Here is a 288,358-nt window from a genome sequence, read left to right on the forward strand (position 1 = left end):
TGTGGGGACACGTGCAGACTATAACACCCACCCATAAAATAGCCCTTAGTTCTTCTTGTTTGTTAAGCAGGATTCTTTTCTCTTTCCCTCATGAGTAAGAACACAGGACAGGGAAGACCAAGAGGATGAAGGCTCACTGCTTCCTTTTCCTTCTTTACCAGAGACAGCAACAAAATGAGAGTCCATGAGTAAAAAAGGTTGTGTGTTCAGGGTGTTTAGAACCTGACTATTCCATTCACACAGTTTATCAGAGACCAGAAAATCAAGTATGGAAAATATGGTCTTAATTGCTACCATGCGAAATTGCTCAGTGATGTGGTTGTGAGAAATTAGATTTCTGCAAGAAGGAGAAAACAAAGCCAGTTTGTTCAAATACAATTTATGCCTTACTCAAATGTAGACTAGAGGCATGTAGGTGATCATTGGCTCAACACATTGCTGTTGGAAACCAGGCAAGAAATATACTGACTTTGAGAGCATTTGCCAAAACTACTCACAATAAAATAATATGGTTTCATTTTCAAAGTGCCCAAATGTGAGACTTCCTTGAATGTTCCCAATGCCCAAATCCCTGCTCTGCTTGAAGACTTCCTGGAGGTACAGAGTGAACGGCAGACTTGGGGTTCACTGCGAGGCTAAAGAATCTCACATTAAGAATAAAGGACACCATTGACACAAGGCTCTACTTTTCCCCTGATTGAGATAGACTAGTAACATAGAGTTTCATCTTAACACACTCACAATGCATAAAGCCTAAATAAATTAGGTGGGTTGGATAGAAAACAGACAGAAAGGCTTTTGCTCCCCTTTCTTGAAGCTGGTTTTGTGGGCTTTGAAGCCCCCAGGAATTGGTGTGGTTAGGTGGGTGTGCAGGCTCTGGAATCTGACAGCCTGGTCTAACTCCCAGTTCAGCCTTTCCTAGATGTGCAGCCTTGGGCCAGCCAGTGAAATTCTCTCAGGTTTAGTTTTCTGTGAGATGGAGATAATAATAGTATCTCTATCACAGGGCTGTATGAGAATTAAATGATAAATATAAAGAATATAAAAAGCCCCTGGCATGATCATATTGTTGTTGCAATTATTTGTAGATGGCTCTAGGATTGGATCTTCTTTCTCTTAGCCCACTCATCTCTGAGCAGATACATAAGGGAGGCAGCACGCTATAGAAAGAACAAACCAGGGGACACAGCATCAGTCATTACATGACTTGGAGAAATCATCGCATTTCTCATCTCAAAGCTTAGTTCGATCACCTCTATTATGATGATAAAGTAGCTATGAACTTCACTCCACAAACTTGGTTGTACTAGGCACTTTTATTTTTCTAAAGCTAAGTTAGCTCTGACCCCGGCCCTCCTGGGAGGCAGAAAATATAGTCTTAGTCTTGCTGATAGTCTCCCCTTCCCCCAGGAACATTTGAGAAAGGGTCCTGGAGCTTTAGTCCACTCACTGTGCTGGTGCGAAGTCCTTTGTCATCCGAGGTGAATTTATGAAGTCGTGTGCTTAGGGGAGGGTGGTTAATGGAACACTCAGAAAATTCCACTTTGCTCACTGCTCCTTTCAGTGCAAATGGACAATTTTGGAGACCTTTAAAGAAGCACTCTGGTCTTCAGCAAAGTAGGCAGGAGGTGGAGGTGGAGACTAATGGAGAATAGCCAGACACCCGGAACGGTTCTTCTGTCTTCCCTTTACCTATTCATTTATTGACCGCTTGCCGTCCCCTCCCTCCCGAGCACACTCGAGTGTCTCCTTGCTCTCACCTTTCCTCTCTGGCTTCCTCACTGGCCCCTCTTCCTCCACTGTCCTTGGGTCTCTGCTCTTCCCCACGGTCAAGTCTCCAAGTTTTAGCCACACGCCTGGACCTGGTAGAGGGAACCGTACGAGACCTTTCCCAAAATGGCTAATAATAATAATATAATTTATTGAGTATTTTTATATATTGATCACGGTGTTAGGTGCCTACACACATAATTTCATTTAATCTTTTTAACAACTCTGTATGGTAAATACTATTATGACAGGTCTTCAAAAAGTTCACAGAAAATGCACATTAATAAAAAACCATGCATGGATTGCAAAATTTTTCTGCACGCAAATAAACTCGTACTAATTTATTATAACATGTCTGAACAGAATTGAGTTTAAATCACTAAGAAGAATGAGACATCAGTGTGAAAAAAGTCTCTATTACAGCCACACTAATTCTGCTAAAATTGAAGCAAGAACAAACATCCAATTTATGGTGAAGCTTATTTAGAAGAATGGTGAAATTATGGATGCTTTACAAAAAGTGTATGGGGACAATGTCCCAAAGAGATCAGAAGTTTACAAATAGATAACTTGTTTTGTTTGTTTGTTTTTGGCAGCCTGGCCAGTACAGGGATCTGAAGGATAACTCATTTTAAGAAAGGAAGAGATGATGTTGAAGATAAAGCCTGTAGCAGCAAACCATCCACATAAATTTGCAAGGAAAAATTTCATCTTGTTTGTGCTCTAATTGAAGAGGACCAATGAGTGACAGCAGAAGCAAGAGCCAGCACCACAGACATCTCAGCTGAAGCTACACAGTTCTGACTGAGAGATTACATACAGTTGAACGAACTTTCTGCTCCATGCATGCCAAAACTGTTGTGCCCAGATCAGCAGCAGACAAGAGCAGTGCTTTCCATGGAAATTCTAAACAAGTGGGATCAAGATCCTGAAGCATTTCTTCAGCAGAACGGTAATGAAACACGCCTTTACCAGTGCTATCCCAAAGACAAAGCACAATCAAAGCTACGACTACCGGCAGGCCTAAGTGGTCCAGACAAAGCAAAAGTGGACCAGTCAAGAGCACAGGTCATGGCACCAGTTTTTTGGGATGCTCAAAGCACTTTGCTTGTTGACTTTCAAGAGGGCCAAAGAACAGTAACATCTGCTTATTATGAGAGTGTTTGAAGAAAGTTAGCCAAAGCTTTAGCAGAAAAACACCCAGGAAATCTTCCCCAGAGAGTCCTGCTCCATCACGACAATGCTCCTGCTCATTCCTCTCATCAAACAAGGACAGTCTGAGAGAGTTTTGATGGGAAATCATTAGGCATCCACCTGCCAGTCCTGATTTGGCTCCTTCTGACTTCTTGTTTCCCAATCTTAAAAAATCTTTAAAGGGCACCCATTTTTCTTCAGTTAATAAAGTAAAAAAGACTGCATTGACATGGTTAAATTCCCAGGACCTTCAGTTCTTTAGGGATGGACTAAATGGCTGATATCATTGCTTACAAAAGTATCTTGAACTTGATGGAGATTATGTTGAGAAATAAAGTTTATATTTTTTATTTTTATCTTTTAATTCCATTTTTCCACAAATTTTTTGAAGTCCCCTTGTATTATTGCTATGTCACAGAAAGCAAACTGAAATCCACTGGCTTGATATTCCATGGGCTTGAACTACTACTCTGAAATGGGCTACCGGTTAAAGTCCAAAGGGTGGAGTAGGCAGTATTATGACAAAAAGCACAACGGCTGAGATTTCCATCTGCCTTCATTCTTTTGCTACAGATTCATTTAAAAACAGAATGTGTCGAGTTATTAAAATTGCTTGAGGTTGACTTCAGGCTCTTAGATTATCTCTCTTTTCAGCCAAAGAATAATTACAAAGCAATAATGCTGCCATCGAAAAGTGAAAGTTGGAGTCATTAATATTTTATTATTTCCGTTTATTTATCTTGTTTTCCTGTTTATGTTGTTTTGAAATCACAGTGGCTTACATGTCAGTGTAGAGGAATGAAAGTGACACTTTATGTTTAAGAGCTGCTACTTCTTAAAGGAATGTTAATTGTGAGTTGCTTGAATATTAGAGATTCAGTTAAATAGACAGTGGAAATTCTATTATGAAACAAACTACTGTGTTTTATATTTTAAAATGATTTTGTAGATATTATGTACTATAAAAAGACTAGTACTTTTTTTTTTTTTACAATACTGGTACTCTAAAAAGTTCATGGAAAAAGTAGAATTAAAAGATAATCTTTCCATGAACTTTTTGACAACCCCTTATATTCTGACTTAGAAGAAACATGTTTTATCTGTCTGAGAGTTTATAATGAAAGGTTGTCTTTCTATTTATTTCCTTTCAGTTAATTGATTTTGTTAGTGTAATTGTTATTCTGCCATTCCTTGACTGTGTTGTAATCAAAATGTAGTATAAGGAAAACTATGGGGAGGACTCTTACTACCTAATTTCAAGACAATATAAAGCTATAGTAGTCAAGACAGTGTGGTTTTGGAGAAAAAATACACATAGAGAGAGCTGGCCAGTTAGCTCGCTTGGTTAGAGTGTGGTGCTGATAACACCAGGGTCCAGGGTTTGATCCCCGTACCAGCCAGCTGCCAAAAACCAAACCAAACCAAAACAAAAAATAGATATACAGAACAATAGAACAGACTAGAGTTCAAAAACAAACCTATATATATATGGTCAATTGATTTTTTGACAAAGATGGAAAGACAATTCACAGGAGAAAGGATAGTCTTTTCAAGAAATATGCAAAACAATTGGATATCTGAGCCCTTGACCTTGGCATTATAACACTGTGCTCTAACCAACTGAGTACAATTGGTTATCTATATGCAGAAAACTGAAACTTGATTCATACTTTCCTTCTGTATTTGTCCATTTCCATTGCTTATAACAAAATACTCGGAACTGGGTGATTTGTAAAAAAACAAAATTTATTTCTTACAGTTTCTGAGGCTGAGAAAAAAGTCCCGGGAACACTTCTGTTGGTTCTTCTTTGGTGGTGGCTTTACAGCAATGCAGGGGGGTCTTACATGGCAGAAAATGGCAGAGCAGAGAGAGGCTCTCATGTGCTGTCCTTTTAAAGCCCTCAGAATCATGCCCCTGACCACCATTATTAATCCATTCACTACAGCATGATCCTACAATCTACTCATCTTTTCAAGGCCCTGCCTTTCAATTACCACAATAGGATTTCCCACCCTCCACAGTGGGAATTAAGCTTCTAATACATGAACTTTGGGGGACACGATTTAATCAATCCACAGCAACTTCATATACAAAGATTACCTCAAAGTGTATCATAAATCTACATGTAAACTCTAAAACTTCTAGAAGAAAATATATGAGAAAAATCTTTTCGACCTGGGTTCGGGACACATATTTTAGAAATTACAGAAAAGGCACTATCCATAGGAAAAAAGACATAGTGGACCTCACCAGAATTAAGAGCTTCTGATTTTTGAAAAACTGTCAAGAGAATTAAATGACAAATCAAACTGAGAGAAAATCTCAGAAAATTACATATTTGATAAAAGACTTGTATCCAGATTATATTAAGAACTCACTGTACCAGCCAGCTGCTGAGGGAGAGAGAGAGAACTCTCAAAACTCAATAATAGGAAAACAAACAAAAAAATAGAGAAGATATTTGAACAGACACTTGACCAAAGAAGATAGGTGAATGGTAAATAAGCATATGAAGAGATGGTCATTACTAATACCTTGGGCATTAGTAAAATGCTAATTAAAATCACAAGGAGATTCACACCTACGAGGATGGTTAAAATTCAGAAATAAAATCAACAACCTGACAATACCAAGTGCAGATGAGCAACTGGATTTCTCACATGTGGCTGGTGGAAATGCAAAATGGTACAGCCACTTTAGAAGATAATTTGGCAGTTTCTTATAAAATTAAACATACACTCACCATATGACATAATAGTCTCACGCCTAAGCATTGACAAGTGAAATGAAAATTTATATTTACATAAAAGCCTTTATGTGAGTATTTGTAGTGATTTTATTTGTAATTGTCAAAAACCAGAAACAACACAGGTTTCTCTCAACTGGGGAATGGATAAACAAACTACACGAGTATCCATGAGTACATATCAGAGCATCTACTTATAGTCTCTCCATATGACCTGGGCTCTTATGGCAGGGAGTGTCCATACAATAGAATAGTCACCAGTGAAAAAAAGAAAAAAAAGAATTACTAATACATGCAACAATGTGGATGAACCTCAAAGCATTATGTTAAGGGAAAGAATCTAGACCAAAATAGAGTGCATTCTGAGTTATTTCACTTATATAGATATTCTAGAAAAGCAAAACTATAGGGTCAGAAAGAAGATAACTGGTTATCAGGGGCTGTGGGTGGGGAGGGGTGGTCTCTAAAGGGACATTTGGTTATGGTGATACAATGGCATGCATTTGCTAAAACTTGCAGGACTATTCACTAAAAAAGGGCTAATATGACTGTATTTTACTGTACACCTTGAAAAAAAGAAAAAGCACCTGAGATTCACACACATGACGGACGTAATTGCTCAAGTCACCTTGCAGAGACATAGAGTACTGGGATCATGCTCAGGTCTGGTTTGCCTCTCACACTCCAAGTTTTTAACTAATGCCTCACATAATCTCTATACCGTTGAAAGAGATATGTTGATTTGAGTGGATTTAGAGTTTCAGGCAATCCTCTGAGAGTCAAACTAGTAAAAATAAGTCAATAAAGCAAGAATTATTATGTCTCCTCTTGACTATGCATTTCTTCGCAGTCTCCTTTGCAGATTCCTCCTCCTCAGGCTCCCCCCGGGACTGGTGTTCTGGCCCTCATTTGTTTTCACTCTCCATCCTGGAGTGATATTCTCTATTTCCAGGGCTTTTCAATGACCACTTATATGACTGAAAGTCTCAGATCTATATTTTCAGCTCGGACTTTTTCTTAAACTCTGTTCCAAAACTTAAAACAACAATTTGTTTTTCTCACATTCTGTGCGTCAGGAATTCAGGAATTCTGTGGGTGGCTCGTATCGACCCCTGTGGCATCAGTTAAGTTGCAGGAGCTGGAGGAGACTTCCCAAAATGCATGGCACGTCTATGCCTGGGTGGGGATGGCTGCAGTGGTGCTGAGACTGCGCGTTTGGTGGGGCCTGTCATAGCAGCTACCCACAGTGTCTCCATATGGCCTGCGCTTCCTATGGCACAGTTGCAAAATTTTTTACTTTTTATGTAGTGAAATTTTGCCTTACAGCTTATGTTTTCAAGATTGTGTTTGAGACACTCCTTGCCACTTATGTCGCAAAGTGGGAAACAGCATAAACAGGCAGCCATATGGCCCAGAAGAATGAAGAGTGGATTTTAGCAGACACCCTCCTGGGGTTGTCTGTGGGATTTGATATGATACTGGATCCTTAAATGGCTGTGTGGAGCAGAGCTGCTCAGTCAATACTCACCTAGGAATCATGTGTGATAGAAATGAACTTTTATATTCTTTCGGCTAAAGTATTTCTAGGTCTCTTAGCTACAGCAGATTAACCTTACTTTTAACTCTTACCTTCATCTTATAGATAGGAAATGAAGCTTGGAGAGATCACAGAACTTTCCCAAGTTTATATAGCTGGAAGCCAAAACTCTTGATAATTCAATGCCAGGTATTAGAGGCTGTATTTCCCCCCCCCCCACCCCGAGTTGGTTTTGCTTTCCTTTGTCTTCTACTTTAATTTATTTTTCAGAATTTCAGATCTTCCCATTGACTTTCATATTAGTTTTACTGCTCATGAAAGGTAATTAATAAATATCTTTTAAGTCAATATAGGGTTTATGCTTTGAAAAGTAAGGTGCCAATAATAAAATATAAAACATCATGTCTTTCAAAAGATTTCTTTCTGATCTGAATGTTATTTATTATAAGGCAAGCTTTGGAGAAAACCACAGTTGGTTTCTACCCACTGAAAGGTCTGGTCTCAGTGGCAGTGGACCCCCATCATAAGAGCAAGGGTGATCGGCTACTGAAGAAAAGTGTAAGTAAGTTAAATGACAAGAAAAATTTGTCCCACTGCTGGGTATATGTATTTCCAAAGGGATGGAAAACATCATGTCAAAGGGACACCTGCACTCCCATGTTCATCACAGCTCTGTTTACAATAGCCAAGAGTTGGAACCAATCGAAATGTCCATTAATGGATGACTGGATAAGGAAACTGTGGTATATGTACACAATGGAATAAAGAAGAATGAAATTCTGCCATTCGCAGCAACATGGATGAACTTGGAGAAAATTATGTTAAGTGAAATGAGCCAGGCACAGAAAGAGAAATACCACATGTCCTCACTCATAAGTGGGAGCTAAAAAAATATATACACAAATACATAGATAAGAAAGACAGAAAGATACAACAATCACAATAATACACTGAGCCCTCAAAAGGAAAGAACAGAACTGTGGTTAGTAGAGGTGGGAAAGCGGGAGGGGAAAAAGGGTTAGCGAGAAAGTGGTTCAGGGTCACAAAGAATGATTATGTTTTATAATGAAGAATACACTAATTATCCTTATTTTATCATCACCTAGTGTACACAGGTACTGATATTCAACTCTGTACCCCACAGATATGTATAATCCAATATGTTTCAAGAAAATAAGAAGAAATTTCATCATAAATAGATGAAAACATTATGAAGAAATATTCACATGAAATACTCTATAAACAAGTTGAAGAATGTGACAAGTGTTACATTAGCTGTTATGAATTGTAGCAATTTAAGATATGAGGAAATTGACGGATGACATAACTCTACAAGATGTAGTAATTCCTATACACACCTCCAGGAGTTGTTTGGTTGTTAGGTAATTGATCAAGTCTGCCTCTCTGATATTAGTGATTAGATAACCTGAAATGGGTCTCGATCAGCCGGTCTCTACCTGAGCTAGAATAAAATCCAGTTCCCTTAGTCAGCCTTGAAATCTAATGAATAGTCATGTGCTAAGGGCTACAAAGGACTTAAAAAAGGGCTAGGGTCTGGTCAGTTAGCTCAGTCGGTTAGAACGTGGTGTTGTAACACCAGCATCAAGGGGTTGGATCCCCATACTGGCCAGCTGCTCCTCCGCCAGAAAAAAAGCCAGAACATATGTGTAAGACAAATCCAAATTCCCTTCAGTATGCTTTATGGTAACTCTTGAATGTATTTCTTTCTTTTTTTTTTTTTCTTCTTCTGGTGGATGAAACAGTACTGGGATCTGAACTCTTGACCTTTTGAATGTATTTCCTATGAATATATATTTTTTCATCTGGAAAGCATAAGAAAAGTAAAAGTAATTAAGAAAAGAGAAAACTATTGGTAAAAACATGAAAATTGGAGTTAATTTACAGAGGCAGTTTTTGAGGATCCACCCAGGAAGAATTAGACACAGAAAAGGAGAGAAGCCATCAAATTGGCAGGTGTCCAGAGTTCAGGGAGTCTGTCTGAACACAACTGAATTCCTCCCCCATTCTAAGCCCAGTTCTCAAAGGGGATCTTTGCAAGTTGGAGCTATCTGTGGGCTCTAGATTGGACACACCGAGAAGTTTCATTGATTTTGCTTTACACTTAAAAGGGATTGCTGTGCTATATAACAGCTTTGTGTTCTTAGAACAATGAGCTTTGTTTACTAAAGAAGATATTTAAATGCTGATTATGAACGTTCCTTCTAGTTACCAATAATGATACTAATAATCACTTATGAAGGTACTTTAGATAATCGTGCCTAGCTTCACTTTCTCATCTACATGCAAAAATTTCAAGAACCCGAAAAACCAAAAACTCTGTCAGCAAGTACTCAGACCCTAATCACATGCCTGGAGATTGATGAGGACTTGGTAGTCCCCATCCTTGTAGGACTAAGTAGTAGATGGGTTTTTTGGAACCACACTTAGACACAGGAAACAAAATAGGATTCACTTTTGTAAATTGACCAGGGTGTTGATTGGGAATACATCTCAGGGTCAATACACAGCTCAGTTCTCAAAATTAAAGAAGTGGTCTAAAGTTAGACTAGCAATAAAGAGGAGTTAATACTTTAGACAAGAACATTGGTCTAGAGCACATTAAATCCACCAATTTAAAGTCAGGGTAGATCCTTCAGGCTAGGACAGGGTTGAACCTACAGCTGGAGGTCTAATTGCCCAATTAGGAGAGAAGAGAGATAAAGAGCTTAGGAACCCAAGCAGGGCTGACCACATGGGCTTTACCCCCATTCACCGTGGGAGACAATTGAGCTCTAGAGATTTGGCCTCTGTTAAGTTGAATTGACATTAAAAATAAATCTTTTCAAATTTTGAGCTAGTTTTTCATTTTGGGATAGGTCTCAAAGTAAACAAAGTTATCATTTAAGTCGATCTTCACCCCTCCATCTAGCAGTACGCCAAAACATCCTTCAGAGCAGCAGTCTCCTGAACTTTTTAAAAAAATTGCATGTAACAATCAATAAAAAGTTTTTAAGTATCTCCATTTACATTGAGTTATCTTACAAGCAATGTACACGTTCAATTTTCCTAAAAGATTACATATATTGAAAAACAGAAACAAAAATAGAGATTTTAAAAGATGAAATAAAGAATACACAGGAATTCTAATCTGATGTTTTTGCACCCCAGTAGAATGCCTGTGGCCCCTTTGGGGTGAGCGCATTTCTTTTTAGAGATCTCTCCTTTAGAGTAGAGTAGTAATGATGAATTATATGGTCTGCATGGCATGACTGGATTTTCAGAATACTTACACCAGATCTGGAAATGTGATTTCTATTTCTCCTGTTGATTAATCTGACAGCATAGGCTCTACAGAGGTTTATCCTGGGTATTCTGAATTATTCTGATTAATGGCAGACAGCACTGACCTCAGATGGTGATGTTGTTCTGGACTGATCATCATAGCAAAGCTAGAGTGCACTGATTTATTTTCTGTATACAACATATTAGGCTCCAGTTGCTGAGGTCAAAGGCCAAATGAAACTTCACCAGATGCTGAATCCCAGAATTCTCCTAGAACCTGGGTCTCAGGTTCAGAGCCAGTATCTACCAATATCTTGGAGATCTAGGACCTTGAGACAAGAGAACAAGCACAGCTGGACACAAAAATGCTGCTAAAGCAATCCTGGAGGTCCCTCACAGGACTGCAAAACCATGACTGTTACCATATCCCAGGTCCTGAAACATGGAAACCTGAGCCTTGAACCCCAGCAGAGTCACTGCTGAACCCTCAGATTTGCTGAGGAGTTCATAAAGACATGCTGATATCCACTTCCCTGTAGTTTTTTAAAGACCAGCTTTATTGAGATATAATTCACATTTCATAAAATTTGCACATGTAAACCAATTCAATGGTTTCTAGCCTATTCACAGATAGGTGCAACCATCACCACAATCAATTTCAGAACATTTTTATTACTCCAAAATGAAGCACTTCAGCAGTCACTACCCAGTTTCCCCAACACACTTCTCGGTCCTTGACCTCCCTGTTCTAGGTAATCACTAACCTACTTTCTGTCTCTGTAGATTTGCCTGTTTTGGACATTGTATATAAGAGGAATCATACAATATGTGGGTTTTTGTGACTGGCTTCTTTTACTAAGCATAATGTTTTCAAGTTTCATCCATATTGTAGTATGTATCGGTACTTAATTTCTTCTTATTGCCAAATAATACTGCATCTTGTAGCTATACCACATTCTATTTATCCATTTTTCAATTGATGGGCATTTGGGTTCTGTCTACTTTTTGGCCATTATAAATAATGCTGCCATGAACATTTGTGTACAGTTTTCTGAATAAACATATATTTTTATTTCTCTTGGTTATATACCTAGGAGTAGAATTGCAGGAGCTGTCACCTCTCCCTCAGGGTGATGGAGACAGAGACGCAAAGGATTACTCAAAGCTCATTTCTCCAGAGCAGTGAGATGCCCAGAAGGGGTCAGATCCAAGGAACAACTTCTTCAAGTGAGAAGCATTCCCAGGAAATAACCTCGAATCAGGGATTTTCTCGGTTTTTTATTGTCCAGGCAAAAAGTTACAGAAAAGAACACAGGTGGTTAATCAGTCATAGTGAAAACATAAACAAACTGGCTGCATAACAATTTTCATTAAAGCAGGTGCAACTTAAAAATGGTTTAAGCAATTTACCATCGAAGGAGTCATAAAACTAAGCTATGTGACATACAAAAGAACCAATGAGATAATCATTATGGCAACACTTAGTTCCCTAGGAAACTTAGAGAAGCAGTTGGAGGTGAAATGTGGAACCAGCCACTAATTGTCAGAGTCGCCTTGAAGCTTTCAGTACACATATTTTCCCATAATTAAGTTTAGCTGCACCAAGGGCATCTGCCCTCAGTACAAGCACTTTTGCTGTGTTACAATTCTCATAATCACACCAGTGACTTTTTAGTCCTGTGAAAGTTTTGTTTTTTCCCAAGCTTAGCATTTCTATGTGCAATACTAAAAGGTTAGGTTATTCCTCAAACTACAAGGCTTTGGCCTTGCTAAAACTATGGGGCTATGCTATAAAACTATGTCTTACTATGCTATAGCCTAAACTAAAGGGCTTTGGCCCTTCTAACAGCTAAGGACTGTTGTCCTACTAAGACAAAGATCCTACTAAGCTAAAGCCTGACCTAAGGACTGTAGTCCTTCTAATCTAAGGGCTGTGGCCCTACTAGGCTAAAGGTTAAGGCCCTGTGAAATACATGCACTTTATGAATGTTAGTACTCTCCACAAGGAGCATATGATAACTCGATGTGTAATCTTTTGAAGAACTGTCAGCCTATTTTCCAAAGTGTTGGCATCATTGTATGCTCACACAGATAGTGTATGAGGGTCCTGATTTCTCCACATCCTTGCCAACATTTATTAGTTTCTTTTGATTTTATCATTGATACAGTTTGAATACGTTTGTTCCCCAAAGCTCATGTTGAAATCTGATCCCCAAAGTGGCAGTATTGGTGGATGTTGGGGTCATGGGGGCGGATCCCTCATGAGTAGATAGATTAATGCCTTCCCTTGGGTGGGCAGCATGGTGAGTGAGCTTTCCCAAGAATGGATTAGTTCCTATAAGATCTGGTTGTTAAAAGGAGCCTGGCACCTCCCTTTCCTCTCTCTTGCTTTCTCCCTTGCCATGGGATCTGTTTGCACCAGTTGGCTGCCCTGCTGCCTTCTGCCATGAGTGGAAACACCCTGAGGCCCACACCAAATGCAGCTGCCCCAGGATTTGAGCCAAATAAACCTCTTTTCTTCACAAATTACCCAGTTTCAGGTATTCTGTTATAGCAAAACAAAAACAAACTAATACAATCATCACGGGGGGTGTACAGAGACTTCACTGTTGATTTTATTTGTGTTTCCCTGATGACTATTTTATTTTTTTATTTTGTTGATCATCTTTTTATGTGCTTATTGCCATTTGTACATATTCTTTGGGGAATGCCTATGCAAATCATTTGTCCATTTTTAATTGTATTATTTGTCTTTTCATTATTGAGCTGTAAGAGTTCTTTGTATGTTCTAGATACAGGTCCCTTATTAGACATAGGATTTGCAAAAACTTTTTTCCATTCTGTAGATTGCCATTTTTCTTTTCTTTTCTTTTTTAATGGTGGCTGGCCAACATGGAGATCTGAACCCTTGAACTTGGTGTTACAACACTGCACTCTAGCCAACTGCTGAGCTAACTGGCCAGCCCTGACTTTTAACTTTCTTGAAGGTGTCCTTGAAACACAAACATTTTAAATTTTGATTGTGTCCAATTTATCTACTTTTCTTTCATTATTTGTGTCTTTGGTATTATATTTAAGAAACCATTACCTAATCCAAGACCATGAAAATTTATGTTTATGTTTTCCTCTAAGAATTTTATACTTTTAGCTCTTACATTAGGTCTTTAATTGATTTTGAGTTAATTTTTCTATATGGTGTGAGGTAGGCATGCAACCTCATTCTTTTGCATGTAGATGTTCAGTTAACCCAGAACCATTTGTTGAAATGATTATTCTTTACCCCATTGAATTATGTTGGCATCCTTGTGGAAAATCAATTGACTATAAATGTGAAGGTTTATTCCTGGACTCCCCATCCTGTCCCACTCATCTATATGTCTATCCTTATACTCCATAGATTTGTATAGGGCCTTCTACTGCCCTCATCCTAAAAAAAAATTATTTAAGTTTTTAGGAAGGGCACTAATGCTTTTAACTGAAGTCCAGAAAGAAATTAACAATCAAGCCTCCAGAAGAAAGAATGCAAGACAGCTACAGGGAGCTCAGTAGCATCTGTCTGAAGCTTGGCCATTATCAAATTAGCTCATAGGATCCCCAGTCTTTGCGTCTCTTTTCCAAATTTCAAATTCCTGGTAAGGGAATCTGATTGGTTTACTTGGGTAAGAGGTATTCTCTTAAAAGAGTCCATTACGGCTGAGAGCAGGGTTGCACTGCACAAACATTGTTACTGGGGGCTTATCCCTCTGTTGGGAGTTATACAGAGATGATACATCTAATTCCTGGGCCATTGCAGTACCCTCTTAACATTTTTCCCTGTATCTAGTCTCTCCAGGCCCCACCTCCACCCACATAAGTACATCTGGTGCATATGGATGTGCTTCACATATACAACCAAAAAGAGCAGACCTTGAGCTGGATGGGACCAGACTCTCACATCCTGAGAGCAAGTTGCAGTTTGTAAACTCTATTATTCTACCCTTTGTTTATTTCTGTAGAATCAGAGTTTAGTAAAATCTTGCTTACTGTCCTTTTGATTCAGTTAACCACTGAATCAAAATCTTTTTCAATGTCCTCGCATATCTTTGGGAATCACTGAATCATTGGAAGAGCCCTCTGTCCAGCTTGGTCCAGAGATTTCTTGGAGACCTGACTAAAATGTTAGTACTGACCACCAGGGACCCATTCAAAAGGGAAGATGAACCTTAGAAAATAAAATCCTATGAGGATTTTCTTTTCTTAATAATATAGATTCTGGAAGTTTCCATGAAAATGAAAGCAGCTATTACCTGATTAAAATCCTCTCAGCAGCTCACCACTACCTCTAAGATAACATCTAAACTTCTTGCCTTGACCCACAGCACAATCACAATCTGGTCCCAGGCCGCCTTTTCCTTCCCTCTCATATACCCCATGCTCTTAACACACATACCTTGAACCTGTGCCTTTTCACTCTGTTCCCTTTGCCTGAGATGCCTTCCCCTCTCCATGCCACCTGCCACTGCCCTACTCATTCTTTAAGTCCCCGCTTCACTATCACCTCCATTGTGAAGCTTTCCTATTTACCTCCTCTCCTGACCACAACATTAGAACTTCTCTACCCCATGCCCCATTACCCTTTTCACATAATTTTGCTAAATCACTCACTACATCCAATCTCTTGCTAAAAATGTGTATTTCCCATGGGTGAGAATCTCTCCACACCAATTGTAATGTGTGTCCACGATAGGTGTCGAGGAATGTTATTGAGTAAATATATGTAAAGAAATTGCACTAATTTTTGCTGTTAGGAGGAATTTCACCAGTTGTCTCTAGCCATCAAATACAAAAGACAATGTCTGCCTCTAGTTTGAAAAATTCAAAAGATTTTCCCAGCAACTTACCAAAAGCCAAGGTCACATTCCAACAACTATGACACATTCAGAATAAATGACTTTTACCTGAAAGTCTGGTAACTGAAGGTAAAGGATCTCTAATTAAGTGAAATTTTTCAGATTAGTCTCTTTACTAATGAAGTTCACTGAAAAAAAAAAATTCTAGCACAACTTTGTGCTGCACCAAATTTTCTAATGATGACTAAAGAATAAATACTATACAGATGATAGTCAAGTTTTTCCTTTCTTTGTCAAAAAGAAAAGAAAAATGAATATTAATATCATTTAAGAAAAAAGTGGAGAAACCACAAGCCATTTGCCCAGTTAGTGACACTTTATTTTTCAGCACAAAATGTCATAGAAAGCCCATGTCCAGTTTAGTGTAAGGAATTCTTCCTCATCCTGCACAGGGCAGCATTTGGAATTCATTTATCTGAGTTCTGTAGCCTTGTGTTCAGAATATCTAAAGACAGAGTCTCTAATTTCATTCTCCAAAACAATGAGAAGACCTCACCGACTGCAATCTGAATACGTGGGATTCTGTTCAAGAGCCAAGATTTGGTCCTGAGAGCACAGCAAGTAAGAATAAAGAAACACAACAAGACAAAACTAAACTAAAAGAAAGAAAAAAATAGAGCAAACTATTAATCCTGGAAGAAAACACATAACACCATTCTCATTATTAGGATTCCCTTTGTATTTACCCTCAGTGCAGTCAGCCAACATAAGCTTCCTTTCCCATTTAATTCCCAAGTGGCACTTTTGGTGTACAGGAAAAGTGCCAAGCTGAATTGTTCAGAAGATCTAATTACTCCTAGTAGAAATACTACTTAAGAGACCACTTTGGTTTTTGCTCTGACTTCTCTTGTCTTCTGATTTCCTTTAGTGATTGGTGTGAAAACCCAAAAACCAAAGTCATATGTGCTGTGTCCAGGAACAGCAAAGAATGGGGATCTGGGGCAGATGCATCCCACTCGCATCCTGGCCAGGGGAGAGGAGCCTCAAGAGGTGGTGTGGAGGGAGGATGTGCTCTGGTGCAATAAGAGAACTGAGTGCTGGGCCCTGCTCCAGGGAGGAATAACAGTGCAGAGCTGACCCGAGACTTCTCGCCAGTCATCAGGAGGACATTTTCTTTTATTCTATGCTTGAGTTTAGAGGAACAAGCCATTCACTCCCACTCCAGAGCTCTGGGTCAATCATATCTTTCCTGGTTACTTCCTCCCTTTTTATTAATTTTCTAAACTTCAGGGTCCTATATCTAAATGCCCACAACATATCTAGTTTAACATCCTGTTCTCCTCCTCCCTAAACCTGCTCCTTCTTCTCCTATCTTTCTTATCTCATTTGTGGTATCAGCGTCACTCCCAAGGCCAACCGCACAGGCTAAAAATTGAGAAAATATCTCATTTCTGCATTCTTCTTCTACCACAGCTCCTACCATGGTACCATGTCACATTATTAAATTCTAGCAATTTTGCCTCCTACCTATTTCTTAATTCCTCCCACCACCCTCCTCTTTTTCTACTGCTAACTTATTAATTCACTCTGTATAGGCACTATTTAGTGCATAATAGACACTTAAATAATGTTTGATTTTGATCGAATGAAATGGATTGTTTTATTAATTTATACTATAGGGTGAATGACTATCAGATTCTTTAGAATTAGGCTGAAGAAGGAAAACAGAATAGTATTATATAATATATTTGAGAAGAAGGGCTATTAAAAGGGATGTAATCCAAATTTCTTCTGTTCTTATCAGCCTGGAGTACACAAAGCAATCACTGAAATACTCCACAAAGCTGACCCACTATTCTGTCTTAACCCTTTTAGAATGAGGCTTATCTCATTGAGTAATATACAATAATCTCAATCATCTGTGGGCTACATGAGCACTTCTTCAATGGTAATGTCTATCCTGATTGCCTGGAATCTTGTTAAAATGCAGACTTTGGTTCAGTAGGTCTGAGGTGGAACTTCTGCTTCTGGATTTCTAGCAAGTTCCCAGGTGATGCTGATGTTGCTGGTCTGTGGGCCACAGTGCGGGTAGCCAGGGCTTAGATAAACTCTTTCAGCGTAAAATTTCATTGCCACAAACTACAGTACTGTCAACATCAAAACATTAAAAGTGGCTCAGGGTTCTAAAAGCCTCCAAGTTATGCAGTTTCAGCTTCTTGGTGTGCAGGACTTTGACCCAAATGGGCAAGGGCTCTTTGGTACCGAGAAACTCTCAGTCAAGGCCTCTGAGGCTGCAGTAAGCATGCTTAGCTGGAGATCTAGAGAATTTTGGGACAGGACTATTTACACAGGTGTGGGTAGGCTTAAGAGGACTCTGGGCCACTATGTAGTGGCTCAGACACTATTCTAAATAAGGCTGTTGGCTTTTACAAGTAAACTCCTGCTTTCTTTTCCAAAGAGCACTGTGATGTTGAAGAAGATATAAACAGGGCAGAATGATTTCCACACACCAAGGGTCTAGAAACCTGCAGGGACAAGCACAGCAGGAAGCCATTCCCACCCCTGGGCCTGAAGGGATCAGAACCTGATGAAAACAGGGGCCACCATGGGGGCCACGCAACAGGTGCTGACACCACATGAGAGGAAACCCTAGGCCCGTGGCCAGAAACATGGTGCTAGAGCAAGGAGGAAGTGTGGGGGTGGGGGGAATTCCCTGATCTCATTTTTCCCTCCATGGTGAATAGGGTTGGCCAGATCCATCTGTAAGAGTGAGGGTAAGGGAGCCCTGTGGTACAATCCATGAGGGTCAGATCCCTGGGGAACAGAGCAGAGCAGAAAAGGGTGGGAAATAGATCTGGGTTGGTTAGTGGAAAATAGGCAGCTCCTAAGAGGTTCCTACTGGATCAAGAGTTCTCATCCTCTTTATAGAAATGCACCACTATTTTAAAACACATCATTCCTAGAATGGGGAAAAGGCAGCTCTTGGCGTGGTCTGTTGGATAACTGACCACTGAGGTAAGGTTAGGCCTAACAGGGAGCAAACAATAGGGGTGGAAGCCACCTCAGTCTAGTTCTCTTCCCTGCCTACTTTATTTTCAGACACCACATGGAGGATCTGACCCCAAACTCTCCCTTTCCCCAAAAAGTCAATTTTTTAAAGGACTCTGGGCCACTATGTAGTGGCTCAGACACTATTCTAAATAAGGCTGTTGGCTTTTACAAGTAAACTCCTCCTTTCTTTTCCAAGGAGCACTGTGATGTCAAAGAAGATTTAAACAGGGCAGAATGATTTCCACACACCAAGACCTACTCCAGATCCATTGGCATCTCAGTGAAAGGAGTCAAGGCAAACTGATTATGGGGAAGCACACAGAGCATTTGATCAGAATTTTGGCTTTCCTGTTCATCCTCAACAGAACCATGGAAAGCAAACTGCTGAGGCTTAGCACATTCAGCTTAGGAGGGTAAAGGACTTCTCAGACCTCACTGCCTTAGGAAAGCTCAATAGGTCACATTTCTGGCTTGGGACACTAAGTGCCCCTTTGGCTTTTCCTTTCTATGGTCAAAATTTCAGAAGTCACTGTGTCGCTGAATTTCCTTTGCAAACAGAAAAAACAGTCATTGTTGTTGAATGCAAGGAACTGATCTGACCTACAGTCAATGATTTCTTCCTGCAAGTGACAAAGCCTGTTTCCTCCAGCTGATAATGAAACCTTGGAAATGCACCAGACATGCATTTCCAAAAGCAAATAATCCATGACAAGAATGCAGTCCTGTAGCTTAATCAACTAAAAGTGAAGAATCATATTTTAAAAAGTTTTCTATTGTGGTAAAATACACATAACTTAAAAGTTACCATTTTAACCATTTTTAAATGTACAATTCAGTGGTATTAAGTATGTTGAATCATATTTTTTAAAAAAATAAATAGGTCTGAATGAGTGCCTAGTATCTCTAAAGAAATGCATTTAACCAAGGCAACAAAGAGAAAGCTGCAGTTTTCATTCCAGAGAAAAATGAAAAGTGTGATACTCACACAGGAATAATGTTATAAGACTTAGGCAAGAAAACAAATCTTACATCCCTCTTTTCCAGGTAGGGAAGTTGAGCAAGTATATTAAGGGGCTAGTTGTGAATTTCTAGCCTTCAGGAAGGTCCTGTCAACATTTGCTGAATCAACTGCTCTGCCTGGCCAGCAAGCCTGTCCTGGATTCATGCCATTTGCAAGATTCACTGACAGCAAGCATATTTTCCTAAGCATGGAGAAGAGGCATTCCCCACATCCCATATAAAAGAATCTGGTTTAGGGGAAAACCATACTGTGTCCTGTTCAGAGCCTGGGCTTTGAAGTTAGAAAGACCTGAGCTTCAGCATCAGCTCTGCTCCTTTCAGTATTGTTGCAAGTTACTTAAGCTCTCCGCACCTCAGTTTTCTCATCTATAAAACGGGGATTAATGTAAGTATCTACTTTGTAGGGTGACTATAAGGATTAAATTTGACAACAGGATTCATCAGGATAGGATAGGCTCTGCTTCATTAACAAATCAACCCCAATATCTAAATGGCTTAACCTGACAAAAGTTTACTTCTTGCTCATGTCACAGTCGGAGGGGGGAAGCAGGTGGCTTTCCTCCAGGAGTGGTCAAGGACCTGGGCTTCTTCCAAGCAGCAACTCTGACATCTTAGAGGCTTTTACTCCTTGATGAATGGAGGAGCCACACTGGCTCTTTACTGCGTTGACCTCAAAGTGACTATGTCATTTTTGGTTATAGTCCATCGTAAATAAGCATGTGCATCAGTCAGGGTCCCAGCAAAAAAGCATATGGCACACTCTAAACAGCCATCTGTTTAATGAATTTGCTTGCAAAAGTGTGTGCAGGGTTAAGGGAAGTCACAGGAATGGTAAAGCACCTCAGGGCTACCAAGAGCTTATCCCAGGTTCCGGATTTTTAGTACCTGAAACTCTGCAAAAAGATGTGACATGGGACGCTAAGAATCAATAAGGTGGCCTTTTTTCCCTCCTGCCTTTCTAACTCTTGCTTTTGCCTCCCAGTGGCCAAGCTCAACTACAAACCAATAAATGGTGCCTGAATGATGCCATCCATAAACTGTCAGCTTCCTGGGGTCTCAGCAGGGTGGACGTAGATCTGGAACAGAAATGAAGAATGCCCAGCTGAGCATGCAAAAGGCTTACAGTGTGCTGAGCACACAGTTGGTGCTCAAAAAACAAATGAATGCAAGAAGCCAAGAATAAATGAAGAGAAATATTTAAATGTTGCCTGTGTTTATTGAGGTTTTCAGATAACTCTACCTCTGACAAAAAGAAATTTACATTTGCTAAGGAGAATTTTTGTCTCTCCAACACAGATTTTTCAACAACGGCTCAATGTCCAAAGCTGGGTTGGTCTTCCTCTCAGCTCAGCATCTAAAGCTGAGCTGTCCTTCCTCTCTCCTAAAAGACGAGTTTAACAGGAAGAAAGGTGTTTTGTTTGCCAAGCAAAAAAACATCGATAGCTCTGCCCCAAAGAACTTTATCTGTTCTGCCAGCAATTACCATCTAAGTTAGGACTAATGTCACAGTTACGCTGATAACTGCTGTTACAGTTTTCATTCTTTAACATGTCAACAAGATCCTCTGGTCCCTTATCTCGTTCTGGGGACAACTCAACAAGAGCACCAGAAGTTGAAATCCTGACACTTCAAAGCCCAGGGCATTGTGAACAAGCTCACTAGCTGTTTGTGTTGGGATTTGCTAAATAATAGGCTGGATTCAGTGCCGGTCAAAGGCTTTGAAGCATAGTTTTTAATGTTACACTCATATACAATTTTGCATTTTGTATATAAGTAAAATAATCTTTTCCAAGGATCCAATTCATTTCTTGTTTCTCTCCTGCAATTGTGTATTTATATGTCAGAAGCTCATAGAAATTTTGAATTTGAAGGAAGTTTAGAGATCTTTTTGCCCAACCTCTGCACCATCAACACATTGGAGAGATTGAGATTCATTCTTTGCTTAAACCTCTCCAATGACAGGGAGCTCATCTTTGCATCTGTTTTGAGCCAGGTACTGTACTGATAATTTACATTGGATATCACTTTACTATTAAAGCATGTCAATAATCCATCTGAGTCTCTCAACAGTTCTGTAAGATAGTTATGACCCTCTCTACTTTACCTATTATAAAGCTGAGTTTCACAGCATTTGCACATGGTTATACGTGCAACCTTGTGTTGGAGCCAGGAGCAGAGCTCAGGTCCTTTATCTTTTGGTCCCATGGTCTTTCCATGCTGTTGGCAGTGAAGAATGAAAATGCAGCCAATGTGTTGGCTCTGGATGCAGCCTTTTTCCTAAAGTGCCTTTGTCTGGACCATGAGGAGATATCACTCTGACCCTGATTTCCACACTATTTTCTGTTTTATCCCAGTGCACCGTAGTCTCATGAACTGTTGTGTTTAGGAGATTTGGTCTTACTAATAAATCTGTCCCATGCCTACTTCTTAGGCCTGAATCCCAATAAGCAATTCTGTTTCCATCAACTTTACTACCTGACCTCAGCTCAAACTAGTATTGTCCCTACATGGTCAACAATGTCCCTGGGACTGGACCTTAGGGACAGTGAGCAGATCAGACAGAAGGCAATCTCAGGCCACAGTGGTATAATGATGCTTCTGTTTGGTCCACAGGATGCCAAACAGCTGCTTCCAAATATCCAGATGTTTGATATCATGTAGAATAAAACTTTTGATTCATTGACCAAACACTCCTTTGTTGTCTAATGGTCAATGTGTACTTGGATGTTTGGTGTCCTGTAGACCCTATGTTTTCTTGAAAGTGAGTAGATTTTGATGTTTCAACTTCTAGAAAGTCTCCCACAACAAAAGCTCCCACACTGTTTTCCAGTGCACGAATCTTCTTTCTATGTTGCTTGCCAATCTGACAGAGTGAAAAAAATCTCCACATTTTCCGAACTCTTTCATCAGTTAAACACATCTGCATCAAAGGCCAACATGATCTTCTGTTGGGTTATGAGAGAAAAAAGAAAATCTTGGTTTTTCCCTTGTGTAATGAAACCCAAACCAATGTGAGCAAGATGTGTTTTAACCTCCTTAACTCCGTCTTTGGTTTTCTATCCTGCACTTTACGTAGAATGTTCAGTGAAAATTATTTCGTTGAAGTTTTTCCTGATTGTTTTTCTCATATTCAGCTACCTGGAAATACATTTTCCAGATAACTAGCAGTGAGTACTTGCAGTGGTCTCCAGGGAACAAGAGCTCTAAGCTTTCTCTCATTCAATTCTCTCAAGAAGGCTCTTTGGTGTGAACATTTTGGCACGATGTTGTGTACCATGTGAGTGCCACTTTGGAGATACGGGAACTGCAGCTCAGAGAGCATCATCAGCTCAAGGACACAGGGTCACCGGGGATCCAAGTGGGACCATACTCAGCCTGTTTGCTTCCAGAGCCTGTGCACTGACTGCTCACTCTTCTCCTGCCACCTTTCTGCTTTCAAAATGACCGTCCTCAGACACAGGATGGAATATACTAACCCAGAACACGTGGCTTGTCCCAGCACGGCCCTTTTTTGTCTTTGCACTTCCTGTCCTACCATTCCCCGCCATGAACCCTGCAGTTCAGCCCCACAGGCTGCAAGCCATCCCCCAATACTGCACTCTTTTACTCCTCCCTACCCTTGCACATCCTACTGTCCTTCAACAGACTATCATACACGCCCAGAGTCATAGTCTACACGCCCAACATCTTTCAATAGGAAAATTCCCACTCAGCCAGCAAGAACCACTCAGGTACCACCTCCCTGAAGCCCACCTGACCTCGTGCTGGCTCCTCTCTTCTTCCGTTACCATACCTGATTACAGAGCCTAGCAGGTTACCGTCCTCGGAGTGCTGGTCGTGTGTTTTGGAATAACTTGATTGCTTGACTGGCTTTCTCACCAGCCTGAGAGCTCCTTGAGGAGAGGGGTGATTTCATCTCTGTGTCTCTGGGGACTGGGGCATTAGGCTCTCAGTCAATAGAGATAAGCTAAATTTGCATAATTCATGGTGATGTGTGAGTGATTCACTAACTTTTCTTGAATACCTTGACGGTCTTTGAAATGTTCTAAATTTGTGCCTCTGCAGATTTCTTAGGACAGGCTCAATTCCTGTCTTTACAATCTACTGCAGGTGAACGTTTCTGCTTTTGCCTCCTGTAGGGACTGCGAAATCGGACTTTAATGGTGGAGGTGGTGGGAGTCCTCTGAATCTCAATCCCGAAGTCCCAGGAAAGGATTCAATTGACTGAATGCTGACCCTGAAAAGATGACTGTCAGTGACCACATTATTCTAACATGACTGCCCTCATACTAACCACATCACTGGGAGGGAGCGGCAGTTCCATCACATGAGAGTGCTGGTGGGGTGCGAGGCCAACCACACAGGTGCTGCTGCCATCTGCTGCCATAGAGGACGGGGACACAATCTCTGTTACTGGGGTTAGCAAAACCTTGCTTATACAGTCATTGTTTTCGATGTTTTAGAGATTTTAACACGGACCTATTAAAGATGAAAAGATCACCAGAACTCAAAGAAATGCCTTTCTGATAAAGGAATTGCAGACATTGGTGGATGAGATATTTGCGGGTATAAAAACCTTCTCCAGATTCTTCAAATTATACCCCATGTAGGGAGCTGTGAAGCTCCTTTACTCATGAAACCAGGGAGCTCTGCTTCTTGCCATTGATACTTGTGTCACTGGTAGGAGTTATTGGGCAGTTAGGTTCTAAAAGTAAAAATCTGTCAGCACCAACATAGGCAAAGCAAGTAGAATCTAGAAACACTAGAAGCTTTGGGCTCCAGTCATCACCCTGTGGCTTCCAGGCTCTGTGTTCAAAAATGGATTACTTACCCTCTCTGAGCCTCTCTTTCCTCAACTGTAAAAAGAGAAAAAAAAAACAAATTTATTTATTTATTTAGTTTTTAAAAAGATGACCTGTAAGGGGATCTTAACCCTTGACTTGGTGTTGTCAGCACCGTGCTTTCCCAAGTGAGCCACGGGCCAGCCCGCAAAACAAATAAATTTAAAAACCCAAAGCTCTCTCTACTGAGTTGCCAGAAAAATCAAATGAGATAAAATATAGAAAGCCTAAAGTTACACAAATGTTATTTACTTGTGTTATTGTGGTAGAAAATGGAAAATAATTGATATACTCATTTAGAAAGGAATGGTAAAAAAATTATGTGTAACTACTCATTAAATATTTTGCACTAATTAAAATGGAAATGATCAACAAAAACAACATGGGAAAATGCCTGTGGTACAGATTAAATTTAGAATATTAGTTTCTATTATAATTTCACAAACAATATGTGTGCATATGAAAAGGAACTAGAGGGGGATTCAAATGAAAATAATTTGTTTCTTTGGAGGAGGTGGGGTCGGGTGAATATTTTTGTTGTTGTTGTTCTGGTTTAATTTCTGTTAATGTCTGTGTTTGAAATTATATTTTTAAAATCTTTCTTCAAAATGAAAGAATTAAATTTTGTGCCTCATCACTCAAAGGTTTCCTTCTTTTAGACAGTTATGGCAGCCATGGGATTCTTGGTTCTTTGCCTGAGTCGTAAAAATTTCTGTGTCTTCATGGAGTCCTGGGCCCAGTGAACACACCTGAAGGTGGAGTTGCCCAAGCGTTGAATTAGATGAAGAAATATTGCATCTCTACTTAATAGGTAGGGAACATAGGGTCATGTTAAGTCGATGAAATTCCCAGTTTTTTCCTTTGCCCACCATCTATTTTCCCTTCTTCTGGGATCTGCACCAGTCTTCCTCTGGGAGATCTCCTCCTCTTCTCAGTCAACAGGATCTAGATGAAGTTGTTTGAGCAGGTGAGATATGCTTAAGTCAATCAGCATATCCCTCAAGAACTGTGAAGGGTCTGAGAGTTTATCCTACTTACAAGATAACAAGTTAACTTGCCACCATTTTAGAGATACTGACAGAGAACATAAGACTTCTTGATAGAGACACACTCAGCAAACTCATCAGCCAGAGTGTCAGTGTATTTGCACTAGTTCTCCAAACTCCAATTCCATAGGGTGGCACAGAGGGCCTGCTTAGGCAGTGGGCCCCAGCACATTCAGAGCAGGCAGAGAACAATTTAGCCACATTCTGAGCAGACACATTCTGAGTAGGCAGAGAACATTTTAGCCAGCAGCAAACAAACCAGTCTCCCCTCCCCCCATGCAAGCTGTAGTCAAACCACGGGGTGCCTTGACCTATTCAATTGCTTATGTGACAAGCTACAGAGCTGCTCAGTATCAGGAGAAGGACACACCTGCAGTCTGGCACACCCAGAAGTTACTTGTACGGTGCTCAAGGTCTTACTCGCAAGGTGCTCAAGGCCATGCATCTCCCAATAATAGTATATTTGCTTGGCCTTATAAAGGGATGTGCGTACGTGATGCAACCAGAACTACTGAGTCAAAATGAAACCTTTTGCTTCAGATGAGAGACATCCTATTCCACTCAAATGAGAATATAAAACAGCCATCTGGTGACCAATAGAGAAGAGCCTGTGGGAGATGGAGTCGATCCAAAGAGAGCAAAATTGAGAAATGGAGAGAGCAGGACCATGGATTCCGATGTCATCATTTGAACCATTGGATGAAGCCAGGCTTAAAACCAAGCCATCTACTTCCAGAATATTCATTTACGGGAGGTCATTTGGGTATGGTTTTCTGTCACTTGCTGCCAATAGAGTCTTAATGTACAAAAATATCAATGTAAACCTGTATTTCTCAGGGTTCTCTAGAGAAATAGAGCCAATGGGATATGTCTACGTCTATATCTCATCTATTTCTGTATCTGTAGATAGAGATAGAATTATAAGAAATTGGTTCACATGGATCATGGAGGTTGACAAGTCCCCAGATCTGCAGTTGGCCAGCTGGAGGCCCAGGAGAGCTGACAGTGTAGTTCCAGTCTGAGTCAAGAGGCCTGAGAACTGGGAAAGCCGATGGTGTAGTTCCAATCTAAAGGCCAGCAGGTTTGACATCTAGGTAGAGCTGATGTTCCAGTCCAAATTACAGGCAGGAAAAAAGTGATGGCAGCTCAAGGCAGTCAGACAGAAGGAAATCCCCTCTTAATCAAGGGAGGGTATGCCTTTTTGTTTTATTTAGGCTTTCAACAGATTGGATGAGGCCCACCCACAATGTGGAGGGCAATCTGCTTTATTCAGTCTACCTATTTACATGTTAATCTCATCCAGCAACAACCTCACACACACACCCACAATAATGTTCGATCAAATGTCTGGGTACCCCATGGCCCGGTCAAGTTGATACATGAAAATAACCGTCCCAAAACCTTTACTATTAAATTACGTTGATCAAGGCTGGCCAGTTTGCTCAGTTGGTTAGAGCATGGTGTGGATAACATCAAGGTCCGGGGTTTGTATTCCTGTACTGGCCAGCCACAAAAAATAAAGTAAAATAAAATAAAATTGATCAAATGTTATGTGTGTGCTTAAGTCTTTCCTTGGTGAATGTTTAAAATCCCTAATACAACTCCATAATTTTTATTCTTTCAGGCTCTTGCAAAAGTGGGACTCTTTGATGAATCATCTGTTGGTTCATTTTATCCAAGGTTTAATCAGGGGTTTTAAGAGCTTAAATTTCATAGCTGTGTTGTTCCTTAGACTAAAACTAATATGCTGAGTAGAACCTTTCCCTCTCTTATAAGTGTCATTCCCCCATACATATCTCTCCTCTTCCCGAAATAAAAATAAAAAAGAAAAAAAAAAAAAAGAGAGAGAGAGAGAGATAAGGAAAGAGATAATTTTTCAAGATAAAAGTCTGTTTGGATTTCTCATGCTATTTTAAGTTTACAATCATATCTATTTAATATTCATTTCTCTTGCTTAGCTTTCATCACAATGATTAACCATGTAGTTACATTTTAGCTGAAACCAGGGAGAAATAGCCAGCTAGCATTTTTGTGAGATTATTAAAGGGAAGACTGAGTGAACCTTACTTCTAGGGTTTTCTGAATCCTTATATTTCTGTGTTAACTTTTATAGGCAGCCTTTAATACAGAGGTAGCAATGCATAATTACATACAACAATGTTGGATGGTGTCAGGTATATTAAAACATGGCTTGATTTAATTTCAGTCTCACACTAAGTCTTCATACAAAGCTCATCCAAACAAAACATTTTCTTCCTTTGGGAACTTCCTTCTCATGGAGGTCCACAGTCCATCTACCAGGGAACCAATCAGTTAAGAAGGAAAGCATGTGAATGAAACCTGGTTTGCCGTGGAGAGTGAATTATTTATTCCTGTCTAGTGTTCTCCATCTTGGCTATAGAATGGAAACTCCTTGCCTCTCCAAAAAGAGGCTCAGGAATTTTCCCCAGCCCTTCTGCCTTCTGGAAGAAGCCCTGAGAGGTAGGAAACATTCCCTCTCACTTGCTCTTTACTGCAGGGGAGAGACCAATAGGAATGGTGAGGTTGTGGCTCAGGCATGGGGGCTCTTAGGTCTTGCTCCCTTATCTGCCGGCAAGCAGAGGAAGTCTCTCCCAGTCTTCCTCCTCTCTCACCTCTCCCTCCACTCTCTCCATAAGCTCACCAGACAGGTTTCCCACCTGAGTCTTCTGCTATTCAACCTGTGACAAGTGGGTTTGTTAGGGGGAATAGGAAGCTCTAGTCCAGCCTCAGGTCAAGCCACATTCTCTAATCCACCAGCTTTACCTTAAATAAAACTAATACTGTACTGCAGTTATATCTGGCTTCTTGTGTCTGTTTTGAATTGGTTCAGAATCTAGAGGAGAGGATGGGTACTATCCGCACCTTTTAAACCCCCAAACACACTCCAACGACTTGAGAGAACTGGCCAAGTAAGTAGGTTCCTGAAACAACATGATATGAAGTTCCCCCCAAAATATGTGCTTGGAAGACTAAATAAAGCCTATGGAATTTGGGATCTCTTTTTCTCTTCCCTCAATCAAATATATAAGGCAGTTCTGGTGACAAGACATTAGGAACAATGTAAATTGCAATATTTTAGTCACAAGATAGACTTCGAAGTTCCCCTTTAGCTCTAGCCTCTGAGGTGCAACTGTAAAATGATTAAGCAAAAATCATAGTTCGGATTTGCAAAGTAAATTACTTTTATTTTTTGTTACTATCAAGCTTATAAATATCATGACCACATTTTTAAAAAACCTAAAAATGATTTATTAAGAGAGATAAAATAATATTTGAATGAATGGAGAAACACATGTTCTTGGAAAGGAACACTCAATTTTATAAGCAGGTTAATTATTCCCAAATTAACTTATTGTTTTAATGCAGTTCATATCAAAATCTCTACGAACTATTTTGGAAAATTCACAAAATACTTTTATTTTTTCTCAACTTTTTATTATGAAAACTTTTTAAACAAACAGAAAAGTTGGAAAATATAGTACAATGAACACCAATATATCTATCATCTCTATTCAACAATTCTGCTTATGTGCATATGTGTACATGTGTATAATTATATGTATGTATGTATGTACATACATGTATACACACACTATAAATAACTACACACACCACATATATATAAAATAATTATTTATACTGTTTTTTGTATTGTTGAATCATATGAAACTAAGTTGCAGACACCATTACACTTTACTATAAATACTACAACATGCATCTCCTCAAAATAAGGACATTTTCTTAATGACTATAATAACATGATCATGTCTAAGAAAATTAACAATGGCTACCTGATATCTATTCCATATTTAAATTTTTTAATTGTTTTGAGACTGTCATGTATTACCTTTTTTCCTTCAAATCAGAATCTAATTAAGGGTCACAAGTTACATTTGTGACATCATATGTCTCTTTAATCTCTTATTGTAAAGCAGTCTCTCCACTTTATTTTTCGAGTCTTTAGCTTTTTGAAAACAATTTTATTTTTATAAGAATAATATTGATGTGTTTTAAAAATAATTTTGATCCTTTTGAAAAGATTAGACAAATCCTTTGTTGCCTATCTTCGATGTGTTTGAATATTTCTTCAGAGTGTGTTCTAACTTGTTCTTCTGGTCTATGTATCTTCTAAAAAGTCCTCTTTAGGTTCAGGATACACATTTTCAGCAAGAGCACTTCCCAGGTCATGTTATATATTCCATATTGCATCACATGCAGAGGCATAAATTCAGGCGGTTCTACAAGTTGTTAGATGGTTAAGGTGGTGGCAGATCACTCCATTGCAAGGATGTGTGGGGTTTTTTAATTTATTTATTTTTCCTTTAAAATTAGTAAGTATCCTAGGGGGAGAGGGAAACAAAATTATTTTCAAGCATATCTGGAAGAATTAAGAGATAAAGATATCAAAGAAAATTTAGAGGAAGAGTAATGAAGAGTGATTGACTCCTCCTATCAGATTTTAAAGTGCATTTAAAGCAATGTGATAATAAAGCAAAGACTGGCCCCCCTAGTGGGATTAAGTAGCCCGCAGATAGCCTCTGCCACGTGGCTTTGGCAAGAGGACAACCGCCAGTGGGCTGGCATTAACAGTCAGTGGGAGCTTGTGACTTTGGCTGATTCTCAGGTCCCCTTGGTCACCTTTGGTAAGTCACGTGACCACTCACACCACCTAAACGCAGCAGGAATACCTCCACTGAGAGCTGTGAATATGCTGTAGATGATGCTTTTGCTGACTCTATTCCACAGCTTAGAACTATGTCCTCTTCCACAGGGCCCATTCAGCAGACATATTAGCAAAGGATAGATGGTGCTTGTAATTCAGGATAAAGAAACAAAACAAAACAAATTCAGACAAATAATGGGCCTGGATATAATAGGGCTCTCTCTACTATCCTGGAAGATAGTTTCCTCGTTAAGGATGCATGTCAGTGGTCAGCCTCGAAACTAGGAGAAAAAACACCCAGGTGCTGTGAGTGAGGGTCATGAGAGAGAAAGAAAGGAGGACACACAGTGTGGGCCCAGGTAAACCGGGGCCAGGGATAGGACTGGACTGCAGTGAATGCAGGCCTGCGGCACAGGTGCAGAAACCTCAGAAAGATGGCAGTTGTGTAATGGCATTCCTGGTTTCTCCCGAGTGTGTCTCTCTGTCCTTCTCCTTATTTAGAGCTAACAGGAAAAAAACGTGCTATCTGTTCTCCTCCCACCCCACTCCTGAACTGTGCCAGTCTCTGCAGAAGAATAGATCGTGGTCATGAAAAGGTCTTTGCTCTGCCATGTTCCTGGATGGGTTTCTGAGAGGAGGTTTGGGAATGGGGTGAATGGAAGTTAAATTCCTTTGTCTGACACACAAATGATACACATGCGTGAATTGGAGATGACACTGTCCTTGGTGACGGCTGCATGGGGACAGTAAGAAAACACCAAATAACCAGTTGCAGCTTAAATGGGGCTATCTGGATGAGGATTCTCTCAGCAGGGTCCCACCCCTAATTCTACAGCTGCTTTCCTAGGATGCAAGTGTTGATTCAATTGGACTGGTCTACATGGTGGATTATTCTCTGCTAGTCTAACCAAAAAGAGTCTCTTCTCACTAGTTTTTATGAATGAAGAGAGGACTGTCTTTACCATAATGCTGGCAGGGGTAGTCATGTGAACTTGCCCCATTGTTCTGTTGGTGACATTGTCCTGGGTTCACTTCCTCTTACTCCTTCCTGGAGTGAGCACAGACCATGGGAAAGGAATAGTGAAGGCAGTTGGACAGACTCAAAAACAGCAGCTAAACAAGCTGTTGTTCAGGAAAAAGCATGCTCCATACCTCTTGGATAACCTAGTTCAGCTCATCAAATTCCCCAGGTAATGGGAATTTTTTTGTTGTTGGAAGTCATAAGCTCTGACCAATTTCTTTTTAATGATTTCTTGGTGATGGCACCATCTGATTTCTATCCAACCACAATGGGCATCCAAATTAGATATGGTGCATTCAGGCATTACTGCGTGTTCCTGGCTCATCTTGTGTGTTCTTCAAAGAGCCCTGGTTCCTTTTGCTGGAGAATGGTGTTTACAAACCAAGAGCTGGCTGCCAGGTAGTAAAAAACCAAAAACCAAAAAAACCACAAAGAACAAATTAGACATGGTGCTGTTCACTTACATCAAGATTTGATCATCAAGATTCTCATTTCCAATGATTGCCCAATAACTGTTTAATGCTTCACTAAGGATAAAACAATTATTAACATGATTATATCAGCCGACTGCCTTGCTTTTCACTATCCTGCAGTTAAATTTTTGCAGCATGCGTTTTGAGCCCAGATTACAAGCTGGCATAAAAAAAAAAAAAAAAAATTATACTCTGGCTGTAATGTTTTTCTATAGTTGAAAAAAATATTCCTTTAAGGTACATGTATAGCCATATGCTATTGACATTTTTGATAAAAGCAAAACCATGCTTAAAGCATAAAATCTAAATAATAGAAAGTTATGTTAGTAACAATAACTAATATTCCTGAAGGGATTACTAGTCACTAGGTAGCAGGGATGATATTAAAAAACATTTAACAGACATTAAGGCATGGGCACTGACCACTCAGAATTGTCACTGGCCTTATTCCCAACGGGATAGCTGAAGTCTTCTATGGTGCCAGGCACTAAGTCCTGAGAAAGTGAGAGGAACCTAGTGGGAGGGGCTGCACAGATTGTGTGAATATCTGTGTGTGGGAGAAGCTCGGGGCAGCTATTTACTAACTGGTACAGAAGCACTCCATGTTTGCCCAGCTGGTACAGACATATTGGGTACACCTGCTGAATATTAGGACCAGCGGGTCCTGAGCTAGAGCCCTCGCTTCCACAACAACCCTGCCAGGGAAGAGTCTGCATTTATGTCCACTTTACAGATAAGGAAATAAAGCCTTAGAGAGTTTAAAGATCTTCCTCAAGATCATACAGCCAGTACAAGGAAATAACTATTTTTAAAAAAATTAATTTTTGACTTTTTTTTTTTTTTTTTTTTTTTTTTTTAGCACTTTTAGGTTTACAAAAAATTGAGTGAAGAGTACGGACAATTCCCATATACCCTTTCATCTCCCCACCCCCAATTTTCCCTATTGTGAATACCTTGCATGGGTATAGTATATTTATTATAATTGATAAGCCAATATTGATATATTACTAAAGTCTGTAGTTTACAGTAGGGTTCACTCTTTGTGTCATACATCCTATCGGTTTTGACAAGTGTATTATGACATGAATTCACCATTAAAGTATTGCAGAATAGTTTCACTGCCCTAAAAATCCCTTGTGCTCCTCCTGCTCCTCCTTCCTTCTCCCAAGCCCCTGGCAACCACTGATCTTTTTACTGTCTCTGTGGTTTTGCCTTTTCCAGAATGCCGTATAGCTAGAATCATACAGCATGTAGCCTCTTCAGATTGGCTTCTTTTACTTAGCAATGTGCAATGAAGATTTCTCCTTGTCTTTCTGTGGCTCGATAGCTCGTCTCTTTTTATAGCTGAGTAATATTCCATTGTTTGAATGTACAGTGTGTTTACCCATCTACATATTAAAGGACATCTTGTTTGCTTCCAAGCTTTAGCGAACACGAGTAAAGCTACTGTGAACATTTGTGTGCAGGTTTTTGTGTGAATATAGTTTTCAACTCATTTGGGTAAAAATACCAAGGAGCATGATTGCTGGATCATATGGTAAGAGTATGTTTAGTTTTGTGAAATTGACAAACTGTCTTCCAAAATGGCATTCCCACCAACAATTTGTCATTTTTTAAATACAGGATTTTATAATTTGCAAAGTACTTTTACCTGTACTACCTGTACCTGGATCACAGAAAGACATATTTATTCAAAAGTAAAGCCATATTATCTCTTGGGTATGCTATGGACTTCCCTGTGTAATTATCACTGCCAAATAAAGGCTGGCACTTATTCAGAACTACACTAATTTTTTTAGATGGTTATTTTATTTAACTTTCATAACAAACTGAAAAGGTAGGTATTATCATCCCCATTTCACTGAAAAGGAAACTGAGGCTCAGAAAAATCAAATGCATTGATCAAGACGACAAAGGAATTCAAACCCAGGTCTGCCTGTTGCCACACCCTGGGTTCCTTACAGTCTCCCACATTAACTCTCTCTCTCAGTGTGAATTGCCAGGAAAGATTGTGAAAAACTTTGAAGAGGAAAAAAAAAAAGAAAGAAAACAAAAGCATTAGGAGTATTCCATTTAGTGCATCTAGATAGTGAGTTATCTCCTCCTTCATTGTCTTGAGCTATTTTACAATTCTGTAAATGTAGAAAAGTAATAATAATGCAAATGATTATTGTCCACAGCATTGCAAATTATTTGTGTCTCGTGGAGGGCAATTGATTATTGTCCTGTGGATAGACTCCCTCCCCTTTTTTTTAAGTCTATTGTGAATCATTTCATCATTAATTATCTGCCTATATATGTGTGTGTTAACTTGAATTTTTCTTTGAACTGGCTCTAATATCTTACTGGGTTCACTCATTAATTAATGAGTTAATTGACATGCGTTTATTTTATATTCATATGAGAGTCATGATTTTACCCTTAAAAGATTATCTTTTAACAGAATGCATTTTGTGTGTATGTCAATATAATCAGAAACAATGTTAGTGCTTCTTCATGACCATGATTCCTGTTGTATGCTTTCGGTGTCCGCAACATCAGCTTAGCAAGCAGTGTGAATATTCTGATCACCCTGTACTTACCCTAAACCCACTCAGCTGACTTAGCTGTCCTTTGGGATTGATGGTTGGGATGGTCCTTCTCTCAGTTCCTTTTCCAATCTTACCACTATATCATTTCTCATTTTCCTCTGAAAATTTTTTGCTTTTTTTCTGCAAAATTAAAATTCTTTATTTATTGATACCATGGAAACAGTGTATTAATTGAAAGGGACTATACGATAGCACTGAATTTGCTTGCAGTACTTCACATATCTGATTATATGACAGATTATTATTTGTTTTGTGAATTATTCAGGATACTAGTTTCTCCTCCTGCCAGCTTTAAGCTATTCATAATTTTATCCTACTCTGACTAGGCGGGGACACATTAGAAATCTGTCTTTATCTGGGTGAGACCTACTGTAGAGCAGAAAGTTGAAATTGTTGATCAAATTGTAATTTTGACAGTCATGAAATTTCAGAGAAAGAAGGTCTTAGGTGCAAACTATCCACTCCCTTCATTGGACAGATGTGGAGATTGAGTTCCAGAGAAATTAAATGACTTGGCCATGGTGACACAGCTGACTGGCAGCTTGGCTAGAAATAGGGCTGTACCTTCCTCTTTCCAAATTCAGTTCTCTTCCTATTACACGTAGCATTTCAGTGACCTTGGCCTTCAAGAACTTTAATGAGCAAAGTAGTTACGAAATAATTATAGCATACATTACTTTACCGAACTTCTCTGATCTTATGAATTCATGCAGTTTGTAAAAGCTTATCATTTTCCTCATTTCAAGGAAAAACCAAAGGCAAGTTCAAAGGAAGCAAATTCATTTAAATTTCAACTTAAAAGTATATTTTAAGTTAATACCAGATTTTCACTAACTGGACTAGATTATATGATGGCCACACATTCTACCCGCCTGCATGTGTAAAAGCCCTCTGGGTTTTTCTCTTAGCTCACTGAAGTAAGGCAGGGTTGGCTAATGGATTCTGAACATATAATTGTTTGCCTACTTAATTCAATAGTTAATGACTAAGAAAACAGTCAATTATGAAAAGACCTGCATTTGATATCTCTCATTCATATTCAAATTATTTTTTAAGTCAAAAGGAAGTCTGAAGGGAGAAGCAAAGTAGAACCTGGCTTCATTTTTAGCAACCTTATGCCTAGACCATCTCTCAGACTTTCCAGTGTGACAAAGTGAAACAGGTATTGCTGATGCAGCCATCAGAATCCAAAGTCTCTTTTCAGAAAGAGGCACATATGCTTTGAAACAGTCAGTGGAGAACAGTGTAAGCTAGTCAGTAGCAAGGACCTGAAAGATCTCATATCGAATCATAAGGTTACCATCCCATCTGTAGGATCTGTGTTTTTAGGTCCCTCTACTCCTACTCCCACCCCACAATTTACACATTTCAGTGCCAACCACACAATATAATCAATACACCAGTTTCCCATGTAATGAAATGTGAAAACCGTATGTACCTGCTTCAGTTGCAGTTATCTAATATGGTTTTTTGACACTAAGCTTCACAAGTTTCTTTCCCCTCTGCCATAATTCACTGAGATGGTATTGGGTGAAAATCTGATTCATGTATTTAATGAACTCAATAATAAAGCCCTGGCCTCCAGATTTTTGACCTGAAGGAATAATGGGTTGTTTCATTAGATAACATCTGTGCCTACATATGAAACAACTCGAGCCACTCTATGTTGTAGGTAAGTGGAAGGTAATGGATAACTTACATGTTACCCAGACTCGTTTATACCATTTACCACAAACTCATTCCAGAGTGGGGGGAACCTCAGCCAACTGTGTCCTACTTGCACAATTGTGCCAGAGATGCCTTGTGTCACGGGGGAGGGAGCCACGTGCTGGGCAGCCATGCTGTTCATGAGGGCAGGTCCCAACCCATGGGCAGGTGCCCATCCCTTGCTGCTGACATATGGTGCCCCATCATTAGCCAGATGGCAGGAACACCAGCAAGGGCCTGAGCACACATGCATAATCTAGCCTGGGCTGTGGGAGGCTGTCAGGAGAGGCTGGGTGGGGATCAAAGCCGTGCATGGCCATGGAAGTTTAGAGTGTTGACAACAGGGCCTGGAGTCACGTGGATGCATCTTCATCAGCAGCACCACCTCAGCTAACCTCACTCTGACTTAGGTGCAGGAAGGCAGTTCTAACATCACACAATCCTCTCCGTGCCCAAAGGAAATAGCAGGGGTTCAGGAAGAGAAAAACTTGTTATGTGTAAGATGTAGAGTATTTTTTGAGATAGTATCATGGAATTATGCGTCTTTTGAGATTTTTTTCAGCAGGGAAGGTTTGTTCAATTGGAGTTGATTAAATGATGCTTGACCAGCCCAAAAACGTTCAAGGAGTCTCTAACATCTTTGAAATTGTATACAAAACTGTATGTGTAGAATTTATTGCTAATTTTTCTGGAGAGAGGGTATAAATCTTGTCCAAAAATCTCAAAGGAACTGTCACCCCCAAAATATTTTGTAGTCACTGGTCTACAGGCTGAGGGAGCTCAGCTTTTCTGATCACAGCAGAAAGGATACTGAAAGGTCACTACATGAAGTGGATGTCAGCTAACTCATAGCCTTGTATTATGCCTGGCCTTCGGGTACTTACATCACCCCTTAGCTGGCCCAGGGCACATTGCCTGTCCCATCCCAGGGACAAATGGCCAGACCAGCTCAGGGACTGGCTTCAACCATAGCCCTTACCCAGCATCAGCCCTGAGAGCCAGCACCCTTGACAATATCCCTTTAATAAACCATTCTCAGGCAGATAGCAAATAAACCACATGATGGAGGGACATGAGCAGATCCCAAACGTGGCAGGTGGTGGCATAGTTGGTGACGTCTATTCTCATGGGGGACTAGGAGAAAAACTGGTTAGGAACTAGAGACTTGAGTTCTAGCCAACATTCTGCATGGCATTGTGTAATTCTCCTTCATGGATTTATTTCAGTTACCCAATCTGTAGAATGAGGAAGCTGGACTACATTCCTGAGGCCTCCTTGGTTGAGGACATGACAGGCTGTGTTCAAACTCCATGGTGTGGCCCTGTCTGCAGAGAGGTGCTTGGAGATAATTGGTCTCTTATTAGAAGCCTGTTTATTTTTCTGTCTTAAACACCAAGCTATCTGTTTTAAGGGGTGTTTGATTTTGTAATCCGTAGAAGCATTCTAAGCAAATAGATACACCCGAGAAAAGAAACAGCACTTGTGGGGAGCATTGAGATTTCAGTGATGGGTAAGCGTGCTAGTTAGGGCTGAAAACCAAAGATTAAATATTTCTGATTACAATGGTGCATGTTCTACAGTTTCTGATTTGTATTGTTCATAAATCTCGTTTCCTAACTCCAACCTCCAGGTCTGTTCTTAGCAGACAATATATATTTAGGTTCTTGACCCTTCAGCATACAGTCCCTAAAGTATCTGAATTGTTACTTTGGCATATTAGTGTTCTTACTTAGGTCTCCTGATTTTATTACTCCAGACTCAGAGGAGGCATCTGAGTCCTCATCTACCCTGATCGTATCCTTCCCATCTCCTCCCCTTTCCTGATGTCACACCTGTGACCGTCGCTCTATCCTCATCTATGCTTCCCCCTCCTGGGCTCTTCAGTCTTACCTTCCTCACGGGCTGTTCTTTCTCCTTTCAAATCTTCTCATATCTCCCCATCTTCAAAATTAATCCAGTTTTCTCTGCTTTATTTGGTCACGGTTAATGGCTTTCCTTTCCCCTAACCCCCAACTATTTGGAGTGAGTAGCTTTCACCTACTATTTCTACTTCCTTTGCATTCTTTGAACCTCTGCAGTCTGGATGTTCATGAACTGACCTGGAACTGCTCTCTCAAAGGCAGAGGGTTTTCTGTGCCCCAATCTCTTTGTCTCTGGCATTTGCTATAACAGACAGGGCTCTGCTCTGTCACACCTCTACTACCAAGTAATGCCCGCGACTTAGAAGTGGCTCAGCAAATCTTTGTTGAATGCTGATACTGCTGCCTTTTCCTTCCAAATACTTCTCATCCACCCATCCTCCTGCATACCCTGTGCCTCATCCTGGTCCAAGCAGTACTTATCACACCTCATCTCACTGTAACACTATTCTGGCTTTTTTCTTCACTTTCAATTCATCCTGCAGAGCATTATATTTCTTAAATCTTCCTTGAGACTCACCCATGACTCCACTGACTGTTGCTCCAAGTTCAGTCTGCTCAAATGGTATTTTTAATTAACGAACTGCTTGACCAAATTTTACATGCACAAAGTGAAACAATAAAACTGAACAAAAGGTATCTAGAGAAGTATAATTTTTTTCATCCTATTCTCTCAGTTTTCTTTCTCATAAGTGTTTTTTTGTCCATCCTTGCAGAGACATTCATTGTTTTCCAAGTGCCTTCTCACTGGAATACAGCTCACCTCTGTGCATGGGGTCCTGTTTACCTACTAGACATTTCTCCCAGAGCTGGGCACTACCATACATACCCCTAGGCATTGGTTTACAATTTGTTTTAATCTGCCTGAGACTATCCTTGCTGTTAGCAGATTGGTGGGGGCATCCAGTGGCTGTGACCAGATCTGAAGGCAATACATTGCTTTGTTGATATTGTGAGGGATTCCAGTACTGTTCATCCTCAGTGGAGTGAACCTTCTTCCTGGCCAGTCCCCTAATCCCAATCCCATTAGTCCTGTCTTTGCTCTCTTTGCACCAACCAGAAATTAAAGAAAAAGTCCTAATTGATTTTGCTTCTGAGCTGTGGTGGGTGGTGCTACATGTTGACCTGGTTTGCCAGGAGATAAGAATGAGACAATCACGTTCCTTTGCTTCTGCAAGATTACTTCATTGTCCAGCCTTATTTCCGCAATCCAGGTGTAACCCATTTTTAAATGATGCACTGGAAGGATTTGAGAAATAACCTGAGGTTCTTGACATCTAATGTTCATGAGCAGTGATAGCATCTGTGTATAAGAAGCTTGATGTCTTTGCGATGAGTGCATTTCCTACTAAATCCGGGGAGAACGGCCACTCTGGAAACCCTTTTGCATCTGATTAGGCACTAATCACAGCCTTGGGTTAGGAAAACATCCCTGTAATAACATCAAGAGTCTTAAAAACTGCCTTTGGTGTCCATAAATTACTGCTTTAGTTAGATGCAAAATAACTTAAGTACAAATAGGAAGACTTTTTTGTTTTTTTAAAATCTACCTGATGAACAACAGGCTTGGAATGGTATTTGCTGGGGAGGCACTACATTAATGACACTTGCCATCATTTTAAATATTGATTTGGAGGCCAATTTTTATCTATTAAACAGTGACATATCACAGATAACATCAGTGAGAGAGATTACCCCAATCTAGGGTTTCTCAAAGTGTGGCCCATGGATAACAGTCCTGTAGGTAGAGATTTATTGGTCAAATATATATGAGAAAACTGCATGTGAATCACCTTTCTTTCTTGCACAGTCTCAATGTAAATCAAAGACTCTGAGAGGTCCCATAGTAAAATAACTTCTAAACTTTTTATTAACCTTCTGTCCTCCAAACTTATTTGGCAATAAAAACCTTTACGCATAATGCCTATTAGCAACCTAAAGAACTGATTCAAAGGAACACACACTAGATAATACTGCTTCAGTTTATCCAGGCAAGTTAAACAAATTACTTATAAACAAAAAGTTGGTTCCCCTAAATAATTCATGTATTCGTTATATTATAAACCAATAACACAATATGCATATATTATAAACCAGTAACATAATGAATAGATAAAACATTTAGGCGAACCAATCATAGTAAAGCTATTATCTAGTATATATTATCTAACATTTACACTCACACTTAAAAAATATTTCTTTGTAAATGTCCTGTTAGCTGGTGTCCTTTTGTCCTTATTTTCCAGTGTCTCTTCCCTTGCCAGCCTCTTAAGAAATTCCAGACAGGAATCAGAGGGTCAGCTATTGCTCACTGGCATTTTTCCCTTTCAACTTATTTAAGGAGGTTTCAACCTCATTAAGTCAAAGGTATTCTTTTCATTATAATCAGCTTCTTACCCTGAGTGGTCCAAGCTATATTTTCTATTAGGTTCGGAGAGGACTACTTAAGATGGCGCCACCCAAAGATACTCAAAATGGCAGTTCCCACCCTGTGGGACTCCCCCATAAAATAAAAAGACAAAGGAACTCATAACCGCAACAGAACTCCATGCCATTGTCCCCTCTGAAACCCTACTTTACATACCAAGGAACAAATAATCATAAACCTAAATATCACCTAACACAAGGCCTCAACAACTCCCATTGGATATTTAACTCCTCATTAACATAAGCTATGGCCAGTCAGAACAACACAACTCACCACAAGAAGAAATATAAGCCCAACCCCTGGGGGGAAGGCAGGCTCGGTCTCCTGTCTACGCCTCCCCCGTGCTGCCTGTGTGGGGTCCCCATGCTGCTGCCTGCACAAATAAAGCCTTCCATGCCTGATTTCGTATCTCAGTACCAGTCTTTGCTAATCGCCGACCTTTCATTTTCCTCATAGGTTCTTTCAAATGCCATTATCTCATAAGTTTTAGGTTAGAATGTTGTCTCTCTGCTACATACAATTGGTTATAATATCTCCCATATAAAGGTACTTCCAAAAGTTTGTGAAAGAATTGAATTAAAAGGTAATACGAGTCCTTCCATGAACTTTTTGAAGACTTCTTGTATAATCTTTAAAAAGTGTTGATTTAAAAGCAGTAAAAATCACATAAAATTGGCATTTCATCATGAGACCAAGTATATTAATGAAGATAGAACAAAGACAAAAGCATAGATAATTCTTTCATCACAGACTGCTCCTCTGGCTCATTCAGAGAGTGGTCCCAGAAGATAGCTTCTTTGAAAAATATATCTTGATGGCCCAGATTCTGCAGTTTCTTTATGTGGTAGGAGCTGCCAAAAGGAGGATTTACATGAAGACTCCTTGGTCTAGGAGCTAGAGTTCTGCTTTAGTCTGGGAGAGAACAGGGAGAAAGAGGCAGGCAGGGCCTGGTCACAAGGTGGTAACAGCTGCTGCTTTGCTCCATGAGAAGGAAGAATGAGCTCCTATGAGGGACTTGAGGTTTTGGGGTTTGGGGCAGAGAGAAAAAGCTACATCTGGGCAATAGTCGGCTGTGAAGTATTTAAAAATGTAAAGGCAGGCAACATCCTCTTTTCATACTCATGATAAATTCTGGAATGAGAGTGCCTAGAAAACAGAAAGGGGGTGGGGGTGAAGACCCCAAAACACCAAACACTCTCACAGAGATAGGCAGGCCTGGCATTAAATTACAGCAAGAATGAGCACAGCTTGAGAAAATCCTTGAAGGCAGGTGACTATAGTTACATATGACTGACTCCCCTTTAAGAAAACCAAGAGTCTAAGCAAATAGTTCCCGGGCTTTGTAATTTCACAGACAATAACATCAAAAAAATAAATCTGGTAACTGACTCTAGTAAACTACTTTTATTTTTTTCAAAATAGAATATTAAAAAACACTACAGTGTATTATTACCATTATTTCATTTTTTTTCCACCAGAAAAAAATAGAAAGTTACAGTCTCACAATTACATACAATTCTTGCAATTGAATACATTTAGCTTTATGAAAAACTCAGGACATTGTCCTAATTTTTCTCATTTAGTCAGTCATGTCACTAACCAACTGATTCACAAATTAGTGTTTTAGAACACTAGAAAAATCTCCAAAACATGTCCAAGATAGAATTACTTATTATCTTCAGAGAGATTCATGTAAGTGTTATTAGTTGCATTATAACATACAAATATCTCAGTTAGACAACATTATTTATTTAATCTCTTAGGCAGTGTATTATATTTAAAAAGGGGGGAGGGGACCTGATCCCTGTCCTTGTTGTACTTAAAAGCTAATCAATATACCCTGATCGTTTACAAATAAATATTTACTGATACATATTTACAGATACAGTACAAAGAGAATACTTTAATACTGGGAGCATGGGGAGGGAGTAACCAGAAGAAGGCAGTGTTAATCAGGGAATATTCTTGCTCCTTTTTAAGGAAGAGGAAATTGAAGCAGAGAAGTTAGAGAATATCAAGTTAAGAAGACGTACATAAGCCCTGACTCTGCCTGTCTTTGGGGTCAAATGTCTGCTCTTATTTGACTACGGTCTCCATGTGTTTTTGCTTAGATTTCGGTAGGGAGTCTGTGGGATGTGTGAGCTCATCTGCTTGGATAACTGGACCTTGTGTCAGCCTCCTCTTGTCCAATTAGCTTTGGCTTGAGGGGACAGTCAGGACCATGAAGGAGAAACATGGCTGACCATGTCTGCCCTTCAGCAGGTGCTTTGTGTTCCCACCAAAAGAGAATTCTCGGTGATTTTCAGAGAAGATGACATGGGCTGAACAGCTATCCCCAAATCGCTCTATCATTTTTATTAAGATTGGTTCTCACGAGCTTGTCCACAGCTCCATATGTCAGGCAAGACTAAAAGAGCTGGATTTTAAATGTGGAAGGGTTTATGATCTGGCATCTTTTCTGAGTCAAAGAAGAATTTTTTTAAAAATTGAGTCTAAAATTATTTTTCACTTGCTGATGAAATTGATCACTTTTCTCCTAACGGTCAACATTTTGAACTGAAAATATTTCTATTTCCTTCCTTTCCCCAATAATTTCAATTATGTTATTTCACGGAATAATTGGAAAATACCAAAGACAAAACATGAAAATAATCTGGTGCCATCATCCAAGTAGTTTGTAAAAGATTATTATTAGACTATCCAGAAATAGAATATATAGAAAAACAAGGGGGAATAAATAAATACGGTAAATATATTAATTAGAGCTCTTGGTTGCATTGACAGGAAATCAAATAAAATTGACTTAAGCAAAAAGTGGAATGTATTATAAATATAATGGATAGCTTGTAGAAACCAAAGATGAGAATCTGGGACAGTCAGAGCCTAGGTTTGAACACAGTCAGTATCCTCTGGGTGCTCTGTCATTTGGTTAGAAGTCCACTTCTGCACTAAACAACAATGGTCAGATGTAACAGCATGGCTTCTCCCAGGGCACTAAGGGTATAGAGTGGAGACAGGAGGCCAGGAGGAGGGTACTCTTTTCAGAAGAAGTTGATAGGGTATTAAACAAAAGAGAGACGTCCATCTTATTGAAGAAATGGTGAAGAAGCAAGATATCAAAGGAAAATGGCTTGTCGATTTTTTTTTAATATTTAGAAATAATCAAGATCAATTTCAAGGGTTATGTACTCTCCCTGACTTAAGGAAAAACTCCTTCATTCAGGGAAATCATTTAAAACTTTAATGATGTATCAAATGGCCGTCTGGTAGACACGTGGCTTATTGTGCAATGCTTAACAGATTGCTAGTAATAATTGTGCACTCATTATATATAAAGTACCCCCCTAGATTCTGGGATATGGGGAGGGAGTTGCAAACATGAACAGGTCCCTACCTCAAGGAGTTTACACTTTATTAATCTGTAGAAGGTCAAACAAGCTACAATGACTTGTTCAATTTAACATAAGGACTGACCATTTGTTAAAAAGGAAATTGCGAATTCATATTCCCATTATTTCCTCTAAACAATAATCGGTGGTCTTTTAAAACATTATGCTCTATAAAATGCATCACAACAATTTTTGGTCTGAACTAAGTTTGCAGTCAGCCTGAAGATGTTGGCAACCATACCCTGCATACTGATCACGCATACTACCACCTGGTTACAGCTGAAGGTTTTCAACTGAAATGTTTTCCTGTGTTTTTCTCTGTTTCTCACATGACTTTTGGGGAAAGACCAGCGAGAAAATGGGGAACGTAGTCTAATTTTTATAAGATGTAGGTATACTTCCATGTATTATTATTATTATTAATTTTAAAGCCTTGTTTTTAAAAGCCTGGGAGGCTGAGGAGTTGGAGAGGTAGGACGTTTGGGGGAGAGTACCAGCAGGTGGCGCTTATCTCCTCCGAGCAGAATAGAATGTTTTGCTCTCAGCCAAAGATCCCGCAAGGAATTAAGGGCGACTCTGAATCCAGTCAATGCAAGTGGCATGGAACACGCCATACTTAAGCGCCGGGTCCATGAAGGCACAAGTTCCAGCCTGTTGCCCAGGCCATCACACACCTGCATTACCACTCAAAAGACCGTCTCCCCTACTCCAAGGATTGTATTATTTTCGTACTTCACTCCCAGCCACATTTCCCCAACCCAAGTCTCCTGGAGGGACGATCAAGCATCGGGTATAGAGTAAAAATAAAAATAAAGGCCCTAGAGAGTTAGAGAGTTGGAGCTGAAACTTCGGGAAAGGAGTGGACATTATCAATCTTCCAGCTGGTCTGCCCTTAGAGTGTCAGATGTTCTCTGTCCCCCTTCCCCTCTCCCCAATCCCGGGCGCCCGGCGCTGGGTCGCGGACGGCAGCACACGAATCTGCTTGCGAGCAGACATCTCAGTTCCCACGTCCTGTAAGGGGCAAGATGAAGCGGCACAAGGACACTTCGACGGTGCCTAGGCTCAGGCTCAAGCCGTGACTGAGTTATTGGCTTGTTGGGGTCACTGGCTTTCTAACCTCCAGGTCCGGGGCTCAGTCAGCCGTAGGCAGCCCTCTCTCACGACGCTATTCTGTCCACCGTAAGAACTACCCTCATTTTGAAAGTGCTTCCTTCCTGCCTCTGTGGCTTTCTACGGCCGCTCAGCCAACGACCTGCCCTACTCGCGTGCGCACTCGCGCTGGAGCCTGGCCCGGGAGTCCACGGCGAAGGAGGGCCGCGCTAGAGTCGGCGGGCTGCTAGCTCGAGCCCAGCTCCACCTCTGCCTGCCGGGCACTCACAGACGTCTAACTTCCTCCCTAGACTGGGGAGACAATCTTCCCGCTCCTGAGGCTCCCGGATCAGTGAGATAATTTACGTGGACTACCTAGACCAGTGCCTGGTTTATTGTAAGCTCCCAACCCCCATGCCAAGGTCATCGGTCGGGCTGACCCCATGGTGAAAACTGCTTCTTGGGGAACTGGGGTCGAACAGCCAGAATAACTCGCAGAACCGAGATAACTCTCTCCTCCTCGTGATCCACAGTATTTCAAATCCCATCCACTGCCTCGCCGCCGTTTGCTCAGATCCCCTAAATTAACCTCCTAGGCGGCAAAGGGAGGCCCAGCGGGGTTCGGCATCTGGCCAAAAAGTACGCCCTGCCCCCCGCCCCCGAGTACGCTGACTGCGGGGCGGATGGCAGCGAAGCGGCTCGGAAGCAGGCTCGGGGCTGGACTGACAGCGTGGGGGAAAGAGGAGGAGAGAACGGGCTGCGGAGGAGGGGAGAGCCGCCGGGAGGAGGGCGCAGGGGCGGGCGGAGACACATGCGCGCTGCCGCCCCGGCGCCGCCGCCGCCGCCGCCGCAGTCCTCAGCTTCCCGGGGACAGGAAACCTTCAAGACCCAGCTGCCACGGCGCGCTCCCCGTGCGCCCCCATTCTGCGCGCCTCCGCACACCCTCCTCCAGTCTTTCCAGCCTTTTGCGGTGGGGCACTGCAGGAACTCAGCCCGAGCTGCCGTCTTCCCCTCTGGGGAAAGCTGTGACCCCCCCCCGCAGGAGTGGCGGGGCGGGGTGGGGGGACCCGGAGAAGATGGCGACGCCGGGAAGCGAACCCCAACCTTTCGTCCCTGCCCTCTCGGTGGCTACCCTGCACCCACATCATCATCCCCACCACCACCACCACCACCACTCGCACCACGGAGGAACCGGAGCCGGCAGTGGAGCCGGCGGCGGCAGCGGTGGCTTCAACCTGCCCTTGAACCGGGGTCTGGAGCGCGCGCTGGAGGAGGCGGCCAACTCCGGGGGGTTGAACCTCAGCGCCAGGAAACTGAAGGAATTTCCCAGGACCGCGGCCCCCGGGCACGACCTCTCAGACACAGTGCAGGCAGGTGAGACACGGCCGAGGGGCAGTCAGTGGGTGTGAGTGGCTGGCTGTCGTGCCTTCCCCGACGCGGTGGCCAGTGTGAGATCTGGGCTTGCTGGGGGTCCATCGGCCCGTGCTCTCGCGAGGAAGTGACCCGCAGAGGGCACGATGGCCCCCGCCTTTCATTGGTGCAGTGCCAGGAGGCAGGGGTGCGCCCGGCCGCTGCGCCCGCGAGCGCGCGTGTCTCCGGCTCCCCACCCTGGGGCCGCCGCGCCGGGGAAGTGGCCGCGGGGCTAGCGGGCGCGCCGCGTGCGCGCAGTGGAAGTGGGAGGTTTCACGCTGCCGCGTCGGCTTCCTGGGCCCCGCCGAGGGACTGGGAACCCCAGCGCCGGCAGCCGCGTCTGCGCCTCCGAGCAGGTCAAGCCTTCTTTGCAGCGAGGCGTCGCCCGTCCTGGTGGGGAAACCCAGACAAAGGTGGCACGCCCTCGGCCGACCCGAGGGCAGAGGTGCGGTGCTGCGAGGCCCCCTCGGCGACATCTCCGTGCGATCTGGCAACCTGGTGCCGCCTGCTCTTCCTGCGCCTGTGCCAGGAAAGAGCCGCCGCGATTGTCTTGAATCCGAATTAGCCGCGGCTTCGGCAGCGATCTGCTCCTCCTTCTTGCCGTGGCTCACCGCCCACACAGTGTGGTTCCTACCACCGGGGCCACCTGGTTCTCGGTAACCTGATCTTTGTGAGGGCCCAGGAAGGACAGCATGGCATATGGAAAGTAATTAAAGTGAGCCGGTTTTCCTGTGTGAGCCCGGCAAGTTGTAACTCGCGCCAATAATCAGCCAGCTTTTTCAAGTTATGTCATGTGTTGACATACTTCTGAGACGTCTGCTTTCTCTTTGGTAGTTGGGATTGTAGGCGCGGAATCTATAAACAGGAAGGAAGGTGGTGGAGTGGGATTCGGGACTAGGGATCCGCACAGAGCTGACTTGGTTTCCGACCATCCGGTTCAGCTCCCTGGGGGAGGGTTTGCATTGCGGCAGGCGCCCAACATTTCCCAGGGCAGTGGGTGCCCCGTTTGGGAGCCACTGCACAGACCTCTCGGCTGTCATCATCTCATGGGCTGAGTGTCAGGCTCCCTGGATCCTGGATGGCTTGACTCTCAGTTCAAGCTCGCCCAGTTTCCTCTCCTAGGGGACGGAGGGGGTGGGGTAAGGAAGCGGACGCTGGCTTTTGGAGGCCAGGTTTCCAGTGCCTTTCCCCCCTTAATTCGATAAACATTTATCTAGAGCCTTAATGAATATTTAGATAGAGTTCTGAGTTCACTAGAGGCAAAAAGGGCTCTCCAGGGTCATTCAACTTTGTAATAGGAATGGGCAAGAAAGAGGGAATTTCCAGAGTTGAGTTGTCAACAGCTGGGAAGTCTCTTTTGATAGGACCTCTTACTTACATCTTCTCAAGTGGAAGATATTCCAAGAATTGCCTGAATCATTAACTTAAAAAAATCTGTTATTAAATTCTACCTCCCTTTTGCCGTAGAGTGTACCTTGAACTATGGAATGGTTGGATGTGACTGCACAGTGTGTTGGATGTGTTTGTATAGTTCAGTAGGGGGGCTTCAAGGCTGTTCCTCCACTTCAGTTATGCTGACGACCATTTCCAAAGTTAGGTGAACTTGATGTGTCTTTCTTTGAGAAGACCAGTGCTTTTAGAAGCAGGGACTACATCTTTCAGTTGACCTTGCCGTGTGAGGTAGATGCTTAAACATGCTTATGGCAAGCTTAGGCTGTGAATTTTGAAGTTTTTAAATTGTAAGCCTCACTTGCATGTGTTTAATACTCAGAAAATCGTAACTTGTTAAAATCAGAGACCTAGTGTTAATTACTCCTCCAAAAATACTGTATTATTTGGGGAAGGGAAGGAGCAGAGGGATGTCACTTAAGTATGTAGGAACTTAAGACAACCCAATAAAGAGAAAAAAATATTTAGTGTAGCCACTTATTTTACATGAAATTTGAATATCCAAATGTGTTAAACGTTTGCTCCTGTAAGACATCTTTGCCTCAGGTCAAAAGCTGGGTGTAAACCACATGTATTCTCTCTGTTCTAAAGAAATATTTAGTTGAACATTGTTCCTTATGTGGAAGAGCAAAAGTAAAGAGTTAAAATTACCTCCATTGTGCAGTGTTGACATTTCCTACACATAAAGTGTTCTAGTAGAGTAGAAAGTACGAATAGTAACCCATACTATAAAGATAGTGGTTTCTCTGAGCCTCATGTTTAGTTTACAGAGTATCTCTTAAAATTGGAATGGCTTATGAAGATGCTTAAAGACTTAAGATGTAAAGTGCACTTTTTAAATAAATTTTATAAGACAGGGAGTGACATAGCAAGCTTTTTCTCACTGTTAATTTGTGTAATACAGGCCATTTGGTTTACGTCTTGTAAAAAGTAACTCTTCTGGCAGCTACCTATGCAGAACTGCACTCTTGGACAATGCTGCTATTTGAACAGAGTTGAAAACCAAGATGTAAACACAGAAGCAGAGGCCCTGAGCTTATCTGTAGGTATCTTAGCTCTGTCACTCAAGTACATATACTTATTCATAGGCAAAACCCTTCAGGCCCTTATCTTGAGCCTATTACTTTACTTGTATTTGAGTTAAAATAAGTTTTGTTGTTAGGTTCTAGTCTTTTAGCAGGTGAGAAGGGGAAAGAAAGACTAATCATGCAGGTGCAGTGGCACAGATGGCACTGACCAAAAGGGACAGAAGAGCCACAATTAGCACTTACTGGGTGCAACTGGATGCACTTTTCTGTTGCATTATCTGCATTATCTCAGCCCTCACCAGAAGCCTAGTCTTGTCCTCATAAAGAGGATAAAGAAGTTGAGATGGAGAGAAGTCAGGTAATAGTCGTGTGCTCAGGATTATACCCCTACCTCTATGATGAACCAGTGATTTTAACCCTGATGGTCTCACTTTAGCATTCACATTCTTGACCACACTCCTATTAAGCAGAGGGAAGGGGTGGAGAGGTGTAGCTTCTTTGGAGATTCATTCAACCACCATTCATTCCACAGGTGTCTACTGGGTACCACTGAGTGCCAGGTACTGCTCTAGGCATGAGAATGCAGCAATGACCAAAAGAGAATCCCTGTATCCCTTCTTAGAGAGTTACCATTCCAGGTAGAGGAAGGGTGGGAGATAAATTAAGAAACTGATTTTGCAGGATGAAAAGGAAGAGTTTTAGGATAGACGTAATATCTTTGTTTTATAAATACATATGGTACTTTGTACTGGCTTGAGGTGGCTTGTAGCAAGAGCACAAACTGAAGCACAAAATTGGGCCTGATAATAAGAAATACAAAAATATGCACACCAGTAAAGCAAACTCTTTTCTAGTGCTGGCTTATTAAGTAGTGCCATTCTGGATGAAGAAGTTCAAAAGAGTGTTTGTGTGAATGAAATAAAATGAATTGGGAAGAACAGAGAGACAAGAAAGTGTCTGTCTCAGACTGATTGCAGGAGGTTCTAGAAAATCAAAAGGAAGCCCTTAGACTTGACATGCAGAACATACGATGAAAGTTGGTCTCATTAAGGAGATGGTGGAGTATATCATTGCCAGTACCTTTTGGACATGTCTGTAAGCAGGAGAGGCTGTATGGGAAATAAAGAGCTCATCCAGGCAGGAATGTAGAAATGTGGCATGAAAAATACTCATTGAATGTGTATTTTTTATGTTTGAGTGTGGAGTTCTGTAGGAGCTGCAAGGTATGAGACAAGACAGGAATGTTTGAGAAGCTAAGTAACAGTTCCAGGAAGCCACTGGAGCTGCAAGGCAGGTCAAAGTGAGTTGGCAAATAGCATTGATAGACATTGTGCACAGAATTCAGAGGAACAGGGCATTTTGGTGAAGCTGGTTAGGAAGACTTTGATAGCAGAGATAGGATTTGGATCAGGTTTTGTAGGATGGATGGGATTTGGATAGAAGTGCCCATGAACATTCTGTGGTTGGAAAGTTGGTTCCAAGATGTGGAGTGAGAACGTGACAGTCTAAGATTCTATGAATAGAAGAAGAGAGGGCATTTGAGTCTGTCCTTCTAGTCATATCTTCCCACCCTGCTCCCACCTTATAATGGGGGAACAGAGTAAAGGGCTCTCATGACCCTTTATTTGAGGACTCTAGAAATGGCTGAGGCCAGGGATTTGTCATCCCTTGAGACTAATACCCTAGTCTGTGTGATCTAGCTCTCTCAACAATCTGTACAGATTCGAAGACTCTCCTCTGCGATTTGTGGGCAGGCTTATCTCCTGACGGCTGACTTCCCCCAGCCCACTCCCATCCTATAGCAATGGAGTCCTTGGGATATTAGCACTTTTTAGTCATTGGAATCCACACAGGACTTGGTAAATCTCTTCATTCTCAACAACATACTGTGTTTCATAATTTTGGCCATAATGATTTTTCACTATAAATATAACGAAACTTTTAAAATCACATGTTTTTTAAAAATTTATATTGTCTTATAGTTATATCTAGTTTTGAAGTTTCTGCTATTGAATTAAATTTGTTAGTTATTAATGTAGCTATCACTTCCTGTGATAGTCACTGTCATATAAATGTCTTTATTCATTACATGTATTCTTAACACTCCCCATGCATAAACTATACGTTATATCCTTTTTTCTTCCGATTATTATTATTTTTTCTCATGATCAATTTATTCCTTGTTAAGGTATGGAGGATTTCTAATATGAAAAGCTTTAGAACAACTAAAACTCGATATACATAGTGGTTCTGAATCACGTCCAGATGTGCTCTTCCATGTGTCTGTGGTATTGCAAAAACAGTCTCTACCAACATACATGCTATCCTCATTGCTTGCATTGTAGACTGCTTTATTGAAAGGCAAGCGCATACTAATCATGCTTCTAGAATAATAGCGTACAATCACAGGCCAGGAAACCTCTGGGAATTTTTGGTCTGTGCCAGTTTATATGGGAACAGCCCAAGGTTTGACCTTCATCATTGAAATGATTCTACTGGAAAATTTGTTAGTCATTGTAACATCTTATTTGATTTTTGGTGGGTCATATAAAATCTGGCACACCCTACCACTTAATTTTTATTTTAATTATTGACTGAGATTTTTTTTGAGTTACTGTAGCAAACTAAAATTTTCCATACCATGGTTTAGTAATTTTTTGGTATAAACATTTAAAGGGTGATTTTGAAATCCATGTTGATGTTGATCAATTCAGAAGTCAATTTCCTTTTGCCCTTGCTGTGTCCTCCTTATGTGTACATAGACATTTTTGTCCTGTTACTCAACTTCATTGTTGCTTGTTTAAACATAGTTTTTCCTCTTTTGTGTGTACTTTTCCATCACCCCCCCTTCATATTATTAAAGATTTTTTTATATTTAAGCTGGGCAACACTTCCTTACTCTTAACACCTCTCCATAATCATCTCTCCACAGGTGGTGTATTGCGTGTGCTTTTCTAGACACTTATTAAATTGAATGGCGGAAATGTGATTAACTCTATCTATGTAAGGTGGATATGGGTTCATCAGTCAAGTCATGAAACTTGAGCTCTTGTCTGAGCCTCACAAAAACTTGTTTGTGAGGCTACTTTTCAGATTTTGTTTAGCTTTTCAGAAAATTGAACTTTTGCCTTAGAGAGCTGTCAGAGCAAACGGGCCTGGGCTTAGATACAGTAATTCTACCAGTCTGTGAACTCTTTCAGTGGTTGTGTCAGTTATTGGAATTAAGATAACTTGGTGTTAATTGCAGTGATTTTTTTCTTTTTTTGGTGGCTGGCCTGTACAGGGATGTGTACCTTTGAATTTGGTGGTGTAACAATGTGCTCTAACCAACTGAGCTAACTTAACTGGCCAGCCCCAGTAATTATTTCAAGTTATAAAACTATACTCTATTATATAACTTTTAAGGATGTAAGACACAAAACCCAACTATGTTTACAAAGCTGGTGCTTTTATTTATGCATAACTCATAGAAAGCCTGTCTTCTGTTATTGCTACTATTCTTTTGTTGCATGAAAATATTTTTGCATCAGAATTTTGCTATGACATTTCAGCTGGTTTTGTGTGTGTGATGTGAATTGTTTAACCAATCCCCCCCTGCAAAAAAACCCGAAAAACAAAACAAAACAAAAAAAAGTAAGAAAGAAAAGAAAGAAAAGGAAAAGAAAGGTCAGAGTTCCAAGTAAGACTTGGTTTAGGAAAACTAGGCCTGCCAGCATAGACTCAAGCTGGAAGTATGTCTGTGTTGTTTTTCATCTTAATTTAAGAGTTCAGTGATATTGCTTTCATACGCTGCAGTAAGAAATAGTACTACATTTGGAAACCATCTGTTCCCATAAAGTAATTCAGAAATAAAGTGAGGTCGTTTACATGAATAGAAAGTTGGCGACTGTGAGAATTTGGCCTACTCCACCAGTGCAGTGGAAGGGAAATGCTTTTATAGTCAGATTTCTCTACATGTCCACAGTTTTTCCTGACCTGGCCATAAGGAGGACATAGTTGGGAAAAACAAATCAGAGAAGAACAATGTGTTGATTTGCCTAACAGTAATACTTTTTTTTTTGTTTGATAAGAAATTGTCACTCCTGTGTTAACACGACGTGGATGCTCAGGCAGCTCAAATCGCTGTACCTGAAACTCTTATAGAACATTTTTAAGTCATCAGGGGCAGGTTACTTGATTTTGGGATCTTCTGTGATGTTTGCTTTTCTTCCTTCTGCTGTTTGCTTTTGTCCCTCAGTCCCTCTGCTGGAGGGAGACCTGACATGGCCGAGATAGAGCACGGTGGGGGCTTCCAGCTCAGTGAGTCTTGAGTTTCCTCTTTACTGTTCTTGGCAAATGGGCAGAAAGAGGCCCCGTTGTAGTTTTTCTAATCCCCTGGCTTCTCATGTGGCCTGGCTTTTGACACCTGACCCCTGCAGTGCAGTACATGCAGTTTGGCTCCATGGCGTTTTTCTCTAATATTCTTTTCTATTTTTGATGTTTATGCCATCCAGCGTGAGGAGTGGCATCAGTAGGTCTGACCTGTTTCAGTTGGCTTAGCTCGAATTTAACTCCCTGTATCTGCAGGCAACAGTGACAATTCAAAGACAGCACCATCCACAGACTGCCTGATTTGCCCTTCCTCTAGATTGCCTTCACTTCTCTTTTCCAAGCCATTCACCCACGTCCTCTCCTCCCTGCCCTGTAAGATTCTACTTGCCCCTTTCATTTCATCCAGCCCCCAAGCCTGCCCGAACAAATAGCCTCCCTCCCAGCCCCTCTGCACATCTCAGCATTGAATCATGCATGGCCTCCAGGCATCTTTGTGTTATTGCCTTATGGCATTTTTTGTTTTGCTGCCTTCCTCTTTTGGTACTTTCCTCATGCTTAAGCTTTTTGCTCCTTCACTGGCCTGTGACATTTGGGTAGACAGGAACTTTTTCTAATTTTTGTATATGACCTCCTTGCCTAGCACAGAAAATGCTAGTAAACATCAGTGAACTGTTCTGTCCCGTCTTTCCTATCTGTCATTTGGGATCTACCCTGTATCCATCCCCTACCTGAGCACATCTTGCTGATCTGCTGTCATCTTCCTGGTGCTGACCTTATTTTTCTCACACAGCATCTTTTTACTTCTCAGCATTGCCCGCTGTATTAGTCTGCAAGGGTTGCCATAACAAAATACTGCAGACAGGGTGGCTTAAACAACAGACATTTGTTTTCCCATTGTTCTGGAGGCCTGAAGTCCGAGATCAAGGTGTTGGTAGGTCTGGTTTCTCTTGCAGTCTCTCTCCTGGATTGCAGGTGGCCGTCTTCTCCCTGGATCTTCATGTGGCCAAGGATGTGCATGCATCCCTGGTGTTTCTTTGTGAGTCCAAATTTCCTCTTCTTATAAGAATACCAGTCAGATAGTATTAGGGCCCACCTATATGACCTGATGTAACTTCGGTTAGCTCTTTAAAGGCCCTGTCTCCAAATACAGTCACATTCTGAGCTGCTGGGGTTAGAGCTTCCATGTGAATTTGGAGGTTGGGGGGACACAATTCAGCCCATAACACCCACTCGCTCATCCTTGGTGTAGCTGGTAGCTACTGCTCCTTGCCCAGTCTGGGTAAACTAATCTTGGACTTGTGTGAGACTGACCTTAATGCTGCCCGTGAGGCTGGGGACCAGGCCTGTGTTATTCACCATCCCATCCTTAGGATCTAGCACACACTTGCTAGCTTCCACTTGGGCCTGGGCAAAAAGAGCCATGTTTACACTTAAAAATGGATGACTTTGGCATGTCTGGACCCCTCCTCCACCTCTTATAGATTTAGAATTTTCTTTTTGGTGGTTGGTGGGTCCCTAGCTCATTCTTTTTCTCAGCCAAGGTGAGGTCACTTCTCATCAACACTTGTAAGAATTTTGAAGGACATATCAGTGATTTTATTATATCCAATATTGCTTGAAATTAGCAAATAAAGAAAAACTAATCAACATTTTTTGAGCACCTATAATGTGTAAGGAGCTATGGATGATTAAAAAAGTAGAGACATAGTTCTACCTACTTTGTAGAGTTTGGTGAGGATTAAAGAAATAATACCAGGGTACTTCAAAAAGTTCATGGAAAGATTTGTGTTATCTCTTAAATCTGTTTTTTTTGGTGAACTTTTTGAAGTACTCTCCTATATTTGAAAGTACTTTACACAGATAGTATTCTCATTAACAAGTGTCCTTTTCAGATAAAGCATTTCAGCCCTTAGCCAAAGAGACTTTTGGACTTTTGTCCCTTTTTTTCCATGTCTATAGCTTAGTGGTTAAAAATTGTGTTTGTCTCTCTCTTTTTTTTTTTTTTTTTTGCTGGCTGGTACAGGGAAAAATTGGGTCTCTTGAGCCTCAAAGACTTGGGTCCAAATCTTGGCTTTGTCACTTATAAACTGTCTCACTTTGGCCAGATAACTTAAACCCTGACTATCATTTTTCTCACCTTGGAAATGGGAATAATAATAGTATGTACTTAGAGTGTTGTGAGGACAGTGATTATGTTTAACAACAGATAACATTATCAAGCACTTTCTCTGTGCCTGGTATTGCTGCAAGTGCTTTATATGTAAATATATGTAGTATATTCATTACCTCATTTAATGCTTGCTAAGTTTTCTGTTTTAATCATAGTAGGGGTTCAATAACTCCTAGGTACACCTTTCTTTTGGGGTCTAAGAGAGAGTTTAGAAACCTAGAAACCATCCACTCATATCTCTCCCTCATTTAACAGCTGAGGACACTGAGGCCCTGAGGGCTTATTCATTTGGCCAAGGTCACATAGCAGGGCAGTGGGTAGAGCCAAGGTGGAGTCTCACAGCCTCACATCAAAGAGCTAGTTCTGTGGAGCCAGGAGGCTACCTTGGGAGGGAGGGAAGACCCCCCTCCCTGCATAGAGTTCTCAGGTCAGCCCCACTTAGACCAGCCATGCAGCAGGCCCCTGAAAGAACAAAAGATTCTTTGAACCCTTTAATAGCATATGGTCCAAACCTGGGGACAACAGATATAAAACTAACAGTAGTGACAGATTAAACAAGTTCATTCAGGATTTTACTGTGCTTGGTTTGGGGGACATTCATGGGCCCCTTGTAAATTTGATTCCGGATACCAAAAAGGCACGTTGGGCCATCCTGACTCACAAACTGAAAGCCCACAAAGGTCTTTCATAGCAAGGTTTATATTTTAGAACTTGGAATACATTTTCCTGTAGAAAAAAGGTGGTAACCGGAGGTATGGTTCTCCCACCAACCCTTGAGGGGCCTATTTAACTCTAGCAGATGTGGGCCTTCATGTTAATGGGGGTTTCTTATTGTTTCTTTGGAAAAATGCAACCACCTCAGTTCTGACATGAAATCTTGAATCTGGAGAACTCGGCATCAGGCTGTGAATGAAGCTCCTGCCTCTTGGTGAGAATTCTCTCCCGTCCAGCCATCCTGATCAGGGCTCAGAGATTCCCCACCTCTCTCCAAGGCCCCTTGATCAGTGGGCCCAGCAGCTGGGTGTCTCTCCCCACTGGTGTAGGGAGCAAGGGTTGGCATAAGTCAGGGGTCCACGGGAGTTAGCTCTGGGACTCAGGTAGGCTTCTGGGCCTGGGAGGAGCAGGTCCTGGATCCACCCACCTGAGGGAGGTGGGCGGGAGTCAGACAATTCTCTTTTTAATTTTTATATTTCTTACATATTTTCTCCCCAACTTATTAATTTTAGAATTGGAGGCAATTACTGAACCTCTTTGAACCTCAGGTTTATAATTTGTTAAAAGCGAAAAATGCTATTTATCCTTCAGGGCCCTGCGATGATTCATGAGGTAGGTACCCGGGGCAGGGCTCAGGTCTGGCACAGTGTGAGGAGTGAGTGACTAATAGACCCACGTTTTGTCCTTGATCCCCATGGGGTTATGTGGCATAATTTTCTTCAGCCGAATAAATAATTGGAAGTCGTCAGCATATCATTAGCATAGTGGCGAAGAGCAGAGACTGTGGCTGGATCTTCTCTTCGTCCAGGCTCTACCAGAATATGGCTAGTATTTCTCTTCTCTGTGCCTCAGTTTTGTTAGACTTCATATCTTTAGAAAAGAGATTAAATCTTATAAGGCACAGAAAGACTAAATTCCTAGAAATGTTGTGACATTAATAAATAATCCAGAAAGCTTGGGTGTACATGCTTTCAGTCTGTGTAAACACTATTTATATTCTGTTGACAGTCTTAGGAGGATAGTAGAGTAGGCGGTGTTTATTATTCCACATTATAGATGAGGAAACCCAGGCGAGGTGGTGAAACGATTTTCCTTGGGTCATGCTGCTAGTCAGTGTTGAGTCAGGACCGCGCCTTCGGAGTTGTCATGCTATTTCCATTCATTTCTCAATTTAACAGTGTTCTTAGGTCTGATTTGATTGTTATCAGGACAAAAAAATCCCGAGGGCAGCACGTCTAATAGAGAAGATTGAGCTCAGGATTCTCCAGTGGAGACTGGGGAACCTTATTCCTGTGCCACATTATGTATCCAGGTGATGGGTGCTGGGGGCCCAGCTCCTGTTTTGATCTCAAAATTGGAGGCGTAGGAAGATGGGTGGGAGGGGCCTCAGAGGAGGGCTTGGGGTGCATCTCTCCACCCCTTGCAAGAGTCCTGCCATTGATTTAAAAGCTCTTCCAGAATTTAAAAAAAAAAAAAAAAAAAAAGAAAGGAAGGAAGAGAGAAAGAAGTTGATCACCTTTTCACGCACTTGGCAAAAAACAATTTGTGAATCTTTTTGTGTTGTTGGTAACTGCTCTGAAGATGTTTATCAAATGTTTCTTCTCTAAGAAAGTGCCTACAAGGAGGCAGAGATTTAGGAGTACATATAGACATTCAAACGTATCTTCTCTTTTCTCACTGTTTTAACAGCATCCAATATTTATTTTGAACTTTACTCAGAAGTTATTTCATTAAAAACCTTGTGATTGGTTCAGTTTCACCCTGAGGATACTGGCGAGGGACCAGAAAGAGGGATAGCATTTGTTAAGTCAGGGTCGTTCAGTCTTCAGAACAACCTTGAGAGGCAGGTGGTATCCGTTACTGAGAAAGGAGCTTATCAGTTAGGCTATCTGAGTACATTTGTAGAGCCAGCAAGGACAGAGCCAAAGTTGGAACCTGAAGTCTTGAAGAAGCACCAGAGCCTCCTCTATTTTAGTGTCACTGAATATTTAGAGCTGGAGGAACAGACCAGAAAAGGAGATCTTGCAGGTGAGAATCAATGCCAGGACATTTTGACAGATGATCCTTGTCGTGGCACAGATTTCAGAGTTCGTCCCTGAGCATGACCCAGATTCCTGCCTGATGTGATTTCCCCTAATAATGTGAAAGTGAGTGCAGAGGACCCAAGGAATTCCAGCCCTAATTCTCACCTGTTTGTAATGGCCAGCTATCAGACACCTCTATTTGTAAGAATTGTGTTTTAAAGCAAATAACAATTGTTAATTTTTAAAATTCTTGAAGGTGTCTATTATTTTAAAAATGTGTTTAAATACTCAAAAATACATTTGAGTTTTTAGTTTTGGTATAAATGTTTTGTGCTAGACTTTGTAATATATAACCTAATTGAACAGTCCATTGGTATTTTACTAGACTTTATTCCTTCCAATGAGAAATGAACAAATAGCCATTAGGTGAGAGACCAAGAAGTTTATTTTCTAGAACATTCCCTTTGGAATACAAATGCTTATATTCTAAAAGCAGTTTTATCAAGTAATAAGAATCATTGATTTGATTTCTAAAAACGTGTTTTACTTTGTAATAAAGATCTTTCAATACATCAATTGCTTTTACAATCTTATAAATGAAGTAGCAGGGAAGCACAAAATTATGGCTAAAAAATCAGAATTTTTTGCATGTATGCAAATTGAATCTAATTTAAAGGGATCTGTTTGTGCAATTGAAGGCAAGTAGATTTCTCTTTGGGCAGTTCCCTTGGAGTTGTGGGTGATAATCTCTAAATGCAATTTAAGACAATTAATGTTTTTGGTTTTTTTTTTTTCTGGTCTTTAGAAAGCCTGGATATATCCACGTTAATTTTAGTTGCACCAGTCATTCCAGTCTTTATAGGCTTGTAATAAACTCTTAGGTGTGGTTTGTTCAGATATTTACAATTAATGCTTTCTTGTATTTATACAGTACTTTAAAACGTGCTACACTACAACTTTATGAGTGTGAATGTGCCTAAATCTGATCTATTTTATAAAATCCAGTTGGCAGCTGTAAAGACTTGCTTTTGCCCGCCCCATCACCCCAGGCTCCATCCATGGAATCAGTATGTTAATGAAGTCTTGGTATCTCAAGATGACATTTGCACAGTGGGAGTTCTGAGGTAATGTGCCCTAATAGAGCCCTTCACGTCTGCCTCTTAGGAGGGTGAGTGACAAAGACAGTAGAACCCGGCTAAGTGCTTTCATAATCAGGCAGCTCAGGCTTTCTGAAGTGGTTTCATAGTTTCCGGCTGTGTGCTCTCTTGTGTCTCTGTGTCTCAGACCCCTTCTCTCCTTGGGCAGCCTGTGTGTAATCTCTTAATACCACATGGTAGATTGGATTGGACAAGTCCCATCAACTTTGGATAAAAGACTTCAGCTTTTGGACATGTCACTTTGCATAATTCTAGGTAGCACTCTTTCATTTTTTGAGAGGACATTAGGTCATTGTGGACATCACAGGAGTTGCTCTTAGAGGATACTCATAGTAGCATAATCCGAAGTCCAGGTTTGCTGAGGACAGTCTGGGTTGATGATACCTCTTTCTTGGTCTAGTCAATGATAACACCCCCTTCTAACACATCCCAGTTTGGATGATAAGTTTTATGGTCACTCCATGCACATGGTAGATGGTAGACATCATCTTCTAAGAAAAAACTGAAATGGAGACAAGTAAAGTGACTTGTCTATGTCCCCAGACAGTTAGTGTCAGATCGGGTCTAGAATTGGACAGGCTTATCCTGGTCATTTTTGTCAGCTGCCCATACTACTGCCCTTTAAAGGAATTACAGTATTTGGCTGGTTTCTCTTGACCTTCATGCCAAGAAACCCTCTCAGTAAGATCTTTGGCATTTGTCATTAATTTTAGAGGGTGAAATACAGCATTAGTTTTTAAACTATGAATATAGCACACACAGAAAGGAGTCTATACACCATGTAGACATGGTTTAAATGACACAGTGACAGAAAGCAGATAGAAAGCTAGGACCAGAGGGGGAGGGAGGTGGTCGCCTGGGAGGGGGCACAGGGATGGTAGACAATGGTCTTTGTCTTGATGGTAATGGTGAGTATGCAGTTGTACGCATTTGTCCGAACTCAGCCAACTCTGCACTTAAAACGGGTGCATTTTATTGTATGCAAATTATACCTTCATGAGGTAGACTAAAAATACACCTAAGTACCCACTATCCAGCTTAAAAAGTGGAACGTTTCCAGTACCATTTTAGCTCTATGGGTGCTGCTGATTCCTGATTGACAAGCTGCTTTAAAACACAGAATAGCTGAGGCTTTATGGCCGAATCAATGCCTACTGTTGAAGACTGACATTTCTATTTTAGTGGACAGGTTATTTGATTTTGCATTTTCCTTATTTTGAAACAGTTTGTTAACTCCATTTATGCAGTATTACTTATAAAATATTCTAGTTCTGTTTATAACAAGTGGCATGTTATTTACTGATAGAAAAACTGATGCTGAACTAAGTTTCTAGGACCACTGGGATGGTGTTAGTGAACAGAGTCCAAGGCTTAAGAGCATTTGTTGTGCACTTACTGCATACCAGACCCTTTGCAGACATGATCGCATTCCTTCCCTCAGCCTGTATGATATGTATCATTTACCTTAAATTTCCTCATGTGAAGAATTGAGGGTCATAGATCTTAAGCAGCTTGCCCAAAATCGCCACACAGAATGGAGGAGCCAGGGTTTGAACCCCTGAATCTAAAGTGTTAAGCACCTTTCCCACCAAGCACACTGTGATTGTGGAGAACTGCCCTTTACTGGGGAAAGTTGAACACTTGGCTATCTCCCCTGGTTGTATCCTGCAGCACTGGGACCAGGTGGCATATCACTTCCAAACTTCCTAAATCACAACTGTGACCCTACATATCCCCTGCCCAGGCTCCTCCTGTAGCTCTCTCCAGCCTGCCCAGCCCGGCCCAGCTGCCTGACACTGGATCTGTAGGGCCTCTGGAAGCTGGTGCCACCCTGCTTATCCTACAGGGTTTCCTCTTGCCCTGCCTTTTTTCTTAATGTCCCCACCTGTTCCAGGGAAAGTGCCTCCTCTTTGCCTTTGATTGTACTCTTTCTTTCCTCACCACACTTGCCAAAGAAAACAGAAAACAAAACAACAACAGAAACCCAAGTTCTGCAGTCCCTGTCAGTCCTCTCAAAATCTCAGTTCTTGCCTCTGTGATTCCCCAAACCCCAGCCTCCCTGTCCTTCATTCGCCTCCATCTTTTGGTCTATAACAGGCAGTTTACAATGACTGAGTTGATTCTTAGTTCTTTAATTTCATGCTTTTTCTCTCCAATTAATAATAATAACAATAATAATGATAATAGCTTTATTTATTGTCAGATACAGTGCTCTCCACTGTATGTGGCTTCTCTCATTTAATCCCCAGAACAGATTTTGGAGATAAGTACATGTTTTCTTCCCATCTGACAGATTAGAAAATTGAGGCTCTGAGAGAAATGCCTGAGATGACATAGCTACCAAGTGGGGAGAACAGGATTCAAATCCAGTTTGACTTGAGTTTGGCTACTCTTTACTGACTCCTTGGAAATTCCTTGATGAGAGCAGAAAAGAAAGGAAACTGACATGTGCAGTGCCTTTACTATGGCAGGTAGTAGAGGTGGTTGAGCATATTGTCTCACCTGATCCTTACCTTAATGCTCAGAATTAGATACCATGGTCTCCAAAAAACTGAGGCTGTGCTTAAATAATTAATTCAAAGTCACAGAGCTGATGAGTGGAGAGATCAAAATTAACCAGATCTTTCTGTCCCCAGAGATACCCCACTGTGTGCATAAGGATCTCCCTCTCTTTTTTTAATTCTCTGCAGGGCTTAGCATATGGCTGGATATTGATGAAACATTTCAGTTAGTTATAAGGGGATTGAAAAAGGCAAAGTTTTCATTTATTCTGTTAGAAGCATGAGCATAGAAGGCATATTCCAGGAGGGAAGAGTAGAACCCATAGAGTGTTAGATTCTTAGAAGAGACAATGTAAAAAGGATGAAGTGAGATAGATCCTTGAACAGCATGGCAGCCACAGAATTCTTCTGTTCATCTTTTGAGGGATTTACTTTATACCTTTACAGTAGTGGAGGAGCATCTAAAATGGAAAGATGGGAGGACGACTTGGTATTCGTGTTCAGGGTGTGGAGCTGCTGTGTTAGCGTCTCCAGTCCAGTCAGCCGATGTCACTGCTTCTCTCTGTAACTGCCCTTCTCAGGATCAAAAAGTAACAGCCAGTTTCCCTGGACTCTTCCCTTGGTGGATTTCCAGCGGTAGACCACTGAAATTCACCAGACTCATCCTTCAGAGTATTTAACTATTAAAAAAACCCACACCTACAAAAAAAGGGACTCCTTTATGTTCTAAGAATATGTTACACAAAACCACACTGAGATACCATCTAACCCCAGTTAGGATGGCTAAAATCCAAAAGACTCTGAACGATAAATGCTGGCAAGGCTGTGGAGAAAAATGAACTCTCATACATTGTTGATGGGACTGCAAAATGGTGCAGCCTCTATGGAAAATGGTATGGAGGTTCCTCAAACAATTGCAGATAGATCTACCATACGACCCAGCTATCCCACTGTTGGGAATATACCCAGAGGAATGGAAATCATGAAGTCGAAGGTATACCTGTTTCCCAATGTTCATCGCAGCACTCTTTACAATAGCCAAGAGTTGGAACCAGCCCAAATGTCCATCATCAGATGAGTGGATACGGAAAATGTGGTACATCTACACAATGGAATACTACTCAGCTATAAAAACGAATGAAATACTGCCATTTGCAACAACATGGATGGACCTTGAGAGAATTATATTTAGTGAAACAAGTCAGGCACAGAAAGAGAAATACCACATGTTCTCACTTATTGGTGGGAGCTAAAAATTAATATATAAATTCACACACACACACACACACACACACACAAAACCGGGGGGGGGGAAGAAGATATAACAACCACAATTACTTGAAGTTGATACGGCAAGCAAACAGAAAGGACATTGTTGGGGGGAGGGGAGGAGGGAGAAGGGAGGGAGGTTTTGGTGATGGGGAGCAATAATCAGCCAAAATGTATATCGACAAAATAAAATTAAAAAAAAAAATTAAAAAAAAAAAAGAAACATCCCAATAAAAAAATAATAATAAAATAAAATAAAATAGTTAAAAAAAAAAAAAAGAATATGTTACAGTATGTTAAAATTTTGGCAATCAAAACGTGCATGTTCTACCTGCCTGTGCCTCTTGTGCATCTTGGCTGTTAGTGCAACTAACCCAGTGTGATGAAAGGACAGGTCTGTGTCAGGTATGGTCCTGGGTCATTGAATATGTCCTCCCCAACATATCAGTAGAGTGTTCACCACTGAGTGTGCTGTGTCCCAGGAGAACAGTTGTCAGTGGTATTCGCAGTGAGGTACGTTAATTAGCACGAGCACAGAGGTTTGAAGTGCTGACAGGCACCGGTTCTGTCTTCTACATGTTGCCTTTAGTGCTGTTGGTAGCTGGAGAAACGCTAGCTGTGTGTTGGGCTTCCTCATAGTGGGCTGGGAATGTCACTTCCATGGGCTGTGGAGCTTCCTAGAATTGTGTGTGGTGTGAAAGCACTCCCGGAATCATGAAATTCCAGTGTCCAAATGGCCACATCTTTGTTCGCTGGCTCCCATGCCTTTCCTGCTGTGACCATCCACAAGATTAAAACCATCCTAGTTGCTCCAGTAATGGGCTTGGAGTCCAACAGATCAAATTCTGGCTCTGTCTCTCACTAGTTGGGTGGCTTTGGGCAATTCCTTAACCTCTCTGAGCCTCTGAATTCTCATCTGTAAAGTGAAAGTAATAAAACTTATCTCAAAGGGTTGCTTGTGATGATTAAAATAACAAATTCTAGGGCCGAGCCCGTGGCGCACTCGGGAGAGTGCAGCGCTGGGAGCGCAGCAACGCTCCCGCCGCGGGTTCGGATCCTATATAGGAATGGCCAGTGCACTCACTGGCTGCGTACCGGTCACGAAAAAGACAAAAAAAAACAAAACAAATTCTATGTGCACAGCACTTGGCTTGTGTGTGTGTGTGTGTGTGTGTGTTTCTGTGTGTGTGTGTAAGTGACATTGGTAGTAGCTGTTTTTGGAACTGTGGGAGCTATTTTTGGAGAGGAGGGGTCTTCTCACTCTTCCCAATCCCCACCTATGCTGGGGACCTCCATCTGTCACTGTCACTAGTCTGGGAACGTATCTCTTGGTTGACACAGCTGTCTCCCTGTTCCCTTGGTCTGCCAGCATGGGGCTGAGTCCACTTCCTGTACTTCTTTTCCTCCTGTACCCCCATCCCCGGCACTGCCCGGGGACCCCATTTCCCGGCTGTCCACCAAGCCTGGAGCTTGCTGCTCTCTGAAGGGAGGTCTTTGACTCTTTTCCCCAGGCTGCCTGAGAAATAGCTGCGGGTGCTCTGATGCTGTAGTCCCCTGACCAGATATGTTGATCATCTGATTTGAACCTGGGACTCATTGTAACACTTCTTTAAGTTCTGTGACTTTAATTGGGGCCACAACCTATCATATGGCATAGTGTCTTAGCTCTTGGTGAAAGATAAAACAGATGAGTGAAAGAGAGAGAGAAAAAGAGAGAGAAATAGACACCGATTGGAAAGCAGGGTGATCTAAAAGCGAATTCTGCATAGCAACATGAATACTTCAGAGTGGCGATTCTTAGTGGACTGGGGTATAGCTTGGGAAAAAATATTTATAATCATTATTTTGTTATATTGTCAAATGAAAGAAAGCTCAACAAAATGTTCCCAGCTTATGGGATCATGCAGAAGATAGAGTGGGAAGGTAGCCCACAGGTGTGGGTAAGAGAAGGCACTTCTCGAAGAGAAGGCACTATCGCGAAGCCTGTTTAAGGCTTTTTAAAGTTCTGCATTCACACCCCACGTTTCATAAACGAAGAAGTGCTGCATTATTTCATTCCTTCCTTCCTTTCATCTGACAAATATTTATTATGTAATATATGTAAACTGCTAATGAGCTTGTCCTTTCCCACTGCCAGCACAAGGGCTGACTCTAGGCCTCCATTATGATTATTATTATTTTTTTATTATTCATAGTAGCAGGAGTATTTTAATGACACTTCAAATGTTGAAGTGTGTAGCTGGAACTCATTCTTTTGTTAGTGGGTGTATCACTGGGTGAGCTTCTGGACTGCTTCACCAATGGACCCAGCATTGCCCTGCACCACTGTTGTCCCAGAAAGTGGGTTCATGTGTCAACTCCATCCTGACATCTGGGGTTTATCACTATCAATCTGATAACGTGACTAATAAAAAGATAATAACATCTCAATAATCACAGCAAGAGGCAAAATTGTATGTGGTAAGGGTAGTATCATGCTCAGTGGTTTGGAACCACATTGCCTGGGTTAGCATTCCTGCTCCTCCATCTACTGGCCAAGAGACCTTGGGCAAGTTCTGTAACCTCTCTGTGCTCTAGTGTCCTCATGTGTAAAGTAGAAATGATAGTAGTACCAATCTCCGAGGGCTTTGGGGAGCTAAATATGCAAGGAGCACAGAGCAGTGCCTGTGTGGCATAAGAGACACTTAGGAAATGTTAGTTAATATTATTTGGTTCTGGCTTATTTGTTTGCTTCTTTATTGTCATTTTCCCCTTCCATTATTTTTTATTCTTGAGATTTGTATTTTTATTTGACATTGACCCTGTAGTAGCACATGATTTAGCATAATTCCATTTTCATCCCCTCCTTTATTAAATGTGGAGAGAGACCTTGTTTTTCCCTTTCTCTTGTAACTGGTATCCTTACTTGTTAGGACAGTGTCTGGACCATGGTGGGAGCTTAGTAAATATTTGAGCTTAATAAATGAATGAATGAAAGAATGGAATGAATGGATGCCAGGCTCTGTGCTGGATGCTTTGTAGACAGTAGTGAACAAAACATGGTGCCTGCCTTTATGGAGCTGCCAGTTAGTTGAGTGGAGGAGAAGCTTAAAGATCTATAATGACTAAAGATCAATAATGACAAAAGGTGACAAGAGACATGCAAGGAAAGGACAGGGTGGTCCTATTCTGGATTGCATGATCAGGGAAGAAGTGGCATTTTCAGACTATGTTGGGTGCTTACTGATAAGCAAGACAACTTTTTCCTTCATCTGTTTGCAGACTTAAAATAATTACTGTTGGTTTCCCTCACCCTACTTTTTAAAGCATTTTCTTCTCAATTATTCCCTCTTCAAGCATAAACTATTATGTGCATGTTCTGAAGCTTTTCAAAGGAAGATAAACAAACTTTAATAATTTTAAAAGTTTTTAAAAAGTCAACTCACGTAACTTACAACTGATTATGAAACACTCACTTGTTTATTTTTGGCTTCCTGGAATGAATTTGTGTTTTTAAAAACTTTGGTATATGGGATATTTATTGTTTTTCTTAATCTTTTCCTTGTCTTTTTGGGTAAATTTAGCCAGCAAAATTCTTTTGGGCAGCAGTAATAATAAAGATTCTGCTTAGTCTTAATCTTTGGATGAGGTTTACATAAAATATTTACAGGTACATTCCTGAATATTAGAATAACAGGTTCTTTTGGTCAATGCAGAATGAGATAAATGAAAAAAATCAAACCAAAATAGGCCCAATGGACAAGAACCACCTTGTTTTAATAGGTGGAAATTCTCATTAGGGTGCACTCTTTCCATTCCTGTTCTACCTTGTTAATGACTTTGACCACAGGGAGCAGAGAAGGGCTGGAAGGACACTATGTTGCTGGTCCCTGTTCATCACCAGCACGTGGGATCATAGTCTCTGCAGTAGATTAGTAATTTTTTTAGGTGTGGAGTTAAAGCTCAGTTAAAATGTTGGTGAAGATAGCCTATTGTATGGTGTAGTATTACAGAACCACATGGTATGTATATGGTTATCTGAATAAAGAATTCTTATTGTGACATTGTCATTCTGGTTACAGAACTGGGCTTGGGAGAGCTTTTCTCATTTGTGTTTTATGTACACAAATGATTTTCTCTCCAAGTTGAAGGACACATTGCTCTTCAGCAAAAGTCTGCAGAATTAAAGACTGTGCATGAGAGAGAGAGAGAGAGAGAGAGAGAGAGAGAGAGAGTGTGTTGGGGGAGTGGTCTCTTTCCTATTTGTAATAATTCTCAGGCAGGGGTTTTCAAAGCTTGTATATGGCTTGTGTTTTTCAGATTCTTGTGTTGACTAGATTTCAGAAATGCTTCTTCAACCCTGGGCAATGTTTTGAAAACAGCTAGAGATCAATGTGTGCTCATGGGATGGATTTAAATGTAACTGAAAGAAACCAATGCCCAATTTATATTTAGGTTCATCATGTTTTTTTGTCTGTTTGTTTTTCTCTTTATCGTTTTCTCTCTTTAAATTTTTCCTGAAATGCATGTAAGAAGTTTTTTTATTTGGCTGAAATGAGAGACTGAGCCCTTGAGCTCATGCTTCTGGTGAATAGTGAAGATCTATTAAGTCCAGAGGGAGAGGGAATGAATATGATTCACAGCAGTAAAGGAGGAAAGCCCTAGCAGTGATGATGCAAAATAGTACGTCAAGCAAAAGTAACTAATATTTGACTGTGGAATGCATTTTTATTTTTGGCAGTATATTTACCTCTTTGTGTTCTGCCTGGGCAAATGTTGGAATTAGTTGGCATTCCTTAAGCACATGCTGATTATGGCCAAGGAAAGTGGCAGCCTTGAGGCATGCTGGTGACCAGGGGAAAGCCAGCTGGATTAGACATTTGCCATGGACCGTGTGTTCATGTAGCTCTTAGGGGGACCTCCCTAAGCTGGGGTAACAAGAAACTCAAAGGCACTTTTAGTGAGGTTCTCACACATGACAGCATGTTTTAATTGTAGTGCTCCCTTTAGGCATGCCCTAAATGAGAATGTCTTTTTTTAATTCTTTTTTTTTTCTATAGAATTCAAGTTGTCATTATAAAACTTGTTAGAATTCCCAAGTGAAACAATTTAAGTGCCTTTTCTTCTGATAACTGGGAAGTTGTCAGTTGCTACTGAACTCAACAGAAATAATTGTATTCTTTATGCTGATTACCCGTGTATATTTTGAGACCGAGGGGGCCTATTACAGCATGGTCACATTGCTGTTGTTGATTAGAACTCAGGTTTAAATGCTGTCTACTTTGGTGCCATTTGGAAAGCCGGAGAGACCTACTATTTCTCTAGTAGGTGTTCTCAACTTTGCTCAGCCAGTATTAGAGACTCCCTCCTGTGGTCCCACAGAATTTGTATTTACCCTTTCTGGTATTCACCCTGTTGTATTGCACTTCTCTATTTATTTGTCCCCAGTGTCCCAGCACAGTGCTAGACCCACATTGGCATTTGTATTCGTTTGGCATAACCTCACAAGAAATTGCCACAAACTTAGTGGCTTAAAACAACACACATTTATTACCCCACAGTTTCCGCGGGTCAGGTGCTCAGACATAGCTGGGTCCTCTGCTGAGGGTCTTACAAGACTGTAATCAAGATATTGGCTGGGGCTTCTCTCATCTGAACATCGGAGTCCTCTTCCAAGCTCTTGAGGTTATTGGCAGAATTCAGTTCCTTGTGGTTGTGGAACTCACGGTGGCTTTTTTCTTTAAGACTAGTAGGAGAATATGTCTGATGTCAGGGTTGGTCCCAGTCCTTCTTTTAAAGGCACCACCTGATTAGGTTAGGCGCACTCAGGAGCACTCACAGTCAACTAATTAGGGACCTTAATTATATTTGAAAAATCCCTTTGCTATATAAGGAGACATCGCGGAGTGAAATCCCATCATTTTCACACTCAAGGGGAGGGGATTATACAGGATGTGTATACCAGGGGTGCAGATTGAGTGTTGAAAGAATGAATTAAATGAAGTGAGTGAATTCTAAGAGATGGTAACACAGCAACCAGCTTCTGTGTAGCATGAGTGGGAGAAGGTATTGGGTTCGGTATTGCAGGATGCAGTTGTGAGCAGTTTTATCACTAGTGAGCTGCTTCTTGGTAGCTGTAAGACATCAGCAGAAGACAGACACAGCAAGAAAGGAAGGAAGGAAAAGGAGAGGAAGGAAGTCATCAGTCCTGGGCTGATTTCAGGTGGTGGTACCGAGGAATTCTCCCCACTCCCAGGCTGCCGCCATTTACAGTTGCTCAGAGACCAAAAGCTGCATGTCTGTCCCTGGTTCTGCTCCTGTGGCATAGCTGCTGTGCACGCGAAGGGCGGAGATGCCAGTAAAGGAAACTCCCTTCAGCTTTGTTTTTAGTTTCCAGAGATCAAGTCTCTGCCTTAGGCTGAAATAAAAACCTAGTGTGAGTCTCATTTGATCCTTTATAACCACATGCACATGTGGCATTCCCTTAGACTCCTCCAGTGGTGAGGTGCATCAGGTGTGGAAAGGAAGCCTTAATTTCAATCTCCTGGCTGCGGTTAGCTTTAAAAATCAAACCAAACTATGGCGTCTGTGTTTAATTTGGAAGAGCAGAAAGGACGTGTGCTTTGTGGCGCCCAGATGGTGAGAGTCTCCCAGACTTAATACCACTCTGGCCAGCCTTAGGAGCTTCCCGTGCAGACAATGGCCCTGCCTCCCCGACAGTTCCAGGGCCTGGGTGCCACCTTGTGTAAACACTGTGGCTTTTAGTGCATTGCAGAGGCAAAAGGATGACATATTAATAGCAGCTGGAGGATCTCATTAAAATTCGGAGGAAAATACTAAGGCTGGAGCCTGGTAAATGTACAGACAGTGAAAGTCTTTGTCTCTACTGATTAACAATTGGAAACATTCTGAGTGCCTTCTGTAAGAACCAGCATTTCAGCCCCAAGTACCATGTTATTCTCCGTTAGAAAAGCCTATCCCTGTGTTTCAATTCCCTTATTCCCTGCAAAAATAATACGCCGGCCTTTCAGACTCCCTTGAGATCTGAGGCAGCTTGGTGGCTGGGGCAGTCTCTGTGAGCTGGTGCGAAAATGACAGTTGCTAGGTTGGATTTGGAGACATCTGAGTTATGCAGTCAGTGCTAACATGATGGGAGCTGGATGCACCGGGCCTGGTCCTCAGGCCAGAAAGGACAGGGAAGCACACCCGAGGGGGAGAGGCATTCTCTTATTTTTATTAATGTTTTTAGCTGGTACAGCCAGACTGCAGCCTCCTAAGAAACTGAAGGCTGGTAAAAGTTCCCTTCCTCCTGAAGAACACTGGTATGTTTCTCCGTGGTGTGTAGGTAGTGGGCGTGAAGTAGAGGGGCTTGTGGTGCGAAGAGAAAAGGCTGCATTTTCAAGAATTTGTGTGGAGCCTTTGGAATAAAAACAAAATATGCCAAAGAACTGCTTCTTGTGAAACCCAGGTGCAGTTGACTTGGCCAAGCAGGAGTGTCCTGAGGAGCTTGGCTGTAGCACGGATAATGGTGAAGGCTGCAGACTGGATTGCCTCCTGATATGGACCTACAGAACACAATTTAACTCCAGTTCCGACTGTCAGCAATCATCAGTGTTTATTTTTTCAACTTGTAAGAGAAGTATTAATTACTATGAAGAGTGAACCGTCTTAGAACTCCGTGGAACAAGATGTCAACATTAGATGGATTAATTATACTGTGTCTATGGTCCTTTTTTTTCTTGGAATTTTTTTTGTCCATATATGCTCACTTTGTAGCTAGAGGGAAAAAGATTGTTTTCCTACATGAATCCCTTCTTTGGCTGAGTTCAATAGGTGGTAGGGTCATTGGCTCTTTTTCTGGGGTTTATTACTATCAGTTCAATAATGTAATAATAAAGAGGCAATACCTCAACAATCACAAGAGCAAATAATCTTCAGTTTATTTCCTAAAATTACCTTTTCATTTTTTACCACCTTGTTTATTCGTATCAGAGTTTATGTTTCTGTAAACTCATGGGAAGGCAGCTGACTACTTTGTTCCTGATGTACCTGAGCGTGTGAACATCCAAATATTGTCAGTTTTAAAAAAATCTTGTTTCAGAAACATCTGTCAAATTGTTCATCATCTGGCAATTTAAAATGTCAAAGCAAGAGGTGTCTGATCTTAAGAACCTCAGCTTTGCAACACTGTTAACTTTGTGGAGCTCAGAGTAATTCGAGAAGGCTTGCAGCCTGTACCTGTGAAAGACAAGTTTAGAAAGTGGATCATGTAGAAGTGAAACCTCTGAGTCAAGTGGGATGTGGGAGGCAAGCCCTGGGGGCATTTTGGCATGAACATTTGTTTTCAGTTTCTAGCCCAAAGCCTCTTTATAGCATGTGTTCCTCTCCCAGGCCCCTCTCATACTGCCTGCAATTTTTAAAAAAATTAAGTTCTGTTTAAGTGATTCTTGTTTGATCATGAGCTAGCTCTGAAAAAGCTTTGTAGAAGTATTTTCAGTGAAGAAGTTTTAAAACTAATTGTATCACTTGTTATTAAATTACAACCTGACTGCAATATGTATTTAAAGTTCTAAAATAGTAAAAAGAGCTCAGTTATTTTCCTTTTTCTTATTAGGCACTTCTCCTATTACTTCCTTACTAGAATCTTGTGTTGTTAGAATGAAGGTAAGAAATCATCCAAAGGGTAATTTGCAATATGCATGCTAACCAACAGTTGAAACCACAGCAGCAAAACTGCAAAGAAACATAAAAACTCATGTATTCTTGTAATGCCATCATTTAGGGGCAGTGCACACTGTTTTCCGCTCCTTGGGCCCTTACATAGGAATTGGGGACACTTACTTTTTTGACTTGGGACAAATCTGTAAGATTAGTAAGCCACCTGTTAATTCACATTTTGCACCAGGGCTTATATGATGAATTCTTTTGTGAGACCAAAAGGAAAGTCTCCTCCTTTTTTGTCATTCTTGATCCTATAAGATGTGGGTTAATTAGCCTGGATGTAGAGGAGAAACCTGTTGTCACCTGCAAAATATTTCTGACATGGAGTAGACCAGACTACAAAAGCTTAAATGCATTGGAGTGGTCAGAGCTTTTTGGAATAAAGAGGAGCAAGGGTACAAAGGGGAATTGGTAGAAATTTAAGTTTTCAGTGATGGGTCAGTTCTTAAAAAGCTCTAGGAAAGGGGGTTTATGCGTAAGACCCGACTCTAGGCCTTCATTATTATTATCATTATTAGTAGTAGTATTTTGATGACACTTCAGATGTGGAAGTGTGTAGCTGGAACTCCTCCTTTTGTTAATGGATGTATCACTGGTGAACTTCTAGACTGCTTCACCAGCGGACCTAGCATTGCCCTGGTTAATGAAGTAAAGTAAAACAGTCCCTGCAGCACTGTCATACCAGAAAGTGGGTTCATGCCTCAACTCCATCCTGCCATCTGGAACCTTGCAGCTTTGCGTTTTGTTCCCTCCTTCAGTCTCCTCATTTCTTTCACTGCCTGGATGAAGTCCCCTGCAGCTGGAGAGCTTTTGCCTCTTGTCTCTCACCCCAGCCCCTCTGAGACCTCTGTGTGCAAATAAAACATGGTGTTGACTGTGCCTGGAGCACTCTTAGGAAAAGGCTCAAAGTGAGGCAAGGTGGGAAGCCCGGGACAGAAATAAATGTACAACAGCAACAACAAGAGAAGTGAGAGTTGGAAGAAGAGAAAGGGAGCAGAAGGAATTTGGAGATGGGATTGAAAGAGAGGAGTATGGGAAGAATAGCCAGCATGCGTTGAATGTGCACGTGTGCCAGGAGTGGTTCCAAGCACGTCGGATTTATTATTTCATCTAAGTCTCACGAGGACTCTGTAAGGCAAGGTGCTGTCATTATCATCCCTGTACTAGGAATGTGGATTCCGAAGCACAAAAGCATAAGTAATTTTCCAATGAAGTGGTCCTTTCAGGGGGATTGAACCCAAGTAGTTTGACTACAGTTAATGCCTTAACCGTTATACCACGCTGAGAAAAGATGGGGTAAAAATCCAGGCAAAGCTTTTTAGTTTGATGTAATTCCATTTATTTATTTTTCCTTTGGTTGCCTGTGCTTTTGGGGTTGTATTCAGGAAGTCTGTACCCAATCCTACTTCTGGGAGTGATTCCCCTATGTTTTCTTTAAGGAGTTTTATTGTTTCAGTGTGTATATTTAATTCTTTAATCTGTTTTGAGTTGATTTTGGTATATGGTGAGAGGTATGGGTCTAGTTTCATTCTCCTGCATATGGTTGTCCAGTTTTCCTAGCACCATTTGCTGAACAGGCAGTCTCTTCCCCAGTGTGTAGACTACAATGGAATTCTACTCTGCTATAAAGAAGAATGAAATACTACCATTCGCAGCAACATGGATGGACTTAGAAAAAATTATATTAAGTGAAATAAGTCAGTCACAGAAAGAGAAATACCACATGTTCTCATTTATTTGTGGGAGCTAAAAATAAATAAATACATAAACAAATGGGGGGGGAGAAGACACAATAATCACAATTCCTTGAACTTGTTAAGACAAGTGAACAGATATGATGTTGATGGGTGGGATGGGGAGGGAGAAACTGGTAAAGGGACATGAAAATCAACTACATTGTGTATTGATAAAAAAAAAAAATCCAGTCAAAGGTATCTCAGGCCTTCAAATTATTCCAGAAAACGTAGAGAGTTTTACACATGTAGCATCCGTCATTCCTTCTCACAGCATGTATGATAAACCATTTTTCACATGTGATTGAGGAGCTTGCTGCCCAAGGGTTGGTGCACGCAGCAGCAGCACTGGCATCACTGGGAGCTTGTGAGAAATGCAGAATCTCAGGCCCCACCCCAGACCTCATGAATCAGAGTCTATTTTAATAAGATTTCAAGTTGAGTTGTGTGCACATTAAAGATTGAAGAACATTGCTCGGGACACCAGAGTTCACCATTATTTGGTGTCACATGGCAAGTGGCCCTCTTGTCCCAAGTCAGGGTTGTGTTGCTGAATTGCAGAGATGCAGGCACCTTGTTTCCCATCATGACGCAGAGCCCTTCAGCCACCACCAGAGCCTGCCATGGTCCCTGCACTCCATGTTTCACTTCTTATGCTCCTTAACTGCACCGTCATATGCTTTTTCCTTTAAGGTTTTGCCCCTTTGATTTCTTCTTAAGTGCTCTGAACTTAATAGTTTTTGAATATTTCTTAATTTTAACATGGCATTTCCGTCTGATGACCATTTCATAGTCAAAATCCACATGGAATCTATTAGCAATGTTTTATAAAGCACCACTTGTTACGAAGAAAAGTGGACCTTCCTAAGAGGAAGCTATATGTAAAATATGGATGGAATTTGTGTGCCATCAGGGAACTGCTGGAGCAGTGTGTTTTGGCCTGTTATAAAAGTTCCTTCCTGAAACTGCTTCCTTACAACTTAGCAATAAAAGAGTAGAGAATTCTCAATTTGCTTCACTACTGAAAATTTATGGGGTAATAGTGATATTGAGAAGTAGTTCTTTAAGAGAACAGCATTTTTCATAGGTAACTGGAGACATTTCCAGATTTAAAATGAACATCCCCGAACTGGCCAGCCACCAAAAACAAACAAACAAACAAACAAACAAATAAATAAAATGAACAGATGGCTTTCTCTGTCATTGTCAGTTAGGTTTTGGAAATGAGTAGGAACCACTTGGTAGAATTTTTGACGTGTATTTCAGAACACTTTGAATCCACCTGTTAAGTAAGATGTTTTAAAAGCATTTGGCACGTGTATTTCTGCTACTCGTAATAATGCATTTGGCATTTCTGTAACGTGAGCAACAATTTTGTAGAAATGAGTATGACATGAAATTAGTTGCCCTGTACATATATATTGTTCATTCAAGTAATTTTCATTGCTTAGGTTACTTCTCTCTATCTTTTTGGTTGTAACTGGATTTGCAGGGGATAAGAATGAACGTTGTCATTTTTCAGCCCCCAGGATATTGGTATAATATATGTAATTACAGTACTAAGAAATCCTTCCCAGCTGAAGGAACAAACCACAAAGACTGTGGTTTAAGTCTTTGTAAAAATTTTTTTCCTTTTAAAATCTAAAACATACATTCAGATTTGGTTGCATTTACAGGTGTCCATTTTAGAGTTTTCTCTCTGCTTTGTAATATCCCAGTTCTCGGTCATGAGTGAGGCCACCATTGGAAGAACAATGCACTTTATAATTTATTTTTACCTTTTATTTTGAGTTTTAAAACTTTACATCTCATGAATTCTTTTCACAGGCTCCAGCCCCAGGAGCATGGCAGTGGAACATGTTTATTGTCAGTCTAGCCTCTAGAAAGAGCCTGACTCATCGATGACACAAAATAAATGATTATAAAAGGAAAGAAAGAGGAATAATAGGTGACAGGCAGAGAGAAGGACCAGTGGGTATGACCACAGAGGTGGCATCTTTTAATAAATGCAACAGTATAGTTGTTGCCCAGGAAGATCTCATGGAGGGTCACATATGGGGTTAAAGGTTGCCTGTCACTTATGGTTGGCAGCCAAAAACAGCCACAGCAAGGCTGAAGGGAACATCATTCATTTGTTTTTTCATTTAATGAATGTTTATCAAGTTCCCTCTTTGGGCTAAGGAATGGTGCCACAGCTGTAACAGCAAGTGTTGGGGGTCAGGGTAGCATTCTGAGATATGCTGTCATATTTTGTTGGCATGAGCAGCTTTTCCCGGCATTGGATCTTTCCAAGCAGAAAGGATTATTAGACAGTTTGTACAAATGTGGTTCATTTCACCCAGCATCTTGGCTTAGTTTTAGCAATGGAGACAGAGGATCTTACTGGGTCTCAATTTCTTTGTCACCAAAAGAGTTGGCCATTAAATGACCTCAGTATTGGCTTCTAGCTCAGACCCTTGATGTATTGTGTGGTTTGCCAAGGATCAAGTAGCTCATGACAGATTTCAGAAGAGGCTTAATAAGAGTAGACCTATCTTTACCAATCCAAGTTGCTTTATTTGTAAGAGGTCTAACAACAGCTCCCTAAGGACACTGCTTGCCTCTTATCTCCATTAGCTTTGATTCTAGAGAAGAGTGGGGGTATGGCTTTAGGTGCCATCTTTGTCCTTGACTCTGCAAATGTAGCACACTTTCTTCAGCCAATGGCATGGCAAATTCCTGGAAAAAAAACATTGTCCTCAAATAAGTTGCATGCCTTCTGCAAGGGCCTGATAGGTTGCATTACAAATAGAAAGTGCAGACAATAATACTGATTAAGTGAAAAACTGTTGATGCTTGAGAACTGATTTATGGCATCGATGATTAAGGCAGATGAGACAGCTTTTCAGGACAGTTCTGGTAACCTTGCAGTATGTGAAAGACATTTTAGGAATATCAGAAGAACATGAATAAGGGTGTTGTAATGTATTATGGATGCCTGAGCAGAAGTGTTTGACTCGAGTAATAGATGGTCCAGAATTGATGAATGGGTCTCTTAGGAAATGCTTTCTTTGACAGTTATGATTAGTTAGGAATTAGAGATAAGTTTCAGAGTAGCTTTTTGTTGCTGTTGTTTTATAATAAACTTTTGGAAATGGAATTCATTAAATGCCACTGGTTTTGTTGGTGAAAAGTTGAAACCAATCTACCTTATTAACATCGGTGGTAATATGGATTTGAAATGATAATCTTAGCCTGGGTTAGAGAAGATATGAGAAACAGTGGAAATACAGATATCATTTACATTATTATACACAGTGCATGAAATTAATAATCTCTCTGCTTCATCTTCTCAATTGCTGAAATTATTCTTAGGGTTTCCTTTTCATTTTGGTACCACCGAGTAGTTAAGGAATGGTGGGCAATGACTATTAGCATTATGGAGACATTTAGATATAATTTAATAGGAGAAAATCAGAGGAATGTGCAAACTCTAGGCTGTATTTCTCCCTAATGGGTAAACCAGTCATATATCTCTGATAGAATTGTAAATACTGGGTTATTTGATCTTTCCCGACTGACTTATCTTGGAATCATTTATATTTACAACATGCTGTGCACTAACGCGTGAAAACCAGAACCGTACAGTTTTGCTACCATCTGAAGTCATAAAATTTTTTTATTTGAGTAATAAATCTGGGATAGATTATAGCAGAAAATCACTACCAATCTGAGATATAAAAGTGGTTGCAATTTTCAGAGATAAATAAGTAACCCATTAGTCTGATTAAATGTCTTTGCTACTGACTTGATAAATACATAAGTTTCCTCATTCACACTTTTAAGTTTTCTTATAGATGAACTTACTTTCTTTTTACATGTTTAAGATCTTAGCAGCATTTTTCCCCTCCTCACAGCCTTTTATTATAAAAAATTTCAAACAGAGAAATTGAAAGGATAGTACATGAACAGTCCTATATCTACTACCTAAATTCATTAATTGTTAGCATTGTGCTGCTTGCTTCATCTATGTATGTGTGTGATGGTATATACATATATATGTATAAATATCTTTTGCTGAACAATTTGAAGTAAATTGGGGTAAGCAGACATCATAATGCTTACCCTCTAAATTCTTGAATATCTATCTCCTAAAAATAAGGGCATTCTCCTATGTAACCACAATAATATTTCAAAATATGAAAATTAACAATAACTTTAGCCTAATATTTGAAATCCAGTTCATATCCAAATTTACCTACTTGTCTTCAAAATGTCTTTTATGGCTTTTTTTTTTTTCCCCCTCTACAATTCATGTTATGGCCCTAAAATCTCTTGTGCATTTATTCTAGAGTCTAGAACAGTTCTCTCACATTTTTTCCATGACATTGACTTTTTAAAGAGACCAGGCCACTTGCCTTGGAGAAAGTCCTATGTTGAGTGAGGGTGTGTCTGATTGATAGTTTCCCGTGGGGCCATTCAGTTTTCTCTTGTCCTTGTATTTCCTATGAACTAGAAACTAGGCCGAAAGTTTGGAGGTTATTTCTTTTAATCTTTTTGGGGGAGATGAGGTGGAGGAGATTAAGAAAAAGTCAGTGTTGTCTTTGGAGAGTGATTTTCCTTAAAACCTAGGCCTCTCTGAAATTGATAAAAGTGGAGAATAATCATTTTATTGGAAGGTAATCCTCATAAGCTTCTAATTAGTCTCTTCCTTATTTTAAGAGACCTGAACTAAATGTTGACTAGGTCTCCCCCTCCCCCTCCACCCCATCCTTTCTTGTCCCTTCCTCTTTGTCCTTCCCTGGCCATGAGAGTGGCCACTAATAGCATGTGTTCACACAGTATGGCAGCTGTCCTGTACACTTTTCTCTCTTGCCCACCAGCCTGTAAGCTGCTGACAGCAGGGATGGTGACACTTTTTTTTCATAATTTCTTGAAGCCCAACACAGTTCAGGGTCACCACAGGCTAATTTATTTCTACTTAAAACTTTCTTCTTAAATTGGATGGGGAAGGGAATTTTCTGGATCCATGACTGAATTGTCTCTGCTTGGTAGGTAGATGTTTTTGCAAATGTTGGATGGATTCACCTTCTCTCTTTTTACTCATTTAGCTACTTTCACTTACTTCTAGTCTTCAAATACTCCCAAGTGAAAGGAGAAGATAAGTCTATATCAGTGAATGTCCTTTTGTTTTATCTCCTGTATTCCCCTTTTAGGAGTTGAAGTGTCCTTCTCTGAACTTAATTTTCTGTTGCCTGTTGTTCCCCCCCCCCACCCCCCATAAGTACTCTGCCAGCTATACACCCGTGCAAACATGTGGGCTCTCTTTCACTTTCACAGAGCTCACCAGTGAGACAAAGTCCTTTTCTGCATGCACATTCTAATTGGCTCTATGGCTTTAAAATGTCGAGCAAGTGTACTTTTTTGTGTGCCCTGCAACTTCGCCTAAACTTTGCTATAAATGGCAAAGTTACGGAATTGCCCTGGCTCCATGCCCCATGCTGGAAATAATTTTAGGATATAAAAACACAGCTTTCCTATGAAAATATTTATTTTAGGGGCCCTTGATAAGCACGCATGCGTGTTACTCATTTTCATAATGAATTAGTTCCTTTCTTCAGTTGTGAGGATAAACTTTCATTAATATCTAATTTGTTGGAATGAAAATGATTCCAGTAGGATTATTATGACTTCATCATGACTCTCTTAAGAAAAGGCATGATGGAATGGATACTTTAATCAAATTTGAAGAAAAAGAAATAGCTATTCTAAATGTGCACTTGATAAATAGGAAAGGCAGCTTTCAGCATTCACTTTTAAGTACTATTTATTCAGCTAGAGCTCCAGGCTAGCCACCAGGTTCCTGCAGGCAATTAAGACAAGAGTCATGATTTTGGACTCTCAGTCTAGCAAACCTAATTAAGTTAGAGTTCTCAGATCTGGAAGGGGCCCCAGAAATCCATTAGATCAAGCCCCTTGCCATTAGGCAAGTGAGATATTAACCCCTGTTGCCAGGCAAGAATATTTGAAACGAGTAATGGTGTTTTGAACAAATCAAGAACAGTTACTGGAGCCTGGCTTGTTATCTTTTATTGTACTCTTCGTCCTCTAATAGTAGTTTTATTTTCAATTTAATTCATTAAGTTAATATGTAGGAAAATATTATTCATAATTTGAGAATTAAGAGGAGCTCAGTCATCTATTTGCAACCCTAGTATTTACCATGGAGTCCTTTTTGAACTTTGTCATGGAGCTAAGTGAAAAATGTCTCTGGTTCTTAAGGCATTCCTAGTTTCATGTGGTATGGGAATAAAAAATAGAACCTTGTTTAAAAATAGTCAGAATAGATCAAACTTCCCATCCAGCAGTACATTCTGCAGCTCAAGCCCTTATATTGGAAATAGCAGTGCGGTGGTGAGTCGCTACAAATCTTTCCACCAAAGTGTACAGTTTGATAGATTTTTTAAGTGTATCACTTCATCAAGGCCTCTATTCATAGAGAATGATGTTCTCCTGACTTTGGATATCTAATTTTTGATAAAAACAGGAATGTTCCTGAGTCAGAGTGAGCCACGGCTTTTAGGCAGCAATTTTTAGGAGGCCGCATCCCAAGTTAACCCCTTATGATGCCTAAAAATGTTTTGCCTGTGACAGTGCCCCAGTGAGATATGCCGTGTGTCAGTCATCCTTTTAGCATCTGTATTTCCCCTTTCCAACCCATGATAGACAAGGGCAAGGGAGGGAAGAACTAAACTTTATTGAGCACTTGCTCTGTACCACATGTGGCACTGAGTCCTTTGCATGGATACGGGTTTTCTCCACTGGTTCTCTATGCCAGGTGCTGAGATGCTGTAGTCACACTGATCTGAATAACATATTTAATTCTTCAGGGTCTGAGTTCCTCATTTATAAAGTGAGATTAAATTGGTAAAGTAGGGTAAGCACTCCATTCACATTTCTGCCAGTCCTATCATTCTAATCCATTCCTTTGATCATGTCATCCACTTCCCAGTCTCTGTTCTTTCAGCTGAAAAACTTTTTGGTGATTCCTGACTTCTTATGAGCTAAAATCCAAACTCTTCAGTTCACTGTGTGATCTGGCCCTGTCCTACCTCTCCAGACTGACACTTCCCTTCATGCTTGCATTGGTATGGAAAATGTGGACCATGCTTTCAGGTTTATGGCTTCCATAAGCTTGTGGGTTTTCCCTACCTAAACCTCCCTCACCACCTGCACTCCTGTGTTCTTCCCCTCTCCAGTCTCCACCTGTACAAATCCATTTGTTGCTTTGGGACACAGGTCCTAGCCTGTGCCCAGTGTAGCCTTTCCTGTCTCCCTCCAAACTTGAAGTAACATTCTCCTTTGGATTGCTAACCCTGTATTTATAGTTCTCTTAAAATCTTAAGGAAGTTTAGGCTTTAAGTCCTCAAAAAATATTACGTAACATTTAATACTTTCATTTATTCAATACAAAGGTTTATCAGTGTATTTTTCAAACATTTTTCAACAAGACTTTAAACAATTTTTTTTAAATTAACTAGACAAATTTAATTAACTGGAACATGCTATTCTTCAGACATTCTAGGAATCCCAGTACTTGGTAGCTGATGAGATTATGCTGGAGAATACAAAGGCAGAAATCAAAAAGCCCACATAGAGAGTCTCTGAATTTCAGAACCAGGAGAAACCAAAGTGACTTTAGTGGAACATCACTATAATCTGAATAAACCAAAATCTCAAATAAGTGAGGTGATGTTCTGAGTAAATTTGTTGTGTGGGTTGTTTAGAGTGGCTGCCTAGTAGACCAGTGCCAAGCCCTGCATTTGCAGTGTGCTGCCTGAGTCCCGGCTGCTTGTCTGCGACATAACGCAGTGGGGTCCGTCCTCCTAATGGTGAGGCCCTGAGTCGAGGCCATAGCCAGAATTATATCAGTTCCAGAGAGACTCGCAGTCTCTATCAACTTCTGCCCTTCTAAATTTTAAACTCACCCTGCTCTGATTTCTTATTTGTCTGTTGTGATAGTTGGGTTCGGTTGGCCCACAAATAACAATATAGAAAAAACACTGGATTTCTTTCTGTAACATATTTTATCATGTATCATTTCCTATATAAAGCTAATTTTAATTTGATATGGTAAAGTGTAAAGGTATCATTATGAATTGGGTATTAAACATCAAATGATACAGGATTTAGGATGGTATGGTCATGTAAATAGTAATAATAATAAATGGCTAACCCTCATACAGCATTTACTATGTGACAGGAACAGTTTTAAGTGCTTCGTATATTTGGTTGACCGTTGTTATTCTCACAGAAACCCCATGAGGTAGTGACTACTATTATCCTCACAGAAGCACAGAAGCACTAACTTGCCCAAGATCACACAGCCAGAAAGTGGCAGAGTTGGGATTTAAGGCCAGGCAGTCTGACTCCAGAAAACAAATCAAGACATTCATTTTATTTTTATTTCTTACTGTTTGGCCCTAGATCCCTCTTTCATTTCAGGGGGGAAAAAAAAGGAAAGTGTGTATTTACAACTAAACAAAATGATCATAGATTGTAGTAAATTTCCAAGCTAATAGATTGTTCAAAAACTGTATTTACTGATGAGCTTTTTAAGAAAGTCACTATAGGACAGATGTGGAATCCTTTTTTTCTGGTGAGTGCTACTGACCCAAAGGAAATTCAGTGAAGGGATCCTTGCAAAATAATAAATTATTATTTTTTTTATTAATCTCCCTGGAGAAGCAAAGACTCTCTGACCTCTAGTCACTATCAACTGCACTAAATCATTCTGGCTTCTTGAGGTAGAGAAAGCTCTGGCCCACAGGATAGATGCCCAGGGAGTTCAATGGAGGGAGAGCTGACTCCCAGCTGAGATTTTACAGTAGGATTTAATATTTAAAGTTTCTCAAATAGACTAGGCTAAATTAGTCCATATGACTTCGTAAGTGACTTCTCCATTTAGCTTTGGCGAATAAAATTACCTGGCTGCAAAATATGAAAAAGAAAATCACTCCTACTTTGAAGTGTATAGTTAGTGCCTTCTAAAAATAAGACATCTAGCTCTGAAATGCGAAGGCTGTAATAAGATACAGTAACAAGAGCATAACTTAGAAAAACCTAATTGACTCTAGTTTATGTGACTATACAGTCTACATCTATAAAGAAGTCTTGTGAATAAATTTTATCTAAGCTACATTCACAGTGTTTTCAGTATTACCACTATAACTTCCTCTACTTTTCAGGTTCTGGGTTTTCTCTTGCCTTATTCTGGGTTTACAGTTTTTATTTAATCACCGTCTTCATGATGATCATTCCTAGGTTTGCTTTTTGCTCTGGTCACTTGAAGTTTGATTTTGTACCGTTCCTGGTTGTTTGTCGTTTTGTTCTCTGTCTCCCCAGATCCCACCAAGAACCGTATTCCTCTATGACAGCCTTGAATGAATGTCGCAGTGGGTCAACGTTTTGTTTCTCAGGAGAGCCGAGAGGATGCACAGGCTTGGTGCCAGCTGTTTCCTGATGGTGCTGCGTGTGGGGTTGCCCTAACGGTGTCATACGCCAGCTTCCTCACCACTCATGTGTCACACCTGCTCTTCCTCCCCACAGCATTTTTGGATTCTTCTCCAGGTTGTTTCTTTCCATGTTGCACACTCGGAGTGGGTAGGAAAGCAGCTGTGCTACAGTTTTATATTCACATCAGCATTTTCACTTAGGACTCATGATGGATATAAACTAACCTTTGTAGCTCTTCTGGGTTTATTACTGACAGCTGTTCTCCCTGAGTATATCCAGCTGGGGCTGAAGTCACATCTGCACTTTAAACTTCCACCTACCTTTTTGTTTTAAATGCAATTTTAGATTTCATTTGTTTGTAATTGTGAACTCAGAAGAGATGAGTTCCAGCTATGACTCAGTGTGAGTTCCTATGTCATAATTCTACATTTCTGGAGTGTTTGCACCTGACAGGAATAGACTCAAGGAGACAAAAAGAACAGGAAAGGCCCTAGGCACATACTGGTTGGCCCAGACACAGAATTTTGCTGATGACTGGCACAGAGAAAAATCGGCCACAGGAAATCCAAAGCACAGCCGAACATTTTTTCTTTGAATATCCTAAAGTGGGAAAGTAATTAAGAATGGCAAATTATTTTTAAAATTAAATATATTAGTCATAACTTTACTAATAGCTTAAAAGCTTTTTTAGTTGTAATGTCAAAAAGGGCTTTTAAAAAAAGTAACCAGTTTTGAGACTTTTAAAAAGCGGAAGTTTTTGAGAGCAGTGCTTCTTATTTTAGTATCAAAGGAAAGAAGGAGGAGCTGAGGATTGACGGTTGAGATGGGGGATAGTTGACACGATCAGAAACGGCTCCTTCCCTGGGAACATGTCTTGAGTGCTTATCTCTGCCAACACTTGCATGTTGGGCTTGTGAATTTTGAGCTTTTACTGCAAGCTCCAAAGAAATACTGTGATCTTAATGAACTTCCAGGGCACCTGGTAGTATGGCCCTCACCAGCATGATTTGGTACATTCTGATAGTGACTATAAATCAAAGTGTCTATCTACTTCTCCAGGGAGATTAAAAAAAATCATTTGTTATTTTGCCAGGATCCTGTAGTAGTTGCAGAATGTCTGTCATGTGTTTCAACTTTTATAATGTAAGATACTTGGTGTTGCCATGAATAGCAAATTGGAAAAAATTGAGCATTTTTGAAATCTTGAATTGTTTCTTAAGCATATATATGGAAATGAAATAGAGATCTTGGAATAGAGATATCTTTGTTAGAATGTGAAAGAATGTCAGTGAATTCTAGCTGGAAGTTATATTCAGATGAGATGGTGAAGTCATGAATAGACAAAGGGAATGATTTTGAGGAAGTGCCTTCTGGAGACTGTGGGAAATCCTGTCAGGGGTAGACGAGCAGCTTGTGATTGGATCAAAGTTGCATAGATGGTTATGTTGGTATCTGCTGGTGGCCAGCACTGCTAGGTTCATGGCAGTCAACTATTGACCCAGCACTTCACCTGCTGGATTTGGAGGAGAGAGGGGAGCAATTCCACCACCTCTAGCAGACAGTGACTAGTGCACAGTACATACGGCTCAGAACACTTGATTTTTCAAATGACCTCTTAAAAGGGTCACCACTGATAGGTTTGAACAGACTTCATATTTATTACTGTAGGTTTAGGTTTGGGAAAGTTCCCAAGTCAGTTAATATAGTCAGTCCTCATTATTCTCAGATTACTTACTTGTGAATTTGCCTACTTGCTAAAATTTATTTATTTTTATTATTTATTTATTTTTCTTGCTAAAATTTATTTGTAACTCCCAAATCAATACTCAGAGTGCTTTCATGGTCATTTGTGGGCTTGTGCAGAACAGCAAAACTTTGAGTAGCTCAAGGCACACATACGTGGCTGAAGTTAAACAAGGCTATCTCTCTGACTTCTTGATTCAGTTCATACTGTAAACAAGTGTCCTTGTTGCCATGTTTCTTTCATTTTTGTGCTTTTTTGGTGGCGAGTTCACTGTTTACATGGCCCCCAAGCATAAGGCTGAAGTGCTGATTGATAATCTCAGTGCAAAAAGGCTGCGATGTGCCTTATGGAGAAAAATACGTTGATTAGCTAAGCTTTCTCAAGTGTGAGTGATAATGCTGTTGGCTGTGAGTTTAATGTTAATGTAATGAGCCAACAACATGTATCAAAAAAGGTATTTTTAAACAGAAGCACACGTAAAACAAGGTTATGTGTTAATCAGTTAGTGAAAATGTGACCAGAGGCTGATAGGAGCCTAACCCTGTAATTCCCCTAGGAGCAAGAGTTTGGTATTTGCTAAAGCAGTGTTGGAAGCTACTGTATGGAACAGAACTACTACCACAAATGATGAGGATCACTGTGTGTAGAAACTCCTCTCCTTCTATCCCACCTGGTTCCCCCAAATTTGTAAGCATAGTTAGATCAAAAGGTTCTTGATGCCATTTTATAGCTGGCATATCACTACAGATACATATATGCGTTGGTATGTTAGTCCCAAACCATGCATCTGGTAAAATGATAATAGAGTTTAAACTTAACAGTTTTGGAGTCATTTTCAAAGGAAAACACTGTATAGTGTTCTTTTCCCAGGAATTCCAAAACTACCACTGTTTCTTTATGTGTAAAAATGGCCTCTTTTGAGCAGCCTGGGGGAGTTTCCTCTGGTCCTCCTGCTCAGAGGTGCCCCAGTTCAGTGTACAATCAGTATAAAAATAGGCAATGCAGGAACTTGTGTGTCTGGGGGAAAGAGATGGTTGCAAATATATAGTTTTTGCATTTGAATGAATGATACTCTGCAGCTTCAAGGAAAAAAAATCCAATTTCAGAATGAAATTCTACACTCTAAAAAAAACCCCTAATTTGAGAAGATTTGAGAAAAAAAGTTTTACTTTCCTACACTCCCTGTAACTTTTTCTTTTGTTGTTTCACAACTTAAAAAAAAAAAAAGACTCAATCAAAATAGCCCTGTTCTGTGTTTTGAGGAAATGGTTTTGCAAGGCTGTTTGGTTAAACAATGAATTAAAGAGCCAGAACTTCCGGGACAGGCTTTCTGTAAAGGAAGTGAGGGCTGCTGCAAAGGCCGGGTTCAACTTACACAGAGCCCCCGATAGTCGTTCCCTGTTTCCAGAACCATGGGCGACACTCTGCAGTGTATTAAGCCTCAGAGCTTACTTCTGTTTGTAAGTATGCAGCTCAGTGGTGTTAAGTACATTCATGCTGTTGTGTAACCAATCTCCAGAACTCTTTTCATCTTGCAAAACAGAAACTCTATTAGACAGCTCCCATGCCTCTCTTCTCCCAGCCACTGGAAAACACCATTCTGCTTTCTGTTTCGATGAGTTTGACTACTCTAGGTACCTCATTTAAGTGGAGTCATAATAGTATTTGTCTATTTGTGACTGGCTTATTCACTTAGCATAATATCCTCAAGGCTAATCCATGCTGTAGCATGTGTCAGCATTTCCTTCCTTCTTAAAATTGAATGGTACATGTTCTACTGTATGTATATACCACACTTTATTTATCCATTCTTCCGTAGATGGACACTTGGGCTGCTTCCACCTTTTGGCTATTGTGAATACTGCTGCTATGAACATGGGTTTGCAAATATCTCTTTGAGACCCTGCTTTAAATTCTCTTTTTGTATATACTCAGAAGTGGAATTGTTGGATTATATGGTAATTCCATTTTTAATTTTTTGAGGAACCGCTGTATTGTTTACTGTAGTGGCCTTATCATTTTACATTCCCTGCAAGTATACAGGGTTTGAATTCCTCCACATTCTTGCTAACACTTGTTATTTTCTGTTTTTTCCGACAGTTGTCTGATACTTTAAATTAAATAACATTGTGAACTATTACAATGTCCTGACAAGAAAATTTGACCGTCCATGGTAGTTTTACTTTAGATATATTTGTATATTCCATGTTTCTAGTCTCTTGGTTATATAGGGTGAAAACAAATTGGATAGAACCTATTTACCTTAAATTACCTCATCACTGTGGCTACAGCCTCATAGGTGCTCAATTAATTTTTAAGTGAATCAGTGACCATGAAGACAGTTAATCTTATTTGTTATGGAGATACATAAGGGATTGGAGATTTACGGTAAATGTATTTAGACCTCCCCTTTGTTAATTTTTAGCCATTTCAAAAACAAAAATATTTGTCTTAAATATCCAAAAATAAAGTTATTAGATTACAAAGATAATTTGGGGTAAATTTATTAGACCTTTAAAAGAAAATGATCCTCTTCTCTTTTCCCGCAGTGAGGCATTGCCTGTGTAACATTGTGTTTCTGGTGTTCTAGGGACCAGTTTCATGCTTGCAGGGTGCATTGTCTACTTGGCTTGGCTTTTTAACGTGGTAACATCAACATTCTTAATCTAGTAATGTCTTTATGGTTTGGGAACTAGGCTTCCTGTCTTTCAAAACTTGATGTTATTTATTTATTTTTGGTGTGAGCCTTCCTGACACCTGCATTTGAAATCTTTCAGGTGTTTTGCAGTAGTTTTCTCAGATAGTCGGATTACTTCAAGCCAAGAATAACAGAGTTGGGGGTCAAGGTTGGGAACTGTATGGTCAGTCCTTCAAAGGAAGTATTTATTTTTATTCATTTTTGTTTGTATTTCCTTGGGTTACAGTCCTTATTGCTGCTCCCTTTGGCTGCAGTTATCGAAGACTGAGTTTACTATTGAGCCTAAAAGAGTGTTTTCCAAATTTTTTGAATCATGACCTCCAGTAAGAAACACATTTTACATCCTGACTAGTTTTATACACACACACACACACACACACACACACACACACACACACACGCACACATACACACAAACACACACTGAACCTAAAGTATTTGTTGTGAGTTGCAAATGTGTACAGTTATTGCTAAAGATATGTTTCAATTTAATTTACATAAAATGCTGGTCACTGACCCACAAATTATTTCATTATGCAGTTTGACAAACACAGAGCTCTGGCATTATAGACCTATGTCATTCATGTTCTATAGCAACAGTCAACTTTTCTGCTTATGACTGATCACCTATTGCCCTGTGATTCTGTTAGCATTTTAAAGCAATTTGATGGTAAAAGTCCTGCCAGCTCTGGTTGTGCATTTCAGTTTTGCCTTTACAGGCAGCTGCTCCTTGGGTAGTGGGACTTGCAGAGCAGCTTAAACATTCTATAAGAATCAACTTTATACTTGGGGGATTGGGGGTTCACAGAGCAAGACTGAGCAGTATGGGAATTACACTTCAACTCACCCTGTCCCTTAAAAGCATAGGTTCATGCTCACTGGGCTCCATTGTCACTTTGAGCAGCATAATGTCATCTACCTCATATGCATGCTTTGAGGGGAGGGACTGGTCTCTTTTCTCTTTTTATTCCTCCTTAGCAGTATGTCTCGTGTGGAGAATGTGCACCAGCTCCAGGTCCGAAGAGCTTCCTTCTTCTCCCTTTTCTCTACATCAGAACTTTATCTTCCTGCCTATAGAAAACAGAAAATTATTCTTTATGCCCCTTGTCCAATCTCCCAACAATATACATACTAGTAATATTATTTGATCAACATGTGTCAACATTGAATCCCAAAAATATGTATAATCAATTATGATGCAATAATAATAATAATAAAAACCAAAAAGCACAAAGGGGCATGAGAAAAGTTTTGGAGATGATGGATATGTCTGTTATCTTGATTGCGGTAATGTTTTCATGGGTGTATACTTGTACATATGTCAAAACTTATAAAATTGTACACTTTAAATAGGTGGAAAAATAAATAAACACTCAGTTAAAAAAAAAAAGAAAACAGGGCCGAGCCCGTGGCGCACTCGGGAGAGTGCGGCGCTGGGAGCGCTGCGACGCTCCCGCCGCGGGTTCGGATCCTATATAGGAATGGCCGGTGCGCTCACTGGCTGAGTGCCGGTCACGAAAAAGACAAAAAAAAAAAAAAAAAAAGAAAACAGAAAATTATATACAGAAAGAGAGATACAGACTGTGTGGAATGACCTGAGGCATAACTTGCTTGGTGGGTAGAGACTGTCTGTGTGTAAAAGCTTATGTTTGAGGCAAATTGCAGGAAAAGAATCTTTCAGGAAAAGCAAGATTATAAGTTTAAAAAGTTGTTTTAATGAATAGAGGAGAATGATTAGTGATTACCTCACTGATCACTGGTACACAGATGCTTTTAAACGGTTAAATGAGTTGTCCCCAAAAGGTTATTTTAATGTCCTCTTGCAATCTGAATTTCTTATCAAATCCTTTTAAATCCAGATGGTACTAGGCTCCATCTGAAATATCACAAAACCCTCAATGACTTAAGTCTTAGGTTAATAAGGCTAATTGGATTTCCATAGTAACGTTTAGATGGTCCTCTACCCCCCCCCCGAAAAAAAAAAAATCACCTGCCAACACAGCCTTCAGTTTCTATTTACCTGTAGGACCAGGTTGCTTTTTGTGGGGGCTGTGGAGTGGCAGGCCTCCGCATGGTCGCCAGGGCCTGCCTGGGGTGTCTGGGACATAGGCTAGGCTTGCATCACAGTGTCAGCACTGATGCCTCACTCTTGGTTTATAGCTATGTAGTCCAAGTTTTCAGCTACTTTCTTTTTTATTGAGAGAGAAAAGCCCATTTGACAAACCTAGGAATTAATAGCTGGTGTGTTGTAGTTGGGTTTGTAACCTGGGTGGTTTACACATGTACCATCTTGGAACATTGTCATGTAATCAGAAGTCATGGATCCAGCTATGGTTTAATGGTGACTGCTCTGGGTGTGGATTCGAAAGATTGGAATTTGAATAGCCATGTAGCCTCGATGAAGCCACTTAACCTTTCTGAGCTTCAGAAGTGTTAGAAAGATTAAATGCAAGTATGTATAGCGAACCTTGAGGAATTTTTGGTTCAAATTTAATAGAGCCTGGATTTTTGGATATGGGAAGGTCTTTGAAGATGATCTAGCTTCATTGTATTACTGAGGGCCAGAGATATTTAAATGAGTTGCCTGCAAAAGTTTATGCCTCTGTTTACTGTGACATGATTACCACCCAGAACATGTGTCATTAAACATAGGTATCCATTCGGGGTGATGAGCATGGCTTTTGGATTAGTCTACAGTGGATCTGAATTACTCCCCTTCAGTTTACCATGTCTGTAGCCTTGGACAGGCTACTTAATATCTTGCAGACTTAGTAGTCTTCCTGTGAGGTTAAATAGAAATAAGAATTTTTTTTTTCCGACTTATAGAGGTGTAGTGAGGATTGAATGAGATAAATTTATGCAAAGCTCTTAGCACAATGGCTGGCACCCAGAAAGGCTTGGCTTTATTATTATTTCTTCATCAAAGGGCATTTATGCTTTAATATAAAATGAGGAGGTTGATGTAGAATGTTTTTTTTTTTTTTTTCTACTAGCAACATCTTATCAAATGCCAGGCTGAAATTCTGGATGATCAGAGAATTTTTTACTGATAGCCACTGCTTATCACTTTTTTAATCAATCCATCATTCAGTAAATTTAAATAAATCCATATCTTGCTGAATAAATGGCTGTATTTTGATAATAGAATGTCTGCATTCTATGGCTCCATCTTGTAAGTAATTTTTTGCCTTTTACAGTTTCTATGACCCAGGAAGGAGAAGCATCCTTTTTCTTCATCGTATGCATGGAACAGAGATATAGACAGCCTCCAGATTACTTCTTTTTGGCGTGGCACTGTGCTTTGAGCATGGGCGTGTCTGTTCACTAGGGATAACAAAGCCACACTGTGCGTCTGAGGTATTGGGAAACCATCCAGTTTCCTCCTCCTGACCCTGACTTAAGTCTTTCCTGAAATCCTGTCAGCCCCATTCTCTATCAGCTGCCCTCCTTACATAACCCAGAAGGGTTGTTTCCAAAGCTGGTGATGCGGAAGAGTTCTGTGTATGTCAGAAAAGAATTTGGGGAGGCTTGTGTCACTAAAGCAAGTAATTAAGTGGAAAACAGTGGGTGCTAACACTGAATGCCATCAATAAATTTAAAAATTACATTTACCATAGACAACTGAGTCAACTGTACTAGAAAATTTTCAAAGCACTGGTGAATTTTAAACATGCTGTTTAAAAACACTTTTTAATGTACCGTCACCTTTCTAATTGTATACTTTACTATTCAGAGCACTATGAGAAGAGGTTGTGTCTTGCAAATCCCCAGTGACTTCTTGATTTCAAATAATGATGGTAAACCCTTTAATTTCAGTGACACACATTTTTTTTTTGTTATTGTTTACTACTATTCTCTAAAAATCATTTGCCCTTGCTATTGTTGAACTTTAAAAAAAAAATCAGCTTGTTGTGGCTGGCTCGTTTGCTCAGTTGTTAGAGTACATAGTTGTAACACCAAGGTCAAGGTTTGGATCCCTGTACCGGCCAGCCACCACCACCACCAACAAATCAGCTTGTTGATCTTCCTATGCTCCCCAGTTGTTTTGTTGGCTGAAATTAATTTTTCTCCTTGTATTATCGAATGCCTTGGAGGAGTATTGAAAAAATTGGGGAGTGGGGTTATAGGGTTGCCTGATTTCACTAAATAAGAATATAGGACACCAGTGAAATGAATTTTATAGAAACAATGATTTTTTTTTAAGTATATGTATGACTCATGCAATATTTCAAGCATACTTACTCGTATACTAAATAAAATTATTTGTTATCTGAAATTCATATCTAACTGCATGTCTTGTATTTTATCTGGCCACCCTTACTGTGGAGATGGTGGTAGGCAAGGCCCTGAGTGTGGCCCTGGGTGTGTCTCAGAGACTCGGGTGGGTTCCAGAGGTTGCTGTGGCATGGTAGCCTTGCTCCCCAAATCTCTGGCCCTGTGCCTTCTCCCTGCAGTCATGGAATGGGATGATGCTGGTGGCTTGAGGCAGTGGGATAGCTCAGTTCTGAAGAAACACAGTGGGCCAGTCTCCTGGAAAAGTTTACTTAATGGTAGTGTTATTTTAATTCTCAGTTGTCTGCCTTTTTCCTCCTGTGGTACTCAATAAGCATGAAATTGTAGCTGGAGCACAGCAGGCAGAACTTAGGTCATGCTGGTCTTGTTCTGCCCTCAGCCTCTGACTTCCAGCAAGGTTTATTCCTCCACCTTTTTTTTTTTTTTTTTTTTCATTATCTAAGGAATGAGATAGACCAGAAAAATTTGACAGGTCTCAGTGAAGTGCTTTGAACTGGATGAGCTTAGAGCATAAGTGATCGTATGTCATGTATCTCAGCACAACACTATCCACAGAGTTTTCAGCCTTTATTAAAAGAACAAGACAGTATACTGACCATTATCAAGTTAGCAATACACAAACTCTTAGTCCTAATGCTTCGATGAGAGAAAAAGTTGCCTCAGAGAATGTTCTAAGCCATATTCAATTTCAGCTGAGGTATAATGAGCAAAAACTCAGATGGATGGGAAAAATGTTGAGCTAAATGGCAGGCATGGTGCTATTTCCTCAAGAAACTGACCCACTGATTCCTCTGTTTGGAGAGGAAGTCCAGTATGGCAGCACTGAAAAGTATATTGAAATAATCTTCACCTGTCGTTTCCAAATCTTAACTATGCTGAGTTTAAACATGTTTTCTCTAGGGAAAGTTGGATTGCCATTCAATCACACATGTCTGGAATTATCTCTGAGTCCTTTATACACAGACCAGGACTTGGAAGGGCACACCTTAGGTTGCAGCATGTTTTCCTGGGCTGGGCTCCAAAGCTTCCTGACGCTTGAACAATAATGTGTTCTTTCCATGCTACTTTACGTATTTGTTTTACAGAAACCTTGTGCCTTTTATCCATTCATGCCCACTTTGAAAACATATTTGTGTTATGCAGGAGCAGAGGTACAAAAATCGTGGAATGTTTTCTGTTTGGAAGATGCACAGAATGTATGTGCTGCGGATGAGGGGACTTTCCTTCTTTTTTCTCCTTTTCTTTCTCCTCCCCCTCCCACTTTCTCTACCTCCTTCTTTTTCTTCTTTTTAAAAATAATCCTGGGCATGTATTTTCCTGTCATGTGCCTGTAGGTATTTTTTGTTAGGCATTCTTGACTGGGATTTCTAAACACTTTGATAAGGGGATTTTGGGTATTTCTTCATGAGATAAATTCCGCTAAGGAAAGATTTGAATAGTTTTGACCATTGGGTTTTCTTTTTTTCTTTCAGTTTCCTTGCTGTCTAAAAACATTACACTTCCAGTTTTGAGGCAAAGACAAACCTATAATTTGTGATCATGGCTGAAATGTGTAATTAAATTCACATGCTAGGTTTGATAGTGACAGTTCACTTACAAAATAGAAGTCAGAGCTGGAAGGAATCTTAGATATTGTCTAGTTCAGTATTTTTCCCCATTGGAGGAAATGGAGACTCAGAGATGTGAAGTTACTTCTTCAGTGTCACACAGAGAGTTAGTGGTAGAGCTGGGAGTAGAGACCCTTTGCCTGACTCCAGAGCAGAGCTTTCTTCCAACCATTAAGGAAAAGAGCTATTATGATTTAACTCTTCAGATGACCGAAATATTCTTTAAGTATCTAGACTGTTTTTTTTTTGCTGAAAGTTGTTTCAAAGTACTTTATCTTCTGAAATATTAACCTGACTGTGTGGAACCTAGTTTAACCTTTAAGCCTCTGTCTTATCATCATCAGTGCTGTTTTGTGAGCATCAGTTATTGTTTGTGGTTTGATTCATGGATACCCTTCGCTACTGTGAGTCTGTAGAACTCTTTGTCTTTAGTTATGCTAAGACTCCTGCATGACAAGACTCATGAGTGCATGGGCTGATTTTGTAATGTTTTTGGTATTCGTCCTCATGGTCAGTTGTCACTTTTTGGCCCTTTCAGAGGTGGCCTTCTGTCTCATTTGTAGCCACAGGATTTTAGTTTATGTATATGACTGAGTGATGCCATAGAGAAGCCAATGCCATTGAAAGAAGATTTTTATTACTTCTGTTTACCAAGAGAAGGGGGCATACTGTGCCACGCAGGCAGGGCCATGGGGGGAGCAGCAGGTTTGGTGAGGAGGCAGAAGCAGGAACGAGGGGAAGCCTAGGCCAGAGCCTTACTGAGGTTTCCATGGGACAGGCAGGGCAGGGGAGACAGCAGCTTAGGATGGTCAAGTTTGAATAATGTCAGCAGGCTCAGGGCTGTGGGGGTCTCTAGTTGTCTGGTACCTGGGTGATTTAGGGCAAGGGAAATAAGGGCTGGGTGTGTGAGAGGTAGGTAAGGAGGTGGTTCAGCCTATGGTCTCTGGGTCACAGGAGAGATGGAAAGTACTTTGCCTGTTGGTTTGGCCCTGTAATTAATGGATGCCCAGTAGATAAATACAGAATCTAAGAAAACACAGGACCCATTCCGGTCTCAAGTTGCTGCATTTAATTTGTGGTGAACCAAGAAACCACTTATCCAAACCTTTTGGAAGGTGTTTATTTTGAGTGTATTTTCATAGAGAGATGCCTAGAAAGAATGGGTACCTTTTTTGTGAGCCGGTGGGGTTGAGGGTGAATTTTTACTTTATTTTTGTGCTTTTTCTGTAATTTCGGATTTTAAAAAATGAAGACGAGATATTTTTATAATTAGGAAAATGTCTATTTTATTTGGAAATACAGTGTACCTAAGTGATGAATGAAAAGATTTTGAGTGAGGACTTTCTTGTCGTAGGACCATGATTCATTCTCTTTCTTCTAATTAGAAAGATTCTGCAGGGAAATTCTACCTTAGTTTTAAACTAAGCCCAAGTGCCACCTTTACAGCGATGTCTGAGCGGCCACTTCTGACGACCTTCCTCAGCTCAGATTTGGAAACTCCTGTATTTCCAGTAGGGTGCTTACCACTGTGTTTTTTCCCCTATGTACATGTTCTTTTCTTTTCATCTTACATCTTCCCCACAGTGTCTAGCACTGAGCCATGCCCTCCGTAGGTGCCCAAATGTAAATATTTGTTGAGCAGAATCTATGCTGGCTTATTTATTATCTGCCATTGTTGTTTGTCTGCTGGATTTCAGATTTGTCTTGATAGTCAAGGCTGTCTAGTGAGTGTCTCCAGGAATGTGAGAAGTTGCTACATATGTAATACATGTGAATCCCTCTAAATAAAGTGGGTACTTCAAAAAGTTTGTGGAAAATAGAATTAAAATATAATACGAATCTTTTCATGAACCTTTTGAAGATCCCTTGTGTATAAAGTACTATAAGACATTATATTAGACAGGCCCTATGCAGCATTTCTGGGACAAATGGGATATTTTAGCTTTTAGAGGTGGAGTAACTGAGGCAGAGCAAGGGGGTTTACGTTAACTAAGGTCGTATAATGAAAAATATTGAATTAGAAAAACTTTAACTTAATCTTGCTCATAAGCAGGCTGAAATTATATTTTTATTTAAATGAAATATTTTTATTTGAATGAAAATACCAAATATGAAGGCCTTTATGGATAAAACTGAAATGTAATTCAGGTTGAATAATGACCCCCAAAGATGTCAAGGTCATAATCCCTGGAATCTGTGAATATGTTACCTTACAGGGCAAAAAGGACTTTGCAGTATGAGTAAGTTAAGCATCTTGAGATGGAGCGATGATCTTGGAATTTCCCAGTGGGGCCAACATAATTACATGCTTTCTTGGAAGAGAAGTTATGAGGGTCAGTCAGAGAAGGAGATGTGGCGAAGGGATAGAGCAGGGGTTAGAATGAGGCAGGGCTGCCAGCCAAGGAGTGCAGGCAGCCTCTGGAAGCTGGAAAAAGCATGGAATGAGTCTCCTTAGGCTCACTAGACCTTGGTTGCAGTAAAACCCATTTTGGACTTCTGACCTCCAGAACTGTCACATAATAAATTTGTGGCTGGCCGGTATGGGTATCTGAAAAATATGTGTTGTTTTATGCCACTGAGTTTGTGGTTATTTGTTACAGTGGCAGTAGGAGCGAGTACAGTCTGCATCAGAAATGTATGGTTTCCTTTATTCCTGTTGGTCTATGAGTGCCCCAGATTATTTGGATTTGAAAGAAGAGAGGGGTTCGCACATGGTGACGTTTCAATTCCTGTATAACCTCAAGTGATTGAAAGAATACTCCTTCCCATACACTCTGCAGCAACACACACACCCCCACACACTCACACACATTCACACCTGTACTTAAGAGGAAATAGATGAGACAAAGAATGAATATTTCAGTTTTAACCGACTGAACCTATTTGAGTGCACTTGGTGTGCAGACACTGCCCCGGACCTGAAAAGATGTTCCCGTAAAGGAAGACACACAGCCATTACTTTCCTGGAGTTGAGGCCAAAACTCTGTTCATTTTCATTGTTAGTGTCACACCTTTTCTGTCAGAAACAACCAATCCCCCCTCCTCTATCTGAAATTTCTGGTTTCTACACATATATTTTAAATTTTATTTGGCATGTTAAACACTTTTATTGGTATCATTTAAAGCGTGATGTAAAATCTCAGGCCCTCGGACATCTTAGGAAAATGACTGTTGTTTATTGTCTATGAACCAGGTGAGCAACTTCCATGCAAGCGAGAGGTGGGGTGGGGAAGGGCCGTGACATGGATTGAATTGTGTCCCCCAGGGTTTGTGTATTAGAAGCTCGATCCCCATGGTGACTGTTGAGGGTGGGAATCCTATTATGGTATTTGAAAAGTGGAGCCTTGAAGAGGTGATTAGATGTAGGACCGTGCCCTCATGAATGGATTAATAGTGGTCACGTGCGTGGTTCTGAGGGCTCTAAAAGGAAAGCACATGAGAGTCTTTCTCTCTCTGCTCCATCATGTTTGCCATGTGATACCCTGAGTTGCTGTAGTCACCACCAGGGCAAGACCCTCATCAGATGTGTTCCCTGGACTCTGGACTTCCCAGCCTCTGAAACTGTAAGCAATAAATTTCATCTTCTTAAAGCTCACCCAGTTCCAGGAATTGTAATAAACAACAGAAATGGACTAATATAGGCAGTGAAGCTAGAGAACTTCAGCTTGGGGAAAAACATCTGCAATACGAAGTGGGTCTGTTCAGTTCCAGTACAGTTAATAATTACTGATTTGTGAAGCAAAACTGAGAGCAGGAAAGGATGTGAGAAGCCGGACTGCCCCAGCTTTCCTCCCCGGGAGGTATCAGTTTATAGCCAGAGTTTAGAGGTGATGAGCGGCCCTTTGATCAAAGCAGGAGGCTGGGAGTTGCTGGTGGACGCACTGTGACCACCTGGTGCCATCGAGGAAGTCAGGGATTTGAGAATGGAGTTCATAGATTACAGAGGCCTTTCCAAAGCTGCCAGAATATAGGGTCCAGTGGATGTTTATATCTCTTAAGCCACGTCCAGGTTTGTTTCCCAGTCTGTTGCATTAACACTCATCACAGGACAGAAGCGCAGATGTGTTCTCATGCCTCTTCCAGATGCGGTGCATACAGGGATGGAAGATGGTACTGTCATCATTAGAGCTGATTTGCTTTGGATTAAAACGAGACATAAACACTGTGTTCCTATTGCCCGTCATAGTTTCCACTGACAGTGCCTGTGTCATTTGGGGTAACTTTGACTTGTGTTTCCACTCAGTATGAGGAAGAGACCATAAGACAGAATTGGACTAATTTCTGGAAAAAAGAAGTAAATGCTTAGTAGAGTGCTGTGTGGTCTTTTCAAGTATTTGATGAACATGCTTTTATTATTCATCCTTCTTTGGGAAAGTAGAACAAGTTATCTCTCTGAGTCTACAGATTGGAGGGTTTTTAGTATAATTTATACCCCCTCTCTCCTCTCTCTTTCCTCTTTTCTTATTATGATTAAGAAGGTGAAATTCGATTGCAGATGGATGTCATTAAAATTTAGTGACATTTCTCAGCCTGTTGCTAACAAGAGTTAATAATGTGAACTTTCTAACTTGAATTGATTTTTATATAATGCAGTGGGTTTTTACAAATAAATTCATTTTGCATGTAATTGATAATTAACTTCATAAGTCACTTTGTAGAAATTTAAGTTTTTCTAGAAATTGCTATACACTATATGCATTCCTCTTTTAAGCAAAATTTGACAGAAAACAATTTAGTCATCTCACTTGCTCATCTCCTAAAGGGGAAGGGTGTAGCGTGTAATTGTATGGTCTCCCAAGCTGTATATCACACCTGGGTGAACTATGTACAAGCAGCCTCTTCCTAAGCATTTTCTTAGTGTATACAAAGCTTCATTGACTTCAAGTTAGATGTTTGTGTCCTTTAACTTGTCACCACAATTTAAAACCAGGTTGGTATTTCTGCACCCGGCGGGCATGAGCACTGTCCTGTGTGCTGGGCTCAGCCTCAGTCACACACCACATGGTTGGGCATGAACCCTGAGGCCAAGTGCCTTCCCTAATTTGTGATGTCACTCTGGGACATGGTTACAGGGTTGTTGCCTTGGACAAAGCATCTACATTTTCATCCTTAGAGGGTGACGGTTTTGCTGACAAGGTGTAGACGTCAGTTTTCTCTGAGTTTGTATACCACTTGTGTCCACAGTTCTTCAGTTGCAACATCCCTGAGATTAAAAACTGCCTTTTGATAAAGCTAACATCAAGGGTACAAGGAAAAAAAATCATATGTTTTTATATACACCCAGCTACTGATCTTTTTATTTGAAGGTGAAAGCTTTATTAAAGGAAGGTCTCAGAGAGAGTTTTCATAGTGAAAAGAGGTCGCAGATGAACTAATCAAATAGCTAATTCATTCATTCCACCAAAGGACTTATTGAATGCCTGCTGGGTGGAGGTTTCTGTGCTAGGGAATGTGCTTACTTGGTGGACACAACAGATGGGGGCCTCTGCCTCATGGCACTCACAGTCTAGGGGGTGATGTACAGTAATCAAGTAATTTAAAAAAATCTATAACTATGAACTAAAGCAAACTGTGACAAGTTTACTGAAGGAGAGGTTAGGGACTCCGAGAGCCTATGAGAGGAGGGGTCCGGATGGAACCTAGGGACCAGGGGAATGGTAGATGTTTGACCAGGAAGGTGATTGAGAAATAATCCCAAGGAGGTGATTTAGTCCCACGTTCTTGCATGCAAACACACAGCTACCTAAGGGTTTGGCAGTCTGGGAGAGGGACCCTCTGGAAGTCTTAAACAAGAGTGTGTTTAGAAGGAAGAGATGTGAAGAAAGCAGGAAAGGTGTAAGGGCTGCTTTCTCCACTTCCTTTTTCTCCTCCTTGTGGCTGGCACTTGGACCTTTGCACTGTTTACTGGTGGCTCCACCATCAAAATCAAACAAAAAAGAAAGGAGGGAATAGATTGCTCACTTCTTAGGCCTTACTTTTTTTTTTTTTTTGTCTTTTTCGTGACCGGCACTCAGCCAGTGAGTGCACCGGCCATTCCTATATAGGATCCGAACCCACAGCGGGAGCGTCGCCGCGCTCCTAGCGCCACACTCTCCCGAGTGCGCCACGGGCTCGGCCCTTAGACCTTACTTTTAATTCTAGTAAAGATTTATTTGTGAGAGAATTTGAAATGATAATCCAAAATGATCTCTTCCTTCGAACATCTGTAGAAGTTAATATTTTAAACCTTGTAGTTTAACAGTTAATTTTATGTGACTCTGTATATTTTTGTCCATTGTTTTAGATTCAAAGTTAGATTTCCTAGGGTGGTACTGATTTATTTTGCCTCTTTCATACCATGTAACTGTGGTGTGTTTTTTTTTTTTTTTCTTTTTTTTTAATTTGGGGAAAAATATGGTCACTATTTTATCTTTTTCTTTGAAAACTTGTAAAATTTAAAAAATTTATCCACCTAAATCTCTCTCCCCAGAGATAACATAATATCTCTTCATATATGTGTTCATCTGACATGTTCTGCACCATCCACCACACTGCAGGGCATTTAGGTAAGCAGCATTTACAAGTGACTGGAAGTGGGTTAGGAAAAATGACATAGAATCTAATTTACCTGGATAATCACTGATCCTGTTAACATATGAATTTCAAGAGGTGACAGTAACTTCAAAATGTAGTTTGGAAAATATAAATAAACAAAAAGAAAGAAAAAAGAACAAAACAAAAAAAACTCAGAAAATGTTGTGTGGGAGGCAGTTTTACAACCAAAGTTAAAAACAGCTTTAGAGGTGGCAGGTTCCAGGGGCCTTAGATTTTTCGTCTATTTACCACACCGTACTTTAGGAAGCTTTAGAGTAAGAGTCAGGTCCCGGTGTCCTCAGTCAGTTTTGCTTCTGAGAGTGAACTTTGCAGTTGTCACGTAATAAGGTGGAGTACACCCCCCACCCCAGTCCCCCATACAGGTATTCCAAGAGTCTCACCAGACAGCATCACTTCAGGCTGGTGAAAGCCAGCCATTCTCAGCTGCCTTCATCGGAGTGAACCTTGTTTGTACCACAGCTTTCTTCCTTTGGTTTCTCTGGACATACAGTGGCTGTAGTATGGTCCATTCTTTCTGGAAAACAACAGTGTAGTGTCCAAGCTTATACGCCCATAATCTAGGGCTGAGCTGTCCAGTATTGTAGCCAGTAGCCACATTTGGCTAAAAAACACTTGAGATGTGGTTATGTGACTGAGGAGTTGAATTTTTAATTTTACTTAATTTTACTTAATTTTAATTTTCACTTTAAAATTGATATTCATATCAATGACTGGAACAACTTGAGAATCTAAATTTACCTTTTCAACTGTAAGTTTTATGATCAAGGATTTCTAATAAAAATTTTATGTCCACATTGAGATAAGCTATAAGTGTAAAATACATACTGTATTTCAAAGACTTAATATTAAAAAAAAGAATGTAAAATAAGTAATTTTAAAATGTTGATTATATGTTGAGGTGGTACTATTTTGTATATATTAGGTTAAATCAGATACATTACTAAAATAACTTTACATTAAAAAATGTAGTTACTAGAAAATTTTAAATTACATTGGTGGCTTACATTATATTTCTGCTATTAGGCACTGGTCTTGGGCTTACTGAGGAAAAGGTACAAGGGGTACCATTTGCCATGGTTGTCCATATGTGGCATTCAGTACTAGGACACAACGTAGATACCCTTTCTATACTGTAATGTCACTATCATTAAAAGTCAAAATGGCAAATCTTGCCCTTAAGGGGACTACAGTTTTCCCCAGCAAAACAAAACTGACAGCCTCTTGCATAGTTAAAAATAGATGAAAATACTTAAAAGATATAAATGAAGCTTTTAAAATTATGCAATGAAATAAAATAGGTCAAGAAATGCCCACTGCTATTTAAAGTAAATACCTTCAATAAAAATGTATGTATTTTATATACACAGTTATAAAGGTATAAACATGTTAATGAGTGGAATAATTATGAATAGTTCTGTCTTCTCTCTTGTAGTTCTAAATGTGTATAAGCAAGAAGTTACTTGACATGCCATAATGCTTTGGTACCTTGCCTGTTGTATTATGGGCTCCAGGTATAAATTCATAGGAAGTGCTCACAGTCTTTTTGAAACTCCTACCTCTCTGCAGAGATTCAACACTCATATGTGTTGGTTTTGAAGCACCCTCTTGGCATGAGACCAGTTTGGCCATTCTGAGAACCAGTCTGCTTTCTCCTTATTGTTTTCTGGAGACAATGAATAGCTAGATGCTGAGGCTGTTCATGTTAACCGGGTTTATTTTCGTGTTTCCTTCCTTCCTTCCTTCCTTCCTTCCTTCCTTCCTTCCTTCCTTCCTTCCTTCCTTCCTTCCTTCCTTCCTTCCTTCCTTCCTTCCTTCCTTCCTCCCTTCCTCCCTTCCTCCCTTCCTCCCTCCCTCCCTCCTTCCTTCCTTCCTTCCTTCCCTCCTTCCCTCCTTCCCTCTCTCCCTCCCTCCTTCTTTTCTCTCTCTCTCTTTCTTTGATGGTTGGCCAGTATGGGGCTCTGAACCCTTGACTCTTGCCCTTGGTGTTATAACACCATGCTCTAACCAGCTGAGATAACCAGCCAGTCCTATTTTTGTGTTTTCAAAACAAAAATCATAAAGAGGAAAATTCTTACTTCTTACTCATGTCTTACTAGATAAGCGGATGATCTCTAAAAAAATCACAATATTATTTTGAAGATAACAAAACAATTTTCTTAGTCATCTTTAAGTGTACGTATCTTGTTGTTTATGCATTTGGTCCATTAAGAACTGAAATTTAAAGAAGACACTTTTATTTTAACTCACTGAAATCATAGAATGGAATGATTAAGTAATTGTAGATGTTCCTGGTTCAGTACATATGTATATATGTACATCGATGGATAACACAATTTGTTGAAAGCCAACGAAAAGCTACAGAAACTTGTCATTTGTGCATCATGATTTTAGATCACCATGATAAATGTTGCTAGGTTTTCGATTTTATTTAAAAATAAAACAAAACAACCCATGAATTTCTAAAGTTTTATTTATTCCTTCTGCTCCTTCCCCATCAACCATCAATGTCTCCCCACTGCCTTCCTTGATAATAAACCCTCAGCCCTGCTCAGGCCTCCATCCCCCATGTGCTTCAGATACATGGTCTAAGACCTGCTGACTGAAGCAGGATTGGCCACTGTCATGCTTTCTCAATCTGGGCATGCCTTAGAATCCCCCTGAGAGCTTTAAACTACTGATGCCTGCTGTATACTGGGCTCTACTCATAGAGATTCTGATTTAATTTGTCTGCCGCAGGACCTGGCTTAAGCCATTTTGAAATGGGTTCTCTGTAGCTTATAGCTGAAACCATTCGAATAGATACTGCATAAGTAGAGTGATCAGAGAATTTGTCACCCAAGTCCTAGATGTCCTTTAAATTCCTACCTTCCACTCTGAGGCTTTTGAAGTGGCCTGGTTCAAGCACCTTCTTTTTCAGCATTAAAACGTTAGCAGGTTGTTTTGCTTCATCAGCACTTTCTACACTTCCTTAGGTTAGCCAGGTTGTCTATATTTTTGATCTCTTGGAGCTGGCTTCATTAATTATGCCTTTTGTTTTTCTCTTTTCTTATTTTTTATTGTATATTTTGAAGGTGTGCAATGTGATGTTTTGAAATACATATACATAATGAAGTGATTACTACAGTTAAGTAAGTTAACTTATCCATCATTTCATGCACTTACCTTTCTGTTTTGTGTGTGGTAAGAATACCTAAAATCTACTCACGTAGCAAATTTCTAGTATTCAATACAATATAATGAACTATAGTCTTCATGCTGTACATCTGCTCTCTTGACTTATTCATCCTAGATAATTACATTCTTTGTACGCTGATAATTACATCTTTTAACCTGTACCTCCCCATTTCCCCCAACCCTCTTAATTATGCCTTCTGATGCAGTGTAGTGTGATAGTTGGCCATCACTGAATTCTTGGGGCCTTTTATCTGGTTCCAGGGAGATGAAATTGTTAGAGAAAGACTGGAAGAAAGACTATGAAAAAAGCTTAAAAATGATGCATGAACAAAATCATAAAACTGAGGTCATAAATATCTGCCAAACAAATCCACATAAGGAAAAAATAAGAAAAGAAACGTTGAATTAATAAAAGATTAAATAACTCAAACTGTTCTTAGAGAGAAAAGCATGAAACATTTAAAAAAGAAATTCTTAAAAATATCTTATCTCTAGTGGTAGGTGCTATTTCCCAGTCACATCTAGAATTTTATCTTGAGTTATGTTTTCTGGTTGATAATTTTGGTCACTCTTCATTTGAAAATGAATACAGTGGATTCTCCTTGTTTGAACTCCCTTATATATTATATGTTAACTTCCTTTGCTGAGAGTTGCCGATGCAGATCAGGGGTGTTATGACATTCAAGATGAGCGATGATGTAAGAAGGACTTACTGTATTTTATATCACAGAGCAGTATCAAAACATTTTGTCCCAGGAAGAGGTGGTAGTGACTCAGAAAATCCTGCTGGAGTTGTATTATCATGTAGGAAATGATTTCAGATATACCATCTGACATTTGGGCATCTGGGAGGCTGACCTCCTTGCATACCACACCTCTTTATAACTTTTATCGTAAGGGCTATCACTGGTTTCTTATCCACATGTTTGAATTTAGTGAATAGCAATGAATCTGAGTTATTGCTACTGGCAGTTTAGTTCTTATTCTTAAAAACATTTCTTCCAGGCTCAGTGGCACATGATTCAGCTGTAGCCATCTTTGCTTTTTTAAAACCCAGCTTTGAACATCTTCTGTTCCCTCATCAAGACTTTCACTGTCAATGTGCATTGTCATATGGTTTTCCAAGACTAAAAGGAGCTTTAAGCACAAGGATTTCAGTAATGTTTTTTGTCCCCCAAATTGAATATTTTTCAATTGTGTTTGCTCCAGGTATTTGTGACATGTACAGACATGCCCAACTATGGTACTCTGAGTGGATGGTCTTAAAAATGAATTATCATTTTTAGTGGTTTGATGGAAAAATTTCCCAGGAAGCTTTATGTTTGGAGTGTTGGGGAAGAGAAGTTACCAGATATAGCATAGTCCCTTGTCCCTTTGCTGCCTTTACACTCTGTTTGTCCCCCCTGTAAAAGGCAACTCTTATGGTTTGTTAACAATTTGAGTAGCTGCTTTATATTTTGCTTTTAGAGTAATTAAACATTGTTTCTTGGAAATGTAAACATGGGACTTAGAATTATGATGGTGTAATGCATTTGGCAGAGGAATTGTGTATTGGGAAAAGAAAAATATCCTGGAGCGAGTTTCAGTTTTGTAGATAAGGAAAATAGCTTTATTTAGTGAGTTGGAACAATATGAGACCCTATGCCCCGATGTCGGTACTTTCTCTTCCCAAATGAGTCTGCCTGGGCATGAGACCAACTTCTAAAATAAAACTTGAAAGTAAATGGCAAAAAGCAACCAGAGCCCTGTAAACTAGATTTTTATGCTACAGTACCATAAAAATAGTTTATTTAGTATCAAAATAAGCTTAAACAGAACCATTGTCTGACAGATGACATTTCCTCTGCCCTTAATCTGACAGCATCTGTCACCCCAGTTCTTAGTTATAAGCCTGACCTGTAGAAATTACAGCACACTGAGACACAAGTCCGTAGTGGCAGTGGAGGCTTGGTGAGTTTCTAAAAATGGAAATAGAAGTGTAATGTCTCAACCTACTTATTATGAGATTCATTGAAAAACAGGAGTTAACCACTATTTGTAAAACACATCCCAGAATAAATCTCTTATTTGTGCATGAAGGTAACTGATCTGAAATGTTTTTTTGGCATGTCTTTTAGGAATGGCATCACACAGTACTCAAAACTGTCAGGCAGTGTGTGTCAGGTGAAGGGCTCTCCTGGTGGTCTTTTGGCTGTCTGAAGACATGATTTTGATTGTTTATACTGGGATGCTTTGGATGCAAATAGGGAGTCAGCCTTTCATTCAGGCAGGGGCGTGTGGTGAGTTAGACACAACTTTGGACCAGCGGCCAGGAAAACTTGATTCTCATCCCAGACCAGTTACTGACTAGCTGTGTGGGCAAGTCACTTCATTTGTCTAAGCCTTTCTTTTTCTTTTTGTATAATAAGAATGTCAGCTAATCTGTATGGTCCCTTCCAACACTGTTTTTGTGAGTTGGAACCTGCATATCTGAAGTAGGTGCCCATCAAGGGTCTCTGAGCTGTACATTTCTCTTTGCTACCCAAGGACGTTGAGAGAAGCTGCCGTGGAACCCAGAGCAAGGTTCTCGCAGGGCAAGCCTCACCTGTAAGTCCCCTGAAGTTCTCGTCATTTTCTTTGCTGTATAGAGGGAATTGAGATGTCACTGGCTCTTGCTTAACCCTTCTCTTTAAAAGACCGTGGATCAGGCCTGCTTTCTGTAGCAGTTAAGTGATCTTGTTTACTCTGATTCTTTTTAGAGAATGAAAAAGCTATCTTTAGAGTTTTTAAGAAAGTCCCTAAGGATAATAAAGCTCTCATCCAAGACAGGCTTCATAACTTTTTGTTCTCACGATAGGGTGTCATTTTCTCATGTTACTTCTGTTCATTCACTCATTCACCCAACAAATATTTTGGAGGATCTGCCATACACCAGATATTACTAGATACTTGGGCACAAAGATAAATAAGACACAGCCCCATCTTCAAAATCTGCATGCCCTGAGAATGGTGTCCTCAGTATGTTCCATAAGCTATGTACATGTGTGTTCATGTATATGTATGAAATTACGGCTACTTCATTTTTAACTAAAGCCTGGTATATTGGAACGTTATTCCTCTATGTTGTCTGCCCTGAATTTTGCTTTGGTATTTTCTCCTCAACAGTGGTGGCAAAAAAGAAAAAAATTGCTGCTGTGTTTACAGAATTCTGCGTTTATTGTGGATATTGAGAATTGGACATTATGCTACAGTATATCACCCTGATGAGGCACTTAATGGACATTTCTTTAAGGCCTAAGTTTAACATAAGACAAAACAACCACTGCCAGTGTGAAACTTAGTGTACTCTGAGAAACTTACAGGTTTTTTTTTTTCTTATAGCTGTGAATTTTCTAACTAATCGTGTTTTCTTTCTTAGTTTTGCCCATGAGGAAGCTCAGAGTTGAATTGTATTTAGTAGCTGCTTAGAGCTTTCCTGCCCCTGAATCTGTCCCTCTGGTTGTATTTGGCCTGTGTGGGTTTGTCTTGGGAAGGGGAGGGGAATTTCCTTTAGGTTGAAATAATTTATTATAAGAATGGTGCTTCACAGTTTACAAATATTTTTGGTAAAATCTTGCTAGATTCTTAGGATCTTTAGACGAGCTTCATGTCTAACATTCTTATTTAAACATTTTTCTTCTGACCTCTTTTAGTTTGAAAAATTGAGTTTGAAGCAGCAACCAAGTATTTTTAGGAAATCCATTAAGAAATCAATTATTCAGCAGAAAAGACTCAAAGTGAAGGCCTGGATTTGTAGGACAGAGGCAAAGAGAGGGTAACAGTTTTATGAAGAGAAGATACTTTGATACAGAAATCATTCTCAGGGTAATTTTATTCTTAGAAATAAATCATATCCAAGTCTTGGTGTTTGAAGTCAGAAGAAAGGAAAGTGGACTTTGGATGAAGAGGTTGTTGGATTTACATGACTTTCACTACTTTTTTTTTCCCTGTGGAAGATGGAGTAAATTGTGAGCCTCGTAGATTTCATGTGTTGCGAAGTTTAGCTAAAATAGATCCTTATGGTGAAGCATTTCCTCCATTCTATTCCCACACATTCAGTCTTTGTGTTACTGCCAGTAAGACATTTTCCAAAGTGCAGAATTGCATTTTATGTTTTATTCCTTTTAATATTGGATTAAATATATATTCAAGAGAAAGAGTGCATTTAATTTTCTTTTTGTTTTGGTTCAATACTAATATAAATTATGAATGGAGATCATATAACTCTAGTGTCTGTACTTGGTTGTTAAAATATTTTGACTAAGTAATACATTTATGTGTTTTCAAAAGATACAGAGTGCAAATTCCTTCCCAGGTCTCTCCCTAGTCACTCAGTTCACCTCTCCCCAGGTGACCAGTGCTACCGGTTTGTTGTGTATCCTTCTATATACCAACGAACACAAAAACATGTTATTTTTTTTCTTGTTTTTACACTAATGATGGCATGCTGTGTCCACTGTTCTATGGTGTATGCACTTATGTTCAGTTATTTCCTGAGAATAAATGAAAAGTATAGAGTAAAGTGAAAGTCTATGGTATTATCCACTAGAAAAAGATGTGGGCCTCAAGGGAGAGCTGTTCTAATCATTGCAAAGACCTTGGTTAGGTAGGTGATTAACCAGATTGGGAAGACATGCAGTGCTGGAGGGACCTGTCTGTGTTCTGCCACATTTTCTGAAGCAGTGATGAATTCCATAGCCGAAGTCAACAAGGACTTGCTGTTTGCCTTATTATTTATGGAGAATTTTGCCTTTGGAGTTGGGTATTTCTGTGCTTAGCATTTAATTTAAATTTTAGTACAGTTATGACTGTGCTAAATTAGCATTTATTTCTTTTTCCATTTTACAGAGACATCAAGTAAATAATTAACCAAACTAACTACTTTTTAATCACATGCTGAAACGTTATGGTGGCTTATTACTTTGGCTTATATAAGAGATGTAGTCTAATTCATGGAGTTCTGACTGTTTAAGATATGGTTTTAGGCACCTGTGGCTCTGGGAACAGGGCCTGGGTCTTAGTCACCTGCCCCACTCACAAATGTCCTCCTCCCAGGAGACTCTGGTCTTTGTGTTTTGCATTTCAGCACTCAGGGCAGTTTGTAGAGATGTGTTCAAGTATGAGCACATTTTTTGGTACCTAGCATCCTTTTTAACCCCCCCCCCCGTGCCCAACATGGGTTCTTCCAGTATTGTGTAAATATAGTGAATCAGATATTTCTTTAACTGCAAAATGTCACTTGCCAGTCTGTGTGCTGTATGTTGCAGTACCTCCGTGAATTTTCAGCGTCTGTTCATATGTCCATCTTCCCACTTAACTCTGAGTGGCTTGAGGGCAAGCTCTGTGTCCGGCCCCTGAAGTCTAGCACATGGTAGGAATGCCATGCACATTTGTCCAATGAATGGCACTGTGCTGATTCACTAGAGCTTCTTGCTGAATGTAGGGTGCTTGAACACCAGATAATCAAGCTCAGGCTTTGGTCTGGGGCATTAGGGAACAATAAAAGGTTACTGAGCAGGGGAGCAACAGGCTTCCATCTGTCTCCTAATCAGTTAATTTTAGTGGCATTAGAGAAGAAGAGAGATTGGGTAAGGCATCGGTTAACAAGCTCTTGACAAAGTCTAGGTGAGTCACGGTGGGGCTCTGCACTGCTTATTTCTTATTGCTGCAACTAGATTTCTCAGAAGAAAGCAAATGTTATATCAGACTTCTACAGCATTTGCAATTGAATAAATTTGACATTGTAATACCCTTGATATTATAAAATCATATAAAGCCCAGTATAATAAGGGAATATAGTTAGTAACTGCCTTGTAATCAGTAAGGATAATATTTTTTAAACAATCGCTATTTTTGTATACTGTATTATTATAAAATAGAAGACTCATCAAGTGGGTGAGGGTGTTGCTTTGAGAAGTTACTTTTTTTTTGTTTGGTGGTTAGCTGGTAAGGGGATCCGAACCCTTGACTTTGGTGTTATCAACACCATGCTCTAACAAACCGAGCTAATGGCCAGTCCAGAGAAGTTTGCTTTTATCTCTTGATCCTGCTGATATTTATCTAATCCCTTCTCTACGCTCTGAGATGCTAGAGGGATTTAAAAGATGGATAAGGTACAGACTTATTATGTCTGTGTTCCAGACATTGGACCCCAAATGTGAAACAAATATTACATTATTCTTCCTATGTAGTATAAATGTTTATGTGCATCAGTCCTGAGTAAATTGAATTAAATAGAATATACTAACAGAAGTTGCTATTTAAAGGAACCCTGTGATGAAACTTTTGTATAATAAAGAGCTTCTAAAAACTGAATACAAATAAGCACACTCATTTCCATGATTTTTCCCAAGGCAGGGTATCCTGCGCCTACTGTGTTGATCAAACTCCAGTTGGCCAGCCACCTGCCTGGTTAATAGAGTATACTATTAACTTACCCAGTGACACTGGAGCCCTACAAAGGAAATAAAACATAATCTACTGTTGTACAGTTTCGGCTATTAAATAGATTTTAATTCACTTCAGCTTGGGTGGGTGTGATTTGCGTTTTCCCTAACAGACAAGCATCAGCAAGTGTGTTGCCTGTAGAAACTCATTAAAAATCAGTGCAAATCCTGACATTCTCTAGCAGCAGGCATTAACTTGCAGAACGCTTCTAAGTGGATTGTATTTCCAGTATCAGTAAAGCTTCCGCGCTCTTTTCATGCTGCTCTGAAAGTTTAGTCCTAGAATATTTAGTATGACCCCAGAGGACCTGTTAAAGAACCAAAAACAAACAAACAAAAAAACCTGTAAGATGAGAGGAAAATAGAAATTCCAATATATTTTTTGCTAGTTTATTTATTGAAATCAATTTATGCTCAGAGTAAAGCTAAGAAAATTACTTCCTAATTTGAACAACTTGACAGCCTGCAGAATTTTTGAGCAACATTTAGAAACACTGTGATAAAGTTGGCATTTCTGTTGAGAACTTTTTGCATTCGCTTCAGTTTCTTTAAAAAGTTTCAATTAGTAATTTCAGTAAAGCAGATTGTTGTTGTGTCATACTGCTCAGTGAGCTGAAGCCTTTTGGGAAAACAGCATTTGGAGAGAGACCCACGGTGTAATAGCCAATCCCACTGGCACGTGTGCCAGAGTAAGCAGGGCTGGAAGCTCTTATTGTCGTTAAATGAGGCCGGTCTGTCATTTGCATCCACTGTAATTGGGCAAGTGGTTTCAGACCGAGTTTACGTTATACTTCCACTGAGAGCAGCTGGTGGAGGTCCACAGTTTCCATGTGAGCTGGGGGCCTATCATCTGGTGTGTCCCAGATGAATGCAATTCTCCTTCATCTTGGGAGCAGTTTCTTATTAAAGATAATAATGCACAATCTTGGTGAAAGAGAATGCTTGTGGTTATTACAATGTGTAGACTGAGTAGGGGCTTTGGCATCAAGGTAGTAGTGTTAGGGGAAGGCATATATTTAATAAAAGGATAGTTTTGGGGAGAAGGCAAATATTTTGAGGAAAGCCACAAATATGATTAGTTTAAGAGTCTTAAATAAAATATCTGTACAGTGTTAGCTTTTCAGTACCAGTAAGGCAAAGTGTCCAATCTCTAGCTTCCTTTATAAATATCTACTAATGCTTGGATGGTCATTTTTTTTGTTGTTTGATTTTTGTTTTTGTTTTTTACTCGAAATCAACCTTTCCCTCCAGGGATATGTTTAAGCTCGTCATTTTCCTTTAGTGATTGTGCCAGTTTGATCATTCCTTCCACTGCTGCCGTCCTTCCCCCTTTTCTTGACTCAGAGAATAATGTATGCACCCATGTCTCCTTTTAACTTGCAGTGATTTTTCTGCAAGACTGAATCTGTATAAGATTATAAGGTTTGTGGACAAAATAGAACACTCCATTGTAAGAGCGTCTTTCATTTTGTTCTCTGCTGTTTGATTTGATCGGTATGGAGTCTGGGAGTGTAAGTGTTCCACGCCTTATTAAGCGAAGCACTTTGAGAACCAGCCAGGACCTACTTAACTTATTTCTGAATGACAATGCTTTGGTAGTTCCTTAGTCTGTCCCATTACCTAACCCATCCCTGCTCAGTAAGACTTGGACTGTTGCAGGTGATCAATCTCCGTTTTCAGTGGAATGCTCTTTCAACTTTCCTGGGTTGAGAGAACATGCCTCTTAAAATGGTGGTTTGAGTTTGCTGAGAATTTTAGGGGATCCACAGAGTTGAAAAGTCTTACAGGAAATCAATGAAGTGTGGAGGGTTTCTGTCAGAGAATGTCCTGGGACAGGTGGAAGATTGGGCAGGTGGGAAGGAGGAGACTCAAAGTTAGAATTCAGCTGTTTATACTGGTGACACAATCTGTTTTAGTCAAGATGAAGAAAAAAGAAAAACACTTAACACTTTGATGGGAAAATCTTAATATTGTGAGCTTAATCTACCAACTCCAAATGTTAATAGTTTTTTCAAGATACTCTTGTTACAATAGCATCTATTTGTGGAGTGGTGTTTTGTATTAGGCAGACTCATTATGACCAGTGATCTTCCTACCACTGAAATTCCTGCTACTTTCTTATATAAAAACCTTTAGTAGTCCACAGCCTCTGAGTTCTGTTCACAGACACCCTTGCCAGCCTATTGAGCCTTATCTTCTGCCATCATTCCTGTTCTAGACCAGGTTCTAACTATACCCACCTACATACATTTTTGACTGTGCCATTTTATCTGTTTGGATTCCCAACCCTAAACCTTGCCCAAGAGCTTAGTGACGCCCTGTTGGCATGTTGAGATTTAGTTTAAGTGTTTCCTTCTTCTCTGACTCCCTCAGTTCCAGTTAGGAGTACCCTCTTTCAAACTCCCCTAACATTTTCTGCATTCTTTTGTGCTCCACATGTCTATTGCCATGGAACAAATCACCCCTAAACAGGGGCTTAGAACAATGCTATAGACTGAATGTTTGTGTACCCCTAAAATTCACATGTTGAAATCCTCATTCCCAAGGTGATAATATTAGGAGAAGGGGCCTTTGGAAGGGGATTAGGTCATGAGGGTGGAGCCCTCATGAATGGGATTAGTGCCCTTATAAAAGAGACCAAGAGAGCTCCTTGGCCCTTTCCACACTGTGTCTGTGAACCAGGAAGCAGGCCCGCACCCAACACCAAATCTGTTGGTGCCTTGATCTTGGACTCCCCAGCCTCCAGAACTGTGAGAAATACATGTTTATAGTTTAAGCCACCCAGTTCATGGTATTTTTGTTATAGGGCCCAAACTGACTAAGACAAACTATAGAAATCATCTGTTTCACTCGTGAATGTGGGGTTGGCTGGGCTCAGTTAGGGAGTTCTGGCTGGAGTCTTTCATGCAGATGCAGTCAGAAGGTGGCCAGGCCAAGTTCAATGCAGAGATTTCTTTGCCCACAGAAAATGATGGCCTATTTCACTTAGCTTAATGTCTTCAAAATTCATCCATGTTGTACGTAGCATGTGTCAGAATTTCCTTCCTTTTTAAGGCTGAATAGTTTTCCATTGTATGTACACACAGCATTTTGTTTACCCATTCATCCATCGATGAACAATTGGGTTGCTTCCACCTTTTGGCTATTGTGAATAATGGGTACAGTTGCTTCCACCTTTTGGCTATTGTGAATAATGGGTACAGTGGAGGACGTGTTTTAAAATCACCTCACTGTTAAAGTTAATTCTGGCTTTTCAGGTCTTTTTCCTCACTGAATTGGAAATACCTGAGGGCAAGAACAGTGACTTTCCATCTGGAAATCCCTAGGGCCCAGCACAAGCACAAAAAATATTTGTTGAATGAATAATGGATGGACAGATAGATTGGTGATAACTATCTGTACAAGTTGGAAGGTATGACAAGGGCCTTGGCATATTGCAGATGGGGTCATCCCATGATATGTGTCCTAAAGGCAGTCACAGTTGAGCTTATGTCTATTGTTTTAAAATACTTATTGGAGAGCAGTTGGCACAGAGTGAGTATTTTATAAATATGGGTTGTCTTGAGTTAAATTGCAGTTGGGAAATGGGCTATGAACTTGTAAGGTGATATTTTAATACATTTTCAATCATTTTATATCTAATACTGTGCTAACATATGGGTCTTATATTCAATAATGTTCAGTGTAATTTAAGGGGTTGTGATGTGGAAGCCCTTCCTTTGTGTATTGTTAAGCTTCTTTTTAATTAAATTTTAAGCCTGGGAATGTTGATAATGACATGTGCAAAGTGTGTAATATTAGACTTGATTTTCATTAGACCAATTTTAGCCTTTTTCATGTGCAAAGATGGATGTTAAGAGCTCTTTCTAAAGCACAGTCCCGATGGGTATATTATATTATTAGTGACTATGGTTGGCATGGATAGCAATAATAAAATTTGTGCTGAGGCTACCTTGCCCTTCTGTTTTGAAATTAAGGACCAGAGAGGAAAGAGGACATATGTTAATATGTCAAATAGCAATTGTTAGTTTTATTTGTCTTCTTTTATTAACCATCCCTATCAGTGGGTTTATGCAAAATTTAAAAAAACAAACAAAACCTGAAAGTGATCATAATATCCTGACTTCCTATTTTGTTATAAATGAGATAAGCACAAGGTAGTGTTATTCTTTCATTTCTTTATGAATATTCCTCAAGTTAATGTTTGAGGAATGGTTGAGTGTTTTATTTTATTTTTATTTATTTATTTATTTAAATTTTACATTCTATGATGTTGTTGTGGAGCAGTTTTTGGAAGGGAGGGGTAGAGGGGAAAGGGAAAGGGAATGGGATGGAAGAAGGAGGAAGGAGGAAGGGTGGGATTAAAGCCTGTGGCACCCCTAAATTCCCACAGTGCAGACCCAGGGGCTCCCAGCAGTGGCTCGGTCATTGCCAGGCTGGGTGCAGATGTCAGGGGGGTGTGGCAAAATCCCTCGCCCCTCACCACGCTAGCTCAGGAACTCGGGGTATTTCGTGCAGCAGCTGGGTGGTCATTGCTGGGATGGTTGCGTATATCAGGGGTGTGTGGCCAAGGTTCGTGGCCCCCACCCTCGGGACTGGTTGCGGGTATCAGGGGGCATGACTGAGGCCCCTGGCCCTCTTCCCTTTCTGGCTTGGTAGCCCAGGGGACTTCCAGTCCTTCTAGGTGCTATACGTGTTTTTCGGTGAAATGAGACCTTTACTAGTTAATATCAAACTTTGTCTCTGGTTGTCGATACTTTGTTTTTTCTTTCCGTTCTGTGTTGGATTATTTGCTGTTACCACCACTTAAACTCTGCACTGGAACTAATTTGTTGTCCTTTGCTTACTTCTAAAATGGGGGAACTTCCCGTGGGGACCAGTGCTTGAGCTCTGTGGTTGAGCTAAATTGCTGCTTTGCTCCTGATTCCCTGGGGAAGGCTTTTTGTGCAGCTCAGGTTTTAATGGTTGACTTTATAGGTACTTCTGGCTCTAGTGAAATCTGGTGCACCTGGATTGTGTAGAAACTCTGTTCTGGGCCTGAATCTTTACATCAAACTGTATCCCATGCAATTCTATATTCCTGACCAGTCTCCTCTAAATGGTCCTGGGCTGAGTGGGGGGCAGATCAGCTGTCCTTGCTGTGCCCCACTGTTCTCCTGGTGGGCCCATCTCCCCCACTGCCCATGTTCCATACACTTCCCATAGGACAGGCCATGCTTTGGTCCCTTGCAATGACTCACTGGCCACTCAGAGGAATGCTGTTAGTGGTCATGCTGGCCTCGGGGCCACCAGGCCCTCTTCTCCCCTGTCACCTCCAAGCAACTCCATCCGAAAGGCACAGCTGCGGCTTTTGCCAGCTCCTGCTCTGCGCGCTCAGCAGCTCCAGCCTGGAACCTTCAAAATGGTCAGAGCAGTTCTGTTGTTGTGGCTTCTCATGCCTTCATGTACTCAGTAGGTCTCTCCTCCTATTCTGCTGGGCTCTAGTGGCCCCAGCGTGGCTGTCGTTGCTTTTTTATAGTTGTAAATTGGTTGATTTGTGGGAGAGAGTGATGCTGGGGACCATCTATTCCTCCACCTTGACTGGAAGTCCCCTGGTTGGGTGTTTTAAATGCCTCTTTCATCTTTTATTTAGACAGCAGGGTAAAATGGAAAGAAATTTGGATTTGGAGTTTGAAAAATGCAAAAAGTTTGCATGTTGGTTCTGTCATTTACTTGCAGGAGTACTACTTGGGAAGAGAAAAAAATAGTAATACTTACCTTGTAGACCAATTTGAAACAGTCAGCTCAACCCAATGGACCCATTGGGAGAGTGTATGTGTACATACAAAATTTGATAGTAACATTTTGGGCTTAAGCATCTGTGTGTTTCTCTGTATGCTGGTATTCGTAAATGTAAAGGTGATCCAGGCTAAATCATCCGTCTTCTGGGAACCAAGGTAGTGCCAAGGGATGGTTCTGTTTCTGACCCTTTTGCTTAGTATCATAGAATTCTGGATTTTTATTTGACAGATAAGAAAATTGTGGCCCAGAGAAGTGAAATGAATTATGCAAGTGCTTGTAGCTCATTAGAGGCAGAGTCTGGGACTTTGTCTAGCACTCTGTATCAGTATGTCACCACCTGTCCTGTCATTAGCCTGGTCTTACCCTCCTCCTCTCCTTCCCTCTCAAACCCGGTCCACCCTAACCTAGCGTACACACAGATACACACACACACACACACACACACACACACACATTCACCCTCACTCACATGTACACTCACACACTTGTCAATTGGATTACACACTTGTCAGTATGCCAAGGATCAAGGAAGTTGCTGGGTCCAGGCTCCTTTTCCACTGGAGCCTGCCAACACTGTTCTTGGCCAGACGTGGTTCTTGGTTGTTGATCACTAACATCACTTAGCATAGTTTGAAGAGCTGAATATAATTCCTTCTTTCCAGGCTTTCCTTTTCATTGGTAGTGTTTGAACTCATGTGATACCTTTGAGTCATCCACATTCTTTTCTCTTTCAGTTTTCATGAGCTGTATTACCATTATGGGTATCTCTGCTATAACTCAATATATATATTCCTGAAAACCTCATGTTGTGCAAAATCATGCATGCAAAATAACATGGCTCATGGGAAATGTAATGTTGGGGCTGACCACTCTAACTCTATGCTACTTTGTAACCAGAGAGCTAACAAAAACAATAAAAACTATAATAAAAACAACAGTGTAGTTCAGAAGACATATTAAATTCCTACTGTATACAGACACACTTTGGTAAGTATGACTTGTTAAAAAAAGTGGGGCTGCTTGATAGTAGGAGATGTAAGGAAGGCTGTAAGGCTGGTGAGTATTGGGGACAAGAGCGAAATGCACAAGGATCATAGTGATGCAAAGAGAATCAGTTGTGTGGAGGGCACGTCTAAGATGCAAGGTCTGACAGGCTCAGACTGTGGCAGGAGCTGGCATAGTGTACTCTGGTGCTATGAGAAGTGCTCTGTTTAGCTTTGCTATGTATGAAAGTCCAGCTGCTATTACTCAGAGATACAAAACAGTAACATGCGGGGACAGATCCTGGATGAATCAATGTAACTCCTGCATCTTGCCGCCACCAGTCCCCTATGAGTAGTCTAATTCATTCCTGTCCTGTAGCAGAAAAGGCAACTTCCAGCCCTACTATTGCTGCTTAAGACCACTGGATGCACCAACTGGGTTATACATAGAGTAAGGTTTAAAAATTATTATTATTTTTTTTTAGTTTTCTGTATATTTATTATCATCTTAATAATTATAGTGTGTGGTGTACAGCATTACCATAGTTATTATTATGACTATTTTTCTTTTACCTCTCAGTATATGTTTTAGCTGTTTTCATGCCTCTCCACCACTTCCCCTCCCCCCGACATCATATCTGTTCACTTGACTTAAATAGTTCAAGGAATTATTGTGTCTTCTTCTCCCCACTCTGATTTGTTTATGTTTATTTATTTATTTATTTTTAGCTCCCACAAATAAGTGAGAACATGTGGTATTTCTCTTTCTGTGCCTGACTCATTTCACTTAATATAATTTTCTCTAAGTCCATCCATGTTGCTGTGAATGGTAGTATTTCATTCTTTTTTATAGCAGAGTAGTATTCCATTGTGTAGATATACCACAGTTTACTTATCCACTCATCTGATGATGGACATTTGGGCTGGTTCCAACTCTTAGCTATTGTAAATAGTGCTGCAATGAACACTGGGGAACAGGTATCCCTTCGACATGATGATTTCCATTCCTCTGGGTATGTTCCCAACAGTGGAATTGCTGGGTCATATGGTAGATCTATCTGCAATTGTTTGAGGAACCTCCAAATCATTTTCCATAAAGGCTGCACCATTCTGCAGCTCCACCAACAGTGTATGAGAGTTCCTTTTTCTCCGCAACCTCTCTGGCATTTATCATTCTCAGTCTTTTGGATGTTAGCCATCCTAACTGGAGTGAGATGGTATCTCAAAGTGGTCTTGATTTGCATTTCCTGGATGCTGAGTGAGGTTGAGCATTTTTTCATGTGTCTGTTGGCCATTCGTATATCTTCCTTTGAGAAATGCTTCTTCAGCTCCTTTGCCCATTTTTTAATTGGTTTATTTGTTTTTTTGCTGTATAGTTGTTTGAGTTCTGTATATATTCTGGATATTAATCCTTTGTCAGATGTATATTTTGCAAATATTTTCTCCCACTCTTTTAGTTGTCTTTTTACTCTGTTGATTATATCTTTTGCTGTGTGGAAGATTTTTAGTTTGATATAATTCCATTTGTTTATTTTTCCTATAGTTGCCTGTGCTTTTGGGGTCCTATTCATGAAGTCTGTACCCACTTCTACTTCCTGGAGTGTTTCCCCTATGATTTCTTTAAGGGGTTTTATTGTTTCAGGATGTAAATTTAATTCTTTAATCCATTTTGAGTTGTTTTTGGTATATGGTGAAAGGTACGGGCCTAGTTTCATTCTCCAACATATGAGTATCCAATTTTCCCAGCTCCACTTGTTGAAAAGGCTGTCTCTTCCCCAGTATGTAGATTTGCTGCCTTTGTCAAAGATCAGATGGCTATAGGCATATGTATTGATTTCTGGGTTCTCTATTCTATTACATTGATCCGTATGTCTATTTTTATGCCAGTACCATGCTACAGGATACAAAATTAACACACAAAAATCAGCAGCATTTCTGTACTCCAATAGTGAACATGCAGAAAAAGAAATCAAGAAAGCTAGCCCATTCACAATAGCCACCAAGAAAATAAAATACTTAGGAATAAAGCTGACCAAGGATGTGAAAAATCTCTACAAAGAGAGCTACAAGCCACTGTTGAGAGAAATTAAAGAGGACACAAGAAGATGGAAAGATATTCCATGCTCCTGGATTGGAAGAATTAACATTGTGAAAATGTCCATATTACCCAAAGTGATCTACAGGTTCAATGCAATCTCCATCAAAATTCCAATGACATTTTTCTCTGAGATTGGAAAAGCTATCCAGACATTTATATGGAACAACAAAAGACCACGCATAGCCAAAGCAACCCTGAGCAAAAAAAATAAACCTGGAGGCATAACACTACCTGACTTTAAACTATATTCCAAAGCTATAACAACCAAAAATTATTTTGAATATAGTATTCATTCTGAATTTGACAGTGGCCCACTAAATCCTCTGAATTCTGGAAAGTAAATAAAAACATCTCAGATGGCCTTTCCCAAGAACTTTAATGCCATATTTCTGGTGAGCTGTGGAAAACATATGGAAAAGCCCAAGGGCAAAGTTGCAGAGCTTCCCAGGGGCAAAATCAGTGAGCAGGAGCACAAACCGATGAAAGCAGCTAAAGCCTTATGGGGGAAAAAGACACGTTTCCCCAATGAATGAAACAGTTCCAATGAAAACTGATTATCTTCGTAGGTTTTGTAGTCCACTTCTATCCTTTATTTCTTAATCTCACCTGTTATTTTTAATTTTTCCATACCAGTCCTAAGGAAATATATTTTATGTCATTTCCTGTGCCAATCAAAAGTAAAAATAAGTACAATGAATCCCTCTAACTGCGTGGTTCATGAGAGGCTTGATGATGGCAGCAGGTGGCTGATGTTGTCATTGAGCCCCCATGACTCAGCCTTCAATGCTGTCCTCACAGATCCTCTCCCCAGCATCTTCAGGACCCATCCAATGGGTGTTCAGTGGAGCCCTGGATTTGGGGGAGGGCTCTGTGGAACTGCTGCCAGGCAGGCTGGGGTACAGTCTACGCATCTATGAAACTACAGGGATGAGTGGGAAAGATGGGGGGGCCGGGGAAATAGGAGCAGGAATACAAAGTAGGAGCCAGCCATGCAGGTTGGAAAGTGTGTCCCACCTCAGATCCTGAGTAGCTTGCTAGAGTTGCTCCCTTCACGCCAATAACTTGATCGCAAACTAACCACAGTCTAAGGGTTAGATGAATAAAGACCTCACCTGGTCCATCCTACTGGAGGAGTTAGAAGAGGTGACATCCTTTAGAGCTGGATGTAGCACAGGTTTCCCCTGGGTAGTGGTAATCGAGTAGGTCTTTAAAGAATGGACAGGATTGGAGTAAGTGGAGATGGAGGAGCAAAGGTAGGGAAGGACAGTAGGGCTCAGGGATAATTCTGGACAAGGGTAAAATACAGAGATATTTCTTAGGGATTGTGCGGATAATAATTATGATGTTCATGTTGGAACAGGGCAACTGATTGACTTTTTTTTTCTTTTTCTTTTTCTTTTTTGTTTTGCCTTATTCTTGCCACTCACTCAGTGAGTGCTCTTTGAAGATTGATGGTAATGGCCATATGGAAAGTCTCAGAGCTTCTCTAGGATTTGGCTCCGTGGGGCATTGTCAGTGGGTAGAACAGCACATGGATGGGTCACAATATTGTTCTCTTCCTTGCAATGACAGTTGATTACAAGTTATAAAAGTGGGACTTCTCCTTGTGGTCCTAGCTGCCAAAATTATTGAAGGTTGTCACTATTTATGATTACTCCTTCCTCAGCAAACTGATCAAAGAATGACATTGATTATTTAGACTTAGCAAGGGTGGACTTAAGGACTTTATAAATCAGGGTCATCTGAATATAATGATATGTTTTTTAAAATTTTTTTGTTGTTATTTTAGCATGGCCTGTTGTATAAGTATCCAAGGCACATGTACTTCTTCTGAAGTCCCACAATTTGATATGAGCTCTGCCAAGCAGTTGGTTCTGTTTCTCTTTCCGTTCTCTGCCAAGCTTTTGTGTGCATTAAGAAATTGGAACTGGGAAAGATTGCATTGTTTGTTAAATGGAAATTATATTTAGCATTGAGAGTTTGAATGCATGGAGAGAGGTGCATTTTGACTTTACTTCCTTTGTAAAATGCATTTAAACTGATATCCAGAACAATGGTGAGAAAACACTAATTAATTTAATATATGAAGGATGGTAAAATCAGTGAGATGAATGGTCATATATATAAGGCATTTATAAACTCTTCATTGTGAATTGAGGCTTTGGGGAAACCTGGTTTTATTTTTGGGTTCTGCAGTCCCACTCCAGCTCCCTTCTAGTTCTGCCTTCAGATCTGGGAATCTTTGTCTGAGGCCATTGGGAGACCTCAAGATTGGGATCTGCCCCCTCTTTCCTCTCTCTGAACTCTATTTTAGATCAGCAGTAAAGATTTGAGGCTTTTTGCAAGCTTTCAACTCTGAGGTATTTTGGAAAACTGTAATTTTGTTTGTTCTCTGCTGTATGCATGTGGTTTCTTAAAACATGAGTGTGATTATTTTCTGCATCCTTTCCATAGCAGACATTTCCCCCTAAACTGCAGGCTCCAGAAGTAGGTTCCTGAGTACACTTGGCATGTAGTCTCATTTGAAATGCTTATTGAGAGTGACTGTGTCTTTACAAGGAATGAACTGGTTGCAGTTTTGAGGCTTTCTAGGTGGCTTCCAACCTTGTCTTGGGGTTTTTCCCTCCTGTGTTCAGCAGCCAGACATGCCCAGTACGTTGCATATTTTCCAGCAACCACGAAATACTATTGAGTTATTATGAAAGTTAATTTGATGATAATGACGTGGGTCTATAAAATAGCACTTTGGGTAGTTTTCACCCATAAAATAGCAATTTGTGGAAGACTGTTTGTATGTAGCATGGACATGGAAGCTAGATTACTTGGGTTTGAATCCCAGCTTTTCCACTTTTTTCCCCTGGTAATTTTATTTTATTTTTTTACTGTTAAATTTTTAATCTACCTGGAATTTATGAGTCAAGTTCAGATCTAGCTGTTTATTTTTTTTTAGTTTTTTAGTGTGTTTTTTTTTTATTGTGGTAAAATACACTAGCGTAAAATTTACCATTTTAACCATTTTTATTTAGGTGTACAGTTTAGTGACATTAAGTACATTCACAACTTTTCTACATTTTATCTGTGTCTCAGAGGTCAAATTATTTTACCTTTCTGTATTTTAGTTTCCTCTTCTGCAAGTGGGAATAACTCCCCCATTATGTTTTTATGAGATTATGAGCTAATTCATAGAAAACACTTGTTGTGCACAGGACACACTAAGTGCTCAAAAATGGTTAGTGGCCACAAAAACTTGTGCAGGCCCCGTCTGCAGTCCCCTGCTTACTAGTTAGGAAGACTTGTTGAGCTTGTGCCATATGTATGCCCCATAACGATGCATATATGGTGGCAATTATTGCCCAGTGAATCATGGTGAAGACCTAGAGAATTCTCATTGCAAACACTGGATAATTTTGCATCACTTTTGTTTCCATTTTAGTATGGGACTAATATGCAATTTGAATTCAGGGGAGTAAAAAAGATTAACAGATTTGGATTGCAAATTGTTTACAATGCAATTAATAATGAAAAGATAAAACCTATTTAGTCTTTAAGTTTAAAACATAATGCAAGAAGCCTGAAAAGGGTAAAGTTCTGATTATATTTCAGAAACAGTACCTCTTTTCAGAGCTTTTGAGAAAACCTTATGTTTTCATTATTTGTTATTCATGAACTCTGGATGAGTGAATTATATCATCAAAATGAGAGGAAAAAGAGAGGTCTCAAGAGAATAAGCATTTTGTTTACATTTAAATCTTTTAGAAATGCTTTGTTTGAAAATAATACACTAGTTAAATATATTTCCTTAAATCATTTAGATAAACTATGTCTATTATAGTTTCAAGTATATAATAATGTGAAACAGTTCCTATTTTACGATCAACAATCTTATTACTTTTTAGTTCAGCAAGAAGCTTTCAAGTAAACCTGTAAAAAAAAAAAAAAAAAAAAAGATGCAGAAATCATCTGAAATAAACTATTTCTAGCCTTAAAATTCATGTTTCCACAATGATATACTATATTCAGTCACCATCACAAAAATGTCTTTCTTATCAGTGCTGCCCTAGCTAAACGTGAACTTTAAAAATTAGAAAACCAGGCACTTTGTAGACAGTTTACTCTTTGTTTCATATTTTTGGGCTAAGAAAAAAAAAAAATTGCCCAGGGAAGTATTTGTGGAAGGAGTCTAACTTTTCAATTTCCTTGGTAGTTTTAGCATACACTATTTTTGTTGTTCGGGGAATTGATAGTGACCCTAAGTATAACCAAAAAAATATTTATCTTTAAAGCATGGATCACGTTTGATTCCTAAAAAGTGAGTGATGATGTGGCAATTAAATTCTGTCATCATGTTACACATACTTGGTCAGAGTGTCAGAATAACACTGTCATTATTATTGAACTGTGTAATAAACATGTGGGGCAGAGTGCTTTAGTGGAAATAACACTGGATTTTGGTTCAGGGGGTCTGAATTCCAGGACTCATCATGGCTTTTGGGCCATGGAGCCAAGCCTCTTCTATTACAAGAAGTCGTGATGGGAAAAAGGAAGGCATTGGCCTTATGGTAGCAGCTGCTGGAAGGTTCTTTCCTAGCTCATTTTCTCTCCTCATTTTTCACATTTTTCCAGAGTGACGTCAGACCTGGCCACTCCTTATTTATATGCTGATATCTTCCAAGCCTGCCTTTTAGCCAAGACATTTCTCATGGGCTGCAGACTCTCTACTTGGTTGCTCCATAGATATCTTAAATAAAAATGTCAAAAACTAAACTCATTATGAACTATGTGTCAAAAACTAAATTCCTCTCCCACTCACTGCCCCCGTCCCCTCCAGCCTATTTCTTCTCCTTCATTCCTTTTGAGCAAGTAGCACGTTTCTGGGCATTCACCCATGCGAAAGCCTCAGATAACTTTCAGCAATTCCTTTCTCCTCGTTTTCTATATTTAATCGATCACTGAGCTGTGCCAATTCTACCTCATAAATGTCTCCCCTGTTCATTCCTCCTTTCCTGTCTGCCTTCCTCTTACTTCAGGACCCCGCTCCTCCCTGGACTTCCTCCCGCGCAAGTGTCTCCGAGTGTCCTCTACTTGGCCAGATGCAGCAGTCAGCTCTCCGTCTTTGGCCTGTTTACCCAGCAGCAGCACCGGGCACAGCGGATCCACTTCCTCCTCCTTGAAAACCTTCTTCGCTTGGTTTCCAGGGGACCTGCCTGCTTTGTCTTCCTCCTCTCTGTGGACCACTCCCTCTCGTCTCCTTCATGTTCCTGCCTCTACATGATGGAGTGTCCTGGGGCTCCGTGCTTGCCCCTCCTCCAATTGTCACTCAGTCCTTTGGTGATCTTTATGTGCTGTTTACACTCTGACAACTCCCAACTTTTGTCCCCTGAGCTCCAGCCTTGCACACCTTTCTACCTGATGTCTACATGCACATCTTGATGGCATCTCAACATTAAGGTCTCCAGAATGGCTCTGTACCTGCCCCACAATATCTGCCCGCAGGCTTCCCACAGCTGAGGATGGCACCTCTGTTCTCCCAATTCCTGAGGCCAACATTTGGAGTCATAGTTGACGGCTCTTTTTATCTCAGACTCACATCCAATCAGCACATCTCGTCAGCTCTGCTTTCAAAAGCTGTCGCCTGAACGTGCCCCCTTCCCCTCACCTCCCCCGCACTACTGAAGGCTGGCCCGTGTCCTAGCTGGCCTGGAAGAGTGCAATAGCCCCCTCTCCAGTGCCTGCCCCGCCCTTGCTTTTTCACAGTCTGTTCTCAACACAGATCTAGTAAGAGCCTTTTAGAAGGTAAGTCAGACCCTGCTCAAAGCCCTCCAGGGGCCTGTAAATGCCAAATTTTTGTACTCAAGCCCTACGTGATTGGCTACACTATGACCTCCCTGGCCTCATTTTCTTTTTTTCCCACCCTCGTTCCCTCTGTTGGAGCCACACAATCTTCCCCAGGGTCCCTGCTGTATGCCGCCTTGCTCCCACCATAGGGCTTCTCTGCTCCTGTTCACTCTGGGGGAAAGGCTTATCCCCACCAGGCATTCCATGCTTTCTCTCTTACTTCCTTCAGCTGTTCACTCAAGTGTCACCTTAGTTGTGAATTCCTCCCTGGTCACCCTGCTTAAAATTGAAGCCCTTCCCTCATACTTCCTAGTTCCTTTCTCTTCTTTATTTGTTCTCTTTAGAACTTACCACCAGCTAACATACCATATATTTTACCTGTTAGTTTTGTTTACGTCACTCACTAGAATGTAAGTTCTGGAGGGCAGGGGTTTTTGCCAGTGTTTTCTGAGACTGCGCACTGCTTAGAACTGTTACTGGCATGTAGTGGGTGCACAATAAATATTTGTTGAGTGACTACAGAAAAGCAGCTTTCACAAAATAGAAAAGCATAATTAATTGCCCATTTCCCTCTCTTAAAACTATGGGCTTCATTTGAAATGTCACGTTCTTATTTTATCCAAAAGATAGTAAAGATGAATTTAAAATTTCCCCAAACAATTTGTTTTCCAAGAAGGACATACAAATGAAATTATAATTTAGGCTGCTCTGAATATTTTTATACACATAAAATGTCATTAATGATATAATTGGTATTTTTATTAAGTATGAGGAAAATTACTATGGATATTCAAATAGACTCATAGTAAAATTTGTTTTCTTATGAGATATTAAATTTAAATTTGGCACAGTAGCTTTAATTTCCTGAATCATATCTACTTAGAAATATCACTGGTAGTATCTCTGAGGGATTTTTGATAAAATTTGTGGTAATGATTCATCCTTTGACTTCTTAAGCGATGTGTTGAAAGTGGCACAGAACCTGTGGGTAGCTTTTGAATTTTTGCCCTTTTGAGATTAATCAATTATTGATGTAATTAACACTATGTGGTATACATTTTGAATTCTGCATGATTTTTACTTCAAAATGATGGCTATTATCCTCACTCTAAGTTTAGCACAAGTATTTAGAAAACTTGAGTAGTGGTTATTTGGCTAGTAGATATGTAATACACTCCAGATAAAAGGGAAGATTCATTTCTTTATCTTGGAACTCTTTTAAAACGTACTAACACATTTCCATGCCAAATTAAAATGTCTCTTAGAGGATCAATAGTTTTGTCTTTGATGATGAAAAATCTTACATGACTTTATGCCTGAGATTATTTACAATACATTGTTTAAAAAAAGATAATGTTTGATTTGCCTATGAAAAGCTTTTTTTAATACAGACAAAAATCAATACATATGAATGTGCGATGTAAACTGTAAAACCTCTCCATTCGGTTTACCTTTGAGGGCTAATATTAATTTTCCTAATGTTTTTAAAGTATATAATAAGAAATAATCTAATTAATTGAGGGTTATGGTTAACTGAAATTTAATAGACCGTTTCACAGTATATTTGATTTCAAAAGCTTCCAATAAAAGTAAAAATCCGGGCCGGCCCGTGGCTCACTCGGGAGAGTGTGGTGCTGAGAACACCAAGGCCCCGGGTTCGGATCCCATATACGGATGGCCGGTTCGCTCACTGGCTGAGCGTGGTGCTCACAACACCAAGTCAAGGGTTAAGATCCCCTTACCGGTCATCTTTAAAAAAAATAAAAATAAAAAAAATAATAATAATAAAAGTAAAAATCCTGGAAAAACTTTATGGTTTGATCGTTTTTATTGTAAAGGGCTTTCTTTTCTGCAAACTGCATTTCTTTTATGGTCGAAAGTTTCAATGTTTATGTAATCATCAACTCACAACAGTGCATTGTTTCATTCTCATAGTAAGCCTGGAATGATAGTAAAACACCAGCAAGACTGCAGCCACAGAGTTCACAGTGTTTGTTTCTCTCACTTTCCAGCTCCCTTTACAGAAATCCATTCTCCTCTCTGACCCCAGCAAAGTCATGTAAGTTTGGGCATGTGGGAGGTCAATGTTGCTTAGTGTCTTTGGGACTCACTTTCTTTGGGTTCCCCAAATTACTCACCTTGCAGCAGTTGTCAGATCCTTTAATCACTAGCAACTAGTGTTCCTCTAATTACAGCATGGCAAAGACTACCTGAACTGGCTGTAAGATACTGTTATCAGCTGCTCAATTTTAGTCAAGCAACAAGGTATTTGTTACACTTCAAATACTTAATCATTTGATTTAGTGAAGAGTCATTTGAGCTCTTAAGCCTCACAAAGGAAAGTTTCAGAGACCTTTGTCCTTCCTCTTGCACCCCAGAAAACCCCAAGTCTTCTCCCTCTTGCACCCCAGAAAACTACCCAAGCAGCCGCCATTAGCCTGCTCTGCTAGGAGCTGGTCCCACACCTGCTCTGGTCCCTGCCTAGGGTCTCAGGTGCCCTGTCCCTAGCAGAGCGCCAAGCCATGCTGTCCCTGCCTGGCAGCCCTCTGGACTCTTCTGCACCCCTGGGGACCCAATTTCCTGCAATAACCGTGCCCCTGCTGATTCCCACACTTCTCTCTACAATTTACTTATTGGGCTATGTGTCTCTCTCCCTTTCTGCACTTGAGATTCTTAGATCAGGAGCTGTGTCCTAGTTATATTTCTTTCTTCAGCTGTCACTTGTTGAATTCTAGACACTGCTAACTGCTTTGTATGCCTCATCTCACTTCTTCTTCCCAACGTTAATGAGATACGGAGGTGTCAGGCACAGTTGATGCTTGATGAGTGAGGGAATAGATCCATTGATCAATGGATGGAGCTAGAGAAACCTTAATTTAGTGCAAAGGGAAGTGTTCAAACTGAGAAATTTTTCACTCATTATACAGAATTGTTATTTTTTGCATGTAGAGTGTGCTTCATGCGTTGTCAGTTAGATTTTAAGCTCCTTCCCAGCCCAGACCTTATTTCTTGGTGTCTCATGGAACCCAGTAATGGCTAACGTAGTAAAAGAGATTATTCTTAGAGTGCTTCCCTCTGCCAGGCTGTGCTCTCAGGCCTTGTATATATCATTTCATTTCATTCTTTCAGTAATTCAGTGGGGCCAGTCCCATTATTTTCCTCACATTCCAGGTGAAGAAATCAAGGCACAGAGAAATTAAATAATTATTTCCAAGTCCACTCAGCTGAGTGGTGGAGCCAAGATTTAACCTTGAACTGTCTGACCTCTCCTAGCACATTTTCAATCAATTCCTTCTACAAATATGTATTAAAAGTTTACTTCATATCAGTGAATAATGCAAAAATCCCAACTTTCATAGAACTTACATTCTAGGAGGAGGAGAGAGAATATTAACAGTCATAACACATGAATAAATATCTAAGTGCTAAGAAAAAAAGAAAACGTAGAACAGAGTAAGGGGGTTAAGATGGATATGTTGAAATTTTATGTATATGATCTGGAGAGACCTCATGGTTCCTACTGAGGAGTTGCGTACCAAATCTCTATTGTTTAACATGATTTCTGTGTTGATCTCTTTGAGACGCAGCCTGAGATCTTGACTCACATGAAAGTTTTAGGAATCTGCTTATTTGTTGCGCCCATTTAACCCTGGAAGTGTCAGATGGTTTTGTCTGCAGGGTCAGGGGTGAGTCAGCCTAGGGGGAGTGCCCAGTTGTCTGGAGCTGGCCTCTCGAACCCCAGTGTGTTTCACAGTGGGTGCCCCTGTGGGTGCTGAGTCACGGGGCTGGGTGGGGTGTCTGCTGAGAGAGGAGTGGGAAGTGAGGTACAGACACCAGGGATACGGAGGAGCAGGAGGAGGAAGTTCAGGATGGGTAGAGAGATATGGCTGAGATTCTTTTAGAGAGGCCCTTGCCTACCTAGGTGAAGAGGGACGTAGATTGTCCAAAGAGGGCAGGTGACCCCAGGCCTTCCCTCCACCCAAGGACTGTCTCCACCAAGGCAGTGGTCCCAGGACGAGCCAAAAAAAAGTGTGAAGATGGCCGGGCACAGAGCAGTCCTCCTCCTCAGGAGGGAGAGACCAGGTCCCATGCACATGGTGGTGGGGCAGGGCTTTAGATTTGTACATGAAGGACACACATCTCAACCCCATTATTGAAACACCATGGTTAGTGCTACCATTCTAAAATCAGATTGCCATCACTACATGTTAATGGTGTCATTTGGTCTTGTTGGAACTGAACATGATTTTGACCTCCAAGATTGGACCTTTTCTTCTCACCATAAAGCAAGATATTGCCAATGAGGTTCCCAGCTGTCCCTGTCTGCCGGTGCTTGCTCTTGGTGGCAGTGAGTGGCTGATGCTCAGGATGTTGTTGCTGGAGAGTGGGGCCTGGTCCAGCTCCTCTGGAGGCAGCACTTTCTTTTTTCATACAGAAACACCACCAGGCCTTCCTTCGCGCCAACTGCACACCAGATTCCTCTGACTGTTTTTCTGCCCTCCCCTGCTTATTTTTACTCATTTGGCTATTTTATTTTAGGGATTCACACAGCTTGTTTTGGCAGCAGCGACAGGTATTGTTTTATTTCTGGCAGCACAGCTCTCACGTGAATGCTCTGATTAAGAGGTGGCGTGGGGAGGACGTGGTTTTGCACTTCCGCTTTGCTGCCGCCATGTGTTTACACAGAGCTGGGGTCACCCCAGGGTGGGTTTCCAGCAAGAAAGGACAGTGCCCGGCTTGATGTGGGTGGAGGAAACAAAGCACCGACAACACGTGCTCTTCTTTCTGGAGAAAATATTCGGGACCTGGTCAGAGGTCACTTATTTTCAGTGCAGAGCTATGGAATCTTTATTATTCTTATTATTAATGAATTATTTTCATTGTACATGTTTATGGGGTACAGTCTGTTGTTGTAGTACCTGCATATATTGTATAATGATCCAATCAGAATAGTTAGGATATCTATCACTAAACATTTATCTTTTCTTTGTGGTTATAACATTCAAGATCCTCTTTTCTGGCTCTCTTGAAATATATAATACAATATTATTAGCTATTGTCACCCTAGAGCACCAGAACTTATTCTCCTATCTACCTGTAGCTTTGTAACTTTGTACCAGTCTATCAACCTTTCCCCAGCCCCTCTCCCCACTCCCTTTCCCTGCCTCTGGTAACCACTATTCTACTCTCTGTTTCTCTTTTTTTCCTCTCTCTTTTTAATTTATTTTTCTTAATTAACCCATGATAATTGTATGTATTTATGGAGTACAATATGATATTTGGGTACATTCATACTGTGTATGATCACAAGGATCATATCAGGGCACTTAGCATAGACATCAGCTCAGACATCTGTCACCTCTTTGAGTTGGGGACATTCCACATCATCTCTACTAGCTAGCTATGGAATCCATTTAATACCTACTGACTAGGCACCTGAAACAGGTCAGTTAATTGTTTTTCTTTTTACAAATATACCCATGTGAACAACTGTTCTTCTCTGTATGGCAGTCCTGTGAGGCTGAATCAGGAAAGGATCAAGATAGTACCTTGGTGTCTTACGAATCTGCTTTAATTCTTGGCTCTGCCATTTCCCAGCTTCGTGTCCTCAGGCAAGTTACCTAGCCTCTCTGGTCCTTGGTGTCTGCATGTAACTGGGAATGGTAATGACACCTATCTCACTAGGTTGTGGGAGGATTAAGTGAAGAAAAACAAAAACTAATTTTCTATGATGATGGCCAGTTCAAAATATGCACAACTCCATTCCAGGTTGCATTTTTGTTGCTCTGATTGTATCAGAAACTTGCTGAGGAGGAATTTGGAGTAAGAATCGAATCTAGCAATGGTTAACTCAGGACTGGGTAAGGTTTCCTTTCCCAAACTAGGGTACCTGGTAAGATACTAGCCTGCTGTTCAAACTAGACCCCTTCTCGGAAACCTAGGAGAGCACTATCAGCTTAGGCTTGGTTTAGGTAGGGAAAGCTGAGGTGGGTTGAGTCATCTTCTTACCTGGGATTCCCCTAGGTTAGTGTGAATCAACTGCACATCTCCAAGAATCCTGATGCCCAAGTCACACCTGAAGCATCTGGCCATGAGCTTCGGGATTTTTAAAAACTTAAGTGATTCCAATGTGCCAAAAAAGGTTGAGAAACACTAGGCAAATGTTTAAATTAGGAAAATAGCTCACAAGCCAATTCATTGATACCTCTATATAGTTATAATAGAATCAGAGCAATAAACAACACAAACACAAGTTTTTCATCCATATTTATCTCTAGCTCTAAAAAGCTTACTTATCTTTCTGTCTCTCAGACCCTGCTGGATCATGGCACAGTCCCTGACTCATTCGCCCCCCTGGTTTTGGTTGTCATTCAAGATGAAGATACTAATTGCCTTCTTAACATTTGCCTGTTATCTACGAGCTCTTCATCTTTCTGTCTTTCCTGAGTTGGAGAATCTTCATAGCTCACACATAGATATGTTTGTAATCTCTAGTAGGACAGACAGACATGCACCTTCTTGGGCTGTGTTGCCCTCTGGCATGGGTCTGCCTTTTCATAGGCCAGGTTAGGACCCCTTACATGTTTGTGCACACCATGAATTGACTCCCCTCTCACGTCTTAATTACAACAAGGATCTTCCTTCCTTCCTTCCTTCCTTCCTTCCTTCCTTCCTTCCTTCCTTCCTTCCTTCCTTCCTTCCTTCCTTCCTTCCTTCCTTCCTTCCTTCCTTCCTTCCTTCCTTCCTTCCTTTTTCTAAAGAGGGATCACGCCTTGTTTTATTTCTGTTTCTGGTTAGCAGGAAAACATTTGGAATACTTTTATGTCATTTTTCTTTTTCTCACTATTTATAATTGGGTTTTCCATTCCGGATTATCAAAGTCAAACATCTTAATGCAGACTGACTTCCCCTTCCCTTTTAGATATCGTCCACATGGGGGGTTAGTGGGTTCCCAAAGGTACAAGATAATTTCCATATTAGCCGAAGTAAAGCATAGGAAAGCATACATGCCCTTTTTTTGTATACTGTTTCTCAAAGTTAGTTGAGAATTAAATGATGCTCAGAGACGAGTAGAAAAAGCAAGTCATGTATTTGAAAACCCATTTGGTGAAACAGCGTTCATGTAAGGTTAGTATCAGCAATCCAAGCCAGGGTTTCTACTTCCCAAGCTTCATGCAATCACTTCCAAAATTAAGCCCATCAGCCGACATACTGTTTTCAGTGCTTTCCTTTTTGTACATGATATTGATAACTTTCTTGCCTTCTGGGCTTAAACACAGACCATGCTGGCTTTCTTTTGGTTGAATTTTGGACAAATAAAAGTGCAGTGAAGATTTGATTGTTATATGTTCTTATTACTATAGCGACAGGACACATCATGGTCTTGCCTGGCATTATTCCATGGAGAACGGGTGGTCTCCTGTGGGGAACCCAGTCAAGCTTTAGAGGTACCTCTGTGGCTTTGAGCAAGTAACATAAGCATTCTTAGCCTCAGTTTCCTCATCTTTAGGTTGGCAGTAATACTGCTGCATGCAGTGGTTTAAATGATGTGCCACATGCTAAGCTCTAGAGTCTGTCATGCTGGAAGTGCTCAGTGCATGGTAAACTTTGCCAACTCTTTTTCCTCTCGTTTCCACTGAATGCTGACCTCTTTAAAAGCATAATTAGGACATTCTGCCTTATGGATCATTCTGGGTTAACCTCATCGTACTTTTCGAAGTTTAAACTCCTTGAAGTAGGCCTATGTGGTTTTTCATTTCTTTAGATACCATATACTTAGTATATGTTGATAAATACGGAAATAATTCAGTGTATGGTTAATTAAACTAAACAAAACAGAAAGCTTTTGTTTTTCTGTTTTTCAGTTTTGTTTTAACTTGCATAGTGCTAATCTAGCAACTGTTTTTGTATAGGCATTGAAAAAATCTAAGCTATGTGTCGATTTTGTAATACAGTTTCTTCCCTTTTTATGTAGAAACTAACACAAATCCTGGATGAGGGGGGCCATTGCATAAGTAAATTCTCACTAACTCAGTGGATGCAGAGATCTGTTCGTTTGGCTGGCAGTGTAGGCCTGGGCAGGGCAGATACCCACTGTCAATACCTTGTAACTTTATGCTGTATAGCCTGTCCCCTTTCAAAAAGGATTCCTGAAAAAGTAGATACAGAATAGCACAATTAAGAACAAGAACTAAATGGAAGAGATGAGATACAATTTAAAATGAATGGGGAATTCAGGTTTTACCAGGGTTACTTCCTTTTTCTTTCAACAGGAAGGACTAATCCCATCTCTCGAGGGCTCTGACCAGCCCTTACACAGCTTCTGCTTCTGGTATGCAAAATCAGACTGCCAGGGAAGAAATTATGGGGGAGGAAAAGTGCTAAACTTTCCCCTCAAATCTGGAGATTGTGGAGGAGAAGATAAGGGAGGAGAGCAAATAAAATCTGTACTGTAAATAGTAATGAAAATACCAGACTCCTACATTAGTTGGAACATAGTCTTCTAGGCATTTTTTTTTTTCCAAATTGTTCATGGTGCTGTTAGGAAATTTAGCCCAGAATCAAATATTAGCTTAATTTATAAGCTATTTTATAATTTCTTTCTCCTTCCATTACATTTTCTCCAAGTGTGAAAACAGAAAACTTTAAAAATTCTAATTATATGATAGAATATAGATTCTACAATGAAATGACAAATTTGTTAAAAGGATGTGCCAACATTTAATTATATGTGGGTTTGTATTTTATAACATTTTGTGATATCAAACTGCTACTGTTGATGGTTATGGTGAAACAAAACTACTTGGATTCTGAATATTTTTGATGTAACATACTTGAATTCTGAATATATCTGATTTATTCACAGAAATCTTAGGTCTGAAAAGAATGTCAGAACTCATCAAGTTTCATATACTCTAATTTTCCCTATTTTGAAACAGAGACCTATAAAATTTAGTAACTTAAATATCTCAAGTGGTAGTAGAGATTTAAGATCCAGTCTTCAGCTCTCAGGTTAGGGTGGTTTCTCATATTAATTTGATGTTCCATTATCTTTTGAAAGGTTTGTAGTTTTATGACAGTAGTTCTACAAAAATGCCATATTTTTTTTTTTTGCTTAAAAAAAATTAGTAACACTGAACTAATGAAAATATTATCATTACTTAAAATAGTTATCAAAACATTCTACCTGTATGTATTCTATTTCTTTTGCATTCAACTGGATAGAATAATTCTAGCAATTCTTAGGAAGGATAAAATTTGGAATGGAATTTTCTTTGAGTTGAACTTGAAGGAAACAACACATAAGAATTTTCTGGGCAAGTTTCTAGCATTGTATGTAGCACATGAAGATTACCATGTCTAGTAAAGAGTTTCAGGAAGAAAGAACACAAGAGACTTCTGGAGGTTTTTTTTCTGATAATGTTCTAAACATTAGTGAAAGGAAGCTTGCCTCAGTATTTCCCTTAATCTAATATGAGAGACTTCACAGTTTGCTGTGGCCTCTTAACTCTTTACAAATCAAACATAAATTGTTGGTGTAGAGAAAGAATAAGAATGCTGATGGGAGGATTTACTGTTTAAAAAGAGAGAGAGAGAGATGTATATATACACAGATTATTATATATGTTATAATAATGTATATATAATGTATCACATATATAATCAAATAAGCAATGCATTCAAATTTCTATAGGTACAAATGGATATACTGAGAAGAGTCTACTCCCACTCCCTCCTTTTAGCCAGAGATTCTCTCTGTAGAAACAACCACTTTCATCAGTTTCTTGTATAGCCTTCCAGAAATAATCTACTGATATTTAAACAGTTATCTAAATATTCATTAAAAAACATAAAAACTATACACAGTATCCTGTAATTGCCTTTACAAAAAACATTTGCAATATATCTTGAAGTTTGTTCCATATTGGCACATATAGAGCTGCTTCATTCACTTTAAGAGGTGTTCAGTAATAGTATTCCGTGATAAAATATGATATTTAATATTATATTCCATCAAATGAAATGGAATTAATATTATATTAATATTGATGGATCTAATTGTAGTATTATTTATAATATTTATTAATAATATATTTTAACTAGCCCTTTGCTGATATTTAATTTGCTATCCATCTTTTGCTATTTCAGACCATGCTAAGAAATAGGTCATTTGCATATGTATGAGAGCATATTTGTAGATGAGAAAGATTGCCAGGTTAAAGTATATGTGCATTTGTAATTCTGGCAGACATTACTGAAATGTCCTTTGTTAACATCACCATGTCTTCAATTACATTGGAGCATTACAATGTGTTTATCAAACTTTTTGATATTCACCAGTCTAATAGGTGAAAAATACAACCCCATGTAGTTGCAATTTGTACACTCTAATTGGAGTGAGGTTGGTCATTTTTTCATATGCTTAAGAGTCATTTGTATTTCCTTTTCTGTGAGGCATCTGTTGCATCCATTTTCCTTTTTTCTTGTTTATATTTCTTATTATTGTTGACTGTAGAAGCTCTTTATATGTATAAAAATTAACCTTATGAATTATAGAACTTCCCACCTGCCCCCCATTTCTTGATTATCATTTATGTTTATGGTGGAGTTTTTATTTTAAAATGCTATAAATTTTGTTTTTAATGTGTCCAATTTATCAATCTTGCTTTATACCATTCATAGGAAGGCTTTCCCCATTCTAAGATCATAAACCCAGATTTCTCACATGTTGTCCTGGTACTGTTATGGTTTCTCTTTTCACAGTCATTTGATTCGTCTAGAATTTATTGAGATCAAAGGGTGAGGTAGTTAGTCATCCATTTTTTGTTTGTTTCAGATGGCTATTCAGTTTTTTCCAACTACTTACTGCCATTACATCCATTCCTTATTAATTTGAAATGCACCTTTGTTGCATACTTGATTTATGTGTGTCTGTGTCTTTGGCACATTTCCCATCTTTGAAATTTGTTTCATTGAACTTCCCATCTGTCCACTGCACTGCTTTAGGATGTATTTTTAATGTCTGAGAGAGCTGATTCCTCTCATAGCTCCTCTTTTTGGAGAGATACCTCACTGTTTTTGCATTGTTATCTTACCATGTGAACTTTAGAATCAACTTTAATAACACCAGTAGTTTTTAAAAAAATCCTAGAAGTATTATTTTTAATTAGGAGTGCATGAAATGATATGGGTATAACTTAGAGAGAATTAACACCTTTTTGATGTTGAGCATTCTTATTTAAAATGGTAGAATATCTTTTTAATTGGTTTAACTTTTGTGTTGCATTTTAAAGTTTTCTTCTGATAAACTTTGCATATTTCTTAAGATTTTCTAGGTGTTTTGCCTTTTTTGCTATTATCATAAATTATGTCTTTTGTATTATTTTGCTCGCGCGCATGTGTGTGCGTGCGTGCGTGTGTGTGTGTGAAGGCCATACTTGTTCTGTTGATGCCCTTGGATTTTCTAAGAAAACAATTATATTATTTCAAATAATAATAACTATATCCTCTTCCTAATTTTGATTCTTTTCTTTCCTCATCTCATACTTTTGGTTAGTACCTCCTGAACAGTGATAAATAATAGTAGTAATTGAGTAGTGTTGTCTTACCTTGACTTTAATAGTAACATTTTTAGTCTTCCATGATTAAGAATAAATAAAAGCATTTCCTCTTTCTTTCTCTCATCACTTTTGGTCTATTTATATGGTGAATTGTTTTAATAATATAAGATGCCTATATTGCTAGAGTAAACCCCACTCATTCAGTGTTAATCTTTTTATGTGTTGCTCAATTCCGCTTAATTTTTTAACTTAGCATTATATCTATATTTAGAATGAAGGTTTGTATGTAGTTTCTCGTCTGTGTGCCTTCTTTGATAGGTGCTAAGTATCATTATTAAATTTCACTTTTTAAATAAGAATTTGGAAACTTTTCTTCTTTTTATATGGGTTGGAATAGTTTAAATATTATCAGAATTATTCCTTAGAAGTTTGTTAGAATTTTCCCTCTGAAGCCATCTAGTCCTGCTTTTGTTTATTTGTGTATTTTATTTATTGCAGGCACAGTCAGGGAAGACAGCTCTTTGACTTTTTTTTATTTATGGTATTGACCTATTTAAGTTTTCTATGTTTTTTTCCTTTGGTCCTATTTTTTTTTTTCCCTCAAGTAAATGTAACATATCATTTACTGGACATTTTTGATTCATACAGTTTGAGACTCTCCTGATACAGAGTGAGGTGATCTATTATTGAGTTGTTTTCAAGAGTGGTGGCTCTTTTCTTGTATTCAGTTTTCTGGTATTTGACAGTCATGTCTACCATTCCTAGATTTAGATATTAAGGACTATTTCATAATTTTATTGTTGGGATGGTGATAGTGTAAACCATACTGTATGGCTGCATTGCTTGGTGGACCATTATTACCATCTTTGGTACGTTTGGCCAGTGGAGTCCAGTTTTACTGCTCGTCATGTGGCAGACGCAGTGTCAGTTCTTAATAGATGTAGAAATTGATATATCAGATGTCTTGTACATTATAGGTACTCAGTAATTCTAGTGAATAAAATATTAGTTTAGTGTCTACTATATGTTCACTTGCAGAGGATATGAAAGACATATTCCCTGTGGATGAGAGAGATTACACCCCAGCTAGAGAGACAATATATATTATTAATACAGAAGTTGAATTAATAATTATGGTAAATATATGCATTCAGATATATTAAAGGATGGAGTTTTATATACTTGTCTAGGATAGAATGAGTTTCAGATAATTTTCGAATATAGTGAAATGTTCCCCTTATGTGGCCTGGGTTTACAAGTTAATTTAGATAGCTAAAAAGTTTTTGCAGTGTTTTGGCCTTTCCATAACCCATATGTCCCTGAATTTGGCTAGGAAATAGAAATCAGAACGCTGTAGTAACAGAGGTGCAAAAAATGATAATGTTGATCTAAATTTATAATGTTAAGGAAAACAGTGATCATGGTTGATAAGATTTTATTAATTATGTTGAAAATTTATTAACAAAATATTCTTTCCCTTTTTCATAGATTTATCTAAAAACAGACTGGTTGAAGTTCCAATGGAATTGTGCCATTTTGTATCACTGGAAATTCTTAATCTGTATCACAACTGTATCAGAGTCATTCCTGAGGCCATCGTTAATCTGCAGATGCTGACTTACTTAAACTTGAGGTAGGTTAACTACAAATAAAATTCCATGAAAGAAATATAAAATCATTATGCTTAGTTTTTTTCCTCTTTGCAATTCCCAATCACTCTTTGAACTAATCACACAATGATCATTTAAGAAATTTTTAAAAACAATAAATTTGTAGTGTTATTAATGTTCTTGGTGCTAGACTTCCCTGAATGTCAGTATGACAAGATTTTTTAAAAAAATGATTTAAATTGTCTCATTTATACTCTTTGTCTAATTGTTGCTTGTAAGGTTGTAGGTATGTTGTCCTCAGGTATTTATGCAGATTTTGAAGGAGGAAGGATAAAGCAAGTGAAGAAGAATTTGGAAGTTGTGACAAATCAGGGGCAAGAAAAAAGAAAGCCTTGCTGGTCTTTGAAGGTTATTGGTCACATTGGGCTTTGGTACCCAGTACTGAGCCTGTTCACTTTAAGACTTCTTAAGAAAGTTAGGAAGGAGCACTGAGCAACTCGAGCCAGATATGAAGACTGCTGACTTTACATGCCATTAAATTAGGTCAGTGCTTACTGACGATGGTTTAGTAGTCTGCATTGACTCTCTGATTATATACAACAGTATAACATATTAATGACTCCGAGTAGCCTTGAAATTAAGAAAATCAATTATTTTAAGACCGTGGTTTTAGACTTTGCAGCTGGGTGTTCTGGTCAGATTCTGAATTCTTACCTCAATTCTGGGATTCCAGGAGAGGGAGGGGAGCTGTTTTTTCAAATCTACTTCTACTGCAAAAACAAGGTCCCCAAGTTCAGGCCTGAGCGTAGTCTTTATTTATGTCAGTTGCATTATCTTGGTGTGCAAAGGGTAGCACCTGATTAGCAGGGCTTGTGCAGCATAACAAATATATCCAACTTTAAAGTTCAAAATTCCCATTGAACCAGTATAGCGTCAATTTATGATAGAAAATAATGCCATAATTTTTTAGTTTTGTTTTAGTTTACTGTTGAGAATTATGGGCCTTTTTCTGCTTTCTTTGCAGCCAAAAATGAGTTTCCGTTGCATTTCCATAGAGGTGCATATGTTTTTCGTCAGTGTTGAAAAAAATCCTGTTTTGTTTCTTATACCAAAATACCTGGAACTGGGTAACTTGTAGGGAAACAAAATTTATTGCTTATAGTTTCTGAGGCTGGGAAGTCCAAAGTTCAGAGAGCACATCTGGTGAGAGTCTTCTTTGGTGGTGGCTTTACAGTGACACAGGATATTACATTGCAAGATAGCAGAAGCAGAGACAGAGACACTCTCACATGCTGTCCTTTTGAAGCCCTCAGAACCATGCCCATGACCACCATTATTAATCCATTCATTAAAGCATGGTCCTCAGAATCTAATCAACTGTTCAAGGCCCCACCTTTCAATTACATAATAGGATTTCCCACCCTCAACAGTTACAGTGGGGATTAAGCTTCAATACATACAGTTTGGGAAACACAATTCAATCCATATCAGCATGTTTGTAAGTGTCCTTAATTTCTTTTTGGTAAATAAAATGTAGATTACTGTTAGGATAATCTAGAGGTTTATATATCTAATTCTCACTTTTGCAGGTTTCTAATTAATGTGACCATTTTGAGTTTTCTTGCTGTTTCTGCCACAGCAGAATGTTAATTATCTTGTAATTGCCTGGTGGAGCCTGCATAGTGGTGTCTACAGATTTTGTTTCAATATTTCCCTAAGACATTTGCCAAAAGCGTATGTAGTGATCTGTTTACTTTAGTTACCCACTCCTGTCCTGCTGTGATACATTCACCCCTAGAAGTCCTGCATGTAATAAGTACATAGATTTAACTTTGCATAGTTATATTAAGTCCATATGCACTGAGAAACTTTTGGGTATAGGTGACATATTCTTCTGAGATGATGTAGACTATAAAATTCTAAAAACACTAGATAATATAATCTTAAAGTTTATATTATGTTTTTAAAACATTAGTAAAATTGGTTTTGGTATGATGAGTTTCATGTTGTACCTAGTTGAGAGTAGATTATTGCTATTTTCAGAAGGGTGGAAAGAATATATTGGAGTATGGATCTCAGGATTCCTTATGGCAAAGACAGAAAGAAATCATTTAATCTAATGATGGCCAAAAATAACATGCGGCATAATATGAACCAAGTTTTGTGATGAATTCCTAGGCAAAGGAAAGGAGAAAGAAATAAAGGGACCATTAGGGACCCAACTCTATAAATTTTATTTTCTGACTGATTATTTCATTTCATGCTTGCTTCTCTCTCTTCTCCCATTTGTATTGTCTTTTGTTCTATTTTTCTTTGCTCACATCTCCTACTTTTAATATTACCATGCTTGAGACCTATTCTCTTGTATTGAATCATGTCGTCTTTGGAGGAATTTGATAACTAAATAGAGAAAATTAAGAATAAGTATGTCTTTGCCTCCCAGAGGTATTTTATAAGGGTGTATGAAAATGTATGGCTATCCTCTAAATTTTTTTTTGTTTTTTTTGAGGCTGGCTGTTACAGGGATTAAACCCTGGACCTTGGTATTGTCAGCACCATGCTCTAGCCAATTGAATTAACCAGCCAGCCCCATCCTCTAAACTTTTTGAAAGCCAGATACTATATATACAATATAATTATTTTTGATATCTCCTATAAAATTAACTACATGGATATAAATGTGTAAACAAAAAATAGTAACAAGGGCAAGCTTTAAAGTGATCAGGAAGATGGTCATCTGGTGTTATTCAATTATAAGGCCTTTAATTCCTGTTTGATCACTAAATTTAGTTGAAACATATCTGCTAAGGATTGAACCCTTGAAATTGAGTTATTTCTCAGTTTGGGAGTAATTTGAGGTAGAATGCAATATAGCTCCTGCCTGAAAGATTTATTTGTAGCTTGTGAAATAGTAGGTAGACTGTCATATCTTTTTACTTTCAAATATGTAATGATATCTGGGAAATGCCAATGGCATGCAATTAAATTGTTAAGTCTTCTAAGATGTTGAGTAGTTATCATCCACATGGTAGTGTTGTCTATGTGAGTTCTTCCTGTCCTCAAAACTACCACTTCCCTCCCAGCCATTCACAAGCTGGTAACCCGGAGGAACTCAGAATATTGTGCTTGTGTCTATCGCCCTCATGGCAATAGGATTGGCCGTTGTGGCCTTTCCATGTCTTTTCTGCCCCTCGTGAATATTATTAAGTCAACAAAATAAAATGTATTTTTTCTTGGGTAGGGTAAAAGGACATAGTCAGCTTTGTTGACTTTTGGCCTTTGGGGAGAGGCTGCCAATTCCTCCACTTGAAAAGGAAACAGAGACTCAGGGTGCTGTCGACACACTGTCTTATAGAAGAGCTACTGAGTTGCCTTCAATCCATTTTTTTTTTCTGTAATAGCTATAAATAGGATATTATGCCAAAGAAAGAAGCTTATATTCAAGACAGAAATTTATAATCAAAGTATAACATTATTATTCATTTAGATGTATTGGGGAAGTCAATATGAATTTCAGAAAATTAAAGAAATACCCTAAATTACTTTTGAGCCCACACTTAAGGTAGACCGTATCAAATATAGCACATGGAAAGAGCTTTAACAAACAGGCAAGTTCATTTGTTTTATAAATAAGTATCCCAAAACACTTCTTTTCTGTAGTACTTAGGATTTTCCCACATATTTCTATTAACTATGAAGAAAGACTTGTTAGATAAGATAGTGCAAAGAAGCTGCTTTCCAGATTTTCACAGATCTTGTTTGTGTATTTAAAATTAAACATGATCTCACTGCATTAAATTTTTTTTTCCTCTCTTAATAAATCAAATGTAGAAAATTCTGATTTTTTACATTCCAAAGTTGGAGAGATACCATATGAAGCTACTTTGAATTTATGGATAACGTTCAGAATTCATTACACCCTCTGAGATGTATTGTGTATTCCAGCAGGGTAAACAGCCATAAATATTTGATGGCAATGGTGATGGTGACGATAATGATGTAGATGATAATTGTGATGGTGGTGGTAGTAGTATGTCACAGCCTCTTGGCTGACAGGATCTCTTAGTGATGTTATCTATAAATGTCAAAAGGCAAAAGGCTACTCGGTGCCAACCACCTCATTCCTGTCTTAGACCAGAGATGGGCTTAGTCAGTACATGAAAAACACTTCACTGTGAAAGGCAGTTAAAAGCACTTCAGTGTTTTCCACATTTTCTCACATGATAGAAATGTTATTTTTGTGGAAAATAGTAATTTATTGCTGTTTATGTAAGCCTGTGTTTGAAGATCTGGGCTTTTAATCCTTGCTTCTTGGTGTTCACAACAAAAGCTTATGTTAGTTTAGTATATGTGCCACTGTGTTTCTTCCTGTTATAAAGTGTCTTAATCCAAGAAATGTGGCCAAGAACAATAAAAATGATGAAGCGAGACTTGTTCCTATATAGGAACAAACACTTTGAACCTGAGTTACACAGGAAAGCCTCCCAAGTCTAAACTCTATTTTAAGTTGTTGGAGAGGTTGTTGTTGATGAGACTTATGAAGAAAATGTACCTCAGCAAAATAGAATAACCCAGAGTAGCAAAACTCTTGGCAACAGTACAGGCGTGGTGAATCTAACAATAGAGACCTTGGCGTAAAAGTCTCATCTCTGAGAATTTCAGGGATAGAAGCCGCCAAAAAATGAAAGTTCTTTACAGAACTTTTTAAAAAAAATTTTTTTACAGAATTGATTGCAGAGCTTGTGGTGAGTGGTTTTACCTTCCTAGGGTGAAACACACCCAGCCAGGCCTGGTTTATTTGTTGGAAGCCCCTGTCTCTCCCAACCTACCAGGAGTGGGTACTGAGGGATTGCCTGTAAAGGGGAGGGCAGTCTCTTGAACAAAATGTTATCACACCATAAAAGGAATCTGCTTTGGCTGCTTTCTCCACAGCATGGCATCCTTTTTGGCTGCTGAACAATGGACAGAAAGAGCCAACTTCCTGATGGCCGTATAACCTGTATCCCCACATTCCTTTGGGAGTCATTCTGAGAAATAATCTTTAATCCTCAGAATATCTCTATTTGAAGGGTTGGAGAAAGTATCCTACACACTAGGGTTGCCTTAGAAAGCACAGATTTTATATTTTTTGTTGTGAACTAAAAATTAATTTTCATCATCTCTAAGAAATGTACCCTTTTCTTGCACAGACATTTTTCTGAAGGTCAATTGCAAGACGGTGTTTCTTCTCTCTAGAAAATGAGAATATTGACGGCGTCTTCCTAAACTGGAAAAGGGAAGGAGTTCTACTCAATTCAATACAAACTTGTATCCCACTTGTATCTTTCATGAAGATCTTATCTCATTCAAAGGGAAAATGAGAATACTTTACTATGGGTATAGTCTATATACAGAGAGAGCTGGAGTTTGGTAGCTAGGTTGTATTTTGTGAAATGACAGATCAGCAGAAAGACCAAAACATAGTGAACTGAGTTGGAATTTGAAAGTTGGAATCTTAAAATTTGAAAATCCTATATTTTTCATAGGATAGTAGAGTTGGAAGAGGCCATTGGGTCATCCAGTCCTCCTGTACAGCCAGCCACGTATGGCTGAAGTTTTGCCTTTTCAAGTGCTCATTGGTCATTTGTTTTCAAGGTGGAACCTAATGCCAGTGATCCCTAAAAATTTTAACGGGTTTATAAATTATTGTGCCTGTAAAATTATGTCCATTGGCATCATCGGTAGCGGACAGGCTTTATTAAGTGTGAATGAGTTAATAATTGGATATTTCTTATCAGGTTCCATTCTTTTTAGTATAGCCCATACTTGACAAGACTGCCAAAGAGGATTTTTCCGTTATACACATCACCTGATCACAGATGTTTTTTCGATCAGTGTTGGCACTGAAAAAAAGAACAGAGAGACACAAAAAGGATATTATGGCTTTGATAGCCAGAGTGCTGTGAGAATTTGTCATCTTTGTTTTCCATTCTGTGTATGATCGAAATAGAGTTGTCAAGATCTTTGTGCTGAATATTTATTCTCTGGAAATGAGGTAAATACCAACTCCTAGTACATTGTATAGATTTTTCATTTATAATAATTCTCAAAGTTTATTCTGCAAGCCCAAAGTGAACCAGCTACAAATTACATTTATTTTTCTAACTAGATAGATAAAAACCCTTTGAAACATTGCCATTTCATCAATAATCAACTTCTTACAGTTCCTCTAAGAACACTGCAGTTTATCAAGTCTTATAACGCTTGCTGTAGATAAGGAAGGGGAAATAAAAAAAAAATACACATGTAAAAGAAGGTGTGGGTTTTTGTAATCATCATCATCATCACCACCACTTCTTGATAGCTAAATAGAATTTAGGCTTCACACCATCATATCTGAGCCCTTCAACAACTCTTTACTTTGGAGAGGACAGAGGAAAGTGATTTATCCCTCGGTCGTACTATTTCATAAATAACAGAAGGGAGTGGGATATATTTCCTTGACATTTTATGGTTTGCTAAGCACTTTCACCTTTGTTACCTTGTTGAACACTGTCTCCATTGCATTCCATGAGCCTTAGGACAGTTTCATCATTGTGAAAATAGTTGTTAGGGAATTTTCCAGAAGGAACCTAAGTATTTAAACAACGGAAAAACTTTGTATTTTTAAAGTTTCTACTATGTTGGTTTTACTTTTTATTTCCAATATTGTAAATTTGTGCATTCTTTCTTTTTATTCATTTCTTCAGAAGTTTGTTTTAATTATTGTTTTTTTAATCAGCTTTTGACTTTATTGACCAACTCTGTTGGTTCTTTATTTTCTATTTCCTTAATTTCTGATTTTATCTATCATATTTCCTTTCTTCTATTTTCTTATAGGTTTATTCTTTTTCTATTTTCTGGAGTTTTGGCTATTTAGCTCAATAATTTCTAGTTGTTATTCTTTTCTTATATGAGCATTTAAGGCCATGGATTTCCCTGTACATATTGCTTTAGCAGACTACTAAAAGTTTTGATTTGCAGTGTTTTTTTAATCACTCCTAAATCTTTTCTATTTACTGGTATTACTTCTTTGACCTTAAATTCCTAAGAATAGTTGTTTGAGTTATCTTTAAAATATATTTTTAATTTCATTACATTATCCCAAAGAACACTTAACTGCTTGATGTAGATTCGTTAGATTGGTCAAGATTTGCTTTGTAGCCTATGCATAATCAGTTTTGTAAATATTTTACATGTGTTTGAAAACAAATATGTTCTTAGAGAGTTGTATGCTAGGTTCTAGTAAATCCACTAAATATGACTTTTCAGTTTGGGGGTTCACAGCTCCTCCACTCTTAACACATTTTCTGTCTGCAAGCAGAGATAACCTGGAAGGGTTTGCTTAGAATAGACACCCAGGGATCTTTTTGCCCATTTCAAAACCATTCACAATCGGTTTCCTGATAAACCAAATGATTCAAATTTTTATCACCACATACAAGAATTGTACAGCTTCATGAACTATTTGAACAGGAGTTTAGGAAGAAAAAAAGCAGTGATAATTCAGCAGGAATTGCTAAATTCTTCCTTTCAGATCTTGTGTCCTAAAGTTTGAAGATCCTGTGACAGACAGCTTGTGTGTGGGTGGGTGGGTGGTGGGCGTGACACTGAGGCAGTACCTAGCACACTTTGAGGGCAGCACATTTACTATTTTTTTTGGTCAGTTATTTCAATGGGTGATCTTCAGGGAATTTAAGTAAACTGTTAGGAGTCGTGGCACCTCTAGTAAATTAGTCCCAGAAACAGACCACTGTGACCTCACTGCCAGGAGGATGGGACAGCCTGGGATCTTCAGCAGAGAATCCCTTTGAGCCTTTGACAGCAGTGCAGGCCTGCAGGCACTTGTTTAAAGAGGTCTCAGGTCTAGCCTGGAATCCTTTCATTCCACCTTATATGATAAGATCCATCAAGGAAGTTTCACTTTCTTTATTCCTTTGGAGTCACTAAATTTTTTAACACGTCTTTAGAATCTGAGTAGGAAATATCTGCTGCTACAGCACTTTCAAAATATGTGATCAGGGGCCGAACCCGTGGCTCACTCGGGAGAGTGCAGTGCTGGGAGCGCAGCGGTGCTGGGAGCGCGGAGGCCGCAAGTTTGAATCCTATATAGGGATGGCCGGTGCGCTCACTGGCTGAGGGCGGTGCGGGCGACACCAAGCCAAGGGTTATGATTCCCTTGCCGGTCACACACACAAAAAATATGTGATCAGTGTTTCAGGTAAGATGTAGGTGATATCAGCTTGGAGAGCTGCCTAATCTTGTTAGGGGTAAAGTTTTAGGATTCATGTACATTTCATATATTATTTATTTCTTATTTTTCTCCAATAAAGCAGGCACTCAGTAAATGTACAAAATAATCAACTTGTTATCAGCATTTGACACCATGGCATCTTCTTCCTTGGCTTTGGTCACGTGCTTTCCTGGTCACTTTTCTACCTCTGTGTTTCTTCTTTATTCCTGTGTCTGGATGTTCCTTCTCTTCCTGTGCCTTAATGCTAGAATTCCCCAGAACTCTGGTCCTTAAATCTTCTCTCTCAGACCACATGTCTCTTGTGTCTCAAATATATTCTCCACCCTTTGACTCATTCGAGCGCTGGTTCTCATTTCTCCAATTGCAGAACATTCTATTCCTCTTAGATGTTCCATTGACTCCCCAGAGTTCAGCACGTGCTAAACTAAGCCTGTTTTCTTCATTTCCTACTTAGCATATCTTGGACCCTTGTTCCTGTTTATGCTCCTACTGTTTTTCTCCAGCACCGCAGCTTGAAATCTCAGAAATTATCTTTGACCACTTTCCTTCACCCCTTTTTACATAAATCAACCATTAACTGCTAGTCTAGCATCTCTTTTGCCTCCTGCTCAGAATTCTGTGCTCTCCTCCTACTGTTTTCCTGGCTTACCTTCACTTTTTATTCCAGAGTACATGAGAAGAGGCTGTGTTGAGTAGAGGGAAGACCCCAGACTGATCCAAAGCCTAAGCCACACAGGATTGTTGTGAATATAAATAAAATGGTATTTGTCCAAGTGCCAACACATGTATCATAACTTACATGTAATTACTACCCAAGAAATGTTTCTTGAATTGTTGAATTAAGTTTTGTGGCTATATTATCATACAAATTGCAATACAGGTTAAGAAAAGTGGTGGTGAAAGATCTAGTATTTGAGTAAAATAAGTGGATTTTATAGTATTGTTGGTAGAGGTTATGCTACTGGTGTGTAAAAATGTTAGAACAGCTAAGAAGAATCAGTTATTAGTGACTGTCAAGTTATACAATAGAAACTCTCTGAAGACTCATTTCCTTGGAAGGATGAGTAGGAAAAAGGGTGTACATAGACTAATAATCATGCATGTCAATCTGTATTACACAAAGATTCCTAGAAATAGATGGAGAGGCACACATCTTCAAATGAGAAACAGTAATATTCAGGCATCTTAATTTGTATTGTGAATATTTTTTATTAACTCAGTGTCCCTGGGTAAAAATTGATCTCAGTAGTCTGTGCTCATTTAAGTCTGTATTAATATCCCTTTATTTTTTCGTGTGGGGAAAAAATGTTAAAGTAAAAAAAAGTTTTTTCTTGGCTTTGGTGGGATGGCATAAAGAAGTAAGGTAGGGGTACCTTCTTGGTAGAGTCCATTCTACCTGGAACATAGCTCCAAAAAATGGGTCAGTTAACTCCAGTGCCCATACATCTTTCCTAGCCAGTTAATGGTGGTTTTCCTATGCGCCAGCAGCAGTGTCTACACAGTGTATTTTTCAGGACATAGGGTTCAGACCACTATAGTCTTAATATACTTAAAAACCCCAAACCTAGTTGTTGCCTCTGAAGGTGTTTAGTCAACCAATATTCTTGCTGGTATTGGATTTTGACTTTTCTTTGAATATCCAAGTCTCCCTTGATTTTGAGCATTAAGTTTCATTTTAAAATGAAGAAAATTTAAATAGTTTTTAGTGTACAGTATAGGTCTTGTCCTTTTGGAATTGAATAACCCTCAGAACAAAGGAGAGAACATAACTGAACAGAGCTAGTTATCAATAGTTGCCCTTTGAAATCTAACTGTAGACATTGGTAGCAGTGGTTGCTGACCGTTAGGGGAGTAAAAAAGTAGAATATTTTAAGCAATGGTTTGTTTATACTCAAGAGGAAACTGATAGGCTGTTATTGTGGGAAACCAGTTCAGTTGCAGGAGCCCAAATATGGTGCAGGTATGCCAGCAGAAATGCACAGTGAGATGGCTGTTGCAGACATTTACATGAATTCTGAGTTGCTTTAGATGCTCATTTCTTGCTTCTTGCTTTTCTTCCAGTTCTCTTTTCTAAAGTTAATCCTTTACCTTCTCAAAACGTGGCTTTCACGAATGTGGAATATAAAATTGATTGGTATAGCTTTCAAGAGCTGGTTCAAGATTCTGTTGAAATAATGATTCTGTGTTTCTAGTTTTGCAACATTTTAAGTTTTCAAATGATTCTCACACTCAATTTGTAGTTAACATCATTGCTTTGAAAGTTAGATTTAAACTTGGGCTCCCAGACTTGATGCATGTGTAGACTTAATTTCAAATTTCTGTCTTAAAACAATTCATGTAAAATATTATTTCCTTAGTTGAACAATTGAGCATAAACATGGTGTATATTTGATTTTAGCTTTATAACATAAAATTAAAGTTGACCAAATATCACCAGGCGACTTCAAGGCTTTTGTTGCTGTTGGTGATTGTTCTAGACGTATAATGATGGTGGGAATGAAGGGGGACAACTGGCGATGAGTGGGAGGACTCAGTCATTTGGGGAAACCAGGATGATACATTTTGCCATGGTGGATTTTTCAGAATGGAACAAGCAAGAAAAAGGAAATGGTTCTCTGTGGATGTTGTTCACTGCTGTGTATGTATGAAGACACAGTCAGGTGTCATATGCAAAGCAGAAAAAAGTTACTCTGCCTTTAATGAAAGGCAAACAGGGTATGCAACAAAAGAACTTGCAAACAGAATTAGGTGAGGTATTCTGTGAAAAAAAGAAACTTACTTGGCTAAAGTAAAATATGTAGGTCAAGAGTCAAGCCGAGACAATTATATTCAAACAAACAGTAACAGTAACTACTGCATACTTGTTAGTTCCCTTCCCATGCTGAGCCTGAGGTGTCCACACCATGAAACCTGCCTAGCTTTCTCTGTGACCCTGTAGACTCAGGCCTGTGGCATTGTCTTAATCGTTTTGTGCTGGTCAGTGATTTGACATCATTATTTCTATTGATTATTTGAAAACCAAGTAGTAAATAGAGATGGTGATCCCTGGGTATTTATTTTTTTCCAGGGAAATGGTAGGATCCTGAAATGAGAGAAGATGGGAGAGAAAAGGCCAATCATTTGATTGTATGTTCTAGTTTTGTTTATTCAGATTAGAAATAGGTACTTTGTTTTGGCCTGAAATTTTATAGCCCAGTCTGGTTTTCCTCAGCATGTCTCTGAGTGATCATCTTTATTTTTAATTGGTATATGTTTTCAACAAGTGAATCATTAAATCACATTTTAAAAGTGGCTGAAATTTTAGCAGTTAGGAAATACAATTAATAAAATTAGTATATGAAATCCAGCTAAGCACACACACTCTTTTTGGTCACCTCCCTATTGCTTTGCCTCATTAGTGGTTGGGTATGGTTTGATCTTTACATATGGATTTAGTGTTGGGCTAAACACTTTCACATCCGTAATCTCATGTTAGGAAGGTCTTATTATCTATGTTCTATAGCCCAGAAAACAAGAGAGATTAAATGACTTACCTAAAGTCATAAGGATGATTTGTGGCCAAGATGGAATTTGAACCCAGGTCTTCTGATTCTACAATTGGTAACCTTTCTACCACACCAAGGAGCCAATTAAGTATGTGACTCTGTTATAGAAATTTTTCTATAAATTATTTTTCACATGAGTTCTATGTTCTGTTATTCAATGTCACTAAACATAGAGGTATATTCCAGGAGAATTTTAAAAATGTATATTTTGCCCTGATGATAAAATCACACTTGAGAATATAACATGTCTTTGTAATCATATTTTAAGGAAAATAACCTTTTGATAAACCAATAGCCAAGATAAATTTATCCTATAAATTTAGGCTCCCAGAAATGTTTAGATTATGTTGAGCTGCCTTATTTCATCTTGAAATGAAGAAATAGACAAATAAATCTATCCAGGAGTCATCAGCTGAAAAAGATGGATGATGAAGCATTAGCAATAAACACAGATCTAGCACAAGCCCACTCACTGCCTTCCCTCTCTTCTTTCCTCCCCACTCCATCCTCTAACCAGACTGGGCATGAACAGTAACCCAGGACAGTGGCCAGAAACAGTGGCAGGCTAGGCTCTGGTGACAGCGAGAAAGCTCAGGCCACCATGACTGAATCTGTAATCTCTGCTTCTAAATGGGCAGCTCTTTTCCCCCTGAAATTTACTTTTTTTGTAATGAGTAAGCAAAAATAAATAATAAACAAAATTCTGCTTTTAGTTGTGGCTCATAAGCTAGATTGGAAAATAAATGTTGGCTATTACGTTATCAGGTATTATATGGCCTTATTTTTAAACATTCTTTCTTTGAACAAGGGCCTGTTAACAGCACAGAGGCCTGCAGGAGACAAGTTGGGCTAGGAAGTGGATTGCAGCCCGAGGCACTTATTTGCTTAAGAAAAATTGCCGCCAGATGAGTGGTTTCAAAAAGCTGAGGCTGCTGGTGTGGTCTTTAGTGGGTAGAGGATTAAAGGGAATGCAGTTTCTCTTTTCTTTCATAAATATTTTCTGGAGAGCTAATGGGTTTCTGTGTGCATGTGTATTTCCTTTTTCTGTTGGGGAAATGACAAGTAATACAGGAACATCCTGTGATAAAATACATGAAATAGAGGCTGATGGAACAGATGGATGAAGTAGAGGGAATGTGCCCCAGGTCTATGGCATGCTGTATTGTGACTAATTCTTGGTATCGTGGATTTTCATGTCTACCAGTGATTAACTACAGTGTGAATGAGGAATGTACAGGACTTAAATAGGAGATAGGTTATTCCATCAGCAGCTTTTAATGTAAAAAAAAAAAAAAAAAAAAAATTCATTCCCATCAAAGAGATCATGACTGCTTTCACAAGCTTAAATTTTATTTTATTTTATTTTAAGTTAATACACACCCTAGAAGAATTCCAGTGAGAATAAACCCACATAATTTCAAACATTCATGTGTCTGAATAAGCAGAGCCTTCTTTGCATTGCTTAAAATGCTGTGATAAACAACTCTCCCAATTCCTTATCTGCTTATCTAGTTAGATGCCGGCATCAAAGCAATGAGACTGGGAAGAATTTAATTCTCTGTTTTCAAGCAAAGAAATGTAGGAAAGATCTCAACATGTAATGGTTAGTTCTGCGAAAAATGGGAATATAGAAATTTCTGAAAACACTAATCTTTGTTCCCATTGTCTTTCCTTTAAAAGGAGGTTTAAATATGGCTCCAAAATAATAGAATTACCTTATCCACATTTTTTTTTTTTTTTTTTTGACCAGTAAGGGGATCGCAACGCTCAGCGTGGTGTGGTCTGCACCACGCTCAGCCAGTGAGCGCACTGGCCATCCCTATATAGGATCCGAACCCGCGGCCTTGGCGCTACCAGCGCCGCACTCTCCCGAGTGAGCCACTGGGCCAGCCCCTTATCAACATTATTTACCAATCCTTGTTTAATGAAGTTGCACATTAATAAATATTTTATAACCACAAATTATATTTCAAATTATTTACTTGCCACATTTTAAGAAACTGAATTCTCTTTTCTGGAGGTAGCGTCTAAGGAGATTTTTTGGAGCTTGAAGAAAGCCCTGTTGGGGTATAACCATTGTAGTGGGTTAGAATTATGTCCCCCAAACTCACTGAAGCTTGAATTGTGTCTCCCAAGTTTTATGTATTAGAAACTTGGTCCCCACTGTGACTGATAAAAGGGTAGGAAATCGTATTATGGTATTTGAAAGGTGGAGCCTTGAAGAAGTGATTAGATTGTGGGATCATGACATAGTGAATGGATTAAGAATGGTCATCAAGGGCGTGGTTCTCAGGGCTTTAAGAGAGGAAAGTCTCTCTGTGCTCTCTCTGCTCTGCCGTCTTGCAATGTGAGACCCCTGGGTCACTGTCATCACCACCACCAGATGGACTTTGGACTTCCCAGCCTCAGAAAGTGTAAGCGATAAATTTTGTTTTCTTTATAAATTACCCAGGTCCGTGTATTTTGTTATAAGCAACAGAAACAGACTAATACAACCAGGAAGACCCCTCATCCAGCCAACAGAGCCCCACTGGGCCTGTGGGGGAGAGAGGCAGCAGGAGGGATGGGGGAGGACAGAAAGACAGGCTGGTAGCCCTAGTTCCCCCTTCCACTGCCCCCAGAGACCAGGAGAGAGTGCCAGTGCCAGCCCATTACCCTTGTCCTCTCCATCCTTGAACCAGGGAATTAAATAGCCAACTGGTCCAGTGTCAGGAATCCCCAGACGGACTCTCAGCCTCCTCCCTGCATCTGCTGGACCTCCTTAGAGAGCGCTCTTCTCCTTCTGCCCCTTTCTGGAAATAGCTTTCTCTGTGGATCTGGGCAGTGGAGATGAAATATGGCTGTATCTTTTCTCACTACAACCTAGTTACCTGGGCACTGGGAGCCTGGTGTAGGAGAGCTGTGAGGGTGTTGACAGGAGAGTGCCCACAGGGGAAAGGTTCTTTCCACAGAGCAGCTCCTGCTTTTTCTAAGTGCATCAGTTCAAGATGCCTTTTGGTTACCTTTTATAGGTTTTAGTAAAACTTTTAACTGAAATATAACGTGCATACAGAAAGTGCACTGATCATAAATATACCTCTTGGTGGATTTTCACAAATAGAAACACCCATGTAATGAGCATCCAGATCAAGTTTGTCTTTTCATCATGACTTTCTTTCCTGATTGTAAAAGCACTTGTAGGAATTTTGGAAAGTACAGCAAAGTGTAATAAAACAAAAACCGGTTATTGTACCTATACCCCGAATGACCACTGATTGTATTTTGGTGTGTTTCCAGTCTGTCTGTCTCCCCACCTTGCATATACAGATATATGTGTGCCTGTAAGTACACGCACACCGGACACATCCTCTGGAACTTTATGCATGTGTGCACATACACACAGAAGTTTTAATAGTTGCAATAAAATGACATACAGAATTTTAGATTTTTCACTGTTTGGCTATTGGCTTCATCAGTAGAATGGCAGGGAAAGAAAGTCAGGGAAATGGAAAACCATCTGTCTCCTCACTTGGGAGCAGAGAAAAGGGCTTCTTGTTGGGGAAGAGGTTGAAATAAATGGCTAGCATAAAAATACGGATGATTCGGGCCGAGCCTGTGGCGCACTCGGGAGGGTGCGGCGCTGGGAGCGTGGCGACGCTCCCAGCGGCCGCAGGTTCGGATCCTATATAGGAATGGCCGGTGCGCTCACTGGCTGAGTGCCGGTCACGAAAAAGAAAAAAAAAAAAAAAAATACGGATGATTCATAGATTTCATTTATCCCCTATATTTCCATCTTTTAGAAAACTGAGCATTAATGATAGAAAGTTCAAAGACCTCTGGGTAGAGGATCTCTTCAGCAGAAGTGAGACCTCAACTCAGACTTTTTTAGCTACTCTATTGAACCAAACCCCTTCTGGGCTTCAGTTTTATTTTGCCAGAAAGCCAACTTTACTTTTTTCTTTTAATTAGGTCTCTTGCAGATACCAAAACAGACTAAAACTGTATCTCCTCTTGTTTTAACAAAAGGAAGTTGAGCCAAAACATTGGAAATTGGCCCAGTGGTTTTTGTGAGTTGCAGCAAAATTATCTTCCTCGTCACCACTCAAATGGACAGAACGATGCTTTCGTCCTAGTTGAGTCTCCTGCACACACTGTTAGGAGAGAACTGTTGGCACCAGGGTCCCGTTGCTGTTGGTTGTGCAGGATGTGTTGTTCATCTGTCTCCTGGCTGGCCAAGGGCTCAGCCTCTGCAGAGAGCTTGATGACATTCTTGTGTTGGGAAAAGTTGTCTCCCTCAGAACTGCCCAGGCCTTTCTTTTTTAAAAATATATTTTGTTGCCTTACACACTTGTAACTTGAGTTATTACAGAGCCAGGAAATGTATTGGAGTCTTTGTATTTGTAAAATGTCTTCTAAGGTCATTCTTTTTTTCTTTTCTTGTTGAAAACGTGTTCACAGACAGGATGAAGTGGGCTTTCTGTTTACGTGTGTTCTTGTTGTGTTGTCTTTGCAGTCGAAATCAGCTGTCTTCCCTGCCCGCCTGCCTGTGTGGTCTGCCTCTCAAAGTCTTAATCGCAAGTAACAACAAACTTGGATCACTACCGGAAGAGATGGGTCAGCTCAAACAGTTAATGGAGTTGGTATGTTACTGTTTTTAAGATGCTCTTTTTTGTCTGTTGACTGATGGTGGCCTATCAAGGTATCCAGAAAGACTTTTCGCTACAGTTTGATGAGGAGGAGCCCAAGTTGTTTAAGGGAAGTATATGATAAAGGCATTAAGTGAGGAGAGGACTGCTTCGGCTTTGCTGTGACAGGCACAGTTCCTGAAATTTACAGGTTTCCTATACTTTACAGTTCTTGAAGTTTACAGGATTGACAATTCCTGAAATTTACAGGTTATATTATAGTGAGATAATTTTTTCAGATTGACTATAAATTTATGAAAAATTATGGCTAAAATATTAGGCCAAGTAATCTATCAATAAGTTGGTAGGCCACACTTTAAAAAGGTATATAAATAAATCAGAAAATCAAAAGAGCAGAATGCTCTGATTCTGTAAAAATTTTTAAAAAATCATTGTTCCACATCGATGTAACTTTAGAATGTGACCATGTCCCCAGGGATAAAAAAGAACAAATTACAGAGACAGGTTACATGTGTGTGCCTGAGGCCGAGATACACTGTTCTAGTTCAGCTCTTTCACTTCTAATTTAATTACTCACCATGATTCTAAAATAGGGAAGAATATCCAGTACAGGACATTTGGTCATGGACTGTGAGTGATGAGAACAAGACACTGGACAGTTGCCTGGGACCGTGCAGCAGTTTGTCTTCCTACTCAGCTTTCTCTGCTTCTCCATTTGGTAGCAGAGGTTGCCTAGCCCACAGATGCCAAGTTTAAATGTCCTCCCAGCAAAAGCACTGAACAGAGATCTGCTAGCATCTGTTGGCCCTGGTTCCCGACAGGCAAGATCTGGGTCTGATGTCCTCCCTTGACTCAGTCAGCTGTTCCCAAGGCAAATGGTCATATTGCCTCTACATGCTGCCACTACAGGGGCTATTCTGGAAGAAGACAGATAGTAATGTAGGCACTGCTTGTCTCTCCCCCCACAAAGTTTCTATTATAAGCACTATGCACATGAGGTGGGGAAAGACCAATTCAGTCTTGGGGTTGAGAAAGGTTTGCAAAAGAAGAGACCTCTGAGAGGCCCCTTAAGTAAGTCTGTGTGGTGTTTCCTAAATGGAAAGAAGAAGGCAGGGATGGGGAGAGCATTCAAGGCCAGAGGGACAGCTTGTCCAAAGGCAAGATGACCCTGCTAGCACATGGCATGCTTGGAGAGTGGGAAGCAACGTGGCCCTGCTGGAGTCTGGGGAGAGTGGGGCCGGCTGCTCCGTGCTCACACCCTCTGCCTTAGCTTTAGGCCACCATCAGCTCCTCCACAGGCCAGTCGAGGCTCTCCGTAGTGTGGCTCCTGCTCACCTCTCAGGTTCATTTCTTGCCGCCGGCCCCTCCACCCTCTAAGTTGAAGCCTTCAGGGAATGCACCTCGTCATTTCCCCTTCTGTGCTTGTGCACACGTCACTCTTTCTACATGGGCTGCTTCTTCCTTCCCCTACTTTCTTGGTCAGTTCTTAACCAAGTTAGATGTCACTTCCATTAAAGCCTTCCCAGCGCCTCCAAACCTGAGTTAGATGCTCCTAAGCCAAGCAGCCTGTACTTATCCCTGAATTTTCATAGAATCACAGTTGTTTTCTTACTTGGCTTTCTGTGTGCTGGCTCCCCCCCACACCCTGAAAGCCTCTTGAGGACAGGAACTTCATCTAACTTGCTGTTGTATCCTGGATGCCTGACATGTGATAGGCACCCAGTAGTGCTTGCTGACTGTTGTTATTGAATGCTGGAAAGTGGACCTAGAAAGATGGGTGGGGCAGACTGTGAAGCCCCTCAGGTGCTGTGCCTGGGTGGGGCTGGTGGGGGGACACTATCTTGCAGTCCAAGTAATTCAGAAGGTGCCATTTTAACTGGCTCCGTGAAACAAAAAAATATAGAATAATGTTTCAGATGAAACTGATAGTCATATGCTGCTTTTTTAATGTTTCCTTTAGGAGTCTGATAAGCCACAGAATTCATGGTTGCTAAAATTTGGATTAGGTCTTGCAAATACAATACAAATAAAATTTTTTTAAAAAATAGACTTTATTTTTTAGAGCAGTTTTAGATTTACAGCAAAATTGAGAGGACAATACAGAGATTTGCCATGTCCCCCTTGTCCTCACACATGCACAGCCTCCCCCATTGTCAACATCCCCCACCACAGTTACAATTGATGAACCCACATTGACACTCCATTACCCAGAGTCCATAGTTTACTTTAGGGTTCATTCCTGGTGTTGTCCATTCCATGGGTTTGGACAAATGTGTAATGACATATATTCACCATTATATTATCATACAGAGTATTTTCATTGCCCTAAAAATCCTCCGTGCTCTGCCTATTCATCCCTCCCTCCACCCTAACCCCTGGCAACGACTGATCTTTTTACCATCTCCATAGTTTTGACTTTTCCAGAGTGTCACATAGTTGGAATCATACGGTATGTACCCTTTTCAGATTGGCTTCTTTCACTTATTAATATGCATCTAAGATTCCACCATGTCGTTTCATGGCTTGATAGCTCATTTCTTTTTAGCACTGAGTAATATTCCATTGTCTGGATATATCACAGTTTATTTATGCATTTTGCTACTGAAGGACTACTTGGTGGCTTTCAAGTTTTGGCAATTATGACAAAGTTGGGGTATATTTTTCCTATCTCTTGGGTTCCTATGCAGATGGGTGGCACACTGGTGGGGTCAGTCCTCTGGAACCTTTTGGCAGCTGATATGTGTTTCTGTCCCACTGAACCCTGGGCTTAAGTGACACCATGTACTGTCCATCAGCTGTGCTGCTAGAGATCTGGACCAGCTTGTCAGCTAGCAGGTGGTATGTGTGCTGAGCTCTGGAGCCAGCCCCACACTAGAGCAGGACTTTCCTCAAATACTCTTCATCAGCTGCAGGGCTGGCACGTGTAGAACAGTGCTGGTTCCAACCCCAGGACACACAAGCTGCTGGGTGGCTTAAGGGGCACCCCAAGCTTTTCTTTGGTACCCTGTCCTAAGCCCAGCTCTAGCGAGGGCTGCCTGCACCTTAGATACTGCCCTGTCATCACCTGGTCCTTATGCATTGTTTCCCACCAGCAAGAACTATTGAACCCTCAAGTCCTAGAATATTAGAGCCACAGGGGATTGAAAAGGCATCTAGTCCAAGCTCTTGACATCTTGCAATGAAGAAACCAAGTCAAAGAGACAGTGGGCGATGTATGGGAGGGTCACCTGGGTGTGGCTAAGTTGTAACCTAAGCTGAGACATCCTCACCCACCACTGTCCAGGGGAAATATAATATAAGCAGCAAATATGATTTTAAATGGACTAGTAGCCACATTTAAGAAAGTAAAGAGAAGCAAGTACAATTAATTTTAATATTTTATTTAACCCCAAATATTCAAAGTAATGTTACTTAACACATATACAGTATAAAACACATTAATGAAATATTTTACATTCTTTTTTTATCCTAAGTCTTTGAAATCCAGTGTGTATTTTACACTGACAGCACGTCATAGCTGGGACTAGCCACATTGCTGGGGCTCAGCAGCCACACGTGGCTTGTGGCCATCCCGCTGGACACGACCACTCTATAGCCTGTGCTTTTTCTGCTTTACTGCCCCCTGTGTATGAGCAAGCACAATCTTTGTAAAAAGCATTTATTGGTGAAGTTGGTGAAAATTTAATGAGTTGCCATTATTTAACTACAGGGAGGGACTGGCCTCTCTTAAGGTCACAGACTAAAAAAAGATTATTTTCCATTCATTCTTATTTATCTTTCATATCTTTTTGCTTAAAATAGTAGTGTTGCTATAGGTAACCATGTCAGATATTTTTAGTTATCAATTGGGGAAAAAAATTCCCTGGGGAGCCTGAAGTAATTCTAGTATTACAGTGGGAGGCTTCTGTTTTGTAGTCACACAATAATCAATCTGTTGAAAACTTTGGGAACTTCCCAGGCATTCAAAATACCTGAAGCCACCTAGTGCTTCAATGCTGATAAAAATCTCTCAGTTTATTAGGATCTAAGCATTTTTTATTAACTGTTTGGGAAGAAATTTTTTTAAATTTGTCACATCAGACTGAGAGTATCCCAAATTGAGTTGTACACTCTCCTTTCTTGCAAGTGTGAACAAACATTCCAGAGTCAGCATTCACTTAAAAAAACAGAAGCAAAAACACAGTAGCCATTTAAAAGAAAACAGTTCTCTTCTCTAACTTTTGAAAGGACTTAGAGTTGGAAAATAATTTCTGACATTTTAAACTATATCACAATTATCTAAGAATCTTAAAACAGAAATCATTCCATTCGGTCATTGCCTTGTCCAGCCATTTGAGATTGTGTAAGGAATATTGAAAAGCAGATATTCCTCCTCCAAAGAAGCCTCTAAGAGGCACCACTGAAACATCTTTTTCTTGAATCAGCAAGAGTGACCATGTTGCATGACCATTATTGTACATGCAAGAGAATTTTTGGAATCTTAGCTCTACAGAGCTGGCCCCTCCAGGGTCATTTCTCACGGGAATAATCTAGAACTTTCTGACCTCCTTGGCCACACATTGACTTCCATGCCTTCTGTCACCTCACAGTTATAGCTGTATATGTATGTTGCTTTGTGTCTCTATCTGCGTGTGCCTTCTATAAGCGGAAGAGATAAAGCACTAGCATTTATTGAGCACTTACTGTATATCAGGCATTCTGCTAGGAACATGATGTATATCATTTAATATAGGCTTGAAAATAATCCAACAAGGTAGGTATCATGTTTACATTTTACAGACAGGTTCCAGTTTTGGAATTACTTACCCAAAGCCATCAGGCTACAAAATGGTCAAAACTAGCTTTGTCTGATTGAAGTCTGCACCACAGTGTAGCCAGTGTCTCCTCCTCTAGACTTCTCTAGTCCTCATGGAAAGGGACAGTGATTTTTTTTCTTTGGAGTTCTTTGATTCAACTTTCCCCTTAAAGTTGAGGTGGCCACAAACAGCTGAAAGTGAATTGGCGATTGTTACAAAAAAGTGTGTGGCAAAATGGTCACTGTCTCTAAGAAAAATCTGTTACTCTGGAGCCAACAGTCAGGCAGTGGGTCTGTAGACTTCTCTTGGGTTAACTAAACCTCACTTTGCTCACTTACAGAAACATGTTTCCTTTATTGTGAAAAAGATCATGCCAGAAGGATAAGGTATATTTGGTAAGGGGTACTGTATAAATGTCATATGTTATAACTAACAGACAGCTGTGAAGACAAAACACACTGAGTTAGAACTGAGAGTCTTTCTTTTATGGGGCATTTGCCCAAGATCTGGGAGTTTTCTCCTTGGTTCTCTTTGCATGGTGACATGCTAGGGTCCAGAGATGGTCTATCTCGTTTGTTTTTTCTCAAGTCTGCCCTCCCCCAACTCACATGTAAAAATCATGTCTTCTAGCTCTTAACTTCATGTGAGAGAATGCAATATCACTGACTTAAAAACCTGCTTTTACAATCAGAAGGCTCACGAGGCTTAGCTCAAGTAATAACTAGTTGGAAGGTGCATTTCCTGGCCTTGACTAGACATGCAATTTTTTATTCTGTTTTCATGAAATGTTTGGTTGTGTGGAGAGTTTGAATTCAAGGACTGATTGTAAACACATGATGTACTGAGCATCTTCTGAGGAAAATCCCTTCTTCATTATTTTTATGCAGAGCATTCCAATCTCTGAGGTAGGTATAGTGGAGATGTAAAGTAATGTGTCCACCATAATCATTCATCCACCCGTGGTCTCTGGAGATGCCTCCTAACCTCTCTGGTTTCTGTGGGACAGTTGGAATCCCAGAGCTTGCTCAGTGCCCTTTCTGTTGCTTCTATTTCTGCCTGCCTTTGAAGAGCAGCGGTATAGGACATGTGTTTGTGCCATAAGGAGGGGTGTGGAGTAGAGTTTTACACTGGAAAGAAACACTAGTGTTGAGAGGGGATGATTTATCATACCAGTGGTTGCTTGAAAAGTTTTGAGTTTAAACGAACATACTGATTTTTCTTTTTTTTTTTAAAGTTATGACCACAGGCATTGAGGTTTCTTTATTACCATGGAATCAAAACTGACATTCCTAAGTTAAGTATCTATGTTTCAACCAAAGTCTTTTCATTATTTCTGATGTAGTAAATGGATTTTCCTGATGTTGGAAGAAAATTAGAATTATTTAATCCTCACCTCTTTTCATATAGGCTTAGAGAGGATAAGACCTAAAGTTATACAGCAAGTCATATAAAAGTCCTCCCACAAAAGGGCATGATTGCTTCAGGGGAGTGTAGTGTTAATAGCTCGCATTTCCTGTCAGAATAGTTGTATCTCTTTCAGTTAAATAAAGAGCTAGATTTATCACAAAAATATGACTTACACAATATTATCACCACACCAAGTTTTTAAAAACCTGAGAGTCAGAGAAAGGTCGCTTGTGAGAATACCACCTTTAATTGTACATGTGGCCTTGTCTCACTGGAACTCTTCTGTAACCGAGATCATCTCAACTCAGTACTTATGTTGGTTTTCATTAGACCTCACTCCTTAAAAAAAAAACAAAACTAGTAGTCTTTTTTACAATATTGTTTTCTGAAAGTGAGCATTATCTAGCTTAATAATTCCTGAACTTATTCTGATATTTTAAATCCTGGTCGTTTTTGCATTCTGAAGGTAAGTTAGCAGCTAGCACTTCATAACAAAAATGTATTAACCTCCAGCATGCATTTAACACTTTTAGGGACTTCTTTTATCATAATGAGAATCTTAATTTCCAAACATTTCTTTTGGTTACCTAAAAATGTGACGATTAATGCAGTGGAAAAGTAAGTATATTTTAAGTCATAGTCAGAATTCTCTATTTTGATTTTTATTTAAATGACAAAGTTCGACTGGTTGGTCCATGAAGAACGTAAGCTTGAGTATTTATATTATTATAATTAGATTCATTTCTATATCAAAAAAATAGAATCAGTAAATATTTATGACAGATACTCATGATGATTGTTTTTGATCTACCTGTATATTTGTAATATTATAACACTAATTATATGGTAGTTTGATTTCACTGAAGCTTGGAATAAATATTCTTTAAGACATAGCTAATGGCTAATAGAAAATTCAGAAGGGATTTATTTGATTATTATAATAAGTAACTGAATCTGGAATTTATAACCTGATAAATTTTCACTAATTGCAGAAATGTGAGGCATTAGTATTATTTATTTTTTAAATTTATTATCCTAAATCTTATCTTCTTTAAATAACTCTCTTCTCAAAAAATCCATAACTTATCTTACCCCAAATTGGACAGAAATGTTCTAGACAACAGGATCATTCTAGGAATATTGCTTTTATATTTTACTTAGTTTTTATTGAGCATAATTGATTGTACATATTTTGGGGGTGCAGTGTTGACTACCATCACTTGTGTGCTTTTATATTTTAAAAACTGAATCATCCCCAGACACCTAGACTATTACCTCCTTTTTCTTCCTCCTCATCCCCCAGCTAATTAAGACATAATTACCCATGGGGCTTTATGAAAATGAGTTATGATGAAATTCATAACCTCTTTAAAATTTGTCAAGGTTCAATGACTTCTGGGGAATAGAGTTTTGCACTATTTTCTACAATATTGGTTATATAATAGTGAAAAGTCGTTATCTTGCTTTGATGCTAGATCTGCCTGGACATTTTTTCCCCATTATTTGATCAGGACAGAAAGTAAGTGACAGCAGTGTAGAGTACTTTTAAAATAATTTGACCTTCACCATATACCCTTCAAAATGTGAATGGACAATTGGACTTTGTGTTTCTAATTGTCTACAGATGTTCTGTCCTGTAAGTCAGAAGGACAAACTTGTTTTTATCATTATGTGAAGTTTCTTTCTTTCTTTTTTTTTTTTTTTTTTTAAGTAAATTGGGCAACTGTTTTCCCTGCTAGTAAATAAGTACTTAAATATAGGTGGGGGGAGTTGATTTTCTTTGGTAAAACCACTATGTTAGAAATATATGTTGGAAAAAAATTACCTTATATTTAGGGAAACAGCCTTGGTTTCATGGCTAACCCAGGGATGATCAGCAAAGAGCTAGGTTAACATTTCACAATAAAAAATGGAATAAGGCTGAGTTTCATCTCAGGAGATTCCACACTTGAAAATGCTGCCTAAGTATATTGGTTATCTTTTTGTTTCCACCTTGCCCTTTCCTTATTTTTTAAGAAAGATTTTTCTGAAAAATTATGTCCTTGAAATTTCTGAAAATTGTTTCACATTGAAAATCTGTGATTTCCATGATCTGCAAAAGCGTCTTTCTTGTGCTGATAATCACACTTATAAAAACTTATTTTAGATGCTAATAACATATGTCTGTCTATGGATGGAAAATAATTCCCAGTAATTCTTCCCCACAACCCCACCTCCACCCACCAACAACATCACCAAAGCAACTGTGCGTGATTGTGAGTCCAGTGGAATGATTTGATTTCATGTATTTCTAGGGCTTACCTGTGTACCATTTGCATGAGGGCTCTTTTAAAATAGGATGCAATGGGCCTCTTGGGTATTTGACAGTTAGATAAGGCAAAGAAAGATAAAGCTTCCACTGAGAGGATTTGTTTGTTGACCTCTGTGACTGATGGGATGCGCAGTAATTGGGAAAAGATGGAATTTCAGTGTTCATTTCTCATATGTGGAAATATATCCAGAAAGTCAGAGTAATTTATGACTCAGCAAGGGGCTGAGACGATGGGAGAAATCTCTGCACCTCCTAATTCTGTAATTAGTTCCTTAGACTTCTCAGTCTCTGCTGATATGCTTGTGGAAGTTTTTTTTGTTTTGTTTTTGTTTTAAACACCGGGGATGTTTTTCTTAAAATTGTGTGTGACTTTTCTGGGCCAGGGTTGATGTAGCAACAGCAGCTTGGGGGTGCCGCCACTGGACACCTGGTGTTCACCCCTTGCCCCACAGGCAGCCATCAGCCAGCCGAGTACAGAAAAGCCACGATGGTGAGGACACACTGCGTACACTCAGCCTGCATAGATCTCAGCTTCGTTCCCTTTCATCAGGAGAGGAATTATGGCTCTTCATCCAGTGGTATCCATTGAGCCCCCTCTTGACCATGACAGGTGGGCAGGTCACCTGAGGATTTTTAGAGGAGGTGAGGTTAGAGGGCATGGATTCACTGCCTGTGTATTGCTCTGATCCAACACAGAGACCAGGGGGCTTCAGAGGATCTGTCAGTGTGTTCATCTCATCTGAATGAAGAAGTAGATTTCTGAAATGATACTTTGCTGCCTTCTAAGGTGAAAGGGGGGAATTTTTGTAGGTTCAAAAGTGAAGTGGAATAGTTAGCCACTTGACCTCACATTCATAGCCCAAATATATCTTTGGTTCCATGATACCAAGAGGGGCCTGCACGGTATTTAGGTGTGTATGTCAGAGCATCCTAGGGTCCCAGCCATGAAGCAGAAGGAGCCACAGTATTATGGAGTGCCAATATAGATGGCTTTTGGAAGTTTCATCCAACGTTTATTGATCCCTCACTTTATACCTGGTACTCTGCTAGGCACCAAGAGGATGGAGTGGATAAGCCGGGGTCCCTCCCACCTAGGAGCACACAGGCTTAAAGGGGAAAGCAAACATGTGAGCAAATGAATTACAGTGTCACACCATCTACAGGACCACAAAGAAAAAGTGGTCAGTCTCCTTGGGTGTTGGATCAGAGTGGGAAAGGTGGGGGAAGCCCCAGGAAAGGTTTCAAAGAGGAGGTTGAGACTTGAATTAAGTCTTCAAAGAAGAGTAGGTAGTACAAGAGGACAGTATTAGGGATGGCATATCAGGCAGGGAAAGAGCCTAAACAGGTTAGGGGACTGTGAAACAGCCTGGCACACACTGAGAGCTGCAAGTCACAATAACATGGCTTGAGTGTAGAGTGCAAGGGAGGACATTTAGAGAAATGGCGCTGAAGGAATCGACAGACATCATCAGAGATGCTGGGACTTTCTGCCAAGGTTGGACTTTATTCTCCAGTTCCTAAGGAGCCCCTGCAAGTGTTTAAGCCGGTGAACTACATAGCTCAGTGAAGGGAGGATCTGAGGAGGAGACTGATGTGTGGAAACCAAGCAGGAGCCCATCACAGTGTCCAGCTGAGAGTTGAAGCTGGTCTAGACTAAAGGAGTAGCTTGGGGACGTGGGCGGGGGGAGAGCAGGGCACAGCTATTAGAACCAAGTGGAAGATTGGTTTAGGGGAGATCTTAAGGATGTATTAAACTGCAAATGTCATGGCCTTCATTTTGCATGTGTCAGGAGGTGCTTCCAATCAAGGATTAATAGAGTATTAGCCTTCCAAAGCAAAGACAAAACCCGTATACCCCACAGTTATGCTTATAAAATGTGTGGAAAGGTGAACAGCTACAAGGTTTCCAGCCATGTGGTAAGAACTCCATTTTAAATAAATAGTGCAACCAAGCAGGGCACTGATATTCATAGTTTTTCACTGTAAATGTGGCAGTTTGGTAAAGTAAGATACATCGCAATCTTAACCACTGTGGGATAGTGGCTTAACAGTGGGCTGCGAACTCCTAGTTCCTAGTGTGAGCTCTGGCACTTCTGGGCAACTGGCTGAACTTTTCTGAGCCTCATTTTTCTGATCGGTAAATATTAGTGTAGTAATATTGGCCTCATGTGTTTGTTGTGAGAATTAAAAGTGACAGTGGCAAGCCAGAGGCTGGCAAAGCAGCCACCGAGTGTTCCCCACATCCTTTTTTTTCCTTCTTTTTCTCTCCTCAGAGGGTGTTTGGAATTTGGAACTTTCTTTTGCTTCTCTGTTCAGAGCCTTACTTGCTGGAGACCTGGAGACCAGTATAAAAGTGTACTTGTGTGGTTGTTCAAATATTTAAGTTCCTTAAGGAGATTTCACATGAAATGTTTGATTTCCCAGAAAAAGGCATTTATTATTTCTCTCTCTGCTTTTGATACAGGATGTGAGCTGCAACGAGATCACAGCGTTGCCCCAGCAAATAGGTCAATTGAAATCTCTACGAGAACTGAATGTCAGAAGAAATTACCTTAAAGTTTTACCACAAGGTAAAAAAGAGGGGAAAATGAAGAAAATGAGAGACTTTTATGATTTTTTTTGGTTCACTTTTGTGAAGAGGGTAGATCTTGTCATGTGTGTATGCCTATTCATATTAATTATAAATTGAATTTTACATACACATGACAGAAGTGAAGTCCAAGGTGTAATTTTAATTAAAGTCTATAGCAATAAAATGCTGTGTGTGTGTGTGTGCGTGTGCGTGTGCGTGTGTGCACGCGCGCGTGTGTGTGTGTGTGTGTGTGTGTGTGTGTGTGTGTGGTGTTGGGGGAGGGTTATTAGTCTGCTAGGGCTGCTCTAACAAAGAACCACAGACTGGGTGCCTTTAATAACAGAAATTTGCTTTCTCACAATTTTGGAGGCTGGAAGCCTGAGATCACGGCGCCGACAGGGCTGGTTCCTTCTGAAGCCTCTCCCCTTGGCGTATAGATGGCCGTCTCCTCCTCTGTGTGTCTTCAGTCGTCTTCTCTCTGTGCGAGTCTGTGTCCTAATCTTTCCTTCTTACCAGTTCACCAGTGGATTATGGCCCACACAAATGACCTCATTTTAACGTAGTTACCTTTTTCAAGACCCTCTCCCCAAGGACAGTCACATTCTGAGGTACTGGGGGTTTGGACTCTAACATATGAATTTGTGGGCCATGATTCAGCTCATAACAGGGGGCAACAGGAATAGTTTTTGGTATGGGTGTGATGTTCCAGAACATGAAGCCAACAGTTTTAGGGAACATGCTTGTCCTACAGATCCTGGCTGTCAGGATTTCTGGCCTTGGGGACCTGGGAGCCCTGGTTGGGAACCCGCAGTGTCTAGAATCTGTTCTTCTGGTGAGGGTGCTTCCCCTGCTAAAGCGAAACTTGGACTAATGTCCCTGGTAGTTTTGGCACGTCTCACGGGTGGTGGTTCCAGAGCCAGCACTGAGACTCAGTTCCCACCCCCAGCATAAATGCTGAGTCCCTCAGACAGCCCTGCTCTGGCAGCTGTGTACAGTTTGTTGGGGTTCAGGTACCATGAAGACCTTGAAAGCAGCCTTGTAGGTGGTAGTGGATCTGCATTTCATATTTGGGTTTGGACCTGGATCAGGAATGTTTTCTCCAAAACATACTCTGGTTTTCAAAGATCCCATTGATTTCCGTTGTTTGTGCTTAAGGACTCTAGACCTAACTGATTTCAAACATATATTCTATCCTCAAAGCAAAAGCGTATATTTGGAAACAGTCAGCATTTGGTTAATCTGACATAATGCAGCAGTTTGTGAGCTGCTTGACTTTTATTATCCTGTTCCTCCATGTTGATCTTTGGCTTGAAGTGCTTCATTATTCAAGGCGAGAAAGTGGAGCTCATGAAAGGGAAAGAACTCCATCACATGTAATATGCTTTGCAAACAGGAGGTGCACGTATCCGCCTGCCATCTTTCACCTTTTTCATGCCGAGTAGCACTGTAAAGGAGTGGAATTAGAAATCTCAGCTAAGATTTATCACTTTATTACTTGAGATGACTTGGTATAAAAGTATTGATTTTTCATTTTGTCATTGTTCTGTCCCATTTTTTGAATGTATGAAACTATTTTTTTTTTTTGGTTTAAGCAAATACAAAGGGAAAACTCTTATTAGTAGCAAGTTTGTATGCATATAACCTTTCATGCATTAAAGAAAACTTTTATTTAAATTTAATGGTTAAACTTAAGTTAATCATTGTGAAAACATCACAAATGATTGAATTCCCGCTTTCAAAAGGAAAAATTAATTTAATCATTGTACAGTTGCCTGTAATAATTTAGAAGCGTGTGGAAAGTGCACCTGCAAAATCCAGGTTTTTATTTCTCTTACCACTCCTTATTCTCTTACCTTAAAAGCATTCCTTTCCCTAAAAATATCAGTTACAAATTGCTATGCTCCCCATAATTATGTTTTCTCAGTTTTGATATTTTAGAATACATTCAAAGCTAAAACTCAAGTTTACTGGAAAAAAAATTTTTAAAATAATATCCTGAATGTCAAGCTTCTTTTTGCTTCATTCTGGAGAACCCTATTAACAAAAGAGCATTGATAATGCTTTCAGGCAGTGAATTTAAAGACTTTCCATAGTTACTCATGTGTTTTTCCTTTTTAGATACTCCTCCTCATATGCTTTCAATTTGAGGAGGGAAAAAAAGTGCATGGCCTAATTACCCATATCAGTTCTGTGGTGCTTTTACTACCACGACTGCAATGAGGAGACCGTATATTGTTCTTTCTAGGACTAAAATGAACAGAGGATTAAAATAGCCATTCACTGCCCCTGTTTGCAGTGGAGAGAAGTGGGATTTCTTCTTTTTCTTACTTTCGTTCCCTGCTGAGTTTCTTTTGACCTTTTCTGGGCTGGCATTACGGGGTTATCATTTTCTCTCCCATTTTATTGTTGTGAAACTGTCTAGGTATGGTTTTCCTAAACTACGATGGCAAGTGTGGTCCAAACTGGAACTAAAAGAAAAGAGTCATTCTAAAACTATTTCTTATTTTATTTACCCGTAAGTTACCTCCTGCTATGAATTCAGACCTCTAGTCTTGCTTCAAAGTTTTCACTTTAAGTGGCAAAGAATTGCTGAAGATCCCGAGTCTGGTTAAATTTTGCCACTGATTTGCCAACCTCCCTTTAGGGAGTAAGTCATCCATCTGGGGGACAGGTGAACATTGCTGGGGTTACAGCAGAGAGGTATTGCCCTTGTCCCACAATCCCCTTGATTCCTGGTTGCTTTAGAAACAAACTGTGAGGTGAGAGAGGATCTTACTTTCCCTTTCATGATTCCATGCTGTCCTCTAGGTTTACCTCATCCCTCTCCCACCTCCTGCAGCTCAAAGCCCCTTTGTCAATGCAGCCACCATGACTAGGCCATGACCAATGGGAGGCAAACTGCTCATCCTGCCAGGGGGGAGGCAGCTGGGTTGGAGCAAAGAACTACTTAGGGCAATTTAAGAAATACAGATTCCCTGGCTTCAGGACCAGGGGTCTGTGCTTTTAAAAAGAAAATGCTTTTCCTGAGTTTCTCTTAACATAGTCCACCTATCATGGACCTGAGTTTGGAAACTGCAGAGCTAGAAGCTCTTCTGCCTCCTTAAGACAAAGTAATGCATTAAGGCGTGAAAGAAGGAAAGTCTCTTACACTGGCAGAGCATGCTGAACTTTGAGAAGAGACTCTGGTTACTAGGAGAATCTGTGTTGATGGAATCTGAGGGAGCATAGCAGAGTGACGTGAAAACCCCTGGCAGGGTAGGGGACAGGAAACAACAGTGTCGATCTTACTCAGGTCCCTGCCTCAGTTCTTCTTGTTTATCTAGTTCTTGCTCCTCTTTCACTTCGGAACTCCTTGAGTATTCTAAAGCACCACATTTCACCCCTTAACAGGTCCCATAACGGCACTGCTGAGGCCCTATTCTGAAATGCACCCTCCACAGCTCGCACAGAGATTCAGTGGCTTGCCAGAGTCCCCCTAGATGCCTGGCGTGGCTCAGCTTCTCTTTGCTGTATGGAATACATTTGACCTCGTTTCTAGCAGCTGCCAATGTCAGTTTGAATGCTTGAAATTACTGAGTGTTTACTGTGCCACTGGGTGGAGATTTTAAGCTAAATATAATGTTCAGTCTTGTTAGCGGAGCTACAGAAGACTTTTTAAAAGCACTAGAATAAAGCCTCATCAAACCAGAATTACAGGGCCCATCGGAAAATTCTAAATTAGGTAACATTTATTTTTTAAAATGCAGTTGAGAAAAACATGAACATATTTATTGTAACTAGTTCTGGAATTATGCCAGCCCAGATACATTGAATAGATAAGAATATTCTGTAATTAGCATATTATGCATATGCTAGCAAGTGCTACTTGAAAACAGTTTCAAGGTAAAACAAACATGTCCTGTATGGCTTGGCTTGCATGATTCTTTTGCTGGAGAAAAAAAAAGGGGGGGGTGTTTTTTAGACAATACATATCATAAATGTCAAGTGTTTCCATCTCTTATCAGAAGTAACAACAATTTACAATTATTGGGCTCCTAATGAAAGATTTTCCCTCCTTTAGAAAATATACTTTATAATGTATATTATGTACACATACCATATATTCCTAATGCAAAACTTGCTTTTGATTGTGCCAAGTGACATTTATTCTGATAAGCAGAAAATTAATTTTCATATGTTTAGCTATTTAATCTTGTCGCTTTCTGAGGTTTCTTTTTCTCTTTTCTGTTCTTTTAGAACTAGTAGACCTTCCCTTGGTAAAGTTTGACTTTTCCTGCAACAAAGTGCTCGTGATCCCGATTTGTTTTAGAGAGATGAAGCAGCTGCAAGTGTTACTGCTTGAGAATAACCCTCTGCAGTCGCCTCCAGCACAGGTGAGGGTCTTGTAGCAAAGCCCTTGTCCTGTGAGATATGCTATCAATAGTGCTTACCCAGCTCTCCACAGAGCCGGGTTTTTGATTCTCTGCTGAATTAATATTGTAGGAGATATGATCATAAGCAGTCACAGTGTCTAAAAGGATAAACCCTTGGGTGATTCTGGCTACAACAAATTGTCTTCTGCTGCATCAAATCCATTTACCAGCATTTGACTCACTATTCTGATCACTCCAACTCCATAATTATATATTTAATTACTTATCATTTGTACATACAATTGAAACTTTCTCATGGAGTATTTGGCTTCAAAAGAAGAAGTATATTCCTTATTTAAATGCTAGCTGGAGAGATGGCCGGTTAGTTCACTTTGTTAGAGCCTGGTGCTGATGACACCAAGGTCAGGGGTTCAGATCCCCATACCAGCCAGCTGCCTCCCCCCAAAAAAATCCTTATAAATGTTAGCTGGAAAAGTTTAAACATCTGAAAATTTGATTATTGATTATTTAGAGACAGGGCTCAAGCTCAAATATTAAACTCTGTGAGAACAAAATGAAGTACATATGCTTTCAGATGATTAACCATGTAAATATTTTAAAATTTATTTTCCTTCTAAATAATTTAAGAACTTCTTAAATCTACAATTATTTTTAATCTCTTAATTGCTTTCTTATGGGTTTGAAAATAATTATACTTTTGTCATCTTTTGTAATGGGGATATTACCAGGCCAGTTATTTGATTTTTATACTTTTTACCCTAATACTTAAATACATTTCTGTTAGAAATTTGTAGTTTAATTCAAGAAAAATTAGAAATTGCAGGCTGACCTCATGGCTCACTCGGGAGAGTGCGGCGCTGGGAGCGCCGAGGCCACGGGTTCGGATCCTATATAGGGATGGCCGGTGCGCTCAGTGGCTGAGCGCGGTGCGGGCGACATGAAGCCAAGCGTTACGATCCCCTTACTGGTCACAAAAAAAAAAAGAAAAAGAAAAAGAAATTGCTAGAGCATCGTTTTCTATTCAAAGTAGAATTTGGAGGAAATGATTCCCTTAATTTGTATATATTTTGGAGAGGTCAAATTTAGTGTGCTTTGTTTGGGTGTTACTTAAAATGAAATTGTGAAAATTAAAATATACAGAGTCAGATATCTGGAATTTACATTTTGCTTCAACATTGGACAATAAATACGTGTTAATTTTTCCATAGATTTGCACAAAGGGAAAAGTGCACATATTTAAGTATTTGAGCATACAAGCATGCCAGATTAAGACAGCTGACTCTCTTTACCTCCATGCCATGGAGAGGCCACATTTACACCAGCACGTGGAAGACAGGTGAGTGGACGCCGCCACTCAAAGCCCCTGTTTAGAATTTGCTTAGGCCAAGGCCCTCTTGGTAACTAACTTCAAAAATCTATTTGCTTCACTCAGCCAATTCAAATTTAGAACTTGGAGTTTGAGAAAATGTTGGAATAAGAGAGAAAATGAATGCTGTTGAGATCATCATGGCATCTCTCAAATCTTATCTACCCTCTCCTAATCAATAATCAATCCTTCCTGAAGATGTGTGTGTCTGTATAAATAAGACCTGTGATATAAATATGGGTATTTTTTACTTGTCAGTTAGAATAACTATATCTAGCTCAGTCATGACTTTCAACAGTTACTAATTTTTAATTTGCCTCCAGAACATTGTTAAAACTACTGGCTTTATTTCTTAATTGTCCTTTAAAAATGCTGTGTGCATAGTTTTTTGCCACTTCCTGTTTTGAATGGAAGTGTTAGAATCCTTTCACATGTCCTTGGGCTTTTTGTGGCATAAATCAGGCACTGAGCTTCCAGAGAACAAAATTCCCACATTGAACACACATAGAGATGCAGGTTCTTTTTGAGAAGTCTTCACTGCAGAAATCTTTTCCTTCACCTTTTGCTAAACAAGTTGACTTAAAATTTCAGACTACCCTAATGGTACTTTCATATAATGCTTAAAATATGTATCCATTATTTTATCTTTGTAAAGATACTATCAAATTTAATAACTGGATAAAAGTTTGCAAAATTATTGAAAGTAACCATACTTCCTAACATGAGGTAAAAACAATTATGTAGTATATTGCTTTTTTATATGCAAGAATAAGTAAAATAAGAAAATTGCTAACTGTTTTCAAAAAAACAATTTGATGTCTAACAGCAAGCAGGTCACTTGGTTAGAGCGTAAATTCATGAAACCCTGAACACAAAGAATTAATCTTGTACTGTATTTAGACAGTATAAGTGTTTGATTTTCATTAGGCCTATATTTTAGTATTCTTTAATACTGGACTAATTTGTTGCCTTATGATGACAAAAATTTGTGGAGCAAAGTCACTATTAGAATATAAATTGATATATGCTAATGTGAACTTTCTGATTTTAATTTTTTCTAAATGAATTCAATCTTGATGAAATCGATCTCAGCAAGAAGGATTCTGATTCAGGAGTTGGAAGTGATAATGGAGATAAGCGATTGTCTGCCACCGAGGTAAAGTTAGTGATCAGAGCTTTTTCCTTCTGTCTTTCTAGATATATCTGCCAGTGTTCATTGAACTCTTTCTGGTAAAGGGCATTGATACATATGGATGAGAATATGTGATCATGTTTGTAAAAACAACTTGAAATCCTCTCGATGTTATGTAAATTTTAGCTGTTCTTTTGCTGTATCTTTAATATTTTGTAAATGCCTCAGGGGTAGACTGCCTATCTTCTTCTTTCATTCACTCTCATTATCTAGAATATTCTTGGATGCTTAATAAGTATTAGAAAAGTGGTGTGTAAGTACCCGTGAAGCACTTTTATAAATATACTTGCTTTTAAGTGACAGAGTAATTTAGGAAAAAGTTGTTAAGTGCATGCATAAATGTGAAGGGGTCAGTGTACATGGCATTTTAGTACTTTACCCACAGGAAATGCATTTATGAGTAGCTATAGTTTCTATAACAATATTTGTTTTCTTAAAACTTGTAGATTGTGTTTTGTTTAGATAATTGGGCAAAAGTTTGGTTTTTTGTAAGCTGAGAGCCCTCACACACTAGAGCTTTCTGTAGTGGTTATAAATAACTTTTTATTATCTCACATGTAGTCTATTAGATTCCTAAAAATTTTACACTCATATACCATTAAATGGGGTTTCTTGACTCAAGGAACTAGAAGGGATAAGTGTGGTAGCGTGCATATTATCAGGTACACTTCTCCTTTTGAAGGAAGTTGTAGAGTTTTTGTAGTTGTTGAGTTTTGAAACATTATTATACTCTCTGAAGTTGTAATTAATAGGTCAACTACCCCATCTAAGGAATTCACATTTTTACCTAGTGTATCTTCAGGAAAAAGCCTTTTCCCAGTTCTTCTCAGGTCTTTGAGGTTTCATTGGGAGCTAAATTATTTGAATTTATTTCCCACAAAATGCTCTACAAAACAGGGTACGTAAAAAATTAGGATTCCTTAAAAATCTTTGTAATTAAGAAAGAACATTTTGAAAGGAAGAAAAGTTAGCAGGCAGAAAAAGAAGGCCGGTGTTAATAAAAGAAAATGACCCCATGAAGCACATTCATAGTTTCGGGGGTTCCCCCGGCGAGGGAAGTCCTGAACACATTGCTTCATAAAATTGCATTTTAATTCATCCCCTTCAGCTTTATTAAAAGTCCCCTGAAGTGGACCATTATTTCAGAAATTACTTACCCGAAGCTTATTTTCTATTAAATTAAAACAGACTCTGCTTTATCCTTTATCTCTCTTCTAAGACTAATTAAGCTCATTAATAAAACATTATACAAAGAACTTCATTTTCCCTTTGTTCTCACTAAGTATGAGTAGGATGCTCATATCATTCTAAAAGGAGCCCAAGGATTTATTCTCTCCCTTTTAATTAGATGCATATCTTTGGAATTTTGCTAAATTTTTAAGGGTCGTGGGTAGAAGAAAAAGGGACTATAGAAAGTACTATATTCAACAGAATAAAATACACAGATCTTCCCTTTGGCCTTTCTTGTCTTACATTATAGCCTCATTACTTAAGAACACCTCCAAGAAATTTATTTTTTAGAATGATAAGAGTTCTGAATTATCCTATGTAGCTTTCTGTATTCACTTTGTTTGGCAAATATGTTACCTTGTGTATTAGTCCGTTTCTGTTGCTTATAACAAAATACTTGAAACTGGGTGATTTATAAAGAAAACGAAATGTATTGCTTACAGTTTCTGAGGCTGGGAAGTCCTAAGTCCAGGGTACACAGTCAGTGAAGGTCTCGGTGGTGGTGACAGTGATGGCAGGGTATCACATTGTGAAAATGGTGGAGCAGAGACAGCAGAGGGAGAGAAAGACAGACTCTCCTCTTCTTTTAAAGCCCTCACAGCCACACCCCTGACCACCATTTTTAATCCATTCACTACTGCATGGTCCTACAGTCCAATCTCCTCTTTAAGGCTCCACTTTTCAATTACCAATATAGGATTTCCCACCCTCTTAACAGTCACAGTGGGGGCTAAGTTTCTAATACATGAAACTCGGAGGACACAGTTCAAGCTTCAGTGAGTTTTGGGGGGACATAATTCAATCCACTACACCATCCATGGTTGGTCTCTCTCACTCCCACTTACATAGCATGGTGGGGTTCAGGGATCACACCACATTCCCTTTCTTTGGCTTTTGCCATTGTCTGATTGATTTAGCATTTATCACTAAGAAATTAAAAACCCATTTTTTTTCCCAAAATGAACAAGCAAGAAAATATGAGGCTCTATGAATATTTGTTTAATGAATGAAATGCACGCTGTTTTGTTTTGTGCCATTTCTAAACAATTTGAGCATGTGTCCAAAAGTAAACAATGACAGATTCTGAAAGTCATAACCTTAAGAACTTAGGAGTGAGCCACAATCACCTGAAATGTATTCTATGGGGTTCTTGACCCCTGTGATTTGGAAAGCTTTTGACTAAATAGCAATACTAAAATGGAGACATAGGAAAATAAACAAGGCTCCATGTTTCATCTGTGACTGAACCATAGACTTTCTGAATAAACGTCATCAGCTAGCGTGGAAAAGGAGACCCTCAGAAAGAACTAACTCCCATGACTAAATCAAAGCTTTATTCTGGAAATCACACAGAACACATGTTTCTTTTAACTACTGCAATTGTTCAGTGCTTTTATATACAGTATTAATGCAGCTTCCTCAGCCTAAAACTTGGAAATAAACTGAAGCTTCATGTTGCACCTAAGGTGCACTCTAATTAAATGAGATATTGTCACAGGAGTTGACTGCTTTTTGTGGCTAGCAACCTGAAACCTTAATGTAGTTTTGGTAAATTTGCTTTCTTATTATATCTCAGACTACTGTTGCTTTTAAAATGATTGATTAGACTTAGGGCTAATATGATATTTTATTTAAAATTATTCCTTTGTTATGTCTGGTATTACACAGTCCTTTTCAGTGCCCTGACTATGACTCTTAGGTTAGGAAAAGATAGTTACCTGACAAGATTTCAGCTCAAAATACACCTATGGAGAAGTGTGTACATGTTAGCACAATGAATTTTCACAAAGTAAAGACTCCCATATAACCAGCTCCCAGTTCAAGAAACAGAGCTTTATCATTACCCCAGAAAGCCCCACCCGCACCCCAAGAGAAACAAAAATCCTGACTTCAAACAACATTGATTAGTTGTGCTATTTTTGAATTTATATGAAGTGGAATTTTGTGTGGCGTCTTTTACTCGATATGATATTTGTGAGAATCACAGGATGTTGTTTTATTACATAATGAACTCTTTATCTACATTGACAATGCATCCCCCTTGAATGAAATAGTTCACTGTCTCTTTTTAGCCTTCTGATGAAGACACTGTTAGCCTCAATGTACCAATGTCAAATATCATGGAAGAGGAACAGATCATCAAGGAGGACTCGTGCCATCGCCTTAGCCCAGTTAAAGGTCTGAGAATGAAAAGCACGGAGAAAGTGCTTGTTTTCAGTTTCCAATGTTATGTTTAAAATCACATGATCACAATTTATGGCAGTGATAATAGTGTTTACTGAGCAGTTTCCTATGCATCAGGCACTGTGTTCATTTGGAAAGGTGATCTCATTTAAAATTCAAAACTCTGAGATGGATACTCTAATCATCTCTATTTTGTAGGTGAGGAAACCGAGCCTCAGAGAGTTTAAGTAACTTGTCAGTGGTCACACAGCCAGTACTGCTTACTATAGTCAGTAGTAGAGCTAGTCTCATTCTAAGATTTATAGAAAATTCTTGAAATTCATTCTTGGAAAGAGCATATTGACATGGTAGATATATTAGTTAGGACGATTCTAGCTGCTGTAACACATAAAATTCCCAAATCTCAGTGGCTTAACACAGTCTAAATTAAGTTCAAGCAGGAGTTACTAATTGGCAAACAAGTGTCCTCCAAGCACTGATTGAAGGACCCAAGCTTCCTTTCATCCTGTGACTCTTCTGTCTTTAAAGCAGGACTTGCAGAGTTTCCACGTTCATCTGTTTTAAGCCAGAAGAGAAAGAGCATAGAGTTTTGCTCATGGAGGTTTTTATGGGCTGGGCCTAGAAGGAGGGTCCTTCACCTATAAGCCAGCCTCCATCCCATGGCCTCCACACTAGGGCCGGAAATGTAGTTAAGATGTGTGTCTCATATCGTGGTGAGAAGCCCTGATTCAGTTACATTATGGCAGTATTTTGATTGCTCTTGTGTTCTCAATGACTTTTAAAGAAAATACTAAAACTTAGTGTTTAACTGATTTGTGGCAGAGACTATTCATGAGGTATGACTAGTATATTACTAGGTTAATATGCAGATTATCTCCCTAGTAGTTTGAATGGGTTCTTATTAAAGATGGGAGAGCTAAACCAACTCAAACTTTAGTATTTGCTTTCACTTTTTAGATTTATGTGTTTAAGTTTAGCATTTACGTTTACCTGAGGTTATGATTGGATCATGCATTGTCAAAATACATCTGTATATTCTATATACAAATATAATTTCCCCTCTGTTAATCCAGATAAACTTGGTAACATCATGCAGTATAGAAGGTAGTGTTTTAGGCAAATTTTTTAAGTAAAAGAATTCCATAAGTTGTTACCAGTGAGGTTTTTCTCCTCTGTTTTAGACGTGGTTGTCCTGCTGGCTCAGAGTGCTTAAAGTATGGCCCTATTTGGTCCTTTTTAGTCTTTGAATCAGTCAGAAGTCCTACATGGTGTTCCTCTGCCTGTCCTACACTGTCTGGAACACATTTTAGTTGATATGTTCTGCCTGAGCATGCTTTCACCTCTGCGTGGCCTTTCTCGTGGTCACTTCTTCTGTCTCTAGGATTTGTGGCTCTTGTCTCACCCCCTCCCACCTTCTTCCTTGAGATTATTTGCTGCTTAAATAATCAGGAGTCAGATATAACTTATTTTTTAAATCTCTAAAATATTTAGCATAATACCTACCATTTAATAGTTGCTCAATAAGTATTTGTTAATTTTGAATTTGAAATACTTAGTCACCTATTACTGAGGGCACAGAAGCCCTCTTTTATAGTTTCTTTTCTCCATTCCTTAGAAAAGTGAGAGGAAATTTTATTTCTTTCATAAGGAACTAAGCCATAAAGAGGCCTTGACTTTTTAGGTTTAGTTCGGGACTTTTTCTTTTTCTTTTTTCTTTTTTTTTTTTTTACTTTCTTCTCTCTCTCCTTTTTAAAATCACATCCTTCAGAGAAGAGAAAACTTGAGTCACTCATGTACCTTCTTAATAGATTTAGAAGATTGAAACAATTAGATAACATATTTGAAGGTCGCCTGTGCTTTGCTCCTCTGTTCATGAAATCATGCTTCCTACCTTTCTCTGTATTTTCCTAATAGGGGAATTTCATCAGGAATTTCAACCAGAGCCTTCCCTTTTGGGTGTCAACGACAACTCAGGAGAAGAAAGAAACCAGTTTACGGATGGAGCAGATGTTCTCCATTCGGAATTTATGAAATACAAGGCAAGGTTTTGAGGATCAACTAATCTTTGCACTCATTTTCTTCTGTTTGGCACCTTAGAATTCAACTTCAAGGTTACCAATCCATCACCTTCAATGTCCAGTTTGCTGCAGCCTCCCCGAAGCCTTCGGAATGGCTTCTCAAAGCTCATGTGTCTATTTTCTGATGTTAGGGGCTGGTTCCTGCCATATCTGCCTCTCCATTTGTTAGCTTATATATACAATTTTCTTTTGTATTCAGAAATTGCTCAGCTTTCTACTACTCAGCGTGTCATGCAAGTTAGCAAACTTGTTAGAATCACTATCACTGCTCAGTAAAAGCTAAAAAAGGGTTTCACATTCTTTGCAGTGTGTTCTAGGTGAATGTTTTTCTTGGTAGTGAAAATATATCCACAGTGCAAAGAGAAAAGTGGAGACTTTTAAAATTTGAAAATGAATGTCGTCCGTTTTTGGAGAGGTCATGCTGAGGACTCTTATTTCTGAATTGTTGTACTTGCCCTGAGGTGTTTAAAGGGCAGGTAAAATCGCTAAGTTGTCAAGCAAAACTTCATCACAGTAGCATCAACAGGAGGAGAGAAAAACTAGCCCTTTAGTGCAGCAGGTAGTTAAGAGTCCCCTTCACGAAACGATTAGGTGCTTTTGGTTCAGGGTGTGGCACACAAGAATCATGAGGATTACTGTGTTGGTAAAATTCAGTTTCACGGTGGCTTATGAGAGACGGTAGTCTCAGAGTTCCTGTATTTCAGCCAAGAATGGGATCTCTAAGTGCTCATCCTTACTTTCTGAACATTGTGTCATGGTGGCTGGACCCAGCCCAAACTAACATCTCTGAACATCACCTTCAAGGAAACAGGGAGGAAATCAGCTGAATTTTACATTGTATGAGATCCCGGTGTGCTCAGGACATCTTTATGTCCTCAAGACAAAATAATGAACCTGATTTATGTTTATAGAAAACCATCTAAAATGATTACCAAAGTTGTACAGAAGGATAAAACTCAGAATTCCTTCTTTGCTCTCTGTATTTAATTTGTCATTAATCCATCAATTCTTGTTTTGAAATTTCTCACACCCATTGCCTCACTTCTGTCCTCATCCCCATTGACGTTGTTTCGATTGAGCCTCATTTCTCACTCTGATGACTGCAGGAATACCCTGCCCCCCTCAACTTCTCACCCCAAACCACGCCCCCGTGCATGTGTGCATACACATGCACACCCACGTACGCACATGCACACTTTATATCCTGCCACCAGACATTTTCCTAAAGTACAAATTTAATCACATTACTCTCAGATCAGTGGTTCTCATAAGGCTCTCCCAAATCTAACCCCTGTCTATCAGCTCTGTGGGACAATTCTGTCAAAAAAACTTGGAAAATTGGAGTTTTATCTTTCTTCAAGAGATCATCTTAATTTGAGAATCTGAAGTAAAGATGGAAACCCTGAAAAATGTGCTCTGAAAGAAAAAAAAGTGATTAGTAAAATAAAGCATATTGTTTCAAAAAAGCAGATTTCCCTAGATTCAGAGATTTCAGGAAGCAAAAGACTTTGGAAGTGGCTGCTGTACAGGATGGATCCTGTGGGCAGAGGCTAGAGGAGCAGATAGGAATATGGAAGTCAACTTGTCAAATGCTACCTGGAAGACACTTCTTTTGGAAAGTCAAGAAAAGAATGCTAATAACAAAATAAAACCTGAATCAGCAAGTTCAAGGAAAAGTCATACACTGAAAATCATGCTCATATTAGGCTTGACTTCCAACACTGTAAAAGCCTGTGAGTATGTGCTTGATGGCAGCAAGTATGCCGAACCACTCAGGACCCTGGCCATCTAGAGTTCTGTTTTCCTTTACTGAACTAGCATCTTGTACTTTTGTAACTACAGTCAGTTTTCATTATTCATGGTAATTCTATTATATAAAGTCACCATGCATATTGAATTATCCAATTCTAAGCTTTTGCTCCTAGGTGAAATACAGGGTAGGTTCCTGTGAGTCTCTGGTCATAACATTTTTGTCAAACCAGTCAACACATAACCTTATTTTGTATGTGTTTCTGTCTAAAGACACCTCATTTAGTATATATTGTTGATTCATTAAGATTGAACTGATAGCCAGCAGAGCTAACCCATGCCTAAAGAAGGCTTATCTAATCCACTTATTTTATCCATAAGGCACATTGCAGCCTTCTTGGGTTTAGGAACATCAGCCAGCACTTTAGCACAGTGTTTGGAGGCCATTTTAAATAGCAAAATCACCAACAAAGAGCACAAAAGTGTGAAAATGTGGCACTCAGTAGACTGTGAGAAGGACACTTGCTTACAGTACGTCAGCTAAAGCAGGAAGGCAGAGCCCTGCTTGTTCCACCTCGGCTGGGGACGTGCACATCCCGGAGCTCAAATCTTTCACCACTCTGCATATGTCTGCGAATGACCTCAAAAGTACCAAGAATGCAGGTCTGGGGGTTACAAATAAAATTTAGTGAGTAGGAAAATTTGCAAATATGGAAACCACCAATAGTGAGGATCAACTCTATAGCCATCTAGCTTGGCAAAAGAAACCCAGTAAGCCTATTTTGCATGCTGGAAAAAAAAAAAACCTAGATGTTTTATACTACTGGCCACTTTTTGTTTTAAAAATGAAAATAGGCGGAAATACCCATGGCTCTTATAGTTGAAACCCAACAGGAAAAGATAAGAACACGTTATGTTGGTTATTTCTGGTAGTATATTTTCACCCATGAGGCTTGCTATCATTTGGAGTGGGACACAGTAATTTATATGTTAACATTATTATACACTAAGAGTTTAATCAGTATAGAAAAACCCTTGAGTGTTTTTTGAGCCAGAAGCCAGCATTGGGCAGCAAACCACCTCCTCAGGAAAAGTCTCACCCTAATGGAGAATTGGCTGGTCCTGGCGGAATTAGTGATGTGCCAGAACCTTGACACAGAAAACAGTCCTGTTGTCTGTTGTTCCTTCCTTGCCAGGGAAATGTAGCTCCATTCAGGGGTGGCTTCCGTTCTAGCTGTCAGCTGAGTTAAGGCAGCCTTTCTGTGTGTCAAAGATGAAAGTGCAGAGAAGCACATGAAGACCCCGGCAGGACACCTTTCCCAGTATTCACTCCTACTGCACTGTCTTTTTGGGAAAAACTGGGATGGGGGCTTGGGGAGAACATTTGAGTGAATTCTCGGTATTGTACACATGAAAACTATTAGATGCAGTTTGCAGCGTTTTTCTGTTAAGTCCTTTATACTTTCTCTTGTCCTAACAACACACATGCCCCTCCTCTCACAAACACCAGCATGCCCATTTACATGTGACTTTCTAGCTCCAGGGGAAGGACCTGTCAACACAAGAAGGGTGCTCAGAGGGCAATTAGGACTTCAGCCACACTTTAGATTTCTGGTGCTAAGTTAAGATGCTGTAGTCCTGCGCCAAGTTGTTTTTGTGCTCTTGTTGTCATTGTGGTTTTTAAATTTTTAATTGTGGTTAAATACATATAAACTTTACCATCTTAGCCATTAGCCATTTTTTAAGCATGTAGTTCAGTAGTGTTGGGTACATTTGCATTGTTGTGCTACCAATCTCCAGAACTCTTCTCATCTTGCAAAACTGAAACTCTGCACCCATTAAATAAACAACAGCTTCCATTCCTTCTCCCTCCAGCCCCTGGCAGCCACCATTCTACATTCTGTCTCCATGAATGTGACCACTCTAGGTATCTCACCTGAGTGGAATCATCCAGTATTTGTCTTGTTGTGACTGGCTTATTTCACATAGCATCATGTCCTTGAAGTTCATCCATCCGTATAGCATGTGTGAGAATTTCCTCCTTTTTAAGGCTGAATAATATTCCATTGTATGTATTTACCTCATTTGGTTTATCTTTTCATTCATTGATGGACGTTTGGCATTCTTCAGCCTTTTGGCTGTTGTGAGTGACGCTGCCATAAACGTGGGCTGGGGCAGGATTTGGCTCGACTGCTGACTAGCCGGTGGTTCTCAGAAAGCCCGTGTGTTCTGTCCACAGGGCAGGGCCGAACACTGTGAAGAGCTGTTACGGATAGAAGAGGACACGCACTGGCAGGTGGAGGGAGTGTGAGTACCGAGCCTGGTGATGAGCCTCCAGCCCTGCGAAGTTCACTTTTCATGCAGACAGACGGGGAGCCCTGTTGTGATAGAATTTTGATATGCTTTTCTTTGGGCAAGCTGATTTTCTTATCCACCAGTTTTGATAAGAAATTGTCAGTTTTCCTCTGTCCGATGCTTATTGTCACAGTGTTGGGCAATACAGTGCAAGGTCGCACCTCCTTGTTGGCCTCGAGTTTTATCTAATTTGAGGCTGTGGATAGAAATGTGATTCAGGGAATTAATTAGCATTTCTAGACTGGAGAGTCTGCTTTCCTTCTGTTTGCCTGAAGAGGCCAACGACTGGCCTAAAGTGATCTGTAGTGCTGGTCCCCTTCTTTACTCAGAGTCTTTCGATTTGAGATCTGAGAAAACCATAACCCTAATACTCTGGTCTCAAGTCTGATAACTGTCATAGCTACCATTTATTAAATAGCACGTTCCAGGCACCATCCTAAATACTTTATAGGTCATAACTCATCCCATCTTTACAACAATCCTATGAGATAAGTTCTGCCGTCCCCCATTTCATAGGTGACAAAACTGAGGCACAGAGAGATTGCTGATCTTGCCCAAAGGTCACAGAGGGCCGGCATTTGAACTCAGGGAATCTTGCCCCAGACAGCAAGAACCTAGATGGTATTCATGTTTTAGTGATCATTTTGATTCTCGTGCTTATTTCATGTTACAGAATAAGTTCATCCAAAGATCAGGACGTGGATATAGCGATGATTGAGCAGCTCAGAGAAGCCGTAGATTTGCTCCAAGATCCCAATGGGTACGTGTGTCTTTCCTGGGCTCAGGTTTCATGTGTAAATAATGCATACTAATTTATTGAGTACATTATCTCAATTTAGAAAATATTTCTATACACAATTTAGGCTCAGTCTAACCACTAACAAAGAAAAGTCATCTTAATTGCCTGTTTTTCCAAGATCCAAAAGTAAAAGAGTCAAAATTCTAGAGGGATTGAGATCAAGTTCCCCTTTCTCTCACCCTAATGAAATTTATTCACCTCTCATGAAATTCATATACCTCTCATGAAATTCATATGGAAATTTCTGGTATAATTCTTAGAAAACAGAAATATGGTAAAAGTGCATATTTTATATTGCTTAAAGTTTAAACCCCTGATTTATACACATACAAGGAAAGGAAAGAATTGGTGTATCAAGTACTACTATATTTATTTCTGGTGGTGCCAAATATATGTTAACTAAATACTATGTTTCTAAAAATTTGGGTTACAGGATAATTCTTAAAATTTGAATTGGCCAGTTTCAGTAATAGTCACTACATGCGGTGGATATATTTTTTGATTTCTTAGCTAAGGATATGGAATTCCCATGAACAAAATATTTTTCTGTAAGACAATATCAGGTATATAACTACATGATCACTAGAGAAATAGATCCAACGCTTATTCCTGGTAAACTGTTCAGGAATCTTGGATATTTAAATATGAATTATAATATGGTGAACATGGGAATCACATCACAGAAACCTTAGCTGGGATCTGGGAATTTATGAAAATGGTGGTTAGTGAATCCCAGAGAGCCAGTGAAAATACACCACCAATGTCATCTGGCCCTGAAAGAATAGTGGCGGGTCAAGTTGAGTATGACTGAAAATCTTTTGCAATTGATTTGAAAAGCATTTCAATTCTGCAGACATTGAGTGCTTAGAGCACGGGAAGAGGTACAGTGTGCACTTTGGGGGATATAAAGATGAATGAGACACAGCTCTTACCTTCTGGGAACTTAAGTTATAGTAGCTAGAGATTGCCTTGAGCAGTTATTTATAAGTGTAATTGACTTAAGTGCTTGAAGTAGATGTAAAAAGTGATAAACTCGAGGGAGTGCCTAACCCAAGTAAAGTGGAGATGGCTGGGCTGGCCTTCCTGAAGCACAGGATATTTAACCTGGGTCTTTAATGACTGGCAGTTTCAAGGAGAAAGCAAGTTCTGGATTGAACGAAAAGCTTAGGCAAAGGCATGGAGGTCAGAAAGCACAGGGCCCACTTGGGAAATCTCATGCAGAGCAGTGGTTCTCCACCCTGGCGTGCTTCAGTATCACCTGTGGAACTTTTTCAAAACACAGCAGGCATCAGCCATGGGGCTCGGGGTGGGCCAGTCTTCCAATGTGCAGCCAGGACTGAGAGTCACCAGAGAGGCAGTGCAAGTGATGCAGGGGACAGCTTCAGATGCTGTGTGATAGATCTCAGACTTTATTTTATATAAAGCCAATGATGGTTTTTGAACATGATTATTCTTGTTATTAATTCTCCTTAGCGTTTGGTACAAGGCCTGGCTTAACAGGCACCTAATCAAGGTATGTTCAGAGAGCTGAATTCCACATCCTAAACCAGGGCGGTTAGTGAGAGAGGACAAGAGAGCCTGTGTGTTTGTGTGTACGTGCATGCATGTGTGCATGTGGTTGTACATGTGTGTGTGTGTTGATTACAATGAGTCAGGAATTAGCATGGCTGGTGGAAAGAAGAGACTTTGAATCAAGAAGGAACTGGTTCCGACCCCAGCTCAATCATCAGTTAACTTGGGTAGGTTATACGACTTCTCTGCACCCTTTTTCATTCCTCATCTATAAGATGGGGTTACAAGTACTTACCTTTTAGGGTTGTAAGGATTGGAAATGATATATGAACTGCCAGTGGGAAGATAAATCGGCAAAACCATTCTAGAAGTCATCTTGGTAGTATGTAACCAAAGTCTAAAAAATATATAAACCTTTTGAATGAATTCTAAGAATTTATCCTAAGAGACAAAGAGACATGAACAAAGATTTGGGGGTGGGGGTGGGGAATGGATATTTTTAACAGCAAATATTTGCGGGGGTGGGGAATGGATATTTTTAACAGCAAATATTTGGAAAAAAGGAAATTATCTAACAATTGGGAATACTTTAAATATATTATGATCATTGATAAGATGGAATATGATTGGCCAAAAAAAATGTTTTTTAAAGTTTCCAGTGATGTTATAAAATGCTCATTATATAATGTTAACTTTTAAAAAGTATATGAAAATGCATAAATTTTGATCCCAATTACATAGATAGAATTAAGTCCTGGTTGTGTAAGAAACTTAGAAAAAACTAAAGCTGGAAGGAACTATATTAAGATGGATGTTTTTCTGTGGGTATTTCTAAGTTATTCTTTTTCTTTATACCTTTATATATTGTAGATAGTCAGTGGTAGGTACTGTTGTTGTTTGGTGATCATTTGAAAATGGGTGGTGAGAGAGAGTCCAAGGTGTTTTAGATCTGAGCCTGTGGTATCTCATTATCAGAGATAGGGAACCCGGAGGTGTAGCAAATTTGAGGAGGGAGATATTGGGTTCAGTGTCAGACATGCTGAATAGAATTCAAGGAGCCATTATAATAATGCCCATTGAGCTGCTAGATGTTTAGTTCTGGGGCTTGGAGACTTACATTTGAAAGTCATTTTCATAAGGTGCTACAGTAACAGCTGGATAAAAGAATGAGGTTCCCAAGGGCAAGCATGTGGATGGGATGGAAATAAGTCCAGGCTAGAGCCTTGAAGACCTGATGTGACAGAAAGAGGACCCTGGGTGGACTCAATCTGTATATTTTCTATCTTTATGATTTTGTATCACCTTTCCAATAAACTTTTCTTACAAAGTCTAGATTGATTAATACATGAGACCCAAATCAAGTTTGGTGGAAATAGCAGTGGCATGGGAATATGGTACTAGAAGCCAGTAGTAAGATATGAGGGATCTGGAGAAAGTGACTCCTTGTCCTGGGCCTCAGTTTGATCATCTTCTATTGAGAAGGGGGTTGAACTGAGCATCTCTGAACTCTTCTCCAGCTCTGAAACATCTGAGGCAGTGAGATGCTGAGGATGTCGAGTGAGTCGGGATGACAGGTGCATGCCGCATTGTGGAAGAACACATCGCCGAGGAACCTCCCAAGTGATATTTGACTGGGCTGGCCAATTAGCTCAGTTGGTTAGAGCACAGCCTTGTAACACCAAGGTCATGGGTTCAGACCCCTGTACCAGCCAGCCACAAAAAAAAAAGGAACTCCAAGTGATATTTGATTTGCATCTTTAAGGAGGGCTATTTAAAAATTATATTATGTTGTAAAACTTTATATGGATCTCATTTCCTCCCTAAAATAATCCACTTTTTTGGCTCTTTTAGATCTTTATTGTTTATCCTGAAATAATTAGTATAATATGACAAGTCTAATTTCATAATATATTTCTGTGAGCCAGTATAATAGTAATAAAGAAAGAGCCCTGGTTTTGCTTCTGATAAAGAGAGGTCACTTCAAGAGGTTATTTATTTCCAGCTGCTTGGGACCAAAAATTAGTAATAAAAAAGTTTATCTACACATTGGGTGTTTCTTTATCTTGTATCAATCCAGGTTTTTTGTTGTTATTTGTTTTTCAGGTAAGCCACTGATTGGATTAAATTTTAGAGGTTTACCTTTTATACATCAGAAAATTTCATTGAATATCACTGTCCTGTTTTACCTTTATCTTGGTTTCTTTTCTCAAGACCTTTTAATCGTTAGTTTGAGGGCATTTTCATAGGCATGTATAATATGAACTCATCCCTACCCTTTAAGATGGTTTTGTAACTTTTACATAACCTACAGAAATTCCTGGCTTTACAGATCTTGGGGGAAAAGAAAAAAAAAAAAAACTTACTTCTTGAAATTGCAGAAATTCAGAAACTACATGTAAGATGATTTCAAAGTATCCAATTGCTTATGAATTTTTATTTTTTAAATGAGGGTATTATATTAGTGTATATCAGAGAGATCTTATTAAAACCAAATACTGCTGGTAGATATACTATAATGTAGTACTCATAGGAACTTTGCTTCCTTAAATTAATAAAGTTCTAGAATAAAATTTAGTATATGTTACCTATGAAAATTATGATTTTATTGGCAATTACTATTATATTGCAAATAAGTTAGATTTCAATACCAATAACACATGGAAAATTTTATATTGGCAACTGGAGGGAAATATTATGCAGTGTGAAATTTCTATCACAATCTTTCATTACTTCATTCTAAACATAAACATAACTTTTACATTTATTGTTTTAAAACTAAATATGACCAATAGATTTTTTACTAAAAATAAAAATTTAATAAATCTACTAACATCTTTTTTTCCCCCACCCTTTAGATTAAACACAGATATTACAGAAAGAAGTATTTTAAACTTATATCCTATGGGATCAGCAGACGCTTTAGAATTACAAGACTCTGCACTAAAGTATGTTTCCCTTTTTTATAACAAAGTCTATTTTCTCTTTTTACATTGAAGTGTACTTATGCTTTAACTACCACTTTATATCTTTTTTTTACACTTCTTGTTCCTGTAGTGGTCAAGTACAGCTGGAAACATCTCCCGTGAATGAGGTAAGGCTGCTCCTGGATGAACTAGAGCTCTGTGCAAAGCTCTGCCACGGAATATTGGCCACCATATTCTGTAAAGATTTGTCAGGGGGTAAAGCATTTTTATCAGTGAAGCCAAAATTCAAATTTGTTCAAGACACATTTTTCAACTTTTTTATACTTTTACCGTCTTTAGTTCTGCTTATCTATCATACTTCTCCTTCTATTAAAGATGAGAGTTGGCTTTTTCCATTAGATTCTCTATGTCAGATAGTCTTGCTGAATCAGGCAATCGATACATAGGGAACTGCTGTGTCAGAAAACTGGAGCGAGGACCATTCAGTGCAGAGCCAAGAAAGAAGTCTATGAACTGGCCAGATGAAAATAAACTAGAAAAGATCTGAAAGACAAGAGCAAATGATTTGGAAATGTCTAGAAGGATTATAAAGAGAAATTGGGAGTATTTGAGGGCAGGGTGAGAGTAGGTTAGGTAGTTACTTGGGGTGAAATTTCTATTTTTTTGAGAAAGCAGTTTTGACATAAAACTAGAGATGAGCTTAGAAGATCCAAAAGAAATATTGTTACCCCAGTTGTAGAGAGATAGGTTTGAGTTGATAGCTTGGGAGTGAAACATAGGTTATAACCTATTCTATTCCTTCTTAGTGAGTGGGTTTAGATGGCTAATTTAGGTACAAGATTGTGTACCAACTAATTTTTGCCCCTGAGGTGTCTGCACAGGTACTATAGTAAAGCAATTTCACCACCTTAACTAGCTAAGTCTCTGTGTTAAAGAAGTAATGAACAAAGAACTATAAAAGGAAAAGCCACATTCCCAGAGTATGGTTTTATTTTTAAGCGCAGCTATTTGGAATTATGTTAGGTATCAATCCCATCTCAAAGACTTGCTAACTATGGGCAAGGTAATTAACCTCTCTAAACTTGACTTTCATTTTCTGTAAATTGGGATCAAAATAGTACCTATTGTAAAGATCTAATGAGATGATTCAAGAAAGGGCACAACACAGGGCACCTGAGTTAGCTGTTGTTCTGCTTCTGTGTTGTTGGTGGTGGCAGTGTGGTCTTTAGACAGAAGCACTGCTCCGTTTCTTCCCTGGGTGGAGGCACCATTGAATTTCTCAATATTGGAACATCAGGAGGCCCTGTATTTGCAGATCTCCCTGGCCCCGTTTCACCATGATTGATTTGGGTTCTGTGCAGACTCACTTTTTTTTTTTTAGCTTCTTATTTGGACATAATTTTAAACTTATAAAAGACTATAAAAACAATTACAAGTCTCTACCAAAGGTTGCGAGAAATTACAATCTTAAGTTCATATTTGCCAATTATTAACATTTTACCACATTTGCTATATTATTTGTCCTCTTTCTCTCTCTTTTTCTTCTTCCACACACACATAGTTCTTTTTCTGAAATATTTGAGGGTAAGCTTCATACATCATCGTCTTTTACCCCTAAACATTCCAGTGTGTGTTTTCTACCACATTTCAGTTATCAACTTCATAAATTTTCATGGATAACATATTTCCATCTGATCTACCATCCATGCTCCAAATTCATCAGTTGATCTAATGATGCTCTTTAGAACATTTCTTTTCCTTCCACTGTAGGATTCAGTTTACTGGCAGGTATTGCATTTAGTTGTCAGGTATCTCCAGCCTCCTTTAATCTGGAACATTTCTACAACCTTTCTTTGATTTTTATGACCTTGAAATTTTGAACAAAGGCCTCCCCTTTTCTAATGGAATGCCTCTCATTTTATGTTTGTCTGATGTTTTCTCATGATTAGGTTGAGGTTCCGCATTCTTATTTGCAATACTACTAGGTGATGTTGTGTCTTTGTCAGCGTATCACATTTAGGGGCATAGTGTGTTCTTCTGTCCCTCAATGGTGATGTTAATGTGTTCACCCAGTTGGGGTGTAACCCCATTTCTCCACTGTGTAATTATTGTTTTCTTTTTCTTCCTTTCTTTTTTTTTATTGTTTTTCCCTTGCAATAAAAAGCAGTCTGTGAAGAGATACTTCAACAACATCTTAGTATCTTTTTGCAGACCCAATTTTGACTCTAATAAAATAGATTGCCACCTGTGTGCATGATTTTAGGAGTATCAGGAAGACACAAAACTTCTAGAAAAAAGAAATCTCCACTCATCTCTGCTGTATAATCGGATGGTCATTACAATAATTTTGTCTCCTATTAAAATGCATGTGTTCCTTGCTTTTTTTTTTTTTTTAAAAGGAGGCCTTTCTACATGCCAGACCATGTGCTTCTTATAATATTTATGTGTATGTGAGCAGTGCTTCCAGGAATGTGGATGGTGTATGGAAGAAACAGGGATGTGTATATACTAAATGTATACTGAGCTCACTTCACAGTTTTGGCTAGGTCTAGTTTTCATCCCATCTTTTAATCCAATAGCAATATGTTGGGTATTTTTTGTTGATACAGTGATTTAATAGCCAGTTCCAATGGTTATGAAGAATTGCTACTGATATTAAGCATTTTGGTAGTTTAGGAAGGAATGTTTAAAATGTCATATTCCCTTAATATTAGTCCAGGACTGTTCTAATGTAGAACATCCTCTCATTTTTTCATCAGCAAAGGCGAGCTATATCTTTGCAGTGAATTCTAGATTTTCAGGGTGGATTTTATTCTATTTATTGATCTCCTCTTTATTTGCCCCGTTGTTTGTCTTTCTCCATTGCAGAGCACAAACACTTCACATTTTCTCTTGAAGAGGACCTGACACAGTACAGAGTACACAGTGGGTAGTTAGTGAGGGTTTGCGGAAGGGAGAGAAAAGAAAGGGAAAGAAATAGGAAATTAGGTGATAAGGAGTGGGCTTTCGTAGCAGAATTTCAGTGTCCTGCTCATTTGATGTAGAAACCTCTGGGTTTTAACTGATAGCTGAAAACATTCCATCATATAGGTAAAAAATATATTATTTTCTTTTAAATGCCCTTCCTTATGCTGTCTAAATTGAAACTCATCTGACACTTTTCCTTGTGCTCATAAAGCTTCATGGGATTTTCCTGAATTTAACCATGCTTTCTATCATTGTATTATGCAGAAAATCCTAGTGATTTTCCTGAATTTAACCATGCTTTCTATCATTGTATTATGCAGAAAATCCTAGTGTCCTCCTACAGTGGGAAATTTGACTTCCAAGTAACGTATCAATTGTGCAGTCAGTTCAGCCACCCTGGCAGCCAACCAGCGATTGAAGCAGTAGGTGCTGAGCTGCAGCTCAGCCCAGGGCATAGTGAGGGACTCAAGTCAGTCACTGCTCACTTTCTCCAATTTTCTGCTCTAGTTGGGTAGATTGTATTAATATTCTGCACATGCAGGATGTACTGAGTCTAACCTACCTTGACACCTTTATTTAAGCATGCTGCTTAGAATGTCCTTGAACCTTCACTCTATTTGAGTTTTTAAAAAGAATATTCCTGTGTCCGTGATTTCGGGAGTACCATGAAGACACAAAACCTCTAGAAACGAAGATACCTCTACTGCCTCTCCAACTTACAATGTTTTGTGTTATTTTAATGTTTGCATAGTGTAAGGTTTTTGGAGGTTTTTTTGTTTGTTTTGGTTGAACGCGGCGTCATATTTGGTATAAGGAATTCTTACTCCTTGTTTTTCTTCTCTAGGGCAGTTCTCTGTCCCTGACAGTGATGTCTCCATGATTTTAAAACAGGAGAGGGGAATAGCTGGCCCAGGTGGAAAAAGGAAGTCATGAGGAGAAGGAAAAGAAAAGGAAGTAAAGGATTCAAGAGGCCAGTGATAATGCTTATGAAGGACTTAAGTGTGATCCTCATTTATGTATGACCTGGTTATTTTCATATTCTCTCTTCCATCTCATTCAGGAAGAAAGCAATATCTCAGCACAGTCTCGTGTCAATTACCTAGTATTTGTTGAGTACCTGTGCTCAATTTAGCCTTATTTTATTTATTTATTTATTTATTGTCTTTTTGTGACCGGTAAGGGGATCGCAACCCTTGGCTTGGTGTCGCCCGAACCGCGCTCAGCCAGTGAGTGCACCGGCCATCCCTATATAGGATCCGAACCCGCAGCGGGAGCGCCGCTGCACTCCCAAGCGCTGCACTCTCCCGAGTGCGCCACGGGGCCGGCCCTAGCCTTATTTTTGATGGCGGAGGACTGGAATATGAAGGATGGGAGGTTGCCCTCACCTGTAAGTAGTTTTAAACATTGTGGAGGAAAGATTTAGACATTAAAAAAATTTAGAGAAGAGTACAAGGTGGTCAACCATCCTGAATCTGTTTGAGGTTTTCTAGGAGACTGGGGAAGGGATAGAGAGTTTAAGGAGAGGGTCGTAAACTTGGATGTTTTGGCTGTTTTGGATTTGGACCCGCATCCAGGAGAATGTAGTGCAAAGCAGCGCGGCCCTGGCAGGCGCAGCGCGGCCCTGGCAGGCTCAGCCCAGGATGTGAACCGGGCAGACAGGCGAGGCCAGGATTGTGAAGCAGTCTGCTGTTGGGAGCACATCGCAATATGTGACTTCAGACAGTCTTTAGATGACTGTCTACATCAAGTCTGGGTATCACTAGCATCCGTTCAGGAAGAACTGCAAATCGCATGCTCCTACATTAGTAACATCGAATAGGGGAGGGTACTGGGGAGATGACAGGAAAAATTAGAAGAAGTTGTTTGTATAAAGAATCAAACCTGAAATTAGTAGTTCTAATGAAGCCATTTAATTGGATAGGGGCCTTAATGACATTTTTTTCTAAATTTTTTTTTTCTGTTGGATTTGTGTCAAAGTTGGGAATATTTTTTGATAGCACTCCTAAACAACGAATAGGAACAGGCATCTTAAATTTGCACTAATCTAGTGGAATATATGAAGATTTTTATATTAGCTACCACCCAATTTTTTATTAGGATGGATCAGTGGAGTTCTTGATTACCATATAAAGAAGGCAGATCTGAAGGGCTGGCTGATTAGCTCGGGTGGTTAGAGCAGTGTTATTACAGCAAGGTCAAGGGTTCGGATCTTCGAAATAGCCAGCTGTCAAAAAAAAAGGGGGGGGGCGGCTGCGGAAGATCTGGGTGAAATAAGTTGGAGAAGTTAGAGTGTGCCTCCTGTGGGCCCTTGTCTCTGTGTCCCTTTCATGCTGGTTTTCTAGGATTCTGCCCTCAGCCACTGTTCCTCACCTTCCGTACTGCCTCCCTGGAGCATCTGGCCACCCTTACGGACGCAGGCACTCCATACATGATAATGACTTCCGCACCTACAGCTCATGTCCCTAGTCCCTCCCCGCCTCCCAGTGTTCAGATGTCATCTTCATGCCCCACGAGCTTCTCCTTCTCTCCATGGCTAAACTGAGGCAATCGGCTTCCTCTTGAAGAGCTCCGCATTCTCAGTGGTATTCAGTTAGCCCACATCCCCCCCCCCCCCCCCCCCCCCGATCATTCCTGCTGGAAACCAGGATGTCATCTTGACTTTCCTCCACAGCCAGTTATAAATCCCACACACTTTACCATAGAAAAATTTCCTAAAGTTTTCTCTTAACCAGTGGTTATCAAAGTCTACTGATGTTGAACTGACAAGAGATTTACCCAAGTAATTGGAGGTTCCAGGCAAGTGTACTTAGTAAAAGCTCCCAGTGTGATTCTCTGTATTTCGGAATTACTGCCTTGGACTGTTTCTAAAAACCCATTGTTAAAATGGGGTGGGAGCCAGCAGGCACATTGGTCACCTAACAGGATAAGCTGATGTCCACAGACACTGGAGTGACCTCTTTGCCCTGGGAAATTCCTTATCTTAGTTTGTGTGATACTTTAGATATATTTTTGTATGAATACAGCTGTATGATTTTAGAGAACTATGATCTGCTTAGCTACTTAACACACTAACTAATTGATTCAGCGTGTATTCATCGTGTGCCTGAGGACCAGGGTACGATGGGAGTAATGAAGATGCGGTTCTCGCCTCAACAGGTTGACAGTCTAATGGAACATACTGTGCATTTTTTTCTTCTTTAAGGTGCAAAATGATCTAACATTACAGAGTAATGGGAGCCAGTATTCTCCAAATGAGGTAAGTTTCCTGAAGATTAATGGAAGCTAAGGTATTTTATGAAGCCTGCATTGGAGTATCTTTTACAGAAATATGTAATCTAAAACTGTTGTGATTAATGAGTTAATTAAGAGTCTCTGGGGGAATCCATCTCACTTTCATTAACTGTCATAGCCTTATCTGGCCCTCTACATAATTAAAGATTAATTTTTATAAGACATTTTTGAAAACCAAATATAGGAACATCTTTATAGAAAACAGAATAAAAATTGCTCAAATAGGCAACATTTAGGATGTTATCTTATCTGTAAATGATTCAGTGTGTGGTTTTTCTGAAGAAGAGACATCTGCTCAGTGTTTTCTGTTTTCTCATCTCATTGTGTCATGCAAGTCTTAATCAGATGTGTCCTCTTTTGGATGTAGGGGTGTGTGTGTGTGTGTGTGTGTGTGTGTGTGTGTGTACACTCGTACACAACTATGCTGGAGGAGAAAAGGATTGCCAGTTTTACATGATTATAAAATATTTTTATAGTGAGCAAGTAAAAAAGTGAATGGGTCACTCCCAAACAACATTCTGTTGATTATGCCATTTAAAACATTTGCAAAGGGGGCCGAGCCCGTGGCGCACTCGGTAGCGTGCTGCTCTAGCAGCGCGGCGACGCTCCCGCCGTGGGTTCGGATCCTATATAGGAATGGCCGGTGCACTCACTGGCTGAGTGCCGGTCACGAAAAAGACAAAAATAAAAAAAATAAAAATAAATAAATAAATAAAACATTTGCAAAGAGAAGATGCATCTGGTATCGTATTTTTTTTAGCCAGGACATCATCACACAATAGCAAATGCAAAAAGGGAGTGGTTTTATTATAATCTTTGAACATAGAGAAGCATACATAATTCCACTTCAGATTTTTCTAATTTCCTTTCCTTCTAACCCAACAGATCTCCCCTGCAGACTCTCCTACCACAAACAGCACAGCTCCATTTGGCTTGAAGCCTCGATCGGGTAAGTTAAAAATCTCAGACCAGTCTCACACTAAATAACTCAGTGATTTCCCTTTGGCTACTTAAGTGTATACATTTTAGTGTGCACAGCCTTGTCAATTTCGAGTTGGAATCCTGGCATCAAAACCTTGCTGCAGGGGCCGGCCCGTGGCTCACTCGGGAGAGTGTGGTGCTGATAACACCAGGGTCACGGGTTCGGATCCTATATAGGGATGGCCGGTTTGCTCACTGGCTGAGTGTGGTACTGAAAACCTTGCTGCAGCTTGGGGAGACCAGAGTTTGGAGCATTGTTTCAGTGAATCAGCTGTTAAATTCATCGTATCAGTAATGGGTATTTTACCTTTTTTTGAATCAGAGGAAAGAAAAAAAGGCAATAGGAGCATGTAAGTGGGGAAGAAATATTTTATTGAATTTTTTACCCCAGGAAGATAAAATAGGAGCCTCTGGGAGGGTGATTCCTTTCTGAGACATCCCTCATTTGGTCCTGAGCCTGGTAGGTTCTATGTATATACTTATAACAGGGTGATCATGTGAAGTCTTGCATGAGTGGTCAGGAGTAATTTTTTAAAAAGTCTTTTGGGAAAGCATTCTGCTTATATTACTTTATTTTAATTTGTAATTAGTATATTCACAAAAGTAAATTATAGCAATGTGAAAAATAATTATTGATATTAAAAAGAAGGACTCTATAGAAAAACTTGGTTCATTTGATTTTTCCATTTATTTAAAGTTCTGTTCCTATTGTTCGTCTTTTAGGTCCTTCTTTGTTTTAATATTTTTGGTTCTTTGGTATCTAGCATACACTCAGTAATACTTTTAAGCAAGTGCTAATAAAGGACTCAGACACTTTTAAGCAAAAGCTGGTAAAGAACTCAGATGCTCTTGAGTTTCCAATAAAGCATTTTGACAATAGTAGAAATTATACATGTGTATATTTTGGAGAAAGTAACACATGGGGGTGGAGGGAAGATGATTCCTTAATAAAGGAAATGTTTTTCATTCTTGGAGCAACTTGACTGATGGGTAACATGTGGCCAGGTATAATGGTTTCTCCAAAGCTTAAATGGTCCATAAGAAAAAAGCCATTTGAGAAAATGCTTGATCTTGACAAGAGTTAGTGGATTTTTTTGGACAGCAAAATTGTACGTGAAATAAGACTCACATGGCTGGCCTCCTCATATACGGAACTAAGCATATGTGCCCAGATCTGGCTTGGGGGCCCTTAGCTGGGTTTCCACTGTCATGGTCTCTGCTTTGTCCTGGGGGTATGGAGGTGAGTCTGGGACACCTCATCAATGCCTTCAGTGAGTAACTAGGAGACTTCCATCTCCACACTGAGGATATCACATTAGGCTACAGTCTTTCTCCTAATCCTTACAGGCAGTTTTGTACAATTTAAAAAGATTTCATAATTGAAAAAATCAAAAGTTGAATGGATCTGCAAAGAACAATATTGTTTTGAATATGCAACTCTGCAATGTAGTCGTAAAATTGCTTTAGTGACTTTTTTATTCGTTTTATGGAGTCCAAACTCACCTTTATCAAAGTTAGGGTTTACTTTGTTCTGGTACTGTTAAACTATTTCAGATTCTTTGTAGTCATAAAAAATAAATGGAGTATTGATTTTAAATAGCAGAAAACAAAGATAATTTCCTCCCTAAGCTTCCAACCATTCTGTAAGACTGACTAACCAGTGTGGAAATTGTTCTAGTTGTGGAAAGCACTGTGGAGCTTGGTTGCTATAAATAATGTTGATTTATTTTCAAGAACATCAAATGGCGTATCAGAACTTTATAAAACAAGCATTATGTATTGGAGTTTTTAAGTTTTATTTAGTAATTTCTAAATATTACAGTATGTACTTCTCATATTTTCTGGAAAATAATATATACAGCAATCTTAATTGGAGATCATATAATTTAAAAAGATAGAAACCATTTTTGATTGAGTAGCTTTGTAATGCTTAAAGACAAAGTATGTGGATTTATGTGATTTCTGTGTTGTAAGTAAAAACAAACTGCTTAAATGAGCAAGTTGGAATAAGAACTTAGATACTTAAAGTAGGCTGACAGTTTTCTTCCAAAGAAACTTTTTCTCTTCTGCATTTTCCTCCCGAAGAAAGACAACTGCACATACCCAAATATTCTATTCCTGGAACCATGTCCATTTATTTTACTGGCTCTGTCTTATGATTGAATAAAATCTATATAGATATTTCCTAAATATGAAATTACTATATGGATACTTAGTGCAAAAATAAGAGATGTTACCAATTTATAAATGACCCACTCAGAAGTTCTTGAAACTGATTGACATCTATTGGTTAATTGGGTTTGTTGTTAAATAAACTCTACAAGTGTTCAAAATTATGCTTCCCCCCCCCCGAGCAATATTAAAAATAGCATTGTTTTGAAGGATTAAAGAAAGAGTTGACTAGATTCAGCTATCAATAAAGCATGCTTGTAGACTTACTGATGTCTTTAAAAAGAAACTTTACATTGCCTTGGGAAAAATTTCACTAATGGTAAACAATGACTCTGTAATAGTTTTATTTCTAAATAATAGATATATTTACATATATTAAGCTTTGTCCTATATGACCAAATTTTCTGCATGAATCATATTTGCTAAGATTGTTAGTTATTTAGAAATCTTTGCGAAAAGTATCTGGTAGGTCTTTTACCTGTTATCTACAAAACCTATGGGTACTCTTTCTTTCTGCTGAGACAATTCATTAGGGCTCTAAGTCTGTGGACTTGCAGAACTGTTACAATGAACAATTTTAACTGCATGCAAAGTGTATGATTGATGAGTACTAACACTCAGTTTTTATCATTCTTTTTATTCCATGCGCCATCTTTCATTCTTCTCCTATATTGTACATTTGAAATTAAATCCCATATAAATGAAATCCACTTCATGTCCATGCAAACCTTATGCCATTTGTGAAATGCTCCTGTCCCTTTGGTTTTTCCTGGTCCTTGTGCAACCACACGTGGACTGGCTCTCTCACTCTCCTGCAGACCCAGCCCTCATTCTTCCTCCTATCTCCTTCAACAAACTTACACAGGCACAAACATGGGACAGCTCTAGCTACAGTGTTCCATCTGAAGGAGACAGTGACAATGGTAGGTGGCTTTGTACCTATTCTTCAATGTCCTCTTTAATAAGCCAACGAATATACTGAATATTCATTTCTGTGAGGCTGAAGATGAGTAGTATATTCGCCTGCATGCCTTGATACAAGAAATAATAAGTAGGCCTGGAAAGTGAAGTCCAGATAAGTGCATGTGGATTGTTCTCTAGCAGTTTGTCAAACTACAGTTTGTCTTGAATATTCTGAATTTTGGGAGGGCTTTGCAATATGATAACTTTCTTCTCTACCTTTTCTGCTTGTGTTTTTTGGTTTGTTTGCTTGTTTACAAAGATTTGAGGTTTGCACACTTGGATTATTTCTGCTTGCTCCTGCATCTGAACTAAATGCTTTTAGAGTTTGATCGTTTATTATCTTTGCTTACCATATGAGATTTTTAAGGTAATTAAAATGTACCATGGCTGACCCTAGAGTGTTGCACTGAAAATAATGTTAACATTGAGAAATTTCTTAAAATGAAGAGAAACGATTTGTCTCCTTTTTTCTTCAAATTATTTGTAATTTTGACTTTTGATACCTTCTTGAGTGTGAGTTTATCTATGTAATATTCATGAATAGTAACTTGGCCTGAGAATCAAATGTGTAAATAAAAAATTGAGGACTCCCAGCTAGGATTAATATGTATATCTTTTAATTTTGTGCCATTAAATATCTTAAATAACCTAAAAGATGAAAATAAAATAAATATAGTTATTTAGATCTATATAACACATGTATGTAAATCTCTATTCTAGTCTAATTCTAGTTCAGATTTTAAATATTTTACTTATGAAAATATGTATTTAAAATACCTGCTGCGATTTCTGGGTAAAAGTCAACCAAAACTACTTTTACAATTTCTTTATGTAAAAAGATAATGTATACTTTGGCAGGTTAGTTATAAAAAGGAATTTTAATATTTCATAGACTTCTAAATTTTTTAACTGAAAATAAGTGTGACAAAAAAACAACAATCGTAAAACAAAAGGCCCTCTTTGTATCATCCTGTTTTAAATTCTGGAAGTTGAGAGGGCTGAGTAGAAACTTTTTTAATAGACTGTTCCTTTACTTAAAAATACAAATAAAAAAAAAGGAGGGGAGGCATTTTTGTTTTTCAGAGAGCATGGCTATTTATGGGTCTGATGTTGTTTAAGGGATATAAAGCCTAGAATGAAAGATTTATGTGTGATCTGGTATTTCCTTAGGAATGATATCTGAAACCAGGAACTTTTTTTTTCTTTTTTAAGCTGGGAAAGAATTAGACATCTTATATAGCAGTAGAACTTCTGTCCTTATAGATGAACCAACTAAAACCAGATAGGTGAGGTGAGCAGCCTGGGTCACCTACCAGGTAGGGGCGAAGGTGGCCATGCCCAGGGCTCCTAACTAACTCTTGAGCCATCTCCTCTTCATCATGTCTGCATTCATTCCATGGATGCTTGCTGAGGACACTGTACAAGTTACTAAGCCAGGCTGCCTTCTTTTTATTGAAAATCCTAAGATTTCCATAGAAAAATATCATCGTGAAAATCTTTCTAAAAATAAAAATTTGTTATTTTTTTCTATGAGTGAAAATTCCAGAGATTCATGTGTAGCTATTGTGCTGTATCACAGTAATAATAAAGGGATTGTTTTCAGTATTCATGTGGCTTGGTCAGTCACGTCAGATGTTTGGTGGTTGTCATTTTTCTCTGTTTGCAATTTGTCTCTAACATGCCCTGGGCAACAGATCATTTTCTGTGCAGAAATATTCTTTACAAATATTCATGCAGCCTCTCATATCTGATCTTTTATGTATATCTTCATTTTCTTTGTGCTAAAGTTTGCCTTCTGATTTGAATATATTTTCTAATACTTTTTTGGCGGGGGAGGGAGACTGGCCAACATGGGGGAACTGAACCCTTGACCTTGGTTTTACAAGGCTGCGCTCTAACCAACTGAGCTAACTGGCCAGCCCTCTAATACATTTTTAAATTAAAGAAGCTGAAGTATATGTCCACAAGTATGTGAGCCAATGTAAGAGGGATACCAGCCTGCTTTTTATGTTGTTCTTACTCATTCCTCTTAAGTAGAAGATCCCATTCAGTGGCCTCTCTTATCATTTCAAAGCTGATTACCACACAGTTTTGTTTCCTCATATTTCTCCAGTATCCAATATCTGTAGCAATCTCAACCTTTGTAAACAGATGGCATCTTATTACCAACTCAAACTAACATAATGTCACCTCCCTTTTATTTATCTATTTATCTATCTATCTTTGGTAAATTTGGCATATTTTATACCTTGCTCACTGTGTCTTGCTTTATATTTTAAAAAATATTTACTTATTTATTTATCTTTGGTAAAGTTGGGCATTTTTTATACTTGCTCACTCTCTTCTTTATGTACATTCCTCTTTTATTTAAATTCTTTCTAATATTCTATTACAAATCTATCTCATTTTAAATTTCTTATTTTCTCTGAAACTTATTTTTCCAAGAGATTTTTTCGAAATGGCAAACTGGCTAGAAGGTCCTTGGAGTCTGAATTCCCCCATACCCAAAGCTCTGCCCCTTAGATAGATGGAGGGGGCTGCGCAAGTTTGTCTGTAGCTCTGCCTACCCTGGGAACTGGACGAGGCAGTTTACCGCAGTTTGTTCTTAACCAGAAAGCTGAACTTCTGCTCTTTGCCTTCCTCTTGTGCCATCTTACCACTCTGAGTCTTGTCTTTTCCTCTTCACTTTGAAGTTAACCCTTTCTATCTTCTTTTGAATCTTTTTGCCTTTTCATTAACAATGAATTAGTGGGTGCTGCTTGGTACTTATTTAAAATTGGTCTTTAAATTATCAGAGACTGAATGAATGGACGTGCTCATCTTGGGCCAGTTTACAGACATTTTCCTTAATTTTTTACAATAATCTTACACAAAAGGTATTATTTTTCCCATTACAAAAATGAGGAAGCCAGGATGAGAAAGGTTTTTCAGTGGTTTTCAACACTGGCTTTATATGAGGGTCTTCAAAAAGTTCATGGAAATATTTGTATTATCTTTTAATTCTATTTTACGAACTTTTTGAAGTACTCCTGTATTAGAATTGCTCAGGCCCCACTCAGAGATGCTAATTTATTTGGTGTACCATTGAGTCCAAGCACTGTTAATTTTTTTTTTTTTTTTTTTTTTTTTTACTGCTTTTTATGGAATATGATGTGATGTTTATGTGGGGTTGAAAGCCACTGGGTTAAGCAAATTGCCCAAGACCACAGAGAGGAAATTTGAGCATTTCAAGGGCAGAGAATATGTCTAATTCATTTGGGTGCACCAGGAGGGAATGAATGAATGAGCTAATCAGATTTCTAATTCTCAGTAGCTTGTATTTAAAGCTCATGATATTCTTTCAAAGCCACCAACCCTGCTGCCCTCGAATTTGTATATCTTAAACATCACGCCCAATCCAGGTTCCTAACTTCCAAGTAGAAGTTGAGAGCCAAATTTCAAAACCTCATTTCCACAAAGAAGAATTTTCTCTTTTTGAGTTAAATCTAGTTAATAAAAATTAGTAATATAGACTGATGATTTTCATACAAAGAGTACATTTCATGTAATAACTAAATGATAAAGTGCATTTCAGGCAATTTTTAGAGCAGTGAACTTTCTTTGCATAACTGAGAGGTGTTCTCCCAACAACTGGAGAAATGGTTTCTTATGCACATCCTTAAATATTTATTGAGCACCTACTATGTGCTAGGCATGATGTTAATTATGGATACAGCCCTGAAAAAACAGATGCCGTCTCTGCCTTTATGGAACTTTTACTTCAGAGTCTAATGCATTCAGACCTGGAAACTAAGCTTAGGAGATTTCTCATGAGAGGAAAAATTCAGATGACTATCAGGACAGGTTAATCTTGCAGATACTCACCAAGTAGATCGACCTTTGAAGGAGTTTTGAAACACTCGTTTCATTTATTCATTTAACAAACTCATCTTGCCCAACTCATTACTTTGTGGGATGGTGTAGAGGGCACGAATTGGAAACAGACATAAGCTCTTACAGGTCCATAAATGGACAGATATATATCTATATTGTAAGACAGAAGGTGATGAGTGTCATGAGAGACACACAGATAAGGAATTTTGTATGTTCACAGGAGACAGATTATGCCCAGCTCAGGGATGAGGATGAGGAGTGAAAGAAAAGTTAGAGATGATGGAAAAATCAGTGGAATTTGACCTGTACTCGCAAGGATGAATTTGATATTCTGCATAAGTGTATTAATCATCACAATGGACCCTGTGGGATCCATACTTAGAAATTTGTCTCTTCTACTAAATAAATTACGTATATGAGCAAATCTTCTTTTCCATTCTATTCATTTGATATTTAGTCACTAAACTCTTGAGCAGGACTCATTTTTTCCCTGCATCTTAAATTGTCTCTACACACACACACACACACACACACACACACACACACACACACTCATCCTGCTCCCTTGCCCCATTTTTTTCTTTTATTTACACTTAAACAGTGACAGTCATTTTTAGTGGGGCTACTTCTTAATATTGTGTTGTAGCCTCAAGTTAAACTTTTATTCCTTTGAAGTAAGTGAGTTCTTGAAATGTAGTGATATGAAATTAAGGGAAATCAGAATAATTTTTCATTGATCAATTTCCTGAAGACTTGGTCCAGACTGGTCACTGGATTTATTATTTAAATATGACTTGAAAGAAAAAAAAAAACTGTAGGTAATAATCAGAGCTATTTTAATGGCCCTAGTAAAATTTTTCTGTTGTAATAAACCCAGCCAAATAAGCAAACACTTCTGTGCTTGGTAGATTTATTATGAACCTAAACAGATTGTTTTAAATTCTCATATATCCTGTTGTAACTAATACAGTTAGACAACTAGTAGTAGTTTAGTCATGATTTCCAATAATTTTATGTACATTTGAAGTGTTCATTTTAAAAACCACAAATCAAATGTTTCTTTAATATTTTTTGATTGCTTAACATTCATACAGCACATACCCAAGCATGCATGTTGTATTTTAAAGACGCATAGGAACTTAAAATGAAAGGTGATGCCAGGAAATTAAAACCCTGACACCATTGCATTATCCTGATATTCCACATAGCATAGATACTCGTATTGTGTGCTGTTAAACAAAAGCTCACAGTTCATTTAACTTCCTTGTAGTTTCACATTCAGAATTAAGTCTGCCAATAAAAACATATTGAAAATATTAAACATGCAGTATTAGATAAGATTACCACCAGAAAAAAGGCAAAGGAAAATAAAACCTCCAAAGAAAACATTAGATTTGTTTAAACAGTGTTGAGGCGCCCCGTGCTGGCATATGTGTGTATTACCTGACTCCACATTCCTTGACTTTTTTGGTAAACTCGGTTGACTTATTTTCTTTAGGATGTGTAGATTATTTCTAGAGTTTACATTTTAATGCATTTCTCTTCTGGTTGCTATGCTTAAATGGGTAGTTTTTTTTATTTTTCTCTAGATAGTGTAAAGGCAAGTTTAATGCATTCTTCAATTTCTTCCATGCTTCTTAATTTGTCAAACTTTTTCTCATTTCTCTTTGTTCTGTCAACTTTTCATCTCTCCCTGCCAGGTCACTCTGTTCTCCCTTTGCTGCCTTGGCATTATTTTTTAAACAATTGGTCTCACTTCCTGTGGGATTTGGTTTTTGTGGGCCTCGGTGACAGCCCTTCTGTGACGCGTCTTTGGCTCTTTTCGCCTGTGACTTCCCTCGGTGGCAGAAGCCCCAGGCTACAGGCTGATTCCTCTCTGAGGTTCCGGAAGGCAGAAGGCCTTCCATATTTTAGATCATTCTCATTCTCCATCAATTGTAAGGCAAGGCTTTAAGATCTGTCGACTTTCTGATCTTCCACAGAGCATCAGAAAACTGATTCAAATATCTGAGATTGAGAAAGAAAATACTAAATACGTGAGAAAAATAATGTGTGTTCAAAGGTACACACTGAGATTCAAATGACGTAGTTGGGTGAGTGCAGGATATTTGATTATACAGAAGAGACTCAAGTCTTTTTATTCAAATATTACATTTGGAAACCATATTTAATTTAAGAAAATCTAACATTGGCATAGTTTCTAAAGTGGCCCATAGGAAACGTCTATCAGGATAGAATAAAAGTTGCATACTCTTCTTATTCAGCAATGTTTAAATTATAGTGATTGAAACCTCCACAGTTGCAGTATGCCTGTGTGGTCTTCTACGTACTGCTGATTTCTAACACTGGAGTTCTCTGTCCAAAATTTCCTGAAGGACGTCCCTTCGCCCTCAACCTGTAGGTCTGCAGGAGAGGGAGAATCAAACATGGCTCTTATCAATTCTCGGCTCCCTCTTGTGTGCATTGAAAGCTGACAGTCTAGGATAAAAATCTCTTGGAAGAAAAATCTTGAAGTTTAAATCTGTCCTGGTCTTTGTAGCATAAAAAATAAATAATTAATATCCTTGCTATAATCACTCTTCCATATGTAAAATATTTTTTGCTCTCTTGGTTGGTCTTTGAAAGATGTTATCCTTCATGCGTTTTCTTAACTCCTTTCAGAGGGAGCATCGCTGTTAGTTACTCTTCTTGGAGGTTGTGACCATAAGGACCTGAAGCCAACAATGATGTCTTAAGCTACCTCTAATCTTGCCAACCTTTTTAAAAGGAGTCTCTGCTCATCTCTGGAGAGCTGAGTTTTTGGGTACCCTGTCAGTGACTTAATAGAAAGCAGAATTTTTCCACTCCATACTCAAATAGATAAACCTTTGTGTCGTCACTTAGTTCTTAACCCGGGCTTATTAAAAATTTTGTGCAAACAAAAGCATTAACCTGTGCTTATTTTTAACACATAAAGCAATTCTGGAATCTTCAAACATGAAATAAATGAACTGAATTTAATGAAAGGATTGTGAGTGTAAATTAAAACTTAGAATGAAAGCAGTGGAAAAAGGAGAGAAGCAGGTCATCTGTACAGATGTGGCCGAGAATGGTCCAGTGGTGACACAAACCCTTCCCTGGATGTAGTTCATTATCACCAAAAAATACAGCCTGCCAGTCTGCATAACCTAGCATAACTTACAGTATAATCTTCAGAATATTCAAATCAAGCTTTCTCTGTTAGTTGGATTTTTCTTTTTTTCTGTCATTTGTAAATGAATTATTTGGGTTAAAGAGACTTGCTTAAATATGAATAATCCTATATGGCAACCTGTACATTAAGGCTTTTCTCCCTTTCTATTGTAGTGTTTCTAAGACCTCAGAGAAATTTGGAATCTATAGACCCACAGTTTACAATTCGGAGGAAAATGGAGCAGATGAGAGAAGAAAAAGAGCTGGTGGAACAACTCCGTGAGGTACCCAAGAGATATTATGTGACTAAATAATTTCCGAATTGAAGCAGCATTCTATATTTTTAAAAAATAAACTCTAAAGCATTGCAAGCACTCCTAGTTTCAAATCTAGCTAGATCACTTACTGACTGTTTGATATTGGGTAAGTCACTTAACACTCCTGAGTTTCCATTTCATTGACTAAAAAAATAGTTCCAATCTCCCTTATGGGGCTTTGTGAGGAATATATGATATAATGCAAGTAGATGTACTTAGTATACATGTATAAATGCTAGCACTATTTCAGTTCAGGCATACTTTAAATATTGCATTATCATTTACTTACTTAACAGTAATATTCTTTTAATTTAAAGATGTTTATAGTTACCCTCACTTTGTATCTCAAACTGGTCAGAGCTTTTAAGTCAATCATTTAATAGGCTCACCACTTGAGCTCCAAGCAAGGACGAAGTCTTGTGCTGGGTGCCATCAAAGATTTTAAGCGTGGTGATGGCAGAGACCATGGCTGTCTTATTCCTTGTTGTATCTCTTAGTTCCTAGTGGGCACTCTCTGTGTCTAGTTGGGAAAGTCATACATAAATACGTGTATCTGGAAGGTTAAATAACAGTACAGTGTCAATCACCAAGGAAGAAGACATTGGTATTAGTTACTAAAGACTGCACATTATGAATTGCTACATACATTCTTTATGTTAAAAGAAAAGTACCATAGCTGTGAACTTTGAAGAGTATGAGAAAGATTCTTGGAGGAGATAGATTTTATGTTAAATCTTCTCTTTTCATTAACATGTTTATTGACTGCCACTCTGTGCCAGACGGTATTCTAGGTGGTGGATATGGAAGAGAGCAAAAAGGCCCCTGCTGTTCTGAAGCCTACAGTCTATTGTGAAGAGATAGCAAATAAGAAATAAATGATTAAATATGTAATTTCAGATAGCAAATAATAAATAAATAAATATGCAATTTCAGATAGCAATGAGTTCTACAAATGAGCGATAAATTCTATAAATAAATTTAAATTAAGTTAAAGTAGGTCAACCTTTTTGTTATTGCAGGTATAATGCTATATATATGGTTTAGCAGGTCAGGAGGAAAGAATTAAACACACACACACACACACACACACACACACACACACACACACACACACACACACACACAAAACAACCTTGTACCACCACTTTAAGCCACTATGATTGATTCAACAAGTGCAAAGAAAAAGTCAGACTTCTGTCCAGAGTATTTGTTTGTGCTATAAACTTGGTAGGTGAGCTTTCTGAGCTATATGAAAATAGGATCAGAAGCTAAGGTATGCCTCTTAAAGACTGAAAGCTAATCATTTTATCTTAAACATGGGTCTTATTGATCATTTGTATTTTAATTTAGTGATATAAAATTAGAGACTGAAAAAGTATCTAAAAAAATTAGGTATCTACAGATGGGATAGTTCTGAAAAAGATTTATGTAACACTGTTACATAAATGCACTAATATGGGCATAAATGCATATATGCACTGTTTTTTAAGTTTCCATTTATTGCAAATTACCAAATTAAATCATCCTTTCATAGGTTATTCTCCAGTTAAAAGGAGCTCTGTTGCAAAGCAGAAACTTTTATTTGAGGTTTTAGAACTGATGTCTCTACTTCTGCAAGAGGATGGAAATAGGCATACTTTTCCCTATTCCTCCCACTAAGTACAACTGAAACGCCTATGTAAAAGAAACATATGAATACTCCGAAAGGTAAAGAGCAGGCAGACTGGCTAGGGTCCTTCGGACCTGAGGACAGCATGGTAGTGAGCTGTGTGGATTTTCTTTTCATCTCATATAACTGGGAGCTTAACTAGCTGGAAACCTGGAGACTCTAATGGCACAGATTTTCAAAGCCCTGACAAAAACCTGCTTTCTCTGGCCACATCACCAGGAAAGGGGCAGCCTAGCAAGATAGAAAGATTTCAGAGAATAGACCCTCTACTCCAACTGAACACCACAGAAATAAAACTGGTCCCACCCTCACCCACACCAGCAAAGGCCAAGTCAGGAGGCTAGACTTCGGCCCTCACTGGGGTGATACCAGAGAAGGCTGTGTCAGGAGCCAGAACTTTCATCCCCATCGCCAGCTGAGGAGCCGTGTGTGCTCCCACGGTGTCAGTGGGCACCACTGGGGAGCCTGGATTTCCACTCGCACCCAGCAGTAAGAAGCCACCCAGCCTCACCCCCTCCTCCTGGCAAACCGAGACCAAGTGAGAAAGCTGGACGTCTGTATTCATCTGGCAGTCACAGGTGGTAGCCCCTCTTTCCCTACTAGAGAGCAACTTCGATAAAGTTTGGAAAGATTTACATAATACCAGTGTTTTCCGGGCATCCCTATCTCTATCCTTCATAATGAGGTCAGTGCCTCATAAATACCCGTAATTGTATTTGACCCTCAGTTGCCTCAGTGTGATTAACGCCGATAGCAACTGGCTTCCTTCTGATTTCCCGACAGAGCATCGAGATGAGACTGAAGGTCACTCTCCATGAAGACCTGGGGGCGGCACTCATGGATGGTGTCGTCCTCTGCCATCTGGTCAACCACATCCGCCCGCGGTCTGTTGCAAGCATCCATGTCCCCTCGCCAGCCGTTGTGAGTAACACCACATAAAAGGCAGCTGACTTTGGCAGAAAACAGACTCTTCTGGAAGGTGTTGTTCAAGATGCCCAACTCCTTTCTGTTGGGCCCGCCAGCTAGAAGAGTAGAGAAGCAACAAAGGAGTGGGTCTGAATGAAGCAACATTTTTACTGTGAAAAGGGAGAATATTTAAAAATACCTAAATGACAGAAAAATAGTTTTATTTCAAATATCAACTAAACCACTTTCAAGAAGTTAGTGATTGAGGCGATAACTTTCACACTCACTGTAGGAACATAAAGATTTATTTCTGACAAGGGGTCATTGACATTGAGAAGTCTGTTCAGAAAGCTGCTTTTGGTTGGTCGCTTCACTTTTAGATGGAATCTCTTTTCCTTATTCATCATTGAGGATTTTAGGATAGCCCCGAAAAGATGTGAATTCTGTGGAAATCGTTAAGAATCCATCAAGCCAGAGGTCGGTCAGCCGGTCATGAATTCAACAATTCCTTGATCAGTTACTGTGCTCAAGGACACTTTGGAGATAACGGGAAACCGTGGGGAAGGGCGAAAGGGCTGAGGCTCCATTAACGCCCCCAGGTCCTCGCCTGTAGGGGAGGTGAAACCTTCACGTGAGATCTGCCTCCCACATACCACAGAGCATGTCATGAGCCAGGTGAGAGCTACAGTCATTTTTCTGGCTGTTCAGGTGAGAGGGGAAGAATCAGAGATAAGCTTGTCTTTGAAACCCAGGTAGTGTTTAGACAGATAGAAGAAAGAGAACTTTCTACCCGCACTATTTGCTGTTAGGAGAAGCTGAAGAGTTTAGATGCTAAGAATATCAGGTTTGGATTAAAATTCCAGATCTACTTCTAAAAGCCATACGACTTTGGGCAAGTTATTTATCTGTGATGGAAATGTTCTGGGGAGGTTGAAATGAGGTATTACAGATGATACACACGTATACATAAGCTGCATTATCATTAGTGTTTATATAGCAGATTTGCACAGTTCAGAGCCCCTCCCCTCCAAGTTCAATGTTCATAAGATATTGTGTAATCAGTGTGTTGGGCGACGCTCATGTGCAGCCGCACTCCCTATACCCCGGGAAAGCCTTGGAAAGCCTACTTTGTTCTACTTTCTTTTCTCCTGACAGCAGGAAAAATTAGCCAATAATCCCATTTCAACTGTCAGTTTCCTAATAGTGAACATATTTTTCCTTTCAAAAGTTTGACCTTTTTTTTTTTTTCTTCAGAAACACAGTGGGGAAAAGAGACCTATTTGTCTTCTTTTTCAAATCTGCCTCCAGCAGGCTTATGTAGGACAGTAAATTCTATCCTGTAATCCAATGTGAAACTTTCCAGTATCTTTTACAAATGAGGTCCAAACAGCCATGAAGTGGTCTGAGCCATGTGCCAAATTCGCATTTAATAATTTTTCCCAGTTTATCAGAGACACTACAGACTCCTCTTCTCCCAACTTGAATGTACAATTAGCATTTTATGTTTATCGTCGAAGGTGTAAGCAGACACTATGAATTGTGTATCTATATACCTTTTTATATTTTATTAGTTCTTCAGGAAAAAGGCTACATTCTTTAGGAATGTTTTGGTTTTTACCTTTTCTTTTTTTTTTAAATATAATTTTTAAAATTGAAAAAATAATGGGAGATAATGCCTGATTAGCAAAAAAAGAGAAAATAGAGGAAAGCAGAAGAAAAACAAACCATCTTTATCATACCACCCAAAGCCAACCACTGTTAACATTTTGTCTTCTTTACTACTCACATAGATATTTATTTAGGAGGCTGTCTGGTACGGGGATCTGAACCCGTGACCTTGGTGTTATAAGGCTACCCTCTAGCCAGCTGGGCTAACTGGCCAGCCCCATATTTGTACATTTAAAGTTTTTTTAGTTGTGAGATTCTCATATATATTATTTAGTAGCTTTTAAAGTTTATTATTAAAACCTAAATGTTTCCTTATGTCATTGAAATTCTTCACAAATATTCATTTTAACAACTGTAACATGTTTTAACCTACATTACTATCTTGTAGTTTTTCTTTTTAGAAATTCAGGCTGTTTATAAATGTCCAATTACCAAAAATTCTTCAGTGAGTATCTTGAAGCCCTTTTTGACCAGGCCCAGCCACGCTGTCACCGTGGAACTTGCTTCTGTCTGTGGTGGGAGTCATTTCTCTCTACCCAGTCTTGGCACGGGCGGCCCTGTCCGCTCCATACCCTGCTCTCTTCAGCCCTTCAGCATCAGTCACCAGCTCCCACTTCTTCTCTACTTCAGCGTCTACAGGGGGCAAGCCATTCTTGACCTCTTAGGCCTGGGTTTCCTTGTTTGTTTGGTTTTGCTCCCTTATAGCAACCACATCACAACCAAGAACTATCCTATATTATACTATATTTTCCTTTAACTTGTTCCTATTTCCAAATATACTAGAGCTAAGTGGCCATGAGGATTATATCTTTTGGTTCCACATTTGTATCTTTAGCACCAAGTATAATATCTGCGCCATGTTGTATTTAGTAGTTGTTGCCCCATCAGCAATGGATGAGAGTGCCATTTCTACTGGTATTATTGCCAGCATTAAACATTCTAATTTTTCATTCATGAAACTAATATCGTCTTTTTTTTTAATGCCAAGATGAGGGAATATAGTGATGAGCAGAATTACTATCATTGTCAATATGCTATGAGGCTGTTTCTTAGAAAAATAATTTCTTTAGTCCTTGACAATTTGTTAAGCAAAAACATTGGCATCCCAATCAGTGTAATTGGTGTAATTTTTGATTCTTAGTCTTTGACTAGTGAGGTTGAACCTTTAAGCATTACATTTGCCTTAAGTACTTTTCCACCTGAAGCTAGGCAATAATCTTAAAATAGGTCCCCCCCCCTCCCAAAGATCTTTATGTAGCTTGAACACACTTTCCATTGGCTCCTTCTGGGCTGACCTAAGTCTTTTGAATGATGTTGGGCATCACTGGAGTTTCAGAACAGACTCTCTAAGCCACAAGTAGATGGAGGATGACATTGGGCCCACAGGATCAGGGAGACAAGTGCTGGGGTCTCAGCATGATGAAATACCTCTTGGGATGACCCTCTCTGCCAGGTCTGGGACCTATTCTTCCATATCCCCTTGTCACGTTCCTCATGTCCATTCCTTCTGTTTGCAGGAGGCTGAATGTGGTGGTTTTGTCCTAGACATGCTAGGGGGTGGGCAACACCCCCCAGGCATGTGCTTGCTACCTCTTTGTAGGGCCCACATTGAGGGACACAACTTCCTCTCTAGCCAAGATGGAGAATATTTGTTTAGCCTCCAAACTAAATTGTTCCACATGGCAACAGGCTTCCTTTCTTTTTGGGGGGGAAGAAGTCCTTTTTTTCTTCTTGTATAAAGAAATGCTGTGCAAATTTAGATTTTCATGATGATTGGTTTGTGCCTCTGTAAATGGAATGTCTATAAAACATGCTCCTACAGCTAGACTGCTGGAATCAGTCATGCTTCTTGCTTTCCTTTCCAAAGACACTAATAGTGGAATATTAAAACTTAGCAAGAAAGTGTTTAAAACTTACCATGTAAAAATTATAATGTATGAACCAAATGTACCTGTTATTCATCTCTTAGATAACTTAGATGAACTTGGAGGTCATCTATAACCAAGGTCAACTCAGTTGTGAGAAGATTTGGTTAAGTCCTGACCATCCCATTGTTTTTAGTGATGTTTACCTCAGTGTTGCCTCTTTCTAATTGAATTCATGGCTTTGGTAAAAAGATTAATTGGCTTGGTGAATTTAACCCTTCATATGGAAATATATCTGTAGATGGAGAAAGATGATGTTTATGGTCCATTCTTAGATGAACTAAAGCAGGTTACACAACAGTATGATCCCATAAAAACTGTATGTATATATGTATGTGTATGTATGTGCATGTATATATACACACACACATATACATATGTATGCAGAGAACGTTACATACATACATTGGTGTATATACACACATATCAGGGGACTTCAAAAAGTTTATAGAAAAATGGAATTAAAAGATAAAAATAAAAAATATAAACTTTATTTCTCTACATAAGCTCTATCAAGTTCAAGACATTTTTGTAAGTGATGATACCAGTCATTTAGTCCATCCCTAAAGAACTGGGGGGTTCTAGGAATTTAACCATGTCAATGGAGTCTTTTTTACATTATTAACTGAAGAATAATGGGTGCCCTTTAAAGATTTTTTCAGATTAGAAAACAGAAAGAAGTCAGAAAGAGCCAAATCAGACTGTAAGGTGGATGCTTAGTGATTTCCCATTGAAACCCTTGCAAAATTGCCCTTGTTTGATAAGAGGAATGAGCAAGAACATTGTCATGGTGGAGAAGGACACTCTGGTGAAGCTTTCTCAGGCGTTTTTCTGCTAAAGTTTTGGCTAACTTTCTCAAAATACTTTCATAATAAGTATATGTTTTTGTTCTTTGGCCTTCCAGAAGGTCAACAAGCAAAATATCTTGAGTATTCCAAAAAACTGTTGCCATGACTTTTGCTCTTGACCAGTCTGCTTTTGCTTTGACTGGACCACGTCCACCGCTTGGTGGCCATGGCTTTGATTGTGCTTTGTCTTCAGGATCATACTGGTAAAGCCATGTTTCATCTCCCGTTACAGTTCTTCAAAGAATTGCTTCAGGATCTTGATTCTACTTGTTTAAAATCCCCATGGAAAGCTCTGCTCTTGTCTGCAGCTGATCTGGGCGCAACAGTTTGGTACCCACTGAGTGGGAAGTTTGCTCAGCTTTAATTTTCCAGTTAGAATCATGTTAGCTGAACCAGTTGCGATGCCTATGTTGTTGGCTATTGTTTCTGCTATTAATTGTTGGTCCTTTTCTTAGGGCATGAACAAGATTAATTCTTTCCTCGCAAATTGCTGTGGATGGTCTGCCACTTACGTGGGCTTCATCTTCAACGTCATCTTGTCCCTTCTTAAAACGAGTTATCAATTTGTAAACTGCTGATTTCTTTGGGGCCATTGTTCCATAAACTTTTTGTAAAGCATCAGTGATTTCACCATTCTCCTACCCAAGCCTCGCTATAAATTTGATGTTTGTTCTTGCTTCAATTTTAGCAGAATTCATGTTGCTCTGATAGGCGCTCTTTTAAAACTGATGTCTTATCCTTCTTAGTGCCTCAAACTAGATCTTGTTCAGAGATGTTATAACAAGTTAGTATGAGTTTGTTTTGGTGCAAAAAATTTTGCAGTGCTTGCATTGCTTTTTTACAATATACATTTTCCATGAACTTTTTGAAGACCCCCTAGTGTGTGTGTATGTATATATACATATATGTATGCATACACACACATAGTATCTGGAAGAATACAACCCAAAAATAGTAACAGTTTTTATCTCTAGATGTGTGTTTTGGGTAATTTTTTTGTTTTATTTGCTTATGTATTATTTTCTTTTTTTCCCAATTAACATGTATTACTTTTTCTCCAGTAAACATGCGTTACTTATGCCATTTAGAAAGTCTTAAATTTAACCTGTTATTAAAATGGTTTCTCTTTTAATAATATGTTATTTATGTATATTTGCATTTATAGCCCAAACTTAGCATGGCCAAATGCAGAAGAAATGTGGAAAACTTTTTGGAAGCCTGCCGAAAATTAGGAGTACCAGAGGTAACATCAAACTTAGTTCAATTAATTGTTTTGATAAAAATTTCATTTAATATCTTTGTTTGAACCATTGAATAGATGTAAAGCTTTGTACATCCTTTTTAGTCTCAGTATTTAAGAAATATTATTGAATAAGTTATATAAAACTTTAAATTGTTCTAGTACAGTGAAATTAAAATGGCTTTATGCAGTATGTTCAAATGTGAGGAAAAAAGGAAAATAATTTCTTTAAGGTATTGAAATAAATGTGAAATTACAAACTTAAAAAAAAATTAATCAGCTTGATTCTGTACTCTAAGAACAGAAATTGCTCAAGCTGCAAGTGAGCGTTTAGTCAGGTTGCATGGGGTAGAATTTTGGAGCTGAGAGTTTCCTTACTCCAAGCTCTTAAGCAAAGACTTAAGATAATTGGGTGCCTACTAATTATTGATTTTCATTCCCTGTAGTTGCATTTTGGGTATGTGGATCAAAATAATCAACATTGAAAATATTATAATTATTTTTATTATTATCATTAGCCATTATCATTAATAACAACAATGTTTATATGTTGCTTCATAGTTTGTTAACTATTTGCATTTACAATTTTTTCCTTTACTCTGCTGTGGGTCCAATTGGCAGTTCTCTATAGCCAGCCTAACTACAGTTTGTCACCTTTTCCATCTCCCAAGCTCAGCTCAAGCCTCAGCCTCAGGCAGATGGTTGATTTGGGGACTTTTAAAGACTTTGCTATTAGTAACATAAAATGATTTCTTAGGGAGACATGGGTCAGTCCAATCAGATTGTGGGTTAGTCATATAATGTGAGAAGGTTATCATCACTCTGATAAACAGAAATGGATAGAAATTATATTTATGACTTCTTCTGTCTTTCCTAATACCCCTGGGACAAAGTAACTAAAAAATTCTATCATGAAATACTGTTTTTGAGTACATGAAAGAATTACATTTCAATATATTTCTACTCAGTGATAGAAGTTAGTTATTGAAATTGACAAAGGCTTTTTATCCCCTCTCCCTTCCTCTCTCTTTCCTTTTTCCCCTCCTTTTTTTCTTTACTTCCTTTCTCCTGCCCCTTTTTTTTCTTAGCTTGGTGGGGTTCAGAGATGGTAGGCTTCTAATTTTATTTGAGGAAAAGAAGAGCATTATTACAGCATCTTTAAGTCAGAGCTGTATCAATAAAAAGAAACTTACAAATTAGTTTTTAAAAAGAGTGTATTTTTATATAATGGACTGAGTGTCTTTGTGATCGATTCTGCTTTCAGCAATGTTAATCTGTGTGTCTATATTGTATGTGTATATTTTAATATTGCATATACATTCCTGGCTTTGAATATATGTGAAAAGTTTACACAATTTTCAGTGACTTGATTCTGCCATGGGCAAGTAAGATTTCCCATGTGACAATCAAAACTCTCCTTCCAGGTTTCAGATGATGAATTATTCATGTCTGTGTTAGAAAGCACTGATGAGTTATACCTAACCCCCTGTGACTTTTTTTTTTTTTAAACTCATCAATGTTTTTCTTAGCTTACAGTGATACAAAGTGAAATGGAAATGCCCTTTACCATTTACTGTGAGTAAAGATTGGTAATTATAATTTCCTTTTAAAGTGGGGGAAAAGGAAATTAAATTACCATAAAAATGTAGAGCAAAATTTATCATAATTTCTGAATTATGCCCCTAGTATAGTGCCCCAGCACTAATAGGCAATTCATAATTCCCAAGAAGGTTGAAATACACAGAGTGAATGACCTTTTTGGCCAGTGTCCCAGTTAACCATGCTTAGTAAGAAATACATCACTTAGGTTATTTTTTTAAAATATTTTTAAGGTTTGAGGTGATTTTCAAGTTTGTAGTATGTGTGTGTATGTGTACATACATATTCATTCATCCTATTGGATAAGCCAATAGCATTTTACCTTAAATTCAATGCTACTAGAAAAAGTCTGTGAGCAGTTGAACTTCTTTAATGAGAATGTTAAAGTAAGTAAGAAATATCCTAGTAGAAAATCAGAAATTCTCAATTGGAAGGCAATTAGCAAATCTTCCTGTATACTCAAAACAGCATGTTTTCATGTCACAGAATGCATGAGGAAATGTTTTCATCTAGGAACATGACACTAAGTTGGGGGTCAGATGACTTCCTCACCCTTATTTATACTTATTTCACTACTTACAAAGGTTAATGTTTCGGTGTATATGTAGCACAGTAGAATTGGTAATTTACACTAAAAAGATAATTGTATACAAAAGTATTTGCAGAAATTCTCCATTACAATTAGACATTTAAAAAGACTAGTACCTATAAAAAACAGAGGATCTATATTATTACTTTTCCTTATTGTATCAAACTTAATATTTGGGTAACAAAATATTTATTGATTTCCCAGTAATCAACATACTTAATTTCCTATAATTTGCAAGCCTTTTCTACTTTCTTTTCCATCCATAACTTATATACACACACACAAACCACAGAAGTCTTGAGTTCTGCATTTTATAAGCTAAATATCTAATTGACAATGATTAATCATCATATAGAGCCTAAAAAGTCGCAGCTGTGTTCTGAATCTAAATTTGTTGCCCTTTGTAATAGAATCACAGTTTAAAACTACAAACCAAAGTCAGGGTCAGCATAATTTTATCAGGTTCATATGGATGGAACACAGTAACTGAGCAGATGTAGTTAAAGTTATTATGTGTAAAGTAATACAATGGAATGGAAGCAATTTTAAAATTATTCTGATTGTTACAGTTTATTCTGTTTTTCTATAGAAGTCCCCATGAACACAGTCCCATGAATTTGCTCCAAGGTTGGTCAAGGTTCATGAAACATTTATGTGCTTCAACAGCTAGAGCCACTCTGTGGTTTGTTGAATACTCAGGAAATGTGTCCATGCACGATATGGCAGAATATTACCAAATTCACTGAATAAATAGTAGAGGTTAGTGGGTGAGACTGTCTATCCCTCGGTGGTATTTTAGGCCCATTTTTTACAGTGGGATAGGGAGTGGGTTTCTGGTGTGGCTCATCTGTACATGTGGCTTCTTCAAATAGGCTCCCTTCAGAACTGTGTACAGGTAAGACACCAGCTCATCGCTCTTTGTGCTGTTGTATCTGTTTGATCAGATTGTGCAGCTAGCTGTCTTTGACTTCTGGTGTGACTGTCAGCTTGGTCTTGAGGACAGATCTACCTGTGGTGGGCTTCCAAATTCTTTGTGTCATCGAAGAATCTGACTCCAACTTGGCCTTGGGTTCATGTGGCTCTTTGTGGACATCTGAAGCTTCCTTTACCTTTTCTGAGTCAGCTCGGTCATTCCTGGCCTCTAACATCTACATAGCAGATTCATGGCTGACTAGTGGGGTTCCCACATCAATCTAAATTTAGGGCTGTTTCAAGGCTCTTATTACCATCCTCTCAGATCAAGAGAAATCTCTGATTTAGGAAGCATCAAAAGTATTTGAAAATAGGTATTTATTTGGTTCACCAGGGACATTTTTCTATTCAATTTTAAATAAGTACCCTTGGTCTCAGCCCTCTCTAAGGAGTAATGTCCACAGTTTACCAGACTTGCCCTCTTTAGAAAAGGAGGGAACTTAGAAAAGAAATCCACTTTTTTTTCTAGCTGCCCAGTGCTGCATTTCCATTACTTACTGTCTCTAGGGAGCAAATAGAGGAGACAATTAAGGGCAGCGGCTCCACTGGCGGTAGTGGACACCTTGGCAGCTGATGGCCCCTTCCCGCCTGTCAGGCAGCCCAGGGGTCCTTTCGGGACTGTAGCAGGTGGAAGGTTTTCATTCCATGTCCACAAAGACAGGTCACTTGGTGTTCCTCAGCTTCTGCATCAGCCACATGGAGTTGAAAATAAAGCACTAAGTCCATTCAGATGCTAACAGAGATTGTGCTGATGTAAGTGGAATTAGGGCTGAGTTTTTCTTCTTTTTAGTACCTTTCATATTTGCCTTTTTGTTGTTTCATCATGAGACTTTTATATGTGAAAGTAATAGTAATAACTTTCCTACTTTACACCTGTTGTGAGGGTCTAGAAAATTATCCATACGTAACTGATGGAAATTTTTGTTATTGAAAGACAGTCTACAAATTGGAGCTACTGTCTTTTTGTTTTAATCTTGAGAATAGGAGAAAAGAGTTTCTTATCCTCTTTGAGCCTTAGGACTCTTTTTCTTCCCCAAATCAATGGTTTTAGTATCAATTTAAATCATAACTAATACTATTTGGGGGAGGATGAGATTCTTATTATAAGATTTATTTTAATTTTCTATTTAGATCAGCTAATTCTAAGGTTGAATAATCAGAGGTGCAGACTGACAGGTTTCTTATTTTACTAACATGAATTTTTAAATTCATACTTTTTTTCAAAAACCAGTCTCTAGCTTGTAAAATCAGTTATGTCTTTTACAGGTAGTATGTGTTTACTGTTTATGTAAGCATCCGTTCCCAGGTGTATGCCTCCTGGTCACCTCTGGTCAGTGGTCTGATAGCTTGTCATATGTCAATGAACTATTTTAGAAGCAGTATCTTCAGAAAGTTTTAAGTTACATTTTTAGAATAATTAGCTTACCAACTTTAGAGGGTAACAATTTTAGCATGAAATTGACAATTAGTTGTCATATATTTGGAGAAAATTGGAAAATTGAAAATGCTCTCTCACCTCTCTTATCTCCCTGCCAAAATACATCTTGTCATGAAGTTAGGGTTTTAAATTTTCAGAATGACCATCAACATTCCTGTGCCATGATATTTTAGATTTAAAAAAATACTTTGTAAGCATATTGACTTTTAAAATTATACTTAAATAAGGATATTCCAAATCTCTAAATAAAACTTCTGCCTAGATATTGTTAGCTCTTAGAATTCATACTGTATTACACCCAGAACTTCTATATAAACTAGACCTGCTGCCAAGTCTGTCTACCTTTCTGTTTGTGTCCATATTATTTGGGGAACCCGAGGCAATCTTTGGTAATACTCTCAGACACACACACTCCTGTGTTCACTCTAAGTGGATCATTTAACCTGTGGCAATTGTGATTTTTGTTCACCATGACAGGAATTAGCATCCACTCTTGCCTCTGGGGACTCTGAGTGAATTAACTTTGTTTTTCAGATGCCTTGCAGTAATGACAAATGCTCTGTAAATACATGGTGAAATTTTGCCTCTTTAAATTTCCCTCCTTTTTAATGTTTTCCAATTTCAGTTTTCAGAAATAAAGATTATAATCTCTAAGTCCCTCTCATTAAGGCTCAGTGTTGGAAAGCACAAAGGTCAGAAAATCCCAAGTTCCCTTAAGAATTTCAACACTAGTTCACATCGTAGCCTTATTGCAAAGGCTGGATCTAACCCCGTCATGCGGGGTTGAATCAGACGACAGTTCTCAGATGGCCACAGCAGCCCACATTCCATACATTAATTATGGTGGTTTCCATTTTTGCCTACCAGTCTTAGACCCATTCCTTTTTCTTTAGAGGTCATGATTTAATTTAAGCCAACCACCATAGGCTGTGACTGTAGGATTTCCCCACTTTAGTGAAGCCCAGAGCCTGTGGCATCATGAAATATTTTCCTGGGTGAGAACAGTGGTTTGTGCTGCCTGCCTCTGTGAGGAGTGCACTCCTGAAGAAATACACTGAAAACTGCAGAGATGCTCTGACTCTAGCTCTTTGATGGTGCTGCTTGGGAGCAGACCAGACATGTTTCACAGAGTTATGGGAAATGTGTTGAAATAGTTGCTGGGGATAGAATGATTTGCTTTTAACATGGAAATACCACTTTTGTGAAAATCATTACTGTTTGCACAGAAGCCTTTCTGTCTGATGTCTGCTTTGCTTGGATTTCACTGGTCAAGCACAACATTGCAATAGAAAATTCTTATTGCGGTAGAAAACTTCTTTTCTCAGGTGTTTCTCCATCTGTTAATGCTTGACAAGCATCTGTCTCCCAGTGAAATCCAGCTTATGTGTAGCTGTTTTAATTCTTGGGAGAACTCTACATTAGTAGTTTGATTTCTCCAAATCCACTGAGAAAAGATGCAAGATCTGAATATGTATGAGTTATTAATCTTAAAATATCTTTTGGTAAGAGTCCCTGTACCTTTATAAATAAAATAAAATTAGAATATTTTTAGTTTTATTCAACCCATCTGGTATTGTAGTATTCCTACTTACCTGAGGGCATCGAGCTAACTTCAGAGGATACAAGCAAGACAAAGCCTCCTATAATCCTCTTTCAGTTGCTCTGTGATTTGTATCTGCTTAGGAATAAGGCTAAAATAAAGGGCAATATTGCAGCAAAGTATGTAATATATTATAATATATATTTTAAATGCTTTGCCTTATTTGGACATAAAGCTGCATGTATGAAATATATCATGAATATTTTCAGTCCTTATTTAATTTGGAAACGAAACACAACTTTTCTTTCTTACTGACATATCAATTATAATCACTGTTAATTTCAAGCTGTGGTCACTTCCGGTTCAGGAATTCAGTGTATCCAAAAACTGTTTGCTTCCTGACGGCAATAGGCTGCCACAGGTCAACTCAGAAGACTAAGCACCTTATTTTTGCATCTAGTTTACAGTAGATGTTCTGCCTCCTGGTCTGATGAGTGTCAACTAGACAAAACGCAGAGGTCCATTTCCCCCACCATACGTGTTTTGTAGTGAAGGACTTTACATCATAACCCTATGTAGGGCTGTACCTTTGTTCTAACTGTACATCCAAGAAGCCTCCTCTAGACTTTTGGTTAATGTGTAATGGCAAGAATATGAAATTTAATGAATTTTCAGCACTTGTAGAGACATAGTTTGAGCTAACATTCCCCAGAGTTTTCAACAATCCTAAAGTAAAACTGAGTTAGTTATGTGTGTGAACTTTCCGAGAGAAATACTTCATATTCAGTCTGCCTAGACCGGGATAAAAGGTGCATGAACAGAATGGTGACAAGGGGTGGGGGACTAAGCTTTGAAGTTTACTTTTTTTTTTCTTCAGTAAGGTCGAGTTCTAAATGTCTCAAGTGAAAAGCTCTTATTTTATGCCATTGGTGAGCACATGGTACCAGTTGAATATTAAAACCGTTTGAATGCCAGAATGATGACGTATATATTGCAGGACATGCTATTCCTCAATAGTGTGATTGTGAGTCAAGGATTTCTTTGTCCAGTTTGCACAAAACACATCGAGTATTCTACTTTTCTTTTGTAATGGATTTTAAATCTTTGATGGTGGAAAGGGTTTTACCTGCTTGAAATAAGGGTTTACTCTGCCATTTGCTAGTAACCGAAAATGTGTGCTGCTTTCCAGCTGTTCTTCTGTGTATTTTTAATCGTATGCACTGTCTCTTTCTGTTCTAATGGCTGCCCTCGGAATAGGCTGACCTCTGCTCTCCGTATGACATCCTGCGGTTGGATTTTCGTCACATTCGAAAGACTGTTGACACTCTGCTGGCACTCGGGGAGAAACCCCCACAACCAACTTCTGCCTTCCGCTCCAGGGACCTTATAGGCTTCTGTCTTGTCCATATTCTCTTTATAGTGCTGGTCTATATCACTTACCGCTGGAATGCTCTGTCCTCATAACATCTGCATGTGTGTCCAAGTGCTCTGCTCTGTCACCCTGATCTGTGGCAGGGCCCTTCCTCCCCTTGAGCCTTTGCCTTGCAAACTTCCATCCCTGTCATCTCTTCAGTAATCTCTCCAGTTCTGGAGCTGACTGTTTATAAACCAGATTTTCCAGAAGCACAAACTTTGTAGAATGCAGTTCCCATGAAGTATTTTCTCTCACTTAACTTTAAACAACAATGACAGCTAAATGTACCCATACCCCCTGCTTCCTGCTTCCTCATCCACACAGTGCCAACAGCAGTGCTCTGCAGACCCTCCTCTCTCCCCCACAGTGAGCTTCTGCTGCCCTGGGTAGAGGGGAAGAGACCTCCAGGACAGGACAATGGGTTTTAGCATATAGAAGTCTTTCCTTTGGGTCAGTATTTAACTTAAATCCTAATGGAGGACTGTGCAATTTAGCTGCAGAGGAGCCACCTTGCAGAGAAGACAGAGAACCAACATTGTGGCCCAATTTTATCTATAAAAATCTTTAATAATTACCACTATTTTGAAAAATACCATCTGGAGAATGACTGTTTTGCCAACCGTTCAATTGGATTCCTCCCCATTTCCTACAAAGGGAGCTGGGAGGGGCACCAGGTAGGGTTGCTGCCAACTTCCACCCTGAGCAAGCCCGTCTGCCCTCTGCAGAAGGGGCACGCCAGGGGAGCAAGGGCCATTGCTGTTAGAGCGCCACCTGGAGGATTTGCTTACACACTAACTGTGTATTTTTACTTCCTACCCCTTGCTAGGGCTACTGTGAGTCTCTTAGAAAAGTATTTTCGAGAAGGGATTTCTATTTTTGAATACTGTAATGGATGGCTTTGGTTTTTTGCTACATCACATAATAGCTGTAGGTCCAGAATGTGATGTATTTAACTGTATTCATTTTCAAATGAAGCCATGAGTTATGGTACATTCTTGGTCCTGGGGCTTGGGTTACTACGGCAGGAGCCAATAATAAGATTGCTCCTATTTTAGAAGAATGTAGTTTCTCTAATTACTTGAAGTTTCCATTTAACCTTTGGTTTCTAGTGACATTAACTAGCAAAGTGTTTTATTTCTAAGTCAGCTTAAAGGATTAATATCGACTATATCTGCTTTTGGAGCAATGTGATCAGTTTGTAATTTTAAAAAAAAATGTTAGAATCTTATCTAGGGCAAGATATTCCCGGATTCTGGGATGTCTTTTTGTAATATGAGAAGGCCCTGCTCCAAGGTCAAGCCAGTCTCCTCTAGGCTTTATTTTATATTATTTTTGCCAATGCTGTTTGTTAGGTTGGGGAGATGATGGAGTTAACTTCCTCAAGATAAACTTCTGCTTTACTGAGATGCAAACAGTCCTTATACGTGACTATTAAAAAGATAATCTTATTTTTTCTGAACATTTTCATGAATCTAGGGGACTTGAGAATATGGAAAACCCACATAGTTAGAAGAATATATTTATGAAGATTCCTTGCTGCTAAATCCAATCAGATTTTCTAACAGGAAACATTCTTTACATGATAAAATATCTTGAGTTATCTGAGCTTTTTCCTCCTGATTTTGTGTTGACTGGTGAAATACAGGGTATGTGGAAATTATCTCATTAACCTCAGTTGTATATAAATAACCTACAGATGTATTGAATTGCCTTTGGTGCTATCTTGTACACTTCAATCTGTAACACAATAAAAGCCCTTTGTATAATGTCTAACAAGCACCCTGAGCCATAAGTTGCTTAATAAACACATTTTGGGTGATTATTTTATCGCAAGTTTTTACCAGCCCATACGTCTATTTGTGTGCAGCCACAGGCGTGCTCAGCATTTCCATTCCGCTCTGCAGTGCACTGAGTCTTCTCTTGGATGGTCACCACTGTTTGCGCTTTTTTCCCTTTTTTATGGGGGGAAAGGGGGGAAAGAAAGAAAACTCACTGGGTCGCCAACTGAAAGAAAATACTATGAATAAAAACCGAGTACAACAATCATGTAAAATGAGATTTAATTTTTATTACTGACTTGGCACAGTCCTGTAGCCATGTTCATATTTCAGTTCTGGCATCCATAGTATTCTCTGGATGCACTTTCATTTTTCAAGTCATTAATTTATCATAGCCTAATGTTCTGCACTCCTTGGGATTTATCAGATGACGTTTTTTCACTAAGTAATATGGTGACTAACAAAACCCAATTAATTTAGCCCTTTAGGCAAAACTTTGAATGAACTGTTCTGCCCATTGCCAAGCTGTTAATTTCTACTCAGAATATTAGCTTCTCTGTGGTTCTTCTCCAAGGTACAAGCTCCTATGCTAATGTGGTGCCTCCCGTTGCAGCTTGACCAGGGATGCCTGGCTGACCTGTTAATAGTCTGAGAGTTAGTCAGGGATTTAGTTGTGTGATTTATGGTGCATACTAAATCTCTTTCTCACAAGAAAGACCATTTTTTCAGTACTTTGTTCCAATGCCTGATAAAAAGAAACAAATACTTACATTTTCTTTTTAAAATAGCCATTTGTGTTCTCTTTCTCCAGTTTCTCCAGTTGGTGGCAACTCTCCACTGTTAGGATTCTAAAATTTGTGACAACTAATTTCTGATAGTTCCTTCTATGTATGGTTTCTGATCCCTGTGCATTTCATTGTCCTTGGGGAGAGAGATACTTATAAAATGGGGCTGGTGAAAAGGGTCCCCGCAGAATCCCAAAGTAAGACAACTGAGTGGGAATTTCATCAATGAGAGTAGATAAATAAAAGCACTTGATATCCCAGTGCTATTTTTAAGAAATTAAATTTAGTGCTTGGTGGCTTGGGTTCTTTCTATCAAATTCACATCGATCCCTGGATTAGTCATAAGTGCGAAAGGTGTTTCACCCGTGAAGAAAACAGAGATGATGTATTAAAATGTCAGGAGCCTGAATGTGGTTTTGGATTAGGTGAACAATATTTTAATATGATTTTATTTTGGGAGATTTGGTTTTCAAAGTTAGGCTTCAGGTCACAATCGTTAAGGTATTTAAATTGTGCACTTTTTCTTCTTTAAGACTGTCGAGGTCCAATTCCTTGGTTTTTCACTGCGACTTTGTTCTTGTGTTCATTCATTCATTCTTCAAATATTGAATGAGCACTCTGTGCAGAGCCCCATGGTAGGCCCTAAGGATAAAAAAGTGACCATGACACATGACCCTGTCCTCAAAAAGCTTACAGTCTGTACCAGGAGTCAGCAGGCTTTTTCTGTTAAAGGCTCAAATAGTAAATACTTTAGGCTTTTCGGGCCTTACAGTCTCTGTTGGGACTATTCAACTCTGCCTTGGTAGAGTGAACGCAAGTGGTGTGGCTGTGTGCCAACAAAACTTTATTTACAAAAAAAGTCTGGGGGCATGATTATCATGATCTAGTGGATCCTTAGACAAATTAAGAATGATCCAGATAAGGAGCTATGGTGGATCAGGTACAGGTTTCTATAAAACACAAGGAAAGGGGGCCTGACCCTGATAGGGCATGGGGCCCATGTTTGTTCTGAGACCTAGGAGAGATGTCAGAGTAGCCAGGGTAGCAGGGAGGGGAGTTATGGGGTAGGTGTGTGTGGAGAATGAAGTGTTCCAGGGAGAGGAGGGACAAGAAGGTGGAATGGCTGCCAAGCGGAGAAGAGAGGAGTGATAAGAAATGCCCTTGGTCTGTAAGAGGTCGACATGGACTCCATTTCACAGTGCAAGAAACTGAGCCTCCATGGCAGAGCTGGAACTTGAAGGTCTCCTACATTAAAATTGTGCACAGATAGTTTTGTTTAAGGCCAGACAATTTAGTTCCAGGACTTTACATGATTTCACTTTAGTTTTGTGTCTGACCTGGAAGTAGATATTCTATGCCAGGACAAGATGTGTGTCCCTTGCTACAAAGAGAAGCCAAACAAGTTGAGTGGTGGAACTAGAGCCTTTCATTGACTTGAGGGTTCTCTGGCCTTAGCTGACATTGAAATTGCTGGGACTTGCCAACAAAGAACTCCTATGGCCAAAGGACCTCGTCCTATAACATGACTGCAGACTGAACACACTCGTGTTGATTAAGGGATTTATGGGAAGCAGCATGATGTCAAGGAAAGACTCATAAGATCTCAAAATATCAGACACATGTGGTTCCAATCCTGGTCCAGGTCTCAGCAACTGTGTAATGTTGGCAAAGTTACTTGATCCCTCTTTGTCTCAGTTTTCTCATTTGTAAGATGGAGATATTAATATCTACCTTGCAGGACCGTGATACAGAAATAACCAGTGCCAATCTGTAGCATTGGTGCCAGGAGTCTCTCAAAGTTAGCATTTAGTCTGTTGCTCGCCTGCCTTTTCTAGCCCGGTTTGCTGTGGCTCAGAAGAAGGTGGTGAGTGAACCTGATAGGTTCCACTATTGGAGAAGTAACACAAAGCATGGGTTCTTTAAAGGGATCAGAAGCATTATTTCTATGCAGGATACCACTTTATGACTCTCTGCTTTGTGCTGTAAAAAGAAATGCAACAAAAGAAGCCCATGGGTGTACTTAGAGTGCTGTCACATTCTCAAAGAAAACCTGTAGCATCCTAAAACAGTTGAATTTAAATTCAGTTAAAGTCAGTATAAAGGTACAGCTCTCTCTGCTTTACGTCCATTATGTGCAAGGGATATTCTGGAAGGGCCACCTCACTTGCCTGGTCCTTAGAAGTGCCTTCTCTTCTGCGCTATTCCATGTCCAGCTGTAACTCTACAGCGGTTCCTTCCCCATCGCCCCTTCAGAGCTCACTTCAGGGATCGCTCCCCATGGGAGGGGCAGCGGCAGGACTGGTGTGCTGGAGAACAGCAATCAGGCCACTCCTCCATACGCCTCCCTGCTTCTAGAAGGCTCCGACTAGCCCCTCAGGTTGTAATTCCCATCAGTCTTCATCCCAGTCCGGTGATAAAATAACCAGAACTGCCAGGTTTTTATAAGGTTTCTGCCTTTTTATGCTGGTCGTCTTAGGTACCTCCAGCCCCATCAAAGTAATCTGAGGGCACCTCTGGGCTTCTGCAGGACTGAGTGAAAAGAGAATGGCAGGAAGGATGCGAGGGCCACCTTTCTGTGTCTTTTGTTTACTTCTCATTACTAGCTGTGAAGGTGGAAGGGAGAGTCGGAATCTGCACCTGGTTTAGGAGTGCAGCGACCAGGAAGGTGAGAAATACTAGTTGGAAAACTACGGGCCTGGGAAAGAGGGTGCTTAACACCCAGTCTGTGAAGCCTGCAAGTGTCCTGTTGGTAGGAGGCTGAGGCCTCAATACCTTCCCATCCTTGTCTCTCTGGAGCCCCCAGCCCTTCCCTCCTGTGACCTTACCACTCATCAATGGGTGTGTGGCAGTCCCTGTTAGAGGAGACGTGCCACTCTCCCATCATCCTATCAGGACTCGGGATAAAAGCCATTTCATACAGAGATTAGGCTTTGTGGAAATACGATCAGTACTAGAATTCAGGTACATTCGAGACTAAACATAAAGAAACACTGAGGTTGAGAAGCAAAACATCTTGCTCCACTGCTTTGGGCAGATCCTCATTTACAAAATTTTATTCACATTCCTTGCCCAGTGTTCTGTTAATCTCTTAGAGATTTTCTTAGTAATTTGTTAAGCTTATGTGCCATATAGAATGCTTTGGAACTTGTGATTTGATACAAATACTTTTTTACAGTTTGTTGTTTATCTTTTCATTAATTTGGGGTTTTTTTGACACATGGAAGCTTTATATTTTTAGGCAATCAATTGTTCTAGTCTTTTCCTTTGTGATTTTTTTATATTGCTTTTTTAGCTAGAAAATCCTTCCCTATCCATTTATCAGAGAAAAAATTAAATATTCACTTTTATTTCATTGTTTTTCTTAAACGTGTTAACTCCTTAATTCATTTCAAATTGATTTTAGCATATTGTATGAAGTGAAGACCTATTTTCCCAAGTAATGCCTGGCACCAGGAGCTTAGCTTAGTAGCCATTTATAATTTCCCATCGAGCCAGATGTTGACTTGGGTGCTGTGGGAGCTGTGAGAATGAGGAAGACGCACCCCTCCCCCTGTGACATTAACCTTAGCATTGAAAGGCCAGATTTGAGTGACTTCACAAGCCCGGAGCAAATGGTGCCAGCAAAGGATGGACACTGATGTCTGGCTGCAGATGTCCCTTCACTGTGCCACAGGAGGAGGCACAGTCTATACCAGCCTGGCTCAGGGTTCATGGCTCACAGCTCAGACGGAAGCCCCATCCTTTCTCGGGGTGACATTTGGCTACTGAATTGACAAGCAGGATAAACTTGTGGGCCCATCTAACGTGCATGGTCAAAATAATTCCATTTGATACACAGAAGCTACATGAAATTATGGTTAAAACTGTGCTTTAAAGAATCCACAGTCTTATGATGACATGTGGCCATTTCCTAAGGCCTGGGGTCAAAGCCTAAGAGTCTCTCAATTTACCACGGTTATGGAAGGGGGAGGGGAGAGGGATAGTAAGATGGCCAGAGAGTGCAGGACCTGCTGACATTCTGAGACAGTGGAACAAGTTATTGGAGATGTCTTGGTGTGTCCTTGGAATATTTTTTTTTTTAAGGGAAAAGTGCCTGTGTCTGTGGTAATTATGGAGAGTCTTGCACTGAAGCCTCAGGAAGATCTGGTTCCTCAAGCAGGAGTTCTGGAAGGAAGTGGTCCTGCGCGGGGCGCTCTGAATGGCTCCATGCTAAAACACTGGCAGGGCTGCCTGGGGCTTAATGCAGATTTCAACTCTCCTTAAAAATAGTACTATTCAGCCTTGAAAGTTTCAACGGTTTTAGTGTCACTGTTAAATTAATTTTTGCTTGGCTCCTGATAAATCTTTTTTAAAGTTTATACATAGGTAACAGTTACTTTTTAAGATACATAAAGGGCTATAAGCTAATTGTAGTGTCTATAAGTAGGATAAGGAGGTGTGAGGAATCAGGATCGTGTGTTTGTATAGTCTCATCTTCACTCAGCTTTCTCCTCTGGGTTTTGCATTTGAGGGCTTTTTCTTTACAAATGCCCTCCTACCACCCTGAAGTCAGCTGACTGTACCTCCTGAACATACTTGTAATACTCTGCACACTACGGAAAATGGTAAACTTTAAAAGTTTATGCTCTGCTAACTGTAGATATTTATTATTCTATGAGTTACCTATTTTTGTAACCACCAGTGGTTTGTCATTTGTTTTAATTCACATTTCTTACTAATTACGGTAATAAGTAGAGAGACACCTAGTTAGAAGCTTAATTTGTACTATTTCAGCCAATCTGTGAATGTTAAAACTACATTTGCCTTGCTGTAATTCACCCTTCTATAATGTGGAACAAATATCTGTCTTGAAATCCACCCTAGGAGACAGAGTCAAGATAAACTTCTGGTTTTTCATTTAACTCAACTATAACCTGGCCCCATGTCATTGACCTAAGGAGGGTGTTATGGTGAGGTGCCAGTGTGCAAAAGGAACTTTAGTTTTCCACTGTTAGCTTTTTACTTACATTTATACTGTATTTGTTTACAGACTGTAGATGGATATATAATTTAAAAGCTTGGTTTAATAAACATCTAATACTCCAAAAGAAGAAAAAAAGGAAATCCTGTCATTTGCTACAACATGGATGAACCTAGACATTAATGTTAGGTGAAATAAGACAGGCACAGGAAGACAAATACCACATGATCTCACTTATACGTAGACTCTAAAAAAAGTTGAACTCACAGGAGCAGAGAGTAGAATGGTAGCTACTTGGATCTGGGGCGAATGGGAAGGTGTTGGTCAATGATATAAAATTTGTTAGACAAAAAGAGTAAGTTCAAGAGATCTGTTGTACAGCATTGTGACTATACTTAATAACAATGTATCGCACACTTGAAAATTGAGAGATTTTATGTTTTCTCACCACACACAAAAAAGGAGGGAATGGATATGTTAATTTTGCCATTCCACAATGTATACTTTTATCAAAACATGTTGTACACTATAAATATATACAATTTTTATTTGTCAATTAAAAAAAGAAAACGAAAAAAGAAACAGTGACCATTGAGTTGTGGGGAACACACCACCATCAGGTAGATGAGAGAGTATTTGCTGTGCAGTCTTTTCCCAGCCAAGGACGCATATCCTGGAAAGTGTCCCCTCGTATGACATCAGACCAGGGCCAAACAACAAAGGTGTACAATTACTTCATCATGTTATTTTGTAAACTGTTTTGTGGAGCATGAAAGGTTCTACACACAGGAAGTGACATACGTTGATTATTTCCCCTGAAGTAGCATGTGCTGGACATTTCCCAAGAGCAAAAATGCAACAGGAGACAGTAGTAGGACATTTGTGTCTTTGACAGTTTTATGAAGGAGGCTTAAAAGAGAGGTTATTGAGGGTTGTGGGTGAAATTACTTATTTATAAGGCTGTTCAGAAACCAGGAGGAAAGGATTCCAGTTTACCAACATGCCTCCCTTCCAGAGATCACAGAAAATAAAATGAATTAGATCAAGGTTTACAGTCAGTATAACAGTGCGTGGTCTGTAGAAATGAGTGTTTGAATTGCTTTAAGATGTGTGAGAGGCTATTTGCACTTTTGCTTTATAATAATGTAAGCTATCATACTCTTGGTGTGTGGTTTCTGACCAGCTCTACGTAGCTCAGTTATTTAGTGTGAAAGTTTCTTAATGTTTAGATCTATTTCAGATTTCAGGGTGATTAGGAGTCTTTCTGGAACATCCTGCCCATGTAAAAAATCATCATCTTCTCTGCAAACACAGAAAAGGTCTTTGCAGTGGGTTGAAAACAGGGCAAGAGCATGGAGTGAGGTGGTTGGACAGGCATACTGCAGAGAGTGCTCAGCTTAATTCCCAGCAGTGATGTGGCAGGATTTTATGATTAGAGTCCGATCACCTATAACTCGATGTTTTGTTCTTCTTCCTTTTAGGAAAAACTATGTCTACCCCATCACATCCTTGAAGAGAAAGGCCTGGTCAAAGTGGGCATTACCGTTCAAGCATTACTAGACGTCACCATCACGAAGGCTCTATTCACATGAAAGCAACCCCGTTCCTTTGGGTCCACGCAGACTCTTCCCCCATCAGGGATCCTGGACTTGCTCCCAGCACCTATTCCACCCTCTCTCCCACTCACTGCCTGTCATTCCCCGACTCTAGTCGCATGGAGGAGGTTTTCAGTCTAAGGGAGGATCTTCTGCCTTGCAGAGCTGACCTCCGACGTGAAGACTGGACAGGTATTTGTCCTGAGACCACAGAGGGAGCTGGTGAGGGACTGAGCAGCACGTCCACGCCGGTGCCTCCCTCCTCCCTTCCACGCTCACCGACTGCCATTACCAGAACGCCAAGCACAAGACGCATTTGTTCTATTAAAGCCAAACTCATTAGATATTTAGTGGGGGGAGGGGGGCACAATCGGGTTTTTCACCACCAAATTTTTCAAGAAGTTTCTTGAGACCATTGCCTTTTAAAAAACTATTTTCGACATACAAAATATTTATATAAATATTATTTATTAGTGAGTTGTTATTCATCCTTTGGATGCAAATTGTAAATTAGGAAACTATTTTATTACTGCTTTTTTGTGGTTAAACACTTTATTTTAATATTATAAATATTGAGTTATTTTCTATCTTCTTTGGTGTGCAGTAGTTCTGGGTCTCAGTAATCATGTTTTCTGATGTACAGTCTATGATTCAGAAAAAAAAAAATTAAGCAAAAAACAGGTGCTTCTGTGACAAAGAACTGTTTCCTGGGGAGGAGTTTTTTTTACACTTTGGTTTGTGGAACATTGGTCTTATTTATATTTCTGCATTCCATGCAGTTTCCTACATTCCAGCAGCCCTATTGTCCCCCAATATAATGAACTGACTGAAATCGAGAGCACCCCAAAGTTATTTGTAAATAGCTGTGATGGAAAAAAAAAAAAAAAGACATATTAAACTTGAAGATAAAATGTGAACAATTATTTTTTTGGATTCATACTTCTTTTGCTATGCACAAAACATTCACATTTTAACACAGAGAAGTAACTAGTGTTAGCATCATGTGTGTCTTGAAGTATGATTTTGCACTGTAACTTGGGTTACATTGAAGACAGTCTGGCACCAAAGTTAGATAGAGAGGAAATGGCATAGGTAAGTGGAGATGATAAAAAGTTTATTGTTTAACCAAAAAGTTTTTTAAAGGAAGCTTCAACTGAGTGATCAAAGATTACTCCAGGCACGTAGGACCTGGATCAGGAAACCAATACTTCTTACAACTGCCAGTTTTAAAAGAGGAAATAATTCTGAGATGTAGACATGCTCATTTTATTGTGGTTTAGTGGGTGGTTTTCAAAGTAGTCCGTAAAATACTGCAAGATTCACGTGAAACCTCAGAAGTGAGGCATGAAGCTACGTGCAGCCCCCAGGCGGGCTGAGGAGGGGGTTTAGTAAGTGGAGTTTGTGAGGCTGAGTGGCCCAGGGGCGAGCAAGCTCAAACAGAACAGGATAGAGAAGAACCAGCAAAAGAAAGCAACCGGCTTGGTATGAGAGATGCACAGAAAGCTTCACCAGGCACAGCAAGCTAGTTTAGACAGTTCCATGGATCTACACTCACGCTGCAGTTACAGATATCCCAGCAATTAATCTTCTAAGTCTTGTGCCTGCTGTCTGCACTCACACCTCTGTGAAAAGCCATTAGAAGTTTTTAGAGCAGCAGCAGCCACAATTTGTAAGACACTGTAAAGGTCAATACAAAAGAAAAGACACCAGGAGAAGGACAGTGTACATTCAACACAGACTAACACCAACCTACGCACAGGCTGCCCTCCCTCTAGGGAGGATGGAGGGGTTTCTGAAAATGGAAATTCGGATTGGCAGCTAGCAATTATTTCCTATCAAATGTACTGTGCACTTTATCCTAACTTAAAATATATCTTAATATTTTCCTATACTGCACAAATATCTGTTTTGTCAAATAGCAGAATGATGTAAAGAAGAAAGACATTTTGGACAAAGTGTATTCAATTTAAGTAACATTCAAAGGTTGAATATATACATAGGAATTTAGACTGCTGCACCTTCGTGGGCATTCAGAATGCAGGGTCCTGAAATATTTTTTTTACATGTATATATGGAAACATGAAGCTCTGTAATCATTGTTTTGAGAGATTTTTTTCAAAATTAAAATATTTCTTTTGATATTAATTTTTAGTATTTTCTTGAAGTTGGCTGTATAATATAAATGGCTTCAGTATTTTGTAAATGGCTTTCTTTTCTTTACATGCAGTCTTTGTATAGCTAAGACGTCTTCGAGATCCTTGTACACTGTTTATAAGTGCAATAAAATGTGCATGGCCAGCCGAATTACCATAGTGGGCAGAATGTGTATAGTGCAAATATCCTTCCTTTCATTATTTAACAGCCATTAAAACTTTGAATTTGTACAAATCATCTTCTGATTGACTTACCTGTCTAATGCAAAGATTGTCTCTGGTCACACAAAAATCATAGGGTGTTATTGCTGAAACAGATTGTAGCAATTATCTAATGTGAATACACACACACACACACACACACACACACACACAAAAATCATAGGGTGTTATTGCTGAAACAGACTGTAGCAATTATCTAATGTGAATACACACACACACACCCCCCTCAGGATAATTATTCCCATCCCCCCCAACTTAAATCTTACCTGGAACCACAGAAGAGACAGCAAGAGTAAACTTGCAATGATGGGGTGGGGATGAAGATTCAGGATCCAAACCTGTCCCTTGGGTCATAGCTTCAGAGGCTTCTCCAAGGTGCCTTAAATTTCCTTGGCCCGTGTGGTAAAAACCATAGGATCTGGTTCTCTAGCCTCACCCTAAACCACTAGCCTGAGCAGGGACTGCAGGGACCCGTGTCAGGGCCTCACTATTTAGGGCCTGCATCTACTGAATCGGAATTCTATATACAGCCAGTAATTGAGATGCTGCTATTGTGCCAAAGCCCCAAATCTTAGTCATCCCTCTGCACATTACAGAAGTCCATGCTTCATAGACACTTCCCATCGTAAGGTGGCTGGAGCAACTGGGGAGCCTGGCAGGGGCAAGCTCGCATTATGGCCATCCAAGCAGTTGAGCCATGTGGTATTGGCTACAGCTGGGGACTGCCCCAGAAACCAAGCCCCAGCCAATAGCTGCACCCGGGAGCCTCCCAGTTCTTCCCGGGCGAATCTGAGAGATATGGGCAGCAAAGACCCCTCACCATCCACCTTCCACAGGAAATCAGCGAGCGGAGATCCGTTCCAGGTGAGTCTGGGTCCCAGAGGATGGTACGAACAGAGGGAATTATCTTAGGAATTGGTACTGCTTGACTGTGGGGACATGTAAAGCAGGGCTCCACTCCAAACCACTCTCCTTAACTCCTCATGTTCACCCACACGCTACTGAGCCACCTTCGTGGCCAGTATTTTTTGTGTCTACTGTGGGTCAGGTGTTATATCTGGACAATATGCTCCATTAGAACAAGGCTGCTTGTCTGTTTTGTTTGCTGCTGATTCTCCAGTACCTGGAACAGAGTACTGAGTCCAGTAGGAAAGGAATCCGTATTTCTGAAGCTTGGGTAGTCAAATCTTCCATGAGTAATTCCAGGAGGCGATGACTTTTTGCATGAAATTAATTTCAGTTGGGCTTCTATCACTCCTAATTAAGAATGCAAGCTAATAAGGAGAAGCTGAGTCTCAGAGTTTTCAGGTAACTCATTCAAGGTCACAGCAAGTAAGAAAGACTGCAAGTCAGATTCAAGCTCAGCTATCTATGGCTTGTACCCTCGCTATACAGAAGGGCTTCCCAGCACAGCTGACACAGTTGAAGATTCTAGAGTTAAAAAAAAAAGAAAAAGAAAAGAAAAAGAAAAAGTTCCAGACAATAATCAGGATGTTTGGAGAGACAGTGTTTCTTTTTTTCTGTGCCCAACCCGTTGGCACTCTTGCATCTGTGTGGAAGATCTCTGGTGGTGCTCACCAGCAGCAGTGATCTCCCCAGGCTCCCAAGCTACATCCTGTAGGATCATCACCGATGTGTCCCAGTCCCTTTCAGTTGGTCACTAGACCATGCAGATAACTCACTCAGAGACATGTCAGGCCCGGCAGCTCTTCTTCCCACCTCCTTAATACCAGTCCTCATCTGCTGTCTCAGGAGGAGTCGATGGTCCATCTGGCCACTCTGTCTCCTTCCTCTTTCTCCTCTCCTCCTCGCTACTGCAATAACATAAAGTGCAAGCCTTATTATGTGTCTTCCTACTGGAAACACGTTCAGTACCTCACTATTACTTATGCAACAGATTTCAGGGCCATACGTGTCCTTTCCAAACTGTTAACAACGTACTGGTAACACCCACCTGTGCGGCCGCTTCAGCCTCCTCTGTGTCCCACCCCTTGCCAGGTTCTCTGATGTCTCTGTTCCCTGTGCTACCCATTACTCGGAATGTCCTTTCAGCTCTTTCTGACTTTGTGAAGTGCTACTCAGCCTTCAAGACTTACAGCCAATATCTCCTTTCCCGAGAGACTTTCCCCATCCCCTCCAGATTATTTCTTCCTCCTTGGTACTCCTTAAAAAAGAATCTTCTCCTCTATATTTGATTGTTCATTTCACAATAAACCTCTTTTATTGAGCTCATATTGGAAAATAATAATTTCAATGGGGAAAGGGCATAAAAAGACCCACAATAACTCATTTTTCTTATAGAAATCTTAATAAGGGTAATCATGGATATAAGTGATGAAAAAAACTAAATACAATAACTACAGCTTATTGAATGATATGATCGTTAATTTTAGGTGTCAACTTGACTGGATTAAGGGATACCCAGATAGCCAGTAAAGCACTATTTCTGGGTACATCTGGAGATACTGGCATTTGAATTAGTGAACTAACTAAGAAAGATTTGCCCTCACCAATGTGGGTGGGCACCACCCAACTGGCTGAGGGGCCCAACAGAACAAAAAGGCAGAGGAAAGGCAAATTCTGTCTCTCCTGGAGTTGTGACACCATCTTCTCCTGCCCTCTAAAACTCCATATTCTCCAGACTTCAGACTCCAGGACTAGCATCAGTGGCTCCCCAGCTTCTCAGGCCTTTAGACTTGGACAAAAAACCACACGACTAGCTTCTCTGGTTCTCCAACCTGTAGACAGCATATCGTGGTACTCCTCAGCCTCCATGACTGCGTGAGCCAATCCCTATAAAAAATCCCCTCTCATCTATCAATCTATCTTTCCTATTGGTTCTGTTTTTCTGGAGCATCCTGACTAATACAAGTGGTTACTGCCAAACGGCACGGTTCAGGAGGTGGAAGTGTAGCAATGCCTGTGAGTCTCACAACAACCTCATGAGGCAGCGTCTGCAGCAGTCCCCATCTTACAGGGGAGGCAACTTGTTCAAGGTCCCAGGAATACTAAGCGGTGTAGCTGGGATTCAGAACTCCTGCAGTCTGTCTTGGAACCCACACTCTTTACCATTGTGCTAATCACCTATTGCTCTACCGCCCAAAAGTCACTGACCAAATATCTAATAATAATAAAAAAGAGGAAGAGTAAATAGCAAAAGCGTTATTTTATTTGGTCCTCTCAGTGACCCTATGAGGTAGGTCCTACTTTTGTCATCCCTCTTTTACTTATGTGTGTAACAGGATGTTATAGCAGGGTCTTTCTACACCAGTTCTGACACAAGGTAAAACGTCCAAGGTAATGGGCACTCTGTACCACCACTCTCCGAAACCAGGTGCTAGACCATCTGCCAAGGGGATGCAAACCCCAGTTCTGTCCAACACGTCTGTGAAGAGAACAGGAGGAGTTGAGAAAGAAGTTGGAGTGCAGTGCATTTCTCCACGCTCCGTGCCCTGGGAATGGGGACGGTATTTTATCTTTCCCTCGTGCCTAGTTAAACGGGCACAGAGAAGACTGGAAAGTCTGGTGTGTGCTCCCAGGAATTTGTGGCACAGGTACCTGGTACCTAACACTTTCCTGACAAACCTGGGTTCACCTGAGTTATTGGCCCCTCTGTGGGGTGGCAGGGCAGAGAGATGAGGGAATGAGCCAGGCTTCCTCCCGGGGTGAGGCACAGAACACAGGTTTTTCTAGATGTGGGCCCTGCAGGATGGAGCTGCTATCTAAGGCTGCTTTGAATCGTGCTGGAGATCATTTCTCGAGGGCTGGGTGAATATGACCACTGCTGAAAGGCTGGGAGAGAAATAAAATTGACACACGCCTTAGCCTGGACTTTGCATCATGAGCCAGGTCAAACGACTGAATAAAGCTGGAGTATTAGCAACGTTATCTTAGAATTCAAACTCACAACCAAAGGATCATTACAACCTCTGGGATAGCCTCTCTGCACTACGCAGCAAGATATGGGCTGGATTTTTTCGTGTTTAAAGCAGGAATATTCTATAGTCTGCCAGGCCTTATTTGAATATCACCAAGAAACTGAGTTATTTGCTCTTCATTCTGGAAAACTTTCTTTTCAAGAGTGCATGGTCTATTGTGCTTCTTTTGCCTAATCGAAACACTGGAGGGCAGTGTGTTTACTGAAATGGTTTCAGAACAGACCCAAAGGGTTTCTTCTAGAAGAATAATAATCTTATTTAACCAGCAATGACAAAAAGAGGCAATCTGTCTTCAATGTACCAGCTGAACATCCTGTGCTCAATAGTACAACTTTAAATGCAGGGTTAAATACACGCACATTCACCCACTGCAGAATGCCCAGAATAATATCTTGGATAAATTAAGAAAAAATATCTCTTGCCTTACCCAGTTCCCACATCCGTGCTTCATGTTCCGTGATACTTAAATTTGTCTAATAAACCCAATGAGATGAAAATGCTCATTTATTTGGTTTAGTATATACCATTATCATCCAAAGAAAGAAGTGCTAGAATTCTATTCTTTATATACTATCATCAGAAAGTGAAGCCCATTGAGTGTCGCCAGAGACAGAGGCTGACAACACCTGGTGTCAAAAAGACACAAATGAAATGAGGAATTCAATGTTCTTGGACTGAAATCCTGGACTTAGGGCAAATACAACAAGGGAATAGATTCCTTTTGTTTTATTTCTGAAGACCAAAAGGATATTTTCTCCTGGGCTGGGCAGGGCTACTAAAGAATGAGATGTTTACAAACTACGTTCTCCTGGAGGAAAATATTTTATTTCTACAGCCAATCAGCCTCAGTACAGGCAGAGTACAAGTTAATGGCACAACAGACATTCTGTGTGTTCCCTCTCACAGTGTTTCTTCCTCTTACTCAAAAAGCTGTGCTTAAAAAAAAGGGGTAGAGGGATTGCGGGGAGGGGGCTATCTCATTTGCTACGTGCACACACAATATATGAGTTTTTATTTACAATTGCATATATTACCATACCAATATATTATATTATAATACACTCACAAAAATATAAATTTTAACATTTGGGGATGAAATAAAAATAAACGTAGGTCCTGTGCACTCTGAAGGAAGACATACCTTACTTTGGACTCCAGTTGATGTCGGAGGTAGGGTCCGTGGACCCCCATAGTCGGCCTCAACCCACCCTGTCCTCTTACCAGGTTCTTGACTCCGCCACAGTTAAGAATTCTAGGGCAGAGTCACAGTAGAAAGTGAGGACAAGTTTAATATAATAGATAAATACAGATTCTACAGAGAGAGTGCGGCATAGCTCAAGAGACTGAGCAGGGCCCACACCAAGTTTAACAAAAAAGTAAGTTCAGTACAGACCTCAAGTCTAATGCAAAGGAAGAAAAACAAACTTCAGTACAAAGTGCAGGCCTGCTCAAGAGAACGAGCAGCTGCTTGCTGAAAGTTAGATACAAAGTAAAATGTACACACCTCAGCCGGCAAGTGCGGGTTGCCTCCAGGAGAGTGAGGAACAACCCTGCCTTTAGCTGGGTTTCAGCTATAGTTTCTCTAACGAAAATTCAATCAAGGGGGTGGCTCCCAGCTATGCAACATTTAGTCTTGCACACGCTCAGTTGGTCCCTTCCTGGAGCATGTTCATTGGTCAGACCCTATCACATGCTCCAAGCATATTCAAGAATATTCTGTGTTCTCTATTGAGCATGCCCAGCCAGTGGATTTGCATAAGCCAGCCCCCTGTGGTCTCATTTTTCTCCTGCTGGTGCCAAAATTAGGTTCAACTGGCAAGAGCAGTTTCCTACAGGGGAGGGCTCAGAGGAAGGGGACTGAGACCTCAGGGAGAGGCTGGAAACCCAAAGGCCTGTCCTGAAAGTTGAACCCAGGGAAACTGAGCACCTCCCAGATCACAATGTCACTAACGTACCTAGTCTCTAACACCTGGATGGATGACAGTGATAGTGATGTCATATGGGCATTTTGCTATGTTTCACAGCCCTGCGAGTTGGACCTTATAGGGGTCCTTGTCTACTCCATTTTCAGATCGGAACGATGCAATGGCCTGCCCAAAGTACCTTGTAGACGCAAACCCCTATCAGGTGTTCTTCTGAAAGTCTCACTTTTTCAGAGAATAAACTATGATCGTTCTATCCAAAAAATGTACTTATGAATAAGAAGAAATTTCAGGAGTATAAACAAAATAAGACGCATGAAGATGTGTTTCTGGGCTCAAAGCCAGACCACAAACACATCTTCATGCTCCTTTTTTTTTTTTTCTTTTTTTTTTTGGTTACCGTTTTTTCTTTCTGGTTTTCAACATTTATTAAACATTGATGTTTAAAATTAATATTTTGCAACTCAAAATGTACAAATAACTTGTCTGTAAAAATGACATAATCCACGAAAAGCCTCTTTGACTATTATCCTCAATTCTGTTGCTCTCCTGTGCTTTCCCAGAAGTAACTGCCATTATTCCCATTCAGAACTTTTCTTATGAAATATATTTGTACTGGTTTTTAAAGATAAAAACAGTACACAATTGTGGGCATTATTCAGCAACTTATCTTTATTCATAAATGTTTGGTGGTGTTTTCATAATTGCTCAGTTACAGACAAGGCTGCAATGCATGTCCTTGCACGGGTCTCCTTTTGCCTGTGTCCCTCCGTGAAGCTGCTGAAAGATAATTTTGCAGCACCATTTATGGAAGGGCTCGTGTTTTCCTCACTGACTTGAGACACTACCACTGGCACATACCAAATTCCCCTGTGGCTGTGCGGCGGGACTTTTTTTATCTATTGAACTCTTCTGAGTCCAAACCCGTTTTATTTATCGCAGCTTTATAATATGTCTTGACACCTAGTAGAGCAATTTGTTCCTTCTTAAACTGTCTTGGCATAATCTTCCATATACATTTTATAATCAGCTGTCGAGTTCCATTAACCATATTGAGATTTTGATTAAGACCACATTGCATTTGTAGATTAGTCTGGGGTATATTAATAGCCTTATAATATTCCAAGAATATGATATTTCTCTCCATTTTTTTAAGACTTACTTTAGTAAAGGTCTTATACAATTCTTGTTTGAGTTATCCCTATGTAAGTTCGTTTTTTTGTTCCTGTGAATAGGATCATTATCTTTTTGTACACTTTTTCATTAGACAGAGTCTCACAGGGAAATTACTAATCTTGAGATGCTGATCTTGTTTCTAGCCACCTTATCAGACTCTTGCTGGTTCTAATACTCTGTCCTCTATCTTGACTGCAGTGGCTGCTTCTGTCGTCGTGGTCACCTGCACTGCTGTGGAGGTTGCTGCATGTTTATTTACTCCATCACCTCTGCCAATTTCTTCTTAGCTGCCGCTGTTGCCATCCTCAGCACTAGAGCCTCACTGGTAGCATTTCCTGTCTTCAGCCATACTCCCAGCCCTTCAGATTACTGGGAGATAGGGCTTAAAAAAGTAAAGATTTTTTAAAAACCTGGCAGTTCTAATTTTAATAAAGTGGTTTTGGTTTCAGAAATTCCATAAACCAATGTAATCTGTTATATAATGTATATACCCCATGTGCCCAAATACAAGCCAAATTTTAACATGAAGGAATGTACATTTTTCTAAGAACAACCCAAACTGTTGTTTGAATATGTTTATACACTCTTAAAAATAAAATTCATGCCTACTTGTCACAGTTTATTAAACACATATTTAAACATATTTTAGATATGTCAGCTTAGAATTAATTATTCTGGGGCTGAGCCCGTGGCGCACTCGGTAGCGCGCTGCGCTAGCAGCGCGGCGACGCTCCCGCCGCCGCGGGTTCGGATCCTATATACGGATGACCGGTGCACTCCCTGGCTGAGCGCCGGTCACGAAAAAAAAAAAAAAAAAAGAATTAATTATTCTACTTTAAGACTTCATGAAATAATTTTATTTAAACTTTTCCCTTGCACGTTCCAAATCAGTCACATAACTAGGGCCACTTTTTGCAGCATTCCATGTCATCACTTCTAAGTGGTTCGAGATACAACATTACTTGAATCTACGAATCAGGTGCAGCCACTGGAAATTTTATTCCCCAAGGTAAGTATCCTTCGTAATAACATGTTTTTTTCTTGCTCAGTATATTTATGGTTTCCACAGCACAACTTAATACATATTTAATGTAAACTTTATTGAAGTATACCACATATGGAAAAGTGTATAAATCTTAAGTGTACGACCTGATGAATTTTCAAAGTGAACATACTCATGTAACAAGTACCTGCATGAAGAAAGAGTGCATCACCAGGACCCCAAAGGCCTCTCATGCCACCCTCCAGTCACCTTTCCCTCCGACCCCACCCCTCTCCTTGCTATGGGCAACACCATCCTGACTCCTAACACTGTGGATGAGTTTTGTCTGGCCTGGAAACTTATATGAAATGGTGCCAAGTAATTTTACATAGTATGTACTTTTGTGTCTAGATTCTTTCTCCAGATTATGACACCCTCATGTTGCTGCCTCTAGTTGTAGTGTGTTCATTTTTTGTCCATACATGGAATATTCCATTGTATGAATATACACCAATTTCACCCATTTTATTGTACATACTCAGGTTACTCCCAGATTTTCGCTATTATGAAGTGCTGCTGTGAACATTCTCATACAAGCTTTTAAAGCATGTTTTCTGTTAGGTATAACTCAGAGTAGAATTGTTGGGTGGGACCAATCATATGTTCGACCTTAGCAGACCCCACCAGCTTCCACGCTCAGTAGCAGTATGACTGTTCAGGTCGCCATACAGCCTTGTCAGCACTCGGGATTTTCTGCTGTCTTAACTTAAGACATTCACGTGGGTGTGCAGTGGCATTTCATTGTAGTTTTTATCTGCATTTCCCCAGGCTTATGAAGTTAAGCACATCTTCATGTGTTTATTAGCCTTTTTTATGTCCTATTTTGTAGGGTACCCATTTGAATTTTTTGCCCCCCCCCTTTTTTTCTGAATTTGTGGGAGTTATGTAGTCTAGATATATTATTTATCGTATATACGTATGTATTGCAAGCATCTCCACCCCATTATGCCTTGCCTTTTCACTCTGGTGGTTTTACTAGATCAGACTAGTACCATTTCTTAAATCTTCAAGAGGGTTTTACCACATCTAACATAAACCAGAAAATCAATGTCAAATTCCTTTGCCTGCTTTTATACCTGATTCTGTCAGGTGACTTCTAGAGGCACCCAAAACAGCACTGGGAGGTCATTTTTAGGTTATTTGTTGTTTACAACAGTCGTTGAGATGGATCCTTATAATGTGAGAGATTTTGAGAGAGAATTCTTTCCAGTGGGAAAAACTCATATTACATTTAGGCAAAGATAACAATTTACCCCTCCCCAGGATAGTATTTGCAGCACAGGAAAACAAGCTTAAATTTATTAGCTTTCTATATATCCTCAATGGTCATTTCTGTGTTGTAACTAAAGGTCTTTGTCTTTATTACAATCATCCTTAACTAGTGTCAACAATCATTTACTGAATATTTAAATGTTTATTATTTACCCCACCAGAAAGCACAGCAACTATTTTCTTACAACGATGTGCCAGCTTGGCTAGGTTACAGTCCCAGTTATTCAATCCAACACTAATCTAGGTGTTGCTATAAAGAATTTTGCAGATAAAAAGTCTCTAATCAACTGACTTTAAATGAGACAGATAATCTGTGGGCCTCATTTAATCAGTTAGAAGGCCTTAAAAGCAAGACTGAGGCTTCCCCAAGCGAGTAGAAATTCCCCTGTGGACAACAGCTTGAGCCCACCCTGCTTGTGACCCTCCCTTCTTGACTGCTGCTGCCCTGTCAATTGATCTCTGACTTGCTTAGCCAGCCACCACAGTCACAAAAGCCAATTCCTTGCAAAATATCTGTTAATGTATATATCTCCCACGAGTTTTGCTTCTCTGGTTAAAACCAACTAATACAATCATCTTAGGATAATACAATTGTTTTTCTTCACAAACAAATTAACAGGCAAAAAAAAAAATTCATGAATTAAATGTTCTTTCTTACTAGAGGACACAAGACTGTTTAGACTAGAACCATTTTGCGTATAGTTCACTCTAGGGCTCGATCTTGACAAATGATATTTGATACTGCAGTACTAATTTTTGGTACTACTGATTTAGTACTAGCAATATCTGTATTTTAAAATTGTACTAACTTTATAACTTTGAGAACAGGTTTAAATTACCACTTCAATTTTCAATTTTTCTTCAATTACCACTTAATATGAATTCTTACTGAATATTTAAAATGTATAACCTTCGTGCTCGTTAACCGAAAAACATATAGTTTTAAAGCAACCGGGCTTCACCTATCATATTTCAAAAAGTTCTATTAAAAGTTCTTAAAGGAACACAATTTGGCATTACAAAGAGACTGATTATTTTTCTTAGTGAGCTCACCAAGTTAAATTTCTACATTTGACTAAGGGGAAATATTTATGTTTACAGTAATATATGAAACTTATAAATTTCCGTATCTAGTCATTTTCAGATTGAATCTTATTATTTAATTCTTGAGAGCCTGAACACATCCAAAAACCAATGTTCACAAATCTACTTGGCTCAATAGGTAAGGAAAGATATTACTGGGCTGGAATTTAGGAAACTTGTCTTCTAATCTTAGCTGCCCCACAAATAGTGGTGTAATGATGGGAAATTCATTTAACCTTTCTGAGCTAATTCCTTATTCTATAGTTAACAAATAATTATTAAATGCCTACTGGAAATCAAGTACTTGCTAGACACTAGAGATATAATAATGAACATGGCAAAGGAAGTCCACGCCTTTAGAGGCTTTAAGTCTGGAAAGGTGTGGAGTTTGGGCTAAATTACTTTTAAATACTGTTCCAGAATTAGCATTCTATGATTTGAACAAGACTACATTCATATTCTGTGACCCGAGGATAATACAACAAAGATTTCCAAATGATACTGACAGAGCTGTAAAGTATTAAAGATTTCCTATGTGAACATTGGCAAAATAACTTCTTGAATCAGAAGTAGGTTTTATATATTTATTCAGAAGGTTATTCAACAACAGAATAAAGCCCTTTCAGCATTATGAAATCCAATGGTTTGAATTATTTTTTTCCTCAGCAATTCTGTTTATTACAACTTTTTTAATACTGAAGAGATTCTTTTATCTGAAGTTTTTCATGCATTCAAGTATTTTGCATGATGTCTGATGTGATCAGCAATAAACGTTGAAATGAAGTAGTAGCTATGATCATAACCCTAAAAGACAAAATAAGACATTTAACCATCATTCAGAAACATCCACATTAGGGACATTAAATACATCCCATGTCACTTATATTGCTTGTAAATAGTCAAAACATTAAGATATGAGGAAAGTATAAATCAAAGTAAGGTTGTCATATTTGTACTTGAACATTTTCATTCTACATTAGAAGAGCAACAATATGAAAAAAATTAAACATTTTGCATAACCTAGTTTCTAAATGCAGCCATTAATATGCAAAGAAAGGAAATAACACATTAAATGTGCAGAGTAAACATGAGTCATACCAACAAGGACTAAAAGAATCAGAATTTAGAACGCTTGGAAACATGGGCAAGACGTTTCAACTCATAAAAGAAGCACACTAACATTGATAAGATAGTGACTGTTAAAATACAAACAATACTGAGAAACAACTTAAAGATGCCCAAATGCTCTATCATTTTTTGGGAAGTCAAACATAGTCATTATAAATCATGTTAAGAATTCCACCTCCTACACAGTAAAAGTGTATTATATCTTTATTTATTTTTTGCTCTCTTAATTTTATTTATTATTATAGTAAATGGAAACTATTTGGGGAAATGAAATAAATTATTTTAATTAAAATATTTTGCAACAGTTATCAGATTAAAAGGAGAGGCAGTTAAGCAAGTGGTAAATTGGTGGGGACACTATGAATGAGAAAGACAAATTTGAGTCTTAAAGAGGGATATAAGGTTAAAGAAAAAGATTTTTCTTTTAATTTCCTCCGGATTTTTTGTTTTGTTTTTATTGGTTATGAATATTCATGGCATGCAAAGCAAATTGCCACCACTCATGCCTAAAATGTGATGGCCAGAGCCATACTGGCTGCATGTCCATTACCACAAATTGTGATTAAACCCCGTGTCCCCCACCCAATTATCCCCAACCTCCCTCCCCATCCCCCTTTCCCCACTCCACTTTGTATCCCTAGGTATGTTCTCTCCTTTTGTAAGTCCAATGCACCGTGCTCTTTCTTTCCTTCCTTCTTTCTCTCTTAGCTCCCACTTATGAGAATACATATGGTATTTATCCCTCTGTGCTTTATATATTTATTTGAGGATAAAAGAATAATTCATTAAACCCTGACATCCCTTAGCAATAATCAAATTGGGTAAAAAGGCAATAAACCTTTTGAAAAATACCATGAAACAGAGAAAATATAACGTGCCAAGCAGCTGTGTCCATTACAACCATTGTTGCAGGTGAATGGAAAGGCGACTATGACACCTCCTCCAAGTACAAGATAAGAAATAGGCTTCAAAGGAAAAAGAAAAAAATTAATGTGGGAAGAACTTTCTAAAGGTTTAAAAAACCAATAATTTTTGGGACAGTCCCCCTCCCCAACCACAAGTAAAATACAAGGTGGAATAAACTGAAAGAGATAAAAAGTCTAAGAAAATTTTTTTCTAACTAGCAAATGGTTTCTGATGAGGGAAAAAAATGGGACTTTTTCTAAGTATGCAAGAAACAAAAATAGATCTAATAAAAATATCACTAGGGTTTCAGAGAACAAGGCAAACCCCCAAGGTTTGATGAATTACTAAATGCTCTCAATTTCTCACTTCCAGAGAAGTATGAAATGTATATCTTGGGAAAAACAGTTAATAAAAAGTTCTACTTTAAAGTCATCAAAGCAACTTAAAAGCAATCTGTCTTTTATCATGGAAGTGAATGTGACAGGAATGTTGTCAAGATTAAGGCTGAGCTTTGGAATCACTTGGTTTTACATCTCTCAATGATTAGACCAGTCCCAGTCGGTTAGTTAAATTTAGAGCTACAGGACAGTTTTTTATAAAAAGAAAGTATTTTAAAGAAAAGCATTTTCCACCCCTACAATTCTTAAATTGTTAAGTAGTTAAAAAGGCCCATGATTTTTAGGTCACAAACTTGTGAAATGTAGTACCTGCCATTTTTCACATCAAAAGATGGATCTGATCGAAAATAGGCACAGATGTAGGGACACGGGTGCTTCAGAAGACTTGTGCAAAAAAAGCCCTAACGTGACTGAGTATGCCAGATTTGATCCTTAGTTTCACACATGTTAAGTGCCTTGTACAGTTTCAGGCACTCAATGAACAGCCGCCATTGTTATTGTTAGAGAAGTCTCAGGGTAAACCAAAGTGACAATTTTGAGCACTCAGGAATGTACTGCAAGGTGTAGTGGATTGAATTAGTCCCCCCAAAATTCCCTGGAGCTTGAATTGTGTCCCCCAAGTTTTTAAGTATTAGAAACTTAGCCAAGACTGTGATTGCTAAGAAGGTGGGAAATCCTATTATGGTAATTGAAAGGTGGAGCCTTGAAGAGGTGATTGGATTGCAGAACCATGCAGTAGTGAATGGATTAAAAATGGTGGTCAGGGGCATGGTTCTGAGGGCTTTAAAAGAAGAGGTGAGTCTGTCTTGCTCTCTCTTTGCTCTCTCTGCTTCCACCATCTTGCAATGTGAGATCACTGTCGCCACCACCAGATGGACTTTGGACTTCCCAGCCTCAGAAACTGTAAGCAATAAACTTCATTTTCTCTATAAATTACCCAGTTCCAAGTATTTTGTTATAAGCAACAAAAACAGACTAATACACAAGTTAACAGTGCATTTCATCTAAAATCCAAAGCACATGTCCATAACTTCCATAATAATATTTAAAGTAAGAGTCACCTTTATGAGAAAGAAAATGCCTGCCATGAGAGACCAAGGATTTTTTAAAAAATGTTAATGTAAAGGCAACAGAACACATCTGAACGGTTGGCCTTCTGCTGAAGTTACACAATTAGTTAACTGTGTTGCCCTTGACTAGTCTGAAGTTGTTTATCAGTCTTGTTAAATGGCGGTGGCTTCTTTAAATTCTTTGACTAATGCGTTGTTTCACTATGTTAAACATCTTGTGCAACTGCCTATATTTAGTGACACTTGAAGGGGCCTTACTTTTCTCCTCTACCTCATACTTTAAATGGAAAAATCCTTGGTAGCAAAACTGACTCCTGGAGTATAAAAATAAATGAACACATTCTTTCCTTCCTCATTTGACTCCCAAAAAGGAAGTAGTGATCCAGTAGCTATGACGGACATTTATTCTAATAGGCAGTGTTTTCCTACATATTTTCTAGACCCAATTAGAAAAGCTCGAATATGAATCCTCAGGTTATCAAGTCTCTTCAGAGTACACAGAAGGTTGTTGAAAGGTATTCATTTTTTTATTTAACAAACACTGGGAGTCTAGGTGCTAGATAACTGTGCAAAGCATGTGGATACAGAGATGAGTGAGAGATCCCTGCATTTCTGGAATTCTCTGCCATGTTCTTACTCTTCTCCAAGAGGCAGACTCCTGAATCTTCAAAATGGTCCTAAGACTTGAGGAGGTAATATAGCCTCTCATCCTAGTCTCCAAGAAGAGAGTTTCTCTGGAAGTTTCCTCAGTATTAGGTCACTGAATTTTTTTCTCATTATATAACTTCAATAACTAAACTGTAAGACAGACTAGGCTCTGCCTTTTCAGACCTAAGATTCATTCTTTGTATACCAGCTATCAGAATTTTGCCATCTAGTACGTTTTTCTTTTTCTTTTTTTAAAAAGATGACCAGTAAGGGGATCTTAACCCTTGACTTGGTGTTGTCAGCACCACGCTCACCCAATGAGCTAACTGGCCATCCCTATATGGGATCCAAACCCGTGGCCTTGGTGTTATCAGCCCCACACTCTCCCGAGTGAGCCACAGGCCGGCCCACGTTTTTCAATTTAGATTCTCTGAAGCCAAAAAGAAAAAGAAAAATTATATAAATAATAACCAAATAAATATCCTCATGCACTAATCCCTCCCCTCAGTTTTTTTTGGACAGTTGACAGAGTAAAAATATAAATTGTGAGCACTTAGCACCATTAAAAAGAGGTAAAGGAATGAAGTTGGGTAAACCATGCACATGACTGCAATCATTTACTTTTTTCCTTTTGATCATTTGTTTATATATACCCCCTACTATATTTTCAGCTTATTTTATTTTTTACAGCTCCTATTTCACAAAGAAATACAGTTATACTGTACTTCTAATCAAATGATAAAGCAGGTGATGTAACTCTGAGATCTGAAGTCAATGGAAGTTGGCTCGAAAATCTGAAATTAGCCTCTCTGGAGCCACTACTCAATGTCCATTCAGTTGTTAATTCAATTACAACAAACTTAAATGCAATCTGCTTCAGACTGTGTAGTTCACCCTTAACCTGACCTTGCTGGAAAAACGGTGAGTGGGAAACTGTGCCTAAGCTCAAGATTGTGACTGGTGATTTCAGTGCTTTCTTACTTTTTAAGAAGAATTAAATGCATATTGTCTTGATTCCTCACTAAGTACAGCCAACTATGTTTTTTAGTTGCCTGGGATATAGGCATTTTAGAAATAAATAAGTTGATTTATTCTTTTCCTCCAAGAGTATCATCAGTTTTCTAATTCTATGCTGTTTTCATAACAAACTCCAGAGATTTTCCAACTTTGCTGGCAGGCAGAAACTTTGTAGAAACAACAGAATTCCCTGGCATAGCCCCAGGGAAAGCAGACAAGGCATCTGACATGGCTACCCAAAAAGATAAGGTCATTTGGAAAAAAACATGGTTTGGTATGTCATGCATAGCTATAGTTAATATACTTAAATGTACTACTGTATTTATAATCAAATTGGTATTTGGATTTCTCAAGGTTGTTGACCTAAAGCATAATCATGACGGTAAATGTTCAAATAAATCTAAAAACAAACTCTAGTTCTAGAGGATGGATACTCAGAGAAAACAAGATACAGATAATGTATTGGTTTTTGATATATTTTACCGTAGTTTATATATATCTCTCTCTCACATATTCAAAGTATCCCTACAAACTGGAGACTGCTAAGATCTGCTGCATAAGTTAGACAGGTAGCAGGTTATGCACAAGCTCTCCTTGGGCTAGCTCTATATCCATCCCTTTGCTCCTCAGGAGCATATCATGTTGCTGGGAATGCCTAGAGATGACAGGAGGACAGTATTTGCAGTCCAAATGACCTTGCTTCCAGGGCTGGTTCTACCATGTACCAGCTGTATGACTTTAACTAAGTACTTCTCTGAGCCTGTCTCCACATCTGTAAAACAGATGGAATAGTCTCTCATTTGGTGCTATAAGAATTGAAAATGAGTTAATGCTGTGAGAACATTTCATAAACTGTAATTTACCACATTACACATTGGTCTAGATTTATTTGAACATTTACCATCATAATTACATTTTAGATCAACATGCCTATCACATTACCCTTAAACACAAATAAAAATGTTTTTAAAAATGGACCATCATGTATACTTTTCAGTGTTCATTTTTCACTCTGAAATAAAGGTTTTGTTTATATTATGTTCTGAAGCTTATACATATTTTTTTTAAATAAAAGCAGAATTTCTTTAATTGCAGCTGTAGTAGCATAAACACAGTTAAGTGAGTAGTGGATAGTTAAAAGTATTTCAGTCAAGAAAAATCTGCAAGCTAATTGATAGTCAGTAATTATTCTTAACTAGAAATACCAAGTAGCACAACGGATAGATTAGCATATAAATCAAATAATATAAAGTGCATGTGTGCTTGAGACAGAGTACTCTGCTTCTGAGGCTCACATGTATACATTAAATGAAGAGTAACTGATGTAGAAGCTTGTCATTTATTTATCCTACTGCAACAATGGCACATGTGTAAAGAAAGAAATATCCGCTAATGCTGAGGATTAAACTCAAGCATTAAACTTCTGGTTATTTACCATTTTCACAGCAGGGAGAGAACTGTATATACTTTTCATTACCCAAAGATTTCCAATTTCTATCAAATTTGATCTTAGATATCATTAATAAAAAGGCTTTCACTTCAACTGTCGTAATATAATTAAAAACCATCTTACTAGAGGTAGTGTTTTATATTCTAAAATACAGTGAAGAAAGCAAGAACCATGGAATCTTGCTTTTTTATAATCACATTATTTAGATCAAGCTAAGGTTTCCTAATACTTGCCTCTTGTAATCTAAAAACGACGGGGATTTTCTTTTCTGTACAAGCAGCTATGAAGTTATCAGGGAGTAACTGTCCATCTGAAAGAAACTGGTCATCTTTTCCTTGATCAATCAGAATATCTAGTTGAGAACCTGGATAGGACTTCACAAGATGGGTGGCATCATAAGCCTGTAAAAACAGAAGAAATATTGAAAAATACATTTAAAAGTACCCAGCATGATATTCTTCAGAATATACTCCACTAGAACCAAAGAGAAATTTAGTTATTTAAACTCTCAGGCTGATTAAATTGGAAATATGTTTTTATGTTGGCTTAAAATCTGACTTGTCAGGTTTTTAGGTACAAGATCTTCAGAATTCTATTTCCTAATAATAGCCTCTCCTCCACTTTCAAGTAGTCCTAGACTGGTGGTGGCAAGAATCCTTTATCACTGGCATTCTTCACAGAATGACTTTTTTTCTTCTAAACCTTTAAAGTACTTAATTACCTCTCAACTCAAATCAGAACATGATTTTTTTCTTTGGAACTCCTTCCCTCCACAAATTGGAAATTAGAATTTTTTTCTAACTCCATTATCTTTTTCTATTTCCAAATGTTCTCTATTTCAGATAAACAATCGATTTTTTGTTCTCTTCATTTTGGCTCTAATTCCAGACATAAATACTAGGGTACTTCAGAAATTTCATGGAGAAATTTCATGGAGAGATTTGTATTATCTTTTAATTCTACTTTTCCATGAACTTTCTGAAGAACGCACACACATTCAGACCTCTCTTTTTCTGTTAAATAGCTCCAAACCTCTGCTATCTACATGAGCTTTCAGAAAGACCTGATATGAATAATCTGAATTATATCAACACCTCAAATTTATTACCTGAGGAGCCACTAGTTACAATTTCATATGTTACCACCCACCTTGAAATATTCTTGATTATTCATATATACTCACTAACCATAACTTTTATGCACTGAGACAAACAACGGCCAAAAGATTTTCCCTTCTGAGTATCAGGCTTTTAAAGACTTTATTTCCATTCATCTTAAAAGGAGAGAGTGGGAAGGAACCTAAAAAGTCTTACTAAATTCCATGATTTCATAATTCTGCATGGCCTCCTTATTCCAATCACAAGTTAAATATCTAAACACAACATAATTGAGATAGTAAAATCTATTGCCACTTGGAGGAAATTATATAACTAGATTCCTTTTTAGGGTACCTGTGTCTCTACCTCTCCCCCTTCTACCCCTAATTAGTTGGTCTTTTACCCAAATCTTTTGACCATAAGCACCTGTGGACACGAAAGGGTCATCATCTTCATTACCAAAGAGCTGAGAACTCAGCAGAGACTCTGCACATGATGAAAACTCAAAACGCTGACGTACATGCAGCACCTAATCCTAAACATTTTCAGCATTCTTCCAATATAATACAAATCTAAGCCTAAGTAAAAAGAAACTGTAAGCTAGTGACCAAAGGATTAAACCTCCAATTTGTCAGAATTTCAACGATCATTCCTAAATAAAATACAGGTCCATGTGGGAATGACCCTGAACACAGAACTGTAATTACAGATATTTTAAGATAAAGAAGTTTTTTTTTTTTTTCCACTCAAGTATTTTCTGCTTGTTAACATGCACATGACCATGAGTCCATTTGCAAAATATTCAGACTATTGACAGAGTTTGCAAATGGCCCATTTCTGTGCAAGAGTAAAATGGCTCTCAAGAGAAAGGGTCAAGTTAATTTCCATCTTGACGTACCTGTTTCCATGCTTAAAAGTGCAATATTGCTGTTGGGAATATTCACAGGCATGTACGTTATAGAATATTTATTTTTAAAGACTTTTGTCTGGAATTTTAAATCCAAATCTGAGAGATGATAGATTTTAAAACACATACACAAAAATAATTTGATAACCAGGACTCTTGGTTTCTATTAATGCAATTGAGCATATAGTTAATAAGAGGCAAGTCTAAATTTTGTAATAATGTGGTACTTTTTGGTTCTGTCAATTCAGAAGTAATCTTAATTTAGAAAGAAATACATAAACTAATCATTAGACGGAAAAAAAAATGTTGCCTCAGAGTATCTGCCATGATTCAATACAAATAAAGTAGTTTTTGTTGTTTTATGTTCATCTACACACACACTCACATGAACACACACACTTTTGCTAATTATTCTTAGATCTGGAGCCTTAACTTGAGTGGGCTAGAAATATAATGTCTGTGGTATGTACAGCTTTTTAACAAATTTGAAAACATAGGAATGAGTACTAAGATAGCCATCTAGTACCTACCTTCCATTTACTTTGATCTGTTCCCAAATATCCACTAAAGGCTTTTTTGCCCCAAGGACAAAGCACTGGGTTACAAATTGGAGCAAATGCTGACACAGACTTCAGAAACAAAAGAAATTAAAAAACAAGTTAATATTTTGCTAAATCAAATATGAATAGATGCTTTCTACTTGCTTAAAAACTGAGATGTATTTGTCCTTTGCTTAAAAGCTCTGACTTCCCACGTAAACCCCTGAGAACAATTTTACTTTTCATATATTACAGGCTTAGACTGTAGACCTCCCCATAATACATCTTTTGTGTGTTCTATTAAGAGAGCTAATAAATATAGGTGCTAAAATAACCTAAAGCAATGCACTACAATTTAATTAAGTAAGGCATGCATGGAAGTTTAAGTTCAGAATTTCTATTTCCTTTTTCTACTGAAAATTAATCTGTAGTAATATAAAACAGTTCATGCCTACCTTACTAAACATGTTATTAAACTGGAGACATTTCTCTTAAACAGTACCAAGAAACAAGTGAACAATGCCTTCAAATATGACAAATTTTAAATACAATTTTGAGTTTTTACAGTGTTTTCTCACTGGATAAGGTTCAGAGTTGGAATCTCTCAGCTTCAGAGTACTTACCAATGTATACGTTAGCAATGTTTAATAGTTTTAAAGGACAAAAAATTCAACTAAGTCTGCTTTTCTACTCAGACACAATAAATTGAGTGCCTTATGTACGAAAGAAAAATAAAACTCTTATTTAAAAACCCACTGTTAGTCATTCCATGAATCAGTACAATTTTACCAAAAGTAAAATATTTAGTGCCACAGCAAAAGAACTGCTATGAGAAATATTTCATTTCTCAGTAGCACATGTGAAATAATTAAGAAGTCCTTCCTAAGAGAAGGAAATGGATTAAACAAATCTCGAGGTCACAAATAGCCCTATGATTTTAAAGACAGAAGCAATCTTAAGATAAGCATTGCTTATAAATTTTCTTTGTCAGCTCTTGTAATGCACTCCTCTGCACAGTATGACCTCTACATACATATCGTGGTTATTCAAACTTGGCTCATTTAAACAAAAAAAAAAGAAAAAGAAAAAGAAAAAGAAAAAGTGCAAAGCTTCAAATAAAGAACGGGAAAGGCTAAGAGTGATGTTTTTCAACCAAGCCGCATTTCAATTTTCATTAGTGGCATTAAGAACATAGAAGGTTCTACAAATCATGGACATTATCTTCTACCTCAGAATACTAAAGTCAACTTTACAAAGACATTTTTGTTAAAAATATAAATGTTAGATAAAGCTACATTAACATTAACTAAGAATAATATAACCTTTAGGGGAAAAAAAAGAAGAACATGTTCAAAACTATAGTTTGAATATTTATTTGTATTTTTATTAGCTACATTTATTAGCTCTCAACAGAACACACAAATAAAAGCAATAAAAAAGATAACCTTACATTTCATAATACGTCTAGTAAGCTAACAAAAAAACCACTCAGATGGAATTCCTGTGCTGCTGATTCTGAGCATATATTGCGTGGTCAAATTCAATAAACGCACCCCCCCCCCCCCCAACACTAGAAGTGTTTAGTTCCAGTACTAAACCAGCAATATTGTAATTTCAATCTCTGAATGTTCCTACTATTATTCAAAAGGAATATTTATCCCTAGAAGCTTAGGTAATCTCACTTTGTATTTTCCAGGATTTTTCAAAGCACAAATCAGAGCTCCATGGCCTCCCATGGAGTGGCCAAAAATAGACATCCTTTGAGGGTCCACTGGAAAATTAGCATTTATGAGTTGGGGAAGCTGAAAAGGATAGTGTGAAAAAAAAATCAGAGAAAATAAGTTTAGATTTTTTCAAAGTTATATAAGATAATTACACATTCAGTACTTCCAAATCACAGTCTTACAATAGTTTGAAGTAGTAAAGATTAAAAAAAAAAAAAACCCAAACCAAGTAGGCAATGGCTATTAATATACTAGTGGAGAATATATAGTACAGACTCCTTAGAAAGCAACTTTAGATAGGGCCGGCCCGTGGCTCACTCGGGAGAGTGCGGTGCTGATAACACCAAGGCCCTGGGTTCGGATCCCATATACAGATGGCCGGTTCGCTCACTGGCTGAGCATGGTGCTGCCAACACCAAGTCAAGGGTTAAGAAAGCAACTTTAGGAAGACAATGCAGAGAGAATCTTTAAAATGTTCTAAACTTTTGACCTAGTAATTTCACTTCTTGGAATCTATTCTAAGGGAAAAGTTGTTAGGGGAAAAAAATATGAACAAACATCATCAATGCAGTAATATTTATTATGATAAAAAATATATGCAAAAAACATAAATATCCTACATTAGGAAAAAGTAAATTATGGTATATGACAGAATATTATCAATTATTAAAATGAGAATAATATTGGAAAATATTTATTTTTACAACTAAAAAAAATGAACAGGATAAAAAAATCTTACAATCACGTGAAAACTAGTCATAGAAAAAAGTCTGGAGTATGCCAAAACATAATTGTTGTTTGCAGTGACAGAACTATGGGTAATTAAACTTTTCCATTACTATTTCAGTTTTTATGATGTATATTAACAACTTAAAAATCATATAAAATTTAGAAAAAAGGCATAAATTAGCACATAAATATTATTAATAGAAGTAATGCTTTACCACTTAATCCTTTCTAATTAAGCCTTGGTTTATCACTGTAAAATATATCCAAATGAACCAGCTGCCAGGAAAGTTAAAGGTTTTTTTCATATACTATTTTCTTTGATAACCTGGGTAGTGTACACAGGTCTCAATATATTTATTAAACTCTTTACAATTGTACTTAAGTTTAATTCAAATCACAGTAAACAGACTACAGTACTAGTAAATTTAGGAATTTTCAGTAAGACAAATTTACAAGTATGTACCAAATATATTAAAAAATACCATAACCTAATTTAAAATTCTTAGGAGTATGAGGATTTTGTGTCCAGAATCAAGCTCTTGCAGTCATTAGTTAATAATTACAATACAAATTAAATTACCTCCTCTGTTACATAAGAGTACATTCTGTAGTTAGTTTTCCAAGGTTCTTCAGTGGCATCCACATAAAAACCAGCACCGGTGCCAAAGTCCCAGCTCTCATCTTCTCCTTTAATATTGCAGCCACCTAGCAAGGACAAGTCCTGTGGTTTCATCTATTCCTCAGTAACAGCCCATGTTTGTTTAATAACACACTTTCAGATAAATCTGCAAGTCCATGTGCTTTAGAGCTGTTCACCAAATATTGAGAGCTCTCTGCTTGTTGGGGCACATGGTAGGATTATAATTCCTCACCCTCTTGTCCTTGAATGGGGCCATGTGACCAGTTCTGGACAATGAGGTGAGAGAGGGAATGACCTTTCAAGCTGGAGCATTCAGCTGCCAAGGTCAGGCACACTAGCTTTCTTTGTTGATGAAGTTCCCTCCAATATATTCTGAACATATACTTTCTTATTCTGTTTTACCTGCCGAAGGGCTTATATCGTCTTTTTTATCTTTCAGAAATGTGTTGAGATCCCTTCCCTGATGACCTCCCCCACTGTCAACACTTCTTTTAGTTCTCTTTATCATCATGGTTTTAGACGGGAAAGGAGACCATTGTGGTTTTAGATCAGAAAGGAGACAAATCCTTGAGCTTAATTCACTATCTTGAACTGTGTGAGAAAATAATCTAAGTGATTCATTTTCAGAAATAATTCAGGCCCAGCTCGAAAGTTGTCTTACTGGTCCAGCCCATTCCTGGGGGGGGGGGGGGGTCGCTGAATAGATAAAAAGTTCTCCTTGAGATGGTAATGAGTTACCAACCCTTAATTGTTTACTTCAAATGGATAAAGTTCTCCTTGAGATGGTAATGAGTTAATAGCCCTTTATTGTTCTCTTCATTTCCTAATGTTTCTCCTTTCACTGGGTTTCTGGGGGCCTTTTTCACGGACTTGTCCTGAGCTCTCAGACAAAGAAATTTCTTACAAGAGGGTAATAAATCGGGGTAATCTTAGACAACATCCGGGAAGATTGGTCATCCAACCAATGAGGAGGGAGGGGCAGGAACTTGTGCACTAGGGAATAAATTACTTGCTACAGCCCTTTTCCGTGTGCCTGCCCATCAGACATCTGAACCTTGCAAAGCTGTAATTAAAGTCTCGCTTAGCTGTACCTTGTGTCTCTGTGTCCATCCTTTGTCCTTGGACGGGTGAGGGCAGTTCTCATATACTGAAAAGGTCTCCTAATGGACTTTGGAATCATTCCATTATGTTTCCCCTATTTATCCACCCCCAACCTGGGATTCTCTTTGATTCTTTTTCTTTAAACTTATTAGGTTTTATTCTGTACACTTGCATGTAGTTAAAAAGCCAATCATTGGGATTTTTAAGAATTACAAGTATATGTACAGTAATATGAGGGAAATGACCTCTTCATAATATTCAGTCTACCCATCTAGGAACAAGTATTTTCCCATTTAGTAAAGTATTCATAAATGATCTTTAGCAAAATTTTATAGTTTTCTTTTTATACAGCTTCATCTTTGACGTTTATTCCTAGGTATTTTATATTCTTGGTATTACTTTTAGTTAAATCTGTTCTCTCTCTCTTTTTTTTTTTTTGTCTTTTTCGTGACCGGTACTCAGCCAGTGAGTGCACCAGCCATTCCTATATAGGATCCGAACCCGTGGTGGGAGCGTTGCTGCGCTCCCAGCGCCGCACTCTCCTGAGTGCGCCACGGGCTCGGCCCAAAATCTGTTCTATTTCTAACCAGACGTGTTCTGCTTTTGTATAATATGGCCTGTGAAAGAATATGCAATACTTCCCAAGGCCGGCCATTTAACTTTGATAGTTTTAGCTGCCACTTAAATTCCATTTCCTGACACTTCTAGAGTCACAAAACAAAAAACTATCTGATGGATTGGGTTCTCAAATATTTGATATTTTCACTTCTCTAATAAAACAATTCTAATCATTTATATTAAAACTAATACCCATTTAACTGTACAATTAATGATTAACAGATGAAAAAAGACAAGATCATTTACCTATGGAATAGAAAGAATAATTTCCCATGCATTATATGTTATTATTTTGACAGTACCTTCAATATGATATATGAATTTAGTTGCTCAATCACTCTGTTTTGAAGTATCTTTATCTGTAAAATGGGAATAGCCAAACTGTCCCCTCTCATAAGAGCCAGGATATAAGTAAAATTCAGTGAGGAAAAATGGTATTTTACATTCATAATGTCACTTGAAAGATTAATAGAGATAATAGCAAAAATATGAAATGAATTGCATAATGTATATTATACCACTTATAACCCAGTCTTAACAATTTAGATTTGTATAAAGGATCTCTACAGCAAGAACACTTACGAGGGCTGGTATCTGGAGCAATGACGACAAGGCCATGTTCTGAGGCAGCTTGATGATAACCAGATTTTGATATGAAATTTTGTTCTGTGCAAGTTAAACCTGAAGATCAAAAATATTGTTATCTCATGCTATACTGTGAATGATTTATAAGCTCTAATCTTTTTATGATACAGAAAAAACAATCTCACTTGGTATTAATTTAAAAATTTTATTTTGCTTTAGAAATGATTATGAGTAAGATACTAAAGTTCTCTTTCTTACAAAATTTGTAAGAAATTTGTAATAGCATTAATCTAAGGATTGTCTTGGGCTAAATTATTCTATAACCTTTTAAAGTTACTTACTAAAATTTCAATTACTGAAATCCTTTGGGTCAAATAGGTTTAGGAATTTAGAACTTTTCAAACTGTAGAATGGCAATATGATGCATAAGGCCAATATTAAAACAACCCCAATGAGATGTTATTCGAACATGCTAATTAAACATGGTACCATTTCTACAACAAAATGTAAATATTCACAGCAGTGAGCTAATACTATGGCTGTCATAATACAAATAACAGTATTTTTTATGTATAGGTAGTTCTCAACAACAAAATTCAGCCTAAGCATCTCTGTGTTCCTCATGGAACTGAGAGTAATGGTGACCATAAAGCTTACTTAAATTGAGTTTTAGCCCAGTTTTTAAAACTATTTGTCATTTTTCCTAGCTCTATGCTTTTCAGTCCTTTGATAGAGAAGACGACTTACTCATTAGTACCTAATGCTACAATGATGTAAGAATGGCCAAGAATGAACTAGCAATCAATGCTTCCGCTAAACGTCACTTAACATCCCTTTTCCAACAGTCCATTTCCAGTGGCCATTGCTAAATATCCCACTACATCTGATAATTAGCAACATCAAAGCTTATTGATAAGCATGATGCAATACAAATTAACTACAAAACACTTTTATAGTTGCTAATTATTCCCATAACAGCCAGCACAGAGACTTACAAAGTAGCTGCCCATAAACATTTGTTAAATTAATAAATAATTATAAGACACAAAGTTATATGCATCATTGGATAAAATATTATGGGAGTTTATGATTAAACTACCACTAGGACATACAGACTTTCACCAGTCATGGCAGATGAACAAGGTCACATTGTATGTCCACCACGTTCCTTCCCAGTACGTCTTCCAGAGATACTGGACCTGTATCATGGTGGAAGACTGTCCCTCAAACTGACCCAAGGTCAGCAATTTTGCTGAACTTAACATAAACACATTCAAAGGACGCAGAATTATGGTGTAGAAGGCATGGGTTTTGGATTTCAGACAGAATCTGGTTCTAAGTGTCACTCAGCCACTTACGTATTAACTAACCAACTTGAATATCCTGAGCCTCAGTTCTGTCGTTTGAAAAATGGGGATAGTATTGCCATTTTTACCTCATAAAGAAAATTAAATGTGATAACATGTAAAGCCCTTTGACTTGTGTCTGTAACATAATGCAGTGTCTTGCACTTGAGAAATGTAAATTTGTTAGATACCAGAGAAAAATTTGTTATTTTCTAGTTAGAACACAAATTCCTTGATTAAAATAATAGCGAGTAAATTGTAGATTCACAGAAACAAAGATAATCCTACTAGAAGGATTACTCTCTAGAAAATACAGACGGTTACTAATTAAAATCTACTTAATTAACTATATTTTATATGAAGAACTGGATTTTTTTGGTAACAATTTTACTGAGCTATAATTCACATGCCATTCAATTCACCCATTTAAAGTGTATAATTCAGTGATTGTTAGTATATTTGCAGTTATGAAACCATTACCACTTTCATCACCCCAAAAAGAAACCCCACACCCACTAGCAATCACTCCCTATTTATCCCTCCCTCAGCCCTAGACAAACACTACTTTACCACTAGTATTTCTTTTTCTGTCTCTATGGATTTGCCTGTTCTGGGCATTTCATATAAATGAAATTTAACAATATGCAATCTTTCATGAATGGCTTTTTTCACTTAGCATATTTTCAAGGTTCATCCATGTTGTAGCATGTACCAGGACTGTATTACTTTTTGTTGCTAAATAATTTTCCATTGTACGGATATAACAAACTTTATTATTTCATTAGTTGGTGGACATTGGTTGTTTCCATTTTTTTGGCTACTTACTACACATAACATACTACAAACACTTACGTACAAGTTTCTGTGTGAATATATGTTTTCAATTCTCTTGGGTACATAGTTATTAATGGGCTGTTTTGACAGTCATCTAGACTTGAGAAAGATATGAATCACTACATTCTGACCGTCTTCTAGGATTTCAATATTGATACTTTGGTTTCAGCTAATTTGTCAATTTTAGCAATATAACAATTGATGTAATTTTCTGTCACTGTTTCCTTCAACTTGTTGAAAAGAAAACCTTTCAAAATTCTTTTGTCATCATTTCTCAAGAGCACTGGTCAGGCAACCTTACCTTTTTTTGGAAAATCAAAACTTAATTTCCAAGGTCCATCTGTTCTTAAGCATCTCACTAAGGAAACTGTCCTGTCATTTGATCTAAACAAATAAAAATTCTATGTTTTATATTCATAAAGCTCAGATGATATACCTTGGTAGGTTTCAATTTCGGTTAGGAATTTAAGGCCTTACTATTACAGTATCTATGACACAATACCCTGGTGCTTCTGATTTGGGTTATTATTCTTTAATCAAGAGATATGATTTTAGTAGCTCTCTCCAGAAACAAAACGCAAAAAGACCAGGAGAGAAGACAATACAGCTCTGGACTGTGAGTCAGAAAAATTGTTCAACCTCACACTGTTATGTGACCTTGGACAATATTTGGCTTCTCTGGGCCTCAGTTTTTTCCCCATGGATTACTCTAAGATCATCTTTAGCTACACAATATTATATTTACTAAAACAATTAGATACCTAATTTTGTTACTCTTGCTTTTGGCAATACCTAATGCTATTCTAGCAAAATTGTTCTTTTTCATTCAATCACAGAGATGCTTTGTTGAATTAAAAATAAGATATGCACCTAATTTTTACCTTTTAAAATATTTATTCTCATTTGTAAAGATTGGTATTCAGGGCTTATCCTTGATGAACTAAGGGAGGATTTGTTAAATCAAAGTTATAAGAACCAATTTTAAGCAAACAAAATTTTAAGCAAAATTAAAATAGTACTCCATCACATGATTTGGTTGTTATGATTCTCTTCTTTTAATTATTTCCTTCTAAAGATGAAGTGCCACCATCTTGTGAAAGAAAAGTTAGCATAGAGTTTCAAAACTAGTGGTGTCAAATCTTTCTCTCAGTGTTTAGTATTAACCACTGTTTAAGAAGCATTAGTGTTTTGTGATTTTCCAGATCGTTGCCAGAGAAGTTCGATGGAGTCCAATTAAGACATTCTTTTTTTTTTAATTGAATCTTAATTGATTATACATACTTTTGTGATTCAATGCTGACATATGTTGATCAAATCAATATTACTAGTATCTATATTGTTACAACTTGTACTTCCCCTATTCCCTCTCCCCTCCCACCACTGATAACCCTAGATTTCTTCTCTTCCTCTGAAAGAGTAATGGTTACCCTGTTGACTTGCTGCCTAGATGCTGAGCAGTGTGTTCAGGTCCCCCAATATTATCACAGAGCAGATGCTTCTTCTGTCACTCTGGAATGGGCTTTGTGGAGAGAGACATTCTCTTCTTTTCTTTGGTCTCTGCTAGTGGCTCTCCTTGTGTCAATGCACTTCAGTGGCTGGTGGACCATCTGTGTGGTGGTTGTAACGTCTAGCCACTTTTGCGGCAGCCATGGTTACTGTGGTGGACCACCCACATGCAGGTGATGTTTTTGGCATGCTCCTTGGCGCTGGAGGTGTACCTGGTTGTGGGGAGTCCTATCCCTGGCTCTATGCCCTGGGCTCCCGGGTGGGGCCTTAGGGTGCTGGCGGTGTGCCTGGTTGTGGGCAGTGGGCCCAGTCTGCGAGCTAATTTTTTGTCCTTTGCTTACTTCTAAAACTGGGGAACTTCCTGTAGGAACCAGTACTTGAGCTGTGTGGTCAAGCTATATTGCTGCTTTGCTGCTGTTTCCCTAGGGAAGGCTTTTTGTGCCACTCAGGGTTTAATGGTTGACCTTATAGGTACTTCCAGCTGTCCAGAGACCCGGTGCACCTGGGTTGTATAAAAACTCTGATCTGGGCCTGAGTTTTTTCATCAAACTGCATCTCATGCAATTCTGCATTCCCAACCAGTCTCTTGTCAGTGGCCCTGCACTGACTGGGGGGCAGATTGGCTGTCCTTGCTGTGTCCCAGTGTTCTCCTGGTAGGCCTGTCTCCCCCACCGCCTGTGCTCCAAACACTTCCCATGGGATGGGCCGTGCACTGGTCCCTTGTGATGACTCACTGGCCTCTGAATGGCTCCTCATTCCTGCATGGGTCCACGGGAACACTATTAGTGGTCCTGCTGTTCTAGGGGCCACCAAGGCCCTCTTCTCCCCTGCTGCCTCCAAGCAACTCCATCCGAAGGGCACAGCTGTGGCTTCTGCTGGCTCCTGCTCCATGCACTCAGCAGCTGCAGCCTTAAAGCAGCGACAGCCTGCAATGCTCTGAGCGGTTTTTTCTTTCTCTCATCGTGGCTTCTCCTGCCTTCATGAACTCCATAGGTCTCTCCTCCTCTTCCCCTGAGCTCCAGCGGCCCCAGCTTGGCTGCTGTTACATTTTTATAGTTTTAAATTGGTTGATTTGTGGGAGAGAGTAATGCTGGGGAACATCTATTCCACCATCTTGACTGGAACTCCTCAATTAAGATATTCTCGAGAATACTTTGAGAATTTACTTCTCTGTGATTTTTAATTAGTGTATCATGGTGTCCTAGTTTCACCTAATGTTGTTCTATTTGACCGGTAAAGTCCCCACAAACCCCGGAAAAGCCTGAGTAGGTATAAATTAAATAAACAACTTTTCTAAGCCTTTGCCACTGAATCCAGAACTTTACATTCTCTGCTAAACTACCTGGTCTAACTGAAAAAGAAATAAAATAAATGTAATTCAATAGGTCTGAAATTATTCTCAGGATAAAGTACCAGAGTAGGCTATGAGAGGTCTCTAAAGTCTTTTATAAATGGCTCAGAAAACATACCAATATGTCAAGATAAAAGGGTAAGATAAACCAAATAAAAAGAAAAAGAAATTCCTTTATAAAACTCAATTGCATAACACTTACCAGACAGCCAATATACGGCAGGACACTTTCCAGTTTCCGCCTTTGGTGGTAAGTAGACAGCAAATTTCATTTTGCAGTTCAGTTCCACACTGTAATTTAACATCACCAACAAAATATTAATCCCCCTCATTAATCAAGACAAAAACAAAATAATTAAGCACCATGTAAAAAGCAAGATATATAGTAAAAGTCCAAAATAAGTGAGTCAATGTCCAAAATAAGTGATGCCACAAAAATTTAAGGAATATCCTTTGTCTCTTAAAGAATGGGGCAGGTTTAGCATATGGATCTCTTAACTAACCTGAGCCTATGCTTTGCACGGCACCTAGTCACCTTGGGAAGAATAAATAAATGTAATCCTCAATGCAGCAATTACATTATTAAAGGAAAAATGTTTCTCTACAGAGATGTATGAAATAACCAGCTTTTATGAAGCATGCATTCTAAAGATCTTAAATTTCATGTTTGCTCGTAGGCACTGCAATGCACCACATATCCTTAATTTCCTCTCTCATCATTATTATTTTACCACAATCAATATTACTGCAATTAGATAAGACAATTTTGATAAACATCATAGGTATTTTTCCATGTAAAAAGTAATTTATGTAACAATTATCTCTCATGAGTTTGTTTAAAGAATTGCACAGATTGAAGTCAACTCTTATTACTTCGGGATAAATAGCTATCTTTTTATTAATGTTACGCAAGTACATATAATCAGTTACTACAAACAGTAAATACTTACACAAACTTTGTTATGAAAAACCAGTTTTTCCCTGCCCCATAACCTTCTCATGTAACAAATTTCACAGATAATCACTTTACCTTCTCTGTTTAGGCTCCTCTTTACCTCACACAGTCAAAGCTACAGCCAGTTAAGTCTGGTGAAACTGTCAAATAGTTAACCATAGAGGGAGAGTAAGCAAGTTTAAAAATGAAATGAGGTACCATAATATATAGATAAAGATTTGTTCAAAAATAGAACAAAACAACAAATAGAATTAGAGATATCTAAATTTAGATCTTCTTCATAGTTACCTGTCATGTTCAAAAACTTTCTGCAATCCCCCAAAGCACTTGTTGCTGGAAACCTGTTTCAGTGCCATTCTTTTCCTATAGTGAAGATTAATCTCATTAATTTATAGAGAATTAGTTCCTGAAAAACTTGAAACTAATTGTTTTCAGATAAACTACCTGAACACACAACTGTTTTCCAGCTGAAACTGATCAATTTTCATACACAAACTTAAACTTGTTACCTACTTTAGAAAATTTTAGTACTTTGATACAATATATCATTACTAATTTATTAGCAGGCTTTCTGTTGTTGTAGGCTGCCCAAATTCTTTTTAAAAGAGGCAGAAAATAAAGTTACTAACTGATAACCTTAGTTTAGAAGATTCACAAATTGTTAATTCTTCCTATCAACTGCAACAAAAAAGTCATTGAATTGGTATGATTGATTACAGCTGATTTAAAAATGGGAGGAAAATGACGTGATAATGATTTTGATAATAACAGACAACATTACAGAACACTTAAGTGTGACAGGTTAGTATTTTTCTATATATTAAACTAGATTAAATTACTCATGATATGAGAGTTTTTGAGAGAAAGTGATGCAAAGCTTTTAAATCAACACTTCTTTTAAAACAAACCAAACTGTAAAACATAAGTGAATTAAAAGTACAGCTTGTCATTAGGAAATTCTGAAGTTTGGTAATTGATTTCTTTTCTCTCCAACAAATCTTCCAAATTTCCATACAAAAATAATTTTAAACTTATACATAAAATAGTACACAAATCAATACAGGAAAAAATTGGAAAACCATCTTTATTATAACTGCTCGTTGAGCAAAGAGGGACCACACTGATTCTGATGTGCACACTCTCAAGGAAGTTTTCCCTTCCCATCTTTGGTAGCACTGAATTAAAATACAAATCAGTAAGTCTTACACACTAAATAAAAAACTGAAGATACCAGAAACAGGTATTACCACTGGTGGTCTTCTCAGTGAAATGGTCTGATCAATTGCAGCTCTAAGATTACTTTAACAAAAATATATAACAGTAATTTTTAAATGTTAATTTTGGAAATGTCTTTGGAAAATTCTAAATGAGAATAGTTTTGATCCTATCTTTAAATAATCTCTTCAACAAATCCAAATACTTGGTTTTAGATTAGAAAACTGGGATTTGAACCCAGGAAGTTTGACATCAAAGCCCCTACTCTTAGCTACCATGCTGTTCTGCCTCTCTATAGAGTCTTTAAAGGCTAATATATAAAAGATTAATTCTTAAACTCCCATGAGATGTTGTTAATCACTGAATATTATCTTCAGCTATTCTTGTTCATGATCTTATCTTAAACAATGAATTTAAAGAGATAGACATTGTACAGTTTTAATATACATACATGACATAAAGGAATAAAATTAATTTGCTGAATTAGTCTACAAAAGAATGATTTTCTTAAACCTAGAAGGGACCATGTCTGCTTTCCTGAAATATGGTACACTGAGCTTATATTTGGTACTTAAGAGGTACCTGATAAATACTTGTTGAACTAATGAAAAATTTTTTGAACTTTTTACATACTAATTATGTAAAACTTTAAAAAATTAGTTTGTCCTTTATTTCTGTCATTCTTTACTTTGCTATTTATCTTTTTTTTTTTTTTTTTTTGCAGCCAGCTGGTATGGGGATCCGAAACTGGAACTTTGGTGTTATGAGGCTATGCTCTAACCAACTGAGCTTACCGGCCAGCCTGTTTATTTTAATAAACCAAATTTGTCTATTTCCTTTGCTCTTTGAATGTTCCTTAATTAAAATTCAAAACCAAATACTTTTCATTTGGCCAGAAGAAACGTTAAAATATATATTTTTTTAAATTGGTAAAATTCCTTTAAAAAAACTACAAAAGCTTTAAAAAAATTTTTTTTCTAGCCACCTATTTTAGAAATTATCTTCAATTACAAATTAAAGAAAATATTAGGCTTAACAAAAAATATGACATAAGCTAAGAATTAGATATGATATACTGTAATATATTATGATACATGATACACTAGGTGGTTAATTTTTCAATAAAAATTTTCTATATGAAAAGTAACAGATAAGCCAAATTATTTGATGTTTTTCATTCAACTTTCAGAGAAACACATAAACAATAAAACTTTAATTTACCTGTCTAATTGCTATCTGGTTTTTTGTCTGCACAAAGAGCAGATGATCCTACAAAAAAGACCAAAAGGTTTACAAATGGAGTATGCTTTTCACAGCAACGATTATATACAGAGGTTATATATACTTACACATTTTCAACAGAGACATTTTCTTCTTTTGAGGTAAGTGACTGTCTACCTGATGGAACACACCACTTTACCTTGCCCCTTAATCTAATTACCTTAATACCTGTTTTGCCACAAGGCCTGGTACGCAGCTAAGAACTTTTGCTGGAGTAAGAGTACGACGAAAGTTTTTTTTTTCTTTTTAAATAAAAAAAATGTTACAGTGTAATTTGGATGTATAGGATGTAGTCAGTTGCTGAGAGTGAAGAAAACAGGAGTGGGGCCTAGGAAACCAGAGGACAGATCTACCCGGTTAAGGATTTGTAGGTCAAACTTGTAATGTGGGGAGGACAAAATACATATATGGATGAAGAGGATTCATAAAGCAAATGTACCTCACAGGGCCTGGTTTTCCAAAGCCTTGCAGTTTTAAATATTGACCTTGCAAAGGACAGGAAATTTCTCCGAGGGCATTAAGTCCCTATTGCAAGATAAGAATCCTAACACAGCAAGGCTGCTGGTTCTAAGACAGACAAGTTACTAATTGATATATAGTTACTAAAAAGCTGCTAGAGGGAAAAGGAATGACGGCTAAATCAAGCCTTGGTTAGTGGATCACTCAATTGCCTAACAGAATGTCATCTGACTTGTTTTTACTGAATGTTACCAGCTTCTATTGTAAAACTTGTTAAACTGTAACTTAGCAAAACCTCACCTATGTCTCTTCCTGTAACTTCTTGGTCTGGAGAATAAATGCAGGAAGAGAACCCCAATTAGTGGTTAATTTCCTAAATGGCAGGAATGCCTCTATCTTGAGGGTTCTGGGAGATTAACCCCTTTCTCGGGCTTCTCACTGCTCAAAAGAGACGGGCTTTGAGTAATTTTTGGCGGCTCCGTCACCCAGGGGAAAAGGGGTGACAAATCCATGGGAGGCAAAGCAACATATGGAAACTTTCATAGCATTTATGTGACATTTGATAGATATGTTTCAGTTAGGCTCTAGAACAGATACCTATTTTTTAGGTTCAGAGAAAAGGGGTGATAGTATAGGGCAGAATAACAAAAAACAAAACCCCCCTTTTCCCCATTTAAAAAACCCCCAAACAAAAACAAAAATTCAGTGCCAGTGGGAGTTACACAATTTTCCTAGAATGTTAGTGAAAATCATTCTTCGAAGGTTCTCTCCATGCATGATACATGACAAACCTATCAGGTAAAAACCATTAAAGAAAAAACCATTTCTTCACTCTCAGCAGCTGACTACATCTTATACTTCCAAATTCTACTTCAACATTTTTTTTTTTTTATTAAAAAAAAAAGTTGTCTTGATTCTCAAAGCATTCATTCCCCGAAAGGCCAAATATCACTATTCTTCCTTTACTTATTAAAGCTAAATGTCATCCACCTCCAGAAATCTGAGTTCTTTGTACTTATACCCATTCTTTCTTTCTTCCCATGAGTCTCAAAAGTTTCCTATGTCTACTCATGTTTTTTGTTCCCATTCTCTCTGACTCCTTGTATTTTGATCTATTTCTTCATTTCCAGTGTGTCCCACTCCACTGGCTAGTAACAACCTAGACAACTCTCCCCCAAATCAGTGGACCACAGTGCAACTGGCACTGCCTACCACCACCTCTTTGTTCAAATCCCCTTCCACTCAGTGAAAACTCAGATCTGGGTTCTTCCCTTCCACTCTTTCTCCTCCCATTTCCCCTTCTTTTTCTCTTTACACACTCTTTTCCTAATACCCATCCTCTAAATTTCAACTACATTTTCTGGGTGAAAGAATCTAAATCTGCATCTCTATGTCCAATCTTTCTCAAGCATTAGTACCCGAACTGAAGTTTCCTGCTGGACCCTTTTAACGAGATATGTCACTAGCTAATAAAACTCAACACATCTAAAATTAAGCTTCTATCTCCAACCTTCAAAAATGTTCTTTTTCTCTGTCTCCCTTTGCCAGACTCATGCCCGTCTTCCCTAATCTACTTCTAAAATGTCTCAAAGTTACCCTTTCTTTGAATTTCCAAAGCCATCACCCTAATTATATATAGCTTCCTACTTCCTTTCTTTCTAGTATGTTTCACTACAATCAATCCTGCATGGAAGCCTAGGGTTTTAATCCATTTAATTTACTGCTCAATGGATCCCCATAAACAGCTCATCTTCAGGGCTAACACGAACTACATAGAATTGTTAGCCATTTTTATTTAATTTTTTACAAAACTGTAATAAAAAACATAATGTAAAATTTACTATCTTAACCATTAATAAGTGTATATTTCAGTAGTGTTAAGTATATTGTTAGTCATTTTTAAAAACAGTTAGCTAGCCCACATTAGCAGATGAAAAATGCCTGACCTTGCAGAAAGCTAATCTCACTCAGCTGTGAGGCCCATAGCTGAGAACTAGTAAGTCATTGAAATAGAAGACAATGTAGTTAAAATGTATAATTTTCTTTAAGTTTAATGCCATTACAACTTTATTAAATTGAAGTTATTTAGGATTGACAAAAAAAAAAAAAAAAGATTAAGTGAGGATGAACAAAACTCCTTATATACTTCAGTCACATTTTACTTGTGTACTAAGCATAGTCTCTTTTCCTTCATAAAAATTCCCATAGCTTGCCCACATACAAATTTCTAATCCACTCTGGGGGAAAAATATGGCATCCATGAACTGCAAACACCTTCTTCACGGAGCTCTAAAAATTGTCTACAATTTGGTCCCACGTTATTTTTCTGGTCTCACTTTCTATTACCTTAATTCAGTCAAACCCAATTATGTATACTTCTAGGATGGCCTGGATGTTTTTATGAGTGGCTTTACTCAATGCTGTGGTATAACGTTTTAAAGCAGGTTCTAGAGCCAGGTTCAAATTCTGGTGTCACCACTTATTACTACATAACTTCGGGCGAACTATTTAATCTCTCTATGCCTCATTTCCCCATCTGCAAAATGGGGACATAATACTACCAATCTGCTAGGGTTGTCCCAGGAGCTAAATGAGTTAATCCATGTAGAGCTTAGGACACTGCTTGCTATGACACGCATACAAAATGTGAGCCATTGTTTTTCCTGCCACCTGTTTTAATGCCCTCCTTCAAGATCCACTTAAATGCCATCTCCCTGACGACAAAAGCGGAAATTACCTCAAGCCCCTACAGAACTCTGAGCACACTTTACAACTCGAACAGATCACCCAACTCCAAAGATGCGGGGTCCCCCTGGTGAGCGCTCCTGACCCGTGCTCTTGTGTGACTGGTCATGTCCCCGACGTGGACGCGGCCTGGGCTGTGGGTGCTGCCTGTTTCTGGTTAGAATGGGTACACATCTACCTTGCATCTACTTCGGGCGGTGGCTGCGGGTCTGGAGGGCGGGAAGAGTCATTGTAAAACGTAAAGAGCTGTTTAAATGTAGCGGGCACTGGATAAACGGGAGTTCCCCCTGGGACGCAGCACGCCTGAGCGCCCCGAGTTATACACTGCTGGAGGCTCAGTGAAGGAAACGGGGTGTGGACGAGGCGCCGCGTCACGGGACAAGGTCCTTGGCCTCCTGCCACGATTTGGAGCGTTCGGGGCCTGGGGCAGCCGTCTCCGCGCTTGTGCCTACAGACATCAGCGCCATAGGTCTCGGCGTGTCGCCGCTGCAGCCCCAGAACCAGGAGGGCCGAAGACCACCTGCCTCTTGCCCGGGCCCACTCTTACCTCCAGTAGTGTCTGCAGAGCAGACTAGATGCGGTCGGAAGGGAAAGGCGGAGCCTCAACATGGCCGCCGGCCCCGCCCACGCCAGGGCCCGCCCCCCTCCGGACCTGCCCATTCTCGGTCCCGCCCCTCTTCAGCCCCTTCCCCTTCCTCCCTGGAACTTCCCGGCGGCCTCCGCGCGGGCAGCACCGCCTTCTCCTGCCGTTCGCGCGCCTTTTGTTCGCTTGCGGTGATCAGAGGAACTTGCTGGTGAGGCTGGGTCTTATCACTTTGTGTGGCACCAGCCCGTTGCGCGCGGCCAGAACCGTCCCAGAGAAGGCAGGAAGAAGCCCAGACTTTAGTAAACCTGAGGTTTGGCTCTGTTAACTCGTGGAAAGGGTTTCCCTGTAACTGAAATTATTTAGAAACCAGGGCGTAATTTAAATTCCCCTGTCCCCCACCCCAAATCTTTCCAGTTCGACTGCTTGGTAGCTGGGGTTAAACCAGTGTCATTTGGGATCTCCAGGACCAGACACTCGGTTAGGGACTCCATCAATGTCCTGTTTTCTCCCTTCCCTCAATAAAAACCAGTTGAAATAAGAGTTGCTGGTTGATGATTTTTCATCAACAAAGATTTCATCCGCAATTCTTAACATTTTGCTTCTCTGATTTAACTAAACTGATTGTGAGTGTACTTGCCTGTTGAGAAAAATAAATCTAATTATAAAAGGGCGAATTTTTTTTTTTCACCAATGGTTAGACTACAGATTGTAAATAAACAACCTAACAGTTAAGGCTGGGCGCCTAGAAGGACTCCGCACTTAGTTTTATTCTCTCAATTTTTGAACTCGGGCCCCACAATTTCGTTTGCATTGGGCTTTGCAAATTATGTTGCTGGTTTTGCCTAAAGGACAGGAGGTGAAATGACCTCTGTGGGAACTGACATAAATGTGGATGCGCTGCCACACAGATTACCGGCCAGAATCTGTTGTGTGGTTCAGGCCCATTTTGCCATAATAACCTTTGGACTGAACTGAACCTGTGGGCCTGTGGATCAATTAGGACTCAGTCTGAAAATAATGTTATTTTGAGAAAGCACGGAAGTGAAAAATTCTTTTTACTTTCTTTTTTGCTATTTTAAAATACAAATCACTGAAAAGAGAATTTTCTTCAAATTAAGTTTTACAGCTAAAACAAAAGAGTACCCAAGTTTGCAGGTTCTTTAGAACTGTAAATATTTGAACAAAGTTAAAAGGTGTTCATTTAGTAAATTGATTGTTGTGAGGTGCAGACTAACCTAAGAACTGTAAGAGCATGAAGTCCTTTACTAAAGGGTTTTTGTGTTAATACAGTATTATAATTATCAGAACTAAAATTTCTTTTGCACAGCATAAGTAAAATCATAACAGCTCCAAAAAATTCTGTTTCATTAAAATATTAGGGATATATGTTATTATTTGGACACAAAAGCAAAGTAAGCTAAAATCGGAAATTAAGATTGATATCTCATAAAGAAACTAGTAATGAAAAATGAATGAATATTAACTGTCTGAAGAAACAGTGCAAAAATTATCTGTGAATATGTGGCTAAGAAGATTTAGGGACTCTCAGTTTGAACTAAAATGAAGGATCTTAGGGAGGCAATGAAAGTGAGAAAAACTCAAATGTACTTAAAGCCTGTGGAAAAGGAGGTTGTCTTAATTAGCTCCAGCTGCTACAACAGAAATGGATGGCTTAACAGAAATTTATTCTTTACAGTTCTGAAGGCTAGGAAGCTCAAGATCAAGGTGCCAGCCAATTCTGTTCCTGGTAAGGGTTTTCTTCCTGGTTTGCAGAGGGACATTTTCTTCCTATAGCCTCACGTGGGGGTGGGTGGATTTGGAGAGCTCTACTCCCTTCATCTTCTTATAAGGGCACTAATCCCATTCATGAGGACTCAACCTTCACGATGTGGTTTTATCCCAAAGGCCCCACCTCCGAATACCATCACCTCAGGGATTTAGGCTTCAACATATGAATTTTAGGAGACACAAACATTCAGTCCACAGCAGAAATGATTTTTAGAGAGTTTAGAAAAGGCACCATACATTGAGAATGTTATAATATATTAGACATCAGATATGCTACTCGAGAAGTGTTCTTATGGTGTTGCATTTCCACAGACTAGATCAAAATATCTATAGATGTTGCCAAACAGAGAAACACAGTTGAGAACCACTGGCCTGAATACACATTTTTAAAAATTCCTTTGATTCTGTCTGACTCTGTTCTTATCTAGTGACATTTCAGAAAAGAATAGCCTCCATTGTTAATAAATCAGAACTTGGTTAATAATGCATTACTCTCTGCTGAATCTATTTGGGATGATACATTTCCTAAGAGACTTATCACCTCTGAACATGTTATTAACCTTATAATATTGAGTTTCTGAATGTGTACTCTGAATACCAGACTTTGGACCACGGGAACTCAACCAAGTACTGCAAATTGGTAGCCTTATGCCAGAGTATCATCTTGACTTTGTTATCTTTATCCTAACTGCAGGGTGCAGTAGAATAAGTACAGACAAACCTTAGTAAAGATTCTCACACTCATGTTGGCAAATGTTCAAATTTCACACATTCATTTCCGTTTTATTTTCCAATGTTTCTTTTTAACTTCCTTAAATCCTAAATCCTATATTTCTTTTCTATTACACATTCATAGTATCTGTTGCTCCTCATTTGACTCAAAAAGATCAAGAGTTAATATGTAACTGGGAGAGACCAAGACCTTTTTATTAGCCTTCGTTATTATTATTGTTGTTGGCATGAGAAATAAAACTATAGCTTTTTTACTATTCAGTGACTATCTTTTTTTTTGTCACCCTTTGCTGCTATAGTACTCTTTCAATTTCTTAACCTCTTACATTTTTGTTGATCCTCACTTTGTCAGTTTATTCACAATTTGCAAAGTCCCATTGATAGCTTATTAGAACCAAAATGGACTCCAGCCACTTGTTAGTCATTAGCACATATGGAAACTGACAAAAGGCCAGCTCGCTAACTGTGAAAATTTATTTATTTATTTATTATTTATTCATATCTCCTGACAGCATTCATTTTGTTGAAAAAATTCTCATTCTATGGTGTGTGCGTTAGCCACAACCCATGTGTTCGGAAGCCACATAGTTTTTAAATATGACAAATATTTGTGTGCAAATCACAGTTTTTATATAAAAGGATTACTTTTTCATGACCCAGTTCTATCTTTATAAGTGGGCGAGGACTTCTCTGATGGAGGTGATCACTTATGGTGTTCATCACGGGAAGGCGATGTAAATCCACAGAGCAAAAATTTATAAATTGGGTTTATGTAGATAAAAAAGAGACAGCACTCCTGTATGGTAATTCAATTACTGACCCAGAACTTATATAGATGTTAGAATTACATCTTTGTTTGGGTGTGGTTACACGGGTGTACATGTTTATCGAAATGGACTGTTAAGATCTCATCAAAATGAGATGAACCTCATCAAAATGGACTGTTAAGATCTGTGTATTTTACTGTATGATGTAAATTATTCCTTAGTTAGATACCTGTCTCCTAACTCCAACTCTTCAGCTAAGGGACTGGATTCTGGTATTGGCATTTGATTTCTTTCTTTTTTCCCAGGCTTTACTGGTTGACTTGTTCTGTATGGTTTTTTTTTCCCCCTCTTTCTTATTTATTTATTTATTGTAAAATATACATAACATAGAACTTACCATGTTCACCCTTTTTTAGTGCACCGTTCAGTGCCATTACGTACATTCACACTGTTGAGTAATGATCACCATCATCCATCTCCAGAACTCTTTTGTCTTCTCAAACTGAAACTCTGTACCGATTAAACAATAACTCCCCATTTGCCGCTTCAGACCTGGCACCCACCATTCTACTTCCTGTCTCTTTGAATTTGACTACTCTAACACCTCGTGTAAGTGGACTCATACAGTATTTATTCTTTTATAACTTGCTTATCTCATTTATTATCTTTAGGTTTTTTATGAACGCAAAAGTACCTACCTACCACTTGTTACTCAAACTGAAGGAGATTTATTGCTGTTAAAGTACAAAGGAAACAAAGACAAATCTCTAAGAGAATGTTTTACTTGGGAAAACAGTATTGCAATCCGGGGCACCCACACAGGCCGGGATAATTTTCCTTTTCTGAAGAACAACAATAAAAAGTCTGGGAGTTTATGAGAAAGAGGAGTGTTATGTATTGTTTTGAAGAAAAGCTCATTGGCACTGGCAAAGGTTTTGGGAGTTGGCTGTCTTTGACTACTGAGTGATGGTGGTAGGTAAAATTAGTATTAGAGTCATGGCAGGTTGTTTCAGCAGCTGCTAGATAAAAACTAGTCTTAGGGTTGTAGCAGGCTGTTTCATCAGTGGGGCTAGTAGAACATTCTTTTTCGAGCAAATGCTATATATGCCCCTACTGCTTTTCCACCTGGCCCCTCGACTTCAATGTTAGTTGGGTATGACAAGAATGACACCATTTGCATAACCTACTTTCACACTGTTAATCAAAAGCAAACTTGTTACAAAGACAAAGATAATAATGGAAACTGGACATCTTTTAATTCTATTGTAGCAAGTATTTTAGGTTAGTAGTCATAAATCTCCTTTGGTTTAAGGTTGGTGTTTCCTGATGAGACTACCTATGCTTTCACAGTCCTATCTTCAGTAACTCCAATTATTTCTCTAGGTTATTTTCAAAATGTCTCCTAGTCACTTACTCATTCCCAATTATACCTTAAAAATGCTTCTCTAATTCTCTGCAGACATGGACAGTGAAGTAAAATAAACTATTGGGTAGGTAGTCAGGCAGTAGAGAAAGCTTGAGATTACCATCCTAACTATGGTTGCAATTTTGCTGGTAGAAACCAAGGATTTAGGAGAGAATTGGGGTGTTATGTAGCATCCAAAAGCCAGTAGCTCTAGTGGAGTAGTATATCCCTGATATTTATCAAGCTAGGGATATTACTTCATTTCCCTTTTAGGCTGAGAACTAGGGCAGCTTCCCTAGTTAGAAAGAATTAAATATTAGATAGAAATCCCTTGCAGGTATGCCATCTTGGCCTTGTTGCAAGGACTTTTATATCTATACATTGTCCTAAATTGACCTCTTTCTGCCATGCTGCATGAAAACGAGTTATTTGTCCTTGAGTGAATGAATATTTGTTTCATGCTAGGCAGTATGAATGAAACGGACATTAATACCAAGATAACTCTCAAGACTCATCTTCTACAACACTCATAATTCCATTTTGTGTTGAACCATACCAAGCTACTTTCCTGCTAACCATAACCTCCTAGACACTCTGTGTTCACACCATCATGATTTTGAACATACTGTTCCTTTTGCCTTTCCCACAACACACTGCTCGCTATGCACAATGTACCTTGTAAACTTTTGCACACTCTTCATTTCCAAGCTCGAATGCACATTCCTCTAAGACAAAGATAATAATTCTAACATTTCCAGAATTGATATATATTAATTTATTGCTTGTAGAATACAGAAGTAATTTTTTATTTTCTTTCCATAAGAGAACATTTAGGAAACAAAAGCTTAGTTTAAAATAGGGAAGCTATTCATTTGTTACATGGTTAAAATTTTCACAGATTATGAAACTGACATTTAAAAAATATCCCTTTTGAGTTATTCAACAAAGCTGGAGGCAAACATCCCTGGTTAAATTGCTAATATTATTTTCTTGTACTTTTCCCCCCAATTGTGAATTTGTTTTTTAATTTCTTAGTTCAATTGATTTTCTCTTAGGTGCTCAGAGTCTATTCACAGAAATATCTTACTTGGGTTTACATGCTAATTTATTTTATTACACAAAACAGTTTTAAGGTTTTTTGCTCTTTCTTTTTCTTTTAGGTTTACAGATAAATTAAGCAGAAAGTACAGATAGTTCCCATTCCCCTTCTCTCCATAAGTACAGTTTTTCCTATTATTGATATATTAGTGTGGTACATTTGTTACAATTATGAATCAATATTCATATATTATTATTAACTCGGTTTGACATTAGGAGTACCTCTTTGTGTCATCGTGTTCTATGGGGTTTTGCCAAATGCATAACATCATATTCATCATTACAGTATCACTCATAATAGTTCCACTGCCCTAAACATCTTCTTTGTTCCACCTGTTCATCTCTCCCTCCCCCCTCCTCCCCTGAAACCCTGGAAACCACTGACTTTTTCCCATGACCTCAAATATTTATCATTTTTTTATGTGTGTTGGGAACTTTCAGAATCCTCTTTTCTAGCTAGCTGAAAGTATACAATAAGTTGTTAATTACAGTCACCTTATAGTACTGTAGAACACTAGATATTATTCCTCCTATCTCATTGTAATTTTGTATCCGCTAACCTACCTCTCACTATCTCCCTTCCCCCCATCCTTTCTGTAAACTGCCATTCTACTCTCAACTTTTAGGTGGTCAACTTTCTTAGCTTTCATATATGAGGGAGAACATGTGGTATTTTTCTTTATGTTCCTGGTTTACTTAACGTTAACGTCCTCCAAGCTCCTCCATATTGTTGTGAATAACAAAATTCGATGCTATCTTATGACTGAATAGTATTCTATTCTGTATATATACCACATTGTCTTTATCATTCATCTGTTGATGGACACTTGGGTTGATTCTGTGTGTTGGCTATTGTGAATAGTGCTGCAATGAACATGGGAGTGCAGGTATTTCTTCGATACACTAATTTTCTTTCCTTTGGTTATGTAGTTTTTTGAGGAACCTCCATACTGTTTTCCATAATGGTCATACTAATTTACATTCCCACCAACATTGTATAAGATTTCCACTCTTTCCATATCTTTGCTAACATTTGTTATTTTCTGTCTTGTTGATAATAGCCAGTCTAGCTGAAGTGAGATGATATCTTTGTGGTTTTGATTTGCATTTCCCTAATGATTATAAATGTTGAGCATATTTTCATATACCTGTTGGCCATTTTTATGTATTTTGAGAAGTGTCTCTTCAACTCACTTGCCCATTTGTTGATCAGATTATTAGTTTTCCCTGCTGTTGTGTTGTCCTTGTATATTCTTGATATTAATATCTCCTCAGATGCATAGTTTGCAGATATGCTCTCCCGTTCTGCAGGCTGTGTCTTCACTCTGATTGTTTCTTTTGCTGTGTAGAAGCTTTTTAGTTTAACATAATCCCATTTGTTTGTTTTTGTTATTGTTGCCTATGCTTTTGAAATCCTCTTCATAAAGTCTTTGTCCAGCTCAATATCCTGAGGTGTTTCTCCTAGTTTTCCTCTATTAGTTTCATGGTTTCAGGTCTTACATTTAAGGCTTTAAACCATTTTGTATTGATTTTGTATATTGTGAGAGACAGGAGACTAGTTTCATTCTTATGCATATGGATATCCAATTTTCTCAGCACCATTTATTTTGGAGACTGTTCTTTACCCAGTGAATATTCTTGGCAACTTTGTCAAAAGTCAGTTTGCTGTAAGTACATGGCTTTATATCTGGGTTTTTTATTCTGTTCCATAGGTCTGAGTGTCTGTTTTTATGCCGATATGACGTGTTTTGGTTACTATAGCATTGTAGTATATTTTGAAGTCAGGGAGCATGATGCTTCCAGCTTTATTCTTTTTGTTCAGGATTGCCTTGGCTATTCAGGATCTTTTCTGGTTGCATATGAATTTTAGAATTTTTTTTTCTATTTCTGTGAAGACCATTATTGGTATTTTGATAGAGATTACATTGAATCTGTAAATCACTTTTGGTAGTATGGTCATTTTCACAATATTAATTCTTCTAATCAAAGAGCATAGGATGTCTTTCCATTTCTTTGTGTTCTCTTTAATTTTTTTCATCAGTGTTTTATAGTTTTCAGTGTAGAGACATTTCACCTCCTTGGTTAACTTAATTCCTAGGTGGTTTTTTTGTGGCTATTGCAAGTGGGATTATTTTCTTGGTTTCTTTTTCATCTTGTTCATTGTTGGTGTACAGGAACACTGTTAATTTTTGTATATTGATTTTATATCCTATAACTTTACTGAATTTATCAGTTCTGAGAGGTTTCCGGTAGAGCTTTTAGTTTTCCATATATAAGATTTCTAGTCCAAAGCTCTAGATTCTGACTCAATAATAACAATAGCTGACATTTATTGAGTTCTTAGTGTTGGCAGACACAGTGCTAAACTCTTGATGTGAATTGAATTCTTATACAATCTTATAAACAATCTTATAAAGTTGGAATAAATGTAAACAGGAAAATTGAGGCTCAGAGAGCTTAAGTGCTTGTTCTCAGTTACAAAAGCTGTATAATGAAGATCCAGGATAGAAATATAGTAGTCTGATTCTAAAATATATGCCTAACCTGTAAAACCAATGAATCTGGAGCAGGGCCTAGCAATGTGCATTTTTAAGAATCATATCAGGTATCTCCTATGTAAGGAGGTCAGTGGAATGCACTATGCAAAAAAAATTGATAGGTCATGGACTTTTATTTTTCCATTTCTGGAAGGCTGGGCTGAATATGTATTGATTTTTGTGTATGACCTAGAAGCAGTTTAAAAATTAGAATGGGAGTTATTTTGCTCTTTACTTTTTGTGCTTGGCAAAGAAATCTAGGAATTTAGGAGTAATCAAAGGCTTTATTTTAGGTTTAATCTAATTTTATTATAAACTGTATTAGTCAGTTTTCTCCAAAGATACAGAACCAATAGGATATATACTCTATTTACAAAAAGATATATGAGAGGGGATTTTATTTGGGAAATTGGCTCACACAATTATAGAGGCTGAGAAGTCCCATGACAGGCCATCTGCAAGCTGGAGAACCTTGGATGTCAGTAGTGTGGCTCAGTCTAAGTCTGATAGCCTCAGAACCAGGGAAGCTCATGGTGTGATTCTCAGTCTGAGGCTGAAAGCCTCAGAACTCAGTGGGCTGCTGGTATAAGTCCTAGAGCCCAAGGACCAGACAGCCTGGAGTTCTGATATACAGCGGAAAGAGAAGAAGGTGTCCCAGCTGCAGGAGAGGGAGAGAGAGACCAATTTGCCTTTTTGTTTTATCTGGGTCCCCAGCTGATTGGATGAGCCTGCCCATGTTGAGGTGGATCTTCCCCACTTAGTCTACCAACTCACCTACTAATCTTCTCTGGAAACACCTTCACAGACACACCAAAAATAATGCTTTACCAGTTCTCCAGGTATTCCTTAATCCAGTCAACGTGGTACCTAAAATTGACCGTTACAAAAACTATATTTATTAAAACATCTAATAGATTCTAACACAAAACTAGCTATAGAAGAGAGTTTTGCATACTTTAACATTTTGCGATTATAAAATATGATAGATCTAGCAACCCTAGGTTGATATCCTGAAATAGTCTGTGTCTCTGATTACATATTTTTGAAATGTTATTGTGTTGGGCATCTTATTTTTCTATTATTATGTGATAGCTTGGAAATGTTACATGGGAGAGACTGGTCAGGCTTCCAAATAAAATGGGAAAATAGAATTCTCATCTCATAGTTACATAAACATTCTTTTTTTTTTTTTTTACCTGTTTAATTCTGTGTCCTTTTCACAAATATTTTATGAACTATGTAAATCAATTCTGACTTTAGCTAACTAAACACTAATTTCCTCCTCAAAAATATTTTTTTGTAAGATGAGACAACTAGGATTAAACTCACCCATGACTTTAGCAGTGAGTCATTTAAAAGAATTAGAGGTTTATTTAGTCATTTATTCTCTTAGTCAATGAATATGTATTGGGTTCCAGAAACTGTTCTTGTGATAACATCATGAATAGACAGGCAAGGTTCTTGATCTCCTCCAACTTACATTCCAGAAACTGTTCTTGTGATAACATCATGAATAGACAGGCAAGGTTCTTGATCTCCTCCAACTTACATTCCAGAAACTGTTCTTGTGATAACATCATGAATAGACAGGCAAGGTTCTTGATCTCCTCCAACTTACATTCCAGAAGAGAGATAGAGAAAATAAGCCAAAAATAAATTGATGAATAAGAGAATTTCAGTTAGTATAAGTGCCATAGTATTTACAGAGAACTAAAGTAGGGGATATAACAGCAAACCTCTACTTTAGAAACATTGGCCAAAGAAGGACTTCTGAGAAGACTAAATTTTAGCTGAGATCAGAATCAGAATGATCCAGTTCTGTGACGTCAGGAGAAGACCATTCCAGATAGCTAGTGCACAGGCCCTGAAGTGAAACCAGGGTACTTGGGGAAAAGAAAAAGGCTAGTGGGGGCAGATTCTGAGCACATTTTACCCTAACAGAGACCCTCTGTGTACCTAAAGATCAAAATGAAATGCAGCTTTTGCCCACATCTCTAATACTCATTCTGAATTTTTCTGATTCAGAATTAGAAGTGCACACTTATCATATAGCAAACACTTATATGCTGCTTCCTATGGGTAAGTACTGTTCTAATTAATTTTACATAGTTCATAAAATATTTGTGGAAAGGACACAGAATTAAATCAGTAGGGAAATAAGTGTATATGTAATTGCTTTACATGCATTAACTTATAATGTTTTGAGGTAGGTACTCTACTTTCATTTTTACAGTTTTTCTCATGAGAAAACTGAACCTTGGAGATGTTGCCTAATATGGGCCAGGGAACTAGTAAATGGCAGAGCTGGGATTTGCTTCCATTAGTTGCAATCCAGAGTTTGTGTGCTTAACCATCACCCCATACCACCTCTCAATAATAATCATGAGGAAGATACCGATACTATGCTTCATTTTTGCTATCAAATCATTCTACATGAAACAAATCAATGTTTTCTGCAAGTCACAACTAATGAAAACAAACAATAAGGAATTGATTCTAAAAATTTGAAAAAATTAGGTGCAAGAATGTGGCTTTATTTTATGTCATTGGGCAAAATAAATTTATTTGCCATATCTCTGGATCATTCATTTATCCATTTGTTAATCTACCAATAATTATTGTTTGCCTACTATATGCCAGGAAACTTCTAGGTACTGGAAATAGAAAAATAGACATATCAGTCTCTGCTCTCATGGGGCTGACTTTTTCTAAAAGCATGAAAAAATATTATTATTTCTCAGTAAAGAAAACCTTCCTTTATATACTAACTCAGTTAACAGAGAATCAAGTGCTTTTGAATAAAGTTAATTTAGTCTTTATGGATTATAGACTGATTCACAGGGGGATATTCACGGCATTAAATCAATGCATTGGCACAGGTGTAAATAAAGTTTAAGGTTAGATTGCCATGAACCCAGGTGATCTGGCTCCAGCCCCAAAACTGGATGAATCTAATTCCTTGGAGCAGACCAAGGCTTGCAAGAGAAGCAACATCTGTCGTACAGAATGGAACCTGGTGAATGTTTATAAATGACTGTTGCTTTCAGCCCAGACTAGCGCAGTTGAATTTGAGAAGACATAGCCAGTATCTCCCAATAATTATTAAATTCTGACCTTTTCCAATCTACCTCCTTCTAAATCAAACCATACAACTTGGAAGTTAGCAATGTTGTATGAACAGTCTAGAAGCATTTTGTTGTGAGTAGGGAGACAGCAGTAATGAGCCAGATATAAATTTTTTTTTTTATTGGAATCAATAAAGGGAGGAGAGAGCAGAGTTTTAAAAATATGTGAGTAAAATGAGTTACTGAAGATAATAATGTGAGAGAAATATGTGTGAGTGGGAGAAACGTTTATAGACAGGAACCTGATTCCAAATGGAAGAAATTGGAAAAAATGTCAAGATCATTTTGAACATATTGGAAATGATAAGAAAAATAGTGATGATTTTATCATTATACTTGGATTGACTGGTATAGTAAGCACCATTTTTGCAAAACTGCCAGATTTTTGGAGTTTCATAGGCTAGAATGTTTCAGGAATAGATTTAGGTGAAGTCAGAGGTCACTTGAAAATTCATATCTCATTTTAAATTTTGTGATCATGTTGTAATAAATAACATGGTTAATAAATGGGCTTTCTTTATAAATCCAATGTCATATTTCTCAAAGTGACATTGAGAAACTCCAGTTCCGTGAGATGTTATTTAGATTTATGTTTCTGGGATTAAATATGGGAACCGTAGGTTAAACAAAGGACTTCACTGAATCTTTAAGGTGCTAATTTACATTATGCATCTTCCATTGGGGTATTTAGTTCCTCTTCTGTCTTAGAGCATTCTGACAGATTTGTGTCATTTGTAACACACACTGGAGAAGATCGATGTCATTCGCTGTTGGTCATGTCCTCGTTGGATTAGGTCCCATAATCTTTTTTTGTTAATAAAGTTCTTAACCATTCACATTCCCATAATGGCATATGGGAATCCCAAATTCCCTTCTTAGGTCTCAATATCACAGCATTACCAGTTTCTCAAACAAGAAGCTCAGAGCAATTTTACATTTAATTGCTTTTTACTCTCCATTAGCAGTCAATTAATTCTAATGCATTTTTTTACCCCACAGAATTTCACAGATATTTTTCATTTTTTCTTTTTCTAGATTTACATTCTCAAGTATGGGCTTTGATCAACACGGACCTCAGACCTAGGCTGTTTCAGCCTTTTTGCCAAGTCTGACTTCTCTCCAGGGAAGTTTCTTACTACTCTAAAAGTGTCTCACTTGCCTCCTCTTTTGAACATGCTGCCTCCTTGGCTTGCTTAGAGGAAACGCTCTTTACCTCATAGAACTGAGTGTGTTTTTAAGTACATGACTTAGACAATAAAAAGTGCATACGAATCAAAAATTTCATTCAATTCATTAATTTTTAAAAACTTTTTCATAAGCTTTCAACCTTTAATTTTTTTCAAAAACAAAGAATTGACTTACCTTTGATAAAAATGCAAGTCCTCAATTTAGGCAAGGGGTAGCTCCTAGGAGTAAGAAATAAATTCATAAAGAACAGTCTACGTGCATGGTCTGACAGTGGAGACACATTTGCTGAACTGGTTCTGGGCCTTTCAGTGATTCCTCCACTATCCAAAAACATAGATCAATGTATGTTGTATACTACCTGTCATATATAAAAGTGGAAATATAAATGGGTGTTTGTATTTTTGTAAATGAGTACTGGAAGGATATAGAAAATCTAGTAAAGATGTGGTGGATATGAGGAAAGGGGAAACAGTAAGATTCCTAATTATATTGGTATGATTTTTGAAGGATAAAGTTTACTTAAAAGTTCTGCTCATTCACAGCTGAATCAAGGACTGTGACTAAAGAGAAAGGTGGCCTTTTATTACTAAGAATACAAGGATACTTCAAAAACTTTGTGGAAAAATAGAGTGAAAAGATAATACAAATCTTTCTATGACGTTTTTGAAGTACCTTCGTATGTGACACATAGCTTTCTGTTTGCTGTTCTATTTTAGATGAAAATGCACATTTTATCACACCTATTATCCTTTGTCTTTGATTTAAAGTACCCATTCTTTGTATTGCAGCTTTTTATTCTTTCAGAAGAAAATAAATGCTTGGTTCAGGAAAGGAATGTTACCAACTGTTAAAGAAGGACATATATTTACTTTAAGCTATTACTTTTTGTCAGTTGCTTCGTCTTTTATTCCCTTGGCTCTTTAACCTTTTTGAATGAATTGTCCTTTCAAATGTTAGATTAGCAAGAGTATATGAGTACTGAGAAATATGTCTTTTCTTATGAATAATTGAAGAAAGGACTACTGAGAAAAATGCCAGTTTGTGTGTATAGTCTACCTCTCTCATCTCGGCCCTGCACCTGGCACTGTGAGCGCAGGTTATAATGGAGTGTTGGATAAGAGAAACACAAGATAAGCAAAGTCTAGCTAAGCATAAGCATAAAAGAAAAGATCTGGGCCACTAGCTGGAAATATAAAATGGGGGAAAAAGATACTCACATCATCAATAAAATACCTAAGAATAAGCTGGATCATTAATTTGAGAAACTTCTATGAGGAGAAAGCACAAAATAAAAACATTACTGAGACTATTTTCCTGGGAAGAAAAACAGATAATTCAAAATGTAAAATTCTTCCAAATTGATTTACAAGTTTTGTGTAATCCTCATCAAAACTCCAAAGGTATTCCTGTGGAAATTGGCAAAATGGATCCAATTTCTCTTGGGGGAATAAGAATTAAAAATCTATCACAGACAAAAAAACAAAAACAAAAATAAAAAAATCAAAATGGGTTACTAGCTAGGTGCTAGGATGAATAGATAGGAGCAGAGAGGGATAAAGAAAACACAATAACGTGTAAGTGGAGAATTTACATGATGCATATAGAGTGCATACAATTCTTTCAGTTGTTTTTGATGTTTGAAATTTTTCAAAATGAAAGGGGAAAAAATCTTCCACAGCTTCCTATTCTTACTACATCAGGTTCAAATGTCCCTACCTGGCTGTTAAAGTGGGATTATAGTCATGCAGTACCTGTTCAACCCTCTTTCCCACTGCTCCCTTGCAAGCTGTCTGCTGTAACCAAGCTAATTTCCTACTGTCCCTTGCTCCTGCTGTGCTGGTTTTCTCCTACACGCTTTTGCTATTGTTGTCTCTCCTGCCTAGAATGCCTTCGTATCCCCTCTTCACCTATCAGGTCCTGCTGAATGCAGCCCTCACTCTGCTCCATACGACCTCTTGCTATTGTTATGATTTAATGGAAACTCTATAGCTTCACATTGTCCACTTGTAAGTTCTGGCCTATTAGTCTGGTCTTACATAATCATGAACTCATTCTGATACTTCTTTGTGTTATTCGACATCTAGCATAGTGCTGAGTAGCAGATAATCAATAATTTCTAGTTGGTTAATTGGTTGTTAATAACCGTAGTTATAAATTCAATCATTGAACAAATCAGTTTTCTTCACACCGTATAGCAGCATGTGCCTGCCATGGTTATGGTGTCTGGACCATGGAAGATTTTCAATAACTTTTAGATGAAAAAAAAAGCAAACTTGTTTTCTTCTCTGTCTTGTCTCTATTTGAATGTCTGTTTTTCTACACATTATGTCTACTGAACAGGCCAGCCTTCCAGTTGTCATATCCTACACAGAAATAAATAAATAAATAAATAAATAAATAAATAAATAAATAAATAAATAAATAAATAAATAAATAAATAAATAAATAAATAGCTAGCTTGCAAGCCACACATTCACTAGGAACTTCATGAAATTTCAAAGTTGGAAGGAATTTCCCACTTGTGTCTAGAAGGGGTACTTGCCTGTGGCTGCTATGAAATGAAGGGTGGATTATATATTTGTTTCCTATTGCTGATGTAACAAATCATCACTACTTAGTGGCTTAAACAAAACAAATTTATTATCTTAGAGTTCTGGAGGTCAGACTTCTGAAATGAGTCAAGCCTAAAATCAAGGTGTTGGAGGAGCAGCATTGATGTGGAGGCCCTGAAGCGGACACCAACCTGGCACATTTTAGAACATGAGGGGAGCCAAGTGTGTCTGGACAGAACCTGCAGAGTGACAGGAGAAAGCTCAGAGAGATGACGGCTGGAGCAGATTGTGTAGGAATTTCCTGGGCTCTTACTCTGTATGAGATGGGAGCCACTGGAAACACTAGAAGCTTTTGAGCAGAAGACTGGTTTGAAAAGAATCCCTCTGGCTGTTGTGTTGGGGTAAGCACAGTAGCTATGGGGCCAGGAAGAGGCTACTGTGGTCATCTAGGTGAGAGATGATGGTGTGGTTGGTGTGGGGTGATGGATGTATTTTGAAGAATGACCCAACAGGATTTCCTGATGGAGAAGATATTATGTATATCCAGAGAGAGAGAGAGACAGAGACAGAGAGAGAGAGAGAGAGAGACAGACAGAGAGAGAGAGAGAGAGAGAGAGAGAGAGAACCTAAAGAGAAAAACAATAGAATTCTCTCTTTGAATTCCTGGAGTGTAGAAAGGAGTGGGAGGATGGAATGACTTAAACCAAACTGTTGGTGTGAAGTGAGAAGGGCCTAAATGGCTGTAAAAAATCTTCTCATTTCACCATGAGCTGTTGTATATTTGACTGTTTTACAACCACAATATATTGTTATGTTATTTCTGTAATTTTTAACAAAGTTATAGGTAAGAATGTCAACTTGTGCCAAGGACACATTTCTCTTCATTTAGGCAACATGTGCTCAATTTTAAAATGAGCTTTGTCGGAGATGTAGGTTAACTGAGGCAATAATTTAGCATGTATAGTTGGCAAGGATACTGCAATGTGCCATGGAACCATCTGATAAATATGTGATTATAAAGAAAAATGCAATCAAGAATGGAACAATTAAATTCATTATTGATTCAGGAGATTGAGATGTAAATGCAATTGAGGTTTATAGACATACAATTATAAATCAACATGCCTTTTTCAGAGGGGAGAAAAACTTACTGATTGAAAAGAAAATAGTGACAAACCATATAGAGTGTGTGGAGGGAGAGAGGTCCTGGCTTCCGTTTTTCTTGAGTCCCACAGTGCTGTGTGGTTTGACAAATTCAGTATAGACTTCAACATTTTTCACATCAATGTGGAAGTACAACTATCAGACCGCATGTGGCTCTCTGGAATCCTTTTCACAGGATATCAAGCCTTTTCTTGCACATAGAGGTTTTTCTGGTATTGAATATGGTTTTTGAAATGTCATGTATGTAAAAATAAACTGAATGCTTCTTTGAAATTAAGATTTAGCTGAGTCTGTGAGCACATGCATGCAAAAAAGCCTCAGGGTTGTTTCGTGGACTAAATACGATAATTTTAGGAAAGTGCTTTATAAGCTCTAAAGTGCTATACTGATATAAACCATTACTGTTTTTGTCCTCACCTAGTTTTGAAGAGGTTTGCGATATTACAGAAGAGTGGATTTTCTAGATATGTGTAATGCACCCATTTAAACACTATTTAAAAATTAATAATTTGAATTGAAAAATTACTATTCTTTAGTCTAAACTCTTACTAAATGTTTTTTAATCTTTTGATTCCTGCTTCTTCCTCATTCTGGATAGTGATAGTCTCTATCGTTCTAAACACAAGCCAGACAATGGATTCCTTCTTGTCCATCATGCCCACGTCCAAGTCTTGCTGGTCTCATCTCTGCAGGTGCAGCTGCTTTAGGTTGGAGCGTTATCTTCATGCTATTTCTCACAGGTCCACAATCCCTTATCCAAAACTCTTGGTGCCAGATGTGTTTGTGAATTCAAATTGTTCTGATTTTAGAAAGGTAATCTGGACCCTAAATCATATGTTCCATAACATCCCCAGCAGGTTCTCCAACAGCTCCCAGAAATTGTATACTTTAATACTCATAATTGTGCCACAAAGCCTATGAATAATTACATCAGGTAGGATAACTGAAAATTATGCATAGTCATATTAGCTCAGGGCACATTTTGCCACAGATGACTTTAGGTCACATCAGGTTTAAAAGATTGAGGTTAAAAGATTGTGGGCCTATTATTTAATAGTTCCTAGAGGGCTTCATACAAGTTCTCCCACCTCCAACTCACCCTTTATATCACCAAACAATTTCTACACTGCAGTTTCGGCCCTGCTCTCATGGCTTTAGATACGGTGCTGGCCTGTACATTTGCAGCCATTGACCCCTTCACCTTCAATATCTTCACCTTCAACAGTATGCTGCCCACTGGGACCCGAGTGATCGAAGGTACAAATTTGATTATATGTTATTTTTTCACTATTTTCGTCAATGGCTACTTACTGTCCATAGGAGAGATTCCTAACATGGAAGTTTGCAATTTAGGTTTGTCTTTGATCCAGACCATACTTGTAGAGTTCTACCTCGTCTTCTGCTGTTTCTCCCTCACTCCTCCTTTCTCAATGTAAGACTTACAGTTCACTGAACATCCTCACTTTTTCCACCTCTGGGCTTACCTGTTATTTAAATGCTCTTTCCCTCGTGTTGCATTGGTGAATTTGGACTCGTTCATGAAACAACTCAAACATATCCTCATCCACAAAAGCGCCACAGACCTTCTGAAGTAGAGTTTATCATTCTCTTTTTCTCTTCTCCATGTTACCAATGTGGCTTGTATATACCAGATGACTCTATGCCTGTGTAGCACTGATTGCACTATCTGTAATATAGATTTTATTTACCTGTCTGTATTTCCAACTAGGCCATGTGCTTTCTGAGGGCAGAGACCATGCCTTCTTCATCATCACCTCTGTAATTCCCAACATCCCACTCAGTCCTGGGCGTATTTTAAGTAAACATGACCAGCCCCTTTGTGGGAAGGAGCCCTTTAGGCCTTTAGAAACAGGAATAGAGAAAGGAGATGCTTCCCTTTTGTACCCACACCTGCAAAAAAAAAAAAAAAATCCCAAAACCATGACTGAGGGTTTTGTTTTAAGTTAAATTGATTTTTTTTTTTTTTTTTTAAATTTTATTTTGTCGATATACATTGTAGCTGATTAATGCTCCCCATCACCAAAACCTCCCTCCCTTCTCCCTCCCCCCCTCCCCCCCAACAATGTCCTTTCTGTTTGTTTGTTGTATCAACTTCAAATAATTGTGGTTGTTATATGTTCTTCCTCCCCGCCCCCCGGTTTGTGTGCGTATGTGTGTATGTGTGTGTGTGAATTTATATATTAATTTTTAGCTCCCTCCAATAAGTGAGAACATGTGGTATTTCTCTTTCTGTGCCTGACTTGTTTCACTTAATATAATTCTCTCAAGGTCCATCCATGTTGTTGCAAATGGCAGTATTTCATTCGTTTTTATAGCTGAGTAGTATTCCATTGTGTAGATGTACCACATTTTCCGTATCCACTCATCTGATGATGGGCATTTGGGCTGGTTCCAACTCTTGGCTATTGTAAAGAGTGCTGCGATGAACATTGGGGAACAGGTATACCTTCGACTTGATGATTTCCATTCCTCTGGGTATATTCCCAACAGTGGGATGGCTGGGTCGTATGGTAGATCTATTTGCAATTGTTTAAGGAACCTCCATACCATTTTCCATAGAGGCTGCACCATTTTGCAGTCCCACCAACAATGTATGAGAGTTCCTTTTTCTCCGCAGCCTCGCCAGCATTTATCGTTCATAGTCTTTTGGATTTTAGCCATCCTAACTGGGGTTAGATGGTATCTCAATGTGGTTTTGATTTGCATTTCCCGGATGCTGAGTGATGTTGAGCATTTTTTCATATGTCTGTTGGCCATTTGGATATCTTCCTTAGAGAAATGCCTACTTAGCTCTTTTGCCCATTTTTTAATTGGGTTGCTTGTTTTCTTCTTGTAAAGTTGTTTGAGTTCCTTATATATTCTGGATATTAATCCTTTGTCAGATGTATATTTTGCAAATATTTTCTCCCACTCTGTTGGTTGTCTTTTAACTCTTTTAATTGTTTCTTTTGCTGTGCAGAAGCTTTTTAGTTTGATATAATCCCATTTGTTTATTTTTCCTTTGGTTGCCCGTGCTTTTGGGGTCGTATTCATGAAGTCTGTGCCCAGTCCTATTTCCTGAAGTGTTTCCCCTATGTTTTCTTTAAGAAGTTTTATTGTCTCAGGGTGTATATTTAAATCCTTAATCCATTTTGAGTTGATTTTAGTATACGGTGAGAGGTATGGATCTAGTTTCATTCTCCTGCATATCGATATCCAGTTATCCCAGCACCACTTGCTGAAGAGGCAGTCCCTTCCCCAGTGAATAGGCTTGGTGCCTTTGTCAAAGATCAGATGGCAGTAAGTGTGTGGGTTGATTTCTGGATTCTCTATTCTATTCCATTGGTCAGTGTGTCTGTTTTTATGCCAGTACCATACTGTTTTGGT

General features: G+C 38.9%; 2 protein-coding genes across 3 annotated transcripts; one reads left to right on the forward strand and one right to left on the reverse strand.

Moving 5' to 3' along the window:
* Nucleotides 1–44,836: 44,836 nt before the first annotated feature.
* Nucleotides 44,837–231,328, forward strand: LRCH1 (leucine rich repeats and calponin homology domain containing 1). Of its 2 annotated transcripts, none has more exons than XM_063101723.1 (19): nt 44,837–45,992; nt 136,900–137,044; nt 153,331–153,457; nt 164,442–164,547; nt 168,786–168,922; nt 170,131–170,258; nt 171,381–171,444; nt 174,783–174,888; nt 176,809–176,938; nt 180,966–181,028; nt 181,750–181,836; nt 186,243–186,332; nt 186,442–186,478; nt 192,481–192,534; nt 193,455–193,518; nt 203,904–204,013; nt 206,499–206,636; nt 212,228–212,305; nt 219,698–221,654. In XM_063101723.1, exons 1-19 carry the CDS (start codon nt 45,302–45,304, stop codon nt 219,902–219,904), a joined length of 2,562 nt encoding a protein of 853 aa, XP_062957793.1. In that variant the 5' UTR covers nt 44,837–45,301; the 3' UTR covers nt 219,905–221,654. The 2 variants fall into 2 exon arrangements, with proteins under 2 accessions (XP_062957793.1, XP_062957794.1); XM_063101724.1 differs by lacking the exon at nt 219,698–221,654 and adding an exon at nt 228,859–231,328 and having other exon boundaries at nt 44,845–45,992.
* Nucleotides 231,329–242,359: 11,031 nt separating this feature from the next.
* On the reverse strand, nt 242,360–268,666 carry ESD (esterase D). The gene is made up of 10 exons (XM_063103145.1): nt 268,577–268,666; nt 264,766–264,813; nt 262,618–262,692; nt 261,577–261,665; nt 256,335–256,433; nt 253,974–254,098; nt 252,623–252,742; nt 250,932–251,030; nt 248,631–248,798; nt 242,360–242,584 (listed from the first exon to the last, which is right to left on the reverse strand). Exons 3-10 carry the CDS (start codon nt 262,683–262,685, stop codon nt 242,504–242,506), a joined length of 849 nt encoding a protein of 282 aa, XP_062959215.1. The 5' UTR covers nt 262,686–262,692; nt 264,766–264,813; nt 268,577–268,666; the 3' UTR covers nt 242,360–242,503.
* Between the last annotated feature and the right edge of the window lie 19,692 nt (nt 268,667–288,358).

The sequence above is a fragment of the Cynocephalus volans genome, chromosome 7 (assembly GCF_027409185.1).
Source record: "Cynocephalus volans isolate mCynVol1 chromosome 7, mCynVol1.pri, whole genome shotgun sequence".
In the NCBI taxonomy this organism is placed as follows: Eukaryota; Metazoa; Chordata; class Mammalia; order Dermoptera; family Cynocephalidae; genus Cynocephalus; species Cynocephalus volans.

Coding starts and splice junctions, on each gene's coding strand:
- LRCH1 (XM_063101723.1), top strand. CDS start 45,302: ATGGCAGCGAAGCGGCTCGGAAGCAGGCTCGGGGCTGGACTGACAGCG. Junction 181,837..186,242: donor TTGCTCCAAGATCCCAATGG/GTACGTGTGTCT, acceptor CCCACCCTTTAG/ATTAAACACAGATATTACAG. Junction 212,306..219,697: donor GAAAATTAGGAGTACCAGAG/GTAACATCAAAC, acceptor CCCTCGGAATAG/GCTGACCTCTGCTCTCCGTA.
- ESD (XM_063103145.1), bottom strand. CDS start 262,685: ATGGCACTGAAACAGGTTTCCAGCAACAAGTGCTTTGGGGGATTGCAG. Junction 252,743..253,973: donor ACTCTTATGTAACAGAGGAG/GTAATTTAATTT, acceptor TATCCTTTTCAG/CTTCCCCAACTCATAAATGC. Junction 248,799..250,931: donor CAGATCAAAGTAAATGGAAG/GTAGGTACTAGA, acceptor CTGTTTTTACAG/GCTTATGATGCCACCCATCT.